The sequence below is a fragment of the Astyanax mexicanus genome, chromosome 1, assembly GCF_023375975.1.
Source record: "Astyanax mexicanus isolate ESR-SI-001 chromosome 1, AstMex3_surface, whole genome shotgun sequence".
Classification (NCBI taxonomy): domain Eukaryota; kingdom Metazoa; phylum Chordata; class Actinopteri; order Characiformes; family Acestrorhamphidae; genus Astyanax; species Astyanax mexicanus.
This window is the reverse complement of record NC_064408.1, coordinates 63,076,792-63,322,500: the sequence shown is the minus strand read 5'-3', so window position 1 is coordinate 63,322,500 and position 245,709 is coordinate 63,076,792. Positions and strand designations below refer to the sequence as shown.

General features: G+C 38.4%; 6 protein-coding genes across 11 annotated transcripts in view; 4 read left to right on the top strand and 2 right to left on the bottom strand.

The window, feature by feature from the left end:
- The window catches only part of LOC103031359 (uncharacterized), a 40,060-nt gene extending 29,392 nt beyond the window's left edge, over window positions 1-10,668 (top strand). The window contains 2 exon segments of the mRNA XM_007259490.4: window positions 8,919-8,968; window positions 8,971-10,668. Of these exon segments, the coding sequence (XP_007259552.3) occupies window positions 8,919-8,968; window positions 8,971-9,413 (493 nt within the window). The 3' untranslated portion in view covers window positions 9,414-10,668.
- Window positions 10,669-12,069: 1,401 nt separating this feature from the next.
- Window positions 12,070-23,664, top strand: echdc2 (enoyl CoA hydratase domain containing 2). The gene is made up of 9 exons (XM_007259489.4): window positions 12,070-12,661; window positions 15,410-15,477; window positions 15,888-15,975; window positions 16,951-17,037; window positions 18,513-18,605; window positions 18,824-18,880; window positions 20,026-20,213; window positions 22,602-22,700; window positions 23,378-23,664. The coding sequence occupies exons 1-9, from the start codon at window positions 12,463-12,465 to the stop codon at window positions 23,453-23,455; spliced, it is 957 nt and encodes a 318-aa protein (XP_007259551.2). The 5' UTR covers window positions 12,070-12,462; the 3' UTR covers window positions 23,456-23,664.
- A 505-nt stretch (window positions 23,665-24,169) lies between these two features.
- On the bottom strand, window positions 24,170-44,951 carry zyg11 (zyg-11 family member, cell cycle regulator). Of its 2 annotated transcripts, XM_007259482.4 has the most exons (16): window positions 44,564-44,951; window positions 42,952-43,117; window positions 40,287-40,801; window positions 38,175-38,420; window positions 36,754-36,894; window positions 35,486-35,662; window positions 34,552-34,616; window positions 32,471-32,570; window positions 32,223-32,273; window positions 30,726-30,887; window positions 30,326-30,373; window positions 29,474-29,671; window positions 28,952-29,004; window positions 28,770-28,867; window positions 28,161-28,340; window positions 24,170-26,973 (listed from the first exon to the last, which is right to left on the bottom strand). In XM_007259482.4, exons 1-16 carry the CDS (start codon window positions 44,564-44,566, stop codon window positions 26,957-26,959), a joined length of 2,220 nt encoding a protein of 739 aa, XP_007259544.1. In that variant the 5' UTR covers window positions 44,567-44,951; the 3' UTR covers window positions 24,170-26,956. The 2 variants fall into 2 exon arrangements, with proteins under 2 accessions (XP_007259544.1, XP_049337584.1); XM_049481627.1 differs by lacking the exon at window positions 44,564-44,951 and having other exon boundaries at window positions 42,952-43,150.
- An 843-nt stretch (window positions 44,952-45,794) lies between these two features.
- LOC103029237 (cytochrome c oxidase assembly factor 7) lies at window positions 45,795-48,578 on the top strand. Its single transcript, XM_007259483.4, has 3 exons — window positions 45,795-46,222; window positions 46,551-46,691; window positions 47,822-48,578. The coding sequence occupies exons 1-3, from the start codon at window positions 46,117-46,119 to the stop codon at window positions 48,262-48,264; spliced, it is 690 nt and encodes a 229-aa protein (XP_007259545.1). The 5' UTR covers window positions 45,795-46,116; the 3' UTR covers window positions 48,265-48,578.
- Window positions 46,604-244,219, top strand: ralgps2 (Ral GEF with PH domain and SH3 binding motif 2). 5 transcript variants are annotated; one of them, XM_022664788.2, is made up of 22 exons: window positions 50,114-50,389; window positions 67,450-67,611; window positions 106,969-107,073; window positions 110,731-110,875; window positions 111,573-111,680; window positions 115,294-115,344; window positions 136,259-136,342; window positions 147,827-147,916; window positions 148,028-148,120; window positions 153,352-153,478; window positions 219,056-219,193; window positions 221,032-221,122; window positions 221,221-221,288; window positions 221,416-221,557; window positions 222,734-222,885; window positions 224,299-224,353; window positions 227,487-227,564; window positions 228,845-228,950; window positions 232,651-232,743; window positions 233,346-233,451; window positions 235,724-235,815; window positions 237,701-244,219. In XM_022664788.2, the coding sequence occupies exons 4-22, from the start codon at window positions 110,816-110,818 to the stop codon at window positions 237,728-237,730; spliced, it is 1,764 nt and encodes a 587-aa protein (XP_022520509.1). In that variant the 5' UTR covers window positions 50,114-50,389; window positions 67,450-67,611; window positions 106,969-107,073; window positions 110,731-110,815; the 3' UTR covers window positions 237,731-244,219. The 5 variants fall into 5 exon arrangements, with proteins under 5 accessions (XP_007259549.2, XP_022520509.1, XP_007259547.2 ...); XM_007259487.4 differs by lacking the exons at window positions 50,114-50,389; window positions 67,450-67,611 and adding an exon at window positions 46,604-46,691; XM_007259485.4 differs by lacking the exon at window positions 67,450-67,611.
- angptl1a (angiopoietin-like 1a) lies at window positions 167,536-215,051 on the bottom strand. The gene is made up of 5 exons (XM_007259484.4): window positions 214,692-215,051; window positions 186,397-187,310; window positions 173,617-173,810; window positions 170,300-170,570; window positions 167,536-168,948 (listed from the first exon to the last, which is right to left on the bottom strand). Exons 2-5 carry the CDS (start codon window positions 187,190-187,192, stop codon window positions 168,761-168,763), a joined length of 1,449 nt encoding a protein of 482 aa, XP_007259546.3. The 5' UTR covers window positions 187,193-187,310; window positions 214,692-215,051; the 3' UTR covers window positions 167,536-168,760.
- Window positions 244,220-245,709: the final 1,490 nt, after the last annotated feature.

Here is a 245,709-nt window from a genome sequence, read left to right as displayed (position 1 = left end):
CATAGCTCTGGGAAAATTTTTTTACCAATCCTTAATTTTACCAAATTGAAAACCTCTGGAATATAATCAAGAGGAAGATAGATGATCAAAACTGATTAAAAACCAGGGTTATTTCATCAAATTGATTTCTGAACTCTTAAAACTTGATAAATATTAACTTGTTTTCTTTGCATTATTTGAGCTCTACATCCTTTTTGTATTTCAGCCCTTTTTCCTTTTCTGCAAATAAATGCTCTAAATGACAACATTTTTTTCTGGAATTTGGGAGAAATGTTGTCTGTAGTTTATAGAATAAAATAATAATGTTCATTTTACTCAAACATATACCTATAAATAGCAAAATCAGAGAAACTGATTCAGAAACTGAAGTGTTCTCTTAATTCTTTACAGAGCTGTAGTACATACACATTTAGTTAAAGTTTTTAGCAAGTTGCACATTAACCAGGCCCTTTTAGGCAGGATTAGTAAATGAGTTGGTTTCCTGGCATGGACCTGACTTTTGAGCACAACCTGCATATTTTTGATAGGATTGTGATTGCAGTGTTTAAAAAGAACATTCTGTAAGCTTCTATTCTAGGCCTTTTTTATTTGTGTCCAACTAAAACCATATAATGGCTGAGGGATTAAGATCATTAGGCAGGAACAGGTGTTGTGTCCTATGACTTTTGCCATGTCTAATGCGAGCAAAAGAATGCTGCAGTGTACTGTGGGATGTGTGGGTGGGCTCTCCCGCAGTGAATGTGGATGTAGGTCGCTTGTCTTTCTCAGTCCACTGTGGGTGGTAATGCCTTTGTATGATGTATTCCTGATACACTGTGGACAGAGGAATGTTAAATGTCTGCAAAACTTCACTATCAGTCCTCACCTAAACTTAAACTTAAACTCATACACTTAAACTCATATTTCTGCCCTGTTCTATATATGGTCTATATTGAATATGTTGTTGGGGTAGCTGTGACAGTATTATCAATATTGCACTGCACTGACAGAAGAAGATACATCATTAATATTTCATGTTTTTTTTTTTCATTTTGCACATGAAGAATAGATTAGAGCTTTTGTAATTTTGTATTGTTTGCTATTTGCTTTAATAATGGATTAGTTCATTTCTGTTTAAGAGCCAGTACTGCTGTGCAGCTCGTCCCAGACTCATTATTTTAATCACAATTTATTGCTTCTCACATCATTACTCCAGTAATTTAACAATCTGTAACTTACTATATGTGATAATGTGTGTGTTTAATAAAACTAAGCTTAAACCTGACCTTCATCTTAACACCAAAAATCAAAAGGAAATGGATTTATGAAATATGTAGCTTTTGTTTACAACACAATATAAATAAAATATAGATTGTAGGTTAGATATTCTCTGGTTTTCCAGCAAAAGCAGGGCAAGTTGGTTCTGAAAGAAAAGACACACAGAAAAAATGATGAAAGAGGCGGATAGATGGAAGAATGTGGGAACACAAAGAGAATGGAAAGAAAACGAATGAGATTAAAAACAGTTTTGATAATATATTCATTTCCACACACTAGAAAAGCCTGCTTAGTCTTTCTTGTTTTACAAAGCTTACAATTCTCTCTCTCTCTCTCTCTCTCTCTCTCTTTATTTGAGGACCAGCCTGATGTGTTCTGTTTATTAGACTGAGGGCCCATGGGCAAAGCAGCTAGTCCCAGCTCTCTTTCTGCCTCTCCTTCCATTTCATTTCACTCTCTCTGATGATCTTCTCTTGCCACCAAAAGGCTTGTTCTCTCCACTCTGCCACATCCTAATTTCCTTCTTCCAAAACCCGGTCGTCTCCTCTCATCTCTTCACTTCTCCTCTCCCTTCTCCGCCTTCTCTTCCTCTTCACACTTCTCAGTCTGAGTCTGGTCCTCATTCATTCATCCAGAGTCAGAGAATGGGTTCAGGTTGTCTGGAGGGCAGCCGCTCTGTGTATGGCAGTGCTGGCCCGCTCCTGACTCTGTGCAAACTTTGCCAGCAGACAAGTGCGGCCGACTGCTTCTTGTCAGCTATTGAGGACACCTTCCATATACTGCTCTAGTAATTAGCGCTGGATTTATTTTTGTAATTAGCAATCAGAGTTCATGCGGAGGGCAGAACAAGCCAATTTAGACAAGTTAGCATCCAGCATCGTAATGAGGATGTTCTTGTGAATTTGCTCAGTGCCTGGTTCGCTGCTGCCGACGCTGATAATAGCTCGGCTCCCATTCAACTTCTGCACTTTTTGCAAGTGATAAAGTAAAAAAATAAAGCGTGTAAATTTTGTTGCTGGCTCACGTTCATCATGCACAAAGCTGATGAGAGTAGTTTGGGAAACGCTGGTAAACATTGGAAACCTTTGTGTTGTAGACCCAGACTATGCATTTCCAATACAGTTGTAAGAAAAAGTATATTCTCCATAAACAGATTTATTTTGTGTAAAAGCAATCACTTACCCAGTATCACCAATGCTGATCAGTCAGATAGTAAAGCAAGCTTTCAGTGAGATTTGTAATGGTTGAAGGATCAGTGGTTTCAGTTTATGATGAATTTAATCTTATCATAAACAAAAAGCAATGTTTCTTCAGTTTAGGCTGTTTTTGCCAGTTAATAGCAGAATTAAAGTGTTTGCCTGTACATATTTAAACGATAGCTGGGTAGCCCAGGAAAATGACAGACACAATACAGCTATTGCTTAGCAATCAGGAGAAGAGCAACAGAAGCAGTGTTCAAAATCTGCAGTCTGAACCCCAAAATATAGAACACTGATATTTCTGTATTCTGTTGTCAACCCTGCTTACAGCAATAGAAATGCTGTATATAATGACAAAATGTATTGTATGTGTAAAATGCCCATGCCCTGAGGTTCCTAACCCTAATCAAAATATTCTGTCAGCTTTGCTGAATAGACATTTGAAAACTAAACATGCAAACATTGCAAAAGAACCATTATCATAAAAATAATAACATTTGGAGTCCTTAAGGCAAATAATGTATGTGTAAAGGGTTTAACTGAAACAATGAATGTATTCCCTAGACTACTTATGGGTTATATGTGTGACAAAAAATACCAGGATATAATATTAAAACTAACTATATAATATAATAACAATAATGCCGTGTGTACTCAGCTCGACAGCCATCAACCATTTTCTAAGATGCCTAAACAGAAGATCTTGATGTATTTACTTCATTTTACAGAAAGATTTTTTATTTATATTTTGTTACTTAAACTGAACAACTGTGACAAATTAAACAAAAGAAATCATACTGTACGTTTCAGTAAACTCTGCCCTTAAATTCCTGTTTAACGGCAACACAAAGGAGTAACAGAAACTGGTTGATTTATTCTGAAACCTTATTATGAAACACATATTTCTCTGAATAATAGATTTTTAATAACAGATCTTACAGGATTCTTGCAGCTTTCAGTGAGTTACATTTAGTACGTTTTAAGACATTTTAAAACCATTCTTAGTGAACTTTTAGGCCAACAGAACACATAACTAGAAACATTCCCAGAAACTGATCCCAGAAATTTAACACAAAGCCAAGTCTCATTATAAAAAACACACTTTCCCATGTTTCCACTACAAACAGCTGAATTAACTCCAGAAGTGTTACTTTGAATACTGAGGCAGTAGATATCCATGGACATATTTGGTGGGCAAACAGCTGTTTCATGCCTGCATTAATCATGGGATTTGTAGATTAATCACAACATACCACCGGTAGCCCCCAAAAAACACAGAGAACACATAACTAGCTTCAGATTGAGACTACACTTGTCGAATATTGGATAGACATCTGTCCATTTTTAAGTCTTCTCAAGGTCTTAAATTTAAGGTATTTTAAAACATTTTAAGACAACACAGGAACCCTATCTTAATAGAAATGACAGAAAGATAAAAACAAGCACTGTAATATGTAACAAACACATCATTATCTGTAACAATATAAACATCACAATATTTTATATGTATATATATATATATATATATATATATATATATATATATATATATATATATATATATATATATATATATTATAACATATTATTGACATACAGTATGATATACTATGATATAATAACCCAGAATTTTTTATTTTGTACATGTATAGTGCATTGGACTTTCACACAGTACAGAGTTTGTGTACTTTATCCACCACTGGCCATAATCACACTGCAGCTAACACGGTCACGTACACTCAAAAGATATGGCACAAGATATAAAAGAGAACAAAGCACACAAAGGACAAACCTTCTGTGGGTAGAGATAGGGTAAATGGACCCCCTCCCTCCCACCAAAGATGGAGAGACAGCAATATACAGCAAATGTGAAGAATATTCAGGACCACATTAATATTAATACATTAATATTGCCAATATTGAGATAGAAAAATTGTGATTTTCCAGAACTCACACCCCAATCACTGTCTCTGTAACCGTAAGTGTTCAAGAACACACAGTGAATCCTGTATGTATGTAAGTGACTAGGTGATCAGACCTGGTTAAAGTGAAATCTTGTGAAGATTCAAGCATTATATAAATGACCTCACTAACTCCTCTTGTTGCTAAATTATTAACAGTTAAATGCTCACATCAATGTTCCAAAATCCAGCAGTTACTAAAATATTTAATCAAATATTAAATATTTGAATACCCTTCATTTCAGAAGACACAATGAATGTGCCAATGTCCCCATTTTCGTCTCTGTAGTGAGTGAGTAGTGAGTTCCCATGAGTGTTTACTGTCACTGCGTTACAGGTGAGTACATAGATCCTCATAGCAGTAAAAACATAATATATACATACAAACATATACACAATAAATTACACTATACATACAATGCAATGTACATGAAATATGAAATATACACAAACGGTTTATATTACTGTTTACATTTATGTAAAAAGGTTAGTGGTTAAAAAGTTTCAAGAAGTATGTTAAGAAATTAACATTCTACACAAACAGCCATAGTTATAGACTTTTTTTTATTGTAAAAGTGCAGGATATTGCCTCAGGGCTACTGCAACAGAGGCTCTGCTGCTAAATGATCCCATAAATCTCCAATAGACTTTTGAGCTTCAGTTTTTGAAAGTGGAGGCCTGGAATGTGGTGTTTTTTTGTACATGCCCCCAGATGAATAGAAACCATGCTCTATGGTGAGATGGTATCATATGTTGGTGGAATAAGGGACATGAATAAAAGGTCTTTTTTTTGCTGGATGTGGTTAGCAGCAGGGGGTTGAGTTCTCTAAAACCTCTGAAGCAGATGTCTTTTAGATGGCAAGCCTTGCTATAACAAAGATTCAGTCTGAGGATTGGTTCTCAAATATAGCATGTATGGGAAAAAAACATATTACAAATACACTTGAGCACATAAATAATGGTGGATAATAATGAAATACAGATACTTCACAACTGTGCTTTGAACTTACATGTGTTTTTACTTTATTTTAACAATTCCATTTTCAACACTTGTATTTTCTACTTCCTGTAGTACTGTATGTGCTGTTACTTGTTACTCTGAAGTAGAAAAAACGAAATATATTTTAAATGTACTAAAGCACCTTTTACTAACCCCTCCCTTAAATACTGCCGTCAGTTGTGGCTTAGTAAATGTAAGGTCTAGGCACCTCTTTTAACCCTGTTTGGATTGTTGGATGGATGGATGGATGCTTTACTGATCCCAGAAATAAATCAAGAGTGATATCTAATTCATTTCAAAAACTGAAATCACACAAGTAGAATATTGTGGCAGATATGTGGCTATACAGTGAACTATACCACTGTAGCTACATATATTTTAAATATTCAAATTAACAGAGGTGGAAAAAGTACAGAAAAATTGTAATTTAGTAAAAGTACCTTTACTTTGCTAAAATTCTACTCAAGTAAAAGTAAAAGTACCTGTCTAAAAATCTACTCGAGTAAAAGTAAAAAAGTACTCAATTTAAAATGTACTTTGAGTAAAAGTTATAGTTACTTTTAATTATTTGATGTAAAAAAGTAAAACAAATCATAAATTAAATCGTTTTTAATGAACTATTATTCCACATAATAATGTGGACCTTTCAGGCAGTATTTGTTCAGACCACCCCATAAAACATTTTCAAGGAATACTCACCACCACATGCTTTCGCAGGTTTGATGTGGAAGTTTTGATAGCTGACAGCTCTGTCCGGCGGGGTACATTTTGCATTGCATAAGGACGTTATTGCCTTGTTATTCTACGCGCAAGCATCCGTGCACCGACGCATCCGTGCCATTTTTTTATTTTTTTTCAGACAAATGTTTTTTTTCCCACCAACATTTTATTTTTTACTAAGTAATGAGGAGTTTTCCAATGTAGCGAAGTAAATTACTTGTGTCGAAATGTACTTGAGTAAAAGTAAAATTACCTTTTTTTTTTTTTAAATTACTACTTAAAAAATTACAAATTACTCATAAAATCTACTCAATTACAGTAAATTAAGTACATGTAATTCATTACTTTCCACCTCTGCAAATTAATAGTTGGTGTAGTAAAGTGAGCAGCCATTTTTCTCTTCTTACGGACAATTCTAGCCAGCCATGATCATTACCACCCACTGCACTGTTCACCAGTTTTTAGCTGCAAAATATCATTCATGTTTAAATTTCACACTGTTATCCCATGACTTTTGGCATGTCAGTGTAAGTTCTTCTGTCAGCCAGATGCTGTAAATGTAACGATATAAACACATGTATCCTCTGCAGAAACAGTTATGCTCTTTAGGAGGTTATCTACATGAATCTCTGTTGCGGTTCTTTGTCCTGTGAAAAGAACTGGAAAATTTGTCTACTACTGGTTATAACACCAATACTCAATAAATATATTTTAAAAATAATATCTAATCATTTAATTATAAATGCTATGTAATATTAAATAGTTAAACATTTAAGGGAGCTGCTCCCTTTGGCTCAGTGTAGCTCTGCACACTCTTGCTTTTCTCTCAAGCTGCTTCATGAGCAGCCACCTGGGATGCTTTTCCAGCAGTTTTCAAGAAGGCTACATATGTTGAGTACCAGCTGTGCCACCTCAGATTCCAATTTTATTTTTCCTAGTTGTCTTAGAAATAAACTTCTGAAAAAAGTCTAAAAATCTGAAATAATACTGTACATTTCGCTTATACTGTCTACTATAAATGTTCATGGGAGTTCTTTACTTTCACTATGAGAGATTCTAATGGTGGTGACACCAATGGTTAAAGGCCTAAATGAGTGAATTCCCACACTGTTCACACTGTTTCATCACAGCTGCCATTCTTACATTTCATCATTTTCTTTCAGTACTTCTACTTTTCTAGTATGATGCAATTTAAGTGCTGGTTTGCTGGAGCCCGTTATTTGAGATTTCTGCAGGCTGCACTCTGAAGGCCATATGCGGAAATGGTTATGTTCAGCGGCATGTTAGAGCAAGTGAGCTTGTGTTGAGCTGAACAGGGAATAAGAAACAGGAGTAGTGGCAGATCTGCTTCACTCACATCAGTCTATAGGTAGAGAAACAATACTTACTTACACCCATCTGTTGGTGGGATGTCTGTACCCAACCCAACCATTGAATATGTAGCAAATTACCTTATTTGTACTCTGTTTTGCTTGTTGTGTGGGTGAACAAATGTGTTTATTAAAATATTAACCTTAAGGGACTCAGGTTAATTTCTAGTATTTATAGGGGACAGTCACTCGTGTCAGGTATTGTTCTTTTCAGGAGATTCTTATTTGTCCTGATTCAGTTTCTGAATCAGTTTCTTTGATTTTGTTATTTATAGGTATATGTTTGAATGAAATGAACATTGTTGTTTTATTCTATAAACTACTGACAACATTTCTCCCAAATACCAAATACAAATATTGTCATTTAGAGCATTTATTTGCAGAAAATAAGAAATGGCAGAAATAACAAAATAAGATGGGTTTTCAGACCTCGAATAATGCAAAGAAAACAAGTTTATATTCATAAAGTTTTAGGAGCTCAGAAATCAGAAAATATTTGGTGGAATAACCCTGGTTTAGAATCACAGTTTTTATGCATCTTGGCATGTTCTCCTCCACCAGTCTTACACACTGCTTTTGGATAACTTTATGCCACTCCTAATGCAAAAATACAAGCAGAGTTTTTCAATTTGGTAAAATCAAGGAAAAACATCATCATTAATTGGTCTATATATATGTATGTGTGTGTATTAATTTACTCTATTTTTGAATGTCTTTGAATCACGAATCAAGTACAAACTCAATGATTCAAAGCACTGTTTACAAAAGCATGCAGTGACCATATGGTGATCACGTAATACACACAGCAAGCAGAAACACAGAGACAGATACAGCATTCCTCACACCCTGGATTATACCTCAGAACACATGTTTGTGACTGAAAACAGAAACAAAGCGGTAAACAGGAGTCACAGGAACTAACTTTGAAAGAGTGCTTTTTTTTCGGAGTGTATTCCACAATGAATTAACACTTGGGTCCCTTTATGTTTGGAAACAGCCTTGGGAATTTCCGTGAAGTTCAGATATGTTGAGCAGTCACACTTTATTACGGTTATCTACCCCTATATTGAGCACTAGAATGTAGCTTTTTTTGTCCAATGATACGTACATAAGTACAACATTAGTTTAGAAGTGAGGTTTAGAATATAGTTCTTGGTGTTAGGTTGATGTTAATGTCATAAGGTTTTGGTTTACAGTTATGTTTAATTGAATTAGAATTACATTCAAGCTAAAGTCCAGCTGTATGTAACAGATCTGTAGCTGAATGTTAAAAGCAAGATCACTGAGCTGAATATACGGTATCTAGTAAAGAGTAACCAGTTCAACCTTAAAACAGTGCTTACCCTTCCTTTTCTTTTTTCCTCTTCCTCTCTCTCTCTTTCTCTCTCTCTCTCTCTCTCTCTCTCTGTAGGCCAGCGAAGCCTCAGTCCAGCTGCTCTCTCCAGGCTCGTGTTCAGGAGTTTATCCACTCTGTCTACCTGAACTCAAACTCCAGCCCCCCCACACACTGTCCCCAGCTGCTCCTGAGAGAGAGAGCAGGGAAAGAGACACACACAGGAACAGAGTGAGGGAGGGTCAAAGTTCAATGTGGGAAACGGCAAAAGACAGGCCAAAAGACAGTCAGAAAGTAAGGGAACAGGCAATGGTGTTAAAGAAAGCAGACAAGGACAGTGAAAAAGCAGAAGAAATTGATGAAGCCACGCCCCCATCTTCCCCCATCTCTGAGACCCTCTGTGCTGATGGTCGGTTGAGGACTGTTCACGTTCTGCCTAATTTTGCTCAGACCCTTGCTGAGGCACGCAAAGCCAGATACATTAGACACCGCGGCCGACCGCCACAGGAAAGAGAGCTGAGCATTAAAGAGATATTCCCAAAAAACTCCAGAGACACATTCAGCAAACACTGATTATAACACACAACCCAACATTAATCAGGCCTTTTTAAGTTTTTTTTTGTTATTTGTTTTGTAAATACCATATACAGTACATAAGATTCTCCATCACACTGTTTCACACAAGCAGCATCAGATAGAAACCCTGCAGCATGCTCTAACGTTTACTAAAATGTCATATGATAGAGTACTAAACTTAATTTCCAATAACATTTTCTCGCATAATGCATTCTAGATGTTTAAATTGTTAACTATCTGGTAAAACCCAGTTAATTCCCAACAGTGTTAGAGTTTAAATTAGCACATATATTTACTTTAAGTAAATGTTATTGATAGTTAGATTCAACTTTCAGAAATTTAATGAAATGCAATCCAAATAAACTGTTAGCAAATGTTCTAGTAAAAGTTTTTCTATGCTGTAACCTTCAGACAGTTTCAATATATTGGTGGTATACAGCAGGAGAAAGGAGTTGGGGAGGGTGATAAATAACTCTGAAGTATTTGACCAAGATTAGCTATATGTTTGCACAAGCAATCAGAACATCTCTGCTACAAAAGAATTAAAAACTTTTTTACTGCACCTGTGTTTAATCACAACTGTGCAAAATGTGTGTAAACATTACAACTAACACCATAGATGGGATTAATGTAACAGGCAAGGTGCTAGTTGTAACGTTTGTCTATTAAACTGACCCAGAATTTAACACAGTTAATAAAATGCAATTCTATACTGTTTGAATCAGGTTTGAAACATGTTTTCCAGCATAAATAAATTTTTTAAAAAGCTGCATCTAAATAATTATGCTTAGTAAAACTACTCTTTGCACTGGGGCTGTGAGAGTAAAATATCCTCTTTGCCCCTGCACAAGTACCAGTATAATGAAACTGGGTTGCGATCTTCTTTACTAGATGATATGTGTGGGAAAAAAGAGAGAAACAGAGAATGAATAAGAATAATCCCACCAGCAGTGCCTATGAATAGTGCAGCTGTTTAGATATCCTAGCAACAACAAAACAGTACATTACAAGACTGTAGATATGAGTGTTCATAATTAACACAATGTGGATAATGTATTACTCTGAGAACTGAGGTTACTAACTTTAGCAGCTGTCAGCACGTTGCAATGCAGCACCTTGTGTACAGTGACAGTAATAAGCATAATTTCTTCTTCAGATTAAAGAGATTTAAAACATTTTTGTCATTTGTTATACATTGAATACTAAGGTTTTCCCTTGTGTTAAATTGCCATATTAGATTTTGTGTAACAGCAACAATAGACAGAGTAAGGTTCAACATACTGGTTAATAATTGCTTTGATATCTAGAAACTTATTATGTAACTATAACTGTCAAACTATTGTAATTAACCTGCATATTTATAAATTTGTGCATGAATCACATTTTGTCTGACAGTTGTCCTATTGAGTATTAAAAAAGGCCCTTAAACTACATTGGCATTAAGTTGCTGCACCAATTTTTCTCTAATATGTGGTGTTTCTTACTATGACATCAACTTCTTGTTAGTGAAACTATAGACATATAAACTTTAAAATTCTGTTTCTTTGTGTGTGACAGTGGTTGTATATAAGGTTATATACAGCTCTGGAAAAAATAAGAGACCACTTAAAAATGAGGAGTTTCTTTAAATTTACCAAATTGAAAACCTCTGGAATATAATCAAGAGGAAGACGAATGATCACAAGTTATCAAACCAAACTGAACTGCTTTAAGTTTTGCACCAGGAGTGTCAAAAAGTTATCTAAAAGCAGTGTGTAAGATTGGTGGAGGAGAACATGATGCCAAGATGACTATGAAAACTGTGATTAAAAACCAGGGTTATTCCACCAAATACTGATTTCTGAACTCTTAAAACTTGAATGTGTGTGTATGAATATGAACTTGTTTTCTTTGCATTATTTGAGATCTGAAAGCTCTGCATCTTTTTTGTTATTTCAGCCAATTTTCATTTCATGCAAATAAATGCTCTAAATAACAATATTTTTATTTGGAATTTGGGAGAAATGTTGTCTGTAGTTTATAGAATAAAACAACAATGCTCATTTTGCTCAAACATATAACTATAAATAGCAAAATCAGATAAACTGATTCAGAAACTGAAGTGGTCTCTTAATTTATTTCCAGAGCTGTACATATATATAAGGTTTGAATGTTTCTGATTTTTTATTTGAAGACGCAATCATATAACAATATTAATAGACGCAAGAAGCTAATAATAATATTGATCTTTAAACACTTATTTTTAGCCCTATTATGATCATGAACATTTTGGGGATGATAAACTGTGGAAGGCATTATTTTGATAAGCAATATTGTCATTTTAAGACCATTAAATGACATTGACCTTATGGTATAGTAGAATTTTTTGTTGTTGTTGTTGTTGTAGTTTAATTGTTGTAGCATGTGTCTATTATACAGGTCCTTATTTGATCTGATCATGAACAAGATAAAAAATACATGTTAAACGTAGGGTTGAATAATTTTGAACACAACTGTATGTAGGGCTGCCACTGGTAAAAGATGTTTTAATGGACTGGAGATGGGCTGTTGCTGTTTTAGCAGAGAGGAGCTGATGATATATGTTGTGCAGCTCTCTGTAGATCTTTACTCTGTTCTCTCTCTATAACAGTATCGCCCTCTGGTGATGGTCCTGTACTCACAGTGGAGCGGACACACTTCTTTCTCCAGACTGAGAAAGTTTAGATATGGGACAGGAGGAGCTCACTGTGGGAGAGAGGTTCAGGAAAGCAGGTTAATGTTAGTTATCTGGTTAAACAAACACAAGGAGAGAGAGAGAGGTGCTGAGTCAGTGTTGAGGGCTGGAGGTGCTATGGGAACAGCGTTTGCGGAAATGGAGAGAAACTGAAACTGGGTAAACAGACTGGGAGTCTGAGCACGGGCTCTGTGGTAAACTCGGGAAGTTGGCGGCGGGGAAGAAACAGGCCACGACCTCCTCAGTTCATAACTTTTCCCTTCCGCCTGAACTCACTCATTCACTCACTCTCTCAGTCACTCGCTCGCTCGCTGCGCTCAGACACACCGCTCCATGGCGGCGCTGCGGAGGCTCTCAGTGGGGTTCTGTGCGCTGCTCCGGGGTCCCGGTCCGGCGGCTCCTCATGGCTCCTTCTCTCACACCGTCACAGTGCCCAGGACCGGGAGGTGCTGTGTGCGGCCGCTGTGCAGTAAAGGGCCGGACTCAGGCTCTGTGGAAGTGGACCTGAGGCGGCTGGAGGGTGGAGACAGTGGTAAGAGACACCATGCAGTGTTCACACACACCTCACAACAGTCTCTCTGACTCTACTACTACTACTACTACTACTACTACACAGACCCGGGCCTGCACAGCATTTTATAGGAAGGAATAGGAAGGAAAAAATATACAGCTCTGGAAAGAATTTAGAGAATTTTCTGAATCAGTTTCTCTGATGTTGCTATTTATAGGTTTATGTTTGAGTAAAATAAACATAGTTGTTTTATTCTATAAACTCTGAACAACATTACTTCCAAATTCCAAATAAAAATATTGTCATTTAGATAACTTATTTGCAGAAAACAAATAATTTGATGGCTTGATTATATTCCAGAGGTTTTCAGTTTGGTAAAATCAAAGAAACTGGTCTGTTATTTTTCTAGAGCTGTATAGTCTACATATTAAATGTGTTATAGTGATGAATGATTCCTGTGTAATACATTGGGGTGTACCATATCGCATCCTCACAAAACCGTATATATATATATATATATATATATATATATATATATATATATATATATATATAGTTTAATGTTTAGTCATTGACTTCTGTTACAAAATTTCTAATTAATTTTGTTGCAGTAGTGTGTTCTTCAAATAATCAATTGTTTTTATTCTAAGTTTCATGTAGACTGTTGTTCTTAAATACTCTGTTAGCTAAACAGAATAAATTATAAGTGCTTTTACTTTCTCGTAGTATTCTCATACACCACTTGGCATCTCAATCTAAATCTGTTTTTAAAGACAACGTCAGAAATCATAATGCAATATCTATTTGTAACAAGAAAAATATGGTATCTATGGGGTTTCTTAGCTAGCTGTGTGTTTTTTTTTTTGTTTTTGATAAGTGGATGTTGGTGGGACAGTGAGGTGAATATGTGAATTATGATGATATTGGTTAATATTCATTTGACTACCCACTGATGTTCAGTAATATAATTAACAATCTCAATAAATATGAGAAAACAATATTCTTACATTTTAATTAATGATAACAGCCAAAAATCATTATGATGAATAATCCTTAGTATATTCAGGGGAGAATATCATCTTGTGGATATAATCTGAAAAATGATATTGAATGATATTAAATAATAAAAAATAAAGTTGTAGCATGATCCTGCAGTGTGACTATTCGCACATTGTGATGACAATGCTGAAACAATGTACTGTGCCCCTCTACTGCATAGTTCATGAAATCCTGACTTGCATCCAGCATTACAGGTTTAATAGTGAGCCATAGTGGATTCAGTTGTAACCTGTTGGTCTACTGGGATACATTGTTGAGACCTCTATTCTATCGTCACTAATGATTAACTTGTACAGTAATAATTAACTTGTAGGCAGAGGCCTTTGACCAAGTCAGCTCCATACAATGGCAGGACAAACTAATTCCATACTCATATCTTTCAGATAAAACAAGTCCATAGTTTTCACAAAGTTCTAAATTAATTGTAGTGTCTCTGTTAAGATGCTTTGAAGATAACACACAAAACCTCCTCAGGCTTACACAGCACATGATACTTCATCTAATATTACCATAATAACAATCCTAGAGGTTTTCTTTAGTTCTGTCCTGGCTGAAACATATGGGATTTAATTTTATCATGTTATTGTGGAATGGTTTTGCAGAAAAATAAAATTAAATCTGTCGGTTTTAGAAAAGTGGAAAAAGTGTTTGAAAATTATTGATCCGTAATATTTTTGTGTGTGGCTGGGAATACTGATTTAGACTTAAAAACTGAAATAAATGAATGAATAAAGTTTATCATGCATCAAGCACATCTTGCGCATTTAGCTGTGCAGATGGGTCAGTGTGCAATAGGCATGAAGGATTTTTGCACTTCACTGTTTGTGCACATTAGTAAATGATCTAGTGTTATACAGAGCACTCTGTTAGATAGCCTGCAACACCTGACCCTCATTCCGATACCAGCATGAAGAAAAAGGAAAAAGGTCTTTTAAGGAAAGGGTTTACTGTTGTCTGGACTTTAACTGCATGATTGACTTGAGTACTTTTGACATTTACGTGTGTGTGTGTGTGTGTGTGTGTGTGTGTCGGGCCACAGCTGCCATCAGAGAAGTCTGACTCCTCTCCTGCGAGATATTAAATAATTAAAAGGCATAAACACTGAACTGTTACTTAACCCTGGATGTCAGGATAAAGTTTAGAAGCTAGGGCTGGGCTATGTTACTAAAAACTCATATATCGATATGTTTCTGAGAAATAGTGATGTATTTAACTGGATCAGTGAAGTGGAGTGTATTCTGTTGTTTGTAAAAAAAAATATGCTACTGCTATAGTTATCATTCTTCTATACAGTTTTATATACAGTTGTGATAGTAACTGATATTAGACTATGCTCATTTTTTAGGGTTTCAAATATATCAACATTCATGCTGTATTAATCAGCTTTATTTGATGCTTAAACAAGCTAAAAAAACAAGATAAAAGTCTGAATAGAAAGTGTCACAATTGTTCACAATTTAAGTCAAGTCAAGAGGCACAGGTACACATTGTAACAAAATTACATTCCACATTAAATTACGTTACATTAGAATTTCTCAGTAAAAAAATGTAATTGATAATGTGGCAGCAATTATTTGTTGGTCTTTTGCAGGATGAGGAATGTAGTTAAATTGTCCTATTCATCTTGTCAACTTGTTAATCCCCTCCAACTCCCTCGTATTTTTCTCTTCATTTATGTTTGTCTGTCTGTCTGTGTGTCTCTCTGGTTAGGTATAGTGGAGGTGCTGATGTGTCGGCATCGGGCGCGGAACTCACTGGGCCATGCGTTTGTGGGTCAGGTGAGATGACGCCTGTGCGTATCTGTGGAAACAGCCTGTTGTTCTGCATCACTCTCAGCTTTAGACACGGCACAGAAACTAAGCAGGCAACCTCCTCCCATCGATACTCCTCTCTCTTCTCCATTTTCCCTTGTTAGTTTGTTGTTGCACTCTCTTTAGGCCTTTATTTCATCTGTCAAAGTCAGACTCTGGAGGAAGGAAGAATTTGTCTTGGGTGGACAGCAAAGCTAAATCGATAAATGGAATATAAAGAAGGACAAAAATAGTGTAGATTTATGGTGTTCCTTTGCTCATGCCTCTGTGTCTATCCATCTGCCTGCTCTCCATATCTTCAGTTCTGTCAGTGTTTCTCCTTCTCATTGTTTCACATCTCACTCCCGCTTTCTTTATCTCTCTCTCTCCTGCTGTAGATGCGAGAGTTGGTGTCAGGCTTGCACTATGACTCTGCAGTCCGTGTGGTGGTCTTTAGGAGTCTGGTGCCAGGAGTATTTTGTGCAGGTCAGCCTTCATCTAAAAAAAAGATAATCCACGTACTTTAAAATGTGTAAAAAGTGCACCACTGTCACAAAGGAGCCAGTTTTGGTTCCTTATGGAACCACTTTCAATATGTGTTTCAGAAAAAAAAAACATTTTTATAAATTAAATACTTTCAGTAGTTTAAAGAACCTTTATCTAATGAACACAAAGGCTACGTTCACATTGCAAGCCTCGTTGCTCAACTCCTTTTTTTTTGCTCAGATGGGATTTGGTTATCTTGACAGTTCACATTCACAAATGTAAGTGATTTGTATTTGTGTGTAATGTGAACAAATCTGTTGCTGAAATGCCTCACATGCGCACATTGATACATGTATAAACATCACCTTCTTCACCAAGAACAAAAAACATTATATTAAAGAGACCATTTGTAGCTTTACAAAGAGAAATGGATGCGTTAGCAGCTCATGTGGAGCATCTTTTGCTGGAGTGGAGAGTAGTACATGCTCAGGTCGAGGAGGAGAAAAAAGGCCTTGCTTTTACTGTTTTTGCTGCACAGCTGCACCAAGAGATGTGTGGATACGAGAGAGAAGCAGGTAGCATATGAGTAAAAGAAAAAAATATATATTAATTCTGATTTGACTGTTCACATTCATGTTGCATGTTTATGGATCGGATACGTATCTGATTTAGTACCACATATGGAAGTGGCTCAGATCTGATTAGAAAAAAAATGGATTTGGCATGTTTACACAGCCATGAAAAAATCAGATCAGAGCCACGTTGAGCAAAAAATCTGATTTGAGTCACTTTAGCCTGGTAATGTGAACGTAGCCTTAGAGACTCTGCCCCAACGAAATGTTTTCCATTCAGTCATATTTCTAAACCAAGAACAACAGAAGAACCTATATAGGAACCCTGCCATTTTTTAGACCCTCTAAATGAAACTGAGCTGCATGTCTGTGGTGTTTCATAGAGTATTTTCTGTTGTTACAGGGGCAGATCTTAAGGAGAGAGCTCAGATGAGTAACCCTGTGGCTGAGAAGTTCGTGCATGGTCTTCGCTCTCTAATGAATGAAATAGGTGAAAGATCTGTATACAAAAAGAGCAGAGCTCATCCACTACTGATGTTTTTTTTTTACTGGGACTTTATTATGATCTGTTTTTTTTTTATCTAAAATAATACATGTTCATTGTTGTAACAACAGATAAAACATACACATATAATTTTTTTAAACAGTCAGACTAAACCATAAAGCAGGTGCTTATAAGCTTCTAGACATTTAACCTTTTTAAAAGGCATCACAAGCTCGAAATGTAGTGGCAAAATCAATCTTTGACTGTTTAAGCTTACTCTTCTTATTGAACAGAGTGTATAGTGCTTATCATATATATTGGGTGGCAATCTCATGAAAGGCTCTTTTACCTAATTTTATATTTTAATTGAAATCTCATCATAGCTGAGCCTCACATTTGTGCATTGAATAGCTACAGCTATGTAAATGGACTAGAGCTGCAACTAATGATTATTTTGGGAGCCGACTAATCTGAGGATTATTTTTTTGATTAGTCGACTAGTCAACTGTTATTTTTGCCATGTTCTCTATCTCTAAAAACATTTAACTTTGTAGTCGACAAATTTATTTAAACGACATTGTCGATTATATGGACTAATCGTTGCAGCTCTAAAATGGACTGGTAGATTTAAATAGCTTTTATTTTACCGTAACATGTATTTGAGGCTGTAGTTAAAGGAGTGGATGTGTTTGTCCTTGTTTCATTTAGCACATTAAACGTGATTATATTGTAGTTCCACTGTAATAAACTGATGGTGCTAGTTCATTTCTAGAATTACTAGGTTTTTAACCAGGTGTCTGACACACTTTCTAAATGGGTTGTGTGGGGAAAAGAAAAAGAGAAAAAGAAATGTTGCTAATGTTGGTAAAGGAACATTAAGCAAGGCTTGTTATGATACTGATTTTCGTTTGGATGATATATTGTTCCAGGAGTTATATAAATAATTAATTAAAAATAAATAATATGATTTTTATAGCTGTTATATTGACAGCACAATTGCATAACAAAGCAGTTACACACTTTTTTAGGAGTACTAAATGTTTAATTTTTATAAATATTCAAAATGGCAGTAACATTGTCAGCAAAAATTATAGTCATGTCTATATACTAAATGACAAGTTGAGAACATAATTATCATTAAAGGCTTATTTTACCCATAACAGTTTTCTTATTGTGACGGTAAATGGCTATGATACAGTTTCCTATTGTACATTGTCATCTAGAAGCAATTTGCACTAAATGATCTAGTCTAAAGTTTGATTAAAGTGCAAAAACTTGTGTTGAATGAATGAATATGCAATATATGGATTTTTATTGGATTTAAAACATATGAAAATCTTTTCAGTTTAATGCTTTAACACTTAGATCAGGTAAAAAAAAAAAAAGTCAGCGATGCCAGTATTTGGGGTAAACCCAATCAAACCCATGCCGTTTTGATGTATGATCTGTCTAATGCATGCTCTGTGCCTCTGCTGTGCCAGCTGCGCTGCCCATGCCGACCATCGCCGCTGTGGACGGCTTTGCTCTTGGAGGCGGGCTGGAACTGGCACTGGCCTGTGACCTCCGCACCGCAGGTGAGTGTGTGCTTTGACCTAACTTGTGCAGATTGTGGCAGGTGAGTGGCATGCCTGCTGAATGGGGGAAAGAGGGGGCTTGTGGGATTTGTAGTTATTTACATAAGCAGTAGTGGCAGACACATCAGTCAGCCATGAATCCCTGTGGGGTGCTTATGGCAGGGGCATGCAGAGACTGTGTCCTTGAACTGTCCTCGTGTCTGTGTGTGTTTTTGCAGCATTCTCTGCACAGATGGGCCTGATTGAGACCACACGAGGTCTTCTTCCAGGGGCAGGTAAGAAAATGAAGAAGAGGAACAGACAATTACAGATACTCAAACAATTACATAAAAAAGTAAAAACATTACTGTGCAAAAGTCTGAGGTAACTGAGAAGATGACATGTACATTTGTTAATAAGAATTTGGACACCCCTGTTTAAATTATATTTTATTTGGTTTGCTTTATTTGGTGATGTTACCAGGCTTGGTGGCACTCATTTTTGTCCATGTTTACTGTGGACCTCTACCTCACTCTACCTCGCACTACCTCATGTGAGCACAGTCTGCAGTGTGAAGAGCTCCCTCTGTTGCTGCATGTGGGTATTGCAGTTTAGAGTTTGCTCTTATTCATGGCTTTATCACAGCTATGTAGAAAACTAACAAAATATTACATGACCAGGTGGTTTCCAGACTTTTGCATAACTAGTTTTGCCACTAGTTAATAGTCATTATGCATTTTCTACTTATATAATCAGTTTTTTAGCTTAAATTGTATCTTAAATTGACAGATGGTCTAGAGTTTAGAGATTAGATATTCAGCAACCAAACCTGTGTTCTTCTAACACTTCAAAAGCTTAACATATTTTGATGTCTGGGCTGCTTAAGGCTTTTGCACTGTTCTGTATTTTACAACAAACACTAAAAGGCTGATTCGTTATTTACAAAAAAAAAAAAAGTTTGGTTATACCACAATGTGATTGGCTGAAAGGCGTTCTATGAGTGACGTTGTCAGCTGGTAATGCACTGTAACCGAAGCTCTCCATGTATTACTACACCACATACAGGTAACCTAGCAACGATGCAGCACTTACAAGCCAAACAGCGCTGCTACAAACAGGGCAGCACTGGAACTATTTTTAGCACCAAACAGATCATTCAAAAAGATTTTCTCCTCCTCTTTAAATCTTTTAATAAACAGTGATAATGAAACTGTGGGACAATCGCAATAATACACTAGAGGTTTGTGCTATAATGTTTAATATTGGCCTTATATTAATATTGCCTACAATCGCAGCACAGCAGTGCCAATATTACACGTTATAGCACTCCCTCTCGTGTATTATTGCTCAATTAACCCCTTATCCAGTACTTACTTTAAAGCATTCAGTGACCTTACCCACTGGTGTTTTACGACTCTGCATTATTGTCACTGTTCACTAGGGGGCAGTCAGAGGTTGCCTCGGGCAGTGGGCTTTGCAGTGGCTAAGGAGCTGATCTTCACTGGGCGACGTGTGGGGGGGCAGCAGGCTCTGGAGCTAGGGCTGGTCAACCGGGCTGTCCCACAGAACGAGAGCGGAGACGCTGCCCATAAAGAAGCTCTGAACCTGGCCAGAGAGATCATCCCTCAGGTGGGCCAGACTAGTGCACACACTCACTCACACACACACTCACGTCGTCCTCCTACTCTGTTTCAGAAAGGGAATCTTCCTGACGCTGGTGTCTGAGCGAGTTACTTCTGCTATGAGCACACTTGCTCAGAGTGCCTGTGTGTGGTAGCGCTCTGTCTTGAGGGCTGCGTGCATGTGTGTAATCCTCCAGCACAACTATAGACTGTGTGTGAGAATGTGGGCACACACACACCCCAAACATCTTACATACTGTAGGCCTTATTGTCTGTGTGAGGGAGAGAGAGAGAGAGTGAGATTCAGAGAAAGAGAGAGAGAGAAAATGTCATTCCCATCATCTGACTGTGCTGTTGCTCTGCTGACTGAGTGCAGAGCTCTTCTAGGAATGACTCAGAAAGGCAGAGTGCATGAATATATATGCATATGGCTTAAGTCTAGTTTTGGGATGCTTTCACACCTGCATTTTTTTAGTTTGGTTAAATCAGGTAAATTCTGGTTTGTTTTACCCTTGATGGAGTTTTTTTTTTTTTTTTTTTTTTAGAAGATTTGAATACAATAATCACACATGGATGCGGACCAAAAAAACACACAACCCTTTAGAATAGGTGGTCTTAGGCCCAATCCCAATTCTCTTTTGTACCCCTACCCCTTGATTTAGAGTGTAACTCTTTCCCTTAGAACAGAGTTACAAGAGGAAGGGTTGAAACCCTCCCCTTAAGAATTGGGACAACCCTTCAAGCACCCAATACAAAAAAAAAAAAAAAAAAAATGTTTTTGTTATTTAATTTTAACTGATATGCTGCTGCTTCTGTCATCTGTTGCACTATGTAAGTTTGAACAGGAAAGTTAGCTAGCTAGCTACTGAGACAAAAATCTAGTGATTTTATCAAGGATTTAAGGATTCAAGGAGACTTTATTGTCATTCGCATCAGGTGGAACGAAATTGCAATCTCACGGTCCAGTCCCACCCAAAAGAGCAATTATTATGTGAGATAAAATAAAATAAGAATGAAATAGATAAGATGAATACGCATACTAAAAGGAGAGTAGAGAAGTAGCAGCAACATGAAATCCAGAGGGCAAGTGCATAAGGCACTTTTGCTATAGCAGCATGGATGAGAAGAATGAGGAGCAGTAACACTTTTTCCCCCTTTTATGCTTGTTATGAAAAATGCCCAAAAACCATTAAAACTAAACGTTAAACTATGGTAATATGTTCATTATTGTACTTTTTTTTTAATTCTTATGTAGATTTCTTTGGTCGCTTGTGCCTCCATCTTGCCTACTGGCTAGTTAGCAAAGAGAATGTTCTCGTGATTTGTTGTGACACATTTTGATGCACCTGAATCTTTTCCTATGTGAAAACAAACCAAACCAAGGGGAAAACTCTTCAAGTTTGCAAACTCGTAAATGAATCAGACGAGAGCATTTACTCACTAAACACTTACAGAATAACAATAAATACAAGCAGTCTCTTTTAGTGTACAATTTGGAGATGTTTTGTAATGTTTAACCATTACCAAACATCTAGTGGAAGTAAAGACCAGCATTTTTGTACATATTATTACACACCTAAATCTTGAAGATTTATATTCAAGCATGACAGGCACATCCCCCAGCATTTTATTTTTTACTCAGTAACGGGGAGTTTTCCAAAGTAGTGAAGTAAATTACTTATGCCAAAATGAACTTGAGTAAAAGTAAAATAACCTAATTTAAAAACTACTTTAAAAATTACAAATTACTTATAAAATCTACTCAGTTACAGTAATGTGAGTAAATGTAATTAGTTACTTTCCACCTCTGGTTAAGAAGGGTTAAATTTGGTATGCAGCTGTTAAACAGACTACTTTTTGGGACTTTTTACTTTTTACAGTATTAATAAGTAACTGCCCTGACTTAAAGGTTTTTAACAAATGTATTATGTGTTTCAGGCTTCTGCACTGCTCTGTCCTTCATCCTATTCTTGAATAACTATGGTTCTTTATTATTAACAACCTTCCTTACAACAGCTTGTGATGTTAGACCATAAGAACTATTTTTGTCAAACTTTTCCAGTTTCGTGTAATGACTGGCAGCTGGCCTATTTAAGATCGAGTGATCTGTGCTGTGTGATGCCTCTTGTCCACACACAATTAAGCCATACTTTAATTGTGTCCTCTTTAGGCACAAAACAAAACCAGAGAGAAGAGGCCTATTTATAAGCCTCCATTGACAGAGCCTGAGAAGAGGAGACTATTTATATCTCATTGATAGACCCAGTTTAAGCAGAACGTTGTCACCCGTTTCTTTTTACCAAAAAAGTAAGGATCTGATAAGTGTGCTACAATCCAAACGGCTGCCTGTATGACAGTGATTTAATCAGCTGAACCCCTGCTTTGTCTTGGGCAGGGTCCAATCGCAGTGAGGATGGCAAAGGAGGCCATGAACCGAGGGATCGAGGTGGACATCGCTTCAGGAATGGCTATCGAGGGCATGTGTTATGCCAGGGTGAGAGACTGATGATGAAGTGTGAGACACTGATGAGGATTTTAGTGGAAAATCAGATGATGTTTGAATTTCATTAGCCCAACACTCTGGAAGCAACTACTGGTACTGTATATAAATAATAATGAAATATTATATTGTCAAGACATTTACAAAATAGCCCATGGACATTATTTTTATTACTATATATGCAGCATCTACAGGCCTTTACAACAATATTTACTGTTTGATCATTTATAATACAGACACACAGAGAGTTTTTTTGTAATCAATTATATGCTTCAGCTGAGGCAGGTAAGGTTAATAGTTTTAAAGAGGTCTTGTTCTTTCCCTTTAATATATAACAGCATTGAGAGTCAAAGGAGAATTTAGTTGTAGAATTAGCATGAATAACCCATACCTACAGATTCTTATTTTAAAAAGTATAATCAACTTATATTTGCAACTGGCTTTAATATAAAATGGTTGTGAAACTCAAAAATAACAAATATGTCCATATTTTTGCTTGCTGTGTACATGATTGTCATGTGTCTATACTGCAATACTTTGCTCTATGTAACATAAAGGAATATTGCTAGATAGGAAAGGGGAAAAAGTGTTTTAGACATTATACCCTGGTTTATGTGTTTTTTATGCTCTCTTTTTATTGAATGTTCTTGTTCTTTTTCTCTCTTCTGCAGGTCATTCCAACCCGAGACAGACAAGAGGGAATGGCTGCTTTTATAGAGAAGAGAACTCCCAGATACACTGGAGAATGAGCAGGCAAAATGACACGCACAATAACACACATTTCATGATTTCAAAAGAGAAAAAGAAACAGCCGTACTGGTTGCTGTAATATAAATATAAAGGATGGATATATGTTGTGTTTTTCTTAAGCTCTTGAATGGAATTTAGACATGAAGAGCAGATTTAGGTGTAGATTCTGTACTGCTTTGTGAATGTTAATAAACTATATGTACAAATATTTATGGATACCCCTCTTAATGAAGTCATTCTGCTACTTTAATCTGTGTGGAGTAGTCCTACCAGTAGAACAGGAGCAGATAAACATAAATCTGTTGGTACTGTATGGTACTCTATGGTTGTAAGCATATAAAGTATTAGGGATGAGGGGGGGTTGTGATTATCTTGAACTCATTGTTGATTAATTGAATGCAATAAAATCCTCACTGCAATGCTCCAAATTCAAACAGAAAGCCTTTCCTGGACTTTAGAGACAGTTACAACATCATACATAGAATAACCTCTTAATATCCATGATTTTAGAAGAAATGGTGACTAAACATGTGCCCAACAATACCTTTGTTCATATAGTGTACCTGTGATCTTCGAGACTTGTAATTGAATTTTATATTAAGAGTGATTCACTCTCAGTTCCTCCTCTGATAGATAGATTGGGTTTGGGTCAATCTGAAAACAACATAAAACAAATCTGCCGAGTACAACAGAAATTGGACTGAAAAGCAGCACAGGTTTACATTCTTTATTCAAGAAACAATATTTGCATATAATGGGAATCTGAGCAGCAGTAAGATGCTTTAGCTTTATCCGGATAGGCTCCCACCCCACATCCCCACTGTAGGTAAAAATAACTACTATAGTGCACAGGAAAGATTTTATGAGGGGCCATGTACCAGTAGTAACACAGTTAGAGGAAGAAAATCTGGTGTCTGGGTGAGGTGATGAGGTCTAGATTTGGTCCTACTACACTGGCAGTCCTTTATATGAGCTCACAGCTAGGTATTATGGCAGGCTGGATTAGGCTTTTCTCTTTCTTTTTTTTTTACATTATAATATGTTTTTAAGACTATGGAAAAAAGCCAGTGAATTGAGCTTTAAGAAAAACACTCCAGTGTAGCTACCCATTAGTACACTAGTACACTAATACAGTAAGCTGCCCATTGTCTCCAAACACACTTATATGAAAACCAGCGGGTACATGCTAAAGCCCAAAACAAAACACTTTGTTTTGAGTCAGCAGATCTCTGTTCTTTTCTGTTCACTGAAATCAGTCTCACATTAGAGAAGCAGTGGACTAATACAGGCTGGAGTAGTCCTTAAAATTGTTGATGACCAGCTGTCAAGCAACATGTAAAGCCAGATATATCCAGAGGACAGAATCCAGTGGACATTTTCTTAACATTTGGCAGTCTGAGAATTTTATGTAGCCACAGACAATGATGTGAAGAGACTGTAATTTAGGAATGCTCGGGAAAATCAGGACATCCACTGAAATTCTAATGAAAAACACTTTCAAGGTGGGTTTTCTAGCTTTTTTTGTTGGTGAAACATCATTGGAACTGCTCTCAAGGACAGGATTATGTGTAATACTGGACTACACATCATCTTGGATGGAGATTCCAGAAAAATGTCAAACGAAAATTATGTTTAAAGCCCAGGCGCAAAGGCAAACCGCTAACTAAATTCACACAATTTTGGAAACTTTCATTTAAGATTCTGGTCCATGTTGTGCATTGCACAATTCCTGCTGATTTTTCAAAGAGCGCTTTAATAATAAGAAGCTGACAGTCTATCAAATCTCAAAGTGTTCTACAGGATTCAGATCCAGTGACTGGAAAGACAAAAATCTGAACACATTGTGAGCAGTTTGATGATGCATTACCATGCTGAAGTAGAAGATGTAAGCTGTGGTCTTAAATTGATGCAGATACTCAGCAACAATGTTTTTCCTCAGCGTTTCCCAAATTACAGAGTGCCTGATAGTTCAAGTGCATGGCCCCTCATAAAAAGTGATGTTTAAGAAAATAACTCTACCAAATAAAAACTCCATGCAGCAGAAGAAGAAAGCATAAGCATACTAAAAATGACACCAAAGGAGAAAGTAAAGAAAAACAGTCATAATGCTTGTTGGTTTAGAACAAATCAGGGGGCATTTTCATAGGTAAACAATTTTTCTTCCTTCCAGACAAGATTCATTTATCCGTCAACATCTTATTTGATCTAATAACACAAACACTTGAAAGTTAAACCAATGAGCAGTTCTAGAGAGAAAATGACGTGAAGATTTTGTTGACTTGTTGGCATTGTTTCCCAAGGAAGAGAAGAGACATCATGGTGTTGAGTAACTGGAGCTTTCCATTGTCCTTATGGAAGGAACAGTGGTTCTCGCAGTAACTCAGGATTTTTCCTTCAGGAGCTAAAAAGTTGGAATTCCCAGCGGCTCTGGATGTAGTCTCTTGTCCTATCTCTCAGAGTGAGTTAGGTAAGCAGAGCAACATTTGAATGAGAAGAAAAGGTCTGGCTGACCAAGTTAAAATGTCAGAGAGGTTGATAGGTGTCCAGCATAATTTGACAACATCCGCATAATCTATCAGCCTTGAGGCCGCTCACTGGAGAAACCGAGGAAAAAAAATCTTCAATTTGGCTTTTAATTTTCTCCATTTGTACCATTTTGCTCAGTAAACCCAAAAACCAGGATAGCAGTATTTCTTTTTGTGCAACACAGCATAGCGCTCCTTATAACAGCACACCCTCTACAGTAGATACCATATACAGTACAGTGTACAGTATATAAAAACTAGATACGCATCGAACCTCTCATGCTGTCAAATACAATGACACACAGAGAGGTCACAACCTAATTTATCGGCCATACACTCAAGCATATGTGCTAACACACACACACATGCACACGTCTACTCACATGGAAGTATAAACATTTAGCAATAAACACCATCTCAAGACAATAAAAACTCTATATTCATATACACTGTTACCCATCTGTACGACTGACCGAGAATTATTGCCATTTGTGTCCATGGGGACGAGGATCTGTCCGACCAGCTTAATTCTGAAGCAGAAACTGTGTTTGAATCAATCCAACTACGTAAATAAATCACCCAGAGGAACTAAAGCATGCTCTTTGAGCGCATGCAGGCATGCATGCTCACACACACACACAGACACACACTTTCCCACCTGCTTTGCTATGCTATTCCCTTTAGTCCCTGCCCCTCTCCACCCATAAATGTTCTGGTAACAGAGATGGTACAATAAAATAACATTGATTCTTTCTAAACAGAGACGACACAGAAAAATAAATAATTTGCTTTGTGCAAACAAACGCTTTGTAACTCTCCCCCCAATGCCCCTCACTGGAGGTGGGAGAGAGCATAAAAGGGGAAGGAGGATGTAGAAACACACACAGGCGCACTCACAAACACTCTCGCTCAAAAACACACTTTTCAGGTAGGTACGCTGTGCGCCATCCCGAGACTGGTGACAGGATATCCACATCATGTGACATCTCGCTCTAGAAAACACCAAAATAGAAAGAACAACAGTCACTAAGAGATCTCTCTCTCTCTGTGTTAACAGACATCTTTATAATTAATTAATGCTTATTTCTGCTTTTGCATAGATGGTACACTATGCAACACTTTCCAGTTGATCAATACAGTTTACATGGCGATGGTTCTTTCAGCCACCTTTGTGGTCTGTAGGGGAAAAACCATGCCTCTGGCCAAGTCTCTGGCCTTACAGTATGTGCCTACTAGCTGTTAAGCCTCAACATATCCTATTTCAATGGAGAGAGCTGCCGCGTGGAACGCAGCACAGCACTCCGGCGAAAAAGTTTAGCAGAGCTCAACTTTATTTAAATGAATCTGGCGGCCACGCTGCTTCCAGCCAAACAGGGAAAAGCAGGCTGCGACTTTACACACAGAGGAGCCTCACTCACACAAGAACAGAAGAGAAGCTGAAAATGGCGGAATATGAATTTAAAGAACTATAGAATACAGTGAGGTTGCTTAAAATGAAAAATCCTAAACTCAGTATTGCCTACTTCAGTTGCTTCATTCGAATTCAAAAACGTGACGGACACGCCCACACAGCGAGCCAAGAGATCTGGCAAGATGTGGCAAGAAAAGTGCTAGTGGCCACGTACTGTTACAGGTCAGTCTTGCTTTATGGCAAATACTAGGGACATGCCCCCAATAGAGGCAGAGTGAGAGGCAGGCTAGCCTAAACTACTGTTTACTTTTAACCATGCAATACACAAATCCTTTTCCATTATGTTTGCAGGTCTGTTGTGCCTTTAAACATAAGTTCTCCATGCACATTACAATGCACAGTGTTATTTGGTGCCCATTGTTTGGTTTTGTCAGCCTTTTTGGCTTTAGCTGTATATGTACCCATTTTTTTGGCTTCCTCCAAGTTGTCAATATTGTTGTCCCCTCTATTAATCTGCCCATTAAAAAATGTAAATGTTCAGGTTATTACACAAATATCAGAAAAACTGTCCTATTCATTGCCTAATAATGTACTAGCCTCCATTATATGTTCCACACCTGCACATGAGGCTTATTTTACATGAGAACCATCATCACTTTGACCATTAATTAAGATTTCTGTGTTCTGGGATGCTTTCTGTAGTTATTAGACATTATAGCAGTTTGTGTTTGAGTGTGTATTGTGTGTGTGTGTGTGTGTTTATCTTACCTCTGTTTGTGTGTGCTTGCGTTGTGCCTATGTAGCCTGTTCGTACTTGATGGCGATGAAGACTGTCCAGAATGCTCTCAGCCAATCGTCTCACATCACTGTGTGTGTCAGGATGTGACCTCACTGCCTCCAGGTGCTGCAGTCCTCCTTCCTCAAGCAGCATGCTGCAGTACCGTGCAGCTACACACACACACACACACACACACACACACATATATATATATCTTGATATTTTTTTTATCTCATAAGGCAATACCACAAAGACACATCAGAAACTTATCAACATGTTGCATATTTTACACAGGTACTTTTAACATTTATATCCTCTATAAACTACATGACTTAATTATAAACAAATAAATGTTTTTTCACTTAAAGTTCAGTGAGGAAGAGATGTGGGGCGAGTTGAACCTGTGCAGAGACACTGGGGAGAACTGTTGGAGCTCATTTGAACGCAGCATATATATATATAAACTATTGTCTCATCTCATGTCTCTATGAAAATATATTGATATTTCTTAAAATCCCGATATTTCGCCCAACCCTATTTCCAACATGTAAATTCTGATTCAGTTCAACCAGTTTTGTTCTGTTGTGTTTGTCTCTCACCGTTCTTGCTGCACACATGCTGCATAGCCCAGGCTGCCCACAACTGAACCCCTGGGGTCTGGAAACACTCCAGCAGGGGGAAGAAAGGGTTAAACGACCTGAAAGCCAAAACACAGTAAGTATTTTACTTTTTTTTTTTAATGCTGAGGAGACAGGAGATTAAAGAGACAGAAGATTCTTACCTGTATGCCACCATCTCACATTCCGGCGTGGGCCATTTCAGAATCGCTGAGTGCTGAAAGAAATGAAATACTGACTGCATTTCTGAATCCACTATGAACAGTTAACTACAATTAACTTGAAGTGAAAATGATTGTATTGGAAATTAAAACTTAATGTTGTGTAAAGTGTAAAATGTAAAACCTACAGCAAATTTACAATAAATTAAGACAATTTAAGACCTTTATTATCCGGATTTTAATCTAAGACTTTTTAAGGAACTGCGGAAACCCTGCAGTCTGGCGAGAATAGTCAATGCAAACAGGCAAGTGATACAGTGTAGCATTCATTAGCTTCATGCCCATGACATGTGGCATGTCAGTGTATAACATCAATTTATCAGTTCTTGTCAACATCCACCAGCTTTACCAAACTTTACATTACAGATGACTTTCCAGAACCTCACCAGAAACTATGCCAGGTTGTTAATTTACTGATGATAGAAACACACAAATACACATGCGAACACACACTGACATACGTACCAGCTGCTCCAGCAGTGCGGCTCTGAGGGGCAGATTGAGGGTCCACACTGTTTCCCCACGTGATGTGAGGTGGGCAAGTATTCCTGCAGCAAAGTAGCTGACCTCCACTTCAGGACTGTGCAGCAGAGTTCGGATATGGTCCAGAAAGCCCTGCACCATTAACTCTGCATGCAGCTCTCCCACCTCAGCTATGTTATTCTACAACGTCACACACACACACACACACACACAATAAAGATAAAATTACATCTATTGAACAAGGAGTACAAGGATACATTGGTTTATTATCATCATCACTCAAAGGGGACAAGATGTAACTTTCTCCACCACACTACAATAAGAAAAAAGACTGGAAAAGATGAGAACAGCAGCAGCATCTGTGCAATAATTAGGCCTGTAAGCAGCCCTGTCCTGCCCACACGGGTACAAGCTTTCTAAATAAAGGAATCCATTAGCATAAGCCTTTAGTGTGACTCAGTCAGGCAAATGATCATTCCTGCCCAGAGCACTGGCTGACTTTCCTCTGCTCCTTTCTTATCAGAGCACTGCTGGGTGCTGCCCGTTTCAAATTAGCACCAAAGGAATATGAAGGCACTCCCTTTTCTGGCTCATACACAAGCTATGCAGCACAGGACTGTAGTGACTCATAAGCCTTATTCGGACAGGCTTTTACATGTGGAGGTCAGGTAGGGTAATGATTACTAATGTATCTTAGTGTACATTATGATTTTAGTCTTAGTCTTTGGTCATCATTATTGCAAATGTCCATTAAAATGAAATTACTCTACCCAACTCTAAGACTAATAGCATCTAAATAGGGCGCTATACAGACAGTGATAATGAATTTCTCACCAGTAAACCAAGGACCTTTTGCTGGATGGAAGACTCTGAAGGGAAGGACTGAAGGAAAGAGGAAAGAACATAATTATTTAAATGAATGGACATGCTATATAGTCCTCGTTCTATATAGTCCTCGTGCTATATAGGCCTCAATATAGTTACAAATGCTACACTAACAGTCCAATTAGACACCACATCTGCTGATTATAAACATCACAACAACAAACCTTTGGAAAGTTTCTATCTCTTCATATTAAACTGTTCTGACAAGACTGGGCTTTTTATTGTTTTATTTTAACAGTTAATAGTGTTTTTTAGCACAATATATAGCAATATATAGAATGGTAACTCCTGCATCATGATAGTGCTTTAGGGACTAAACATGTGTAGTGATTTTGCTGCGTGTGAATACCTCCAGGACTTTGATGAAAAGCTCCAGGCCCTGGTTCTCTATGAAGTGTCTACAGGTGGTTGGTGACTCGTCTGTCAGGTTCCACAGGGCACTGAGTGTGAACTTCAAAGTAGCGTCTACCGTGCCCTGAGATGTCTTCTGACGCACAATGTGCAGGAGTTGCTGGAGAGAGAGAGCAGAGAGTAAAAATGAGACACAATGTACTAGAATTCAGCTTTGTTGCTTGTTGCTGTCTTATTAAAATATCATTAAACCCAGAAACAAGGGTAACGTTGATTTTCACAGAAAATGAAAGCGACACACTAAAAACATTCATTACCAGCTTTTACTATGGGCACAGCCCACAGTTTTCCCAGTGATTCTATATCAACAAAGCATTTTATATATGGAATTTTATAATGCCATTTATTCCCATTTTATAGTATCCGAATTATAGTTTACTTTTACTGTTGCTTACTTAAACAAAGTAATTAATGTAATTTAAATAATTATTAGAACAAATTGGAATACACAATGGATATGCTCTAAGAATTGTGGCAAAACTACAGAAACATTAAATATGGTGAACACAAGGATGATTGTTTATTATTTTACAGCGCAGCAAAAATAAACTTTTTATATTTCGTAAGATATCATTACATACTTATAAAAAATATAAATCAGCGCCCGTCTCAATGCCAAGGATGGCTGCAGAGTAAATTGACATGCCTATTATAAAGATTTTGCTACTGTTTAGCTGTTCTAGTTTGAGCCAGAACACAGATTTCCTGAAACTACAAATGATAACACAAACCAAACGAATCAACCTGATGATAATGTAAGCTTTGTTATTGTAGATCTAAGACTGTAGTAAGCTGATACGCATTGCCAGAGGGCTTACTTTAATATCTCAAGAGTAGTCATTCATTCAAAAGTAAAATGTAGAAACAAGCTAACATATTGTAATGCATATTTAATTAATTTGAATTAATCTTGTGGGCTGCCCTCGTCAGGGTTCATGTTCATGATGGGGAGGGAGAAGGCTGACCTACTTAACACTGTACACTAGACTGTGGTGTGGGACTGCCCTGAGTTGCTCCGTAGCTGGTGGATCATCTAAGAGTTCCATGACTGTTAAGTTCATTTCACTTTTAGGATCCATTAACAAGGTAGAAGGAGTATCAAACCCTTTTCTTTTTTAATTCTATTTTATAGAGCTTAATTTTTTCACGAAACAAAAATAATAGTACAATCACCATACAAAAGGCATCAGGTTCCTATAATAATGAGTTGGTATTGTACTGAACTCATGCAAGGTCCTTTTGATATGTGAAGGTGGCTATTTAGGTTTCGTATGAATTAAGGAACAAAAAAAAAAAAAATGGTTTACAAATGCAACAGGAGGAACGGAGATGAATATAACGGAGCAAATGTATATATGTGTCTTTTTTTTAACTATTCTTCGGAGTAAATGTAGTAAGAGTAGAGTGTTACTTCCTACCTCTACTTGCAACTCACCTTAACAATAAACAGCTCCGCTCCTAACTGTGCTGTTTGTTCAGTAGACAGCTGATGGAGAAAGCAATAGGAGAGACCGAGAGATAGATTAGATGTTACTTGAGGGGAATTATATCTTTGAGAGAATGGTACGTTTTGACTACTGCTGTCAGAGATAAACCCTCTTAATACACAGATCTGACAGCCAGACTGACACTGAAACGACACATCTAGATTCAAACACAAGCTCTCCCTCTGTGGCGGCTCACCTTGGCAGCCAGGATGGATATGATGGCCACTGCCATCCTCTGCATGTTCTGATCTTCATGGTTACATAACCACTGCATGACCAGCTTGGCAGCATCAAACCTGACCGACACACACACAAACAAATTATACATAATTGTTACATATATTACACACAATGATATAACATTTGAAACATTTATTTTAAGATTAAAACAGACATATAAGATTTATAACTCACTTTAAACTTATTTTTGTTGTTCTAAGTGATTTTTGTCTCCAATTAAAATCATAGTGCTTTAAACCCCTTAAAGGTCAGGATTTTTGTCAATTTCCTGCCTGATAATACACCGCTAAATCTTAAGAAATTGTATTCATGCATTGCATAAAAAGCTTTCATGTTTGAAAAGAAACGTTACTAAAAGGCATAACTGTAATTGTAATAGAAAATTTATTTTAAAAAAATGAAGTAAATCTGCTAATGTCAAAATACGATGAATATAATCATAAAACTGCCTCTTTTCTGAACTTCATTTTAAAATCAATATTTTCCTGAATACTGTGGATTTTACATTCTATGCTAGATGTTATGCTACATGCTATTTTCTATCTTACTTTTTATAATCAAGTTAATCAAAATATATATCCATTCCGCTTCATTAGCTAAAATATTTAATCCTGCTCTTAAGGCCACTCTGGGGCCAAAGGGGTCAGCCAGAGTTGCTTTCACAAACCAGCTGAAACAGTTCCTCTTCAGCGGTTAAAAAGCAGAAGTTCGCTTCTTATCGCCAAATTATAACCAGAAGGGACCCGGCTCAACGAGATGATGATAATGTAAAATACAGACTCTGTGCACATGTTCTGGAAGCACGTACACATTACGATGCAGAATTTGCACCACATATAAAACAGGGGTCAGATCAAGCTGATCGCTCACTCAGTGTAAATTCTCCTGGCGCTTGTTAATAAACTTGTGAGTGTTTGAACTTCATTTTGATCTTAAGAGTCTTCATTCTTCGCAATTCAACGAACACGCAGGACTGAGGTTTTGTAAAGAGTTCTAGTTCAACAATACAAATCAAACAGTTCATATCCTCCTTTAAACTAAACCTTTAGTTTCATTATGTTTGTATAGTTTTTACGTCCATTTTCAAACACGCAGGATGTGGGTTGATTCCTGTTAACCTACTGATCTGGAATATTAATTGAAGTAGAGAGAAAACAGGCAGCTTCTCCAAGTGTCCTGTAGGAGATTTTAAAACCCTTAAATTTTCAGAATGTAAATAAGTCATTTTACTGCAGAAAAACGTTTGGTATCACCTACACCAGTCATGGCATGTTAATAGGTAATAATAATAAAAAAAGAACCAATACTGGTACTTCAGGGAATGACGTAGGAAAGCCACGACCTTTATATGCTCTGAGGTGCTATCTTGTGAGTGATGTCAACACTGGGCAGCATTATAGGAGATCAAGGCTTGATAGTGGGAGCACATGAATGGAACGTTCCATTTCTGAAGTTGTGCCCGAATGTAACATTCCTCAATCCACAGTGCCACGTGTACCAGTAATACGTCGTACAAGATATTACATCCCACAGTGTACAGTACAGTGCAGTGAATGGTAAGGTTCATGACTGGGCTAGAATTGTCTGTGGGAAGAGACAAGATACTCTGGCAGACGTTACATCCACATTCATTGCAGAAACTCAAACACACATATCCCACAATCAGAACAGCATTCTTTATCTTCCATGGCAAGAGTGTGTCTTATGTGCCATGTCATTTGGCATGTCAGTGTCGTACTCTTAGTTATAAAAAAAAAAAAATAATAATAAAAAAAGCTAATTATCTGGCAGTGTAACAAGACACTTTCAGTAGATAAATTACTTACAATAAAAAAAAAAAAGATAAGCTCAGAAATAACAGATTTTTATACTAGATTTATAGTTTTAAATTTTCACTTGAGATATTTTTTGTAGCACATACTGTAAACATGCAGGAGTAACTGTAGAGTATTTGGACTTCTATTGGATTTGTTTTCTGAATAGGTCAGTTGAGAACAGAGGGGTATTTAGGGGTAGTATAATTAGCAGTGGACTGACCTGTTGAAGGGTACCTCCTGCAGGATACGGTCACTGCAGAGAGAGAGCAGGCAGTTCTTCTGCAACTGCAGGAACAAAAACGGAATCAGTTATTTCACTAGATACCATACACAACAGACCACAACTTCCCTTTTGCCTGATGACTGTGGGTTTCTGGAAGTCATAAATACCATCAAAAGTTTGGTTTTGTTAAAAAGACTCTCTCTGTAAAGAGAATTTCCTTTTTTGGGGTGGCCACTATAAATAATTACTGCTCTCGATAGGGATGCACCAAAATGAAACTGAACACAAACAAAATATAATTGCAGTATTTTTGCAAAGGCCATTGTTTGGTACAGTGTTTTGTTTTTTTTTCACCCTCAATCAGTCTTTTTACTTAGTCTGTTGCTAAATATTTGATGCATCCCTGTTCTGTTGCACTGCATGATTTATGACTCCATCAGGCTCTTAATGTTAATAAAATGAGAAGCGGTACATAAGATACATTGTAAGTGTTATTAATTTGAGTAAGATTCATTTTATTGTTCAGTTGTATGTCTGTAATGTTTGCTGTTGTCTTTAAAGCGTTTAATGTTCAAATTTCTTTATGTTTGTTTAGTTGGTGTACTACCCTACACAGGGTCAGGTTTCACTGTCAGACTGATTACAAACTTCAGCACACAAGAGAGTGAAGAGGGTGGTGTTGTTGCTTAATACACATCCACAATATATTATGTTATGTGGCTAACAAATGTTAAAATGTGTTGTTCAATAGCTTCAATAGGGGGTTGTAATCAAAATGCAATAAATTCTTAACAAGTAGAATACAATAACAATTGATTTGTGGACAAAGTGTGTATTCACCGTGTTTATATAGTATGTGTATGTAACATGTTATGTAAGTCATTAGTAAATATCAGACTGCATGGTAGTGAATTAGTGAATCAGTGTGTACCTGTTGGTGATTAGGGAAAGTCTTCATGGCCTCTAGCAGCAGCTGGGTGACATTGCCTAGAAGACGAACAGGCATTCCAAAAGCCAGGTCTTGTTTGGTGAGGTTGAAGACACAGGCACTGGCTGCCAATTGCACGTTCAGAGTGGTGGGGTGGTTTTTCATTCCCAGAGCCACCAGCTGGTGAAGAGGAGGAGAGAGAGGGGGAAAAAAGTGTGAATCTAGTCAAGCCGGGACTATGGGTGAATGTTTTTACACTGTTATTTTAATAACAAAATATAGTGTAATGTGTGTATTTTTTTTTTTTTACAAAAACAAACAAAACAAAACAAACTAAAAGCCCTTGATGTTATTGTGTTTTCACCCATACTATACACTATGCTTGGGTTCTTCAATGGTCCTGGAGCTGCCCCTGCCCTGCAAATGTATGACTTTCCCTTATTCCATCACACCTGATTCAACTGATCAGAAACTTTTATTGAGATGCGGATTTCATTTTCCAGCAGGACTTGGCGCAATGCCCGTACTGCCAAAATTACCAACTGGTCTGATAAAATATTCATATTTTCTGAAACACTGATATGGGGGTTTTCATTGACTTCAAGCCATAATCATCGACAAAAAAATAATTAAATGCTTAAAATAGATCATTCTGTGTGTAATACATATTTATAATATACAAGTTTTTACATTTATACTATAGTACTATAAATAAAGTAACTTTTTAAAATGATGTTCCACTTTTTTGAGATGCACCTGTAGTTGCATTTTTGGTTGGTGCAACGGACCTGAAAATGAGAAACATCACAGCTACAACTGACTTAGCAAGTAAGACTGTTTGCTGCAGATAATATCTGTGTTCTTTTTAAAGTGACTTGGCTGAAAACTGCGATTGGTAAAGTCTAGTGAACAGTTTAACAGTAAAGAGCAAACAAGTTCAAATTCCAGCACAAAAAGAGGAGGTGTGATTTTGCAATTATGTTCAACTGGCGATGCCTACTTGAAAAAGTGGTGCATTGAATCTATCAAGGCATTTAAAAGCAAAGAGCGAACCTAAAAACAGAAACACATGCAGAATGGTGAGAATAATAGTGAGAGCGGGTGATAGAAATGAACAAAGTATCAGCTGTGTGGTGAAGAGCGCACAAAGGGGGGTGAGTGACCTGTGACTCATCACTGCGTTGGCTATATTAGGATAAAAGCACGGCTCTGAGAGTGTGTGGGAGTGCAGTGAGGAGAAAAAGACAGCATGTGTGATTGTGTGTGTGTACTTTGAGGATGTCAGGCCGAGCTTTCTCCATCACGTGTGTGAGACTGAAGAGATGGAAGAGGGCCTCTCTAACAAAACCCTCTCTCTCACTGTAGCGCCGCAAAGCCTCGCAAATTTGAGTCTCGTTGGCCTCCCCGGTCACCTGTAGGCAAGAACATGGACACGATAAGGGAGGATATAATTACATTTGGGTACATCTAAAATCCAATTAAAACAAATACGCTAAAATATAAAAGCACATAACTGTCAAATGTCATAACCATTTTAAACATTCAGTATCTTTAATTACATCTGACAATGTTAATGTAAGTGATATCACAGAAACATACAGAATTTATAAAATGTGAGTAATCAGCGTTATAGATAAATGCAACATAGTTGGGGATTATACAATGAGAGAATATAAAAGAAAATGCATTTAAGTACATTACCATTTAAACAAACTGGTGTTTTATTTAAGCATCATTTATCCCAAGTCCAAACTACAACTTCTTTACTTCTTTCTTCAAAACTGATGCTCTGATTTATCTATATTAGGGTTGGGCAGATGACGATGTTTACAGTGAAACATCGCGATGGACCATGATATCGCTTGCGATATATTTATTATATCAATAAATTTGTGAATTTAATACCATTTAATACCATATATTTTACTTCACTTGATAGGACCTTATTTATGAAAATGTTTTTTTTTTTTTTTTTTTTAATTGCAATGCCGCGCGCGCTTTCCTTATGACTGACGCTAAACTGTTTGATCCAGCTGTTATATTATATTATGTTATATTAATTTTAACGTTTTTCGTTTCTATGTTTTGAAATTCATTAGATTATATTTTTGTCAACATTTTGAGTTTATTTCGTTTGTTATTTTTCTAATAATAATAGAAATTACATCATTTATTGCCGATGATATCGGCAATCGGCACAACCCTAATCTATATATTAATACAGTCATTCCATTACAGACATGCCAAATGCCAGTAGACAGGAAATATCATTATAACCCAGCAAAACACACAAGTAGGTAGAGCACATCTGGAGAGTTGCTGATCTCTTCTATTTGGACAACTACCCAAAACTCAAAGCAGAATTTATGTAAGTGCAAGTTCTTGGGTGCAAATGGACCCCTATAACACATCCCATAAAAACCTGACTTTGGCATGGCACATTATGTGCATAGGTGTTGTGGCCTTAAAAGAAACAATATGGTGGGGCTACAATATGCTACAATCCAATGGAAATTAAAGAACACTGCACTGATATCTGGCCTGTGTGTGTGTAAGATCGCCTGCATGAATGTGGATGTGATTTCTGCAAATAATATTTAAATTTATGTGACACAAAAAACAAACAAACAAACAAACAAAAAAAAAAACATGACAACACTTGTGGTCAGTTTGCTCATCTGTTCTAACCCACCTTTAAGCTGCCCTCTCCAGACAGGAAATCAGAGAAGCCTGCGTCGGTAGCCAACAGACCAACAAAGGTCATGCCTGGCCTCTCCTCCACGAAAGCCCTGACCACCGCATCAGTCACCTGCTTCCGCCCTGAAATGTCCAGCGACACCAGTGCTGGGAGGATGCCTGACGTTTCCAGCAGCTGGCGTGCAACATCTGATGTGAACTGCTTGTCATCTGAGATGTCTAAATGCTGCAAGCCCTCCAGCTGCCCAAGAGAAAAGAGATTTTTTTAGAAAGTGCTTTAGCAGCAACACACTCCTAACACAGAAGAATAATGACCATTTCAGCTACTGTAAACAGCTTCTTCAGGAGTTGGGGAGACTGGGGAACACTACACCGGTCAGGGACGCAGTATATTTCCAATTACGATGCCCTGCATCTTTTTAAACATGGAAGCAAGGGTAAAAAAAACAACTAGTGCACAAAAGGTGCTTAATCTACAATTCTCCTTTGCGTGAAAGTCATGAACGAATTCACTGTATACAATAGCTGAGTAACCTGCTCTGAGCAACATTTGTGCACATTTCAAATACTCTAAATAGATGTGCTAAGTTTTATATATATATATATATATATATATATATATATATATATATATATATATAGATATATATATAATAAGTTGTCTAGCACAGTTTTCCAAAACAACGGATCTGTTGATACAACAATTATTCATTATCAACCTGCAATTCATCCATCATTGGGAGCTGAAGTTTTACCTTAAATGCTGCATCAGCCTCATGTGCCATGAAACTTCATAACTTAAGAAGCAAGAGAAAATTTACCTAGCTAACTAACTAACTAGTAAGCAACAGAAATATACAGTACCTGACAATTTGTAAATGTTGGACACACCTTCCCATTCATTGTTTCTTTTTTCCTACATAGTTAATTACCGTAATACTGAAGTCATCCAGATTATGAAGAAACAGATAGAAGTGTAAAACAAACCAAAATTCTCTGTAAAGCATTTAGGTGCTCTTATCTGAGGTGCTGTTAACTTGTGGTTTCTGAGGCTGGTAACTGATGAACTTTTCTTGTGTGACAGAGGTAAGTCTTGGTCTTCCTTTTCTGTGGCAGTCCTGATGAGAGCCAATTTCATAATTATGTTTTGATAGTATTTTCGACTGCACTTGATGCACTTGAAGTTCTTGCAATTTTTTCAATTGACAGACTTTCATTTCTTAAAGTATTTTTTCTTTACTTAATGGAGTAGATTTTGCCATATGGATCAGAACATTACTCAAATAGAGTTATTCACTGTATACCAACCCTACCTCTTTACAACTATAAAACCAATGCTCTCAAACACATTAAGAGAGCAAGAGATTAAAGTAATTAACTCTTGATAAGTTCAACACAGTTGTTAACTGAAAGCCTGAATTCCAGGTGACAGAAAATATTAAAATAAAGAAAAAACAAACTTAAGGTGTGTCCATTTTTTTTGGTTGTAACTATTTGTATGCTTTTTATAAAAAAAAGATTTGTAATAAATTGAAACAACATTAAACTAAGATTCTATGTGCCATGTAGCCCTAACACTTCCCCCTACCCTTTACTTCCAAAAAGAATCGGGACACCTGACAAGTGGTACAAGCATGGGGTGAAACAGGTTTGGATGTAACTCTCAGGATCCATTATATTAACTGTCCAATACTGACACAGAGACAATCAATCTTTCTATATCTAGTTGACAGGTTAAGCAGTTCTAGAATGTTAGTCTCAGCTAAGGATACAGGATACTGGAAAAAAAATTGACAGTGCAATATTTTGCTGTTCTGCAAAATATAGTGCGATACTAAGAAATACAAGAATTTTCACCAAATAATAATCCAACATAATATGGTAATAATAATCTTTGTCTTAATGATTGAAGTAAAATATATGAAATTGGGTAGATATAATAATGTAAGTGGTAGGCTGTCATGCAAAAAGAAAACAGTATGATTTTTTTCTATTTACCAAGCAGCAAAAAAGTAAAAAATAAATAAACATAAAAACTGCTCAAAAATAAATATTGCATATGTGTACACTGATATATGCTGAAACGATATATTAGAGTACTCCTGACCTGACTAAGCACTGCCAAGAGCTGTGCGGTGGTCATCTCTAGCCGTTTGAGCTGATGCATGGTGAGGTAGCGGAGCCTAGACCTGAGCCCCAACAGTGGTGTGAGGTTGGTCACTGAGGTGTTGGAGATATCCAGACTCTCCAGGCGAGGCAGCGAGCACACATCAGCCAGGCCTGAATCATAAAAGTCCACGTTGGAGATGCTGAGCGCTCGCAGGCCCTGCAGGGAGCTGAAGCAGCGGCGGCTGGGCTCCTCCAAAGACGACATCGTAAGACCGTTCAAGACCAGGCGCTGCAGACTCTCACACACGCCCTTGTTGGCAGAGAGGCCAAGCAGGATGTCAGTGATGGTGAGGTCAGCATTGACCCGCGAGGCATCCAGCTCAAGCAGCCGATGAGGGCAGAGGGCACGCTGGAAGGCTTCGGCTGAGATGCGGGCAGTGCGGATGCAGGCACGCCGCAGCCGGAGCTGCTGGCAACTGCAGAATATGCCCACTGTGCTGTCATTCAGCAAGCCTGTAGAAATGAGGAGAACTTGTTCACTTTTACACTGTTCTGCACGTATACTATTACAAATGCATCCGGAAAGTATTCACAGCGCTTCACTTTTTCCACATTTTGTTACGTTACAGCCTTATTCCAAATTGTATTAAATTAATCTCTTTCCTCAAAATCTCTTTACACAAAATGCCCCATTATGACATTGTGAAAAAAGTTTTCTTGAGAGTTTTGATTAAAAAATTTATTAAAATGAAAAAACAAAGAAATCATATTTACATAAGTATTCACAGCCTTTGCTTAATACTTTGTAGAACCACCTTTGGCAGCAACTACAGCCTCAAGTCTTTTTAAATATGATGCCACAAGCTTGGCACGCCTCTCTTTAGGCAGTTTTGCCCATTCTTCTTTGCAGTACCTCTGAAGCTCCATCAGGTTGGATGGAAGACGTCTGTGCACAGCCATTTTCAGATCTCTCCAGTGATGTTCAATCGGATTCAAGTCTGGACTCTCCAGTCTGAGGTCAAGAGCGCTCTGGAGCAGGTTTTCATCCAGGATGTCTCTGTACATTGCTGCATTCATCTTTCCCTCTATCCTGACTAGTCTGCCAGTTCCTGCTGCTGAAAAACATCCCCATAGCATGATGCTGCCACCACCATGCTTGACTGTAGGGATGGTATTGGCCTCGTGATGAGCAGTGCCTGGTTTCCTCCAAACATGACGCCTGTCATTCACACCAAAGAGTTCAATTTTTGTCTCATTAGACCAGAGAATTCAGTCCTTCAGGTGCCTTTTGGCAAATTCCAGACAGGCTGCCTTGTGCCTTTTACTAAGGAGTGGCTTTCGCCTGGCCACACTGCTATACAGGCCTGATTGGTGTATTGCTACAGAGGTGGTTGTCCTTCTGCAAGGTTCTCCTCTCTCCACGGAGGAACGCTGGAGCTCTGACAGAGTGACCATCGGATTCTTGGTCACCTCCCTGACCAAGGCCCTTCTCCCCCGATCGCTCAATTTAGACGGCCGGACGGCTCTAGGAAGATATAGACAGGTGTGTGCCTTTCCAAATCATGTCCAATCAACTGGATTTATCACAGGTGAACTCCATTTAAGCTGTAGAAACATCTCAAGGATGATCAGTGTAAACAGGATGCACCTGAGCTCAATTTTGAGCTTCATGGCGAAGGCTGTGAATACTTACGGAAATGTGATTTTTTTTTTAGTTTTTTATTTGTAATACATTTCCAGAACTCTCAAGAAAACTTTTTTCACATGGTCATAATGGGGTATTTTGTGTAGATTTTTGAGGAAAGAGATTAATATAATACAATTTGGAATAAGACTCTAACGTAACAAAATGTGGAAAAAGTGAAGCGCTGTGAATACTTTCTGGGGTGACAGGATTAGACGATCTTCTGACTATGGAAATTGAAACACAGAAATTGACAACAATAATAAACTATTTAAAATCAATAGTTCAAAAAGATTAATACTAGATGTAGGAGTTGCACAAGCAAGTTCATTAAGAATTTCAAAACAGCTCAATATGAATTGTGCAAGATTATTTAGGTATTCTTCAAGTTTGTTTCATTGTGGCACATTGACTGCCATTTTATTCACAAGCTTGTCCATTTTCTGTTGCGGAAAATGTTTAACACTAGTGGTAAACCATTTGTCAGATGAAACAGTTACGAACTTCACACATAAGTTTAGGCCAGACTGTGCACTGAACTGTTACCCTAGTATTATCACGGTTAGGAAGAAATACATTTAACATTACACACCTATGGTACTATATAGTAATTATTTACTTACTGATGTTCTGTTTCTATTTCTATACTTTGATTTTTTTCTGAATATTGTTGAGCTACCAACAGAATAAAATGACTGTGATAAAAACATTGTGGAACACTAAAAGAGAAATACCAATTAAACAACATCAGCACTTAAAATGACAAAGTTTTACAATATCAATAACCAGTAGTACCTGCAATAGGCTTCACACTAAACATGTCTTCATTAATTGATTATATTTCATATAGGGGAAAATTAATTTTCTTCTCTTATGTGTGTGTGTGTGTTTTTTTTATATATATCTATATCTATATATCTATATATATATATATACAACTGAATGGACTTCAGTTAGGTGCAGTCTGAGTTCTGCTCACCCTCTGTGGCCATCTTGCAGAGCAGTTGATCAGCGAGCTCCTGAGGGAAGATCAGAGGCTCACGCAGGCACAGCAAGCCGTCATCAAACTTCTTACAGAACAACTCCAGCCTGGAGCTCACCAGCGACAGGCACAGGTCAGTCAGAGACGCTGGGGATGCCTCGTCCTGAAACAAACACCCCATTCAACTCTCAGCACAAAACTACTCTCAGTTACTTCATATTGATTTTCTGAGGAGATAAGCCGTTTAAAACAAGACTCATCACAGACAACCTGTGTAGCTACCATACACAGCATGAGATTTTATTTTACATTTAATGTGAGCTGCCAAAAATACAATACAACAGTTTTACACAGTAGTCATTACAAAGTCACACATAGCATATAGAGGTAAAAGATCACACAGATCATAATGCCGACCTTACACCTAGTGATTTTAAGCGATTTCACTGTCGCAGAGTCTTGCTAGAGTCGAGCTGCAGTTGAGTTGCGGTCATGTTATCACAATCGTTTAGTGTTAAATGGTTAGGATTGAAGGTTTAAGTCAATTTTTTCGCATCCTGAGTAAAAAGTCTGTGACTTGTGAGAGGGTGTCAGACTTTAGTCTTCTTGAAGTCGTGTAGTGTATGGACATCATAACAGGCTTTACATGAGTATCAAGACAAATCTATTTTTGTATAGCACTTTCCACAACTGACGAGCAAAAAGGCTTAATTTACATAATGCAGCCGTAGAACATTAAGAATATAGCTACAAAATTAATACAATAAACTGGAGTGTGCCATATTGTATCACAGACAATAACATTGCAAACATTTTTGAAACTGTACAATTATTCCATATGAAAGCAGTCCATTACTGCCTATTATTGTAGTTTATTTCCTGTAGTTCCGGTAGTTTTTTTTAATGTTTTTATAGTGTTACCATTCATATACATGCACTAAATATTCTGCAGTTCAGTATTGTGGTGGAATTTTGTTGTTAGGTGCAGAAGTAACTTACATTTAGGGGTGGGCGATATGGCTCTAAAATAATATCACGATATTTCAGGGTATTTTTGCGATAACTATATACTTGGCGATAGAGGAAAACTAAAATAATTAATTCATTTCAGGAATATAGTATAATAGTATAACAGAATAATCATAATGTGGCAAAATAAATAATATAGCATAAAATAATATAATGCAGCAAAAGATATTGCAGAATATTTAGTGCATGCATATAAACTGCAAACTAAAACAATTATACAATAAATACACCTAAAGCTTCACAGTAAATAATAGACTACTTTTAAGACAGAACAGCCCTATTATCACAATATGGATTTTTAATATCATGATATTTCTGTGTCACGATACATTGTATACAATATAATATTGCCCACCCCTACTTACATTCTTATTTTTCAGTCACCCCGCAGCAGTTCTCAGACTGCTGCGGGGTGACTGTTTTTATTAAAATTAGCTACGCTAGACAGATATAAAATACCTAGTTAGCGGATAGATAGGCTAGCTCTTCCGCTAGCAGCTCGAGTCACGCATTTAATACCTACTGCAAGTAAATATATTTATAGCAGCTGTAAAAACAGGCTGTGAGGAGTCTCACTCACCATGTTTATGAGTGGTGAGTATGTAGGTTAGCTAGAGAGCGTTTAGGATCCACACTGGGGGGACGGGCAGTCCAGAATTAGCGCTAGAGCTATCTGTCTACCCGAGCGCAGCGCAGGCGGCCCCGGTTAGCGGACTAGCCGCTCAGCCAGCAGTCAGACGGCTCAGCACGACTTGTTGGTAAAGAAACAGCATATCTGATCCGCACGAAGCACCATCGCGTCCTCTGCCGCCCGAAACACCTCCTGCAGGAGCTTCAGCCTCCGCGGCCGGTGTGTGTCGGGTCATGGTGAAGCGATAGAGCGCATTCTGAGCGTTATTTCTCTCGGTGTGAATCTGCAGCTGCGCCTCAGCAAGTAAACAAGGTCGACACACGGGAACCACATCTCAGCGGAGGGAGGCGGGGCCTACGGAAGCCGAGTGGTGCGAGCAGAGAATCTCTAGAGAGGAGAATACCCACTGAAGAAACACATGATCGACACCGATTAATAAATGCGTTAAGTGGAAGGTATAGGACAGTTATTTACAACCTTAAATTAACAAACCAAAATAAATAAATAAGTGTGTAGCCAACTACGCCACCTGGACAACCCAGGAATTACTAAAAATTACCCAAAACCAGATTTTAGTCTAACAATCAGACTGTAAGTCACACAGGTAACTTATACATACAAACAAAAACAATGGGCAGTTATGCAACATTCCCTTTTTGTAATGTTCAGAGATTGTGTAAATGTTTTGTAACACACAGCTTGAATAAATGCCACAATTCAACAGTTTTAGGTTGAGTTAATACATGTTTAATATCTTTTATATTGAAGACTCTACTTATTTTCTCAACACAGAACGATATCAAATGTTTTACTACTGAATACATACTTTTAAAGCTTTTAAACTGCAGTTATAAACCTTTTAAAAATGTACTTCCTGTATACCTCAGCCTCTGCTACAGCCCAGAGTAGCAGTAACGCTAGCGTCTATAGTGCCTTAACTAACTTACTTTGACTGTAGAAATGTTAAAACATACTGGTACGTATTCTTTGGCTTTTTAGCAAAAAAAATCGACTTTTCATAATTAAAGGAAACTCTGCACAAGCACTCAGTTAATATTTTTAATGAGTGTTTTTAGCCGATTAGCTGTATTTATATCCATTCATTGAGGACTCGCTCGCGGGCTCCCTCTAGCGGTTTGCAATCATTTTCTGACATAATAGGGGCAACTAGGAAGTGAGCAGGCTATTCATAAACCAGCTCTGGTGCGGAGTAACGTTAGTGGAGCAGGAGGAGGAAGCCTGGCTAGCTAGCTAGCAATTTGAGACATTTCTGTCGCTTTTCAGTGTGTGTTTTAGTTTTTTTGGAAACTTCAGTTAGTTCCTAACCTAGGGCCCTTACTGTGTATTTGAGTTATGCCTCTCTAATGACCGACATGCTTAAAGTTCATTCATGTGTCTCTCTGACAGTTAGCTAGCCACATAGCTACCAAGGTCACATATACACGCTACTCACACTTGTGGCTAACACGTGAATTTGGTAACTTGTGTAAGTACAGTGCAGAATGGCTGAGCAGATCAATTTTGAGGACGAAGCGGAGGTGAAGCAGTTTTTAGACAACCTGGGAGTGGAGTACAGCTATCAGTGCCACCGAGAGAAAGACCCTGAAGGTACAGAGAGCTGAGCTTAGAGCTGTCCCGCTTTCACAGTGCTGAACAGTGCAGATAGTGTTGCTTTAGTAGACTGACATCTCTCAAATAGCGCTGTTTCCGAGCATTATAGACTCAAATATAAAAGTGACTAACGTTACCTTAAAATAACGTGAGGGCAATAAACGACTGTGTAGATCCACATTTGCTAGTGTAACTGAATAAATAACTAACTAATGCTTGAATGAATTTAGTAGCTAGCTATAGTAACATTTATGTTGTTGCTCTGCTCATTTACAGTTTTTCCTAATGCACGCAGTCTCTTTTCTGTCTCTGCTGTGTTCATCAGGTTGTCAGAGGTTGGCAGATTACTTGGAGGGCGTAAAGAAAAACTACGAGGCCGCAGCTCAGGTCCTGAAGAAGAACTGTGAGGAGAATGGCCATGGAGAGAGCTGCTACAAGCTTGGAGCTTACCATGTCTCAGGCAAAGGTAAAGACTGTCAATCTTTATTAACTGAACTCTTATTGCGTACTAACGGCAAATACTAACTGTACTTACTACTAATACAAATATATGTATTACTGGAAGTACTTCATATCTGTGCTTGTACAAGAAAAGTGTATTAAGTATATTTTTTTAAAAGTATGCTTTACATGGAAAAGTACATACATTTCCAAATTTAAAAACATGTACTTAAATACACACTTACTAAGATGGAACAACTTTTGGCAACTTAAGTATATTTCAGATGTAATTAAGCTATATTTAAACACAACATAAAAGCATTAAATTGTGCTTTTAAGTGCTTTTTTCGTGCAACTTCAGCAAACTAAAGTATATTTAAGTATGTGTTTTTAAACACATTTTTAATACACTTGAAGTATATTGTAAATGTACTACTTTGCATATTGATGCACATATTGTGTACACCCTAATGCTACTGGGAAAAAAACTACACTAAAGTGCACTTTAAGCATTATTTAATGTATCTATATATTTTCTATCAAGACAACTTATAATCTAAAACCTATTGCTTAAAAATATATTTTTTTGGAAATACAGAGGAAGTATATTTAATGTGTATTTTCATAAAGTTTATTAAATTGAAAATGCACTTTTTGTATTTTTTATCTATACTTTATACTTAGTATGCATTTATGAATAGTAATTATGAATTTCTATTATTAAATATAGACAAAAGACAATGCTCAAGTATGCTCAAATATCCAAGATACATACTGTCAGCTTTCTTCACTTTTGTTAATTTGAGTTAAAGGGGTTTTAGTTCTAACAAGAAAAAAAATGAAAGATTCATACAAGTCAAAAGTGAAAAATTTACTATACGCATGTGTGAAAAAACTGGCCAATTCTAAAATATATTATCAAGGACAAGGTTTTCACTGAGTGTGCTAATTGTCCTAACACTTATATCATACAGACATTGCAACAAAAATGGAATAAACAGAGGTGTGAAAAGTAAATGCTTAAATAAACATGAAGATTAAGTAGTAAAAATATTAAATATAAATAGAAATATAGACCTTTTAATGATGGTTTACCTTGATTTAATAAACTAATTTCCTTGTTTCTGTCTTTGCCATTGGTGATATTGCCATCAGGTGGAGTGACGGAGTGTCTGAAATCAGCCTATTCCTGCTTTATAAAGGCATGTAACACCAAAGGGAAGAGGTTAGTGGACAGTTGCCACAACGCAGGCCTGCTTGCACATGACGGCCGAGCCTTGGAAAGCGGTCCAGACCCTGTGGCTGCTCGTCAGTACTACACAAAGGCCTGTGATGGAGGCTTTGCCCCAAGCTGCTTCAACTTGAGCGCCCTTTACATCCAGGGTTCAGCAGGAGTAGACAAAAACATGCCTCTGGCTCTGAAGTACTCCTTGCGGGCCTGCGACCTGGGCCACATTTGGGGCTGCTCCAATGCGAGCCGCATGTACAAAATGGGTGATGGCACAGACAAGGATGACCAGAAGGCAGAGGAGCTGAAGAACAGAGCTAAAGAACTGCATGGACAGCTAAAAGAGCGGCAGCTAAAATTTGGAGAGTGATGCGGAGAGAAAGAGCTGGACTTATGTTTTCATCTGTGTGTCTAGTGATGTGCTGTGTGTTGTAAAGGATGTAGGGAACAACGGGTGTGAGGAATATGGGTATTGTTTATCAGTGCCTGTGACACATCTGTGCTATTGCACTGATGATATGCATTTTCTAAACATAGCCTTTCTTTATCTACAGGTGAATACTGGCATTTTATTATGCCCTTAGCTTTGATTTCAGGGATATTGTGTGTCAGTGCATCTGGCAACAGTGCTAAAGATAATAAAGAAAAAACACAACACATAAATTAAACATAATATTTAATACATTTGTTTGTGTGTGTGTGATGTGTTTGTGCTTTATATATACATGTGATTGTTTATATGTATGTATCTTCAGGTACTTCATGTATTTCACAGCTAAATTGATAACAACAGCGGGATCCTTAGGTGATAGTATATTTAATGGAGAGTCCTTGCCATTGTATAAGCCAAAGTTCGATAAAATAGCAGAACTAAAATAAAGATTTAACCAAATTATCTGATAGGCTTGTGCTCAGATCACTAATATTGTATTCTAAATTTAAATAAGACAAGGTCTGTGAATAAACATGTCTATGATGGGTTGAGTCCTGGCTAATTTCCAAATATAATTAGCATAATTACCATGCCTTAAAAATTATATTATGCTTTAAAAAGGTGCAGAATATTTTACATATATAACATTCGTTTATTTTGAAACAGAGTTTAGTGTGTAGTTTCAATGTTTTAGGTCCATTTTCTTAATAACAAGCACAAAAAAATAGTAGTTTGTCTCAGGAGCTAGCTAGCTAGCTGACTTTCCCGTTCCACCTTAAATGGTGCAACAGATGTCAGAGGCTGCATTATTTAAGGTAGAACGGAAAAAAATAAAAAGAAACGGAACAGTCAACACTAATCCTAAACCATGATATAAAACAGCTATCTGCAGCCCAGTCTGTCACAGAGTGCATAGTGTAGTCCAGCAGATGGAGCCAAACTCTAACAAAACACTTTTTCCACCATCAGTGCTGCCCCACTTCTTCCAGGATGCAAAAAGTCTGGGAAATAAACTAATATGTAGCTGTGGAGACGTGCGCGTGTGAAACAAATCGTGTGAACATGTTGTTAGAGGTGAGATAAATGTGTTTTGTTATCACGTTTTTTTATTATTATTATTATTTCCCGTGTGAAACTAATTGTGTTTTTTTAGTTAGGGTCAGTAAGTCATACTCCTTCCCATCCTTAACCTCCTTCAGCTCTGAAAAAAATAAGAGACTACTTAATTTTCTGATGTTGTGGTGTTTGTTTGGTGAAATGGACAAACTACGGAAACTCTCCAAAATTCCAAATAAAAATATTGTCATTTAGAGCATTTATTTGGAGAAAATGAGAAATGGCTGAAATAACAAATAAAGACGCAGGGCTTTCAGACTGCAAATAATGAAAAGAAAACGCAAAGTTCATATTTATAAAGTTTTAAGTTTGGTGGAATAACCCTGGTTTTTAATCATGTTTTTCATACATCTTGGCATGTTCTCCTCCACCAGTCTTAAACACTGCTTTTGAATAACTTTATGCCACTCCTGGTGCAAAAATTCCAGCAGTTTAGCTTGGTTTGATGGCTTCTAATCATTCATCTTTCTCTTGATTATATTCCAGAGGTTTTTATTTTGGTGAAATCAAAGAGTTTTCCCCTCTCGTTCCTCCTTCTTCTATTGTTTTCCTTTTTTTCTGAATTTAAAGGAATGAGTGTATATGTCGGCTGACTCGTGTACACACTGTTAGCGGTCTAGTACAGCAGTTTTTCTCTCTGTGTTTCTCTGTGGGGAGTGTTTAGCTGTGGAGCAGCCGGTGCTCCTCCATGCACAGGCGGCCAACCGTCACCTCTGATAAGGCTGCAGCAGAAGAGCACAGCACAGGCAGCCGCCGGAGCTCCGCCCAGCTCCATCCCGCCGGTCAAACCCACACTCACACACACACACACACACACTCAGAGCGACACGCTTGGAAACACTTGACTTCGCGGGTGTAGGAGTTATTTTGGAAGCGATTAAACCTGCAAAATCGGGCGGAACAGACTGCAGTTCACAGGAGGGCACGGAGCTCGGCGCACAGAGAGGTGAGGGTGAGTGTGTTTAGGCTTGTCTTTAAACAGCTGGGATTGAAAGCGGGAGACTAGCTAACAGCTAGCCGAGCTAACCAACCGCTCTCGGGGGTAATTTAAATCCTGTGAGCGCTGCTAGCCTCGCAGCCTAGCCTAGAGATTATCCCGCCCTGCGAGAGCCGGGCACGGGCAGTTCATCAGGACATGTCGGCTGTATCAGGGACCCGTAGCTAGATAAACAGGTTTCTGTTGGGAGCTGTGCTGTGTTTCTAGCTGGCCGGTTCTAGCTGTGTGTGTCTGTGTGTCTCTGTGTAGAGTTTGATCAGGCATGTTGCTGCATGGTTAATCTCGTTAGTGTGTGTGTGTGTGTGTGTGCGTGCTACCGCTAGCTAACGGCTGTCCGTTATGTTTACATGCTGTTGTGCTAGCCTCTCTAATCCCGCATCTAAAATAGCTAGCTAGCTAACTAGGTTCATTAACTAGCTAACGTTAACCGCGTTAGCCCAGTTTCGCCTGGCTATCTCTCCTCTCTCTCTGTTTAGCTTGTGTTCAGTGCTGAATGATCACATGAGATGTGTTCAGAGTCCCTGCCCAGACTCGGGGTGTGTCGCTGGGGTTCCCTCACCACAACACAGGCTCGAGTTTAAGGCTGTATTCTTAGCTACAACTTGTTTCAAAGCTCAAACCCCTTAAATTAGAGCTCCACACTCCATTCAGAACTGGTGGACCAGCACTCTGGTCTAGCTTCTAGCTTCGGGATAACTCAGATACACACGCATACATAACCTATATATAAATTAAAAAACTCAAAATAAAAAAAAGACTATCAGATTAATCACACACCAATATTCTGTGATTGACTGCGATTAACCGCACTTGTTCTTCTTAAGACACAAGTTGTTATAGTGGATATTTAAATGTAAACAAAGAATAAATGTAAGAAATGTAAATTTCTGTATATTTATATTAGTGGTGTCAATTAAAAGACGTAGTCTATACTTGTTGTAAATTTGAGGGGAGATAAGATTGTAATGTGATTGTAGGTAATATGACTGTAAGAATTTATAAATTAGAACTTTATTTGCTGAGTGTAAAAGTGCTATGGTCTGGATCAGTTGATAAGTTTTTTTTTTTTTTTGGAGCGTTTCTCCCTCTGTTTGGTTTAGTTTTACACAGGCATAAACCTAAACGCACCAAAATAAAGCAATAAAAAACACGCAAGCACATTGTCTTCTCTGATTGGCCAGAGCTGTCTGGCGCGGGAGCAAAAAAGTAAATACGGCTGGAATATTCTGTTTTTAAGTGCGTATATCTGTACAGTGTTAAACTGCTTTAATGCATTAAAAAATCTTCTCGTTGGGTGGGGCAGATTAAAAGACATTGTACATCTTGACATATAGAAGCTGCAAGAGGGAATCTCGGTAGGCTGATGAAACTTTTAAAGAACTCTTAGTGGTAGTGAGTTTCATATATTTTACACTTTTTCTTAACTGAAATAAACTAAGGTTATTTTTACAGTGTTTAATATGAAAGTAGCTCTAAGTTTTAATGGATCTGCTTTTTACCTTCCTAAACGAAATGGATAAATTTATCTTCCCTGATCATGTACCAAATGTACATTAACAATAGTGTGCATTTTGATAAATTGTTACTATTTTAAAATAAAGAAACGTAATGAAATTCTTTTTCACGTATGTATCGGTATGTACTAAAAATCATAATCAAATAAGAAAAGTAAGAAAATCACCTAGCCCTTGCATACACTACACCAAAACCTTTGTACAAATAAGTATATACAAACTATGAGTGCAAGGACAAATAGGCAAATAAATGAGATAATGTACAATAATGTTAGTTTATAAATATATAAATAAAGTTCTACAAGTCTCCAGATGTACCAGAATCTTAAAAAAGAACATGCATCTGCTTTTGAAATTCAGACCTTCTTTAGTCTTTCCCCCCCCCCATCAGGGAGAGTCTCATCATTCTCTGTGAAAGCAGAGGCAGATCACACCCTCTTCAGCAGATGGCACACAGTTATCCTAGGTGATGAATTTTTCACGACATGATGAGCTGGCATTTATATCATCGTGCAGTGCCAGAGTCGGCGTCAATGGGTTTGAATCGAACCTGCTGGTTCCGGGGTTTTAAAATGCTCTTGGCAGCAGATCAATATCAGTGACTGACAGGGCCTGACAGCTTTGGGTCTTTCCACTCATGTTCATCTCATTCACAAAGAGCCAATATTTAACCCTTGATTTGTAATTAATGGCCAAAAATAAGTCTGTGGACACTTGCTAATCCGCAGTTAATTCTGAAATCAAGTGTTTTAGCAGGGAGTTTGTCCCTCATGTAGAGTAACAACCTCTGCTCTCCGGGGCTTTTCTTTCGGTGTTGGAAAGTATAAGTATTCTCAGGCAGTGATGTTTGATGATTTAGTTTTGGATCAGAAACACCCTCTGTCTCATCCCAGAGGTGTTGATGAGGATTCATCACAACAGAGATTCCAATTCCACTGGTCCACAGCCAAATGCTGGGGGATTTCTACTCCTCTAGGCAATGCTTGGCATTGGGCGTGGTGACCTTGGGCTCATGTATGGCTGTTGCAGAGCATCCAATCCTAATGACAAGCTGCATATTTTAATGTGTGTGTCAGATATGCTGTGTGCTGATAGTGAATAATCAGAAGGGGTGACTAGATACTTTTGGACATGTTGGACTGAATATATTAGGCCTGAAATCCGTTTGCTATGATTATAAGAGAATGCAGCATTGCACTGACGCATGTTTTCATTCATAAATTGTATCCACAGGTTGGTCTGCCTGATGATATATTAAGTTATGTTATAATTAGGGAAAGTGTCAGTTCAGATGGCAGCAGTTAGCTAGCTAGGCTTGTTTTAAAGACTGTGACTGACCATGCCAAAGCTGAATCGTTAAGGAGGCCTTGTGAGAATAGGATTGAATAAGTTATAGCTAAATATATACATATAAATAAATACAAAATTCCAGAGACCACTTCAGTTTCTGTATCAGTTGATCTGATTTTGCTTTTTATAGGTATGTGTTTGAGTATAATGAACAATTGTTGTTTTATTCTATAAACTACAGACAACATTTCTCTAAATTCCAAACAAAAATATTGTCATTTAAAGCATTTATTTGCAGAAAATGAGAAATGGCTGAAATAACAAAAAAAGATGCAGAGCTTTCAAACCTCAAGTAATGCAAAGAAAACAGGTTCATATTCATAAAGTTTTAAGAGTTTAGAAATCAATATTTGGTAAAATAACCCTGTTTTTAATCGCAGTTTTCCTGCATGTTGGCATGTTCTTCTTCATTAGTCTTACACACTGTTTTGGATAACTTTATGCCACTCCTGGTGTACAAATTTAAGCAGTCTGGCTTGGATTGATGACTTGCAATCATCCATATTCCTTTTGATTATATTCCAGAGGTTTTTAATTTGGTAAAATCAAGAAAACATCATCATTTAGTGGTCTCTTATTTTTTTCCAGAGCTGTAGTTTCAATAAGTAATACTGCATTCTAATTACAGACAGGGCACCACAATGGTGGACATCATTACAGCTAAAGAAGTTAATGTACTGTCATATTTTTACTGTTTATGTGCTGCTGCTCCTGCCCTTTCCCCCTCGGTGTGTATGCTGTTAGCAATAAAAATACCACCCGAATCAGTCTGATAGTAAGAGACGCTGATTTTACAGAGAATTTGATGTCTTATGTCTCTTTTCTGCTGTGTTTTTTTTTTAACATCAACCTTTGGTCACCCAAGCTTTCATCGACAAATTTTTAATTGTGTTGGGTTTTTTTTTTGGACAGGATGTATATTGGAGTTTTATAAGAACATAATTGTGGAGATCACTTGCTAAAGGTGGATTTCAGACCGCATTAAAACAGTTATTGTGCATTACAGTAGTTTTAAATGTTGATTAGCAAGCAGATAGACAGATTTAGGAGAGAAATAAATCTCTCATGTGACACCAAAGACGGTTTAAAGTGCATCCATGCAGTTTTTATCAAGCTCTGGCTCTGCCTGTGGTATCTGGTTGCCTTTTCCTTTCACTTTCTTTCTGTTGGCCCTGTTCCTACTTTTGACAGTAGATACAGTAAATACAGTTCCCAGTTGTTTAGCAGTTTATTTACCTGCATTTTGCTATCGTTTCAATTTTACATCATCGTTCACTGCTAACACAGGTAAGATATATTGGCTGTTAATATGAATGAGCTCATGTGAATCCTAATTGCCTTTTTTCAAGGACAATGAAAGAGATGCATGTTGATCACCACCACATAGATGTCATGTATGTGCATAGCAGACTGAGTTTAAAAATGTTGTATCTCTTTAATACAAGAATACAGAAGCAGAGATTAATCAGGCTTGTTGGGCCCTGCTTTGACTTCAGCCACGAATCACATATAGTTGAATTAGTGATGCTAATATGTACACTGCTGAGATATTGGTTGCCCTTCTGACCCAGTCTGAGTGAGTACAGAGGCTCTTTATCTTCTTTTGAAATGGCTTAGGACTTGTTAGCTGCTGCTTTGAGTCCTCAACTCATGTTCTAATGGCTGTAGGTTTACATTTTTAAACTGAAGACTTTAAAACGCAATTCTTCATCATACACAGATGAGCTGTGGATTTTGTACTCTGCAGTATTTGATGGAAATCAAACTTACCACATGCCCATCCATGTTGTTCCCTGTAAAATATGGAAAAAGCCTTGGTTAGCTCAGTATCGCCTTTTTATTTGATTCAACTTTAAGTCCACAAACTGTTATTTAGCGTAAGCTTGTACTAGGCCATCTAGGGTTTGGTTCAGGCTTGAAAATGTGTTGAGCTGTCTGAATTTCTGTTGCACTGTACAAGAAAAACAAGCACAACTCAACCAAACTGAACCCAATCCTGCAGTGATTTACACTGATGAACCCATAGGTTTGGAATGTATATTAGACAGTAACAGTTGCTTCTTGTAGTTGATTTATTATTAAATGTGGGAGAAAATATGGTCAGGGGTAAAGACGTGAGCCACTTTGACATAGAGGCTTGGTCTCTTTATACCTGGGACTTACACTCTGGATTTGCATCAGACACACAGAGAAAAGCGTTCATTAAAGGGTGCATCTCATGCAGAGACTGATTCATAAAGAAATACTCATTCATGCAAGTTTTGAGCCATGGATACTCTGACAAAACACTGAATCATCTGAACCATCCTCCTTATACATATCAGTTCATACCGCTTGAATCAAGATTAAGTAAAGGAAGGTCTAGGAAGAATTAAATGGATTTGATGGACAGTCACCTCTTTAAATGAACTTGCAATTATTTTTATGCGTGTAAAAAGCAAACAGTGAAACCGCCTTCGTGCATTTATCAATCGGACTAGTTTTTTAGGTGCACTTTTTGTTTTGGCTTTAGTGCGTACTAGGAGTGTGCCATATCGTATTGTACGCGATAATATCGTAAACATTTTTGAATATCGTGAACGATATTATACCCTGAAATATCGTGCCATATCACCCACCCCTAATTATCACATCAGGGTTCTACTTTTTTGCTGTTTTTAGCAAAAAAAAAAAATTAAACTTTTTTCCCATTTTATATTAACTAGAGACATATTATATCTGCCCAGTATCATTTATTTTACTTTAATCCTTGGATATATGGAAATATTTGGAGTGCATTATTTTTAGTATCATGACATTCTGGATCATTGAATTCTGTTACAAATCTGATAAAATTCTTGTATTTTTTTTTAAATCTCAGTTTGAGGCGTGCACTATCATATCATATATACAATAATAAAATATAAGTTTTGTTTTCTTGCAGTAGTGTATTTTAAAAATTTTTTTTCGCCAAGAGTATCGTTATCGCGATAATACCATGAAATATTGTGATATTATTTTCGGGTCATATCGCCCACCCCTAGTGCGTACGCACACATTCACTCCAGAATTCAATTCAATTCCAATTCAATTTTAATTGCATAGCACTTTTTACATTGGTTTTGACGATTGACCTGGTGTACTGGCACACACACATCCTAAGTTCAGCATACTAAGCAGAGGTCTCAGTATTCTGCCTTTAAAGCACATGCTCTGTGGATTTAATCTCCAAAGCAAACTAGTGATGACCAGCCCTGTCAGCAAACAAGTGCCTTAATGAATCACAGCAGTATCTGCTGATCATGTGAGCACACTGACGTACTGATGCAAGGTGTTTTTTATATGTGTGTACTGGTAGTAAAAGATGTCATGTAATTAGGCACATTTTGAATGTCGAACATCATTAAAATCATATAGGTTAGAGTAGGGTTTTGTGTTGGCAAAAACTTGGTGATATGATACAAATCATGATACAGCGGATTAATTTCAGTATATTGCAATACTGTAGGCAAGGAGAGAAAATGCCAACATAGTTAAAAATGTAGGTAATAGAAAAGTTTACTTTATACAACACTGACACTAATCTTTATATGTGTTTTTATATTTGTCGAATAACATTTGAATCTGTGTTTTTGGAAATCAATACACAAGTGCAAAACAAAACGTTTCAGTGCTACTGAATCTAGTTTAGATTATAAATACAATAAATATAAATAAAACTGTGGCTTGACCCCACATTTACTTGTTCCCTGTGTTTTATCTGTTGTTTGTACATTAGAAGTGTAGTTTAACCTCCTCCCGCCTCTTCAATACCTGTCTTACTGCCACTGTTTCCGGAGATAAATACCTCCTGAGCAAATGACACTGTGAGAAGGAGTAGAGAGCTGAGTGCAGCGGTGTGTGTGTGTGTGTGTGTGTGTTCTCAAAGTCTGAGTCTGGCATGTGTAGGCTGGCAGTGATGGCTCACAGTGAGAAGCTAATATTAGTCAGATGTAAGCAGTAATTTTACAGCTTTGGACTGCTTTGGTTAGTTTAGTGACCAAAGTGTGTGTGTGTGTGTGTGTGTGTTGGGGTGCAGGCTGGACCCATATGGCTTGGTCCCCTTTGCGCTGCACAGTGAAATGTGATTATTCACAGATTACATCTCTGAGAAACAGGACTCCTACTCCAGCAGAACCGCCCTTTGTTTGTGTGAGTGTGTGAGGGTTTAGGTTCATGCACCCTGCTTTGGTTTATCTTTCTGCTCAGATGACAAACGGGACTTTCTGAAACACAAGAAGCGTAAAGCAGCAACGTCCATTCATTTCAAGTTGTTTGTCCCAACATCTGCAGGTGTGCACTGAGCTAGGCTGAGTCTGAGTTGTGTCTTTGTATCTGTGTGTGTGTGTGTATTTTGGGTCATTCATCCTGAGGGAGTTTTCCAGGGGGAATCTCCAACCAAGACAGTCCCTAATGGGCCTTAGCTGCAGCTGCTATGCTCCAGCACAGAGTCGAGTAAATACAGGCTCCTTCTTCACATCCGTTGTGTCACAAGCAGGCTGTGATCCTAACAGTTGACACGAATAGTCTTTAGCATTCCTGAAGCGATTAGACACAGTTTCAGTTACAAGCAAATGTTTGCTATTTTCAACCATCAGCAGTCTTTCTTTGCTCACTGCACTGCTGCTGTGTAATTTACAGGGCTTAGCCCTGAGGACCGCCTGTTGCTGCTTTCAGTCGCACAAATGGTATGTTTGCTTTACTTATGTTTACAGGATCATCCAGATTGAAGACATTTACGATTATGTTCGCATGAGGACAGTGTTGATTGACTATGCTTGAGATGGTAGTGAATGCTCAGTTACGTAATGGGTTTGAAATGGACTGAACAGTATTTTTGGCTGATTCACATTATCATTATCTTTTGGAGAGCATGGCTGGGTCGTGCCAATGCAACATTATCCTTTTCATACAAACTTGGTAATGCATGTTTTGAACAGCTTCTTCAGTGTTTGTCCTTGCTTTAATTGATTTAATTGCCTTAAGTGACATCGCACATTCTGCAATGTGACTATTGCGTATGCGCACATCACGATGACTATGCTTAAACAATATATCATGCAGCCCTATAACTAACTAACTAACTAATTAACTAACTAACTAACTAACTAATTAACTAACTAACTAAACTTAGCCTTAGCCTTAGCTTTTGTCTGTTTACCAAAAATATGATTTAACTGTGTAAATTGCACTCACATGCAAGTCTTAAGCGACACTACTGAAGTTAATTTATGTTTTAAAAAGATAAAATCATGACAAATTACACAACTGAAGTAAATTTATTAGAAAGTAATTAAACATTGCATATTTAATCTAGATTTTAAAATTATAGTTTTTGAACCTTAAACCTTAAACCTTCAAAAACTGTGTTTAGTATTTGGGCTTTGCCTCAGAATACATATATTTTTAATTAATTATTTGACATTTTCATTTTGGTGTAGCACAGCCACTGAAAAAAGCATTGTGCTCAGATTCATGTAGAACTGAAAATCCTTGGTGCACTACACCAATGATGGTTGAATTATTTTGGTAAGAAACGTGTGTCCTAGTAATGTGTTTTGGAACATAAAGGTTATACCTTAAAGTGCTTTTCTCTGCCTTTCCCTGTTGGGTCTCTGTATTGTGGTATGTGATGTGTTTGACGAGCCAGCACTGTCAGGTCGGTGAGCTCTCACCTCCTTTTAGCCTGGTGGCCTGCGAGCCCCAGCTGTTCCACCTTTCCAGAGGGGAAGTGAGAGGTGATGAAGAGTGGGATGATGAGGGACAGGTTCTCCTTGAAGTGCCAGTCTGTGCACATGTGCACAGCAGTAGCACAGCAGCGGTAATGGGTGGCAGCTCTCACCTTGACCCTGTTTGACCTGATTTGGGTTGTAGAAGAGAATACTGGTAGTAGTTGAAGCTGACAAAGGCACTGCTCTGTGTAGTACAAGTAAGTGGTGTAACAGTGATTTTAAAGCTGTTCTTTTAGAGCAAAAGAAATGCTGTGTAATGTTGCTCTAAATAGACTGTTGAACTGTTTTATCAGTGTTGCTGGTAGCCAGCCTGTAGTTCTTTAGTTGCTTGAAGTGTACTTGAAATGAAGACCTTGCTGAACTCGGAGGCTGTAATGAAACCCTGTGCTTTTACAAGGCAGCTGGAAGCTTTAATTATGACATGTGAATGGAGGTACTGACTGCACCCATGGGACAGTAGGGGGACATGTTAATGCCACGTCGGTCTGGCTGTACAGGCTGTACAGGAGTGGAAGGTCTTTGGCTAGTCTGACTCTTTAGACAGAGCTCAGCTGTACGTGGGATTTCTGGCAGAATAACCTAAAACCACTGAAAGCAGGAAGAAAAAGAAGAATCAGTAGCAGTGCTGTCTGTCAAACACTGGTTGCAGTGAGGCCTTCCAGCATGACCGTTAACTGCAGGCTCAGCAAGAAGTGAATGATCTGAACTGAAGTTTAGTCATATTCATTACTATTTGGAAAATACTTAATCAAAGCTAGTAATGAGTCAGATAGTTTATGGTGTATTTGTACGTATAGTTTGCATTTATAGTACTGGACTAAGATACAAGATGTATGACAGAAGGCTGCAGGTATAGGTCTGCCCAAAGCATGTGTGTCACGCCATAACTAGCGGGGGATTTTTAATTTGTAGCACTGTCGTCATAGCAGGCAAACATCCAGCAGCATGGAGTGAGATTAAAATATAAACCCGGCTTATTAAATCACTCTGTCTCGATATCAGTATGAAACCACTTTAATACAAGTGATCATGTGTTTAGTATGGTTATTGCAAAGGACAATTTAACATTACTGTGGATGCATCCCAATTAGAAAAAAAAAAGATCTATACTCAGTCAACTACACCAGTAAATGCAGTTTTGATGGTGATTAGTGTCGATACACTGTGTAGGTTAGTAGGAGAATATTACACAGGAGAAGTTACAGCACAGATATGTGGGCAGGTCTGCACGAAGACTCTCCCATAATTAATTGGGTAGGAGTGGGCAAGCAGGGTTGATGCTGGATTTCATTTGGCAGGATTGATGCCATTACAAAACAGTTTAAAACAGTTCAAAAATATTTATCGCAATATGTTTTAACAATCGAGCAGACGTGATTTTTTTGGGGTGCTAAATATTTTTTGCCTCCCTATTTTAATTTGTGTTCACACTTAAAACATTCTGTACATGAATTAATTTAGAAACTGGCTGAGACCAACCTGCCCAGGTGGTTTCTGTCCTTGTGTTTGGTGTGTGCCAGATTTCTTAAGGCAGTATTTACAGTTACTCCAACAAACCACACTATTCACACCAGAGTTTATTTTAATCATACCAATTTCTCTGGTAGTATAAATATTCTGCACTCATTTAAAAAAATGATTCTTAATAATTGTGGTAATGGTTTTAATGTTGTATACAGTTTATCATCAATAAAACTAATGCTTTAGGCAGGCAAACAACCATTTATTCATTCAAGGAGTTCTTAGACTGGAGATAAAACAGTACACAGGAGTCACGGTTTGATTCATCTCCCAAAATACAAGACTAAAGCACCTTCTTACCATTTAGTTTAAAGAGACAGTCAAGCATGTTACAGTTTGTTCCATCTAGTTTTGTATACTTCCTCTATATTTCTTTAGATATTTATCAGTTACAGTATGTGCCTTCTATTTTTTTTTACACTACTGAAAACTCCCCTCACTGCTGTCATTCATTTTCTCTTCTCTTCAGCAAATTCTTTGACATAAAAGTCACATGAATTCAGATCTTGCTGTTAAACTAAACTGATCAAAAACCCAAATCATATTGAAAATGTCAGATTCGGTGCTGTTCACACAGTCATATTTGGCTATTGTTATTGTTGTTGTGTATTGTAGAATGATTTTGAGAAACTGGGCCCAACACCCTTCCTGAGTTGTAGTGAGTGTGTGTTAGACCAAGACATCAACATCTCTCTCTCTCTCTCTCTATCTCTTTTATCGCTTGGGAGGAAGTTGTACGCCGGTCAGGTCACAGCTGAGACTTTGAGAGAGTTCTTTTCCTCTCTCTCTCAACACACACTCCCACTCCAACACGAGCTCTCACAGCTGCTTGTGGGTGGGTGTGTTTTGGCACATACTTCAGAAGCTTGTTGGCTGCTTGAACAATGCAGGTTCTACCCTGTAGTTTCACCCCTTCCGTGTGTTTTTGTTGCTGCTTTCTGGCTGTGTAAAACTGTTCCAACTGAGAACACATGAGTTTGATGTAGACAGAGTGCTACACACTGGAGTGAAGTTTGTTTTACAGCATCACAGACTCCGCTGCAGTATACTTTAAATAAATGAACTTCTATGTTGAAGGTTCTGCGGAGTTTGTGTGGTTTTAGCACATTTATTGACTGAAAGAACAGTGCTTGAAGTTAAGGTGCAGTGCTAAAACATCTTTAATTATTTTATTTATTTTTTCTCTGAGAGGTTTGAGGTGCAGACTGTGTAGCACCTCTATACTGAAAGAGGTGTGACAACTTTAGATACATAATGCACCAATGTGTACACTTGGTTACGCCTGGTTAACAGTTTAATTTCCTTTTTTTAAAACTCAATCTTTTTTTTTCTTGCATATTTACAAGTTCATATCACATGAACCCCTTATAAATTATTTATATATATATATATATATAATGTATATGATATATTTGTTTTAACAGCACTGTAGAATGAGACTGTACTGTAGCTGAGGTTAGATATTTATTTCTCTAGCTGACTTTAGATACATATAAACCACTCTAGCTGATGTTAGATAGATGTTAACTGCGTTAGCAGAAGTAAGAGAAAGGTTTATGACTCAAGCTGATGTTAGATAGGTGTTACAGCCTCTAGCTAATGTTATACAAACGTTACCCTCTCCAGCTAGTGTTAGCTAAATGTTAAGTACTTTAGCTGGTGTTAGTTAGATGTTTACTACATTAGCTGATGTTAGATAACTCTTAGCTACTCTAGCGGATGTTATACAAACGATATCTACTCTAGCTAATGTTCAATCAGTGTTAAGTGGTTTAATTTACATTTAATGAATGTTAACTTCTCTAGCTGATGTTTACTGTTCAAGCTAATGTGATATAAGTGTTGGGTACTCTAGCTGAGGTTAGATACATGATTACTACTCTAGCTGAAGTTTTATACAAAGGTTACCTACTCTAGCTAATGTTGTATCGATGTTAATTGCTCTAGCTGATGTTCGATGGATGTTACTGGTTTAGCTGATGATTAATGCTCTAGCTGACATTAGAATGATGTTGTTATAGATAAATGTGAAATACTCCAGGTCTGGAGGAGTCAGAAAAAAAAATTGAATTGCTGTGTTAACACATTTTAATGTATTTCAGTGCATTTTGTGCAATTTAATGTGTTCATGCCTCAATCCTGCCAAATACACTAAAATGAAAATGCAAATACTGTTTTGCACTTTCTTTTTACAAATATGTGTGAAAATGTTTTATGCCAAAGTAAAAAACAAAATTAAATCACTTCATTTGCAATATAATTTTTCACTTGAGCATGGGTCATATGTGACAAATATAAAATTTTAATTAAAAATGGTATTTGCCATTTAATTTTCATTGCCATGCAGGTATTTTGCAGTCAAATCTAAAATGGAAAATGATAATTGTGAGCTTTTTCATTTTATATTTGACTGTGAAATAAAAAAAGGTAATTTAATTTCGTGTGAGGTTCCCCCTTTTCTTTCTTTCAGCACATTGTTCTTATTGAAATGTGTGTCTGGAGGAGCATTCTTAAATGATACTAAAATGTTCTTGTAAGCAGGACCTTAGAGTTGTCATCCAGTTAACTGGTCTGTATTCTCTCTCTCATCATATTTACTCTCCCTCTCCCTCCTTCACCTAAAGTGAGTTAGCTTGAGGGTAAGTCACACTTCTCTCCCCTGAGTCTCGCTCCATGCTGCTGCTGCAGCTCGCCATACAGAGACACTGAACTTGAACTGTCCTTGTGCTGCCCCTTCTTCCATTTTTTACTACCACCACCCCATTCCTATCCTCGTCTCACACCTTTTCCTGCTTACCCTCACTGTCATGTTTCTGTCTTCACCCTCATTTCTTCTGCTTCTGCCATCTCTCTCTCTCTCTCTCTCTCTCTCTCTCTCTCTCTCTCTCTCTTTCTTTCTTTCTCTCTCCCTCTCCATCCTTTTATCTGTCTTTTCCTTAAGTGTCTCTTGCATCTTCTCACCTTGTAACAAAATAACACCGTTCATAATCCTCCTTTTATCTTTAGTGATGGGGGAAAAAAACAGAAAGAACACACATGAGCTGGAGCTGATTTAAACAAAACTACATCTAAATTACATATAGAAAGTGTGCACAAAACAAAACATGAATACATTTTTGCGTCTCAAAATTCAACTGTGAATATCTGGCACATTGCCCCATCATAACATAGTGTTAAAAAGAAAAGCTAAAGCCGTCCAGAAGATGATTAAAGTCTAGCTTTACTTAATTCATGTTTTTCCTAATGTTAAGTAAAAGGATTAATAAATATAAATGATAATTGTTAGCGAAAGAGACAAGGAGCTAATATTTAGCTTTTTGCTTCAGAGATTGATGAACACATTGATTTTGAATGACTGTCATAACAGCTTTGAGAGCCAAGTATCTGTCATCATATTACATCTCAAGTGGTGATCACCGGGGTCCAAGCACTGTGCCCTATTATAGGAGCTGTCTAACACAAATGATATACGGTGTTTTTTTTTTGTTTTTTTTAAGACAGACCTCTGCTTAATATAGATCTGGGGTCTTTATGTGGCAAGGGTCTGGATTGTTTTTAATTGCTGTGTGAGACAGAATACACACATTTTCTCAATAAGCCTAATTTATTACTGGTGTTTTGGCTAAACTGGGATGAGTCTTGTTGTAAAACACATTTTAAACAGTCAGATGTCTTTACAGTGCTATAATGAGGCTGTAATGCATCTTAGACCACCTGCTAAAGTGGTTTGGGTGAATGAATTTGTATCTGATTTTAAATGTGTGTTTGGTGAGTTTGCACTTTTTATGTTGCTCATTCTTACCCAGATAATCCAAGGCTGCAACTATTGACTATTTTACTAGTTGCGATTATTTTTTTGGCATCTCCTCCATTTGTGCTTCTTACTGGTGAGGACAGTTAAACATTAAGACCCCAAGATCAATTTTGCAGTACGTTCTGATTTGACACACCTATATTACACTAAAAATGATATATAATATATAAAATTATATGAAATATTTGCACAGACTGAATGTTATTTTAAGATTTTAGGATACTTGTATGTAATTTTTTTTCTTTTTTTCCAAGGAGATTCCTCTCTGAAATGATTTAGTCTACGAAAAATATTTTATTTAAGTCTTTAGTTAATTTAATTTATTTTTAATGGAGTGGACAGAGTTGTTTCTCTAAAACTTTCTCTAAAGCCAGCTAACATTAGTTTCTCTAATGTTATTAATGTGAATGAAGGAGTGAAGCCTGTTTAAACTCACCTCAGCAGCTCTCTGCTGTCATTTAACTCAATACTATAAAACTATTCTACTACTTTACTAGAACTAGTAAATACTTATTGTAGAGTTTTGGAGATTCAGATGTGTTTGTGTTTAATAGAGATAGCGCTGCCATTACACTGTATGCAAATCTTTTTCTCCTGCTCTCTCTCCCGCTCTCACATGAGCTGCAAGTCCCACCCACTCTGAAACCTCATTGACCAACTAAGTAGAGGAGGCCAATCAGGATGCTCAGGATTTGTCACTCTCTCACTGTGTGTTTGTGTGGCTTCCTTTCTTGCCCTTTTTTTCCTCGCACATGCTCAATCTCTTTCTCTCCCTTCATCACACATTAACAACGCGTCGACAGTGAAATTCTGCGTCAACACTTTTTTTTATAGTCAATGTTGACTATTGCTCTGACTAATCATGCCAGCCTTACTATAAAGTGACCAGTTGTAAACAGTGTCAAAATTCGTTTTTTGGACATAATATGCATTTGCACTGTATTTAAACTCAGTTAAATAAGTCTAGAGCAGTTACCACGCAATCTAAAGAATTTTTTTCTGGGACCAGCCTCATGGGTTTAATTTCAGAACATTCTGCTAGCACTTGTGTGTGTACATGCTCTTGGTTTATTAGTGAAAAGTCAAATGTGACTATTTTTTTGTGTGTGTGCGCTTGAGGGGTCTATTATGCACATGCGTACACATGCACACGTGTTGTTGTCTGCTTTCTAGAGTGGTAAACTCCTCCCATGAGAAAAGCTGTTTTTGGAGAGAAGAATGAAATCTTTTGACATTTCCTCCCCCTGTGGCCCTCTTCTTAAAAGCTGCTCATCTCCCTCTCTGTTTTCCTCCGTGTGATAAGATCTCGGAGTGTCTCTGAGTGTATTGTATTTGAGCTTGGGTCTCTCAGGGCACTTTATGAGGAATCTATCAGCACTCTGTACTTAAAGCCACAGAGGCGGCTCAAGTTAAGTGCTGGCCTCGCACTTCCCTGCCGTGGCTCGTTCCAGCCTTTCAGCAACTCTGATTTCACAGAGTGCATTCCGGTCGCCCGCGTTGGTTTTCAATGAAAATCTTTCATCTCATTAATGCATGTTTTCCTTTTTTCTTTTATTGCGTCACTCATTCTGTGAAGAGACCCCTGATATGTTCCTGACCGCAGGGTAAGACTGGAAATGACCATTTAATTTTCCTGCTACTTCTTTGCAAATCAGTGAGGATATTTCTGGACATTTTGCCCAGAGCTCTGGGGATGTCCAGTCACAGGTGGTCAGCCATACTGGCCTTGCCTGTTTGAGACACTCTAACATCAGTGTGGAGAACAGACAGCAGCAGGCATGTGTCACACCAGCACTTTGAGGATTACTCTCAGTGGGATAAGAAATCTCTCGCTGTCTGCCTTTCTGTCTGTCCTTCTGTCTTTCTGTATCTCTCTGTACACTGCTATGCAAAAAGTTATCAGTATGAAAATTGATAACACAATGTTGCCTCAGGGGATGACACCTTTTACATTATAAACTCCTTCACTAAATCCAAATGGCAAGAAGAGTGGGACCAAGAGCTCAACAATAAACTACATGAAATTCAACCTTTGTTAAGACGGACAACCTTCAAACACAACTCAAGATCAGACCTGACAGTCTACACAAGATGCCGTATAGGCCACTCAAAAATAACACATGGACACCTTTTATCAAACACTGAAATACCATCTTGTCAATCGTGTAACACCCCACTAACTATAAAAACATCCTCGTCGACTGTCCAGCCCATAACGATATAAGAATTTTTTTTTCTATCAAGAAAATAACATGAAGGACCTTTTTGGAAAAAAACCCACCAGGGAAGATTTTAAAGTTTTTGTCGGATCTTAATCTCAAACCTCCAATTTGACACATATGTAGTGACTTTTGTAATCTTTGAATCAGCTGTACTATATCTACACATATAAAACCAAGTGAATGCCACAAATAGCCTAATTCTGTGCTGGAGTGGCAATAAAACCCCAACAACCAATCAACCTCAGGGGATGACTTGGGAATGCCCACAACTGTCTAAATTGTGAGGTGTTGTCTTGTGAGTGAGGATTACAACTGGTGGTGTTGTGAATTATCAGAGGTTTGGCGATGTCTATTAGTTCCTTAATGACATGTCTGGAATTGTGTGGGAATTAAGGGTGGGCGATATGGCCCTAAAATAATATCCCGATATTTCATGGTATTATCGCGATAAAAAAATACAAAAACTTTAGCAGATTTGTAACAGATGTCAATGATTCAGAATGTCATGATATTAATAATAATAATGCACTCCAAGTATCTCCATATATCCAGGATTAAAGTAAAATAAATGATACTGGACAGATATAGTCTGTCTCTAGTAGATATATAATAGGAAATGAGAAATGTGTTCATTTTTCTTTTGCTAAAAACAGCAAAAAAGTTGTACCCTGATGTGATAATTAGGTGTGAGCGTTATGGCACGTTATGTCAGGGTATCATATCGTTCACGATATTCAAACATGTTGGCGATATTATCGCGTACGATACGATATGGTCCATCCCTAGTGGGAATTTAAAATTCCTCAATCCAAAATGTTTGTGTGTGTGTTTGTATCAGGAATATGTCATAGAAGACATTTGCCACATCGGTTAGTGCAGTGGATGGTAATGATCATCACCAGCAGAGTCTGCCTAGGAATGTCCATGCAGCCAGAGAAGCGATTCTGCCAGAAATCACATGCATGTTTATTGATGTGGACCCCATACGTATATCCCACAGGTCAGTGCTGTGTTCTTTAGCTTCCAAGGGACATGGAATAAGTCACGGGACTAGATACTAAGCCCATATTAGTGGGTGTGCCTCCCATTTTTTTCTTGCTCATTCTCAGTCTTTGTCTGTCTGTCTGTCTGTCTGTCCTTCCTTCTTGCTCTCCGTCTTTGTGTCCTTTCAAGCTGATATTTTCAGGATGTGCCCTCCACCCCCCAGCACAGCCCTGGTCTGTGGGGTCCTCTTGTCTGAACATGTCACTCTGTGCCTCGGGCATCCACCCAAGCACCCACCCCCTCAACACACACACACACACAGAGTGGGGGTGAGCCGGGCTGACCCAACATCAGTAACCTTCCTGCTGTCTGCTCTTCTAAGGATTTCTGGAAGTTTCTGTGCTCGTCTTTGTGGAGCTGTGGGGAGATGTCAAGCAGGCCATAGAGACAAACGCCCAAGCAGAACAATGTCTTATTTATTTTTAATGTGTTGGAATGAATGTTCATAGGCTGTACGACATCCTGCCTCAGCTTGTCACGCACCACAAAGAAAGAAGGCCTTTATTTATTGCTCTTTTGTTGCTTTATGCTAATGCCGACCTTGTGCATGTGTGCGTTTTACGTACCGGATATGAACTTGGGGAAGTGGGTGGATATGTTATGTGAGCAATGGCTAGATAGCAGAAATAGCTAACAGGAGTTTTCGGTTCATGTGTTACTGATAAAATATGCTGTTCAAAAGGCGACAATTAATGAGAGAAAGCTTTGCATAAGAGTTATTCATGCATGGGATCTGCATAAGTGTTTATCTTTCAGTCTGCCCTAAATGTCAGATTGATCAGTCAGTTAATGAGTTTGCTTCCTTTTATGATACGGTACCACACAAGGCTAATCAGAGCAAAAAAACAATTAAGGTATCATTTACAGCTCTCATCACTAGCAATCATGTAAAGTACACTTGAGATAAATGGTAGGAGTGGAAGAGCATGTGTTTGGCTCCAGGGTTGTGCAGCATTTCATTAGTGTGACTGACCTCTGGCAGTGCTTTGATTTTTAGTTGTGATCAGTGTGTGAAATCTGTGGCTGTGTGGGCTGGTGCACTGACTGATAGTGCTGCACAACAGGGCTGTTGGTTAATCACTGCTGCAGTGTTGGCCTTCGCAATATTAAAGTCCCGGAAGCATGCAATATGTGAATGAACTCTAATCACATTTTTGGTATATGTGTTATTATCAGTTATAGTGTATCTATGGGGACTAAATGTCTGCACAGTAGGAGATGGGACAACATGACAAATTTGTTAAAGTGAGGATATTTTTCAAAATTTCTCTCCTAAAAAGATTGTTTTTAACAAATTAAACTTCATTAGGAAAAATATAAACAGCAGAAATCTAGTTAGTCAGTGTAGGGGCTGGATTAAGCTTGAAATAATTAAGGTCAATAGGGTAAGATTTTAAGGTAGGGGTAGGGTTAGGGTTAGTAGAGTGATTGGTGAGGAGTATAGGGTAAGGTTTGACAGGGTAGGGTCAGGATAAGTAGAGTGACTAGTAGTAGGTAGGGTCAGTAGGGTAAGAGTTGAGGTGGTGGGGTTAGTAGAGTGATTGGTAGGGTCAGTAGGGTAAAGGTTGAGGTAGGGTTAGGGTTAGTAGAGTGATTGGTAGGGTCAGTAGGGTAAAGGTTGAGGTAGGGTTAGGGTTAGTAGAGTGACTGGTAGGGTCAGTAGGGTAAGGGTTGAGGTAGGGTTAGTAGAGTGACTGGTAGGGTCAGAAGGGTAAGAGTTGAGGTGGTGGGGTTAGTAGAGTAACTGGTAGGGTCAGAAGGGTAAGAGTTGAGGTAGGGTTAGTAAAGTGACTGGTAGGGTCAGAAGGGTAAGAGTTGAGGTAGGGTTAGTAGAGTGATTGGTAGGGTCAGAAGGGTAAGAGTTGAGGTGGTGGGGTTAGTAGAGTAACTGGTAGGGTCAGAAGGGTAAGAGTTGAGGTAGGGTTAGGGTTAGTAGAGTAACTGGTAGGGTCAGTAGGGTAAGGGTTGAGGTGGTGGGGTTAGTAGAGTAACTGGTAGGGTCAGAAGGGTAAGAGTTGAGGTAGGGTTAGTAGAGTGATTGGTAGGGTCAGAAGGGTAAGAGTTGAGGTGGTGGGGTTAGTAGAGTAACTGGTAGGGTCAGTAGGGTAAGGGTTGAGGTAGGGTTAGTAGAGTGACTGGTAGGGTCAGAAGGGTAAGAGTTGAGGTGGTGGGGTTAGTAGAGTAACTGGTAGGGTCAGAAGGGTAAGAGTTGAGGTAGGGTTAGTAGAGTGATTGGTAGGGTCAGTAGGGTAAGAGTTGAGGTGGTAAGGGTTAGTAGAGTGATTGGTAGGGTCAGTAGGGTAAGAGTTGAGGTAGGGTTAGGGTTAGTAGAGTGACTGGTAGGGTCAGTAGGGTAAGGGTTGAGGTAGGGTTAGTAGAGTGACTGGTAGGGTCAGAAGGGTAAGAGTTGAGGTGGTGGGGTTAGTAGAGTAACTGGTAGGGTCAGAAGAGTAAGAGTTGAGGTAGGGTTAGTAGAGTGATTGGTAGGGTCAGTAGGGTAAGAGTTGAGGTGGTAAGGGTTAGTAGAGTGATTGGTAGGGTCAGTAGGGTAAGAGTTGAGGTAGGGTTAGGGTTAGTAGAGTGACTGGTAGGGTCAGTAGGGTAAGAGTTGAGGTAAGGTTAGGGTTAGTAGAGTGACTGGTAGGGTCAGTAGGGTAAGGGTTGAGTTGGGGTTAGTTGATTAAGGGTTTAAGACATTAGGGTAAGGGTTAGGAAAGTGAGGGATAGGCTAAATGAATGTACATTCAGTCGTGTGAGAGTTAGGGTAAGGGTTAATAAATTGAGACTGTATGAGGGTATGGTTATTAAATTAGGGTTTGTATAGAGAGGGGTAGGGTTAATAATTTTAATTTTGGTGTTAGGTTGGGTTTAGAAGGGTAAAGTGATTAGTAGGGTTAGATTAACAGTTGGGGTTTGAGGGTGAAGTTTTGGCTATGGTTAGTAAGATTAGTTTAGTAGAATTGGGATTATGCTTATAAGGATTGGGTCTAGTAAGATTTATAATGCTTGAATATTTTCTTTCAGTACATCTTTATAATATTATCTATCTATACTGCTAAATTCTGAAGCATTTCTGCTATGTGACTCTGCCCCAGGTTATTAGCAGTATAGGTGAAATGTCAGCCAGCACTGCTTGGAGCCATATTTGGGAGTGAGAGAAGGCGAGCGATGGAGGGAGTGAGCGCTGGGGATGGTCAGGGGGTTGGTGAAGTGATACAGCTGTTTGTTCAGCCGCAGCTGTTGCTCCTCCTCACACACACTACACTTATAATGGAACATTGTTCTGATACGGTCTGAGTGAGAGGCTGAGGTACAGAGGGTCAGCGGGGGATGGCAGGAGCTGTTGGAAAGAGACTGTTCTGTTGGGTTGTGGGAGTTTTAGTTGGGGAATATGATGTCTATGGTTTTATAGATTGCGTTTTTAGGTTCTGTATTCAAAGAAGATTTATTCAGGCTCTTTCAGTTCTGCTTTGGCCTTATCTCTCTCTCTCTCTTACTCTCTCTTTTTCTAGTATACACACACTCACACACAACACACAAGCACTGCCACATGAACTCTGAGACAGCAGACAGATTTGGGTCACACAGAGGTCACATTCTTCTTTGGTGAGCGGCCCTTTACAACTCCACTCAGTTCTAAAGTCATGGGCTGTAATGTTTTGGTCTGTGGAAGTGACCAGAAATACGTTAGGTTTGTTTTACTGCCTCTGTAAAATGAACTTAACAGCTTCACCACTGTTTGCACCATCTTTTTTATTGTGCTGTCAATGTTAACTGTGATAACCTGCATAGTTGTTTTAGCTTTGAGGTCTGATCTAAAACCTTAGGCTATTGTCAGCCAGTTTTTGTGAGGAAAAATCAACATAATTCTTTTTTTAGACTGGCATATCTGTGTTCATACTAAACCATAATGGGGGTCACTGTTTGAAGATCTGTGGTAGTAAAACTGTACTGTAAGCTGTTGAATTACACTGTGGAAAATGTAGTCGTTTTAGTATTACCTTTTTCTCTTTGTACAGTGAAACTTTTCAGCACTATTTGAAGCAAACTGCAACAGCATAACTTCACACATACGCTTACTTTTTTTTTGGCTTCCATTGTTGTTGACTACTGAATCGACACAAATCACACACTGCGCGTACCATGATTGTTACACAGAGTATTTTACTGAACTCTGTGTGTGTGGTGCTATACTGTTACTAGTGTATTATATATGGAATAATGTTCAGTGTTACTCTTTACTGTTTATGGAAGCTGTGTAAGCCAATCACAGGGATACTCCAAGCTAAATGTGGCTTCACATAGAGTTTAGAACGGGCTAAAAAATCCAGACCGACTCTACCCATGCCTGTGCACATTCTGTCCACACCCGATCCAACCCAACCAATGGCATTATGAGCCTGAGCTTGAATTTAAAACTCTGCCTGAGTTCTGGTTGGGCATTGGGTCTGGTTTGGGCTTGAGTATCTAAACTGGGCTTTTGTGCGATGACTGGATGTGCAATACTGTAGTCCTGCTTTCTGCTAACCAGTTGGTGTGCTACAGCACCAAACCAAAGGACCTTTTGACGACTAGGTTACCAGACTCGACCTAACATGCTGAATATGTGCTAATACATTAGTCTAATACAAGAAACCAAAGAAATCAATGCAAAAATGTGTTACCCAGCTGACCTATTGGAGCAGGTGAACTCGTCTGTATAAAAGGAGAATTGAGCAGTTCTCTTCATTGCTTCATCAAATTTTAACCATATTATTTTTGAATGCCAGTTCAAAATTAGACCAGGCCTGTGTTGAATGGATGATTACACCTGGGGTACAAGAGAATGGTATTATTAATGTTTGGATTAAATTATTCCTTCTCCGCTCATTTTTCTTTAAGCCTTTCATTTTAAGTAGTTATGTTTTCATCACTGGTACAGTCTCATTAAGCCCTGATTAGGTCCCACATCAGCTCTCATTCAGAGCTATTGTACAAGTGTAGGTCTCCAGTCCATTCCCTGTTGAGCTGCTCAGCCCTGTTGGGTCTTGTTTTGGCACCTTCTGTTGTGTATGGGTGTAATTGGGCGTTTTATCAGCCCTCCTGGCGAGAGAGACATGTGCACACACATGCATACAGAGAGAATTGGGGGCGCCACCCGGGGAGATTGTTTATTTTGGAGCGGGAGAGTACTGTAGAGGGGAAGGAGGGGGGCGGGTGGGGCTGAAGTGCAGGAAGAGAAAACACTACAGTCCCAAACCAGCTGTCATCCCTGATAACCCATATCCGAGATTCTGCACTATAGGCTCTGTTGAGAAATAGAGGAAAAGGAATGAGGAGACAAATATGATGACAGAAAAGGGAAACGGGCTCAGCTATTTGACTGCTCCTACAGAACTACAGATCCCTGTAGAGGAAAATTCCTTCAGTCAGCACATAGTATTCTCTCACGTTTTTCTTCCCTTTTAATCTTCACAATCACCCAGTTGTGTTTTGTTCCAATTTCTAGGTAGTTTCCAAAGTCCTATCATAGGCTACATGTGTACTTTGGGTGTGAAGGCTAGTTAGAATGGAAATTTCTATAGTTCCACAAAGCCAAGAGTTAAACTCGTTGGACAGCTGTACACGCTTGCAGGAGAGCACTATCTGCCAGTTCTGTTACATTACAGCTAAGAAACTATGACGATGAGTAAATTGGGAGATGGAGGGCCATCCTACCCAAAAGTTCAGTTATGCTTTTTAGGACTTCCAGCTGTGGATTCTGTGGTATCACTTTGTATCAAACTGGTGATCTTATCATCATACGACATGTCTCTCTGAATTACTTGTATCAATCAGCGTTGATAAATTTATTATTTATATAACATTTTATCATCCAGTTGCTGGCATGCTACAATTGCATGACTACACATTATTATGATTTGTAAGTATTTAAGGAGATGCAAGTAAAACATATGTTTGGTAGAGATATTGTAAAATTGTAAACCATTTTTCATCTCATTTCAACTGATGGTCAATGCCAGTTGAGGGTGCCAGTTCCAATAAACCATTCCAAGCTGACTTGGTAATGCGTCATGATGCAGGGCTATTGTAGTGTTCTGCATTATGATGAAATGATGACATTTATTTTATGAATATAAGTGATGACCTTTGTTATTTTATGAAGACAAGTATCAGATATTAGATGTCTGCTAATCAGCCGTGCTTTTTTCTGTTTTTTTTTTTTTTTCTGTATTAAATTTAATTGCATGTAATTTACTTGTTTATTTTGCACTGACAGTGCTCATTAATAAACAAAGAATAACTTCTGTAAAAAAGCCAGAGTTAACACTGGGGGATCATTTTCATCTCCAATCCCTGGCAACTCTGACTATATCGAAATATTAAATTCAAGACAGTACAAACAAACAATGAGCATACAAGAAACACAACACAATACAAATATTGCAACACAATTAATAACATCACTACCACACAACATTTTTTACAAGAAGCAACAGATGGTCAGTAGGCCATTTATATTTTAATGTTCACATATTTAATTGTTAACAAACTGTCATAATATGAAGCATATCAATTTCTTTAATATGGGCTAGCAGCATAGCCCGACCTTTAGATTAGGGGTTATCAATGGGTCTCAGCCTAAGAACCACATTTTTTTTTTCATGGTCATTAAGTTGCAACCCACTTTTATAGAATACAAACCTACATATATGTGCAAAGTCAATTTAAGTGTTTTTTTTTTTTAGAAACTGTGGAGGAACATGACAACATTGTGTTTAAATGTTACTACAATAAAATGATGTATTAAAACTGCACCAAATAAATAAGGCCACACAATTGGATATTCCACTTCTCTGTATTCAGAGAACATTAGTGAGAAACGCTTTAGTTTCAAAATAGTACAAAATAGTTGAGCATTAATCATTTTTTAATGTATTTATTTTTTACAAGCTGTCTGGCACTCTCCTGGAATGTGCCCGCAACCCACTGTTGGGTCATGTCCCAACAGTTGAGAATCGCTGCTTTAGATGCTGTTACAGAAAATGCTGATTCATTGAAACACTGAACGCTTGTTTTTTGTGAAATAAATGTCTTAAGAGGAGGAGGTGCAGTGTTGTGTAATATATCTTAAACAGGTCAAGATTGATATATTTATCAAAATGTTCCCAGCTCAGATATGGCTATTTGTGTAATATCGGAGTTTGAACATGGTGTTTGTATATTTTAGATGGCATCAGTGTAGATTTTTTAGCCTGTGCCCAGCTTCTCAGACAAATGTAAATGCCACAATAATTCCACACTTTACATAATGTCACATTTAGGTAAATTTCTTTTAACTTAAATTAAAGCTGACTTGTTAGCATACTTCTTTTTTTTTTTTTTCTAAGAAAGATTTCAACTAATTCAAAGCCTAGATACTTTTTTACTTATATAAACCCTGATAGTTGTGTTTAGTTGTTGAGGTTAAAGTTAAACTGTGGCTTGTGCTGTAACAGTGTTGTAATGTGTTTTTAAGCTCTTCTCTGAGAGTAGGCTGTGTGTTGTGTGCACTGGCTGTATCTGTTGGTCTCTGCTGGAGCTGTGCTGTACTCGAGCTGTTCTGTCTCCAGCTGAGATCTCCTCCTGGGAGTGCTCCTCTTCAGGGCTGTAAAATGCTTTAAAGGCCAGTGAAGTTGGCATGATTTATACTGTGGGAGAGTGCGGTATCAGCGGTGTAGGAGAGGCTTTGATCCCCCGGGACAGGCAGAGATGAGATAATCGAGCCTGACTCTGCAGCGTTTGGGATAATAGCGTGCATGTTCCTGGTATGTCTCATGCCTCTCTGTCTGACCCTGAACCCCTGAGGGCTAACGGCTGTTCCCATTCATTCATTCATTCATTCATTTATTCATTCACTCACTCACTCTCTGACTCTCTTACAGTCTCTCGCTCTGTTTACTCTGCTGTTGAGGAAGAATGTGTGCGTGTGCACAGAGACAAAAACTTAATATATGTTGACTTAAATGTCACCCAGACCCATTTGCCATCTTTTTATGACACAAAAGAGAGCGGAACAAAGGAGTTTTCCAGCGCTGTGGATCATCTGCCGAACGGCAACAATAGCAACACGAGAAATGAATAAAGCAGTGGCACAGAGCGTGTGACAAAGAACAACAAAGAATTGGAAAACAACACCATCTCAACACTGTGTGTATAATACAGATGTGCTCCAGATGTACCTGAGGCCTGTGTGAAGATTCTGTTGAAACAAAACTCTTCAAAAACATTTTACCCTTTAACATGTTATACTAGAGCTGAGCAATATAGTGTAAAAAAAAAAAAAAAAAAAAAAAATATATATATATATATATATATATATATATATATATATATATATATATATATATATATATATATATATCAGTATTCCTCAAATATATAAGCAGTTCTCTCGATTACAATTCCTATTTTTTATTTTTACACAAAATATTATATTTGTAAACACCATTTAAAATGATGCGAATAGTAAACAGCCCCTTTTAACCATACATGCAGCTTTGATATAAAACAAAAATTGATTCCACTTTTCCTGTAAAGCTGCTTTATCAATAAATTTGAATTGAATTAAACTCCTTTCCTAAATTTCCTATTTAACTCTGGTATTGTTGTTATTGGAGGGGAGACTTGGGAGCTGTATCCACACGATCAGCCATAATATTAAAGCCGGGTAAAGTCAATAACCCTGACAATCCTTGAATCACAGTGGCACTAGTAAAGTGGTGGGATGTACATATTAGGCAGCAAGTGAACAGTCTTTCAATTTTTTTTTTTTTTTTTTTGATTGTGATTATTTGACAACTGGGTCTGAGAACATCTCTACATTTCCAGAACTTCAAGCTGGTATTTTGGGGAAATTTCTGCGTAACAACAGAAAGTGTTTTGGGGAAAGGCAAACAGTAAACCAGTAACAGGGTCATGGCGACCCAGGGCTCATTGATGCGTATTGGGGTAAAAACAGCTAGATATCTGATCCAAACCCACTGAAGAACTGTTTTGGTCAGAGGTCAGCCTTTTAAATGGTGGATGGGGATCTAAATGCAGAATATTGCAGCTTTAGAATGACAGTGAAAAAAATATAGGCTGTCCATTGTCAGAGAACTGTCCTTACGAAGCTCAAGTGTACACTTACTATAACAGGCTCCTTGGGAGTAACCCAGTAGCGACTGCAAGGCACTTTTAACTGGGTCGTCTGAACAGTATCAAACTGGGTTGGTTTTCTTGTTTTCAGAAGCCTAGTCCTGGACGATGCAGCAAAGTTAATGAAGTTTCTCCAATAAAATAAGCGGAAGTTGGGCAGATACTGTTGGGAATCCAGTGATTTAAAAGCCTCAGGGGAAGCTGTGTGATAAACAGGAATATCTGCCTGGGCTTCAGTCATCTGTATCTCTGTGTAAAGGTAAAGCCCTGGTGCTTTGGTCAGACAGGACTGCACATGTGCTTCTTTGTTTCAACACTAAGCTTTTTCATGGCCTGTGCTAGCTTTGTCACAGCAGGGCTGTTGTCCAAAAGCATGCATGATGTGTTCTGTATAGTTTGAGATAGGGTTGTTTATTTTTATTGCTTAATGATGTGTGATGTGTATTGAACTTTCACAAAGAGATGATTCTGATTTCCAGTAGCTGAGTGTGACATGTATAAGTGTGAATGACCTGACCTCCTGATGGTGCTTTGATTTTCAGTTCTGATCAGTGTTTTAAATCTGTGACTGTAACACAGAAGCTCTGATACACTAACTGATAGAGCTGCACAACAGGGCTGTTGCTTAATCACTAGTATAGTATTGACTTTCACCATACAGATGTGTCTGAAAGCAGCAGTAGTGCTGAAACATATTTTGTGTGCTTAGTAATGTTAGTTCAGCTGTTAGTGTTGCTGATATTCACTGTACTGTGCTCAGTGAGGGACTCTTGAGAATGGTATCTGGTAGTGCTGTGCGGTATGATGATAAATATCGTGGGGACGATAGAAAAGTGTCTATCGTGCTACTTACCTTCTATTGTCTCTATCGTTTCTACAATAATTTAATCAATTATTCATGCAAATACAAAACGGAGGCTACAATAAAATGTGTTGTCGTTAGGGTTGGGTTTCTATCATGTTTTCTATTTTTGGTGAGGATCTTGGACCGATTTTATGTGGTACACGGCGCTCTGTTGTGTATTTTTACATTTTAGAACCGTCCTTGGTTCTATAGGTGTTGCGTCTCATAGCGCTTGTAAAGCTTTATATTCTGTCTTTAAGCTACTGCTTCTTTCAGCATTTTGAGCTTAGTTTGTTGTTTTTTTTCCTATTTTATATCTATTATTCTGTTTTTATTAAATGTTATTAGCTTATTAGCTTGTTGCTGCCTTCTTTGTTATTTAGCATACAGATAGTCTACCTGGTCTTTTAAATAAATGTTGATTTATTCATTTAATAGCTTTATCTAACTATTTTAAGCCAGACAGTCACTGTGTGATTTTTTTTTTTTCATCGGGTGTGGAGAGCTCATCTGCATGTTTGAATGATTTGTCCTGTAGGAAAACGCACACGATTTATATGCTGACACTGTACATCATTCAGCCCGTAAGCAGTAGAAGAAGCATCTGTGTCATCTGTTTCTTAATACTATATTTATTTTATATAAAGCTATGATAATCACCATATAGCTAAGTAACCAAGTATTATTGTTGACGAAAACAAACAAAATAATAAAAACTGAAAGTGAAAGTTCTCCTTAACTGAAACTAATAAAAACGGTAATTAAAAGAAAAAACTAAAACGAACTGAAATTACAGATTGAATACCCTCATTTTCGTGTTTGTTTATTTATTTATAATTTATTTATTTATATAAATCTGGTATATCATGATATATATATATATATATATATATATATATATATATATATATATTAGGGGTGTCACGATCTCGATATTTTATCGAAATCGAATCGAAATGAGGTCACGATCTCGAGTATCGAAGTCAAAAAGAGGATCGACGATCCCTCCCGCGCGCGCTACGCAAATAGCGCAGCGCGCTACGCAAATGGCGCGGCACCAACACAGCGCATCCTATTCATTTAAATAGAGAGCCGCTGCATGAGCGCAGTCGGCGGGAGTGTGATCACTGTTTTTATCTGTCCAACGGGGGAGGGGGGGGGCGGGGGTTGGGCGCGCAGGTTTTGTATCTGTATCTAACGGAGGGGTGGGTGCGCGCAGGTGAGAGCGTGTGAACTCGCTGAAATGCGTGTGTCAGTGTGACTTGAGAACACTGACTATAGATCACAGTGAGGTGGATTAAAAATCTTAAACTTATAATTGACTACACCTGTTGCTTTCCATTGAATTAAAAAAACATCTTTCTCTCAGATAAAGTAAACACAAGCGTGTTTCTGACTAAAATAAAAGCTTTTCAGGAGAGATATAAGTTATGTGTAAATATTTATAAGACAATACCTGACAAAATCTGTTTTAATGACGTTAATAAACATCACTTATCTAACCAGCCTGTACTGATTTCTGCCCCCCAATAATGCTTTCAATAACCTCTAATAGCCTTTAATAGTCTTCAGTAGCCTTTAAAAGACTTACCTGGCGGCCGTGGTGTGTCCACTAAACTCCATAGTTATAAACATCCTGAGGTTAGCAGCGCGCTAACTGACCTGTTTATAATGTAATCCGAGCAGTGCCTCCGTGTCGGCTGTTCTAACCTGCTGCTGTTAGCTGCTTGGGCTGAAAGATGAACTGTAGTGAGCTGTATTATCCGGTTAGTGGGGTTAAAACCTTTATTTGTTTACAGAAACAGTAAAAACGGACTGGCTGAGCTCTGTAGCCCGTGGCTGGGCTGTACTGAAGTAGTGACTGAGTGAAGAGAGCGGGGTGCTGCTGCTGCTAGTGGTTGGATGAAGAACTGCAGCTTCATGTAATGAGCAGTTTCACCAGCCATCCACACACAGCTCTGATAAACTGCTTGTTTTAATAGTGCACACTGTTGCTACCAAAAAAAGTCACTAGATGGCATTACCATATATATCTTAATAAATAATAATAATAATAATAATAATATTTATAATATTTATAATAATAATAATAATAATAAATATATTATTTAAATTTTATGAGGCATAAAATAATAACAAGAAAAAAAAACAAGAAAATCGAGAATCGAATCGAATCGTGACCCTCAAATCGAAAATGAAATCGAATCGAGGATTTAGAGAATCGTGACACCCCTAATATATATATATATATATATATATATATATATATATATATATATATATATATATATATATATATATATATATATATCATTATCTTGATATAAAAAATTCCATATCGTGATATATGATTTTTCCCATATCGCCCAGCACTAGTATCTGGTTGATGATGTTAAAGTGTTTACTCTGTGTCAACTTAAAATTATAAAATTATAACACTAAATAACAATAAATACAATAAATACAAAGGACGAGACAATTTAAAGACAGGACAGTGCAGTACCGATACGGTATAATAAGTGTATAGTGGGGATAAGGTGCAGAGATGTGTGACATACTGTAACATATAGAACATATATAATCACAGCAGTTACTGAGGTAGAGTTTATAGTTTTTAAGAGTGCAGCAAATAAAGTCATGTCAGCCTCTGTGCTGACTGGGTGTGTGTGTGGGTGAAGTTCAGTTCTTGTGAGTGTAAAGGGGGGGGGGGGGTGTACAGTTTAGTTTTGTGTGAGTGTGTTGGGTGAGTGGTGGGTGGGGTGGGGGTTCAGTTCTGTCTCTGTGCGTTGAGAAGTCTGACTGCCTGGTGGATGAAGCTGTTGCAGAGTCTAGTAGTGGAGGCTCGGATGCTCCTGTATCTTCTGCCGGACGGCATCAGACCGAAGAGTCCGTGTGAGGGATGGGTGGGGTCGGCCACAATGCTGGTGGCTTTGCGGATGCAGCGTGTGGTGTAGATCTCGGCGATGGAGGGAAGAGAGACTCCGATGATTTTCTCAGCTGTCCGCACTATCCGCTGTAGGGTCTTGCGGTCTGAGGTGTTGCAATTCCCAAACCAGACGGTAATGCAGGTGCTCAGGATGCTTTCTACAGTGCCTCTGTAGAACATGGTGAGGATGGGGGGTGGGAGATGTGCTTTCCTCAGTCTCCGCAGGAAGTAGAGGCGCTGCTGGGCTTTCTTGGTTATGGAGCTGGTGTTGAGGGACCAGGTGAGGTTCTCTGCAATTTGAACACCGAGGAACTTGGTGTTATCCACAATTTCCACAGCAGAGCCGTTGATGTTCAGCGGGTGGTGGACACCTGGAGCTCTCCTGAAGTCAACAACCATCTCCTTGGTTTTATCCACGTTAAGAGATAGGTTGTTGGTTTTGCACCAGTCCGTCAGCCACTGCACCTCCTCTCTGTATGCTGACTCGTCGTTCGAACTTGATGATGTGGTTTGAGCTGTACTTTGCAGTACAGTCATGAGTCAGCAGAGTGAACAGCAGTGGGCTGAGCACACAGCACTGGGGGGCGCCAGTGCTCAGTATGGTGGTGCTGGAGGTGTTGTTTCCAATCCTGACTGATTGTGGTCTCTCAGTCAGGAAGTCTAAAACCCAGTTGCAGAGGGAGGAGTTCAGGCCCAGCAAGCTCAGTTTTCCGATCAGATGCTGAGGGATGATGGTGTTGAATGCTGAACTGAAGTCGATGAACAGCATTCGAACATAGCAGTCTTTGTTGTCCAGGTGGGTGAGAGCCAGGTGGAGCGCAGTAGAGATGGCATCGTCTGTTGATCTGTGTGGACGATACGCAAACTGCAGAGGGTCCAGTGAGGACGGGAGCTGGTTTTTGATGTGCCTCATGACCAGCTTCTCAAAGCACTTCATGATGATGGGAGTAAGTGCAATGGGACGGTAGTCATTAAGGCAGGACACTTGAGACTTCTTCGGCACAGGGACGATGGTGGTCGTCTTGAAGCACGTCGGCACGATTGCAGTACTCAGAGAGATGTTGAAAATGTCCGTGAGAACATCCGTGAGTTGTTCTGCACATCCTCTGAGCACTCTGCCAGGTATGCTGTCTGGTCCTGGGGCTTTCCGTGGGTTGACTCTGAGTTGAGTTTTCCGCACATCAGCTGAGGACAGGCACAGTACCTGGTCGTTTGGAGGAGGTGTAGTCTTCCTTGCTGTCTTGTAGTTCTGTGCTTCGAACCTTGCGTAGAAGGAGTTCAGTGCATCTGGAAGGGAGGCATCACTGTTACAAGCAGGGGGGGGTGACTTGTAGTTGGTGATGGTCTGGATGCCCTGCCACATGCGCCGAGTGTCAGTAGTGTCCTGGAAGTGGGCGTGGATTTTCTTTGCGTAGGTGCGCTTTGCCTCTCTGATCCCCCGGGAGAGCTTGGCTCTAGCTGTTCGGAGGCCAGCCCTGTCCCCTGACTTAAAGGCCTTGTCTCGGGATCTCAGCAGCGCACGCACCTCTGCAGTCATCCACGGCTTCTGGTTGGGGCGGGATGTGATGGTTTTGGAGACAGTAACATCCTCAATGCACTTGCTGATGTAGCCAGTCACTGAGTCTGTGTACTCCTCCAGGTTGATGAGTCATCAGAGGTAGCAGCTTCTCTGAACATGTCCCAGTCAGTGTGCTCAAAACAGTCCTGAAGAGCAGAGATGGCTCCTGGAGGCCAGGTTGTAACTTGCTTCTTCTCTGATTTGACTACTAGAGGCAATAATTTGGCCTTGTTCTGTTGTGTTCTCAGTATACAAACAAGAACCATGTTAAAGCTGATGCCAGTGGGGAGGTGCTGAAGTGGTTTCTGTATCTTTCCTAAATGATGACTGGCTGTGTATTGTTCATACAGTATGATGTGACCCTGCTGACTGGCAGGTTTTACTCAGTGCAGCTTGTATCTCTGAGTTCTCTGAGAAGTGGATTTGTGGATTTGATGGAACAAGTTTCCGGTCTCTCTGGAGCACAGAGATGACAGCAGCAGAGCATCCGGCTGGTACAAAAGGGCAGGACTAATGTACAGTCTGCTGCATGTCCTCCTGGCACTGAACGCCATGGCAACAAACTTAATGATGCTTGTAATTGTGGCACTTATGTTTTGATGCCATGGTTTTGTTTTCCACTGGCCTGCACTCAAAAAAGTGTAATGCTCGATCTTAACCAGTTAACAAGGCGTACAGTTCTTCTGACTGAAGAGATCACATCTCATAGGAAGCTACTACAATCCTGCATTCTGGGTTTTTTTATTATTTTTTTTATTAGTTTTAGTCTATTTTCTCCATATTTTTTAAGGCCAATTACCCAACCTACTATTAATGCTCTCAACACTACGATAGTGAGGACTAGAACATTCCAGCACTCCAGTTCCAATACATCAGCTAATAGACTTGTGTGCTGGCCAGCATCACACTAGGAGTAATGTAGATAGCATGTGTCATCTACCTGATGGCGAGCAGCATGAAGTTAAGTAAAGCTAAGCTTTCTTGTCAAACGAGAGCTGGATGTTAATCTACACAAATGTCTCTCCTGACAACTCCTGTTTATTTGTGTGAGTAAAGTGCTTCAGTTTATTCCCAAATTTCTCCTGCACTAAAGCTGGAGCATTAGCCGCTAACTGACAAGACTAGACTGAGGAACCCTAAATGTTCTGGTAAGCTAGTTGGCGGTTCGTCCCACGTACCTTGTTTTAACACAGTATACACGCTACAGGCTACAAGCTGATAAAACCCACCTCTGAACAACAAAAAAACTAGCCATTAGCACGGTTAGCAGGTAATGCTAATGCTACTCCAGCAATAGCTAGCTGAGGTTAGCAGCAGGCTACAGTCTGATAATACTCACCTCTGAATGGTGAAAGAGCTAACTGGAGAAACATTAGCATTAGCCGCTAGCTAAGCGAGCGGCTAATGCTAATGTTTCTCCAGCCTCTGTGCCTTGGGCTAAGCTGAAACTCCTGTAAAATTCTATACTGTAGTTTTTTACTTTACTGCTCCTTACAACCTGACTGGTAAAATTCACAAATAAGGCACACTGACGATATAAATTTAAATTTAAGGATTTAATGTGCACCTTATAATGTGGAAAAAACAGTCTACTGTAGGGTTTTTGTCTTTTGTTCTGGATACTGGAGGAGTTTGGATTCCCCGCTGCCATAGAAGAGGTAGTTCTAGTTCTAGTCTGTAGAGCCACAACCCTAAACACAATCTACACCCACCTCTGCCACACCTGATTTATACGTGTGCTAATTATCAAACTTAAACCATAGCTTAAGATAAGTTAAGTCAAGTGTGTCAAAGCAGGGCCAGCTCTAAACTGTACTGTGCTGAGTCCCTGCGGACTGGAATTGCTCATCCCTGGCAGTGAATGTAGTTCATGATGATTAATGACTAGCCTTAGACTAAACTTAGTAGAGTAGCCTCTCCATGCTGCATCTGCTTCATCTTTATTTCTCATTTTTTTTCCCTGTAGTTGAAAAGATCTTCTGAAAAGATCTGTTTGGCTTAATGTTAATCACATGACCTCTTTCTCACTCTGACAGTTACACTGGATCATCCTCAGAACTCTGAATTGGTGTAACACAACATGAGGGAGCTGTGGAATACTGATGTTCTCTCCAATAGATCAGCAATGGTTGTGTCTGCTGGATCAATAATCCCATTATGTTGTGATTGTCCTCATGAGGCAGTGGCTTTTTTTGGAAGGGACTCCTTATTTATTCTTTTAAGTGCTGTAAAGCCATGTGTTCGATTTCGAGGGCTGTTAAATCTGTGCATCAGCCATAAGGGGTGTGATTTGATAAGTGTGATGATGGTATGGTTTCTAATACTGTATTAATTCTTAAAAGCAGAGTGCATCAGTCATTAGGTATGTAAGAAATTACTATGTTTGGTAATACTGTATCAATTCTCAAACATAATATTGATTTTTAGTTTAACGTATTCTTTACCATATTTTGCAAACTATGAGGCGTGCCACCAATGGACGTGTATTTTCTGGTCTATTTTCATACATAAAGTGCACCCGATTATACGGCATGTTTAAGCAACAATAGTAAGGAACAGGGGTGTCGCCATGTTTCCCTTTTAATAGTAAAGCTATGGGAAGCACTAGTAAACACAATTATAGTTCTATAAGTCAAAAGAGCGCTGGATATTAATCTACACAGATTTCTCTTTGAAAACTGTATGTTTGGGGGCGTAAAGCGCTTCTGTTTATTTACAGTAAGCTTACATTATCAGTATTTTTTCAACAGCATGGTTAGCAGAAGCGCTAGCTGCAGTTAGCAGTGCTTAAGGCTGGTAAATGCCACTTGATAGTGCTACACTGAGGAACCCGGAGTGTGCCAGTAAGCCAGGGCGCTATCAGCTAGCGGTTCATCATACATAGCTTGTTTTAACACGGTAAACATACAAGCTACATTCCGTTGTAGCCTCTGAACGGCTAAAGAGCTAGCGCTTAGCGCCTAATGCTAATACTGCTGCAGTCTCTGTGCTGGAGAAACAGAAACTCCTGTATAACTCTGTACTTTAAGTGGAGTGGCTTTACTGCCCCCTACAACCGGACTGGTAAAATTCATACATAAGGTGCTTTTTTGAGGGGGGGGGGGAAATAAAGGATTTAATTTTGTGGAAAAATAAAGGATTTTAAGTGCACCTAATATTGCGAAAAATATGGTACGTGTTTATTGATTAATAGTTTACACGTGAACATTGGAGATTTAGATAGCAGTCTACGCTGTTGTTAGATCCTACTGTTCTGATTGTATAAGAAAATTTACTTTTACTTATGTTTTGTTTCTAAAAAATACACTTTTCAAAAGTTGCAATACATCACTTTGGTTGCTTTATTGCAATATTTTGCAGTATATTCTGTTAAAACAGTCTCTTTCTAATACAAATCAATTTGCCAGCTACTTGCAAATACGTTGTCCTATTATTCCTGTGCTGCTAGTTCAAGGGATCAAAAACATGTGTACATTTGGATTGTATATGCATATTCGCTTGTCATGTTGCAGATATTGTTTTTTTATTTTGTGTTTTTTGGTTGTTAGATTGTGTATTGTGGCTATACAGTACTATAATGTGGCGGAAATGTGTCACACATTACTACCTGCTGAAGTGATTATTTTTACTGATTCAATTTATATTTGATTTGATGTGTAATATGTGTGTATTGGGTGAGTTTATGCGTTTCTTTTTATGTGACTTGCTCTTATCCAGACCTCCTGATTCTGGTGCATGAAGTGACCATGTGTAAACGGCATCAAACTGGGGACCTTTTGGTCACAAGGCTGCTTCTTCAACCTTCAGGCCATTGCTGCTCCTTTAGTGTGCTTCATAAGAGTCTAATAAGTCTAATTCCTGGCTGTGACTGGAAAAGTAGTGTTTCATGGTTGAGTTAATGAGATAAATCCAAGTCATTTGCATTAAAACAGTGACAATATCTTTCCAGAATGTTCTTTCCAGTAGATAAACTATAGCGGTATCTGTTGAATCAGTAATAATGTTATCTTGATTGTGATAGTCATGATTATACTCATTTCATTCTTTATCCACAGTATGTGTTTGAGTGCTGCTATTACATGTATATTATGTGTGTGTTTTTTCCTAGTTTAGTGATATTGCTGCATTAATAGTTAAACCCAAACGGCTAGCATTAAAACATGCTTTCTAGGAAATGTTAAAAGGTAAGAGAAGTAGAATAGCAGTGTTGAGAGCTTGTTACATGTGGTGTTTTGTCTGAAAAGAAGAGGCCCTGCTCCAGGCCAGTGTGATGTAGTGATGCGTGTTAAGTACTGCTGGTATTTTAACTGCCCACAGATCTCCCTGTAGAGCAATCTGCTTAACTTTCTCACACGCGCACACACACACTCCAGCACACGCTGGAGCACCAGGCAGGAAAGATAAGGATCTCAAGGTTTCCTGGGGAGCAGCCGTGGTGTGTGTATGTAGGGATTTACTGTAAGATGTTAGTTATGCAGCGCTGCTGCTCCTAAAGAAGGAGAATAGGTAGTTATTATATCTTGACTAATAAAATAATGGATGCTATATCTAACTTCGGCTAATTTCAGCATTATAACATTATCAGTGCTACTGAATTAAGACTGACCTGGAAGCTGAAAAAGTCTAGTAAATGTTCTTACTGGTGAAAACTGTCGAAATCTTATCAGTAGCTGTGTGAATGAGCAGCTGCTTTTTTCACTGCGTTTTTTTTTTCCACCAGCTCCCCAATCAAATGTAATACGTCATTGAGATTTGACTATTGACTGATTTTCACACATTTTTGTTGCCAGTTTAAAGGGAGGGGTGCAAAATCCACACGCTTGGTTTTAATTTTGTGAATATGTGTTGCAATGTTCTGCAGATACGCAGCTGAGCTCTGTTTGTGACACTACCACAGCACAGTGTGAAACGTCTTTGAGAGAAACCATAAGCAAGCCTGTTTTAAAACATGGGGTGGGGGACCCAAGCACAATAGAATATCATGGTAGAATATATAGATTAGCAAAGAAGCTATGCCACCTACATTAAAACTGAAGTTAAGTATGTTATGCTATTCGTTATTAGCATTGACTGACAGGCAGGTAACTAACATAAACATTACATATTATTTTTCTCTTCTTTTTGTCTGTTTTTTTTAATGGATAACTCTGCTTAATGATTGCTGAATTTTCATTTTTTGCTAGGTGCAGAAATCACGAACCTGGCTGGCTGGCTGAATACTGTCAGAAACTAATGGGAGGGAGCCACCTTGATTGTGATTCTGATTAGAGTGTTTGTGTACTTTCCTGCAGTGACCATCACAGAATTTAAAGGGACGATTGTTGCATTTAGTTGTTATGTGGGGGGCTCAGGCCAGCTTGGGATTCTAGGCAGTTGATTGGTTTGGTTGCCTTGTTGCAATAGGCCTGCCCATAAGATTTCTGTGCAGTGGAAATATACGCATGTCTCTTTACTAACAGTTATTTTTAAGTGTGTGACTGAAAGAATATACTAATTTGTATAATTTTTTGTTTGTGTGTTGGTTTGCTTGTTTTTTGCTGTGATGTGAGTGTGATCTGATATTTCAGGGCTGTATGGACATGTCAGATGTGAGTCATTTAAGTTACTTTCATATGTGCCCTAGATAGGATACATAATAAGTTATATTAAGGCATGCACCATGAACGAGAACCTTCAGATTGGACTTGGTGTGTCTCTTTGCATTTCTGCCTTTTTACATGTACTTAAAGCTATTTAGTGACTGGGTCATTAGTGTTACAGCAGTAACCGGTTCCATAGTATACCACGATAATTTTATGCAGGGTTATCATACCGTGAGTGGATGCGCGTGTCCCTGTTGAGGCCCTTGCAGACTAATTTGGATGTTTCCGTACTCTATGTGAAAGAAGGTATTAACTTATGTGTGTTAATGTTCAAAATCTGGCGTGCCTATTTTTCATACGTTAAAATCAGGCTTGGTGTGAAAGCCTTAAAATTTTTTGTATAATTTTATTTGTTCCCGTCAATAATGCAAAAAAATAAAAATAATTGTACTTGAGCAGCCCTTCATGCTGAGTGGTGGCTTCCCCACTAACTCCCTTTTCTTCTTGCAGTGTGATCAGCTAGCTGATTGGCTGTTTTTGTTAAAGGATGGAACTTTACACATAGATAGATAACATGTTGAGCTTCCCGAGAATTTTCAGTTATACTTTAACAAGTGGATAATTATGCACATAAATGTGTCAAGGTGTACATGCCTGCTAGTTCAAAAAAAGATTTGTTCACATTACATACAGATGCAGCTCAGTTATATTTATGAATATCAACCTGCTGGATAGATAATTCTGATCTGAGCAACAAATCTGAATGATCTGAATTCAGAGATGAAATAATCAGGCTTGTAATGTAAAAATAGTGTAAGCAAGTTAAGGAGACTACTTGTGACACTTACATAAAACCAAGTTTGGCGCTAATGTTTTGAATGGGTATGTTTTGATTTACAGACAATGTGATGATGAGCTAATTAAAATGTGCTTAAAGCAGAACTCTACATACATTCCTTTTCAAAACACAAGAGCAAAGGTGAGCGTTTTACAGGAACTGTTTAGCGCTGATGTGAGGATGGCAGTGAGCACAGTGCAGGTCATTATTGCTCGATCTCTCTTCCTATTGCTGCCAGCTGGCTACTTCAGCTCTCTTCTCACTTTGTGGAGCTCAGAATTCCTCTTCCTGTGGAATTCCTGCTGACTTGTATGGCAGGAGTGTTTGGGAGCCAGAGCTATTCAGTTGTCACTGTGACTGCCTCCCAGTATCGGTGTAGAAGCATGAACAGCATGCCATTAATAAAACTCAGTGCAGTCCTAAAGCTCATTAAGTACTAACCTGTTTTTTTTTTTTTTTGGTAGGACTGCTTCATATAAATGTATAGGAGGTTGTGTGTGTTAGGGGTGGGCGATATGGCTCTAAAATAATATCACGATATTTCTTGGTATTTTTGCGATAACGATACTTTTGGTGGTATGGCAAAACACTGAATTAGAAAAATTATTTATTTTTTATTATTGTATGCAATATGATATGGCTGACTGAGATATATAAAAAAATTTTTTTATCAGATTTATAACAGAAGTCAATGATTAAAAATGTCATGATACTCATCATGCACTCCACGTACCTCCATATATCCGGGATTAAAGTAAAATAAATGATACTGGACAGATATAATCGGTCTCTAGTAGATATATAATGGGAAATGGGATGGGTGATATGGCACGATATTTTAGGGTATAATATCATTCACGATATTTAACATTTTTGACGATATTATCGTGTACGATACGATATGGCACATCCATAGTGTGTGTTTTTTTTTTTTCTTTCTTCTAGCTCAACAATCACAAAATCAACAGATATAAAGCAGACAGCTAATGATAATCTCCCTCTCTTTATTGACTCTGCTGCTCTGAGCACAGTTAGTTAATCAGGCCGGGACTGTACAGTGTGTTCAGAGCAGAAAGGTGTTGAGGTGAAAATGCCATTGGAATGCTTACACCCCATACTCCAAGTCTATTGGCTGGAAAGCTAAATAGCTCGTTCTCCTGTTGGCAGTGTGTGGCTGTAGAATGGGTGAATGAAGAGTAAAGGGCTGTGAGGTGAAAGAGGAGGTCAGTAGGAGAGCAGAGCAGCACGGACCAGCCTGCAGAGCAGATTGCTGGACCAAAGTCCTGCTCCTCAGGGAGCTTTAAATCAGGAGAGGATGATTTAAAGCTACCATGTGCGCACACACAACACACACACACACACACACCACCTTACTAGCCTTGGCAACCTGCAGTCCAGTCCTTCTGTCTCCTCAGGCTCCTTCAGTATGTCTGCCCTGTCTATTCTCTGTCTTATCCTTGTATTTCTGTCTGTTTCTCTCACTTAGTCTGTCTCACTCTAACAAAATCTCACTCTTCCTCACTCATATGATCTCTCTCCTTGTTGCTCTTGCCATTTTTTTTTGCTCTTACAATCTCTCTCACAATCTCAGGGCGTTTTTTACACAGACTCTGGTATGTTTATAACCTTAGTGCTAGGGCTGCAATGATTAATCATTTATTTAAATGTATCGACTACAATTTTTATTGTTAACTAATTGTACATTTGTAACAGTCCTGCATTACACAAAGTGCTGGGGACAGAAACACAATGGGAGATAAATAGGGGTAAATGTCTCACTCATACAGTTTACACTCAACTTAGTCTGTGTCACCAATAGTGCCCAAACTTAACAGATTACATATTTACTCACTAAACATCAGTACTTTCCATGTTTAAACTACATCTAGAGATTTAAATGGCTTTTAAATTTCATGTTCAGCTGTTTCTTTTGTTTTTAGAGATGGAGGACATGGCAGAAATAATTGTTAACCAATCGACTAATCGAAAAAAGAAAAATAATCATTAGATTAGTCGACTAACAAAATAATCATTAGCAGGTTGATTGAGCAGGTGTATAAACAGAAATCACGCTTTGGTACGGATCAAAACAACCGCACTGAGACTAGCTAGTGGGGGTGGTCTAGGTCTGGTTCCAAACGAACTCTGGAGCAATTCTTTTGTGGTGAGAACATGATGCCGTATCGATCCGGCCCAGCTATTAAATATGCTCCTTTTATTTGAGCTAAACTGCTGATAATCTTCCATTTTTAAAGTTTAATCTTAAATATTAGCCAATAAATGCTAATTACCACAGCTATGGGCAAACGCTGTCTCTGCCCCAGCTCCGCGCTAAGCAGTTTCACACTGAAAACCGCATGTGCTGCGTTTATGTTTGTGCCTGTGTGAAAACAAACCAAACAGAGGTAGAAAATGTTACTGGCACTTCTATATACCTAAATATATAAGACCTCTGAGGAAGACTTAAAAATTCATTTAAAAGATGTTTGACCAGTGGTAGGATGGTCCCCCCCTTATATGTGAGTCTTGATCCTCACAATGTTTTTTTCTTCTTCAGACCTGAGGGAGTGTTTCCTTTCCTCCACGCTCACTGGGGGTTCTATATTATGTTTTTAATGTTTTGCCTGATTATCTGTCCTGTGATTTACATTTCTGTAAAGCTGCTTTGTGACATTTGTAAAAAGCGCTATACAAATACATTTTATTTGATTACATTAAACAAACTCATTAACTGATTCGGACCAACAATATGAACTACAGGTGTGAAAATGCCCTCAGTCTTTCTCATTCGTTCTTACCTCTTACAGTCTCTTTCTCTTTCTTATGATTTCTCTCACACTTTTGGTCTTGAAGTCTCTCTTGTGACCTCACTCTTTCTTAAGATCGTATGCTCACATTTGTAATCTCTTTCTGTCTTGTGCTTGCAATATCTTTGCATTGCAATTTTTTACAGATATGTATTGTAACTGCTATTGTGATTAAGGCATTACTCATTCTGTGTCATGAAAAAACGGTGCTTAACAGTGAGCAATTTAGAGCATGACAGTTAAGTTGTTTTTTTTTTAAACAATTATGCTGATTGACAGCTGATCACCTGAAGCAAATCCTGGCACTCCTCTAGTAATAAAGGCTGTGACAGAAATGACAGGATATACAGGTAATATTGCACCTCTAGCGTCAGAGTGAGGCGAGTGAATCTCTCAGCATGTTGGCATCAGTAGTCTGTACAGGTGTCGCACTGCCAGACCTGATGAGCATCAGGGACACTTACTGTGGAGCGTTCCATATGTACACACGTCTGATCTCTGAGAGAAACACACACACACACACAAACATAGACTCCAATCATGTGCCCATGACATTTTGCCATTCTTTATGGGATTCCTCATATTAAAAAAAAATCTCTGACAGACACACACACACTCTCTCTAAGCCCATTTGTCAAATTCCTCCGCTTCTAATCAGTGCCTTGGCAGAGATGTGGGCTATGACCTTGGCTTTTTATAGTCTCTCTCTTTTTCACTCACTACTGCTCTCTCTCTCTCTCTCTCCCTCGCAGTCTGTCACACACTCTCCCGCTCACACTCTTGTGCTCACCCTCCCCTCGCTCTTAGGATGGTAATTAGAGTGCTAGCTGGCAGGCTGCTTGTTTCTCACCTCTCTCTCTCTCTCTCTCTCTCTCTCTTTTTCTCTGGGCCTATGTCTGGCTCCCTGTCTCTCATACAGTCATACAGTTACATGCATAGACACACACAAACACACACCCGCACACAATCTGCCATTGTTTCATCCCCACGAGCATCTCTGTGGGACTGGCAGTGAACTCTCAGACTGAGGGAAGAAGCGGCAGTGGAACACATGCAAACACACACACACACACACACACACACACACACACATTATCTCGTAATAACGCTGCATGTCTAGGATGTATGTTAGATACTCAGCATACAATTGCATCTTGTAGTGAGCGAGAATTGTAGAGCTGTGAAGGCCTGAGCCAAATCGCTATGGGAAGCCGAAAAAATATATGTAGGGTTTAGCGGTCTGAATTTCAACAGGACTCACAGGACCCCACATAATAAATTGCAGAAAAGGACCATATTTTGTTTTATTTTTGGAAGCAGGAAGTTAACCAGCCTATTGAGTGCAGGAGCAGGACATCTTATAAATGTAATAATAAATAGTCTATACAAAATGATAAGTCACTAAGTAACAAATATAAAATAAATATTTGCAAAGCAGCCTTTAGTGGAGGCTGTAGATGGTCAGACGGTCAACTTTTTATATGTTTGTATATGAAGGATTTTTCCTTTTTATTTTGTTCATTTCTTCCTTGTATTTTTTTATACATTCTTAACTTATTATTATTTATTTTAGTTCTATTAATTACCTTTTTTACTATTTTAATGTTATTTTAGTCCTCTATTTCTATAATTGTGTTTATTTTATTATTCTAATTATTTATCTCTTTGTTTTATTTCTTTACATTTTATCCTGTCTACATATCCTTTTGTTCTGAGTTATTTTAGTTCTTCTTATTTTAAATCTTATATTGTTTGCTTGTTTTTAATATAATTTAAACATATTTTTCAGCAGCTGTAATTTTGTAAAGACTCAGCTGAATTGGAAAATGAGGGGTACACTCAATGTATTCAGAGTGGAAATAAAGGTTGATTGGTTGATTGATTGAATGGTTACATTTTACTTCATTGGTGGCAGCAGTGAAGCATAGCAAAAATAAATACATGTGTATTTTAATTCTTCATTTGTATTTATTTAAAACAAACAGCCTCTTTAACCATTACATCAAAGTGGCTTGATGTCCACTAGTTTTATTTTTTTCTGAAGAAATTCATTTATTTGCAAAGTGTGTTGGATGTGTGTCTGTGCTGCAGGTGGAGGCTGCTGTACACATGCTGCTGGTTTATGGTTTGAGCCAGTGGGAGCTGTGGAAAGCAGGTGGCAGCAGGATTAAAAATCAGTCCTGCATAGACCTTTAGTGGGGGCTCCTGATCAGCAATGATGAGTATTTATTGACAGCTGTTGACGAGTTATGACGAATGTTACTCCATCTGGTCAGAACCTACAGAAAGGCTACTGTCCCCGATGCCAAAGAAATGATATACTTCTGTGTAGCTACAGATTCAGGTCAGAGTGAATCATGCTGATCTGCCTACTGCTAGAACCAGCTACAGTGAACCAGTGTGCATCAAAACTTAACCTTGGAGCATTGAATTCAGGTTTCCTCATTTAATGAGTACCATTGTAATTGTGGACATGTGCTCATGTGGGCAGCCAGGTATGTGTGACCCATTTATGTGGGTAAGTGATGGCACTAGGATGCAGAAAGGGAAGAACAGAAGGTGGTAGAGGAAGTTTGGTGCTCAGGATAAAGCTCTGCTGGAAATTTAAGTCTGTGCATACATGTGGACCTTAGTATGACACACATTGCCTACCTTAACATCATTGTGAACCAGTTTCACACCTTCATAGCAGCAGTAGTCACTAGTGTAAAGGTCACTGTCACTCTGCACATGTTCTTCAGGAACGATTTGAGGAGCATGATGAAGAGTTCAAATTGACCCTCTGATGACCCTGTTCTCAATCTGATCGAGCATCTTGTGGGATGTGCTGGTACAGCAAGTCTGATCTGTTCCTGATCTGTCTCCACATAACTGCTTTTCTTGGTCTATCCAAAACTGCTTTCTTTGTTTTAAATACACATGGAGAGCCAACAGTGTATAAACGGGTGGCAGTCATAATATTTAGGCTTAATATCTTACCCTACCTTTTACCTGTATAACCAAAAATACAGGAACTTGTAGGCTGGCTGATTGATTGTATAAAAAAAAAAATAATAATAAAATGTGCACATGCAATCTCTCTCTCAAACACACAAACACACAATAGGGCTGCAATTAATTATTATTTTGGAAGTCCTCTAATCTGATAATTGTTTTTTGATTAGTCGATTAGTGAGCAATTATTTCTGCTAGTCCTTTCACGATATTAATTTTTTTTTGTGGACGATATATATCGTCCCAGAAATTATTACAATACATGATAATTTTGTCATTTTAAAACCATTAAATGCCGCTGACATAATTATAACGTAATAGCGTAAAAAAAATCATATTATGTAAAGACAATAAAAATTTAATGAATCATAGATTGGTAATGATATACTTATTTCTTAACCTTCTGCAATCCACACTGTGTGTAAAGAATTGGTCAGTTGGCTAAAATACTGTTCACTATTATGTATGTAAACAAACATACAAATAAACACAATAGACAATATCACGATTATCATATATTATTGAGGTCATGTTCAGTTATTGTACGATAAATCGATAATGTAATTATTGTGACAGGCCTATTTTCTGCCACGTTCTCCATTTCTAAAAATGATAGAAACAGCTGAACATAAGACTAAAAAGGTATTTAAATGTCTAGATGAGCCATTTACCCCCATTTATCTCCCTCTGCACTTCTGCCTCCAGCACTTTTGTAACGTGGGACTGTTATAAATTAACGATTAGTCAACAATGAAATTTGCAGGCAACAAATTTCAATAATCTACATTGTCGATTATATAGACTAATCATTGCCACCCTAACAAACAAACATACACACACACACACACACACACCCTTGTGCGTGCTCACACACAGATACATCCTCCTCTGCAGCAGTCAGTGAATCTTCCTCTGTCTCCTCTGCTTCCTGCACTGTCTCCATATTTCCTGTGCTTCCCTTTGTACAAATGCCGGCGACCATTAGATTCTTTTCATCAGCTAGACATGCACACCAGACTTGTACACGCGCGCTCTCTCTCTCTCTCTCTCTCTCTCTCTCAAGACACAAAAAGTAGTCCATGGCATTGTAGATTAATATTACAGACTTTTTCTGCATTGCGCTGAGACTGGAATAGCAATGACTGTGATGATACTCTATTGTCTATTACTTTCAGTGGTGCATCACAGTGATTTAAATATGCTGTATATGGTGTTTATACGTGCTGCTAATAACTTGCCGTTTGTAAAAGCGTGTCCCACCAGTGTACTTGTATTGTCCTCTGGCCTGTCCATTTGTGTGGACTGAAACACATGCATCTGTTGGGGGACAGGAGCTGTATTGATTTACTCTCAATGACTGCCACATGCTGTGCTAGTTAATGCTGGTTGATTTTAAACATCAACACATGTGAGCACACACACACACACACACCAGCTAGAGGGGCCGGAGTAAAGTGTGTGTGTATATGTGTGTGTGTATGTGTGTGTGTATGTGTGTATGTGTATGTGTGTGTGTGCGTGTGTCTGAACACATTTAAAGCACTGATTAAAAGAGTGTTCTCTGAGAATAAAGGAGAACAGACGTATAAAGCTTTGCTCTTGAAATGTTTTTATACTTATTTAATAAATTATAAACGGCTTCCTCTCTGAACTGATTTTATACATTTCCCAAACAGGCAGGCTACAGGCCTATTTTAATCCATTCACTGCTCAATTTGCATGTATCTATACATGACTTTTCTTCCTGCTCTCTTACCTTCGAATTATTGCTGGTTTGTGTTTATGCTGTTGGCCATAAATAAATTGAATGCGGTTTGAGTGCTGTGTTTTTTGAATGTTAAATCTGTAGCTAAATTTATACCTGGCTGCAAATTGTATGTCTTCTTTTGGGACATAGAAGGATTCATTTGCAAACACAGAAATATGACACTGAGTCTGTCCTGGAGAGAAGACTGACCCCTGACCACTGTGTGAATGGAAATTCTCATAACGTTAACCATGGCATCCATTCAAGGATAAAGTCCCACCCTTCAACAGAAATATTAAACTATCAGATTGCAAATTGTGCCAAAGTGTAGGAGGGTCAGTGAGGGAAGCCCTATGGAGATGTGCTCAGTCTCAGTAGTATTTATGTACATAAAACATATTATTCTTTAAATACATGTCAGTGGTCTGCATGCAGCACTGAAGCATCTTTTACTACATAATCATATCATTTAGCTTAATTCTCTCTAAAGCATGGCTCCCCTGTGCAAAAAAAAAAAAAAAAAAAAAAAAAACACTAAATTTTCAAGTTCCCTATGTGCTTGCCTTCAGCAGCCTGAGTCTGAGAAAACAAAGCCCTTGCTCTCTCTGGGTGGTAGATGGCACTCTCTCTTCAGCACTCCTCCTATATTGGTCAGTACAGATGTCAGTTAGTAGATGTTTCATAGTTGTGTCTCTGTGCTTTCCTTCGAGTGTGTTGGATAATCAGTGATGCTGAATCAATGGCAGTTCAATTAGTATTATATTATAGTATTATATATGAATGGGAATTGACCTTTAAAATTAAGGAAAAAACGGGCTAAAATTAGAAACATACAAAAAGGAACAACTTTTTACTCAGTTTCTTTAAGTGGTGAAAAATGTGTAGTAAAAGGGCTGCATTGTTTAATGTTATTTATTAATGAATTTATTTTTTCTTGCTTTTTTCTTTAAAGTTGTTCACATTCAGATGTTTCAAAAAATTTGCCATGAGGCTGTCACTGTTGATAATGCTGGAACCACAGGTGTGGCAGTAAAAAAGGCCACATTTCCTGAATCATACAGGTAATAGTAAAATATTTGTATGCCTGAACTTGTTTTAATCATATACCAGAGCATGTTTTTATCATATTGAGATTTTTTTTTTCAACAAGAATCTTTTAGCAGAATCGTGAATCATGGGGGTTGTGTGTATGCTTGCGCAAATGAGCATTACTGTAGGGTCTGTTTGGCTCTGTTAGCTGATGCGTGCTTGTTAAATTAAGGTCATTTCAATAATCCCTTCAAAGGAGATCAGCATGTCACCCACCTGTAGTCATGGCATAAGACCACCTTTACATATGTAGTGTATGAATAGCTACGCTAGTACAACATGTTTAGAGAGAGTCTTTTTTTGGTATTTTAAGAAAGAACTATTTCCCGTTTTTGATTTCTTTGAAATCAGATTATCTACATGATGAGACACGATTCTATGACTCAGGCCTCCTATTACACATTCAGTTCCATAATCACAGTAAACATAAAGCAGAGCTCATATCCTCTTAATAGAGATCCAGAGATCTATCTGCTGCTTTTGGAACACACAGCTGACATCACCAGCATTCATTTTGATGTTTCACCGTACTTTAATTATATTTCCTTACTTCCTAGCAGTGTTTTTTTTTTCTTTTATAAATCAGCAGTTCTTTTTCTGTTCCAGATACAGGAAATTCATCTTTGGTAATCTGCTGTATGGATTTTACTTTGTCTGCCTATATACCTTATTATATCTACCATACTGATTCTATAATTTTCAGTAATAATCTTGGGCAAATATATATATATATATATAGCATGGGGACAGTAAAGGCTAGCGTTTCCTTCATGTCTCAGGAAGAACCCCTGCATCTTTTTAAACTAGGGCTAAAGCAACTTCTTTTCTCTTCTCCAAGCTTAGCAAGCTTGGAGAAGAGCACTAAGGTTAAGTTCACATTGCAGACCTCGTTAATTAATTACTTTTTTTTTTCTTAGATTAGATTTATCTTGATTGTTCACATTCATGCAAGTAAAAATAGTTCCATTGCTGCTCTGTTTGTAGCTGCGCTGTTTTCCTGGTATGTGCTCCATCATTGTTACGTCACCTGTATATGGTGGAGTAATACATGAAGAGTTTCGATTACAGTGCATTAATGGCTGATAATGGCACTCACAGAACGCCTCTCAGCCAATCACATTGCAGGGTCGGAACCAACTTCGTGCTGGGCGATATGGGAAAAATCATATATCACGATATGGATTTTTTTTATATCACCATAACGATATATATATATATATATATATCATGAAATACTACATTTAAGTATGTTTTCAGTTATTCTTGGAAAAATATGACAAAATAATATCATTGCTTACTTTTTTCCAACTGTACTTCAAAGTGACATTAAACCAAACTTTTACAAATGAGAATTACTACCTTTTAGTGCAGCAATATATATGTATCAAATGAAAACAGATGAGGTAAATGCAGTAGCTATTTTTTTTTTCAAAAGAACAATGTTTTTCCATTGTTCAGCTCTCATGAGTGTAATAACGTAAAGCATGTCGCAATCGGGCGTGTCCGCATGTGTCCGTCAAATAACGTAAAGCAGCGTCATGTTGCAAAACCACATTATGAAGCTTTTTTTGCTTAGATTACTTTATTATCACTTATATAAACTGAGTTTATGCAAAGTGACCACGCCCAAACATTTAAGCATACCCTACTTTATATATTTGCCTGAATAATTGATGAAATTACTGTAGAAACGATAGGGATGATAGAAGGTACGTAGCACGATAGACACTTTTCTATCGTCCCCACGATATTTATCGTCATATCGCACAGCACTAAACTAACTGTGGTATAATAAATGTTAGCGTTGCACTGATTGAGAGGAGAGTGAAGGCTGTCCTACACATTCACACATAGAAAGTACAGGAACTATGCACTAGGCTGTGTTGGCATCAAAACATTGTGAACCAAACCTCATTATTTTTTGGGTTATCAGCCCTGAACAACTTAGGTTTGAGTCTCTGCAGTTTGTTAATGAGAATGTAGTTCTATTATCAGTGTTTATTAATTGTTGCTGTTACTTTTCATTCTTTTATAAGAAGTAAATGCAGAAATGTTGAATTAAAATAACATTCTAATCAAGGTCATTGTACTGTAGGATTGTAATAAAGGTTCTTTCAGGTGCTCTAAGTTGCTTCCCTCTCTGAATGCCTGTGAGCTTTGGCATTGAATCAGCTTCACAGATGGTTTGAAACAGGTGTCAGTGATTGATGTGAAATGGAACAACACAACTGGTAGCATTCTGGAGACATATATAAACTATTCACTCAGACTGGAGCATCACTTTTTCCATATAACTGTCTCTCACCATTAGCCTCGGGCTTATACAGCTGTATGTAGTGAGCATGTGTCAAAATTCAGTTGAATAAAAGATGATGGAACAAGTTTTCCTTTTTTTTTTTTTTTTTTTTTACTTTTGTTTACCCATTGTTTGTTCTATAGAATCAGTCTTCCTGTGCTTGACTAGCGCTGAAGGAAATGCAGGAGATGGTAGATCAAGAGTACGCACATGCGCAAGGACGGGTAAACAGAAAAGAGGAAGACGAGCTGAAAAGAATGTGGAGGATGATGAAAGATTGATGAACAGGTTCAGACCAGAGAGATAGAGTGTGTGTGAAGTGTGTCTGAGCTGAGGAACACAGAGGAGGACGTAAAGCTGGATGTGTCCCAATGGCTCGAGTGCTGGAATGCTCTCTGCTCACTGTCAGACAGGCATTCCTTAATCATAGACTCATCAGCAGCCTTTCAGAAAACAGGGGGAGAGTAGAGTGTAGGTAACTGAATTCTCAGTGTACTGTTCCAGGTGCCAGTATCCCAACACTGAAATCACTCTTAATCTGCCTGATTAATTCACTAATCAGAGGATTTCTCTCACTTGCATTTCAAATCCTTCCAAGTTCTGTCTGTGCATAAATAAATAACAGAAGCCTTGTTCCTCCAGTGTACTTTACAGTGTAGGCCTGTCTAGTTTTTTATACACAGATATTAAACACTGCATTCATCAGACGTCAGAGGCAAATAAAATATACTCTTTTAATTGAGCAATAATAATAGACAGAGAGACCGAGTGCTGTAATGTGAGATGTTGTAGAAAAGAAAATGAAAGGTGGGTCAACACCCACCTCTCGTCCGGGGTACAACTCCCCTGCGTGTTCGTTTGATAGAGAGAGTCAGACAGGTGGAGTGAAGTTGAAAGCAAACCAAGTATTTATTACAAAGTACTGGATCCAGGAGAACATACAAAACCAATTATTAGCTGTCTCAGTATAAGTTCTGACCCCCCTCTAATCTGACTCCATGTTTATACCCCAAATGACGTGAAACCTGCTGATGAGGCGTTGCTAAAATCATCTCATGTTAGCATGCGTAATTTCACGTGTTAATACTCAAGTTTCACAGGTCTGACCGGACCACTAGTGTTTGGCCTTGACTGTATCCAGCCGGACAGTGTGGTATTGTTTCAAGAATTGACTGGGTCCAGTCAGACAGTGTGATATTGTTTCAGTAATTAGACAGTGCCGCCCCCTGTTGTAGACGTTTCTTCTACCTCTGATGACTGTAAAACGGTGAATTGTTCCTTCATTAGAAATTCCCTTTTTAGAAATAGAATGAAAGTTGGCGTGCTGTTAAGCAGGTTTTTATAATCTGCGCATTTCTAGCTCAGAAAAACGGAGCAAAGGAGTCTAAAAGCGTGAAAGAGTGTAAAAGTTGCCGTAATTAAGGAGTTGAATATTAAGAGACATCATGAAATTAAACATCAATTTGAAAAATGTCTTAGTTTACACAACATTGTCAAAGTTAAAGACAGCTAGTCAAGTAAAATGGTGTGTAAATGAAAGTAATCAGGAAAAAAGTATTATTTAAAGTGGTATATTTCATTATTTGTTTTATTACAGAGTCTGTGGCCTGTGACTTCAAATATATTTCTCCTTCTGGCCCCCAACTAAAAAAGTTTGGACACCCCTGGTCTACAACATTACAGCTGATGTTACAGGTTATATTAATCCCTTGGCTCTCACTGCCAAACCTGTTAAATATTAAGTATTAGGGCTACTTTGAAATCGTATGTCTGGCTGCATTTTGGCTTAACAGTGGAAACAATAAACGGTAACAGATTGACCAATAAGACACAAACCATATGTAAATACTGTACGTAAATCCTACACGTGACTGTTTCATAGGCAGGTGTACTAATCCCTTAGCTCTGTACTGTATTTTAAAAGAAAATGTTTTCTGTCTCTGTTTGCACTTCAAGCATAGTCTTAATATGACTGAATATGGTTATGCATAGTTAAATTACAAGAGATTTTGAAGTAAAAAACACAAACCATAAACTTAATATGACTGGTTGTGGTTTGCACTTATTGTTTGCACTATATAAGAACAGTTTTTTATTTTTATTTTTTATTCTTATTCTTATTTCTATTTCTTTTAGAATCAATGTGTGAGAGAAACCAGTCTGTTAAGTTTGCGTTATATGATTTTGTTAAATAAAACTCTAGTTTTCAAGCCATTTTTCATTTTTGACGTTTTCTTTAAAATTTTATTTTTAAATCTCGTCTCGTCTCGTCTCGTGATATTAGTGTCTTAATTAATTATTCTTGGTATTTGAATGTCCTGTTCTCTTTAAATGATATAGCAGATCATGCACCTTCTAACTGGCTGTTTCTCAAACAATACAATCTACCCTACCTACAAAAAATGTAATATCATTGAAAAGTCACTAATATCATTAATAAGTCAGTTAATTTTTTTTATTGCACAGAGAGTGATCTATTTTAAGCAGTTATTTATTTTATTGTTGATTGTTGATGATTATGGTTTACAGCCAATGAAATCAGTGTCTCAGAAAATTAGAATATTATATAAGACAAATTGGTACTTTTGACAGTGTGGGCAGTGTGCCAAGTCCTGCTGGAAAATGAAATCTGCATCTCCATAAAAGTTGTCAGCAGAGGGAAGCATAAATGGCTGTATAATTTTCCGGCAAAAAACACTGCACTGACTTTAGACTTAGTAGAACACCGTGGATCAACACCAGCAGATGACATGACTCTCCAAACCATCACTGATCATCAGTCAATTTTACATTTCATTTAAAAATCAAGGAAGCAGAGTCTGGAGGAAGAGTGCAGAGACACACAGTCCAAACTGCTTGAGATCTAGTGTGAAGTTTTTAGCCACTTAAATTAGATTTTCTGTGTCAAAAACATGGCTGGTGTCTAATAAATGTCACATTGCTTATGTTCTCTCTCTCTCTCTCAGAATGTCTTAGATAAAGTATAGCATTAAAAATAATGTTAGTGCTGATTTTTTAATCATTAAATTTCCAGACTGATAGATAAAAGAAAAACTGCTTTTGCTTCACAAGTATTTTCTCTGCTTTAACGTACATGATCCAGCTGATGAGCAAGTCTTTGGTAAATAGCAGTAGGAGATGCTGAAATGTCTCTGTGGAACAGACTAAGTGAAGAAGAGAAAGTGTCTGAAACTGCCAGCCTTGCCTTCTGATAAAGCTCCTCAGAGGCAGTGAGCAGGCGCTGTTGCCTTGGCCAGGCTTTCAGAGAGTCTGCGATTTGCTTCCTGCTGTCTGTTAGATGACGAGCAGTTTTTTTTCTGCACAGGCCTCAAGCTCTCATTGTCATGGCAACTCCTTGGAAATGCTATATTCTCGCCTCTCAAACACATATTAGACCAATGCAGTGCACAGTGCTGCGGTGCAGTTTTCCCATGTTTTTTCTTCACTACTACTTTATAATGTTGTAAATAGTTTTCGATTAGTGTGATAAATCTCAACATTGAGTATCTCCTGCAACATTGAGTTCCAGCATCATGCAGAGTTTAGTTCCAGTCTTAATCCTTCTCTTTCACAGCTCATCCTGATTAAAAAGGGAAACGGGAAGTTCTCCTGAATCTGTTTTAGAGCTCTTCCACATGTTTTTAGGTTACAATACAAACAAAGCAATAATTCAACAAAATATACAGCTCAAAAAAAAAATGAGACCCCCTTAAAAATTGATTTTACCAAATTCAAAACCTCTGGAATATATTTAAGATGAAGATGGATGACAAGCCATCAAACCAAACTGAACTGCTTGAATTTTTGCATCAGGAGTGGCATAAAGTTATCCAAAAGCAGTGTGTAAGACTGGTGGAGGAGAACATGCCACGATGACAACTGTGATTAAAAACCAGCGTTATTCCACCAAATACTTATTTCTGAACTTTTAAAACTTTATGAATATGATCTTCTTTTCTTTATATTTATTTAAGGTCTGAAAGCTCTGAATCTTTATTGTTATATATTAGCCATTTCTCATTTTCTACAAATAAATGTTCTGGAATTTGTGAGAAATGTTTTCTGTAGTTTATAGAATAAAACAACAATGTTCATTTTACTCAAACATTTACCTATAAATAGCAAAATCAGAGAAACTGATTCAGAAACTGAAGAGGTCTCTTTATTTTTGTTTATTAAAATATGCAGCTCTGCAAAAAATTATAACACGAGGTATCCGCATGGCCTCCGTCCACATGGTTGGGCCGTGCTTGTAAACTCACGTGTTGAAAGCTGTGCACATCAGTCCTGCACGGTTTTGCACAGATGTTTCCAGTTACAGCTGAATGTCTGCCTAGAAAAACGCTCTTATTTACATTTTAAAAAGCCATTAAAATGCCTAATTAAAGGGTTGATTACTGTTGTTTTGCTGTTTTGAGCGCTCGGCGCTGATTCAGCTCTTGATCGGTCTGGATGTGAGACACCGTGCAGGTGGGGGCGGGGCTGGAGACGTCATGGGCCCTACATTGTTCAATACTGCGATACAACGAAAAAAAAGAAAAAAAAAAAGAACAGTTTTCCAATATCGTGCAGCCCTACTGTAAATCAGTGATTGATTGTAGGACTTATTTCAGCATTGTGACCCTAAATCACTGGTTAGAATTAAACTATGATTTCTTCAATCTTTCATGGTCACCCTCCACACTGAGCTTTCAGAGTACTGACGTTCCTGCTTCTGAAACTCCTCCTCGGTGGTGTTGTGCTCAGTTAGGTGCAAATGAGCGTTTCACAGCTTTGGTGCTAAAAAGGCTCCAGTGACGTGTAATTGTGAAAGGTGTGCTTGGCTCACATCTGAAGGTTGACTTTTTATAGACAGATAATTGTAGTGACAAATTAAAGGTGCAAATCTGCCCAGAATTACTGGCTTTCAAGTCTAGAGCATTTTCATGGGCGTGGCTGTTGGCTGTTGTAATTTGGAGATGATACTCCTGAGGTCTGTTTTTAAAGCCTGCTTTAGCTGCTTTTGAAGTAGTTAAGGAAGAAGAGTTGTTTTTGTCTGATGCAGAACGTCATGGAAACCAGGCCTTTTTTACTTAAATTTGAATTTGCTGTTGCTTTGCAGGATCTAAATGTATGCAGCTTTGGAATAAGCCTTTTGGGATTCTTCTAGGAAGCAGTTGATTATTAGAGGTGTTTGTATGAAGAACAGCTACTGAATATGTATCTATCTATTGCTAGTTGCTCTGCCTCTGCTGCTGAAAGCTTCTCCTATTTGTAAACTCTGTGACCTCTAGCAGTTGTGACCTAGAGACAGAAGGGGCACTGCAGCTGCTGTAAAACCCCTCTGCCTGCCTGAAGGCATCTCTCCTGTTTCTGAAGTCACTACTCCACCTAGTGGCTCATCTGGCTGACTATTCTCTTTCAAACTATTGCAGGAGTCAGTTGATGCTCTTCACCAGTTGGAGAAGAGGCAGTTATTCTTTTCTGAATACTGATGATAATATTAATACCATGAACTTTATGCTTATATTCACTTAAGATCATCTAAATATCATCTAAAAATAAGACATGCAATGCTTAAACTACTAAAAAAAACACAGTTTAAAAACATAAACTAGCAGAGTGTGGGTGTGTGTTTTTTCAGGTTAATTTTGCTACAGTATTGTATCCGTTTGTTTTGTTGATATTATCCTGATATAGACGCATTGTATGACCAAAGCACCGGTATTTAGAAAAAAACAAATTGAAGACCACTAAAAATGATAAGTTTCTCTGATTTGACCAAATTAAAACCTCTGGAATATAATCAAGGAGAATATGGATGTTCACAAGCCATCAAACCAAACTGAACTGCTTGAATTTTTGCATCAGGAGTGGCTTAAAGTTATCCAAAAGCAGTGTGTAAGACTGGTGGAGGAGAACATGCAAAGATGCATGAAAATGGTGATTAAAACCAGGTTTACTCCACCAAATATTGATTTCTGAACTTTTTAAATATTAACTTGTTTTCTTGCATTATTTGAGGTCTGAAAGCTCTGCATCTTTTTTTTTATTTCAGCCATTTCTCATTTTCTGCAAATAAATGCTCTAAATTACAATATTTTTATTTGGAATTTGGGAGAACTGTTTTCCGTAGTTTATAGAATAAAACAACAATGTTCATTTTACACAAACAATAACAAATAAACTATAAATAGCGAAATGAAAGAAACTGATCCAGAAACTAAAGTTTCTCTTAATTATTTTCTGTATACTAGAGACATGGGGTGCATTATTAGTATCATCACATTCTGAATCATTGACTTCTGATAAAATTCATATGCAATAATAAAAATAAATGTTCTATTTGTTTCAGTAGTGTATTCTTGAAATATTTTTAGTTCATTGTTTTGTCATATCGCCAAAAGTACTGTTATTGCAAAAATACCATTAAATATTGTGCTATTATTTAAGGGCCATGTCGCCCACCCCTAACATGCTTAGAAAAGTATGTCCAACAGAATAGAACATTGGAGCAGCTTCACTTTAAACTGTGATAAACTTGCCAAGATTTCAGTTAAAGGGTATAAAGCCCCCAGCACTGGGCCGTGGAGCAGCAGAACTGAGTTCTCTGAAAAGATAGAGCTTCATTCAGTAAACTTGGGATGAATTAGAGTGTTCTGCAAGATCTAGAACTAATTAACATAACAATTGTAAATACCTTACCTTAATTATCAGTCTTCGTATGGTCATGAAAAACCTAGAAAAATGTCTTGGAGTTTGAAAATAGCAATTTCCAGGCCTGGATATGTTTTGGAAAAATAAAAATACCCAGAAAGTTTTGGAAAGGTCATAAAAATAAAAAATTAAAAAACTTTTGGTTTAAAAAATAATTTAATGTTTGGGTAAATCTGTCACATCTCGCCACATTTAGCTGGCTGTCTATGTGTGTCCTGTTCAGACTGGAGTTTCAAATAACCCTAAATTCACACAGTAAGAGAAAAATGCTGATTAAATGCTGTCTGACTTCATTCAGACACATGTATAAGTCAAAGACGTGCAAATTATGCAAAAATGTTATTCAGCTAGTAAAAACGAGATATTTCAAAGTTCTTTTAATTAATTTTAGGGAATAGATAGGCCTCCTATAACCAGTTTGACATGGATTTTTGGTTTTTAGTTTTTTGCTGTGTCTGTACTGATGTTTTAAATATCGTATGGTCAAAAATGTATTAGTTGAAAAGTGTATGAACCCTGAATAATGAGCTTGTGTCTGAATGCAATCAAATCACTTCAGCAATATTGTAACATTTTGTGAAAAGCTTAGAGGCTGTTAGTGCAGTAAAGGAAGGAGGGATTTGTATGCAGGAATATCAATCCTGTTTTAGAAAAAAAACTGTTACTGTAATACTGTTTGGTTTGGTTCATATTAAAAGCGTATTGTTAATATAGCAGCTGTATTTAGAATAAAAAATGTATGACCTTTTTTTTTTTCTTCTCTTTTTCCTTTGTCAGGTTTACATTGAGGCCTCAGAGCAGACGTCTTTCCACACACGCCATACCAAACCCAGGAGGAAAAGACAGACAGCCAGTCACAATGCTTGATCTGACATTGACTTGGTAAGTAGTGTGCAGGCATGTGAGTGTGGTTAGCGACAGATCGAGAGAGTTAATGCGGTGATCAGATTACACCTGCGAGAGCTTTAAGAACAGATAGAGACAGCTGCAGATTCTCCTCACCACCTGTTACTTCATGTGGAACCCACACAGCCTTCTAAACCCCCATAACACACTCTGCTGTGTGGCTGCATTACTGTGAGCATCCTCGTTTCATAATGATGTATTCTGAAGCTTTGCTGCTGTGTGTTTATGTAATTCTGCACAAGTAGTTTTGGGTCTGTGATGCTCAGAGGCAGGGTTTACTCATGAACTCAGGCTTATAGTATAGAACCCCTCCTGCTGAGCCTCTAAAGCATATGGTTGCATACATGTGTACGTGAGAGAGTGGAGGAATATAGATAGAATTGCTTCTGAACCATAAGCAGTGTTCACCCAAGTCTTATTTTGCAGGCAGGAGTGGAATGCTTATTTTATTATTTTATATCTGCAAAAATTCACAGACAATCATTAAGAAATAGGAGTGTATTTAAATTATCTGCCTTTAATTTGATTCTAGTTGTGTATTTTTGTGATTTTTTTATACAATATTTACATAAAAAGCCACCATGAAAGTATTCCCTTTCTGCACAATCTGTTTTCTGAAAATTGCAGTTCAAACGTGCAAATGTATTAAATATAATTACTAATACAATTCCATATTGCACATTGTTATGCCATTGCTGTGTTGGATGTTGAATAAATACCTAAGCTGTGATCACAGTAGTAATGTGCAGTTTGCATCACTTTGCACTTTGCCGCCCTTTTGTTCATTCTATTGCTCTTAGCATGCTAACGTTAGCTTATATAAACAGTGAATACATAGCATGTAATAACATGTAGTAATGTGTTGTTTATACTATATATATGTAACTGCCAGGATTTAGGCACTGAGTGGTTTGTATACAATTCCTCTCAGCTGAGGAGTAGATTAGCATGCTGGCTAACTCACCTACAGTAAAACACTAATCTTTTACAGAAAGATTATAATGCATTGTGATACATAGACGACATATACTTCTGACTTTCTGTGTGTTCAGTCTCTCAAAGTTTTAACACAAGTATGTTTTTGCAGTGAAAGTAATTTTGCTCTCATAAATCCACAGATGGAAGCCTAGTTTGTAGTTTAGCAGTGGCTTTAATAAAGTGTGTGTGTGTGGGGGGGAGATTTGTGCTTGGACATAAACAGCTCTGGAAAAAAATTAAGAGACTTCAGTTTCTGAATCTGTTTCTCTGATTTTACTATTTATAGGTTTATGTTTGAGTATAGGTTTTATGTTTGAATGAACATTGTTGTTTTATTATATAAACTACAGACAACATTTCTCCCAAATTCCCAAATATAAATAATTGTCATTTAGGGCATTTATTTGCCGAAAATGAGAAATGGCTGAAATAACAAAAAACATGCAGATGTTTCAGACTAATGCAAATAATGCAAAGAAAACATATTCATAAAGTTTTAAGAGTTCAGACATCAATATCTGGTTTTTGATCATAGTTTTTATGCATTTTGGCATGTTCTCCTCCACCAGTCTTACACACTGCTTTTGGATAACCTTATGCCACTCCTGATGCAAAAATTCAAGCAGTTCAGCTTGGTTTGATGGCTTGTCATCATCCATCTTCCTCTTGATTATATCCAAAGATTTTCAATTTGGTAAAATCAAAGAAACTCATCATTTTTAAGTGTACTCTTATTTTTTTCCAGAGCTGTAAATTTATTTAATGTATGCGAAGGAAAAACTAAATAAATAAAGTGCAATACTTTTTAGCATTTGAACATTAAGTATAATAAATAATGCATACAGTAAACTACAGCAATTTGAAGCAATTTGATGCAAAGAGCAGCCTCTTGTGGTGGTCAATACTGCTTTTAGCAAGAAGTAGTCATGAACACATTTACAATTTAAATATTTGAGTGCAGTTAAATGTACAGTGAGTCCAAGAAGTATTTGATCCCTTGCTGATTTTCTTCGTTGGCCCACTAATAAAGACATGATCATTCTATACTTTTAATGGTAGGTGTATTCTTACATGGAGAGACAGAATATTAAAAATAAAATCCAGAAAATAAATCTAAGGAATATATATTAATTGATTTGTATTTCATGGAGTGAAATAAGTATTTGATCCCTTAGTATTCATTAGCAGTTCTGGCTTTTACAGACCAGTTAGACACTCCCAATCAACTTGTTACCTGACCTGAAGCCACCTGTTCTCACTAATCACTTGTGTGAAAAACACCTGTCCACAGAATCAGACAGATCACACAGATTTCAAGTCTCCAACATGGGTAAAACCAAAGAGCTGTCACAGGACCTCAGAGTCAGAATTGTTGACCTTCACAAAGCTGGAATGGGCTACAAAAAGATTAGTAAGGTGTTGGATGTGAAAGTAACAACTATTGGTGCAATTATCAGAAAGTTTAAAAAGTATAACATGACAATCAACAGACCTCGGCCCGGTGCTCCAAAGAAGATTTCGCCTCGTGGGGTGGCAATGATGCTGAGAACGGTCAGAAATCGTCCTGCAACCACTCGGCAGGAGTTAGCAAATGTCCTGAAGGCAGCTGGGACCACAGTTTGCAAGGAAACAATTGGCAACACTTTGCGCAACAATGGATTCACATCCTGCAGTGCCCGAAAGGTACCCCTGCTGAAGAGAGCACATGTGGAGGTGCGCCTCAAGTATGCCAATGATCATTTGAAAGATGAACCAAGTTATTGGGAGAAGGTTTTGTGGTCAGACAAGACCAAAATTGAACTTTTTGGCCTCAACTCCACCCGCCATGTGTGGAGGAAGAAAAATGCTGCCTATGACCCCAAGAACACTGTGCCCACCGTCAAGCATGGAGGTGGAAGCATAATGTTTTGGGGGTGTTTCTCTGCCAAGGGTACAGGGCTACTTCACCGCATCACTGGGAAGATGGATGGAGCCATGTACCGCACAATCCTGAGGGACAACCTCCTCCCCTCTGCCAGGGATCTGAAAATGGGCCGTGGTTGGGTCTTCCAACATGATAACGACCCTAAACATACAGCAAAGGCAACAAAGGATTGGCTCAAGAAAAATCACATTAAGGTCATGGAGTGGCCCAGCCAGTCGCCAGACCTCAATCCGATCGAAAATCTATGGAGGGAGCTGAAGGTCAGAGTTGCCAAGCGACAGCCCACCAACCTTCATGATTTAGAGAGGATCTGCAAAGAAGAGTGGGCCAAAATTCCCCCTGGTGTTTGTGCTAAACTTGTGGTTAACTACAACAAACGTCTCACCGCTGTGCTTGCAAACAAAGGCTTTGCCACTAAGTATTGAGTGTGTTTGGCAAGAGGGATCAAATACTTATTTTCCTCATTGAAATACAAATTAATTAAAATATATTCTTTAAAATTATATTCTGCATTTTTGTCTTGATATTCTGTCTCTCCATGTTAGAATATATCTACCATTAAAAGTGCAGAAGGATAGTGTCTTTATTAGTGGGCAAACAAAGAAAATCAGCAAGGGATCAAATACTTCTTGGACTCACTGTAGATATTTAATAGTTGATGTACTTTTACATGTACATTTCAATCTCATATTTGCATGCTTGTTTGTGTCTGTGTTTGTGTCTGTGTGAAGAGTGCCAGCCAGGCATACTCTAACAGATGAGGATGATGATGATGATGATGAGGAAACTACTGCGCTAGTGCCAGATGGTTTGGGAATGATGGACGTCCCTAATGGCCAACCCAGCATCTCCACTTTAACCACTACTGCCTCGGAGGTTAGTTAATGTTTACATCTTTTCCACCAACAAAGTGTTTGTTCCGATGCCGGTGCCGGTTCCTGCGAACCTGTGAACCTTTTAAGAACCGGCCCGTGTTTCCACTGCTTTAAGGAGTCACTCACTACATATGTAAATGTGGGCGTCAACAGAAGTCGGGGTTGATTCATTTTCATTCATTTAGCTGCTTCTGCTGCTTTTAGCTGTGAATAGGGGTGAGGTTTGTAAACAACTTTGCCAAGGAGATGCTTCAACGCCCGCCCTTTGGCCGCTCACGTCACAGGTTTGCTGGTCTGGCTGATTTTTGTGGTGGAAACTCAAAAAACCGTTTGCGAACCTGGCGCTGGCACCATGCCGGTGGAAAAGCGCCCATACTGTACCACAGCGACATATTCAGTAGCCTGGCACTAATATAATGGTTAAAACAATAATCAATACAAATATACAAATTACTGAGAAATGATGCAGTATTTTTAATTTGTTTTAAATTAAAAATGCTTCATAATTAGAGACACCCACTATTTAAAAGTGTGAAGTTTTTCATGGAAAATGGTCTGCTGTCCAGATAGAAGATTGAGGACCGGTTACAGATGGTTCTTTCTGGAGCAGCTTTTTAAATGTTTCTGTGTAGAAACAGTAAATGTTGTAGAACGTTCTGTATAAAAGGTATGTATGTATTTGTCTGTTTCTCTCTCAGAGGAGCAGCAGCTCAGAGTCTCTGAGCGAGAAGGGCTCGTCTGAGCTGAAGAAGAGTTTTGATGCTGTCGTCTTTGATGTGCTGAAGGTCACGCCAGAGGAATATGCAGTAAGACATGCTCCCCCGTGTGTGTGTGTTTGTGTGTGTGTGTGAGTTGGAATCAGAAATGTGGTAACTCACTACAAGCAAATGTTCTTTCACACTTTAATTTCTCTTCCCAAATTTTTCATTTAGTCTGACTAAATGAGAAACAGTTAGAGGTGCAGCTGCAGAGACAGTAAGACTCGTCTGCCTGCACTGTGGAGTTCAGTAAATGGGTCAGCTGGGCCTCTGTAATAATTGATGCTTGCTGGCAGTCAGTCACGCACACTGTAATGTCCTTTGGCATTTGAATTAAACATGGTGAAATCAAAGTGTGCCTTTCAAACTTTCCAATCCCCCGGCTGCTTAAGGTTCATCTTTAAAAGGATATTTAAACCATGAGCACAATCCAGAGAGAACCAGCTTTCATGTGTACATGAGCTATACATCCTTAAAAGGAGTATGTTTCTCACATCAGGATGTATATAATGTATACATATATTACCATGGGATTTGTGCTTGGGCATAAATATGTATGTAAGTGTACAATGAAATATATCTCAGAGCATTTTCACACCAACACTATTTGGTGGACCCTGGTTTGTTTGTACTCTTAGTGCGGTTCAATTAAATAAGTGTAAAAACAGTAAACGCACTCGGATCAAAACAACCAGATCGAGACTTGCTAGAGGCAGTGGTCTCAGTCCAGTCCTGAACGAACTCTGGAGCAGTTCGCTTGTGGTGAGAATTTCATCTGCTCTTGATTCAACCCAGCTGATATACTCCTTTTTTTGAGTTGAACTGCTGATAAGGTGCAGTTTAATCTGATATATTACTTAGATTATGCTAATCCCCACAGCTATGAACAAATGCTGATTCTGCTGCTCCATGCTGTTTACTCGCGAGGTATGTGCAGCGTTCACTGCTTGCAGCCGCGACTCGGTTTACTGCGTGTACATCTGTGCTGGTGCGTTTGTGCCTGTGTGAAACCAAACCAAACAGGTAGAAAGGCTCAAAGTAAACAAACTCATCAACTGATCCGGACCATAGAAACCAACTACAGGTGTAAAACCGCCCTTACATAAATTGCTGCTCTGAATTACTTAAAGTTGCACTAGATTATTTTGAATACCAATGCATATCCACATATTCTCTTATTTAAATTAGAGAATGATTGAGGTCTGTATGATTCTGTATGGATTCATTTTATTCATTTTTCATTTCATTTTTTTAGTTTTTATTTCTACATTCCGTATTTCTACATATTAAAAACTGTGCACATGAAGATATTACAGTAGAACAGAACAAAAAGTGCTAAAAAAAAAAAAAAAAAACATTTGAAAAATTTTGACCCAAAAAAAGCTTCAAAAAATTTTGGGACCAAAAAAAGTTTGACCCAAAAAAAATTTCGAAAAAAATTTGACCCAAAAAAACTTCGCAAAATTTTGAGGCCAAAAAAATTTGACCCAAAAAAACCTTTGAAAAATTTTGGGACCAAAAAAAGTTTGACCCAAAAAAAAAATTCGAAAAAAATTTGACCCAAAAAAACTTTTTTTTTTTTTCTCCATCAAAAGAATATAATTAATTGCATGTTTCAAATAAACTTATAACTGAAAACCTTGGGTACTAGCAATCTTTGACCAGATTTACCCACATTCTATTACAACTATTTGTTATTGTCTTACTGTTTTTAAAATATTATAAAAACATGTTAAATAAATAACATTGTTTAAGCAGTCTCATACGTAAAGTTCGAGCATTCTTTTAAAAGTTACACTTCTCTAATTCTTTAATAGCCACCTCTATTCTTCACTGTAAATTAGCTTGTCATGGCAGAATTCATTAACATGAGCCTACAATAAAGAAAAAAAAATCAGTGTTTCGTTCTGTTTCCAAATTAACTGCATCTATCCAACATTATCCTTTAAGACTATGAATAACTAGAGGATATATAGGTGGCCTGCTTGTGAGCTAGTTGGAGAGAAAACGCTTCTATCTGGGCTGCAGCAGAGTTTCCCTCTCCCTTATTTATTTATGCTCCTCCTCACTAACCCACATATCCAAGAAGAGCACGCGGGAGGGGAGGATGTATTATTGATCTGCATGTATGTGCTAACGTGACCACGCATACACATTCCTCAGCAGGAGGCTGAACTGCAGACAAAACCTGATTTATTATTAATACTACTGTCAGACACGCTCACTTTTATATCCTGTAGCTGCCTGGAAGATCACGGAGATGATGATGTAGCCTGTTATTCATTTACCACAGGCCACGCATGTTTACAAGCTGTGCCCACACAGTGCGCCACCCATTCACAACAGTCTATTATGCTCCTAAGATCACTATTACACACAATAAAGAGAGAAAAGCTGTCTGCTGTGGTCACAATTATAGCTGCAACTAATGATTATTTTCATAGTTGACTAATCTGATGATTTTTTTTTTATAAGTCAATTATTCAATGATTATTTCTGCCATGTCCTCCATCTCTAAAAACGATATAAACAGCTAAACAGTTGTTGAGTGTAAACTGTGTTTCTGTCCCCAGCACTTTGTGAAATACGATACAGTTACAAATGAACAATTAGTCGACAATAAAATATGTAGTCGACAAATTTAAATAATCAACATTGCCGATTATATCGACTAATCGTCGCAGCCCTAGTCACGGTGTGAAGACAAAACAAACTTAACGGGCAACATAGATTCAACTGTTAAACTATATTTTCGCTGCTAGGGTAGGGGTTTTCTTGTGTCTTCAAAATGATAGCTTAAGAGAAGAAAAAAAAAATACATTTTATTTATGCACATTAATGCAATGAGTTTAACATTTTCAAAAAAAGAAACCCAAACGAACAGAAACTAACAAATAAAAAAAATACCCTGAAATAAATAAAAAACACAATGGAATTTTTTTTTTACCCAATGACCAAATAATTTTGATTCATGCCAAAAAAAAACTAATGCCTAATTAATGAGGAGAGTTTTGCATGTCTAAAACTCACTTTTAGTTGTGTTTTTTTAGACACTAACACAACTAAGCAAGTGAGTTTAATTTATTTGTAAACTAATTGAGCCCCTCCAACAAATAACCATATGTTGTCAATTTCTCCCTTTTCGCAGACCTTTTTGAAAAAAGAAAAAATAAGCGGACATCTTAAAGTTCTTATTACATCTTAACCTCTTACACCTAATTTAATATATATGTAGCAAAATATATTTCCCTTATTGTGATAGAACCTTTGAATGATTTTGCTCTGTCTGGACATATAAAACCAAGTGAATGTCACAAATAGCCATATATATGGTAATAAAACCCCACCAACCAACCAACTCTTTTCAGAGAAATGTGTTATTCTCTCACATTTTTATTTATTTATTTTATTATTTTACAGTTAACATAACTTTATAGTAGTATACTAGTACATAAAAATAAGGGAGACAACAGACACATCTGATCTGGTGACAGATAACAGTAATTTGTAGAAAATCCAAATGAATATTTTTTGCCTACTTTGAAAAATATTCTAGTGTAAAAGATATGTTATATATTTTGAATATATAGATTATTATTAATGATTTAAAGATAAATTACTTTTCTGATATTCTTTTATCTGTTTGCTTTTTTCCCTGTAGGGTCAAATTACTCTCATGGATGCTCCAGTGTTCAAAGCCATCCAACCCGAGGTGAGTACATTTGTCCACATAAGAACACACAGACTAGCACAAAAACACACTTTACACTTCAGTGCTACAGTTTGAACTATTACAATTCTTGGAAAATGACCAGGACTAATATATGGACCATATTTAGCACTTTAATTGACAATAGCAGAAGCTGTAGATTTAGTACAATAGTTTAGATTCCTATAGTGTGCACACCACTGTAGTTATGTTAAGTACGTGACATCCTGTTTTACTGGGTGTTTTATGGCAGGTGTAAATGTGTGCATTACTAGTAAATGATACTTAAATGGGTTCAAGCCTGACTGACCCAAAGTTCATACGTTACCAGTAAAAGGTTCCCTGCTGTGACTGATCTAGAGAATGAAAGGGGGCTTTTTTTTTTTTTTTCTCTGACGATGCTGACTCACCAGTAGGGGGCAGTAAGTGCACTCTTCTTTCAGAGAAGATTCTCCATCCCTTCCTATGGCTGCTGGTTGACACAATTTAAACAGGAGAAACTAGTTTCATAACACACCTATTACCAGTTAACAGTTCATTCAGTGTGTGATTGATTTATAGTGACTGTTAATGACTGTGTTACAGCTTATATGTCTATGGTTTGGTGAACCGACATGTTGAAGACTTTAATGTGACATGTGGATGCCAGCACCTGCCGTACACACACACACACACACACACACACACACTCTCTCTCACACACTCACACCCTCTTTTTATCCTCAGCTCTGAATAGTAACAGGCAGAGCCGTTACTTTTAAAGCAGCTGTAAAGCTCTAGTCTAGGCTGTCTGATATCTTTGTGTAGTTGTAAAGCCCTCATCCCAGTCGTAGTGAGCATCTGGATAATACACACACACACACACACACACACACACAGTTTGGATTGGCAACCATGTCTTAATGGTGAATTGAAGGCTTTCTCGTTTTTCTCAGAGCGATTTATGGAAGCAAACATGTCTGCCTGTGCTCCCTCTGTAAAGCAAGAGACCTTCAGCAGCATCAGCTGTGATTTATGAGGCATTTGATGAGCTTACCCCACACTGAATCCCACCGTAGCATTCTCTGGACCCTTTCCCTTTTTTTTTTTACGACTGCTGACAAAACCAGGGAGAGAGAGACCAGATATAATCCCCGAGATCAGACAGAAGGAGGGAACGAAAAAGCGGGAAATACCGCATGCCTGAGATGTTGTTTATACATGTTAGTTTATTAGCATCGTTATAGAGGTCTTATTATATAATGATGGCCGTCATTTGCATAACGGCCTGGCCTCTCGTGATCCAGCAAGATTTTCATGATTGATTAAGCAGCCTATGAGGGTTGATTATTTCGGCAGACTTGTCGCAGTCTGAGCTCTTGCAGTGATGCGTTCCCCCTCTGTGGCAGAGCTGGACGTTTTTCGGGATGTCTTGGCGCAAAACCGTAGGTTCAGAATCAAACGTCGCATCTCGGAGCTTCAGGGAGATGACGCACGAGTATCAGTTGCATGGTGTTCCTTCAGCAGCTTTAAGAGAAGTAGAATCTAGGGATATAATCACGTAGAATAAATTCTTTTTGGCTACTAACTTATGTTGTTTATGCCTTGGCGGTCTGTCTTGAAAGTGGGCGTTAAGTTCTTCGAAGATTTAGGCATAATCCTGGAAAATTTGAGAGCCAAAGTCTTTTGGGAAGATATAAAGCAAAGGACAGAGGGAAAGCTATTACCAGAGTGATATTTTCACAGTCTAGACCTTTTTCAAGCACTTATATCTGTTTTTTTTTTTTAACCATACACTTGTGATTGGACACACTCTTGCACTTGCATTTACTTTCTATTAGGGGTGGGCGATATGGCCCTAAAATAATATCATGATATTTCATTGTATTTTAGCAATAACGATACTCTTGGTGATATGACAAAATACTAATTAAAAAATTATTTCAAGAATACACTAATGCAATAAAATAAAAATTAAATTTTATTGTTTTCATTAGTTATATGATATAGCACACCCCTAAGTGAGATATTATAAAATACAATAATTGTTTCAGATTTTTAACAGAAGTTAATGATCCACAATGTCATGATACTAATAATGCACTCCATATATCTCCATGTATCCATGATTAAAGTAAAATAAATGATATTGGACAGATTAATCTTATCTGTAGAAGATTTAGAATGGTAACTGAGAACAGTGTGAATTTTTGTTTTGCTAAAAAACTGGATAAAGTAGTACACTAATGTGATAATTAAGGGTGGGTGATATGGCACGATATTTCAGGGTATAATATTGTTCACGATATTTAAAAATGTTGGCGATGTTATTGCGTTTGATAAGATATGGCATAGCCCTACTTTTTATGACATCCAACTGAAAAGATGTATTTGACTGATAATTAGGCCAATTTTCAGAGCCGGTCAGATCAAACTGTATGAGCTACATTTGTGAATTTGTGAAGATGCTGCAGCTCCTTTTTGAACCTCTACATGACTGTATGGACCTCACACTTGGGCAAGCAAAGCAAAGACTGACTCTCAAGACGGGTATGCAGATAGTGGTGTTAATCACTCGGCCCATCACAGTGATTATCGGCACACAGCAGAGCTGGAAAACACCTCTAACAATACTTTGAGCTCCACTTCTCTGTTGTGTTTTCCACTTTTCATATGAATTATTGGGCTCTCTAGCTGGTTCTTGGAGTTGGACAGACTCGATTGATTTTAAAACGTAAATGAGATTTTAATTTTAACAGATGATGCAAAGCTTTACAGAAGTCCTGCACAATGATGCATTACCAAGTCTGCTTGGAAAAGTTAATGTGACATCTAGGGCTGCACGATATATCGTTTAAGCATAGTCATCGCGATGTGCGCATGCTCAATAATCACATTGCGGGACCTGCGATGTCACTTAAGGCAATAAAAACAAACATGTCTTGTTGCAATGTTTTGATTCTTGACGCGAGAAGTAAGATACACAGCGTTCTGAGTGAACAGTGCTTTCTCTGTCTACTGCTCCTGAGAAGGGCAAGGGGAAGTGCTTTGGAACTGCCTTTCCAAAGCTGTGCACCTCATTTCCACAGTTTTCACAGATATTTCCAGCTACAGCTGGAATCATGCTTTTAATCCCCAAAAAATGTTTATGTTTACCCTTTAAAAGGCCATTTAAATGCTTGATTATTAATGTTTTGCTGCTTTTCTGGGGTTTTGAGTGCATTATTAAACATTAGTAAAGATTTATGATCCCATCTGAGAATAAGCCATTCAAGCCCAAATTATGACACTACCTCCACTGTGTTTCACAGATGAGCTGGTATGTTTGGAATCATGAGCAGATCCTTTCTTTCTCCACACTTTAACCTTTCCATCACATTAGCAAAGTTTAATCTTTGTCTCATCAGTCCATAATCAGTCCACAGGTTTCTCTTTATAGTTCTTGGTAAATTCCAGCCTGGTCTTCCTGTTTACCTTGTTAATAGTGTTTTTCATCTTCTGGTGAAGTCTTCTTGAAATCTGATAATAACAATAGATTTTGATATGTTCACTCCTGCCCTCTGGAGGTTGTTTTAGGGTTTGTTTTTACAGCATTTGCAATGTTACTGTCATCAACTGCTGTGGTTTTCCTTGGTCTACCTGTTCATCACCTGCTATTTAGTACACCAGTGATGACTTTCTTCTTCAGGACTTTCTGAACAGTTGTTCTTGCTATGAGCAATATTTGTGCAATAGTTCTAATCATGATTTTTTAAATCTTCTCTCAGCTTCAAAATTGCTTGTTTTTAACTGGTTTTCATGTTGGTTACTATTTTAACTATTATCTGTGCACAGTCTGCACAGATAAAACCCAAACTTAAAAGCCCTGTGTATTGTTTGAATAATTAATGTATCAGGATCTGCATCTGTTACATGTTTCAATACTTTTGCTCACAAGAAATGGGTGGGATCAGATCTAAATACCTGGAAATAAAAGCTGAAATGTGGATCTTTTGTCTCATATTAATCTTTTAATGTGAAATTCAAATATTTTTCAGTTTACAGCAGAAGTAAAGGGATTGACTTCACTGTTGATTGATGTTCAATACTTTTGCAGGGCACTGTTTAAAAAAGAGAGAGAGAGAGTTTTTGTCTCTTGTTGGCTACATTAGTCTTATGACTCCAGTATAAAATGCAAGAATTAAACTTTAGACAGAAAGTATGTCTTGACTCAGTGAGTGCACTAGAGAGAGGGGTGGAAAAAATTATGTAAATTTAAAGTTTGCCTGAACCGATGCTTTAAGCCACGACCCGACACACTGGGTTGGCAGCTGTCCTGGTGATAGCTGTCCTGTTGTGTCTCCTAGCCGAAGACTTTCATGTCTGCTCTTGCCTGGGAGAGTGAGGCCAGCATGATCTCATGGTGTGGTACTGAGGCTGCACTCAAACCGCTAACTTAATAAAAAAGTCGTTATGAATGCCATCTGGCCTCAGCGCTTAACAGTAAAGATTAGAGTTTACGTCAAGCATACATTCAAGCTGGCCTAGCAGGCATGAGTTCTGTAGCCTGAAGTTGTGGTTTTACTGTGCTGTTTATGAACAAGCAGACTCGTACAGAGCTGCCCATGGCAGGATGGAAACACATTCTGCTCTTTTGATCCTAATAATCCCCATGATATCAGGGAACTGGCAGTCTTCTCGCTTTCATGTTATTTTTCTGTACAGCAGTCATAGACTAATGACGTACTGTCTCTTTTAATATGTGAAATAAATCTGTATATGCGAGCTGACGTAGTTTGTTAGGAATCAGGCTTTGTCTCTAAAGAGCTTCACAGAACACATAGTAACAGACATTGTTACAGACAGAAAGTTTCCTTAGAGTTCTTTTTTTATGTCTAAGTTGGCTGTGTTGTGTCGGAGTGTTTGACAGGCTTCAGACATGCTTTTGGAATTGTCTGGGTTGCCAGTTAATGACTGCGTGTTTGTGTTCGAGTGTGTTCAGACTTTGCAGTCGATTTAAGAGATGTTGAAAGCGAAAGATGTCCAACTAGTTGGAAGATTGCTCAAATGCACTGTGATGAAAAGAACAGCCTCTTTTTATCAGCACTTTAGTTGGCAAAATGGGGAACTTTCATTATTATCTTCTTCATACTGAAGAAAAAAGAAACTAGCATACCATATTTTTCACACTATTTTTTTTCACACCCTTATGCGACTCTAGTGAGAAACAGGGGTGTCGCCATGTTTTCCATCTAATTCAAAGTGTCAGACCTGTAAAGCTAAGCTAAGATAAGTAAACCAAACTGCAATTCTTAAAAAAAAAAAAAAAAAACATTTTCTTTTAAAAATAAATGAGAGCTGGACGTTAATCTACACAAATTTCTCTCCTGAAAACTGTTTATTTGATTGAATAAAGCACTTCAGTTTATTTACAGTAAGCTTAGAATTCCAGATTTCCACTAAGCAGCAGCATTAGCATTAATGCCCCCGACAGCGCTACTCTAAGGTACTTTGAGTGTTCTGGTTTTGGGGAAAATTGAAGGATTTTAAGTGTGCCTTATAGTGCACTATATATATGTTCGCACTATAAGGCGCACTTAAAATCTGTTAATTTTCACAAAAATGATCCTTTTGAACCAGTTCCATAAGTGTCATAAGTGGATGCACCTTAAAATAAGCCTTGTGTAGTATTTAACCTTACGATTGCAGCTTCAAAACTATGCTGATGCTGCACTGACTAATATGGAGATCAGATTGATCACATTGTTTACTTGCACTAGGTAACATTTGTGATGTGTGTGTGTGTGACCTGTGTCATATTTGTGAAAACTCCAGTAATGTTACTCTACCCCCTCAATTTTAAATTGGTATTTTTCTTGTTCTGCATTTGTGTTTTTTTATTAGTTTATATCTGTATAATCCACAGCATGTAGCCTCAGTTATTGTATCTGCCCAGAAATCTCATTTTAGGTCCTGTCTGTGCTTTGTTTTGGAGAAACCTTGAACTTTTTGCCTCTGAAAGGTCAGCTGGCAGCTTGATCTGCTATGCAAGGAATGGAAAAGCAGTAAAAATAAAAAGGGCAGAGTGAGAGAAAGTGGAGAAGAACAAGATTTGTTGGAAGTGAAGAGATCGGATTTATTGGAGTGGATCTGGTTTTGGTTATGCAGTTAATGTGTGGCCTGAATGTGTGTTCAGAAGGCTCCTGGTGCTGCTTTGATTGCCTTAAAACCACCATTCATACACACATTTGTGCATGCTTGGGGAACTAGAATTAAAATGATTTTTTCCAGTTTGTGCTGAGTAATTTTAATATTTTAAACCAGTACATTTACAGCTCAGATTTTTACCTACTTTAGAAAACTGTAGACAAAGTGTAGTATTTAAGTATGTCACAGGTGCATAGAAGTAAGAAGTCAGTGACATTAATTTACTTGTTACAGTGACAGGGATGACCTTAAAGCTTATAATACGGCTTAAAATTTGTTATTATTTAGATTTCATGAGTTTTGTGTTTTGAACGATTTTGAACCCTATGAAAATAAATGTAAAAAAAAAATGGTTTGCATTATAGATTTTTTTTAGAAGAATCTCTCATCCTAGCACCATCTTCTTTGTTTTGTGGAGTTTACAAGTTAACAGATCTAAGATGCTTAGACTGCACAATATTAGGCAGGTGGATTTAATGTAATGTCTAATCAGTGTAGATCCAGGATATTATCTTTTTTAATAGTTTTTTCAAGAGACTCAGTACTAATGCTGTTTGGAAAATAGGAGCGCCTGATCTTTGGAAGTAATAACACTGTTGTTAAACAGTGTTTGGTAGTAGTATCCTTTTTTTCATTCTTAGGCCTGTCTGGTTTTGTTTGGATGATGTGTTTAAACAGTGATAATTGGGTTCAATTATAATAATGTAAATTTGAGACCATTTTATACAACTGATATAATACTAAAGGCAAAAAAAATGAATTACACATTACAATAAACTGAAATAGATGAAAAAATGGAAAAAGAAAATGGGCACTATTGAGTAATTGAGCAAAAATTACTGAGATTGTCAGTATATTGTAAAGATAAGTTAATAACTAATTTGATAATCATGACCGGTCTAGAAAGATAGGCGCAGGAGTTCTGTCACCATTGCTGTAGTGATTGAAGAGATGGGGGTCAGCCTGTCAGTGCTCAGACCATACGCTGCACACTACATCAAAGTGGTCTGCATTGCGGTCACCCCAGAAGGAAGCCTCTTCTGAGGTCTGTACACAAGAAAGCCCATAAACAGTTTTTGAGGACATGTCGACAAAGGACATGGATCCTATGGTCTGATGAGACCAAGATTAATTTGTTTGGTTCAGATGGTCTTAAGCATGTGTGGCATCAATCAGGCGAGGAGTACAAAGATAAGTGCATCAAGGCTATAGTCAAGCATGGAGGTGGGAATGCCACCGTCTGGAACTGAATGAGAGCAGCCTCTATAAATGCTATTTTAAAGCAATTCTATGAGCCTAATATTCTGTGGAGGAACATTTGGTCACAGTATTTTCTGGACATTTTGATTCTGGATCAGTCTACAGCCAAACTTCAAAAGGCTACTCCAAGAACTGTAAGTAACTGGACAGATACTTTTTGGTTTGTGAAGGATCATATTTGAAAAGAGGGATAAGGGATGGGTCTGTGATTAATTGATTGTAATTATTGTGAATCCAATGTTATTCGTAAAAAATAAACAAAATGACACTGTTTGCTGTTTGAATCTGCCTTTTTCCTTCCTGGTCTTACCCTATTCCACTCTCTTTCACACACACACACACACACATACACGCACACACACACACACACACACTCCAACTCTAATGCCAAGCAGCTGCAGTTCCTTGTTGTCGTAACTGGGGATTGATGGGAGCCATTGTTTTCTCTGCATGGTTACGATACACAGTCAGAACTGCATTAAGGCCTGGCTCAGCTGTGTTCCTCTGACTCTCTGGGAGCACCGTTTCATGGTTATAGGAGACACGTAATGTAGTGAGGAATGCAAAGGGGGTTCACAGGCGCCCACAACACACATACACGTGCCTGCGCGCACACACACACACACACACACACACACACAAGCTATTCCAAGTTAAGAGCAGCAACAGGAACTTGACACTGTGCCTATAGAATCATACAACACAACACAACACAGCTCAAACATACACCACTCTGTGCTCTGTCCCCACTGCTTAAACCCCCTTCTGTTACAGATACATGATACTGCAGTAAAGGATGATTGACACAGTTGCAGCTATGCCAGCCAATTACATAGCTGCACAGTATAAAGTTCCTGTTGGTTTATACATCCAAGTGTTTCTGGATGACTGGGATGGATACTGTAGCCTGGTGCGGTTTTAAAACGACCCTGTGTAAGTTTTATTGTCGCCTTCTTTTATGAGAAACATGACCAATGCTGGCTCCATTCCTCCTCCATTTGGGTTAAATACAGTAAGTAGTAGTATTATTATATGAGGATTCATCTAATAATACAGTGAGTCCATTATAACTGCAGTGTATGAGCTCTGTTTTTACTCTGTGAGCTGCCTTGTAAACCCATAGAGAGAAAGAAAGGAGCCTGGAGCATGAATTCACTGTGCATCGCTTCTGGCAATAACATTCTCTTCTCAGATTTATACGCTTTAGGTCATTTTCAGGCATGGACATAGATAAAGACATGCACACAGCTGCAGGGTGGAGCAGTGCTAGTACTGAGCCATATAGTCTATAGTCGTATTATATAGCACACAGTAAAATCAGTTCTTAATTTTATAATTTTACATAATTTTATATTATATATATATACTTTTTTCCTGTTTTTCAGTTACTGTTATTGAACTGCAAGCAAAGGCATTAAAAAATATTCATTAATTACTCAGGTATTAGTTTAGATACTACGGTTTAAATACTTCTGTTGAAGTATCAACTCGAGCTTTTTACTCAAGCAAAAGTGTAAAAGTACTGCTTTCAAAACAACTTAAAGTATAACAGTGAAAGTTAGGCAAATGCATTTGGCAGATGCTTTTGTCCAAAGCGACTTACAATAATGATGCACATATAGAGTAATAGAAGTTTGAAGCAGCACTAGGTAGGATTTTCTTGATTTTTGATCTTTTTAAAGAAGTGAAATTACAGCTTGAAACTTACAGCAGCGCTGCACTGAGGTGTAATAGGAGAAATAGCGGTGCTCTCGTGTCTGTGCCGGGCTCCTCTGAGCTCAAACCAGACTCTGTAAGTTTTCCGAGGCGGCCGCAACAACGCTCGCGAGAACTGCGACCTGCTTTCCGACTTTTAGTTCTAACAGTTCTACAAGGACTACTGGTTCATTCTTCACAAACTAACATACAGACACTCTGGCAGAAGCTGGAAAGAGACCGAATATGTCTGTGAAAGCCAGAAAACGAGAAAGAGAAACTAATCCGCCTAAAACATTTATTACACTCTGCAACTGTAGGGGGAGCCCACAAGCACAAAATCTCAATCCTACCTAGTGGAGCTTTAAGGTAAAAAAAAAAAAAAAAACTTTTTTAGACAGGGCCTAAAGGAGGCTAAAGGGAAATAGTGGGATAGAGGAGGAAAGGAGGGGAAGAATGATGAGCACTGCTCTTTATTTTCCCTCCAAAATGTCATGTGACTCGTTAGTGTTACTAGGTCTCAGGTATGCATATGGAACAGGTGTGTTCAATTTTTGTAGTACAGCTCTCACACTCTCATACTGGTCACTGAAAGTTCCAACATGGCACCTCATGGCAAAGAACTCTCTGAGGATCTTAAAAGACAAATAGTTTTGCTACATGGCCTAGGGGAGGTCAAAGGGAAATAATGGGATAGAGGAGTGAAGGAGGAGAAGAAGGAAATGAGGTGTTAGGAGTAAGAGCTCTGTCTTCAGGAGTTTATTAAAGATAGCGAGAGATTCTCCTGATCTGGTAGTGGAGGGTAGTTTGTTCCACCATTGGAGAACTCTGTATGAGAACAGTCTGGTTTGCTTTGTGTGAATGTTTGGCAAAGCGAGGCGACGTTCACACATACAAGCCTCAGACAAAAGTAATGTAAGAAAAAAAAATATTTAAGTAAAATGTTGGGACATTTTGTTTGAGTTCTCTTGAGTCTCTGCCACAGATAATCTTCAAACTGGGTTACATATGTCTGCTATGAACAATAACAAGCCAGAATGAAAAAAGCTGAAATTAAATAGGAGTGAGTGACAAGGCTGTTTTTAAAATGTAAGAAATAGATAGTTCAGATAATTGAGTAAAAAAGTAAGGAGTAGAAGTTAAAAAGTCATCTGAAAAATAATTACTTCAGTAAAGTATAGATAACCAAGCTAAGTAAGGTAATGAAGTTGGTACCACTTTAAAATAAGACTACCTCTATAAAGGGTTTATCAATGGTTTACAATGAGTTTATTAAGGGTTAATAATTAGGTTGTAAATGCCTTAAAAATCATTAATAATCAGTTATAACACATATGTAGAAAGGGCAACAATGACCTGTTGTTTGCCAGATAGTGAACCCACAGCCGTCTATATTGTTGTTATTTTTACGTATGTGTTATAACTGATTATTAATGATTTTTAAGGCATTTACAACCTAATTAGTAACCATTAATAAACTAATTGTAAACCATTTATAAACCCTTTATAAAGGTAATCTTATTTTAAAGTGGTACCATGAAGTATTTTGTACTTTATTACTTGACACCTCTGTCTGTAAGATTTAGAAATAATCAATTGTGAAATAGCATCTACATTGGTAAGTAAACGAAACATGTACATATATTTTTGCAAAGACGTTGAATAGCGTTAGGCCAGTTTACTGTGTCTGTTAATGAAAAAAAATATGTTTCACACACAAACAAGCATATATTAATAATGTCTTTCAGACTAAATCCAAAACTAACCGACTGCAACACTGCATTTTTAATTAATTAATTTATTTATTTATTTGTGTCCAGCAAAATTGTGGGATTTAAATAAATATATTGCTGAGTGCAGAGTGGTCCAGCGATCTAATGCGATGCCACTATGATCTTGAGATCGAGCGCTGGTTTGAATCCCGGTCATGCAGCTTTCCATCAGCTGGAAACTCTGGAAACCTGAGAATGCACAATTGACCTTGCTCTCTCTCTGGGTGGGTAGATTTTTTCCCTCATCACTCTAAAGGGTGATGTCGATCAGCACGTGGCGTCTGTGAGCTGATGTATCTGAACCGAGTCGCTGCTCTTTCCCCAGAGAGCGCTGTGATGCTACTCGGCAATGCTGCATCAGCAGCAGTTAAACAAAGTTGTGGTGGCTGACTTCACATGTATCAGAGGAGGCACGTTCTTGTCTTCACCCTCCTGGTGTTGTGGCATCACTAGTGATGAGGATATACTGCTGAGTAGCAGCTGAATGAGTGGGACAATTGGCCTAGCTATTTTATAAAATACTACTAATAAATAAATACATGTATATATTCTACAGAAGAAGCAGTACTGCTGGACAGTGCTGTATGAATCTCAGGAGTGTTTTTTTAGGAGTGTACTAATCTGTTCATGAGCCATAAATAACTATGGCCTACTAGCTCCTCTCTGGGTGATGAGTGCTTGCTCGCATGAATGAGGAAATTAAAGAGCAGAAAAAAGGAGCTTAAAGCACATAGATATAGATAAAGGACATTTGTCAAATCTACTGTGTTTTTATCCCTCTTTTTATAATACAGAAGACAAAAACACATTGGAGTTGGGGTAAAGTTTCCACTACTTTATTCAAATCTAATTTGTTTTTTGCTTTTCTCGGGTCTGGTTGGGTCGGGCTCAAATAAATAATCTGTGACATAGGCGTCTGTTTTTAAATGCTATTTTTATTTTTATATAAAGTTGTGGCATGATAATCACAATATAGCAAAGTAACAAATAGAACTGTTTTTTAAATAAAAGTTGCAAAAGTGTGCAGTGAACACTCCACAGCCCATATTACGCGCTGTGCAGTGCAGTACACAGCCTTATTACTGTTTTTTTGTTTTTGCACTTAGACTATGAGCTCAATATAAAAAAAAATAGTTTAATTAGAATTTATTTTCTATTCTTAAACCATGATAAATTAGATTAGGTTAGAGGAAAGTCATTCAGACATCATTCTTGTAGCCTCATTCTTGCTAAACATTTTTCTTAAAAACATAAGTCTATACTTCTGCAGTGTTGCAATGTTAATTAACATCATTCTGAACAGTTTTTGCTTTTTATGTTTGAGTTTTAATGTTCTGCTTACTCAAAAAAATGTCGGGTTTAAATCTGGCTCATAATGACAGTTTATGGGGCGGACCGGGCTAAAAATATGTGCCTATTTTGGGCCTGATCTAAGCTGTATTGAAGTCACATGACTTTCAGAGTAGTCAGAATGTTGTGTACTCCGCACAGCACAACTTGTTATCTAGTAATTAGAAATTGTCGTTGTGGTTTGTCGGTACACAACTCGTCACTGATGTAGGATCACAAATTACTTGATCTTTCACTAGCAAGCCTGGGATGAATATATATCTGCTCTCCAAAATGAAAAGACACACACCCAGACTGTTTGTCTTTCAGTATTTCACTCATTGAAAAAAGCCTCAGATTGGCTCTGTCTCAAAGTTTTCCAAAGACATTTGGGGACTGGAAATAAAGCCTAAAATCTTGTAGTGTGAACCCTGCCTTAACAGGATTTGACACATTTTCTGTTCCACTTTCTCACACCCTACATGAGTACACATCTCTAACATTGCTGCCCTTGAATTTTGTCCCTGGCTTTTTACTCATGTACTTCTGAAAACGCCAAAAATTTATTTGTTTTTGTCTCAATTGCACCATTCAAATTCATCATACTGGGGAAATCATTTGGAAACCTATATAGACCAGCATTGGTGCCACACATATCACCACATACACCATATACACCATATTCTGAATCCAAATCCCAGTCCATACCAAGAGCCCATTGAGCTTTAAGTACAGCTTGACTTTCAAGATCATGAAAGACACGAATCCAGACTGTTTTTTCTATCCTGTCTGTGAATCTGAGCAGAGTCACATTCTAATCCCCTGATTGAAGACCTAACTATTCCAAGAGCACTTCAATCAGCACCTTTCCTGCACTTCTGAAAGGCTTACAGTTCTAGTACTAATGACCTGAATTGAACTGAGCGTTACGTATCCATGCTGAGTTTTGTATCTAACACCACCTAATCTTGAGCTGTCTGTCTTTTTATATTCTTGTTTATATACACCAAAAAGTAAACTTAACACACTCTAATATATTGTTGAACCGCCTGTAGCTTTTATTGCTGCAAGTATTCACTGTGGCATTGTTTCAATAAGGTTCTGCAATGTCACAAGATTTATTTCCATCCAGTGCTGCATTATTTTTTTTTACCAAGATCTTGCAGCAGCATTCTCCAGCACATCCAAAAGATTCTGAATGAGGTTAAGATCTGGACTCTGTGGTGAACAATCCATGTGTGAAAATGATGATCTCATGCTCCCTGAATCACTCTTTCACAATTCCAGCCCCTTGAATCCTGATATTGTATTCTTGGAATATGGTCGTATCAGAGAAGAAAGAATCCATTGATGGAATAACCTGGTCTATATTCAGTATATTCAGGTAGTCAGCTGACCTCATTCTTTCAGCACATACTGTTGCTGAACCCAAACCTGACCACCTGCAGCTTTAACCCCACATCATTTACTTAAATCCAGGTGGCACTGTTGTACATTGCTTTGGGTAGGAGCATATTTTATTTAAGTGCTGCATCATCCATAGTCTAAAAGAGGTGGAAGTAGGCATGTGCCAGTCTTCACCTTTACCGTGTTGGGGGGATTACTAGTGATGGAATGTAATGTATTATAGTTTTTTTTTTTTCTCCTAAGCATTTCAGAATGTGTAAAACTGTATGAACAGGCCTATTGTGTTTTCATTCTATGGATCTGGATTCTGGTATCTGGTTAATGTTTAAAGTGTTGTGTAAGATTTCCTTCTGTTTAATTCTAAGAAAACACGACAAAACAGAACAAGCTGTGATGAGTTTATAAGGCATTCTTTCAGGATGGAGTAGCAGCACTGTTTCACTGTTACAAGGCTCTGCTTTATTACTGCAAACTGAAATGTCAGGAGATACTCCAAAAATATGTGGAAATTATAATGGCAGTGCTGCGTGGCACTGATAAAACTCAGAAGCCCTCTGTTCTGTATTTGTTTTCTCTGGAGATTATAATTGTGTTTATTGGTGGTTATGAGTTTATGGAACAGGTGGGCTCAGGGTAATGAGGACTGGCCTTTAGGACTGTTATGGAACACAGAAAAATAAGAATTTTGGGCAATAGAAGCCAAAAACCTCTTCACTCTGTTGCCTTTTCCTATAAAAAGAATCGTACATCACCCTCTCCTGTCTTTTTTTCAAACGCCACAGGCTTTTAACATGATTTTTCCTATATCATTTGTCTCTGAGCTTTCCCTAATGCATCTTCCAAGCTCCTTCCTGCCTGTCTTTTTGGTGATTGGTAGCATTGTGTGGATTGGTGGTCGCTCTCCAGTTTTCCAGAGCCGGGCTTTGATAGGTCTATTTTAAATCATCAGCTCTTTTATTACCAGCCAACTCCAGCTTCCCTTCCGATTGCCTATACTGTACATGAATCCCCCCACTGTTCTGGCCATGGGCCTTGTCCCAGTTTGACCTGCTTATGTCTTTTAGTTTCAGTCTGGAAAAGTGATCACTGCTCGGCTGGGATGGATGAAAATCTGCTGTATGTGGATGTATAGGTTTTTTTTGTGATCTACCTTTTTTGATATACTGTATTTGTTAGGAAGTGAGGGAAGAGATGAGAAGAGAGGGCACAGCTTAGAGTTCACTGATCAGCTGTTTCTGGGCGAAAAAAAAATATGGCAAATGCCATTTGTTGTGGATGTGGATATTATGGCATATTGTCTCAATTTAATATCTATATAAAGTGCAGTTAAAACTAGGGTTTCCCAACATCTGGTTCCAGGCACGTTTTAATGGATGGATTTTCAGCATTTTTTAAAATAATATTCCTGGCAAATCTTTCCGTTTTTTGGGGCTTTTCTTCTTCTTCTCTCAAGGCATCCTAAATTGACATTATTCACTCTCTGCAGCAGTGAGTGTTTTGGTTTCTCTCTCTTTTAGACTCCCTGCTGGTGTAATGTGATTTAGATGAGACTAAATATCCTAGTGAACAGAGCTGCAGGCTTTTTGTCCTTTGGCTGTGCATTCGTGTGATTATTGATGACAGCGGTGTTGTGTAATGGTATAATAGATTTGTGTGGCTGCGCTGCTCTGAGTGGAGCTGAGAGGTCGAGAGGATGGGTCAGTGGTTGTTTTTATACCACTTTGTGTAAATATTGTCATGTTGGAGTGAATCATCTGTAGTCAGTGTTTTTCACAGTGTTTTTTGGATGAGAGAGAGAGAGTCGCACAAGCAAACAAACAGCCAAAAAGTCGATCTCAGGAATAGCGTTACTGATATGGGGTATCTGCCTGGTACTGTGCTCATTTACTCTTACTTAAAATTGCAAATGAGGCTCCGATACAAACATCTGATACTGTATTCCTGTAGTACACCTTTCCAGCTACTTCATCACACAATTTCAAATTCTATTCAGTCCCAGATCCACAAATTATATTAGATTAGAGGAAAGTCATTCAGACATCATTCTTGTAGCCTAATTTACAGAGGTTTAGGTCTGTGAATCATTGTTCAAATTGTTCTGTTCTTGCTAGACATTTTTCCTAAAAAACAGGTATATGCTTCGTCAGTGTGGCAATGTTAATTAACATCATTCTGAACAGATTTTGCTCATTCAAACAGCCCAGTTTTAATGCTCTATTTACTAAAAAAAAAATGTTAGGTTCAAATCTGGCTCATTACAGTTTATGGAGCAGGTTGGGTCGGGTTCTTAGGCAGAACATGCACGGGCTCTTGCTCTAGGCTGGGTGCAGCAGCATTAGCATTAGCGTTAGTGGCTAACAAAAAATGCCGCCCGACAGTGCTAGCTTGTTTTAACACAGTAAACGTGCAGGCTACAGGCCGATAATACAAATAAAGAACTAGTGCTTAGTGTGGTTAGCATTAGCTTAGCTTAGCTTAGCGGGTAATGGCAATGCGGCTCCAGCAGCTCACCTTTGAATGGCAAAAGAGCTAGTGCTTAACGCGATTAGCAGCTAATGCAAATTCTGCTCCAGTCTCATGTCTAAAATATGAACTAAAATATGGAACTAAGCTTTACTGCTTTATACAACTTGACTGGTAAAATTCATACATAAGACGCAGCAGATTATAAGGCTCATTTAAGGATGTTAATTGCACCTTATCGTGTGAAAAACACAATAATTAACCAGCAGCTAGGTTGCTGAACTTTGAGATTAAGATTGGGTCTTAGTGTGCTTCACAATTTGCCTTCAGTACTGGTAAAAAATAAATAAATAAATAAAAATAAAAATCTCCCAGAAATGTATCTATTGTGTTAATGCAGCATAGATAATGCTTTAGATGCTGCAGACAGACTGGGAGGTTTGGAAGCAAATGAATCCGTTGGGTAAGGCCTTGTGTCGGTGTGTGGGGTGCAGAATTGATGTCGACTGCCTCTCTGTGGGTGTGGAGTCTTGTCCTTGCTTCAGCGATGGCACACGCTGTGTCCCACGCTGTCCTGCTGGCTCTGTGATGACTTGATTGACAGTTTATAATTAGCTGTAGCTGACTAGCCCCCTGCAGCTCTGTGGGCTCTGTGTGTAAGTGTGTGTGTGTGTGTGTATGTGTGGGAGAGTTAAAGAGAAAGAGAGGTTTCTGGAAGTGCCATTAGTTAAGGCTCATCTGTTAGGAAAAACTTAGCTCTTTGTCAAGAATGATTTCTTTGGCCTGCAGGATGGCGCTGGGGACACATGGCAACCCACACACTCAATCAGAGGTGCGCGGGTGGGTGCGCGTGGGTCCCATTCACATCTGTGTTTGTGTGTGTGTGTGTTGCTATGCTGCAGTCTCTGTTGGCAAGTTGCTGACTCATTTTTATGTCTCTGAGTGTGTGTTTGGCTTTGTCTTGGTGAGTAAGGTATGTCTCTAGTCTTGACTGCACGTGTGTGTGTGTGTGTGTGTGTGTTTGCGTGGCGCTGTGACTACCTGGTGGTCGCTGTTGTGACCAGTCACAGCTGTACGTGTGTGTGGTTCATCACTCTGGGGGGAATATTTCAGCCTGCCTCTTATTACCCAATAGCTGCAGGACGTGTGTGTGTGTGTGTGTGTGTGTGTGTGTGTGAGAAGGAGCATACACATTTTAACCACAGTGACCACTAATGTTTTTAACATATGCTCAAATGGAAAAAGGTTTCTAATGTTTCTGAAATATTTAATGCTGGTAATGTTTGAACCTCACTGTTATTTAAAGAAGTAGTGTTTGGTATGTTTTTGCACTTTTTTTTTTTTTTTTTTACTTAAATCTTATGTAAAAACATGCAGAAATGAGCTTGAGAGTATCAGAAGTATAAGGGACATTTTTGTGTTTTATTGTGCCAGTTTTTTGCTTGGATTTGTTTGATTGTATCTCTTCCACTGGGGCCTAAGTTGACCACATTGTTTTAAGGTTTAAGTGTCCATAAAATAAACAAGTTGTGTAGAGGTGTAAAGATGATGAGTGGGAGACAGGTTCTTTCAGTTCCAGCAGTTGCTGAGGTGATCTCTCCATCTTATGACCTCCAAACAATCTGCTGGCTTAATGCAACGATATGCAAACCTTTACCTTCTATACAATAACAGCAGAATCATTGTTGATGCCCCACTGACCTGAAAAATGAATGAGACAAAATATATGTATATTAAGACATACAGGGTTTGGTCAATGAAACTGAAACCCCTGGTTTTAGACCACAATAATTTATTGTCCTGACAGACAGTTCTGGTGGAAACAGGAGAGTTGAGGTGCACATTAAATTCTGCCGTGATTTGGGCAGCTGTGGTTTTATGTGTTTTGGATACAATCCAGGTTAGCACCCGAACATCCCTTTCAGACAGCTTCCTCTTATAGTGTCCACAGTTAATCCCGTTGGATGTAGTTGGTCCTTCTTGGTGCTACACTGACATTACCCTGCATACCGTGGCTCTTGATACATCACAAAGACTTGTCTTGGTTACAGATGCGCCAGCAAGACGTGCACCAACAATTTGTCCTCTTTTGAACTCTGGTATGTAACCCATAATGTTGTGTGCATTGCAGTATTTTGAGCAAAACTGTGCTCTTACCCTGCTAATCGAACCTTCACACTCTGTTTTTACTGGTGCAATGGGCAATTAATGAAGTTTGGCCACCAATTTAGCCAGTTAAACCTCCCACACTAAAATAACAGGTGTTTCAATTTCAATGTCTAACCCCTGTATATGCTTATATTAAGCAAGGAAATCTGCCAATATGGTAAGCAAATTTTCCTTAGTAAGAATTCCTAAACTAAGTAATCTCAATTTCAAAATGAATGAAGTAGTACTTTGCAGACAATGATCAGAATCAATTGACTGGAGACTTCTTTTAAATAGTGAAATTAGTGAAAATTCGAAGTGAGACTAGTTTAATATAATTATTATTATACAATAAGCACAATAATATTACATTTATGATGATTAGTAAGATACAAAATCTTATCAGAGAACATGACTTGAAATTACATAATTTCTCTTGATAAGATTTAGTGCTTTTTTTAAGTGTAAGAGGAAATTAATAGTGAGAATAGTATCTCTATATCGTTTCTACTCTGCCCTCGCCATGCTGCTTAACTGCACTATATGAAAAAGTGAGGCAAAGCTTGTGAGAACTCTTAATTCAAGTCATAAGTCATATTTATAAGATATTCTGCAATATTACTCTATCACAGGGGTGCTCTTTCCTGGTCCCACAGATCTACCACCTTGGAGATTTCAAATCTGGCATAACTGAGTCTTAAATGACTTAAGTTGTGTGAGATCATGAGAATCTACCACATCAGTCCACATGCTTCATCAACCTACAACTTAAAAAAGTGTAAATGAGCCTTAAAGACAAGTGCTTGACTGCACCCTGTAGTTAATGTATTTATACTTGTAATGAGGATTTTTTTTTTAAACACACAAACAGTATTACATGGTGGAAACATCTGTAGCATAAATATAGCATAAAGACCTGCTGATGAAAACAAATAGTGTGTTTGAGAAGATGACCATCTTTAGTATATTATATTTAAGAAATATGTGGTTGTCATAATTGCAAAGTGTTACACTGCATCAAAGAGAATGTCTAGTTTAGATTTTGTAGATCTACAACATTTGCATATTTAAAGCAACATTTTTTTTATTGTTTTTTTTTTAACAAACTTAAGTAAAAAATTAACAACAATTTAGTACAAAAGAGACAATGCAGCATAAGCAGATAAAGATAAAAAGCATCTTAGTCACACCAAATAAGGAGAGAGAGAGAAAAAAAAAAGGATGTACAAGGTGAGTGTCTAATTAAAGCAACATTTATGTAGCATTTTATCCTAAAAAGAACAGCTACAAAACCTGTGTATATAATATGTGGGTTGCATGAGACCTGCCTTTTTAGAAATGTTAGTCCACGTAGTTCGCTTAGTTCAGGTATTAGTACTGTATCTCTCAGCTTGCCCATTCATATGCACATTCACAGCTGTCCATGAGGGGGAGCTCAAAGCATGATTTGTATTTACTGTAGTGTTGTAAGTGTGAGTTACACTCCACAGCTGTAGGGGGTGCTCAGGAGCAAAAAAAAATACTGATTATCTCACAATGCTGCTTTAAATCTGAAACTGTTTGACTTTCAAGGTTTCATTTAAAACTTTAACAACAAATATGATGATTTACACATTTTCAAATATGAAAAATATTTGAATAAGGATTAAGTCTCAGTGGCTTCCCATGCTACTGCAGTGCTCAGCTTTCGCTGTTTAAGTTTGCTGCTTTTGTTACATGGTGTTATTATAGTACACACAAACATCATCAAGCCAGCTAATCGTTGATTACTCTTTGCAGCCCTGTTTTAGTTGTCATGTTGTAATTTTTGATTATCATTATCTCAACTCTATTTTCACCTTCAAGAATCCTTGCAGTTGAGTTTTCTTGAAGCTCTGATGCTTTGGCACTGGATTCCAGGATGAACCTATTTGTTTAGCAGCTGTAGAACAGTACATGGCGAGGGTCCGTGCCTGGGGGGGGGGTTAGTGCTTGTATGAGTTTTGCAGTCTGTCAGGGTCAAACGCTGCTTTGGAAACAACAGGAGCTGTGGTGGCAACCGTCACTTAGAGACTTTTTTTATGTTTTTTTTTTATAAATGCAGCTGATTTATGCTTGTATTTCTAATTTAGTAACTTGTAAGCGACACAGCTTGCACAATGTGTGTTTTTCCTTTCCTTTAGGTGACATGCAGCCTACAAGGCGATACGGTTTCATTCGAATTCTGCTCGTGCCAAAATGCAACTCGGGGAACTTTTTTAATTTATAACCCCCCTTTTTCTTTTTCTCTTTCTCTCTCTGGCTCGCTCGCGCTGCTTTTACTCGCCCTGCAGGATGTTTTAGTGCCTGTGGCTGCGCTCATATCCTGTTCATCACACGTTTCTTGTTTGTTTGTTTGTGTGTTTACACAATTGGGTAATCATCTCATTACTTGGTGGGTTAAAACAGTCCGGCTTGTTTTGAAGATGAAAGCGGGTGGAGTGCTTCCTTCACTCTGCTTCGCTCTGTTGGCATGCAGTCATTTCCTTTTACTTTCTGTGCTCTTCCACAATAGCCTCTTAATTTGGATCCATTTGGCGTCTGTAGGGAAATAGTGTATGTTTCATCAGGTGCGCGTGTTTGTGTTGTGTGCCGTTAGGTTTCTTCCGCTGCAGAGTGTGATGATGATGCTCACTTTCTCTGTTTCTTCTCTTTCTCAGGAACTCTCGAGTTGTGGCTGGAACAAGAAAGAGAAGCACAGTTCAGCTCCTAATGCCGTGGCCTTCACACGCAGGTTCAACCAGGTAACACACACACACACATATATACACACACACACCCACACCCACAGTCTGTTTTTCGAAGACTTTTCCCTTGCATAACTCAAGGCCAGACAGACCGGAGTTAGGGGGCTTTTTTGGTTATTCATCGTCTTGGCGGGGGAATGATCGGAAAATGACGTCACCTCCAGTCTGTTCAGTTTTCAGACCCTGGCTCCTCTCAGCGCTAACACACTGAAACTGCTGTAAGAACATGCCGATAAGTCACAGTAGCTGAGGGTGAAGAGGACGGAATAGAGTAGAATAGGGCTAGTGAGGAAACTGCGCCCCAGCTGCGGTGGCAGGTAATGAGGACAGGTTGTAACAGCTCATCTCTTATATATCATGTCCTCAAATCAACTTCTCTGTCAGCGTGAACCTGCTCTGTCTTATTAATAATCAGAGCACACAAACTATCGCTTTTCCCCTCTTTTTGTTGGATTGTTTGCTGTGTGTGTATGTATTCATTGTCCACAGAGGGACAGCTATTAATAAAACATCTATTTACTGACGCATAGTACATTGTGCCAAACTCAGCTTTGGCCTCAATAATGATGTGCCAGTTTTCTTTTCCGTACGAGAGTTAGCACATTGTAAACCTTCTTTAGCCCAAAGGTGGTTTAAACACCTGAAAGGTGGGAGTAATGACACAACAAGGTGATTTACTTGGAGCCGGGCTTCCATTTACCACACATTTAGAAAATGAAAATATACCCACTGTGAATTTCAAACACTGTTGTTCCTTTATTAAAAAAAAAAAATAAAAAAAAAATAAAAAAATTCTAAACAGTGCTGTAGAAAAGTCCAATTCCAAAACATCTTGATATGTACTCTTCCCAATGTTACCATACACCCAGCTCTTCAAAGAAAGTCTTTCTCCTAGTCCAGGGGTGTCCAAACTTTTTTTGTTGGGGGCCAGAAGGAGAAAGTGAAGTCACGGGCCACAGACTCTGTAATAAAACAAATAATGAAATATACCACTTTAAATAATACATTTTTCCTGATTATTTAATTTACACACCATTGTATAGACTTACTGTCTTTATCTTTGACAGTGTTGTGTAAACTAAGATTTTTCAAATTGATGTTTAATTTCGTGATGTCTCTTAATATTAAACTCCTTAATTACGGCACCTTTTAGTCTCTTTGGCCCGTTTTTCTGAGCTAGAAATGTGCACGCTCTCCGCTTTTAGACTCTTTTGCTCCTTTTTTCTGCGCTAGAAATGCGCACCCTCTCCGCTTTTAGACTCTTTGGCCCGTTTCTGACACCTAGCGTTCAAACTTTGAATCTCACATTATAAAAACCTGATTAACAGCGGGCCAATTTTCATTCTATTTCTAAAATACCTCGCGGGCCGCTCCAAAAAAGGAAACTGGCCGCAAATGGCCCGCGGGCCGTAGTTTGGACACCCCTGTCCTAGTGGTTTGGGGTTGCTTGTGGAGTGTCACACATAGACTCTGGTTAAGCGAGCATATGTTGACCAGGAGCTAGGCTAAAAGCTAACCCAGCCAACTGTTTCAGTTTCTTTAGTCTTTAGCTGGCTAACTGCTTATTACACCTAGAAGGCACCAAGAGGGTAGCAAAGTTCTTACATAATAAGCATATAGAATTTTTATTTTTTTTTTATGTTAAGGTGATATAAAAACAAAGCTACAATAAGCTATGCTGCTACATGGCTCATATGAGCCCTGGTAGTGATTAAGCCATCCAACTTTCTTTTAAAAAAGAAAGTTGGCATATTTCATTCTATGGCAAAATGACAGGGTTGTAAATAGGAGGGAAAAAAACACATTTGGGCATTTTTCACCACATACTGTTCACATACTGTTTATACATCAAATAATGACTTAAAATACTCAATTAATGCATTTTTTGTGGCACTTTTAAACAACTTGGCTAATCAGATTTCATAAGATTATTTTTTATTACATTACCGTATTTTTCGGACTATAAGGCGCACCGTATTATAAGACGCACTATCAAAGAACGCCTATTTTCTGCTATTTTTCCATACATAGGGCGCATCGCATTATAAGGCGCGTTAAGTGACACTAGAAAGGGTGCCTATATCAAAGTGAACAGGGGTGGCGCCATGTTTCCCTTCCCCCACCGGGGGTGGTCGCTTGCCGGTGGAGCGTCTCAGTATACAAAATATAGCTCTTTCAAAGTCAAACGAGTGCTGGATATTAATCTACACAGATTCCTCTCCTGAAAACTGTTTATTTGGGTGAGTAACGTGCTTCAGTTTATTTACAGTAAGCTTAGATTTCCAGATGTCCACTAAGGCTTGCTGCACCAGCGTTAGCATAGCTATCCGCTAGCACGCTAGCTAGTCACCTAAACTAGTAAAGTTAACCCAAACTTAAACGACAGCGTTACACTGAGTAATCCTGCGTGTTCTGGTAAGACAGTGAGATATTAGCTAGCGATTCGTCCCCCGTAGCTTGTTTTAACACGGTAAACAAGCAGATTACAGGCTGATAAAACTCACCTCTGAGAGAGTTAGCGCTTAGCATCTAGCTAATGCTAGCCAGGCAAAGCAGCACAGACTTACAGGCCGATAACTCACCTCTGAACGGTGAACGCTTAGCGATTAGCATCTAACTCTAATAATACTGCTCCAGCAGTATTAAAAGTGCTAAATTTAGAAAATACTGATCTCTGAACAGTGAAAAAGCTAGCTAGCTAAGCGGTTAGCATCTAGCTAATGCTATTTATTGCTGCTCCAGCCTCGGAGCGGCACGGCTCTGCACGGAGTGTGTGTTTACTGCTCCTTACACCTGACGGGTAAAATTTAGATAATACTGATCTCTGAACAGTGAATAAGCTAGCTAATGCTATTTGCTGCTCCAGCCTCGGAGCTGCACGGCTCTGGACTCTGTATAGCACTGAAACTCTGTATAACGCTGCACGGAGTGTGTGTTTACTGCTCCTTACAACCTGACGAGTAAAATTTAGATAATACTGATCTCAGTGAATAAGCTAGCTAGCTTAGCGGTTAGCATCTAGCTAATGCTATTGCTGCTCAGCCTCGGAGCTGCACGGCTCTGGACTCTGTATAGCACTGAAACTCTGTATAACGCTGCACGGAGTGTGTGTTTACTGCTCCTTACAACCTGACGAGTAAAATTTAGATAATACTGATCTCAGTGAATAAGCTAGCTAGCTTAGCGGTTAGCATCTAGCTAATGCTATTGCTGCTCAGCCTCGGAGCTGCACGGCTCTGGACTCTGTATAGCACTGAAACTCTGTATAACGCTGCACGGAGTGTGTGTTTACTGCTCCTTACAACCTGACGAGTAAAATCCATACAAAAGGCGCACCGTATTATAAGAAGCACTGTCAATTTTTGTGAAAATTAAAAGTTTTTAAGTGCGCCTTATAGTCCGAAAAATACGGTAGTCTAAATATCTATGGACAGTAAGTAAGTATGCATATCCACAATAATAATAGTTGAAAGTATTAACTATACACAGGGCAGTCATTGTTGTATGGATCTTCCTTGACTGCTATGTTTCTAGATTGCTATGTTTAAAAGAAGCATAGCATTGTACTTCTATCTCATTACAATAAAACCATCTTATATAACTACAATTTTGCTATGGTGAAACTGTTTATGTCCTGGCAAATCAGTGGGTCTGTTTACTTATGCTCAACCCAAAGTCCAACTACGAGGCCTGCCATTGGCTCATGAGTTGCTGAGTGCTTTAATTTTTTATTAGCATACTATTGAAAAGTCTACATGAAGGCGTGTGTGTTATGAGAACAGACTGGGTTGTGCTATTCATAAATAATACTGTATATGAGAACACAAGCTCATGTTTCCATGTACAGGAGCAGATCCATCAACTGCACTCAAATCTCAGCTTCATTTCATGTTGTAGGACAATGGTGAGCTGTAATTGGTGCTTGGTTTGATATAGCTTTGATGAATAAGAGGCACTGTGAGTTCAGGCTTGGCCCTCTGTAATGAATGAGAATGCCTGACTGTGGAATTTGTGCAGAGCGTCTTGTGGAAAGATTCTCTCATGGGCAGCTACATCTCAGCCCCAATGCTCATTCAAGATGTTTTTCTCCCCATCTCTTCATTTCTCTCTCTCTCTCTTTGTCTCTCTTTCTCTAACTCACACACACACACACACACACACACACACACACACACACAGAGTTTGCATGCCAACATAAATGTGCTGTAATGGTGTTGCTTAGAAAAGTGAGAACAGAAGGTCCTGAACATGAGCTGGAGCCGTTTGACGTAGAGCGGTGCAGAAATGACCCAGGGAGAGCGATGGAGCCGACCTGTCCGACGCCTCTCGTGTGTTTGTGTGTAGGCAAGTGAGACAGAGTAAATGTGCTTGAACGCGTGTTAATAACACAGCCTGCTGCTGAACCGGAGGTTCAGAGGAACGGTGATGGAGTCTGTTATGTAACAGTTCATGTCTAACATGGGCTGCATTCCTGCTTTCTGCTTTCCTCTCCTCTCTGCTTCATTTCACATCACTTAATTTAACGCTGGGCACAGTAAAGAGGTGTAGAGCAAAGGATTTTATATGAAATTATTATATTATTATATATCTGGTCAGTAAAACAGATCAAAGGTCAGCAGAGCAGTGTTCCCATTTTGTAATGGGTTTTCCAAACCAAAAAAAAGTACAAAGAGCCGTCCAGCTGGTAGCCTGTCTACCAAAACCACACAAAACCACACAAACCCGTTTTTACTCTTGACTTTTTTTTGCCATAAATATATACAAAAAAAATACTCTCCAAGTTTGTGATTAATGTCCGGATCAGACTACACGATTTTAGCCCTATTTTGACCCGATTTTGTCGGCGCCGACAAATTGCCTGCTTCGGATCCGAATTTCAGTGTTTGAGCGACAAAGGTCCGCGTAGTGTGACACAGTCAAAGAGCAATAATTTGACTTGAGCGATGCCGTCGGAGCATCCTAAGAAAGACTAGCATGTCTGAAATTTTTTTTTTATTTTATCGCCTAGTTTGACATGCTCCGCGACGTGCTCCCTGACTCTGACCAATAGGAAGACAGCGTTCTGTCGTGCACAGATATAACCATGGGAAAAGAAAGCCGGGCGGTGCTCCTGCAGTTTTCTGGACCAGCGAAACAGAAAATAATCTACTTCATCCATGAGATTCTGTTTACAGGCACTGGAACCTAAGTGGCTACATCTTTCCTATACCTCAAGTTCTCTCTGGAGTACAAAAAGCATGTAATGTCCATTTGGGTCACCCAGAAACGAGCCCACAGTCGCTTTTCCCTCGTTTTTTAGTTTTTCGAGCACAAAAGCGCTTCCATCACGCAAAGGGCTTCTGTAGCCGTGCTTGTTAGATTCTATGCTTCACATTGTTTGATTCTATGCCACAAAACGAAAATAACTAATTAATCTGACATAGTGAACATCGTGAGGGACAAAAATATTGTGAAGTCTGAGCTTAGCATAACAGGCATGTGTTCTATGTCCACTTTCTTCTATTTGATTGACGTTGAACAGAAACTAGTACCATTACATGTCTCTTCAGATAAGAGCTTACAGCTTCTGTTTACAGAGCTAGTTAATTTTCGCTATCTTGTGTAAGTAACTAGGTTTAAATCGGATCTCCGGTTGATTTTGAGTTTTACCAAGACCTTAAATATACACTAGCGAAACACGATTTGTCAAGGCAGCACAACTCATCGGATTTTATGATATAGAGCGGAGTCTGGAGCTTCGATGTGGTGAAACTGCCCAAGCACGGAATCACAAGTCTGAGATAAGAGTTTAGTAGTGTAAGTTAAGCTGAAAGAAACGTTATCAATGCCACGGGTAGAAAAGGACTAAGAGAAATAGGTAACCACTCCACTCAACCGCTAAATGAGTCCAAATAAGTCATAAATGAACAAGCACACCCTGTCAAAATAAATTGTACATACAAACGAAGCAGTAGCACAAACCACAGTCATACTAGGAGAGGTGTGTGTGTGTGCATGTTTGTGTTTTTATTACTTATTGATCCATCATTGCATTACTGGGCTTAGGGTTCTGGCTCAGTATGTTGTTGGCACCTTCTGTGCTCAAGTCTGTAGCCCTGTATCCCTGCATGCACACACACACACACACACACACTTCTTTCAACAACTGTTCAAGCACACCCTCATTTAGTCTCAGCATCTCTCTCTCTCTCACACTCACACACACATACTCTTTGGATTATTCAGGGACAGATGTTAGAAATTAGAAGCACATCTGGTTATCTTTTCCAGGGGTTATTTGCACGAGGAGTGTTGGCTGAATACTGAGACGCTCGTTTTTTTCAGTCCCTCTTTTTCCTCTGTTTTTTTTTTTTTCTTTTTTTACTTCCATGAAATTGGGGACAGTGTGCATATTCAAAAATGTCGTAATGTCCAGTAATAGCTAAAGTGTGGATTACATGAACATTACTGGTTTTGTGTGAGAAAGAGAGAATGTGGGTTTGTCTCTGTCCTCCCTTCTGTACAGACTCTGTTTTTTTGTTGTTGTTTTTTAATTGTATTGGGTTTTTTTTTATTGCATAAATGTACTGGTGCTGTTTGGGAAGTGCTAGTATTTAGTGTAGTGAGGATTTGCTGAAGTTTGATAGAGTTCAGTATAACAGCAGGGGGGAGCTGTTGATTGGTTTACGTTTGATCAGCAACACCTGGGCAGCATGTAAAGGCATTGTAATAAAATAACTGAATCAAATTGCTGTGTAATCTGTTTAATTAATTCATTACTTTCTTTGTGAAAGTTCATCTTTATTTAAACATTAATACACGACAGGGAGTGCTATAACGTGCACATAATGTGCACAGCAGTAGTGCCAATATGATCGTTATAGCAAGAACCTCTAGTGTATTATTGCGATTATACCACAGTTCCATTATCACTGTTAAATGAAAGATTTTGTGTTAAAGAGGACAAAAAAAAATATGATCTGTTTGGTTAGAAACACTCCACGTGTTAAAATAGTTCCATAGCTGCTCTGCTTGTAGCTGCACTGTAAGCTCTGCATTATCAGCCATTTCAGTCAAAATTGTGGAAATCTAAGCTTACTGTAAATAAACGTAAGCGCTTTACTCGCTAAAGTGTTTTTAGGAGAGAAATCTGTGTAGATTAAAGTCCAGCGCTCGTTTAACTTTGAAAGAATGTTTTTTTTTTTTTTTTTTTAAGAATTTAAGTTTTGTTTACTTCGCACCCACCCAGCGGCAAGACCTGCGAAATTACAAGAGTCCACGTTATGTTAAGCTTAAATATATATATATATATTTACTGAAAAATATATACACTTAAGCTTTTATTTTAATAATAACAACTTCTAACCTGATATTGGTGGCTGATAATGTGTGTAATTATGCGTATTTTTGAAACACTGGGCTTATTTATTTTTGTGGATCGAGTCTTTGCCTGCGCCTCCTATTGGAGACATGGCGTTTCTGCAGTGTCTTTATAGGATCCAGCGCCTCTCAGTGGTGTTTAATGATATCGCATTTGGTTTGTATTTGGATTGTAAGTGCTGCATCATTGCTAGGTTTACCTGTATTTGGTGGAGTAATACTTCTAGCTAATTCTAGCTTCTGTTACAGTGCATTATCGGCTAATAATGTCACCAATAAAATGCCTCTGAACCAATCAAATTGCAGGGTCAGAAGTAACTGTGGTATAATAAGTGTTAATTGAATTGTTTGGCTAAGCACTCAAACATCCCTCACACAAAACACCATAATGCTTAGAATAACCAAACATGTTAAAGCAGCAAAAATAAAAAAAGTAAAAAATACAAATGTAAAACTTTTATTTAAGAGCCAATTGATAAAAGCTTTAACGAGAATTAATTCTGGAAATATCTGCTTACAGTGCTAAAATATTTGCACTATATGGACAAAAGTATTGGGATAAACCTATTTCTAAATTATTGAATTTAGGTGTTCTATTCAGTCTCATTGCCAAAGGGTACTTGATGTACATTCACTTCCACTGTACCCTGGAACTATGGAGTGACTAATAACACTTCTCTGTTAATAATTCTATAGATAAGTGAAGCGTTGGTGAATGCCAGGAGAACATTTGCCTTTTTGACTCAATTGTGCCACTGTAAAGTTTGGTAGAGGAGGGATAATGGACTTAATAGTGTGTTTGTAAATCAGGGCTTGGCTTTGTATGCCCCTGACTTTGTGTAAACAAATCAGAGTAGATCTTTCTCTGTTTCAGCATGCCTGTTCTCCAGTACACAAATCAAGCTCTATAAAGGCGTGGCTAGAGAGGTTTGGAGTCGAAGATCCATATTACTGGCCCACACAGGGCTCTGACCACAACCCCATCATACATGTTTGTGATGAACTAGAGCAGAGATGGTGAGCCAGAACTTCTTATCCAACATCCGTGCTTCACTTCACAAATGCTCTTCTGGACGAATGGGCAAAACTTCCCACAGACACACTGAATATTGAAAAATGCCTTCCCAGAAGAGTGGGCTCTATCAGAGCTATGGATTTAGAATAGAATGTCATAAAAGCTTATATAGGTGTAATGTGATACTGGTCCATATAGTGTGTATAATAGATTGTTGATAAGTTAACAGTAAAACTCCAACGAGTGAAACAGTGCAAAAGAAATATTGCTTGTGCAATGATCATACATGACTGTGTGGATTTAAAGAAAACATTGCATAGATTGAAAAACAGATTTCCCAGATTGTTAACTTTACACCACTAACACACTATCAATGAATATCTATTTTCTGGACAATTTTCTGGACATTAGGTGCATTAGGCACATTATGCATCACTAACAAGGATGCCTACATCAAAGTGAGTAAGGGTGTCGCCATGTTTCCTTTCTAATGGGAAAGCGCCTAAGGAAACAAAACTGTAATTCTTAAAAAAAAAATTTTTTTTCTTCTTTCAAGTCAAATCAGCTCTGTGTGTAAATCTACACAGATTTCTATACTGGAAACTGTTTATTTGGGTGAGTAAAGTGCTTCCGTTTATTTACAGTAAGCTTAGAATTATGGTATTTTGTCCAAGGGTGAGTGATTGCCACGGTTAGCAGCATAGCCAGCTGCAGTTAGCAGTGCTAGCCAGTCCCAGTTAGCAGCTCTAGCCAGCTGTGGCTAGCAATATAGCCAGCTGCGATTAGCAGAGCTAGCCAGTCCCGGTTAGCAGTGCTAGCCTGCTGCGGTTAGCAGTGCTAGCCAGCCCCAGTTAGCAGAGCTAGCCAGCTGTGGTTAGCAGTGCTAGCCAGCCCCAGTTAGCAGAGCTAGCCAGCTGTGGTTAGCAGTGCTAGCCAGCCCCGGTTAGCAGTGCTAGCCAGCCCCGGTTAGCAGTGCTAGCCAGCCCCGGTTAGCAGTGCTAGCCAGCCCCGGTTAGCAGACTTAGCCAGTCCCAGTTAACAGAGCTAGCCAGCCCCAGTCAGCAGAGCTAGCCAGCCCCAGTCAGCAGAGCTAGCCAGCCCCAGTTAGCAGAGCTAGCCAGCCCCAGTTAGCAGACCTAGCCAGTCCCAGTTAACAGTGCTAGCCAGCCCCAGTTAGCAGACCTAGCCAGCCCCAGTTAGCAGACCTAGCCAGCCCCAGTCAGCAGAGCTAGCCAGCCCCAGTCAGCAGAGCTAGCCAGCCCCAGTTAGCAGACCTAGCCAGTCCCAGTTAGCAGACCTAGCCAGTCCCAGTTAGCAGACCTAGCCAGCCCCTGTTAGCAGAGCTAGCCAGTCCCAGTTAGCAGAGCTAGCCAGTCCTGGTTAGCAGCACTGGCCAGCACCGATTAGCAGCGCTAACTCCCTTATACTCTAGACTTCAGCAGAGTGGATTTACTGCTTCTTACAACCTGACCGGTAAAATTCAAAATATTTAAAGACAATTTCATGATGCACCATATTTATCACAACATTTTGACATGCTAACAATGCATTTAGTAACAGCAGATTTTACAAATACTTCTTAAGTGCTCTCTATCTAATTAACCAGGACTTTTTACACTCATTGTAATGAAATGTGCAGTTGATTAGTGTTCTTTAAGCACTGACAATATTCACAATTTTTTCAACAAAGTTTGTTTATCACAATAAGAAACTTTAAATCATATGATGTTAGTCATAGTGTTAAATTGCCCACATCTGCTGTAAAGTACTATAAAAAAAACTAACCAAAACTGCTGATTTCATTTACTGCAGCTAGAGGAACTTTGACAGTTTTTCTGCAGGGGCTCTAATGCTGGGTGTGTGTGTGCATGCATATGTTTGTGTGATATGAAGTTAAGCTCTTTATTTTGGAGTTGGACGCTGAACACTTTTTCCATTGTGCGACACTTTCTCTCCGGAGGCTTTGATTTGGAGTCCAATAGATTTATTCATTTTCTCTTTCCAGTAGCAAAAACAAAGGACCCTTTGGTGCGCAGCAACTAAAGGACTGCAGCAAAAGTGATTAGATAAGCTAGCGTGAGGCTGCTGAGAGCAGAACTAGGGGAATCTTCACTGCTTTCTTCTGAAAGATTGAATTTATGCTGATAGATATCAGTCATCATTGAATGAACGTTCTGCCGTTGCTGGTGTGGTTCAATATAAAGCTGCAGACGGGTTTGATGAGAAATGAGAAGAACGTGTGAATTCACTGTTTTTGATCTAAGTACTAAAACCTTGAGTATTGCTTGGTGCTGATATCTGATGTTTTTTTTTGTTTTTTTTTCAGCTTTAGTCTGAACTATTTTAGGCAAAACTCTTCAATAAAGATCGTCCATCCAAAATACAATGCTGTTTAAAAATTTGAGGAAACCGGTTGCCTTAAAAAAGTTAAGTAATGAAAACTTAAGTTAGCGTAACTTAGAACATAAAGTTATTACAGCTAAAGGGGAAGTTGATTTGACTTTTTTATTTGTGTTGTATTGTAAGACCAGATAAGTTGAATTTACTTATCTTTTTTAAGGCAGCTGGTTTGCTCAATTTTTTAAAGTAATGGGGAATGAAAACTTGAGTTAGCATAAAAAAAAAAAAAAAAATTACAACTAAAGGGGGATTTATTTTTAAGGTAGCCCAGGGGGAATCACTACACACTGGCGGTGAGTGTTAGTCAGAAACTGTTGGACACACCCATTATGCAAATAGATTGTGACAGAAGCCAATGGAAAAGAAGCTGCCAATGGTAACAGACTAAACTTAGTTATTATAAGTTGGTTCAACTCAAAGATCTCAGTTTGAATGTATATACGTGCCCTAAAAGGTTCAACTAACTCAAAATAGTTGAGTATTGTTTAGAAATATCCAATTTGATGTAAAACAGAGTTAAATCAGTTCAAACAACGTCTTCTGCCTCAATGTAGACTTATAAATAGCATGACCTACAAATAAATGAGTGTTGAGATAAGATCAGTGCTGTTTTAGGTATCAATTGATTAGTAATATGAATGAAAAAATAGGATAGATTTGTATGCTAATATTTGTATTCTAATGTTTGTTTGTATGTGTTTGTGTAGGTGAGTTTCTGGGTGGTGCGGGAGATTCTTCATGCACAAACTCTGAAGATCCGAGCTGAAGTTTTAAGTCACTACATCAGAACAGCCAAGGTAATCTTCATTAACAGTTTTAAATAACATTTATTAATATAGGAAGTTAAAATATGTTCAGTTTGGATTTATAATGTGTGTTTACTCTGTCTTCTTTTTCTGATTGTACAGAAACTGTGTGATATGAATAATCTCCATGCGGTGATGGCTGTAGTGTCTGGCCTACAGAGCGCTCCCATCTTCAGACTGACCAAGACGTGGGCAGTGAGTATCTGTCTCTGTTCTCTGTTACATGTTTGCATACTTAAGTTATAGTTGTGTCATAGGAACAAAAGCCATAAACAGACAGAAAAATGCCATTAGGTTCTCTATTATGTCCTAAACACATTTTTTTCCCCCCACTCATTATTCCTGATCCAATACTTTGGCAATGCAGTAAAAATAGAACACATCCAAGTCGTCCATTAGGGTTTATTTGATTTTTTTAAATCATTTTATTACAAAAATTTGTAAATCATCGAAGCTGCCAGATTTTAACCTTTTATTAATGGCTTTTTAAGTATAAATTAAGAAAAAAGACACTCTCTTTCATTAGCAAATGTAGCTGCTTTAAGGTGCATACTATGCTGTCTTGTTTGATTTTATGCAAATAGGTTGTATAATCTCTATAGAAATCACTGGCTTTATTAAGTCCTGTGGAGGTTATCATACCCAGTGGCAAACATTATCTACAGGGGTGTAGTGTCACCAGCAATGCTGTGTAACAGTGAAACTGTGTTTTCTGGAATGCCAGAGCTACATCCATCTTTGGGATTCAATCTGGAGTGCCAGCTAGACACCTTTTGATTTCCCTTGCTGACTTTTACTTCAGTGTATTTGTCCGGTAAGCCGTAAGCTGTTTTCGAGGTGTCGACATGGAACCCTAGGCCTCTACGGAAATGCTGTGCTTGTATGTTGCTTTTGATTCCACTTATTTTTTTCCACATAGCCTCTGTTTCTTTTTTATTTGTTGGAAAGAATGACTCAACTCTGTTTGCATCAGTTGTGTGGCTTTCTTGTCTCATTTTAATACTCGCATCACCTTTGCAAATAGTACTGTGTGAAATGACTTCAAAATAATATCACAATTAATTACATTTTTTTACCTCACAATTGATGAATAATCTTTTTTTTTTTTTCATTTTTAATACCTAATTTTTATTTTTTTAATTTTTTTTTTGTAAGTTGTTCAGTTGGTTCTGTATTTGAGATTTATTCCATGTCTGTTTCAGCCTGGATGAGGCAGAGTAGCATCACAGCATGCTCGGAGGAAAGCACAGTGACTTTGTTCTGATACATCAGCTCACAGACGCCTAGTGCTGAGTGACATCACCTTGAGAGTGATGTGGGAGAGAGCGCGTCTATCCACCCATGGAAAGCATGTCCATTTTTGTAATTTTCAAGCAGCATGACCGCGATTCGAACCAGCGATCTTCTGATTATAGTGGCGGCACCTTAGTCCCCTGGACCACTTAGAGTCCCCAGTAATATGTTATTAAGTTAACAGTGCATGTTCACACAGCGGAGAAAGTTTTAATGTAGCAAAAACGTGAGCTACATGTCGGTTTTGATTTTTTATTTATTTTTTTAACAGTTACCGAGATCTGCTTGCAACATTGTGGAGTGCTTAAAGCAAAAACCTAATAACACTTAAGCAACCACCTGAGGTGACATGGTGACCAGTATAGCAACTCTTATAGCAACAACCTGTTACAGGTACTATATGAACTGCTTAGTAGCATCAAGATCATCAAGGTCACCCACTTTCAAAAATCCCTTTTTTTTCTTTTGGACCATTTTAAAGTTTATTTTGTCTAAGGACAACATCGCATACCCCCTCAGCTAATACATCATACATATTTGGGGGTCCCTGGATCCCACTGTGAGCATGATGTGACTGAACTATCTTCATTTTACTTCATTTCACAATACATTTGCTTTTTTTGTTTGTTTGTTTTAATTGAAAGCACTGTTGGTGCCAATACTGACCATTGTACAGGGGCACCTATGAAATCATTTTAGAGGCAACAAACAATTGAACAAAGACCCTTTATAGAATAGCAATTACAAAGAGCCTGCAGTTGGAGCACTTTCACTTCATGTTAATGATTTTGTGACTGTATCGAACACACTTGATGTGTAACATGTATGATCTCACTGTACTGAAGTTTTGGTGGAGCTTTTCACAATGTCCACACACCCTCTACCCATCCACGTATTTTTGAGATGGTAAGATGATAAGAGAACTTACTAATCATTTTTGTACAAAGCGGAAAACCAAGTATAAAAGCACATATGTTGAAAAGAAGTGCTTTTTTAATTTTTTGGTCTATTAGCTGTAATAACTCATGCATGATTTACATGATGGCTAATCCAGCCATTCACAAAATGCAAATTGTTGCCAGTAAGTAAATGGGGTAACATAAAGACAAGGCAGGGCTTTATTGCAGAACAGCTGCGGCGCTTGTTCATGTTTAGTCCGTCAGAAAGCAGCTTTGATGGTGCTGTTCTGACATCTTTAAATCAAGCTGTGCTCCATGCTGTGCGGAGAAGCCGGCTGTAGATCAGTGCATTTCAGGTTTAGGGCATCAAACACAAGGAGAACAGACACGTACTTGGTTATGGACGGCTTTTTGCAGTGTGCGTGACACGATGAATTATAATAAAACCGTTAAGTTGTTTTCTCTTTTTTTTTTTTTTTTACGCTCACACATGTTGTGGAAGTGCTGTAGCTGTTTCTGTCCAACACGTCCTGTTGGCAACCATGCAGTCCTGATCGTAATCCGTTCCCAGGCTCATTTAAATAGAGATTTACAGTACTGTAATGAGGATGAAAGGACAAACTGGTGCGGGCCTTTGAGATGTCTTGTACTGTTCTTTAAATGGCAGCAAGGAGTGTGCTTCTATTTGTGGCTGCTAACAGTTCTCTCTAGTGGCAGAGGAAGCTTAATCACAGCTCTATTAAGACCAGCACTGTGTCTGCTGTAAGTCGTCTGGCTGTTTCTAGTGTAAAAGCTTGCTCCAAAACAGACACCTGCTCCACCTCCTCATGCTCTCACACTCTTTACTCAGGTCTATTCAGACATCTGCCCCTCACGTTTACCCCTCGATCCCCTCTCTCAGGTATCTTCTCCTAGAGAAACTCTCCCAAAGGCCCCCAAAGAGCATTCCTACAGCATTACCTCACTACGATCGTCTTCAGTCTAGTAGTAAAATGTGTTTTGCTTCATGTATGCTCTGTGCCTCTCACAGTATAGTATCTTTAGGGCAAATACACTTATTCCATTTCATCACTATTAACCCAAAAGAACCCATGGTGTCTAATAGAGCCTTTAAAATCTGTGTAAATTTCCTTACAGCACTCTGTCCTTCACTTTACCTCGTAACATAAGTCCCTTAAGTAACATCTACTGAACATCCTGAGTGCATCACAGCACAGTATGAGAATGTGCTGTGTTTGTTCATCTGGCCTCATTTGTAGAATGTAGGAGTGGTGGGTTAGTGCTGGAGTTAAAACTAGATCCTTTTAAAAGTGTTTTGCTTTTGATTCTACAGCTCTGTTTCACACATTTTAACAAATCAGATGCTTTAATAAAATGTCCCATCTAAAAATTCCATGTAACCAGTTGTGGCACGATTTCTACAACAAAATGTTAATTAAAAAAAAATAATAATAATTGAAATTTAACACTAAGCATAAATAGCTGCTCAATTAATTCAACTCTATTCATTTCTACGTTTTGCATAAATATTCATAACTGCATCTGGGCTCAAATGAATTACAGTACGAGTCTGACCAAGCATAACACTGCTCACTTTATAGCATAATATACAATGTAAAGTTTCAAATACAATGCAAATAATTTAACACTAAGGGGAAGTGAGGTGGAATTAGTCCACTTTCATTTCACCCCATCAGCACCTCTCCAAAAGCCTGTACTTGTTTGTTTACTAAATTCAAACTGAATCAAAAGAGACAGCCTACATATGAAGTATTTTCTGTTTTGGATGTGTCTACATGCATATTTTTTACACTGTAAGGCGCAGTTAAAATCCTTTAATTTTCCCAAAAACCATCAGTACGCCTTGTGTATGAATTCTACCTGTCAGAGTGTAAGAAGCAGTAAAGCCACTCTGCTGAAATACCAGAGTTTCAGTTTAGTTTTCCAGCACAGAGACTGGAGCAGTATTAGCATTAGCTGCTAACCACGAAAAGTGCTAGCTCTTTTGCCGTTTACAGGGTTAAAACAAGCTATATAAAAATGTAATACTGTCGGGCAGCATTTACAAGCGCTAACCGTGACTAGCACTAGCGATTAGCCACTAGTGGTAATGCTTCGGCAACCGGCCTTAATGGAAAAACAGGAAATCTAAGCTTACTGTAAATAAATGGTGTAAATAAAAGTGCTTTATTCACCCAAATAAACAGTTTTCAGGAGAGAAATCTGTGTAGATTAACATCCAGCACTAGTTTTACTTTTAAAGCTCACCTTCCGCGAAAATCCGATTTTTCTTGCTTTTTGTGGAATACAGTAGGTCTCTCCGAGTTGAATGTGTACACCTGCACATTAAACTGTTTTGCAGCCCCCATTGTCTGCAGGAGCTAAGCAAAGAAATCCCCCCTCCCCCCCTCCGAAAAACGAGTGAATTTTGAATTATCTTTCTGCCTACGTAGGCAGAAACTCACAGACCAGCCCACCTTGGCTCGAGAAACTCCCAGAGGCGGAGCTGAAGCGACGCAACATCACCGCTCATCAGTTAGGAGGTGGGAGGCAGTGAGCGGCAGAGCGGCGGAGGGGCGTCGCAGTGCTCCTAGCCAATCAGAGGAGACCTGCTGAATTAGAAGGAAAACATGGCGACACCCTTGATCCCTATTAGTGTCACCTAATGCACCTTATAATCCAGTGTATGAAAATAGAACAGAAAATAGATGTTCATTTATAGCGAGCTGTATATTCCAGTGAGCCTTATAGTGCAAAAAATATGGTACTCATATTCTGAGAGGCAGGCATCCTTTTGCGTCTTGTGTCTTGGGGGCGATGTCACAACAGAGGTCTGATGAGGTGACATAGATGAGAAGAGGTTCTGTTTGGTTGAGATTTCCTGCAGAATGCTGAGGGGCTAACTTATCTTAAGCAGCAGCAGCAACACTGCATTTTGTTTTCATGTGTTAGTTTCTGTGAGGCCACTGCTGTTCTGGGTCTGTTGGTTTTGCCTAGTCTAGTCTGGTAGGTTTCATACACATTGCCTTTGCTCGGTAAGCCTTACATTTGATTTCAGATCAGGTTTTAGTGTGAAGAGCTTACACAGGCAGAGCATCCTATATGAGGCTTGTGGCGACATTCATCAGAAGATTCGTGGTCCAGAAGAGCTTGTGTTTTTACTGAGGCAGAAATCAAACCCGTTAAATAATGATAAGCCTGACTGTAAGCACTGGTGTGATCTCTCTCCTGCAGCTGCTGAGTCGTAAGGATAAGGCTACGTTTGAGAGGCTGGAGTATCTGATGGCTAAAGAGGACAACTACAAGAGACTGCGAGACTACATCAGCAGCCAGAGCATGACCTCCTGCATACCTTACCTAGGTATGTGTAATTTATTTTATCTGCTTAATCCATCTCTTTTCTTGATCCCCTCTCTTTTCTCTATTGATCATTCTCTCATCCGCTTACTGAAGCCTTAAACATGTGTGGTACAGTATGAAGGAGATCTCAACTTAAAACTTGTTTAAAAAAAAAAAAAGTAAAGACCACAAAGAAGTGGGAGATACTGTTAGATTTGGATGAGGCCTTAATCAGTGTGAATTCATTTTTTAAAAAAGATTGAATTCATGTCATTCATGTCATGTTGCATAATTTCTATTGGCTTATTCACCACGAATTTGAAAACAACATATTAAACCAATGCCAGATACAAATTTTTGTCAAAAAGTGAAAACCAAGCAAGATTCAAGAAAATACGTGTTTTAATTTTGTTACAGCATCAATATAAAACTAGAATAGACTAAGCTATACAGCTCTGGCCAAAAATAAGAGATCTTCTTTAATTTTACCAAATTGAAAACCTCTGGAATATAATCAAGATGAAGATGGATGATCACAAGCCATCAAACGAAGCTGAACTGCCTGAATTTTTGCACCAGGAGTGGCATAAAGTTATCCAAAAGCAGTGTTTAAGACTGGTGGAGCAGAACATGCCAAGATGCTCGAAAAATGTGATTATAAAACCAGGGTTATTCCACTAAATATTGAAAAAATTTTGAACTCTTAAAACTTTATGAATATGAACTTGTTTTCTTTGCATTATTTGAGGTCTGAAAGCTCTTCTGCATATTCTTTTGTTATTCAGTCATTTCTCATTTTCTGCAAATAAATGCTCTAAATGACAATATTTTTATTTGGAATTTGGGAGAAATGTTGTCCGTAGTTTATAGAATAAAACAACAATGTTCATTTTGCTCAGACATATACCTATAAATAGCAAAATCAGATTAATTGATTCAGAAACTGAAGTGGTCTCTTACATTTTTTCCAGAGCTGTATATACTTTAATTGGCTGTTAAATCTATGATAAGAGCTTAAAGTATGCAGCACTATTAAATAAATACTGTATCTGATTTGTTGTAGGCTGTACAGCTAGTGTTTGAGTTTTGCAGCAGCAGTTTGTTGAAACAAGCCAGGGTGAAGTAGTTAGTTTAAATGGTTGAGCTCTGGAATGAGCAGGTTTAAGTGCTGGAATAGAGGCATTTTTTCGTGGAAAGGCTCCAGCAGCATGTCCATTTGTTGTGGGCACTGCAAGTCCATTAAACACTCTCAGGTTTTCTGGCTTTTGCTGTGGGTTAGGGCTGCACGATTTGGGCAAAATATCTAATTGCGATTTTTCCACAGAATATTGCGATTGCGATTTAAATTGCGATTATTTTTAATCCATCAAAAACCTAAACCTGTATTAGTGGTTACCATACCTATCAAATAAATTTATAAACTTCTTCCACATAAAATATTCACAGGTATCTCAGATTAAATGCAGTTTTCAGTTTTATTTTTAAATTGCAAGTAACAACAAAATAAATAACAAGGTTTAACTGCAACATCAGTAACTGTAAAGTCTGAGTTTTGAGATGCATTTTTACAATATAAATTAACTTAAAAGTAAATCAGTTTTTTTGCACATTAAATGCAAAAGTAGCATCATTAATGCTTGCATGCACAAAAGGTATAACTGCAACATCAGTAACTGACTGGTCCGCTGTGGACAGTAATGCCTTAGCAGAAAAGCTAAAAAAAAAAGCAAAATATCGGTTTTATCCTAAACTCTTTGAGTTTTGAGATGCATTTTTACAAATAAATGAACTTAAAAGTAAATCAGTTTTTAGCTGTTAGCTTCATACTGGTAGCTACCAGTGTTGGGCACGTTACTTTGAAAAAGTAATTAGTTATAGTTATTCATTACTTCTCCAAAAAAGTAACTGAGTTACTAACAGAGTTACTCCACTATAAAAGTAATTAGTTACCAGTAAAAGTAACTAATCGCGTTACTTTTTAATATTCGCCCATCAAAAAAGGAAATCAATTATACATTTACTATTAGAAAAATAACAAACGAAAATAAACCCAAAATGTTGACAAAAATATAATCTAACGAATTTAAAAAAAATAAAACGAAATTCTCCACACAACCAAAGAAAATTACTAAAACTTGTAATACTGAAAAAAACGGAAAAAACGGAAAAACGCGTCTGGGGATGAAATTAAACATACCAAGCCACCCTCAAAGGAAATATGTATATATAAACAAAAAAAATAATGGACAAAAACAACAATCTAATGACCGTTAAAATGGTATTAATATAACAACAGCCTTGCCAAAAGAGAATAGAGCTTAGATCAGGCCCAAAACGTGCACGTTTTGCAAGAGAGAAAGAAAGAGAGAGAGAGATTTCTGGTGTGAGTTACTACTCACAGGTAAATATTCTCACGCTGTATCTGCTGTTTCTCTTTCATCTGCCTGGCGCTCATATTGTAATCCCATAGATAGTTCTGCAGTTTCTCAGTGTTTTCTGTCGTATTTTGCGGCTAGCGCGAGCGCTTTACACAAGAACTAACGCCACGGACCAGGTGCCACGCGCTCGGCACAACACCGCCCGCTGTACAACTCCGCTGTACAACAGCGCTTTTAAATTAATTTAACACGAAAATGAGGGTATTCTATCAGTAATTTCAGTTAGTTGTAGTTAGTTTTATAAACACAAAATACAGTTCGAGATAGTTATGTTATTTTCTTTTAATTGCCGTTTTTATCAGATTCAGTTAACACAAATGTTTTTCACTTTCAGTTTTCGCTATTTCGTTCGCTTTAGTGAACAATAATAATTGGTTACTTAGCAACATTATGATTAGCACACCAAAGCTTTATATAAAATAAAAATAGGAGCCCGATTTCGGGTCGGTCCTCGGGTCAGGTCAGGTTCGGGCAGAAAATCTAAGCTCTAAAAGAGAAAGCAGCAGCACCACAAACATCGGAGCAGCTAAAAAGAGCTTAACGTCCTTAATTCGGAACTTGGCTTGTCCACGGCAATCACTGAATTGATTAGAGCAGCAAATCGTCACAATTGTGCCTCACTTCACCACGCCAAACCACAGGCACAGCGGCCAGAAGCTGTTTTAACGCCGTTACTCCCAACACTGGTACAAACTGATATTTATTTATACTGTTTATATATTACTTTTATATTTTATTTAATAATCCCCAAATACTAATAAAATTACAATATAACGAATTCCAAAAGATATAAACGAAAAACGGCACGCAATAGCAGAAATAAAATAAAGAAATATTATTTCTGCCCCAAAAAGACGCGTCGTCACCCCGGCGATGTGTGCGGCGCAAACCGATTAACCCACGCGCGGAGCTTTAAACAGGCAGAGCTGCAGCTGCTGACACGCGTGCAGCACTGTGTGATTATAACAGTGTAACTTGTGGTACATCATAAAGATCATAGTGTGATTTGTTGTATTAAAACAGATCTACCTCACAGACCATTTTCTGGAGCACCATCTGACAGAGCGCAAAGGAAAGCGGAGGGAATTCTCTGCTGACCCGGCGCGAGTTCGGGCATCAAGTCAGGTTCGGGTTCGCAGACAATCTGAACTCTACAACGCATTTAAACAATTGCACAGTGTCCGCCTGGCTTTAAATTATTTTATCCAAGTCTTCCACTCATGTCCAAGCGCCACTTTAAATTTAATTCACCCTGATGTAGCTGCAATGGAGAGAGCGGCAGTGCATGCTGGCTTCGTTGCGTTGAACGCAGCCCCGCCCTCCAGTGAAAAAAATATTCAAATGAATCCAGCCCCTGCTGCATCAGGCCAATCGGAGAAGAGCAGGCGGTGTGCTCACACACACACACAAGCCTCTCAGACACAGAACAGGCGCTTTTAACCACATAAGTTGGAAACACTTGCAGGCTATTGGCTAATTCAAATCGCAGCTCCTGCGATTGAAAAATCGCGTCCATTCAAATCGCGATTTCGATTAAAAAACGATTAATCGTTCAGCCCTACTGTGGGTTCTGTTAAACGCAGTCAGGCTTGTTTGGATCACGCTTGAGCCATTAGCCCAGACCGCACTTTAAAATGACGTATGTTCAATAGAAATGACTGCATCTTTTTTTCCAGGGCCGCTCACACATGCTCGTATTTACTACGTGTTGAGTCTGTTTTTAGAGTGTGTGCATGATTTTTGTGTTAGGCTGTGAGAATGAGCTGCCTTGCACTCCCTTTTCTCTTGTAAAACCTTCATCACTACTGTGCTTACTGGTTGGGGTAGGTGCATGTGTGTTTTCTGTAGTGTCATTATATTTTATAGCAGTTCAGTAGGAACTGTATAACTGATTGAAAGGTATGTTTTAAGTATGTGTGCTTTTAGTAATGTAGTAATTACGTGTTATTGTGTAGCATTATACACTTACATGCAAAACGTTTCTGTATAAGGATCTGTTGTACTGTCCCATGACTTTTACCATGTCCTATGAAAGCTAAAGAACGCTGCACTGGCCCGTGGGTCTCCTGCATTGAGGCGCTTGGCTGTTAAAAAAGAAAATCCTAGCCAGATTACCACCCACTGCGCTGTCCCATCCATCTTCCACCCGCTGTTATGCCGCACTTAAACTGTTAGTTCATGACATGTTGCCATGACATGTTGACATTATTGCTGCTTGGGATGCTGTATTAGATTGTAACACTTCATAATCAGTTGGCATATTACTATCCTGACTTACTACTGTTCTAATATTGATACAGAAACACATCTACTTTCAGGTTAAGGGCCCTATTTTAGTGCTCTATAAGCGGACAGTCAACGGTGCACTGCACAGCTTGGTTTAGGGCGTCAGTGTGTCTTTGTTGTCATAAAAACGTGAAAAGTATGCCTTGCGTGTCTCAAAAGTATGCCTTGCGTGTGAGAGGGCCTAGCCCACTTGCATTGCCAAGATATCAATGAACTTCTGACTGGTGACCGTTGTCAGGGTTTTAATCAGTCAGTGGTGCACCTGTGTTTTCTGTTGCTAAGATAGCAGCATTCCATAAATTTAAGAAATATAAGCATAGATATATTCATAAGTGTCTTTGCTATTTTAATGACTCGGATGCAAAGTCTGAAAAAGGGGTGTAAGCTATTAATGAGCAGCACAACTCACTTTGTGCACTCTGTAAGATTGGGCCATAAGGGTTTAATGATACACTTATATCACGATTTGCTTCATACCGTAGTTTGGTCCTCACTGTTCACTACAGGTTCAGAACAACAGGAAAAAAATAACTAGAGGAATAAAAAAAAAAAAAAAGGAATGATAAATAAATAAATAAATGTTGAACATCTTTCTTTATACACTTATTGGAGAGATTGCAAAGAAAAAAAGAAGATTAGCTAACAGAATACTTTAATTTTACTGATTTAAGGATTTTAAGGTGGACTTCACACTAGTAGGATTTGGGTCAGCATTATGCTCATCAGTATTGGTCCACAGCTTTTGCACTTATCTGTAGCTTACTGTGAACCAAACCGTGCCGTTCATACCGTGACTGTTCAGTACAGATTCATTTACCATTATGTTCCCTACTTCAGATCCATCATAATGAATAGATTGATTTTGACACCGCAGTTCTCCCCCTCACCACGGTTTACTCCATAATCCTCCCTGTAAAAGTCTGAGAGTCCTGTTCTGCTTTCTTATCACATCCAGCAGACACACTCTCCCTCTCCTCAGCCCCTGCACAGACATGACTCACACACACACACACACACACACACACACAACTACACAAGTGGCTAAAGAAGTAGGATTTAGTTCTCTTTTTTTAAAAGTTGTTTTTTATAAACTGGCAGCACAAACTGTGTTTTAAGTGAGCTAGAGCAAAGCACCAGCAGGAGTGGGCCAGAAAACAGGCCATCAGTCATTCTCTCTCTCTCTCTCTCTCTCTCTCTCTCTCTCTCTCTCTCTCTCTCTCTCTCTCTTTCTCTCTCTCTCTCTCTCCCTCTGTCTCGCTCTCGCTCTCTCTCTCTCTCTGTTTTTTTCTTTTGTGTTTCTTTGGAAATCTGAGTTTCCTCTGAGTGTGTTCAGAGGTTTGTGATGTACTGTTCTTGAAAAAAGAAAAGCATCTTCTGTCTGATCACTTTTTGGCAACTCCCCCCCCCCCCCCCCCCCCCTCACACAAACACGCATGCACGTATGATGTGTTGACAAGCATTGTTTATTTTCAGCACTTTTGGAAGGGGCATATGTTTCCACAAAGAAGCGCCATGAACACATCCAGTCCAGACTGTTTGAAGACGGGACTGCTCCAACTCTTGCTCTCTTTCTCTGTCTCTCTCTTACATTCTCACACACTCTTATTTATCTCTCACTCTCTCCATTTCTCTCTCTCTCTATTTCTCTCCCACTCTCTATTTTCTCTCTCTGTTTCTCTCTCTCTTTCTCACTCTCCGTCTTGCTCACTTTCTCGCTGTCTCTCATACACTTTCTCTATTTCATTCAGTTCTCTATATCACTCTCCCTCTTACTGTGTTTCTCTTATTTGCTCTTTTTTGTCTTGAGTTTTTCCGTATCATTTAATCCTATATATCACTCTCTGTCTGTCTCTTTCTCTTTCAATCTTTCTGTTGCTTTATGTCAAGTTTGCCATATCATTCATTTTGCTCTATCTCTCTCTCTCTTTCTCTCTATCTCTCTCTCTCTCTCTATTTCTCTTTCAATCTTAATGTTGCTTTATGTCAGGTTTTGCATATCATTAATTTCACTTTATTTATCTCTCTCTCTTAATTTCTTTTTTGCCCCTTTTGTTGCTTTGTCTCAAGTTTTCTGTTCCATTCAATTCTTTATATCGCTCCCTGTGTCTGTATCTCTCTTTCTCTATTTCTCTCTATAGCTCTTTCTGTTGTTTTTATCTCGAGTTTGCCGTATTTTTCTCTCTTTTTTCTTTATGCCTCTCTCTCTCAATTTCTCTCTTTCAGTCTTTTTTTTGCTTTATCTCGAGTTTGCCATATTTTTTTCTTTTTCTCTTTCTACCTTTCTCTCACTCTCAAGTTCTCTCTTTCAATCTTTGTTTTATCTCTAGTTTGCCATATGTCTTTCTCTTTCTACCTTTCTCTCACTCTCAATTTCTCTCTTTCAATCTTTCTGTTTTATCTCTAGTTTGCCATGTCTTTCTCTTTCTCTTTCTGCCCCTCTCTCACTCTCTCTATTTCCCTCTTTTGTTGTTTCTGTTTTTTCTGCCTCTCTTTCTCTCTCAATTTCTCTCTTTCAGGGTTTTTTTTTTTTTTGCTTCATCTCGAGTTTGCCATATTTTTTCTTTTTCTCTTTCTGCCTCTTCCTCTCTCTCTCAAGCAGCCCGGTGCTAGCTTGTTTCTAAATCTCTCCTCTGAAAACATAAGAAATGCACTGTAAAAGCAGAGAAAAGATGGTAAACCTGGCATGTTTTTGTAAAACCTGTTTTGAGCAGAGGGGTTTTGTAAGCCTTTAAACATGAACTGTGTGTTCCTGTGTTTTGAATCTGGGCCAGCATCTCTTCCCTACCTTCCCTACCCATGTTGTTAATGAAGCGGGATCATGTGACCGTGTGATTCAGGAATTTAGGTAATAAACGTGCGTATCCTGTGGTGATGGTATTGCTGTTTGGATGAGTGGATTTCATCACTGAAGAGACGTATAAATATTTATTACAGATTAAGAGTCCACCTGATAAACTAATCCACTTCCACTAGGGCTGAAGACTAGATTATGATGGGGGTTTTGTACTTTTCACAGTTTTCTTTTGTTGTGAACAGGGAACATTCACATTGGCAAAGAAATAAATATGTCTCTTTATCAGATTAAAACTCTGTTAGACAGTTTTATTGTGTGGTCTTTAAGATGGTTTAAATAATCTAGTCTTTTTATTATTTAAATGAGTGTGTGTGTGTGTGTGTGTAAGACTGCTCTGGAGGTGTCTCAGGCGCATTGGACAGCAGAGTGGAAAATCCTGTACAGTTCTGCTGAAGCCGATTTGAAACCCATGACATAAACACACACACACACACACACACAGATTCTGACATGGTTACATTGTTCCTTTTGCTCCACTGTCTGTTCCTTCACCTCTGTATACTTCACCCAGGGCCTAGAAATTGTTTCTCTGTAACAAAACATCACACTCTGTTTTGAGTTGTGTGCAGCTGAAAGAACTACAACTTTCTTTATTCTGTTTTCTGCACAATATCAATGTATTCCTGTACCAATGTGAATCCTCTGCTGGTATTTGTTTGACTGGTAAACCATTCTTTGCACACATTAGTGTCTTACTGTACTGTCCATGTAATAATTGATTTACAGCTTTAGTAACTAACATATAAAATCATCTAGAGGAGAGTTAACATCTATCTCACATCAGCTACAGTCGTTAACGTCCAACATTACTTAAAGTAATTAAAGTGGCAGTCCGTAATATTTAGTTTCTAGACTGAAAGCAGAAGCATTTCTGAGTGGAGACGAGAATAAATGTTGTGTTTAATGGTACCAGTGTGATGAAGCCTAATATATTCATTATAAAAACTGGGGTGTTGGGTCGCAGGAGTTCTTCTGGCCACGTGACATGTCTTTACATACTTACATTACATGTACAGCCTCTAAAAGAGGATCCAGCTCAGTTTTATTGAACACGAGCGGCTGGTGGAGCAATGGAGACTTCAGAAGGGGAAACTCAGAGTTCAGTAGCTCATACACTCATAGCAAAAACTTTCTGTCTCTCTGTCTGATTGAACATAACCTGGAATCGGATTCATCCACTCTGTAAGGAGACCGCATCAAACCCGCCAAGTTTAAAATGATTCTTCCACACTCTCACTGCAATTACCCATTCTCACCAGAGAGGGCCCTATATCCCAAAACTTAGACATCAGCTTAAATATCTAGCTAAAATTATGTAGAGACTTAAATATCTACTAAAATCCTCTGTAGTAATTAACATCTATTCTGTATAAGCTGAGGTATTTAACATCTAACATCAGCTAGAGTAGGTAACATTTATTCATTAGCAGCTGGAGATGTAAGCAGCTATCTAAACGTTTCTCATACTCTATAATGAAATATAACTCATTCCTGAATAGTAAGTACTGGAGAACACCTGCACGTCTCTAGTATTTACGCCCTGTTAAGGGTCCTTGAGCCAGAGTTAACTATAGACTGGAGCCTTTTGACTTAACTAATATATAAAAGTGTCTCTGTTGAAGCACAGTCTTCTCCAACAAATCATAATGTTGTGCTGCTGAAGCAGAGTGGCATGAAGTGCGGTTTTATTAAGCCAGAGAAAAGGCTGAACGGAAGAAAACTGAATCGGAGAGAAAAGACTTGTTAGTTATTTATCTATTCCATTAGTACGAGTGGAGCCGAATGTCTACTGGAGTGTGAAGATGATGTATGGGTTTAGGTTTGTAAGCATGTTGGTAGGCTAAAAGCACTTACACACAATTAAAACTAAACTCATACCACAGAAGTCCATAATATTTGATGAGTATCTTGACATTTGCATTAAATGTAATATTTTAAGTATTTTAAAAGAAAAAGCTTTGCTTGAAAAAAGGCTGGCTCTGTAGAGCTCTATTTAACACCCACAAAAAAAAACATGTCCTTGTGACAATATAAAAAGAGAAACTGACCAATGAGCTGAAATTGTCAGATAATAAATAACTTGTGCTGCATAAAATATTGCAAGCTTCACCTTAATGTCTTCAACATAAACAATATCTGTGTGTGTGTGTGTGTGTGTGTGTGTAAACTGACCTGCCTGGCAAAAGCAGTTTACTTACTCAGCTCTCTGGTGAGCTCGATGCTGACAGGTACTAAGCTCTCCCTCCAGAAAACAATGGCAACTTCTACTGCATCTTAAGGAGCTTTCACTCCTACCTTGTTTGAGCCAGACTGTCGACTTGTTAGTTTGGCCAGTTACAGGAAGCTAAGCCAGTCTATCATCATTTATCACTATTAAAGAGTGAAATAAACAGTTGCAGTATTGGTGCTTACACTCATGGCTTGTGTATCTACTGTAACTGTAGATTAAGCCTTATTATTAAACAGAAATACAATAATTTTAAGGCCGTTTTCAGACCTGTAGTTGGTTTCTATGGTCCGGATCAGTTGATGAGTTTGTGTACTTGAGCGTTTTTTTCCCCTCTGTTCGGTTTGATTTCACATAGATAAATAAAACTAAACGCATCAAAATGTGCAGTAAAACCACTACACCACACAAGCATGTTGTACCTCTGATTGGTCAAAGCTGTCTGTTGCATGAGCAAGAAAGTAAATATGGCAAAAAAATACTGTGTTCCAGTCCGTATATCTGTGCAGTTTAAAGCTGCTTAAACACTGAACGCTGAAACGCTGCACTTTCAAGCACAGTGTCTTTTTTTTTTTTTTTTTTTTTTTGGACATGAAGCACAGATATGTACACGTAGTAAACGAAGTTGCACGGCTGGGAGTAGTGAATGCAGCACAGACTGCATGTGTAAACTGCGTGGAGCAGCAGAGACAGTTATTGTTCATAGCTGTGGTAATTAGCATTATCTGGCTTTAATATTTCAGATTAAACTGCACTTTATGAGCAGTTCAGCTCAAATCACGTCCTCACCACAAACAAACCGCTTCAGAGTTCGTTTGGGACCTCCACTAGCTGGTCTCGGTCTGGTTGTTTTGATCTCCCCCCCCACCCTCCCCCTCCACTAGCTGGTCTCGGTCTGGTTGTTTTGATCTCCCCCCCCCGAGTGCGAATACTGTTTTCACACCTGCTCAGTTGAGCCGCATTAAGAAGACAAACCAACCTGAGTCTGTTTTAACTGGACTACATAGTTCTAAGTGTAATCTGTTACACTCATTCTGCTGTGATGCATGCATGCAAATAGAAGTCAAATTCTGGTATGGAGCAGAATTAGGCACAACACCTGGAAAGGAAACTCACTCTACAGACCAATCAGTGCCAAGTATAGGTAGACACAGCTCTCCTAATTGATGATAATACGGCATAGCACAGTTCTTTTAGTGCTCTTGGTCATTAAACCAGAGTGTGAATCCAAAACTAACCGCACCAAATGTACACAATGTTACAAAACGTTCAGTTGGTGTGCGGACTATGGTTTGGACTATGGCATTTACTCTTCCACCTCACGAGGAAAAATACACAGCAGACATAATCGCGCAGTAGGTTTAATCGATTTGTTACAAGATTGAATCAGATTTATTTTTCCTGTCTTACATCCCATCCAGCATGAAAACCGACACATTATCTTTAGTTGCACTCCTAGTGATGACAGTGTGGGTGTGTGAAAGCAGCTGCAGCTTCGTTTGAAATGGCTTCTGATGAAGTCAGACCACCGTCTGTTTCTTTGAGTAGCACAGGCTTGACCACAAGCTTTGATTAGACAGCTGTGTGTGTGTGTGTGTGTATCCTGGGTATCTGTGATGTGTAGGGTGGGTGTGAGGGTGTTGGAAGCAGACTGAAGGCCAGAAGCTCAGAGCAGTCAGTGGAGAAACGTGCGCAATGGAAACTCGGTGACCAAGTGGCAAAGCTGAGCACAGCCAACTCCACTGGCCCTCATCACACTCGTTCATTTCTCTCCCTCCAACCCGCCTCTGCTCTGCTACCATGGGCTTTGGCATTTCTTTAACCCTGTTTGACCTGTGCTCTGGAGTGGGAGGCTCCAGATACAAGGGGAAAAACCTGGCCAAGGATGTTGGGTAATGTTTTGAAGGAAAGCCAGCAAAAGGTCTTTACATGTCATAATTTTCCTTCTGTGTGCGTGCGTGTAGTTTCTAAATATTTTCACTTATGTCTTTGTAAGAAACCCAGATAAAAATAGGCACAAAAGCCTGTATTCCCATGTCTGGTTCTTAAATTTTACCAGCTATTACTTAGACTTACAGAGGTTGGACAATGAAACACCTGGTTTTAGACCACAATAATTTATTGTTCTGGTGGAAACAGGAGAGTTGAGGTCCACATTGAATTCTGCTGTGATTTGAGCAGCCGTGATGTTATGTTTTTTGGATACAATCCGCGTTAGCACCCGAACATCCCTTTCAGACAGCTTCCTCTTACAGCGTTCACAGTTAATCCTGTTGGATGTTGTTCATCCTTCTTGGTGGTATGCTGACATTACCCTGGATACCGTGGCTCTTGATACATCACAAAGACTTGCTGTCTTGGTCACAGATGCGCCAGCAAGACGTGCACCAACAATTTGTCCTCTTTTGAACTCTGGTATGTCACCCATAATGTTGTCTGCATTGTAATATTTTGAGCAGAACTGTGCTCTTACCCTGCTATTGAACCTTCACACTCTGCTCTTACTGGTGCAATAATGTGCAATTAATGAAGATTGGCCACCAGGCTGCTCCAATTTGGCCATGAAACCTCCCACACTAAAATGACAGGTGTTTCACTTTCATTGTCCAACCCCTCCCTGTACATTACAATGGCATGTAATTTACATTAGTGTCTCCATATTGTGGAAAGATATCAGTGGAATAAATGTGCATTATAGCAACAATTTATTAGATTATGCGCTAATTAAAAAAGAATGGTTATGGTATTGAACCTGCAGCAGACTCTCCTTCATTGGTTTCCTTGGTATAGTTCTTGGAGAACAATTAGGGATGTATTTTTACAGATACTAGAATCTGTATTTGGCCTGGTACTATGCTCATGTACTCATACTCAAACCACCTGCAAAGCTACTAAGACTGACTCCTGTTAATTGATGTTGTGAACCCCAAATTCAGCTCCTCAGGGCCCGCTGAACACCCAAGTTGTTCTCCAACTTGATCAAAGATTTCATACGTCCATCCAATACATTCAAAATTATCTACCAGTAAAAAAAAGCAAATAATACTCCAATAATCCAAACCGCTCGCTTTCCTCAGCCCCACCACTCCTCAACCTCTTCTATTCACTTCCTGTATTTCCTCCAAAAGATTTGTCTAACGTGGTGCTGACTTCACATGATGGCGCTGGGGAAGTTAACAGGCATCCATAGAGTAAAACGTAAACTCAGTATAAATAAATTACCTACTGCATTGCACAACTTTACAATAATAACTTCCTTATTACACAATGCTCCTAGTTGCAGCTAAAACGGGAGAACATAAGAAATCAAAATTAAAAAGAAAACAAAAACAATAAATTACACTTTCTCCTTTTTCTCTTTTTGCTCCTATTTTACACACTTATTTTTGAAAATTCGCTTGGGCTGTTTGCATACTTTTTTCTTCCACACTAAAGATTATTAGAGCTTATTGTCATCACCTTTAAGTGTACCTCACTACTGTATACTGTGTCCATTTATGGTGCTGGAGTTTGATTAGGCTTAAAATTGCCAGTCCATCAAAATATATCTTAATGAGCCACAATTGAACTCTACAGGTTTAGATTGATCTGTAGTCTCTGCCAGATGCTGCGAAAAATATGCATTTTACATTGTGTCAAAATATAATGATGAATTTATGAATTTCAAACGAAATGCTTCCAAAATTACTTTTTTTTTTACATTGGTTTCTTTAAAAGTAAAGGTGTTTTCCTTCTGCTATAAAGTTGATGTTTCTGAGATGCAAGGTGTTTGCATGGCAGCAACAAGATATACACTGTCCCGGCAGTTTTTTCTTTATTACTTTTTTTTTTACCCTCACTGTGAGATGCTGGTGATTGAGGATGTTCCTCAGAAAGTCCCTCAGAGGGGAATGTGAGAATGGGGAATCGTAACTTTTGTGAAATATACTTTTGTGAAAATGAAGCTGAAACACTTTATATGGAAGGAATGTTCTTGTATTATGTCTTCCAACTCCCCTCTGCACCTCTCTCTCTCTCTCTCTCTCTCTCTCTCTCTCTCTGTCTCTCTGTCTTCACGACTGGATGGTCAGTGGAAATGTGTTTTTCATTGTGTCTGTGTTCTGGCACAGCTCTCTACTCTTTCACATGTCTGCATACTTTTAACATGAAATGAAATCTCTCTCTTCCCGCCCCTCCCTCTCTCAAATCAGACTGTGGAAGGATTGGTAGTGTAATTGGAACAGCAACTGGGGGATAATTAGACAAGGTGTTGCAGAGAACAGAGTCTGGAGGCCTTTTTTTTTACTTAAAAATAGTTTTTATTTTTGTTTGAAATGGAATGTTATTTGGCATGAGCTGGTAACTGATTCCACCTCCTGTCAGCAGAACACCTCAGATTTCAGAGGTGTGTACAGGGTGCCTGTGTGTTTGGAGCGTATATGTCTACATGAGTTTGCGTGTGCGACGTGCGTCCGTCTGTGCTCACGTACAGCCTGCTGCCAGCTCCAGGGTTGCCAGATTTGCTGACTTTGCACCGTTTTCTTTTCTTTTCATGTACGCACGAGTTGGAGGCTTCCACAATTGACACATACATGCATACTGAACGTGTGCACATTGTGCGAAGGTGCACAGTACATTTATAAACAGGGCTAAACAAATCAAAGGCATAACTATTATAAATAACCACTGATAAATAACAGATAGGGTGGATAGGGGCCGTTCTGTAATATGAGTTTTTTTAAATTAACTCTTTAACACAAAATACAAGGCAAACATAAAACATGAAGTATATTTACAGACCAATAACACGTATCAAAGCACACTGGGCCCTTTGGCACAGTCTGTTTCCAGTCCTTTGTAGGGAAATAAGAAATAGTATATAAAGTGAAGGGGTGTGAGTGGTATGAAAAGAAAACTGATTGGGAATAAAATAAAGAAAAGAGTGGTGTAGGAAAGGATAGAAGAAGTATAGAGCAATTGATCCCAGTCTGACTTGGGATAATGTCTTTTAAGAAATGACATTTTCCTGTCGACTGCTGATGTCCCCAAGCTTTTGACTGGCCAGGGCTTGACCGTTGCCCCAAAGTGTGTGATGTTCTTCTTCTAGATGTTCTGTCCTTGTTAGGGTGAAAGCACGGTTCTAAAATAGCTGGCGTTTGTGCTGAATATACAGAAGTGCTTCTCAACCCTGGTCCTGGAGTACTGGTATTGTCCTCAATGTGTTGCTGCTCTAGTTAAACACCTGATCCTTTTTATCCAATCTGGGCTCAGTTTCCCAAAAGCATCTTGGCTTTATGATCATTTTAACTGGTAAAGAGAGAGAGAGCATTCAAGCTCCTGCTGAGGTAAATTTGAGTGTTTTTTAGAGCAGGGAAAACAGCAAAATGTGCAGGACAGTCTGCTGCTCCAGGACCAGAGCTGGAACCTACTGATATACAGCTAAAGTAAAGTAGCGGTAAAGTAGAGGGAGTTTGATGAGACCTTTGAGAGAGAGGTTTAGAAGGAGTCAAAGAGCAAGTCTTAGTCGATGGGTCGGATCATCATGCGGACAGACTTGAGTGAATAAAAGCCGCCTCCGTAATCAGCCCAGAAGATCCCATCCTGGAACTTGCTGCGGTACACGCCCCCTGTGTACCAAACGCCATTCAGGTTGGTCTGCCCACATGCGTTGTACCACCAGCCACCTTTGTGGAAGTGAGCGCAGTTACCTGTAGTAGTGGAAAAGGATAAAGGAACAGCAGTGAGTCGAGGAAAACATTATATGAAAAATGGAAAGAGGAAAGAAAAAAGCTCATTACAGAAATATAGAATTCCAAATGCTATATGCACTGGATTATGGGACGCTGACATATAGGTCTAAATTGCATGTTGATTTAGTGGTTCGAGTGGGATTTGGTGCTTAGCAGGCAGCTGAACCCCTGCCAGTGTTTACAGTATGTTCAGTTCCAGTACTAACTCTAGATAGGGAGTTGGGATATCCCGATTAAGCTTTCCCAGTCCAAATGCTACATAATAAAGCCACCACAGAGCACATTGGAAAAGTGAAAACTGTTTAGGTAAGAAACACTCAGTCAAAATGCTGCCAGTTAATTTAACTGCTACATAAATCAGTCTAAAGCATGATTTAGTGCCTCCAACTGAGGGAGACTCTCATATGATTCTCTATGTCAATGACTTCTAGCTACCTTCCTGTAAGTTTCAACTGCTGTAGAAATCCAAAACACTTTATTCAGTCAGTCAAACACATGTGTAGGCAGTAATTAGTTGAATCTGGTTTAGAGCTTAAATTCTCAACCGGACCCAACCTGAGACCCGCCCTGAACTTCCCACCAGTTTCCTCTGGTTGGATCGGGTCAGGCTCAAGAAAATAGTCTGTATTGTAGACTTCTGTTTTTTAACTATATTTTTATTTTATATATTTATTGCTAATGTTGTAATCACACAGCTCTGGGGCACACACATGAGCTCCTCCACTTGTCCGCATTACAAACTTGCCTTGCAGAGCTGTGTGTAGCTCTTCTTAATAAACATTGTTCTTTAATAATAGGTCTATGCTTCTTCAGTGTTGCAATGATAGTTAACATCGTTTTGAACAGATTTTGCTCATTTAAACAGCCTGAAAATGTTTTAAAAAGCTCAGTTTTAATGCTCTACTTACTTAAAAAAATGTCAAGTTTTAAATTGGGCTCGGGCTCAAAATGTGTACGGGCTCGGGTCAGGCTGGATTTTTTTTGGGGCCAATTGAAGATCTGACCTAATCTGGTTGGATATATTAGATCCAAAATCTTGGGGATCACAGCTCTCCAAGTGCGAAGTTGTAGACCACTGCTCTAAACTTTGTTCTATGTAGTAGGGGTGAGCAATATGAGAAAATATTTAATGAAAATGTGTCATGAAACTATCAAATATTGTCTCTTTGCCCAACTATACTAGATTGTTTTATTTGTTGAAGAAAATCTAATAATAAAGAAAAGCCCAAAATCTGAATTTGATCTGAAAAAAAAAAATCTGCACACACTGGTCTTGTTTAATTCTGATGTTTGAATGTGAATGCTGTACCTGTGAAGGCGTCCTTGTCACGGTCCAGCGTGGTGAAGGGCTTGCCGTTGTGACTGGTTAGCGAGTCTCCGGCATTACCCTGGTAGGTGCCCAGTCTAATGCGGTAGCCCTCGCTCTCCGGCTCTAGCCGGAAACTGCTGTACTCAGCGTAGACTTTCTTCCCTGCCCAGTCCTCCAGCTCCACCAGCAGCCTGTAGTCTGCCTGCTTAGCCAAGGCATAGATATTCTCCAGCCCCAGCCAGTACTCACTGTCTATATTCCCAAAGCCTTTCTGTGTGAGAGGAAACAGAGATACAGAGCGAAGATTTAGAGCATATAATTTACAATAGCATTTCATATCGTTTAAACAAGCTGTCCGCGACCCACCCAGAACGTGTCCGCGACCCACTTTTAGGTCCCGACCAACTAGTTGAGAATCGCTGGTCTAACAGAGATGACAACAAGGTGCTGTGCAAATAGGACCTCAAATGCTTTAATGCATCTAAGACCATCTGCGTGAAGGGCTTTGAGTGATCGGATTTGTCTCTCTTTTAAATGTGTCGATATTTAATCCGGATACACAAGATGGGCAAAGTGACCAAGAGTACGTGTGGGCTAAGAATGAACCAACATCTCTCTGATGTTTCCTCTTTTTGGAATAAAACTGGCATAGCCAGAACTGGCAGGTACAACTTCAGGACTGTTGCATATCAGTTACAAAAGAAAAATCATAACCAAAGTCACACACTTACTATGTATATTTTTAAATAAAACAGTTACAAAAATTGCAGATACCTTTTCAAATTACCATCTTTCAAATAATTTATAGAAAGCAACTTAAATGCAGTTCTAGATGTAGCCTGATTTATGAAAAACCTATTGAAAATAGCAATCCAGTCCTGGATACGTTTTGGAAAAAAATAAAATACCCCAAATGTTTTGGAAAAGTCATGAAAGTTTGGCCTACAGATCTTTGTATTTCTGTTTATCGATGAAGAAAATGTATTTTGAGATAACAAATACATCAGCTCAGAGTTAATTCAGTAATCTCAGGATCTGAAACACATATTTTTAAAGATTGTGTGTCAACATCTTTATCAGAATCGTCTTAGGCCTGAAAAACTGAAAGTCATGACAAAATCATGGAAATTTTATTGGTTAAAAAATATTTAAAAATATGGTTAAAAACCCTCATTTATACATCACTTAGTAATTATTTGGTTGTCCTGGTATCCTGGTGACAGGATTACTCAGTTTAGAGTATGTGTTCATCTCTGTGTGTTTGTGTGTTTTTTGTGTTTGTGGTAATCACCCATGTCATTTAATATGTTATTCACATGTGAGTATACACACACAAACACACACAGCCTGCGTGTCCGTGTTGGAAGTTGTGGATTACAGGTTACAGTGTCCTCAGTGCTTGTGAGTGTTGAGCAGGCACGTTCTGCTCCAGCTGAATGAATTCACGCTCACAGTCTCAGGCAGGGAGGTGTGGACAGGCTTTCACAGCCGTAATTGGATTTTTCCACAGATTTCAGCAGTGCACGGAAAAAACTGGCCCTTTTCCCCCTCAAAGATGTCCAGTTGGACGGAATCGTGTTCTCTAGCCGCGCCGCGCCGTGCCAGGCTTGAACGGGTGGAAATTGTATTTTGTGTTTCTCTGGTTGAGGTGAATTTGCTGTGGGACTGTGCAGTTCTGCCTCGCTGTCTGAGCAGCAGGGTTGAAGTAAGTAAGTTTTGTAATCGTGTTCATGGACGATTCTCCACACACACACACACACAGAGTGTTATTGTCCTCTTGCTTTGGACCCGATAGAGCTGTGTTCTGATGGGTGTTGATATTTGTTGACATTGTTTACTTTTGTTTACTTCTACTTCTGCAGCAGAGCAATGGGTGGGCCTATTTGATCTAATATCACACATTCCATCTCTTGACACACCAAACATACATGCTTATTTCATCTCCTTTACAAATAAAGCACTTGGGCTTTATCTGACTACATTTGCTTTGATTCTCTATGTGCACGCATTTTGATGGTACAGACTGCTGGATTATGTAACAGTAGACTATATGTCTAAAGCTTTGTGTTTATATACTAGTGCATCTCAAAATATTTTAATATTATTAAAACGTTACTTTATTTCAATAGTTCTGTTCAAAATGTGAAACTCATATATTGTATAGATGTATTAGACACAGAGTGATCTATTTTAAGCACTTATTTCTGTTATGTTTGATCATTATGGCTTACAGCCAATGAAAACCCAAAAATCAGTGTCTCAGAAAATTAGAATATTATGTAAGACCTATTGCTTATTTTGGCAGTGTGGGTAGTGTGCCAAGTCCTGCTGGAAAATGAAATCCACATCTCCATAAAAGTTGTCAGCAGAGGGACGCATGAAGTGCTATAAGAAAAAAAAACTGAACTGACTTTCAACACCAGCAGATGATATGACTCTCCAAACCATCACTGATCATCAAAGAAATTTGGCATTTAATTTGTTAATCAATGGAGCAGAGTCTAGAGGAAGAGGGAGAGACACCGTTCAAGCTGCTTGATGTCTAGTGTGAAGTTTCCACCAATCAGTGATGGTTTAGAGAGACATGTCATCTGCTGGTGTTGATCCACTGTGTTTTATCAAGTCCAAAATCAGTGCAGTGCTTCCAGCAGGACTTGGCACACTGCCAAAAGTACCAGTTGGTCTTATATAATAAAATACTCTTATTTTCTGATACACTGATTTTTGGGTTTTCATTGAACTGAATTACTAAAGGTTTCAGTAACCTTCAGTAAAAAAGTTTTTAAATAAAGTAAACTATTCAATGATATTATAATTTTTTGAGATGCACTAGTACTTTGTGATCTGACGCACAGCTTTAGACTGCAGTTCATATTTTAAAGCTGATGTGCGTGCATTCTAAATTGATTTGGTTGTGAGGCACAGTCACAAACATATGTTTTATGGGTAGATGTTTGTAAAATGGTAATGTAAAAATGAATCTTCACTGTAATAGATTTACACAATCAACTCTGCACAGTCAGTACACTTTATTCAATTTGATTTTCAAGTGGATTAGTACTGGTTGAAATAATGAAAATATTGTGTTTTTTATACAATATTTATATTATCGATAATTATAAAACTGGTTTTAACACTGCATAGTATAAGGATCTGAGTCTGCGAATTTGAAGTTAGATAACTCTTTTAACTGCAGAGCTACTTGTTGAAGTTATGAGTGAATCACTGTCTCCCTCGCCATCGGCTAAAATGAATATAGTGAGTGACCAATAAGACAGTAAGCAGTCCCCCATGTTCCACCGGTGTGTCAGTGGTACCTTATAGTTCTCCCAGTTCCTGAAGAAATTAACGGAGCCATCTTTCCTCCTCTGAAAGACCGTCCAGCCTCCGTTGTCCAGTCCGTGCTCACACCAAGCCTGAATCAGCCTATCACCGCCCTCTGCCTTCAGGAGATACATCCCACTGGTGCTGTGTCCAGCCTGCCGCACCTGAAAACAGTCTCGGAAAGGTCCTGAGAGAGTGATATAGAAAGAGAGAGAGAGAGAGATACTCCTGTAATGCTGCAAACCAAATTAAGCACACTGCAAAAAAATGTAATTCTTTTAAATCTGGTCTGAACTTCTGATATTCTGTAGATTTCTGTTAATTAGTACTTATTAGGTACATATTTAGTAGATACTGAATAATTAATACTTAGCAAATGTTTAGTCATTACCAATAGGGGTGTGCCATATTGCATTGTACAAAATAATATTGCCAACATTTTTGAATATCGTAAACAAAACAATATTATTCCCTGAAATATTGTGCCATATCACCCACCCTTAAATATCACATCAAGGTTCTACTCTTTTCTTTTTAAATACTGCTTTTAGCAAAAAAAATAAAAAATCACACTGTTTTTATTTCCCATTATATATCTACTGGAGACAGATTATATCTGTCCAGCATCATTTATTTTACTTTAATCCTGGATATATGGAGATAATTGAAGTGCATTATTAGTACCATGACATTTTGGAGTTCAGTTAGGGGTGTGTCATATATCTATATATTCAATAATAAAATTTTCATTTTATTTATATATATATATATTTTTTAATTCAGTGTTTTATCATATCGCCAAGGGTATCATTATCATGAAAATACCATTAAATATCATGATATTATTTTAGGGCCATATCGCCCATTCCTAATTACCCATAATTAGTAGTTAAGTAGTAGATATTTAGTATTGTACTTAGTATTGAGTAATTAGTCGATACTGCGTAGTTTGTAAATATCAAGTTACATATAAAATAAAAAGTAGGTATTCAATAATAAGCAGGTGTTTAGTGTAAAACATACAAAATTAAGCTGTGGTTGAAAAGGGTTCATAAGGATTTATTGATTGTGTGAATGTTTACATTGTTGACTCACTCAGTGGGAGTTCTGTATTTTATTTTTTAATGTTTTGCCTGATTCTCTGTCCTGTGATCACATTTCTGTAAAGCTGCTTAATGACATCAATTGTAAAAAGCGCTAAGCAAATAAATTTGATTTAATTAGATTTGATTGATTTGACAGCTCTCTTACTGAAATTAGCTTTAGCTGGAGTTCAAGAAAAATGTAAAACTAGGAAAGCATGAACGATCTGTCAGAATACTGTGCTAGAGAGAGAAAGGGGATTGGAATGAGATGTAATCCTGTGTTGTACAGTATATGGCTGTGTTCTGGATGCTGCTCTAACAGCAGATTAGTTTGATTCATGAACTGTTCATATCCCTGTGCATCCGCTAGGCATGATTCTCTAGCCTAAAGAATCCCCACCATTCATTCTAAAGCCAACAAAGACGAGTGGAGAGAGTAAAGGATACGGGGTACTCTCATTTAGCAGCCCACCGCCCGCTCTGGAACATCTTGCTCTGAATTTTGTGAAGTGATGCATTGATATTCTTGTCCACGGGCGAGTCGGCTGAAACACCTAACAGAGACGTTGAAGGTTAAGGGCTCTGAGAACACTCCTCTGTTGGGCAGACTTTGAGAGATCCTCTGTTCTTGCTGAAGTGGCTCCCCTGAGAGGCCGGAGCAGACCTGCTCTGCTTCTCTTTTCTACAGCGGCCCTGTGTCTCTGTCCTGCATGCTCGGCTGACTCTTCAATAAGCCCTGCTCTCCTAATGGAGTTAGCATGCCCAAGGCTTTCCTTCACTGTCTCTTTCCTCCTCCCTGACTGTCCCTCGTACTGTTAGCCTTAAGCTAAAGCCATTATCAGTCATGTAGGGGTGAGCCAGAAAAAGGAAGAAAAGATAGAATGGGGGATAGAGAGGGACCGAGGGAAAGCGTGTCCTGCCTGAGGCTCCTGGGTGGTGTGGTTGGTTATCTGTGTTGAGAGGAAGTTCTTCAGTGGCTGTGGTCACCCAGAAGCAGCTGGTTTGCCCAGCCTTTTCAATGGTGCCCATTGAGTTTGCACAGTCACGCTTTGTGTCACAGAGATTTTGCCCAGCAGGTATCAGAAAAGTGGGGCTGCTGGGGTCCTGTCGAACCCCCGAGTTTCTCGTGTGGCCACTGATTTTACAAGTAGGGCTTTTACGATTACTTTACGCCTTACTGTAAAAAAAATGTTAAGCATGATGGTGGTGGCATCAAGTTCTCAGGCAGTTTTGCTGGATGATGATACTGTGATCACATGACTGTTGAAACGTTTGTTTAATATCAATTTGTTCAACTATATGTGATCACAGTATCATCATCCAGCAAAACTGCCTGAGAACTTGATGCCACCACCATCATGCTTAACAGTTAGTATGTGCTATGTACACCTTCAATAAACTGTACTCAGATGCAAATGCTTGCAGTTTTAGATGTTAACCCTGTGTTGATTTTACAATAGCCCATAAATGTACACTTTATTCTTGAATCTATTAAAACAGCCTCTTAAAGAAATCAAAATCCAAAAATATATATATATAATATAATAGGTGTATAAACGTCCAACTTCAACTGCATCTAACTATAAAGTTTTAGACAAATGGCTTTTGTTCACAGCCAATGTCTGCCAATAAAATAGGAATATATGGAGCAGATGATAAACATTCGTACGGTCATGAAAAACCTGGAAAAGTTATGGAATTGTAAAATAGCAATTTCCAGGCCTGGATAAGTTTTAGAAAAATGAAAATACCCAGAAATGTTTGGAAAAGTCATGGAAATTTGGTCTACAAATCACTGTCTTTAAGTTTATTGGTGGAGCAAATCTATTTTGAGCAAACAAGTACAGTAATTCAGTAATGTAGCCTACACAACAGAGCTCTCAGGTTCTGACACACATTTTATTATTAACGATTGTGTGTCAATATTTTTTATTAGATTCATTTTAGACCTACTGTAATCAATTTTGATTATTAGTTCTAGTTGCTTTTTGTAGTTTTGATTTTATTGTCCATTTCTGCACTGATGTTTTAAAAAATATTTGGTCGTGAAAATTTGCCTTGAAGACATAGAGAAGTCCTGAAAAAAATCATAAAATTGTTGGTTAAAATTTTTTGAACCTTTGACACTAAAATTCGCGTTGAGCTGTGGAGCAGTGGAACTGTGTGGGTGGTGATCATCCAAAATCCTGACTTTTATGACCCTGATGTCTCTGGGTGCAATCAAATTCTAGCATCAGTGCTCCAAACCACTAAATGGTGGTGTAGCGGTTAGCGCCCTGGCTCATTCTGCATAAACTGCGGCTCCAAATGCGTGTTTTTGTAGGTGAAGCCGACTTCTAGTCATATGCTATTAGTGGTCTTGTGTAGAAGAACAGTGTGGAATGGAACCACAGTGGTTGAACTGGATACACTGAAAGATGGAGGAGTCTGCAGCACATGGTAAAGAGATTTGAAACTGGATCTCAGTATTGCTGTGGTTCAGAGAGGAGGTTAGGTGAGATGCAGGCTCTGCTGGCAGACACTGATGCTTGGTGATTCTTTTTGGAGAACTCAGCCATGCTGGGAATTGTAGTCCAGCAGTACTTGACAATATTTAGGTTCTTTGTTCCAGAATCACGCACACCAATGCATACAAAACCTGCCAGTTCTCAGGGGTCAGAAGAAGTGTAAGTGCTTCTCCTGATAAGCTGGAAATTGGAGAAGAGAACATGTCTGTGGTTTGTGTGTGTGTGTGTGTTGGGGGGTGGATTGGTTAAGACATGCTGTGAATCAGCCAGCAGCAGCTCTTTTCCTTTCTTTAGCCGTTGTCCAAGACACTGTAATTGTATAAGTCTGTCTTCACTCATGCTTTGTTACTTCTAATAAAAAGTCTATATATATTTTCCTCAGGAAATAATAATGATAAATAGCACTACAGACTCAAAATTGCTTGGAAAAACCCACAACCCCTGCAGATATGTCTCTTGTGGCTTGTGGAGATCCATCAAACGGCAATAAATGAAAATGCTATCGCTAGAAAGTAGTTACCTTAATAGGTTAATATAATACAATGATAATATATATTATAAAGCCTTTTTTTCACTGTGTGGAAAATTCAGATATATTCCAGTAAAGGGAGTCTTGTTCCTAGCTTTTTAATACCTTCACCGGACCTGTTGTTTTCCATTATTTATCAGCACCACTATTTTGTAGTACATTTAAAGGTTATTTCATGCCTGTCTTTCTTTGGCCCAAACCATAAATAGCAGACATGAACAGTTCAGTGGACCACGGTCAGGACTTGTTGTGGCTCTTGTGAGCTATGCTCTGGTTGGTCAGTTGTGCATGCATGTCACACAGCAGTGTTGATGCAGATTACATTGCAATTAGGGCTGCACGATATATGGTTTAAGCATAGTCATCACGACGTGCTCATGCGCAATAGTCACATCTCAGGACGTGCAATGTCACTTAAGGCAGTTAAATCGAACACGTCGCGTTGCAGTGTTTTGATTCGTGACACAAGTGGATAGTAGATACACAGTGCTGTCTCTGTGTCTGTGTGAGTGACCGGCTGCTGCTGCCTGAGAAGTGTGTGGAGGAGGAAGAGCAGGAGTAAACACGAGGTAACCGCATGGTAAACTCAAGTGTGGAAAAGTGTGCACCTCAGTTCAGCACAGTTTTGCACAGATATTTCCAGTTACAGCTGAATTCACGCTTTTAATCCCCGAAAAATGCTCTTATTTACCTTTTTAAAAAGCCATTTAAATGCCTGATTAAAGGGCCGATTACTGTTGTTTTGCTGTTTTTCCTCGGGTTTTAAGAGCTCGGCTCTGACTTGGCTCTTAATCGATCCAGACGCGAGACAGTGTGCAGGTGGGGGCGGGGCTGGTGACATAATGGGCCCTGCATTGTTTAATATCCTGATATATATCGCCAAAAAAAAGAAAATCTGCAATGTTAACATTTTTCCAATATCGTGCAGCACTAATTGCAATTCCTTCTACTAATCTACTAAGATTAACTGTAGATTAACCTTCATTTCTAAACAGAAATTAAGGGAATCTGAGGGTTATATCTGTTGGCTTCTTTCTGCTGGGTGTTATGCATGCATAAAGGCAGAATTTGGCGCAATGCATGAAAAAAAAAGCAACTTAAATGACTTTAGACTTTTAAACTTCAGCTTCATTGAGCCAACAAAATTTCTATAAAACTTGTGTGGCGGTAACTAGAAACCTATATAAATCAAATTGCATTATAAAAAGATAAAAAGTGCCAGAGTCTGTGATTCAGAGGAAAGAAAAGGTCATTTCTTAGATCTCATTCACACATGTTCACCCCCAACCCTCAGCAACAGTGTGTAAGAGAGCAGTAAAACAGTAGTAAAGTAGGTTTACTGTGAAGCTAATGTAGCGTGTAATTATGCTGTGTTAAGTAGTGCTGTAGTATGCTCAGCACACACCATGTACATGTTTTGGTGATTTTCTTGTCCAAATGAAAAACATAAAAAACAAGCATTTTCTAATATTTTAGTTACCTAAACATATTTGTTGCAAGGAGATTAAAATAGAGAGCAGAAAAAAAAATGGTGCAGTTGCTTGGCTGGGAATGGAACAGTCAGTCAGTTTAGGGCCGAGAGCTGCCCTTCTGGTTGCTTTAGTGTAGGTGAAGGGAAAAATTGTGTCATATGTCTGGAGCAGCCGATCATATATCATTATTATCACAGGTTTAAAATGTGCTATGAGTCTCTGGAGCAGCTGCTTTTCATTTAGATAACCGTGTTTCTATGCTGTGTACTTCTGAACACACTGGAATGAAATATGTCTCAGCCTCAAAGATCGTGGTCTTTCACTTGTGTGTCTATATACATGTTTTTCAAGACACCTTGCCTTTTTTTCCTTTTGTCTGTTTTAGGGCTGCCACGATTAGTCGACTAGTCACGATTATGTCGACTATTAAAATAGTCGACGACTAATTTAATAGTCGATTAGTCGTTTTTTTTTTTTTTTTTTTTTCTCTCCAAACTGCTGCGACTGCCTTTCTGTCCTGGACGCACATGCGCAGTAGTGGAAACCCGGGTAGGTAGTGGACGACATCTCAGGACATTATACAGACAGGCTCTGGTTTCATGGCTACCCCGCTACAGAACTCAAAAGTGTGGGATCACCAAGAAAATAAAAGTGAAACGCGTGCAATGCAATATCTGCAATGAAGAACTTGCCTTCCTCGGCAGCACAACCGCGATGCACGAGCACCTGAAAAGGAGGCATGTTGTGGCTGATTAAATGACGAAGAAGCTAAATTGCTATTTAGCTGCTAAAATTAGCGTAAACAGAGCGTTAACTTAGTACTTAACTTACTCATCTTGATAGCTTTAAAACAGAGGTCACTAATAGGCGGACCGCGATCCGGATCCGGACCCAGACGTTGTCACAAATGCCGTCCCAAACCGATAAACTACAGAGAAGGATTTCATTCTGACAGTGGCTTCTGTTTTCAGTGCTTTTCGGTGCAGTAAACTCACAGATCAGTCATGTGTGGTGTAAAATCACCAAACGCTCTCCTCTGCCAATCAGATCTGTGCAGACCGCTGCCCTGTGTACGGTAATGTACACAATATCTGGACAGAGAGGCATTTTTTATTAATATACTTTTTTTCATAATAGTTCAAACAACCTCACGGTTGAGATGTTTCATAAATGCCAGTGCCTTATCCTTATTTTACACAGTTGTTTACACTTTATGCTAAACAGTAAAATAATTGTCTGTTACAACAAGCTGCATATTTCATTAAAGGTTTAATGAACTATGATTTTAATTGTTTTTATTTTTAGTTAGCATATAGCTGAAATCTAATGTTGGTTGTATAATAGCAGCTGCATTCTATTGTGATAAACTGTGTTTTATATTCAATTAACGTATGATCCGATTAGTCGACTAATCATAAAAAATAATCGGTGATTAGTCGACTATAAAAATAATCGTTTGTGGCAGCCCTAGTCTGTTTACAATCTCTATTTACAATCTGATTTCTCTTATTTCTGCGTTCATTCTCTTTTTTCTAGTAGTGTTTAATTCCAAAGTCTTAGTGGATTGTGTTGATTTTACTATTTTCTCAACATGGTTTAAATAAAATGTTAATTATAAGGTGTGCTTTTAGCCAATGAGGTGCTTTTCCTGGCAACCCTTCTCCTAGCACTGTCCCATGCATCACCTGCCAGAGCTGAGGTTTGATTGGAACATATCTGAGGCTTGCTAGAGTTCCTGGTTTTAACATCCTTAGTCACTAAGATTGAGGTGATGTGCTGCTCTCCAGATTTACTAATCAACAACTGTGTGGACAGATTGTCTCCAAAAAAAAAAAAGCTTTTGGAAAGTAACAGGAACAGCATATCCTTTCATATTGAGAATAAGTTGTTGAGGGCAGAATATTGGTGAAAAATTGTGTATATTTTCAGTCATTTCAAATTTAAAAGTGAGAACAGTAAGAGTATAAGTATAAAGAGAGATAATGACTACTGTATGGGTCTCTCTCTCTACACATCGAGCAGCGAGAGGGAGAGAGATGAGAGAAGGAGTGGCTAGTTAGGCTCAATCCCATTTCACCCCCTGACCCTACTACTTAGCACTATTCTCTGTGTTGCATGTGAACACCTTTGGCTGGAGGGGGAAATGTTTGGACTACATGACCCTTCAAACACTCCAGGCAGAGGGATATAAGAATCACTGGCAATATGGCGGCACAAGCGACCAAAGAAGCAAACAAATTTAAGTATTTCCCTTAATAAAAATTACAATTACCACTGTATTACCACAGTTTAATGTGTAGTTTCAGTGTTTTATGGCCATTTTCTTCATAACAAGCTTCAAAAATATGCAGTTTGCTAGTAGTTTGTTTCAGTAGCTAGCAAGCTAGCTAACCTTCCTGTTCCATCTTAAATGGTGTAACAGACAGCAGAGGCTACAGCATATAAGGTGGAGTGGTAAAATAAAACAAATAAAAGAAAAAAGAAACACACAGAGTATTTTCCTTGTGTTATTATGAAAACTGCATTATTATATTATAGTTTAATGTGTAGTTTCAGTGTTTTATGGCCATTTTCTTCATAACAAGCTTCAAAAATATGCAGTTTGCTAGTAGTTTGTTTCAGTAGCTAGCAAGCTAGCTAACCTTCCTGTTCCATCTTAAATGGTGTAACAGACAGCAGAGGCTACAGCATATAAGGTGGAGTGGTAAAATAAAACAAATAAAAGAAAAAAGAAACACACAGAGTATTTTCCTTGTGTTATTATGAAAACTGCATTATTATATTATAGTTTAATGTGTAGTTTCAGTGTTTTATGGCCATTTTCTTCATAACAAGCTTCAAAAATATGCAGTTTGCTAGTAGTTTGTTTCAGTAGCTAGCAAGCTAGCTAACCTTCCTGTTCCATCTTAAATGGTGTAACAGACAGCAGAGGCTACAGCATATAAGGTGGAGTGGTAAAATAAAACAAATAAAATAAAAAAGAAACACACAGAGTATTTTCCTTGTGTTATTATGAAAACTGCATTATTATATTATAGTTTAATGTGTAGTTTCAGTGTTTTATGGCCATTTTCTTTATTACAAGCATAAACAATATGCAAGTTTAACTACTAGTTCATCTGAGTAGCTAGCTAATTAGCTAACTTTCCCATTCTACCTTAAATGGTGCAACAGAGGCTGGAATTGTAAAACAATAAAAAAAAGGAAACGCATAATAACCTTGTATTATAAACACTATAATACCATAGTTTAATGTGTAGTTTTTGTGTTTTATGACTATTTTTTAATAACTATATAACTTTCCCGTTCTCTCTTAAATGGTGTAACAGACAGCAGAGGCTGCAGCATTAAAGGGGGAACAGAAAATAAAATAAAACTAATTTCAGCTTTTCATTAAGGAATTGACAATAATAGTTAATCACTGGACTGCCTGCACCCTTTATGAAGACATGATGCCTTAAAGTTAAATAGTTAACCAACAGGTAGGTTGCTGAACTTTAGTATTACACTGCTATCAGCTTGGCAGGGTCAACTACAGGAACTTGAAAGGTTGTCACAATTCTTAGGGGGAGGATTCCACTCCTTCTTCTTGTAACTGTTTTAAAGCCCCACTAGGTAGGGTTTTCTTGATTTTTAATCATTTTAAAGAAGTGAAATTACAGTGTGAAACTCACTGCAGCTCTGCTCTGAGGTGTAATAGGAGGAATAGCGGTGCTCTCGTGTCTGTGCCGGGCTCTTCTGAGCTCAAACCAGACTCTGTAAGTTTTCCGAGGTGGCCGTGACCAACGCTCGCGAGAACTGCGACCTGCTTTCCGACTTTTAGTTCTAACAGTTCTACAAAGACTACTAGTTCATTCTTTACAAACTAACATACAGACACTCTGGCAGAAGCTGGAAAGAGACCGAATATGTCTGTGAAAGCCAGAAAGCGAGTAAGAGAAACTAATCTGCCTAAAACATTTATTACACTCTGCAACTGTAGGGGGAGCCCACGAGCACAAAATCTCAATCCTACCTAGTGGAGCTTTAAAGGTAATGAATGGTTACACTCAAAAACAAGGTGTAGGGGTACGAAGAGAAGTGGGATTTGGTCCCTAATCTATCAGTACTCCTAAACCACTACAGTTACTGCTTACATCCTTAGGATGCTGACTGACACATACACTTGTGAAAATGTTTGTATTTAGCCTAATAGTGTGTACCTCATATTCGTTGAGCAACTGTGTGTTCTAAACTTCTGTTCCGTGGTGGTTTGGTGCAAATACATGTATTGTTACACCCCTAGTAAAAGAAAGCACAGTGTTTAAGGTTCCTGCTATGTCACTTCCACACACCAAACTCATTATTCTGCTATTCAGCTATAGAGTTTTCCATTCTAGGGCACCTTAAGGGTCATATGTGTGTGTGTGCTTTTAATATACTTGACATCTGTTTAATGTGTCTTCAGACAGATGAAGAGAGTGCATGTACGGAGGGGCACCGAGATTCACGGCGTTCTTAGAAAGCAGGAAGGGTCTGGTGCTGAAATTACTGTATGATTTACTCCTGCTGTAAAATTCCCTCCATACTAACCCTGCGTCCTGCATGTCCACTGGCTGCTCTGTAGAAACTACATGCTACATGTGTGTCTCCTTATTCCTGCACATGACCGTTGTAGTACATGTGTTCCTGATGAGCGCTCTGCTCTCGCCACTCGCCTGACAAATCTTTCAGCTCTGCTTATTTTATCTTTAGAGTTTCATTCAATTACAGAAAGTGATTTCTTCCTTCATTCCTTTTTTTTCTCCATGCTATAAGGCTGATTCTCTCATTCTGTCTTCTTTTTTTTTGTGGGGATTGCTTTTCTGTTGTCAGACACAACAGCTTGACCCACTTTTTTCTGGAGACTGTTTTTTTCCCAGAAACAGCATTACCATGGAAATTGTTTTCACGATTAATTTTGCCGGTGGTGACTGTACTTTTAGGGCTCGTGTATGTGCGTGTGCGCGCACTAGCTTGGGAAGATTTGCTGGCGAGAAGTTCGGCGACATCTTGTTGCCTTTATGTGCTGCATTCCACTCCCACTGTGTCAGCGTGTCGATAATGACAGATGTGTTTGACTCTAGTGACGGAACATGCAGTTATGTCAGGATCAATGGCTGAATGTCGTGTGCCTAGTCTGTAGGAATGTCTGAACTGATCTTTTATTTATTTTTTTATTTTTTTTCGTGCTTTCATGTCTTGCCAAAAAGGGATGATACTGCTAAACTGGAACAGAGGATTCTAGGATTTGTTTGGGCTCGTTTCAGACTCTGTAGAAATAAACGCTTTCTGCTGTGCGATTAGGCATCAGAAGGACTGGGGCGACAAAAACATCGCCACACGCTGACATCCATTCTGTTTATGCAGGAACCGTGCTCTCAGTGGCCAGCCTCCTGACACTACCCACTCCCGCTGGGTTCCCCGCTATTGTTTACAGAAACCTAATATCTGGGTGCTGTGCCATGTTTGTATAAACAACACTTCCATTACAACTGTTGGAACGAGTGGATTGATTGTAAGACATATTGAAAATACCAGTAATGCAGTTATTTAACCCTCTTAATTAAAATTTGTTTCATAATGTGTTTGTGTTGTAATGCTTATTAACACACTGAAATCTAGGCTAATTATTTAGTTATTAGTCCTAATAATGAATAGGCTATTTAGTAGCTGTTTTGTTTAGCCTATGTTGTGGTATCCCACATGGTTCTGTTTAAGGGCTGGTGAAGGTGTCTCTATTTGTTGCTGAACCCTAGGTTAATTTTTCAGTTATTAATTCTGACACAGAACTCTATTTTAACACATGTTGTGGCATCCTACAGAGTTCTGTTTTGGGGACTGATGAAACTGTCACTCTTTGTGGCAGTAAAGTAGTCATAAAGGAAAATAACTGATATGTGGACCTACAGTATGGTGCAAAAGTTTTAGGCACCTGTGGGAATTTTATATAAAGAAAAAGCTTCTTATCTGTGAAGTAAGTGTTTATTAGCTCAGTGAAACACCAGCATTACAATAAACAAACAGCAATGTTACAAAAAGCAGTGCTTTTACAGCACTGTTTTCCTTAAAACATCTTCTAATCTCTCCTCCTCATCTGAGTTTAATAGAGTTACTTCTAGTTCTCATCATATTAATCAACAACTGGTTTGGTAAATTGGTAAATTTGGTAAATCAGGTGAGCTGCTGACGGAACTGAACATATACACATGCTGGCTGAGGAGCATCCAGGAGAAATCTGGTACTACACTTTAGTTTGCATCTGTTTAATTCATATGTGGTGCTTTTTTTTATTAGTTTAATTTGGTTTACTTTTACACAGTACTGTACATACAGAGTTAAAGATATTAATGGTTGTATGATATAGGCTAATATGACAAGTAACATTAAGTGACTTTAAGAGTTGTCAGATCATTGTATCATTGATACTTCACAACATATTCACTAGTAATTAGGAACTTTAGTAGGTGCAGACTACATAACTACTCAGTAACATGGGGTCATGAATTAGAGCATCTGTTGATTTGCAGTGAAAACTCACAGAAGAAAAAGAAAAGAATGTGGATCAGATTTCTCTTTATCCATTGTAAATATCCTACTTTTATAGGATATGTAACTGGTTGCTGCACCAACTACCATTTACAGCTACCAGTCACAAACAGGTCTAGATCTTAAACCTGCTAGACTTTTCTCTGGGGCTTGCAAAACACCGTAAATCACTTAAAAGCTTGGTGAACTGTTGGATTGCATCTTTCAGCGTTCACACATTGCAAAAGAGAGAACCAGTGCTAAGCAAACATCGATTTACCAATCACAATTTCCAACAACAACCTAAAAAATCTTCAAAAAACAGATTGCGAGCATCAAATCATGTACTGTGAACCTGTCATAATCTTATTTAATCTGCTGCCACAAGAGTCCACATAGTCTAAAGTCTAAAGATGAACCCCAGCATGTATATTGCTTTCTGCTATTGTGTTATGCACCATTATACAAAAGATGCCCAAAGTATTTTATTGTATACTTTAATTATTATAGTGTTTTGTTTTTTCCACCTAAATGCCTTTTTAATACCTTTTCAAAATGTTAGCTTTGTTAGACTAAGTTTATTAGATATGCAGCAACATTGTAGCTTGAAGACAATATACATCCATTCACTTACCGTCTGTGGTCAGCGTGCCCTGGGGTGGCAGCGGGACGCCCAGCGGGTCGGCTGTGGGCAGAGTATCCATGCGTGAGCCGCGTGGAAATGCCCGGTTATTATGTTCCCTGTGGATCTCGTTGGTGAAGCGGTTGCTGTTGGCCGGGATGGTCTCGGGCACTACCTGCACCAGCGGCGGCACGACAGGCAGGTCTTGGCGGCTGAAGCTGCGCATGCAGCGCTCCTCCAGCGCGGCTATCAGCACCGACTGGTTGTTGACGGTGGAGGCCAGGTTTGCAAAGCGCATCTCTATCTCCTTGTAGCGGGAGGCCAGACGCAGCATCTCGGAGGTGACGTTCAGCACGCGGTTCTCCAGCTGCACCAGCTCCAGCGAGTTGTCCCTCTTGCGGATGATCTCGTGCAGGAGCTGCATGTAGAGCTGCGTGACTCGAGAGTTCATGTTGCGGGACTCCTTGCGCAGCAGCTTCATCTCGTTTACCAGGTTGCCGTCCACATCGGCCACGAGCTGCAGCATCTCGATCTCGCGCCGCTGCTTGGACAGTATCTCCTTCAGGTCTGAAATGTCCATGCGGGTCACCCTGTCCTTGTCTGGCTCGGGTCCCGTGGCCGAGGCGCAGATGGGGCCTGTGATTCTCTGCTGCGGGACCAGGAAAGTGTACGAGCATCTTTTCGCATCATCCGGGGCTGCCCTGCGCCGCCGCGATGAAAACAGTGCTGCGTTGCCTGAGCGGCAGTTGCTGAGGGCAACGAAGGACAGGCACAGCAGGATGCCAGCGTTCCACGCTGGTGCTCTCATGACTGTTGTGCTTTTCTTCTCCGTCACCACCTCCTGCCTCCTTCTCTTCCTCTGAGATGCCCTTTCCCTCTCTAGTCTGTCTTTGTGTGGCCAGATGGAGAGGTGACGAAAAATCCCCCTGAAACAAGTAAACACATAGCAGTGATTGATACTTTGACAACAGTAAGAGAGTAATTTAAAACACTAGTATTTTATTTTTGTTTTATTTCTAATTTGTATCCCATTTCTCCCCAATTTATCATTATCCAACCCACTCATTAGGACGTCCCATATCACTAGTGATGCCCCAACACCAGGAGGTTGAAAATTAGGACCTGCCTCCTCCGATACATGTGAAGTCAAAGTCTTCAAAGAGCCCTTACTCTCCTAACACCTCTTACAAACTAACTAACCACCTGTAGGCCCTATCTAAAGCTGTTTTTTACCTTTAACTCTATTACTTTTGTTCTTCACTATTTCGACAAAATAGCCTTTGGACAAAAGCATCTGCAAAATGTAATGTAATGTAATGTAAAGTCAGACTCCGCCTCTTTTAGAACAACTGCTGATGCAGCATTGCCGAGTAACATCACAGCGCACTCGGAGAAAAGCACAGCGACTCTGTTCCGAAACATGAGCTCACAGATACCTTCTTGTGCTGATCGACATCACCCTTAGGAGTGATGAGTGGAGAGAGCGTCATCTACCCACCCAAAGAAAGCAAGGCCAACTGTCCGTGGCAAGCTGCTTAAACAGGATTCGAACTGGCGATCTCCTGATCATAGTGGCAGCACTTAACCCACTGGACCACTCTGAACCCAAAGCACTAGTATGTTTGATAACCCAAATTAGCATCTTGCTAATTGAATGGGTGAATTATTTCCTTGTTCCAGATGTATTAAATCAGGCAAGCTTGTTATTTAGTTTTGCATCAAACAATGAGGCTGATTACAATAAAACGTAGGTAATGGAAGGATTAACTTCCTTTTTAACCAGTTTTACTTTTATACTGGCCTACATTACACTTAGTTTTAAATGAACTCTGAATGACATACTGTTATCTAGAAACAAATAAACAGATGGGTATCACACAGCTCAATTTATTAGAGACGATTGTGTTAATGGATAAAGCCTGAAGCCTTTTGTCATTCTTATATGGATATTTAACATTATTTAACAAAGCAATTATTTTGAGCCCTACAAACTGGTGAAACTTCCTTAACTTAACTTCAGTGCAAAACTAAAGAAACAGGAAAAATTAGTGACTCACAATCAGTTCAGTTAAACTATTTATATTAATAACCAAAAATCAGCCTCTGTTTGAGTGTCAAAGGGGATCAAAAATCTGATTCTATTAAATGCCTTAGCAACAAACAAGCAGCAAGTTAGCAACAAAAACAATCAAAAATAAAACAAGCAATATGAGCATGGTAATTTCAGTGCGCGTTTGCTCTGTTGACTTATTATTTTTCATTTTTAGAGAGCAGCAGAGTAATGTATTCTTAAATGTGAATCTGTTTTTATTAACTGAGTAAAATGCTCATTTAACAGGTTTCTGTAAAATGCTTATTAAAGTAAAATACTTATTACACTTAAAATACTTATTATATTATTTAATGCTGTGTCTGTGAGATCAGATTTTTATGATGTTTACATTAGTGCTAATTCCAAACAAATTCAAGGATTCAAGGAGATTTTATTGTCATTCGCATCTTATGTGGTACATGAGGTGGAACGAAATTGTGATCTCACGATCCAGTTTACACCCAGGAGCTGTTATTAAATAGATATATAGATAAAAGTACAATAAAGGAATACAATAAAAATAGAATATACAAAATAGTTAAAGATAAATACCCCAATGAAATAAATAGAAAGAGTAGACAGGTTGCAACAACAAGTCCAGAGTGCAAATGTGCTATAGCAGCATGAAATGAATTAGAGCAGTAATGAAAATAAGTTAGTTAAAAATGTATGTGGATAAATCACGAGACTAATCTGTCATAATTATGCTTGTAAACCATTAGAGAAAGGATCATTTTAATCGTTCTTACTGGTTTATAAATCACAAATTGCACATGCACATGAGGAATAGGGCTGTACTGCCAGATTTCATAAGATGTCCTGGTTTAATAATGAACACACGAGTTACCACAATGCTATGTGCTCTGAATGTTGGATATTTGTTCTGTTTGCTGCGTGATTCTGAACCCAAATGACTGTTTGTTTTTAGTACAAAGGCTCTAAGGGAAAGAACAGACATTTAATGATGTTAAATGATCAGTCTGCTTTAGCCGTGGCTTCTTCTCAGTCAGTCTTTTATCTCTAATAACACAATCTAATAGTTTTAAAAGTTCCTCTTCTCTGACAGTGTTCTGTGTTGTGGACATGAGTAGGAGAAAGAAGAGTGTAAAGTTAGGAGAGTAAATTGCGAGAACGGAGAGAATTTAGAGCTTAATGACTATCCTTTATGTGCTGTCTCTATCTTCAGTTCTCTGTAATGGCAGGTAGAATGTGCTGGATTCCAGAGTGCTGAGACGTAAACAGTGTTGATGGAGAGAGGCTGAGGAGACAGAGGAAGGAGTAAGTGTGTGGTCACACTGGTCTCTGACTGATGGAGTGCAGGAGTGCTTCCTCTGATTAATGATGTGCTGTAGGTCTGCTGGATTTTAGCAGTGTTTTGAGAATAAAGGAGTTGGTTGGACAGCAGTGTTTTAGTGGTTCTGTTCCGTCTGAAGTGAGTCAGTCGTGTATCCTTCTGCTACCCATCAAATGTTTAGAAACGCCTCAATTGGGAAGACCTTGAGTTGTGTTTTGAGTTCCACATTTCCACTTTTTTTTTTATGTAAAAAAAGGGGCTCCGAGTGGTCAGGAAATAGATCGCCGGTTCGAATCCCGTTTATGTAGCTTGCCATCAGCTACCGGAGCCCTGAGAGAGGACAATTGGCCTTGCTCTCTGGGTGGGTAGATGGCATCTCTCCCCACATCACTTTAAAGGGTGATGTTGATCAGTACAAGGCGTCTGTGAGCTGATGTATCGGAAGGAGGCATGTGCTAGTCTTTACTCTCCTTGTGTTGGGGCATTACTATTGATGGGGGAAGTCCTAATGAAATGGGTTGGGTAATTGGCCGTGTAAATTGTGGAGAAAATGGGATAAAAATAAAATGATAAAAAAATATATATATATCCCAGCATATTTCCTGTAGACATTTTGTATTTGCTTTTATTCCAGAAATGAAAGCGTATGGATGGTTTTGAGCAAAGGTTTGTGTTTTGGAGGGATGACACTCAGTAGAATAAAGTCTTGTACAGGTTATTTAGTAGAAACTTTGCAGTTACAGAAGCAGTACGATAACTTTATTTCACCATCATGAACATTATCCAGTGCTGTTTACTGAGTCAGTTAAACACCACCAAGAATCCATTTGTATTTATTGTTATTTTGTTGTATATAGTGTACCATTGTAATAAACAGTAACGTGCAGTACCAGTCAAAACCTTAAATTCAGAGTTTTTTCATTATTTAAAGTGTTCTGCATTATAGATGAATAATAGTAAGAGTAAAGTAATCCAAACTATGAATAAAAACAAAGGAAATTATTTAGTAGTAAACAAATTTTTTTAAACACACCAGAACATGTTTTATATCCTTCATTCTTTAAAGTAGCTCTTCCTTAGATGACAGTTTTGCAGATCTTGGCTGAATTTTCTCGGTCAGCTTTGAGGTAGAATCACCTAGAATTCAGGCTTTCAGTTAACAGCTGTGCTAAACTCATCAAGAGTTAATAGCTTGAATTTCTTGCCTCTTAATTTAGGTGTATACAGTGAATAGACATTTTTAAGTAATGTATTATGTTAAGAACTGCTCAACCAAGTAAAGAAAAAATACTTTATAAGGAGTAAGGGTCATTCAATCTGAAAAAAAAAAATCAAGAATTAAAGAAGTAGTGCAGTCGCAAATACCATTAAACATTATAATGGAACTGGCTCTCATCAGGACCACCCTAGGCAAAGAAGACCAAGAGTTACCTTTGATTCCTTGGTTGCTTAGGATACATTTATCAGAGTTTCCAGCCATAGAAACTGTTTAACACTTTTAAGTTACTACGTGGTTCCTTATGTATTCCTTCCTTATGTGAAGTCTGGATGGCTTTGGTATTTATTAAGAATATAGAAAAATAAGAAGCATATCTAGAAATCAAGAGTTTTTAGTCAGATTGTCCATAAACATAACGCAGTGTTAGTGTTAGTTTTAGTGTTAGTGTGTGTGTGTGTAGTTAGAAGTGAGCTTCAAACATCACTTGCCACTATAAATAGCTTCCATTCTCTTATGTGATGTTATTGTGAACACACACACACACAGACACTCATCTGTTCAAAAATACAGTTCCCACCTTTAATATGACCTTCATGTGCCTTACCTCCCTTTCCTACACATCCATCCTGCTTCTGCTGCTGCTTTAAAGTCTTTAAAGTCATGGCTGTCACTAAGCTGGTGTCAAAATAAACATCCCCTCCTAGCTCCCTGCTCTGACTTGCACTGCAAAAGGTAAATTTGGCCCTCATGCCCTGACTTTTCCTCCTCTGGGTGTAAATTTAGCCTGCTTGTTTAGTCTCTCTCTGCAGCGGGGACCGGTTTTCTGCAGTGCCCCTGAAGCGAGCTGATGTCTTGCAGCGGGGGTTCAGTATTTGGCGCGTCCCCGCTGCGACCCTCTCTGTATGGGGTCAGTATTTGTCGCTGCTCTGTGTGCAGGGGCTGCGTTCTCCACCTTTAATCCTAGGATTACTTTTCTCCTCCCGCTGTGCTCTGCTCTTCATCACTGCCAGAGACACACTCGCTCAGGTGCCCCACTTTATACACACACACACACACACACACACCTCCCACAGAAACACACATTCTTCTCACCGTCACATTACCATGTGTGCTTCTGTGAGGCCAAGGCCACGTCTACATACCTGGCTCAGAGGTTTCCACACACACACAGCCTCTCACCGTGTTTTTCAGACAGGGCTTTACAGCTAGCTGCGGCTACAAGATCAGCAGTGTTGGGGAACCGTTATGCTAATTCCCACATTACAAGCCTCGTTATCCATAAGCCTCATAATCCATGTCTTTCACGTGAGCATATTTGCATGATTTGCATTATGAAACTCCCTCTATTTACATATCAAAATCAATAACTTCACACACATGAACCATGTGCATCAATTGACAAGTGATCCATTCAAGTGGTCTCTGAAACTGGGAAATACCAATTATACCACTTAAAATGTTTATTGGATCAGCCAGTGAAGTGGTGTTTACATGCAGTAACCTCAGGATTCTAGATGATAAACAAGATTACGAAACTCAACCACTTAGCAACCACTTAGAAAATCCCAGCAACCACTTAGCAACACCCTAACAACCGTCTTACAACCTCTTTTCAACACCCAACCCATCACCTAGGATGCTGGATTTGCCGCAGCAGCAACACACAAAGTATGTTCAAGAACTTCACTTTAGTTTGTTACTAGTCTCCAAGACTGAATTATATCAATTCCTTTCCATTGATTAAATGCTTGAAGTGTTTATTGATAGTTCTTTATTTTGATATAGCGCTCTTCTAAAACCCAAAGACGCTTGCAATCATTAGTACAAAGAAGATACAGATATTCAGCACACAGACAATACAAATGCAACATTTACACTGGAGCTCCAACTCAACAGTACTACAATATGTAAAGCAGGGGATTAGAACGTTAAGCAGAATAAAGACTATAAGCAAGAGAGAATAGATAAGTTTTAAGAGTTGATTTAAATATGGGAAGAGTGGGAGAAAGCTTAACTGCAGCAGGAAGAGAATTCAGTAATTGAGGAGCAAGCCTGGAGAAAGCCCGAAAACACAGAAATATCAGAGATTACTTGATGACTTGATTTCATTGTTTTGGCATTTTCTGTTGTTATCCATACCTAGAGTGTGAATCTCTGACAGTCATTCAAAATAATCTAAATTACCATCAGCTGCCGAAGCCCCGAAAGAGCATGATTGGCCATGCTCCCTCTGGGTGAGTAGATGGTGCTCTCTTCGTGCATTCCTCTGTGAGCTGATGTATTTGAATATAGACGGTGGTTTATGTATGAATGGCTTATTACTTCACATGTATCAGAGGAGGCATGTGCTAGTCTTAACCCTCCCTGTGTTGGGATGTGTTGCTAGTAATAAGGTGAGTACAGCTGAGTGGATGGGATAATGAATAAAGCTAATTTTGGGAGAAAAGTGGGATAAAAAATATATATATATATATAATAAATGGAAGTAAAGTACCATCTGTTATATACAGTCTTCCAAGGAGCGCTGGAATGGAGCGTAAATCTGAATACCAGATTGCTCCTTCCTTCCTATAGTGTGTAATGTGAAAACTATGGCTTCTGTATCCAATTAATGACTATAAGTCGACAAAGGAGCTGTGCTCACACAGACTGAATCCTAAATGGCATTTTTTTAGACATGCATATTATAACCAATTGGGTTGAGAAGCCCCTTTTTAATGGCTTAAAAAGTGCAGTGTGTAGGACATAAGTAGTAATTTAAGATCGAACATACTGTAGGTAGCTGTACAGCAGTATAGCAGTAGAAATACTGAAGCATTGTACTTTACAGACTATAAGGTGCATCGTATTATGAGGAGCACTATCAATGAACATCTATTGTAAGAATGCATACTTAAAGTGAGCACGGTTTTTGCCTTGTTTCCCTTCTAACAGTTTTCTTTCTAAGTCAAACGAGTGCTGTATGTTATTCTACACAGATTTCTCTCCTGAAAACTTTTGGGTGAGTAAAATGCTTCAGTTTATTTACAGTAAGCTTAGAATTCCAGTATTTTGTCCAAGGGTGAGCACCAGCTGCGGTTAGCAAGCGCTTAGCTAGCCGCGATTAGCAGCACTAGCCAGCCACGGTTAGTCTACTAATCGCGGTTCTGGCCACAGTTAGCAGCACTAGCCAGCTGCGGTTAGCAGCACTAGCCAGCCGCGGTTACCAGCACTAGCCAGCCGCGTTTAGCAGCACTAGCCAGCCGCGGTTACCAGCACTAGCCAGCCGCGTTTAGCAGCACTAGCCAGCCGCGGTTACCAGCACTAGCCAGTCGCGTTTAGCAGCACTAGCCAGCAACGGTTAGCAGCACTAGCCAGCTGAGGTTAGCAGCACTAGCCAGCAACGGTTAGCAGCACTAGCCAGCTGCGGTTAGCAGCACTAGCCAGCCGCGGTTAGCGATAATAAAAGCCGCCTGATAATGGTAGACTGAGGAACCTTGAGTGTTCTGGTAACCCAGGCAACTATTGGATAGCAGTTTGACTCACGTAACTTGTTTTAATGTGATAAACGTACAGGCTACAGTCTGATGTACTCACCTCTGGACAGCGAAAGAGCTAGCACTGTGGTTAGCGGCTAATGCTAATACTGCTCCAGCCTCAGCGCCGGAGAAACTCCTTGAAACTCCTATATAACGCTGTATCTCAGTGGAGTAGCTTTACATCTTCTTACGACTGGTTAAATCATACATAAGGCACATCAAATTATTAAGCGCACTGACAATGTTTGGGAAATTAAAAGATTTTAAGTGCATATATTTTATGCATGTGCAGCACTCAAAACTTAAAAACAGCCCATGTAAAAATCCAGCCAAGCAGAAGCTCACGTGATCAGTTGTTTTAAAGGGTAACCAGTTGATTAAGTAAGTGAGTCAGGTGAGCTGCTGATTGTGTGGATTAAAACCCTTTAGGCAAACAGTTCCCATGGGCACAGGTTTTAGACCCCTGCTTTTAATAAAGAAAAAAATATATATATAATGTAACATATAATGTAAATGTAGCTTATACTGCAGCCAGTGACGCATTATAGGAGCAGTGAATAGGGCACCTAAAATAAAATCATCAAGTCTGACTGTTGCAATTTGGCTCTGAGGCCTTGACTTTATGGGTGATTCAATCTTATACAAGTGCTGTTTGAATTCAGACTTGGTTGTGTAGCCGCCTGTGAGCTTTAGAAATGAAGTTTTAAGAGCTTCGCACTTGAGGCTTTAGTCCAGTGACCAGGTGACTCAATATTCCAGCAGGTTGGCGGTATTCTGTTATACAATATATAAAATGACTTATTCTTATGCTCCGTGTCTCTCTCTCTCTCTCATTCTCTCTCTCTCTCTCTGTTCCTTCCTGTAATGTCTCTAACCATCTCCTTTTCAAACTAGAAGCTCTTCTTGATATCTCTGAAAGATGGTGATGAGAGGCTCCTTTGTCTTCAGAAATTCAGTCTGATCCATGTTTGATCTGTAGCAGGTTGTTAAATGTAACACCTTTCAGAAGTTTCTATAGAGTTTCAGTTGTGTCTATTATAGAGTTTCTGATGAAAGATGTTTCATATTTTGTGCTTTAGATTCTTTGAGCAGTTACTGTGTGTCTGTCTGCCTTTTTTTTACCACAAATACAGATGGAGGATTTATTCAGATGGAGATATATATGCATTGAAAATGTACAAAATATAAGCTTTATATATATATATATATATATATATATATATATATATATATATATATAACCTAATAGCATCAGCTGGTATGGTGGCCCTGACAATTTATTTCTACCTGTGAAATTTCCACTTCTAATAAAAATATATTTTAGCAGACTGGTGGACAGAAAACTTTAATGTGATCAGCAGTATTCTCTTCAAAGAGACTGCTAGAAACAGACACACCAACTACCTCCACAATTATGTTACTGGAGGATGAACCTGTATAGTGAGTGTTAAAATGATTAAATCATGTAAACTTACAAACTTAATAGCAACATCTTGGGTACCTTGGATACATTATTATCCACCTATCAATTACTTAGCAACACCATAGCAACCAACTTAAGTACTAAAGCAACTACTTATCAAAACCATAGCAACCACTGGGATACATTGTCACATCCCAACTGCCTAGCAACCACTTAACACCATAGCAACCACCTGCAAGATTAGCAGTTGCCTTATACCATCTAAAATGTGCATCCTTTCTGCTTTTTTCTTTTTTAGGCATTTTCTTAATTAGATAGCAGATTAGATAATTGGATTGCAATGTTTACCTCCTTAAAACCAAAATCTTTTTTCCCCCCATGCCAAATCAGATCATAATATTGATCCTAATTTGATTTTTACAAATACAGAAGATAGAAAGTGAGAGAAGCTAAATATTTAGGCTGACAAAAACAACAACTTGACAATAAATAAATAAATAAGTTCTTTAAACATTTGCCAAATGAAGAACCATGTTGGCTATTATTAAAAAGTATGTGAAGATATGAAGAACTTTTATTAATTAAGTATCTAACATGGTTCTTTAAGGAACCAATAGCAGTTGTTCTACAGCATTGTAGGACCATTTGCTCTTTTTTTTTTTTTTTTTTTTTAGCTGTAAATCAAAGAACAAAAGAACACAAAATATGATTTTTTTTTAGGTGAAGGAAAGTCGGCAAGAAACGGAGGACAGAAAAAGATGAGTGCAGGTTGAAAAGTGGGTCAGATACATAATGCTGCTGTTGGCCGTACTGCTAAACAGGTCGCCTGGACCGGGCGTAGCTTTTTGAGTGCAATAAGAGCCGGCCAGCCGCCGACTGCCTTCTCATTTTTCTCTCCTTCCAGCGCTCTATCTGGGAGCTGTCTCGCTCATTCTGATTAGCACTGACAGCGTGTCCAATGGATACCAAGACAACTGGAACGCAGCGCTCCGTTTTTCGCAATCACTCTGGAGAAAAGAGCGAAATACTTTGGCGTGGGCTTAGTGGCGGACAGCTAACGTGTCCAGAACAGATGTCTGGACTGTTGGCCCAAGCCAAAGCAAAGTGATTGCTGCTTCGTTATTGAAAGCTCGCAGCTCGCTTCTGTTCGTGCTTTATTTCTCTCTACTTCTCTTTGTCTTTGCGTGTGAGGACGGGGTAGGAGTTTTGAGTTTAACTACGTTATGCATGCTTGGTCTCAGTCCTGCTCATCTTCAAGTTCAACATTGTACCATTAAGGGTGTGCCGTATTGTATTGTATACAATAATATTGGCAATATTTTTAAATATTGTGAACAATATTATGTCCTGAAATATTGTGCCTTATCACCCACCTCTAATTATCACATCAGGGTACTACTTTTTTTTTTTTACAGTTTTTAGCAAAAGAAAAAAAATTTAGGCTTCTCATTTTCCATTATGTCTCTACTAGAGACAGATCTATATCTGTCCAGCATAATTTATTTTACTTTGATTCTGGATATGTGGAGATATATGGCAGGGGTCGGCAATAGGCGGTCAGTGAGGTTTTTTGAACTATAATGAACGATAATAAAAAATCAATAAATGCTTCTCTGATGAGCTTGTGTTTACGTTCCTCCACTGTCTCTCTGTCGCGCCCAGCGTGACTTTTGTGTGCGCCTGTTTGCACCGTGTTTTTCCACCCGTTCTTGGGCTCCCTATCTCCTTATAAGGGCGTTTTTTTCCGGAAAATATCTGGCCCTTACTGTAAATGAATTGCTGATTGCTGAAATATGGAGTGCATTATTAGTATCATGACATTCTGTATCACTGACTTTTGTTATAAATCTAATAAAATTCTTGTATTTTTTTAATATCTCAGTTAGGGGTGTGCCATATCATATATGCAATAATAAAGTGGACTTTTTTATTTTGTTGCAGTAGTGTGTTCTTTTAATATATATATATATATATCTTTTTTTAATTCAGTGTTCTGTCATATCGCAAAGAGTATAGTTATTGCGAAAATACTTTGAAATATTTTAATATTATTATTTAAGGGACATATTGCCCACCCCTAGTGCCAACAGTCATTTATTTGAAGACTGGTCTGGGTGTGTGTACAGTAGAGCTGCATGATATTGGAAAAAATGACATTGCTCTGATTGCAATATGCATTCTTATGCATAAGTCATTAATTCAACATTTCATAGTATTAATAATGCACTGTAAAATTAAGGATGCCGGCTGATTTGTCACAGAAAATGAGAACAGTGGGATTTTTTTTTTTTTTTCCAATCAAGCAGCAAAAATGCATAACATGTTTAGATTGGTTTACCTAATGTTACATGGCAGATCCAGTGATGTGCCTTTGTGTGATTTCACAAGCACATATTGCGATGACAATGCTAGAACTTTTAATTGTACAGCTCTTTTATACAGGATAGTAGGCTGATATTTTTGGGTGTGTTTATATGTACAGTTGTGGTCAAAAGTTTACATACACTTGTAAAAAAACATAATGTTATGGCTGTCTTGAGTTTTCAATAAGTTCTACAACTCTTATTTTTCTGTGATAGAGTGATCGGAACACATACATGTTTGTCACAAAAAACAGTCATAAAATTTGGTTCTTTCATAAATTTATTATGGGTCTGCTGAAAATGTCACCAAATCTGCTGGGTCAAAAATATACATACAGCAACATTAGTATTTGGTTACATGTCCCTTGGCCATTTTCACGGCAACTAGGCGCTTTTGGTAGCCATCCACAAGCTCCTGGCAAGCTTCAGGTCGAATGTTTGACCACTCTTCTTGACAGAATTGGTGCAGTTCAGCTAAATGTGATGGTTTTCTTGCATGAACCCGTTTCTTTAGCACTGTCCACATGTTCTCAATGGGGTTTAAGTCAGGACTTTGGGAAGGCCATTCTAAAACCTTAATTCTAGCCTGGTTTAGCCATTCCTTTACCACTTTTGATGTGTGTTTTGGGTCATTGTCTTGTTGGAACACCCAACTGCGCCCAAGACCCAACCTTCGGGCTGATGGTTTTAAGTTTTCCTGCAGAATTTGGAGCTAATCCTCCTTCTTCATTATCCCATTTACATTCTGCAAAGAACCAGTTCCACTGGCAGCAAAACATCCCCAGAGCATAATACTACCACCACCATGCTTGACAGTAGGCATGGTGTTCCTGGGATTAAAGGCCTCACCTTTTCTCCTCCAAACATATTGCTGGGTGTTGTGGCCAAACAGCTCAATTTTTGTTTCGTCTGACCAGAGAACTTTCCTCCAGAAGGTTTTATCTTTGTCCATGTGATCAGCAGCAAACTTCAGCCGAGTCTTAAGGTGCCTTTTCTGGAGCAAGGGCTTCTTTCTTGCACGGCAGCCTCTCAGTCCATGGCGATGTAAAACACGCTTGACTGTGGAGACTGACACCTGTGTTCCATCAGCTTCCAAATCCTTGCAGACCTGCTTCTTGGTGATTCTTGGTTGACTCTTGACCATCCTGACCAATCTCCTCTCGGCAGCATGTGATAGCTTGCGTTTTCTTCCTGATCGTGGCAGTGACACAACTGTTCCATGCACTTTATACTTGCGTATAATTGTCTGCACAGTTGCTCTTGGGACCTGTAGCTGCTTTGAAATGGCTCCAAGTGACTTCCCTGACTTGTTCAAGTCAATAATTCGCTTTTTCAGATCCACACTGAGTTCCTTTGACTTTCCCATTGTAGCTTTTGTAGCTGAGTCTAATCACTGGGTCAAATGAGCCCTATTTAAATGGGCTCATGAGAAGTCAACAGCTGTAGTCAATCAGAATCACTTACAAGAAGTGAAGAGGCCATGACATGAAGCTAATTTGATTGACACAACTCGCTACATCACCAAAATTGACAAATTTTGTTGCTGTATGTATATTTTTGACCCAGCAGATTTGGTGACATTTTCAGCAGACCCATAATAAATTTATGAAAGAACCAAATTTTATGACTGTTTTTTGTGACAAACATGTATGTGTTCCGATCACTCTATCACAGAAAAATAAGAGTTGTAGAACTTATTGAAAACTCAAGACAGCCATAACATTATGTTTTTTTTACAAGTGTATGAACTTTTGACCACAACTGTATATACATATATGCAGATGCAGTGATCTCATGCAGTTACAGAGCTCCTCCTAACCACACTATAAAGAGCTAAAGCTGGCACACTGCCTCCTCTCTGGACATCCCAGGAGTCTCCTACCCAACCCATTCTGAGTCATGAGTGACTTCACTCACAGAACTCCTGTTTCAGTCTTTCTCTTCCGCTCTTCTCACCGGCATCGGCAACTTTCATCTTCTGTGTTTACAGCTGTGACCATCAGAGGCCTTTGCCAGTTGGCTGTGATTGTGTTATTGGTAATCCATAGGTCATGCAGCTTCTAAAATGTTCCATAGCCCTTGGGTTTCACAGAACATCTCCAGTGAAAAGTGCGCACTGAAGTCACTGGACTGATGTCAAGCATTTTGAAACAAATCCGCTCCGATGTTTGTGTAGGACTCGGACGTATTAACAGTGGTTAAGGAAGCTATCAAAAACTAATTCCAGTCAGGTGCTGTTGGTGGGTTAGGGAGGACAGTCGATGCTCTGTGACTGAATCATTGTGGAATTCTTAATACAAATAATGAACTAAACTCTGCACTAGTTGCTCCTATCTTCTTGTTAATTCATCTTGAAAATGCCTAAATCATGGATATATGATTACACACAATTTAGAACTGAATAGAACTGCCACAAAAGCTACTGATTTTGTTTCTTTTGTGCTTTTTATTCTCTCCTTTCATGCTTTCTCTTTGTTTTCCTGGCACATCTTGGTTGGCAGTGAGGAATAAACAGTTTTCTGTAATAGTCATCCATCTCTGATAACAATAGCATCTGTGAAGACTCACGTCCTCCTTCCATTTTTCCAGCCGAGCTTTTCAGCAAAGCACTAAATCAGCAACAATTGAAAAGCCTCTCAGCAAGCTTTGGCTTCATAAGCGGTTGTCATAATCTTTTGTGATCTTTCAACACATCAAGCCAGAGAGTGCTGTATGTATGTCATGAAGACAATGCAATGACATATCGCTGCATGATCAGGAAAACATGAGACTGTGTAGTCTTTTATAGCTAGAAATTGGGTTGGAAATATGCTCATTAAAGATATGCATCATTTTAATGTGGTGAACTTGCCATTCAACACATCCATTCACAATTCAAATTCTATTGTTATATAGATGTTAGGCCATTAAATGGCTCTGTCCTTGGTCAGTTATAACTCATTGTTTATTGCTTAGTTTAGTATTGTATTTTTTCTTTTTTCTTTTGTTTCATTTAAAAGAGAAAAAAATGTGCTCCTGATTGCTCCAGTTAATTGTCGGCTTCCTAATGAAGGTTTCGTTGCTAAACAAAGCGAAGATTAAAGATGCCTGAAGTGCTGAAGTGAGAAGGAGGCATTTTGGCACACTGTGGTGTGAGTGGTTATTTTTGTTGCATGTTCATGAACTTTGTATTCCACAAAGATAAAAGCTGTCCACTGTCTATTGTAATACCTTCTATGACATTTTCACACAAAACAACATGCACAAATATAAGTTTTCATCCATCTGGTCTCACACAAACTCTGATCATTTACACTGCCTTGCTATAAACACAATGGCCATTATTTTACCTCACTCTCCAGATAACCCAGCACAACTTTTACCATTGGGAGCATTCCCAAACCATTCATTGAGGTAATACTGCATGATCAATTCACATACTGCTATCCTATCACATTAAACATGTCATTTTATGTAAATCTAACTGAAAATGTAATTTGAATGGCTAAAACATGTTAGAAAATGGTGAAATAGCCTTGTTACAAGGTTTTTTTCATATGCAAGAAAAAAAACTCTTATTTATTTATTATTTTTTTATGTGTTCATTAAGTAATTAGTTAAGCTATTGGAAAAACCACATGGTTGGTGACCCTAATGAATTTACATCACAGCATTAGAGAGAGAAAATAACAGCACGATTCTCTATTTTACAGAATACATTAGAAGAAAAATACAAAAACTATTTTAAAATTAATTAACCCCAAAAATTTAGGGTAGCCAGTCTGGATGGGAAAAAGAAGTACAGATAGAAAAAGGCCAAAAAAGTTTTGGAGCTAGTTTAATGCAGAGATAAGCTAAATACATGTGAAGACAGAGAGATACTGCAAGTGGAACTTCTTTCCTGCGTATTATTGATGAAAGTGATGATAGTATCTTTAAATTGGACAAACATTTGTAAAACATGCTACTCAAATAACTCAGTTTAGAGCTTTTTGAGGAAAGAGACATATAAAGTTGTAAACAAGCTGGATTTTAAAAGCTCTACACATTTTACATTTTACATAAAATTACTACAACAAAAACTTTGAACAAGGAAATGAGTTTTTAAGGTTTGTCTTGGCACACAGTTACTTCAGATAGTGGGTATGGAGTAATGATATATTAATAAGTGTTAATACTAAAGACTAAAGGGTTTTACAGCGCTGTCCAGATACTTTTAGAAGCCAGTCTGGAAATGGTGATGCGCTTAAAGAGGATGTGTTCTCTTGTACAGGAAAAAGAGCAGGAAGCTGAATGTCTGTAATTGGGACCCAATGGACAAACAAAACATTGCAGAGAGATAAAAGGATCAGATAGAATAGAGATAGCATAAATACATCAAGAGCATCAGAGACTGAAATGAGCTCGATTTTGTTTTTTAACTAGGAGTGTTAAATAAAACAGCCTTTTCTTCACAAACTCTTAAGGAGGTCAGTCTCTGGTCTTATTAACAGAATTATTTAGCCATTGTTTAAAGCAAGAAGTTCAACATAAGATTGGATTCTCACTTAATCTCAGCCTTAGATGCTCCACTATGTGATGCTCCACACTGTGTGTGGTAAATATTGTTTGTCATGATTTCATGATGTTAATTAACAGTACATAAACATGAATGCGTTCATTTTAAATATTTTAAACACTTTCATAAAGTCAACCCTACTTGGGGTCCATGTAAATTTTAACTGTTAGTTAAGGTAGATGAGCTGATCTGTTGATAAAAGAGAGATGAAAAAAAAAAAACAGTAATAAAAATTGTTGTATTGTAGAAGGAACATGTTTGGCTTTACAGTTAATTGCTAATGTCTGCTGCCATGACTTTCTCATGACCACTCTGGTTCAGCGTTCAGCAACTGTAAAGAAGAGGGACTTTATCACTCATTAAATGGGACACTGTCCAGTTAGCTAGCTTGTAAGAGCTACAGTATTTTACAACTGTTGAATAGTTTAGTTTTTTTGTGCAGGTATTAATTGTTAGAATCTTTGTCAGTGTTTCTCTATATAAAGGAAAATATGTCTCTAATAGGAACACTGCAGGGTTCCTGCGGGTCCTTAAAAAGTCTTAAATTGACTTGAATTTACTGTAAATTTGCTGTAGGTATTAAATTGTCAGACCGTATGTTTCATGTCTGTGTGAAAGCACATGCTAACTTCAGCAGTTAGTTAGCTAAGACTACCTGGGAGAGGACTAAGCTTAGCAGGGAGCTAGCAATTAGCATTAGCGTTGAGCTAGCTAACGTTTCCATGAGAGAACTAAGGCTAGCGAAGCTAACATAAGCGGCGAGCTTGCTAACATTACTGGGGAGAGAAGTAAGGTTAGTGCTAGGTACTACTTTAAAATAAGACTACCTTTATAAAGGGTTTATAAATGGTTTACAGTTTATTAATGGTTACTAATTAGGTTGTAATTGACTTAAAAATCATTAATAATCAGTTATAACACATCTGTAGAAAGGGCAACAATATAGATGGCTATAGTTGGCAATATAGAAGCATTTACAACCTAATTAGTAACCCCTAATAAACTAATTGTAAACCATTTATTAACCCTTTATAAAGGTAGTCTTATTTTAAAGTGGTACCGAGTGCTAGCTACATTAGCATCGAGCTAGCTAACGTTCTAACGTTAGCACCGAGTTAGCTACGTTACCAGAGAGAACAAAGGTTAGCGGGAGCTGCCTAACATTAACAGGGAGAGAACTAAGGTTATTAGAGAGCTAGCTAACATTAGCGGCGAGCTAGCTAACATAACATTAGTGGCAAGCTAACTAAATTACTACGTGGCGGGTTAGCTACGTTACCGTACATTATTTTATACTAAAGTATACTAAGGTCTCAAAAAGCATTAAATTTGACTTTTAAAATGGTGCAAGAACCTTACACTGATTAGTTTGCATGTTTTTAATCAGCTTTTTTAAAAGTGGTATGAACTTTCAAAAATGTGTGAATGTAAGTCCAGCCCATGACAACGTAGTTTAACAGTTTTTATCTTAGAATGTTGGCTTCTAAAAGCTATTATGTGGGGCTTTGGTTTATACAATTACAGTTCATAATTTAGAAAGAAAAACTGGAAAAAAAACGTCTTTTTAAGGGCTGCATGGATGAGTTATGTAAAGTATGGACTTCTGCTCGACATATCTCAAAAATGGCTCAGCTTTTAAAGGTAGAAAGTGCCTGAATGGATATCTGTAGTGCACTTGCACCAACTTTTATTAGTCAGATGGGAAGAAGGTTTTGTCTTTTGGCTTAATTCAGCTTGATAGCCATCAGTATCATGAAGTTACTTGCCTAGGGTTGTCTGAGGTTTTTGGAGCTGTCCATCAGACCCTGCAGAGAAAAGTTAGTTCTTGAATGGCTTTCAAATAGACCTTTTCCTGTCTATTGAATAAAGAAACCCAGCATTAGTTAGAAATTGCGACACTACTTAAAGCCGTGCTGAGGCAGGAGGTTAAAGATTCACGACTGGATTTGCATTCAACTCACTGACATGCGTACATGTGCAGATCTGTGCACGAGGAGCCTATATGCTTAGCTGCGTGTGATCACGAACACACTTGAGTTATTGCAGCAGGGCCAGGAGTGAAACGGATTTGGACGAGATTTATTTATTTTTATAGCGAATGTATTTCCCAGACTTTTAAACAGTATCAGAGATTACTGTGAGATCCACATCTGGCTGTCAGACTTTCCCAAGACCGGTCTGAGGGGAGACACTCGGTGAAGAGAGCGCAGGAGGAGAGCTGAAGGATCTGAAAGAAAGTGAAAGGGATCAGAAAGTGTACAGAGATGGAAAGCGCAAAGAAGCGCACAGTGAGAGGTGATACTGTATTGTTTTTGGATGGTTCGGGACAACGCAGAGAGCGGTATTAACTGTCCTCACACTCAGCTCTAAAATTCATGACAGCTGCTGTTAAAGTATGTGAGGGAAGGTAAGAGAAATAGGGGTAATAATAGTAATAGGGGTAATAAACTTGGTATGAAAAAAAATATTAATGGACTGAAGTGTTACAGTGTGTTTTGCTGTATTGATTCTCAAAACGCAGTATCACTTTTTAAAAATTAATGTAGGTTACATGCAGAGATCACTTTTTTGCAGTTAGCAGTGTTGGTTAGATCTGCTGTGTTGCTGTACTAATTGCTATTCTCTCTATGGGCTAGAAAAATGAACTCTTGAGAGAGATATCCAGTTAGCGGCGTTAAAAGTTTTCTTTTTCTTTTCCTTCACAAGAAATATCTTAGACATTTTGCAAATATGTAAATCTAGTCGTATGTCTAGTCGAGTTATAAACAGTAAAACAAAAAAAAAAGAAAACGCCTTTCTGATGGAACCCAGCTGAGCCCAGCCTATTTAACAATTTCAGACCCAAATTATATTCCAGGGATTGAAAAATATAAAAAAATATATAAGAATGATGTTTTTTTTTTTTTATCTGTGCTGGACACAAACAGGACTGTAATATTTTAGTAAAAACTAATAGTTTATAATAATAGTTTAACAATTTATTATTTTTCATTTATATTTGATATTGACCTTTTAGATTCACAAAACATTGCTAAACAGTAAAATAAACATTATAAAAAGTGTTCTAAATCACATAAAATAAGTAACAATTAGCTCTTACGTCGGCTCTAGTGCTGCCATGTCCTAATATGCAAGATGCTGTGTTTTCCACTGCAGTGGGCGGGGCTAAGCTACTGTTTTATTGGCTGGTAAACTTTTTCATTGAGTAATATATGGTCTATTCTGATAGACAACATGCCTTGACTACTGTTATGTGCAACAAAACGTTAAAAAAAATCAACTATGTATGTCTATTGTAATGTTTTAGGGTCTGAAAGTGATATACAGTGATGTGTCTGCAGCTTGTACCAATTCTGTAGTTCTATCAGCTTACTCTGACAAAGGAGCCCCTATAATGAGACTCTCACAGAGCTGCAGTAACTCCTAGCTCACGAATATGGTCTGAATATTAAAAAATTTTGAGAAATATCATCCGACTCCTGCTTATTTTGGCCAAAAAATTTTCTATACCAATACTTAACCAATCAATCTTTCCATCTCTACTTTTATATTATGTTTTCCAATAAGATAAGTCATATGCCTTGCTTATAGTATTCCAGTATCGTGATACGCATCAGATCATCAGTTCATATTTGCCCTATTTGTGCATGCACTGAGTAGAACTGCTGTTTTTTTCATGTAGAGACATCATACAGACCACACACTTGCACAGATTCAATATGGCAGCAATTAGTGACATAGTCAACCATTTGAAGCAGGACCAAAGATCAGGAAGCCAGGAAGCCTCAACATGAAGGACCCGTATTCACTCTGGAGGAAGCACTGACATAATGAAGGATAGCGGAAGAGAGCGAATGTGGGGGTGGATGGGAGTTGGGAGTGAGGGAGGGAGAGGAGGGAGGGAGGGAGGGATTGGGGGATAAAGGAGAAAAGCTGAGAGTAGAGAACTGGTCAGATGTGCTTTGTTGTACATTGTAACCTCATCCCTTCTTTAAAAGGAGTGTAGAGGGAAATTGAGTCTGGCACAGTGGTGGGAAAGGAGAGTGTGATGTGATGAATTTATGGAGTGGTGGAACTGGGCACTCGGGAGCCCTAATTGGCTTTGGAGCCGACACTGGAGGCTAGGGTGCCGTATGAAAAGAAAACTCTTAATTCAACAGAGCGCAGCCTTTCTGGGGAAGCAGTTTGGGTTGGAAAGCTCAGAATTTAGCCAAGATCTGCAGCCACAGGACACGTTTTACATGATCTTTTAAAGAGTCCTCCATTCTAACCACTTTCTCAGAGCTGTGAAAGTCAGTCCTCTGATACACTTATATAGAGTAAATGGCAGAAGGGTTTCTACAGCATTGCTTCAAAAAAAATAAAAAAATAAATCACAATTTTGATTCTTTTGTTCTGAGGAGCATAATCATGTTCCTGATCTCCACACTGCTGCCTTGTGATTGCAGAGGAAGGAATTTTAAGAGATTGAAAAGTTTACCAGCCTCCAGGTCCTATAGAGAGAGTTACAACCCCATAATTCACTACTTGGGATGTGTATCTGTCTGTTTCTGAAAATTCACAGAGATAACCCACCACACAATTAGGGCTATGTTTTTTATTGGCAAGAACTTGACGGTACAATATGTGTCACAATGCAGCAGCTACAATTTAATATAAACTGTATGAAAGGGGATATATTGTGATAGTTTAAGTCAAAATTCAGGAAAACTGTCAAGATACACACAATCATAACAATCAAGAAAATTCCTTACTTTTATGTGCAATGAGAACAGTGAGATCTAGTGGTCAGTAAACAGAATGCCAAATGAGCCCCAAATATTTTCATTTAAACTAATAAATGAAAATGTATATTTTAGTTTACCCCTAGGCCTAATAAACATTGTTTGAGTCTGATGTGTAATTTATGCATAAAAGGCCACTGAACTGACTGAGCATGACTTTTACAGGTTAATCCTTGAAAATGTTACCCAATCAGGGGTTGATTTTCTGCATGTGATTTGCATTGAATGAAAAGTTTGCGTTTTTCATACTCTTAACTTGTTTTACACCTACTACCAAGACTTACTGATGAACTAACTGATAAACTGATGATCTAAATAGGTATCTAATGGACATAAAATCAATCTATAATAAAAATTGTAATTTAAAACTCAGTAATAACTTTGTTTAGAAATCTATGTCTACATGCAGGGCCAAAGTGAACTCAGCCTGACCAGTGGTAATGTGTATTTAGAGTTCCTTGTTTTTAGTGTGTGTGTGTGTGTGTGTGTGTCCCACCCCTCTGCATATGTTTTCTATTAATGCTTGGGTCTGTTTTTCCTGTCTTGAAAGAAAGAGGTCAAACTGTATTCTTCTGTCTCACCAGGGCTGAGAGATTCACATAGAGCTTTTCTCAGAAACTGGTGTAACCGTCGCACTAAAAATCCTGCTTATGGTCCTGCTGTTGACTAATGTGGTCATACTGAAATTAGGTGTAAAATTCCCTTTATTCAAAGTGTACTGAGGGTCTGGTATTTAAATTAGTATTAACTAGGGAAAGAGAGAGGTGATTACATGGTCAAATGGTCACATGACGCATTTGAGTAATATTATCTATTAACATTCATTTGCTGCAAGAACAGATAGATAACAGCATATGTCTAGTGTGTTATCAGTATATAGCCTAGCATATCCCATTACTGATCAGTTGTATCCAGGGTGCATATAGTAGTAATATAGTGAAATAGTGATAAATCATGTTAGTTATTCTAAATAAAATAAATATTTTGTATTTAAATAATAAACATTCCCAAATATCTCTAAGACATTTAATTTAGGATTTTTTTATCAGTGATTTTAAACCCAGTTCCCAGTTTTTATATTTGTAGTGCCTATGTTCATATTCTGCTTCAACCAGCTAACTCTTTTGCAAAATGAGCACATAAACAAAAATACATTAAGTGACAAAAAAACACCAGTTCTATTTACTAAACATGTGCCTACAATAATAATAACTTCTTCACTGAGCTTCTGAATTAAACCAGCATTTCGGAAAATTTCATTTAAATTGTATTGTATTGACACAGATGTCAGCTTACCTAAACTGTGTGGCTGTATTATCTATTTAAAAAAAAACGTAAATAACAGTAGTGCTCCGTGTTCATCATATTAAAGAACATGGATTAGATTTGGAGGCAAGAAACAGGAACTAGGACATCCTTAATTAAATTCTAAAAAGATGCCTGAAGATGAAAAGAGCCATTGCGTGCATTGAACTCATTTACAATAGTCTGGCATCCAAATGTAGCTAGCAGACAGCTGTCCTGTGGTCAGAAGTGTTTGCTGATGAAGGACAAGAGCACAAATGAGTCACACAAACACACTGACCAGACTGTTTCAGACAGGTCATTTAGTCAATTTAGCATATGCCTTATTTGAGTTAGTTATTCTGTGGAGAAAGGGTGTAATTTTTGCTATGCTGAGGTCTTGTATAGGTATTAAAAGCCCTGAATTTGAAGTCCCCAAACAGTAGTGCCCCTAACAGTTTAATTAGCCAACATCTTGTTAAGAAAGACTGATAATATAATAACTGATACAGTAATGCTCAAGAGATAAATCAACAGTTCAGTTCTAAGCATGTAGCAGTTCATTGAGAAACTTCATTCTAAAAGTTTTCATTCCACTCAAGCTCAAAAAGTCTATTGATTATCATAACGATGGCATGTTATAATGTAATATCACTGTTGTTTTAAAGAGAACTGCTAAATAAACATTGCAACCTTACTGGGAAAAAAAAAACTTTAATTGGAAGTCAATTTAAATCCTATTTCAAATTTATTCCAATATAGGACTTCAGATTTTAAAATAGTGTGAAGATAACTGCCAGATTGGAATGATGGCTTTATTATGAAAGACAAAATTAAGAGAAACTTCCAACTCTTATCTGTCATGAAAAAAAAATCATAACTTTCTATGGAAGAATAATAAAACAAAATTAACCCTTTGAAACCCTGCATCCATTACAATGGACATCATGAATTTTCTTTATTTCTAAATGTTTTGTTGCTCATCATCACTATATCAGAGCTGTTGTCCATCAGAATAGACCATGAAGCAGCCAGTGAACAAGTCTATAAACCAACGAAACACTAATTTGGCCCCCCACCCCCACCTAGAGAAAGTAACAGCTAATTTGAACTAATTTAATGTGATTTAGAACACTTTTTTAATCATGTTTAGGGATAATTTATGAAATAAAAAGGTCAAGTTGAAATATAAAATATTGCATGTAAGCTTTGAATGCAATGGAAATAAAACAAAAGAAAAAAAACTTAAATATTTTAGTGAAACGGATTCATTTGCTATATAGATTTTATAGAAGAATATTGGAGTCTTCTGTGCATCACAGACAGAAAACAGCATTCTTTTTTTTGAAAGGGTTGGTTAAGTAGATAAATAATTGATATGTATTAATCCATTAAGTCATTTCAGATAATTTCTTTTCATTTGTTTGTCATCAAAGTTTAAACCAGTGTAACGAACAGCTATCAAATTCCAAAGACGTCTGTGGAAAAACAGCAAAAGTTGTTTTTTACTGTTTTCCGATCTGTCAGCCTCTTTTTTTAGAGTACAGATATGTATACATGGGGCAGGGGGTGCTATTTTTTACTGCGTATTTCCTTGAACTACAAATCTGTGTGTGTAGTGAGCCAGCGAGTTGGCAGTTGGAGCGTTGCAGCAGATGATGATAAAACCTCCTGGAAGTAATCCCACTTCAGCTAAACACCCCAGGCTCACAGCTCTGACAAGGTGTGTGTGTGTATGTGTCTCATGCTGCATCCCTCTGGCAGACATCCTTTCCTCTTCCATGTCATCTGTGTTATGATTGGCCAGCCAGTGCTCAGGGCCTTTTCCCTTATTTACCACTGCCTCCAGCACAAACAGCACTCAGCAGCAGATTCTGAGGAGAAGTTTCATGTCTTTGAACAGTCTCTCGAGACTGAGCACAAATCATTTCCACCACGGACAGAACGCAGCTTCTCTCCTCTCTGAACCGCTACACTTTACAGACTGCTGTAAACAAGCTGCTGGACTGCTGGAGAAAAACAAGGCAGGTTGAGAACGTTCAGGGGCGACTGAGTAGTTTTCTGGACATTAGAAGTATGTTGTGAGTGTGTGTGTGTGTGTGTGTGTGTGTGTGTGTGTGTGTGTGTGTGTGTGTGTGTGGCTATCCTTGTTTTTCTTGTGTGTTTTTCTTGGTAGTGTTCTACCCTCTTTTGCAGCACATTTGTAGCAGCAGCAGCAGGTGAACCATGCGCCAAACACTTGAGCACGGAATGTTCTCAAAAGATAAATGACATGGCATGAAGTGTGTTTGTGTGTGTGGATGCTTTTTACTGCTCTCCCAGGACCCACGTGTTCTTAACCTTTCACATTCTCCTGCTTTTATTTGGAGCTAATTCTGGCCATCGCCCACTTGTAGGAGAGGAATATGGATTTCAGCCTGACCTTCGTTCCAGTTGTTCTAACAGTGACCACCTTCAGGTTCATATTTACTCTCATATTATTGACAAAACATCTTCACTCACAGTTCTCTCTGCACACATCAGTGACTTCCACCTCCTCAACTCTAAAAGTACACCCTCAGAATTAAAGTTTTTTTTTTGTTATACCGTAGAAAAGCTATTTTTGCTAGAGATGTAGGTGTGAAGAACTTTTTGAAACATTTCAGTGAATTCACACTCATAGCTCTTAGAACAATTGCTCTTTATGATGTCAAAAATGTGAATGTACTTGATTCAGTGTGAAATGATTTTAATTGTCGATATGGCCTTCGACATGCAGTTAATTGGAACTAATGCATTAGTTAAAAGTGTATACTTCTATTCCAAGGTAAAGAGAAAGGCAAGATCCTGTTTTAATGACTACAGTGTCTGTGTCAGCAGTTATTACGTTTTTGTGTATATTAGACTGTCCAAAAATACACATTCAGGCTTAAAGGCATTAAACCTTCTGAATTTAGCTAACTCTACCCTCTGCTCAAATTTTAAAAAGGCTAGAAAAAGTTTGGGGTAGTTTGGGAGGGGCACATGCACTGAGTGATGTATGGGTTTAATTGTAATGTGTCTGAGCATGAGCGCTTCTTCATGATATCTTCTTGAAAAAATGCCAGTGTTGGAAATTTTAAATACTCAAGAATTATGAGCAGAACTTTTGCCAAGCCCCACTGCCTTTCTAACGAAACATTTAGTTCTTGAGAGTTCTAGATGTACTACCAGTAATTATATTCTCAACATGCTCAGAAATGATGTAATCACAGTTAAAGAATTAAGTGCAAGCCTGCAGTTTATGGGGTAAAATACATTTTCCAAGGATTCTGCAAACAGGAGTGTGCTGTTAGCTTAAAAACACACAAAAAAAAGAAATCCTCCACTGTCATGCTGGAGTATGAGTGTGTGCGCTCACGTACTCATGAACAGGCAGGCTATCAGGTAACTGGGTTCTGTGTTTCTACATGAGGAAGCGGTTAGCATAAAATGACCTTGTGTCTTGGTGGGTTTGTTTTTCTTTGAGCGGGTCTTTTATGAATGGAACCCCTTATCCCATCCAAAACAGTAGAGAAGCACTGTGCGGAGGGAGCCACCAAGAACACACAAGCCCCTCTACCCCGAGAGCCCCTCTGCAGAGCCCACATCACAGCACGTCATCCTAAAGAAGTGCAAATACAGAGCATACGATCCACCAAAAACACATCAGAGCCTATTGTAGAGTCAGAGATATGGAAAACGCTGAACAAGGCTGTGGGCGAGCTGCCTTTAAGCGTTTAGGGCCACCAGATGCCCACCTCTTTACCCTCCACCCCCCACTGCTCCAGAGAAACATGTACCACCCAGATTCACACCAGAGTCAAACACAGCCGGAGCTGTGTAGAGTCTTAATAAGAACTACACTTTTCAGAATGCCCCCAAATTAATGTGAACGTAAATTCTAATTGTTTGCTATTAGCAATAAGGATTATTAATTGTAGTTAAACCCCCTTTAAGCTTCATTCTACCAGGCAGTATAAATCTACAGTAGATGTTTGTTTTTTAGTTGTCATGGTTCTCAGATTATAGTTCTACTGCGCTTACTAAAGAACGCCTGAAGAATCCTGTGGTTAACAGTGTAACTCTGAAGAGATTAGAGGTTCAGAATTCTGCTTATAAATAAAAGCATTCTTTATGAACTGCAATCAGAGACTAGACTCTTTCAAATGGACCACACAAACACACACACACACACACACACACACACACGTATACACATGCACAAATTTCTGTTATCTGAAAAAGTTTCATTTTGACTAAAAGTGGGAGTGTTTCTTAGGAACTGTATAGGGAATGTCATAAAAACAGATTTTTCCATTATTCAGATGGATGCTATGTTAAAAATATCAGTATTAGGAGAAAATCCCTTAAAAAATTGCTTAATAATAATCAATGTTGGACTGACGTTTTAAATTTGACCAGTTTTATTTAGTGTATTTAAAAACCTGCTTTTATAATACTGTGGAAATAAGTCTTTTTCTCTACAGTGCTAATCTAGCTTTTGCTGGAGTCGCAGTTTTTACATTAATGTATCCTTCCTAACCTATAGTTACCCATTTCTATGCTTTCCTAATTTTTTTATTATAGTCAACATTGACGTTTTTAATCAAATTAATTGAATGTGGGAACTCTACTCATCTGACACTCTTAAAAATGAGTGTGCTTCAAATGGAACTTTGAGTGATGCCATAGAAGAACCACTTATGTTTCCTTAAAGAACGTTAGGCCTTGTTTAACAAATGTTTTATACACAAAAAAAATATATACTGTCTAAGATTCACTTACTGTATTTGATTTTACAAAGACTCTGACAGCAACCTTTGCTTTATCAATTGAAATTTCTTCAATTTACATTAACAAACATCTCAATTATTATAAGACCAGAGCTGTGAAAAATATATAAATTTTAAAAGCGTGATTTGAATGTAGACTTTTTCTGTTCTGACAAATATAAGAAAATCCTTAGAAAGATATTGGTGAAAGATGCTCCATATTTGTAATATAGATGTGTCATGATTAAATTGTAACATAGTTGCTTATAAAGAAATATTGGAAGCACGTTTCTTTTTTTAGTCTATAACAAAGAAATGGGATGTAGGCTGCTTTTGTTATAAGCTCCAAGAATTACATTATAAAGTAATCTGACTCAATATCTATAACATTTGTGAATTTTCACAACCCTGTTATTGACACATTGCTGACGTAACTGACATAACTGCATATCTATTCATCATTCTTCTACCTGTGGTTACACTGACTTTCTTAATTGCATCTTCAGTTCTGCTGTAGAGCAGCTTTTCTGCACCCCAACCCTGTAGAGACTGCAGAGAACTCTTCTAGTCTTACGCTCAGTAATGAAAACAGACCCTCTTATCCAGCTGTTAGCCCTTTACCCACCGACTCTCCGTACAGTGGTGGGGAATAATAGCTTCTCCAAATAGCTTCTGTTGTTATTCTAAGACGTTTCAGAGGAGCCCTGCAGCTTTGAACTCATTCCAGTTTTGGCCCACTGGTTTACACAGGCTCTGTAACTGGCATAATCCTGTTCAGGGCCACTGCTAGACTCTCTGACCTGCCGGCCGGCCGGCCAGGAGCAAAGTCAACCTTCAGAGCTAAACACTACAGCATGTGCTGAGCAGGGAGAGGAAAGACAGATAGGCTTTCCTGAGGACATGCCGCAGCTGTTGAGAGGACTGAAAGAGTGAAAGGAGAGAGAGATAGGAGTTAGTAAGTGAGGAAGAATATAAATCTCATGTTAAAGAAAAGGAAAAATTGTATTCTATTCACACTCACCTTTCTTTTTCCCCCCAAGGCTGTTTGTATGTTTGCTTTGTTGTCTATTTGTATGATTGAACACACTGAGCTGAATCAGTTCTGTGGACTCGGCTGTTGTCTGCAGTTGGAAGTTGTGTGGAAGTCCTCAGGGCCGTGCTTGACTCTCATGTCCCACGTTTGAGGCCTCCTCTCTTGAGCAGCTCCAGGCTGGATCCCCTTCCCTGCTCTTCCCACCCCCCTGCTTCCAGAGATCCAGCGGTGAGCTCGTCTCTGACTTCAGCAGCTCTGGAGCCGCGGCATCGCTCTGCAACTCCCAGCTGCTGCCTTCTGGAGACTGAGCCGCCCTCGGACGCTGCCTCTGCCTTTTCACAAAGGATTGGGGAGGTGAAGGAGAAAGGGAGGAAGAGGAGGAGGGATGGAGGAGGAGAGGTGGTGGAGAGGGAGAGAGAGGGGGAGAGGGTGTGGGGGTCAGGGCTTTTTCCCTTTTTTTTTTTTTCTTTTTTCCCCCCTTCAACTTTAATGTTTTGGACTGCCCCAGTACTCCTCTGATGTAACTGAGGCTGAAACAGAGCCAGAAGAAGTTGACTCCTCCTAAAGTTACGGCTCTCCCTTCAATCACGTCCTTCTTTCCCAGAGACAGAGGGGAGAGAAAGAGAGAGAGAGTGCAGAAAAAAGTCCTCTAATGTCCAAACTGTGGTCTGAGTAGAGACAGCACTCTGTCTCTGTTTCTCTCTCTTTGTCTCTGTCTTTTTCTCACTGTCTTTGTCTCTGTTTCTCTTTATCTGTCTGTTTGTTTTTACAGTATCTCTCCCATCCCCTCTTTAAATCTCTCTCTCTCTCTCTCTCTCTCTCTCTCACAGTTGCTTTATCTTTCTGTTTGTCTCTTCGTCTCTCTCTCTGTCTGTCATGTTTTCTTTGTCTCTTTCTCTCTGTTTGTCAAGTTTTCTCTTTTTGTTTGTTTATTTGTTTCAGTCTCTCACAGCCTCTTTGTCTCTCTCTGTCTGTCATGTTTTATTTTTGTCTCTTTTTCTCTGTCTGTCATGTTTTCTCTGTCTCTTTCTCTCTGTCATGTTTTCTCTTTGTCTCTTTCTCTCTCAGTCTGTCATGTTTTCTCTGTCTCTTTCTCTCTCAGTCGCTCAAGTTTTCTATATGTTGCCTTCTCTCTCAGTCTGTCAAGTTTTCTTTTCATCTTTCTCTCAGTCTGTCAGGTTTTTTCTTTGTCTCTTTCTCACTGTCTGTGAAGTTTTCTTTTTCTCTTTCTCTCTGTCTGTCAAGTTTTCTCTTTATCTTTCTCTCTCAGTTTGTCAAGTTTTCTCCTTGTCTCTTTCTCTCTGTCTGTCAACTTTTCTTTGTCTCTTTCTCTCTCAGTCTGTCAAGTTTTCTATTCGTCTCTTTCTCTCTGTCTGTCATGTTTCTCTTTTTGTTTCTCTTTTGTTTCAGTCTCTTATGGCCTCTTTGTCTCTCTTTGTCTTTTTGTCTCTCTTGTTTAAAGCTCTCCTTTTCTCTCTCTTTCTCTTTTTCTTTCTCTTACAGTCCCTTTCTTTCTTTGCCTGACTCTTTGTTTCTCTTGGTCTCTTTGTCTTTCCTGGTTCTTTCTTATCTATTTTTTTTATTTTTTTCCTCTTTCTAGCTCAATCTGTCTCTCTGTCTCTGCCTCTCTCTATCTCTCTGTAATGTGAGTGAGGTTAGGGATAGTTATTTTTTGCTATATGAAGTGAATTGCAGCTGAAGGTGTGTGTGCTGTGTTTTAGTGGGTAGTGCTGATTTGTTGCAGTTGACTGCGCAGTAGTGCTGATTAGAGCCGGGGGGATTTTCCGTGCACGCAGACACTATGTAATGTATGTGTGCACACGTGCGTGTCTCTCAGAGGTACATAGTCAGGTTAAGTGTTTAGGTATGAGCAGACAGCCAGATCTATACTAGGCAGAGCTCTGAGTCATGGCCAGAGAGCACACTGCTTCTGAAGGGGCATTGTTTGGTCAAGCTTGTCTCTAAGTTAGTATTTCACTTCAGTTTTCACTTTTTCACTGAATGACACTCCAATGACAGATACAGAACACCCGGCCCCCGCACGCTCTGTTTTTAATCAGTCTGATCACTGGGGCAGATGATAAGACTCTAAATGAGTTCCTCTCTCTGAGCCTCAGTCCTTCATTTACCATGTCATCATCTCTTTAACAGCCTGCTTCCTCTTTTCCTAAATGCTGTTATTACTAATGATGTAACCCTTCACTGATACAACACAGTTGTCTTAAATTAGAAAGCACACAGACTATTGCATTACAGTCCTCGTGTGAGGGGTTTCCTGTTAATTAGGCCTTCTTATAGCTAAATACGGCTGTGCAAAAACTCTTTAAACTCAGCAACTGTAAAAAGTTATTTAAAGGATATTTTTAATGAGTGATGTCAGAATGGAAATGTTTTTTCCAGATGTTTGAAGAATGAGAAAATCCCCATGCAGAGTGAAAAATAGGGTGAACTATAGGAATTCCTAAATGGGGTTAGTGAGATGACTGTGATAAACTGCAAAAATATAACTTAAAACATTATTACTGTTAAAACAAACCAGTGTATAAAGAACCTAATATTGTAATGATTTTCCATTAGTATTAACATGAAATTTCAATCAGTTCTTAACAATTTAATAATTTATAACAAATCATTTACATGAAGACTATTAACTTCTTTGCAATAAGCTATTACAAGGAATTAGCCTAAAATTAAATTGATTCCAAATAATGCATCACAAAAATATCACAAAAATAACCTAAACATGTAATAAAGTCTCAATAATTGAACAAACTGTGAATAAAATGTTCATATTAAAACGTAATTGAACTTGATAAGATGAAATGATTTATTTAATTCTCAGGTGGTATGTTACTGTGAAAGTATTTCAATATGAAGTGCTTCATCTGATCAGTATTATAGTATTATTATAAATTTTTTTTTTTCATTTTTGGATTATTGATCAAATAGAAATGGTGCAAAATTATAGATTCTTTAGAAGGTTATTATTATTAGAAGGTTATTTTTTTTCTTACACTTTGTATGTTTCTATAAATGTATACGTTTTTTCTATAAAAAAACGAAATTTCTCTGATTTTGCTTTTTAAAGGTATATGTCTGAATAAAATGAGCATTGCTGTTTTATTCTATGAATTACTGACAACATTTCTTCCAAATTCTAAATAAATATTGTCATTTAGAGCATTTATTTGCAGAAAATGAGAAACGGCTGAAATAGCAAAAAAGATGCAGACCTTTCAGTGCTCAATTAATACAAAGAAAACAATTAATATTCATAAAGTTTTAAGAGTTCAGAAATCAATATTTGGTGGAATAACCCTGGTTTTTAAACACTGTTCTCATGCATATTGGCATCATGTTCTCCTCCACCAGTCTTACACACTGCTTTTGGATAACTTTATGCCACTCCTGGTGCAAAAATTCAAGCAGTTCAGCTCAATTTGATGGCTTGTGATCATCCATCTTCCTCTTAAATATATTCCAGAGGTTTTTAATTTGGTAAAATTAAAGAAACTCATCATTTTTAAGTGGCCTGTTATTTTTTCTTATATATATATATATATATATATATATATATATATATATATATATATATATATATATATATATATATATATATATATATCTTATTTACAGATTAGCTATATGTATGTATGTAGGATAATATTTGTAAAATTTGAGAAGGACTATAGACAGAATAATGTTCCTAAGATAATGTGCAGGCTCTTTTTAAAGCTAACAGTGATAGTAATGTATTAGACTGTAGTAATGTGTTCCAGTCCGCTCCTGCTATCACTTCTTCCTGAAGACGAAAGCCTGTAGTCTGAAGTGGCACCTTGAAAAATATCCCTCTCTCCCAAAGTCCATCATTCTTCTTTTTAGTGTTAATGTTTTCAGTCATAATGTTCCTAATACGCTCAAATATTTATCCTTTGCGAAATAAGCGTTTTCCCCACAGCCAAAGACGACAATCCATCTACTCTACTTCCTCTGGGCTGGAGTCTTTTTTTTCTGTAGCAGAGAAAGAGGGAGACACATGTCTTCATCTCCTCCATTTGTTTATTCTGTGAGACATGCACAGCTGGACTGGACTGTGCGACACCTTGAAGACTGGAAACCTATCATTATGGCACTTTAATGGGAATGGAATGTGTTTGTGTGTGTTTGGCTGATTGTTGAGCGCGGTAGGAAGTGGTGTGTTTGGCAGGAATGGGATGACCCTGCTGGCCCGGTGTACTTTCTGTTAAGATGCCGCAGCTGGAGACTGTTTGCGTAGCATTGTGCTCAAAGAACAACACTAGTGCAGAGAGTGTAAACTGACCTTTCTCTCTGTGTTTCTCTGTCCTCTTTAGGTATGTACCTGTCTGATCTGACCTACATCGACTCAGCGTATCCCTCCACCGGCAGCATTCTGGAGAATGAGCAGCGCTCCAACCTGATGAACAACATCTTGAGAATCATCTCAGACCTCCAGAGATCCTGTGAATATGGTGTGTAGCTCTGTTTCTGAACTTAAATATCTGAATTTCTTATGAATTACAAAGACAAAGGAGAATTTTTTCACTGTTCTGTAATATTGCTTACAGCTGATGGTGGAATATGTAGGAGGAATGAACTTTCACTAACTGGCTTGTTGTAGTGGTGCCGTCCTATTACAGTATCACACTTTTGAGCTCTGTAAAGAAACAACCATTTTTCGTATACAAGTGCACAAGGCAGACTGCATGGCTTTGTGCTAGAATTTACACCGGTGGCAATGGAACTAAATGAAGCACTTAAATTCAATCATTAAGGGCTGTGTCCCAATTCTCTCCATATAGTGTATAGTATTTGGGGCACTCTTGAGTTAAGTTTTTGAGTCATTCAAGCTTAACCTTTAATACTGTTTAACTTTTTTGCACTATAAGGTTTACCAGATTATAAGGCACACTATCAATGAACATCTATTTTCTGGTCTATTTTCATACATAAGGTGCACTGGATTATAAGATGCATTATGCAACACTAGTAAGACACAGAGGTGCTGCCATGTTTCCTTCTAATTCAGCAGGACCTGTAAAGCTAAGCCAAGTTAACAAAACTGTGATTCTTAAAATGAAAAAAATCTTTTAAAGTCAAACGAGTGCTGGATGTTAATCTAAACAGATTTAGCACAGTTGGCGGCTAATGCTAATGCTGCTTCTGCAGTGCTAGCCGGGGATAGCAGCAGACTTCAGGCCGATAGTATTCACCTCTGAATGGTGTAAGAGCTAGTGCTTAGTGGGGTTAGCAGCTAATGCTAATACTGCTGGAGAACTAAACTGAAACTTCTGTGTAACAAAGTGGCTCTACTGCTTCTTACAACCTGACTGGAAAAATTTATACATAAGTCGCACCCGATTATTAGGCGCACTGACCATTTTTGAAATGTTTAATTTTTGGTAATTACCATAGTTTAAAGTGCTGAAAATATATATTTTTAAAATGTTTAGCTGCAGTGAGAGTTTTTGTACTTGAGTACAAGTGACAGTATTAATAAAGGAAACAGGGCTGGGTTTGTTCATCTGGACACTGTGAGGAATTCTATGCATTTCCGCATGTCCACAATCCAAATAGTGTAAATCTAAATAGACACATAATTGTGGTACACATTTCAAAATATCTTCTTAACTATGACAATAAAGGTAGTTTCAAGTAGGTTTAAATGTTAATAACTGGATCAAAGAGGTTACTATGGGTGTAAGAATGTAAAGTTTTGTGATGTAATGTGTTACATATTATTTTATGCTGTATAAATGCTGTATAGTCCTGGCGTCCGCATGTGTGGACATCACATTTTGGGTTGTCTAGACACTAAATTTTGCTCTACAAGGGCCTGGTGTCTTCTTATGAGGCCTTTATGCTGTCACCTTATGGTGTCAGAAGAGTTTAACACATTAGAGTTTTGATGCACATTAGAGAAATTGAAACGAAAATACAGTAAATGCTTGTTTTTTTTTTACTTTGTTTTGAAGCAGCACTTTAGATTAGCCATACTGCTCAAAGGGGCACAATTGCTGTTTCGGTTTAGGTCTTAGGAGACTAAAACATATTATTGATTTTTTTTTTACTCTTCTGTATTCTTCTGTCTTAAGATCCCATTGATCTACATAAATAGATAGTAAACTATTTTTTAATTCAGATTAAAGGCAAATGCTGGTTTTTCTAATATTTGAATCAAATTAACTTGAATTGCTTAAAAGTTCTTGCTGATGTACAGCCTTAGTAATAACCCCTGAATCTTTGAATGTGTCCACAGTTCAGATTTAATCAGAGTTAATCTGTTCGTTCTTTATTCTTCCTCTTTTAGATATACCAGAATTGCCTCACGTCCAGAACTATCTTAACTCAGTTCACTACATCGAGGAGTTACAGAAGTTTGTGGAGGACGACAACTACAAGTAAGTGTTTAGTGTAGCAACCTTCTTTAGTGGACCTCCTCCTCTACATGAATGTGTGGGATTTGGATTTGTAAAGCCCATGTCTGCACTGTTTTCAGGTTGTCTTTAAAGATTGAGCCAGCCACCAGCACCCCCCGTGCAACTGCCTCTAGAGAAGACCTTGTAGGTAAGGAAAAGGGCATCCATAAATCCATTCATTTTAACGAGGTGTACACACACTCTACCTCCACACACACAAACGCACTTTAAACCAGTAGTGCACTTTATCTTGCCTTTTTATGCTCTTATATCAGGTCCTGATGCCACCGGCTCGCCGTTATGCGGTCGCCGTGGCAACATGGCCGAAGGCGCCCTACCCAAAGTCCCACCCACACCACCTTCCCCACGCAACCTTCTCCCGTACGGACACAGGAAGTGTCACAGCCTGGGATACAAGTGAGTGTCATTCACCTGTACCCTATACCTCACATGAGTATATCAACCCTCAGTGTTAGCAGTTCTCTCATTCTTACAGTGTATTAGAGGGTTGGTTAATAAGCAGCATGCAGGGCTTAGGAAGGAGTCGAGGGTAGAAAGGAGGAAATCAGGGCTGATCACCAGCTTGGCCACCAATGAGAGCGACACTATTCGGAAGCTCACTTACTGACACTTCTGCAATAAAAGAGGTGGAGTTACAGATGGAGTTTTAACCTTATACTAGCTAACCTAACATACAAGCAAGGTCTAGAACATCAGAAGTGTAGCAACTGTAATAATACCGAAATCACTTATTTTAATATAATGCAACAATTAGTATGAAGATTGAAATGTTAGATATTTATATGGAGTGAATTTGCACTTAAACTTTACCCTAATGTAGGGCTGAGCAATATTGTAACAAAAAAAGAAAGAAAGAAAGAAAGAAAGAAAAAGAAAAACACAATATTCTTAATATATTTAGGTCATTTTGAAGTGTTTCTATTGGTCCATCGAGAAATTTTGACACAGTTTGCCTGTTCTAATTGTTTAGTAACCAAAACATTGACAGAAATGCAGTTACTTGTTTGGACAGTGACAATATATATGAGCGATTCTCCATCACGATCTCTAGTTCTTACATAGAAACTTTCATTTAAGGAAAAATATTTAAATCACTGCCACATAAATCATAAATCTATTTAGATTCACTCTGGCACTTCTATATGTAAAGATTTACAATCTCTATTATCCCATTTTGAAACTTGCAGCAGGAACTTGATTAAACAAATGAATTAGATTAACCACACAGCCCTTTACAAATGCACAATTTGGGTCATTTGATCATTTTTTTATTTTATTTCATTTTTTTTTATTTCATTGTTATTATTATTTTTATTTTGCTATTAATATGGCTTGATAATAATACATGTTTGTGTTTTTTTTTCCTTTTCCTTTCCTGTCATTCAACCCTATATAGTGCAGTTGATTCAAATGCAACATCTTTTTTTAATTCTACTGAGCCATCTCACACTGTGTACAGATGAGTGTAATGAAAAAAAGAGATAAATTACTAATATTACTAAACTGTGACTGAAACTCTGTGTAGTTGTTTTCTCCAAATCCTCAAATCCATTGCTTGTCCTGTGCTTGTAGTTTTATTCATAAGATGAACACGGTGGAGTTTAAGAGCGCTACATTCCCAAATGCTGGGTCCAGACACCTGCTGGATGACAGCGTGCTGGAGAGCCATACACCCACAAGGGGCCAAGCCGAGAGCTCCACCCTGTCCAGCGGCATCTCGCTGGGTAAGACGCATGCATATATATAAATGCATTAATAAATTGTTTTAAATGTAGATGCCATCTCCAGTAACCAGAAATATATAAAAAGTCAAGTCACAATATTATGACTGCCTCTTTGTTTATATATCGTTTACTCATTGTTCATCTTCTAAGCTCTAATTCCAGGTTGTAGTTCTGTATCTTTTTCTCGGCATACTATATTATTCTCCTTTCATCCTGTTCTTCAGTGATCAGGACCCCACAGGACCACCACACATTAGGTGTTATTTGGGTGCTGGGTAGTTCTCAGCACTGCAGTGACACTGATATGTTAATGCACGTTGTTCTGCTACAAGTACCGTATTTTTCGCACTATAAGGCGTACTTAAAATCCTTTAATTTTCCCGAAAATCGTCAGTTTGCCTTTTAATCCGGTAAGCCTTATGTATGAATTTTACCAGTCAGGTTATAAAAAGTAAAGCCACTCTGCTGAAGTACAGAGTTATACAGGAGTTTCAGTTTAGTTTTCCAGCACCAGGGCTGGAGCAGTATTAGCATTAGCCGCTAACCGTGCTAAGCGCTAGCTATTGCCCCCTTCAGAAATAATTTTTTTTTCATTTAGAGGTGAGTATTATCGGCCTGAAGCTTGCCGCTAATTCCAGCTAGCACTGCTGGAGCTGCATTAGCATTATCCGCTAAGCGCTAGAGGTTTGCTGCTAATGCTAATTCTGTTGCACCCAGCCTTAGTGGAAATCTGGAAGTCTAAGCTTACTGTAAATAAACGGAAGCACTTTACTCACCCAAATAAACAGTTTTCAGGAGAGGATTCTGTGTAGATTAATATCCAGTGCTTGTTTGACATTAAAATATTTATTTTTAAATATTACAGTTGTCTTTACTTAACTTCGCTTTGCTTTATATTTATAAGGAAATTATAAGAAAAATATGGTGACACACCTGTTCCTTACTAGTGTCGCATGATGCACCTTATAATCTGGTGTGCCTTATGTTAATGAAAATAGACCATAAACGAGATGTTTATTGATCGTGCACCTTATAGTACAAAAAAATGCGGTAGATGCTGGAATTTTTAAACAAACCCACAGGATGCTATGAGCTGAATATTTCTGGTAGGGGGACTATTCTCAGTCCAGCAGTGACACTGAGGCGTTTAAAAACTCCAGCAGCACTGCTGTGTCTGATCTATTATACCAGTACAGCACCTACTAACATGCCATTATCGTGTCACTACAGCACTGCAGTGCTGAGAATGACCCACCACCCAAATAACACATGCTCTGTGGTGGTCCTGTGGGTCCTTACAGTTGAAGAACAGTTAAATAATAAGAGGATAATAACACATGCAAATACATACACACAAATAAAGCATGCTTAGGCTAACTAGTTCTCTCTCTTCCTGCAAAATCGTGGCTTTAGGAAGCAGTGAAGGCTCTGAATTGAGTGAAGAAATGTCTTGGCCTGCTTTTGAGAGGTGGGTTTTTCTCTCTCTCTCTCTCTCTCTGTCCAACACACACACACACACACACACACACACTGTCATGCTCTTTTACTCCCACACATGCATGACCACAAATAGACATGTGCCTGGCACGTTAGTCTAAAGCATATAGCATATGGAGTACTTACATAACCCAGTCAGTCCTGTGACCCTCTTCTCTAAGGTCCAGTGAACGTGAAATAAAAACAGTTTGAAGACTTTTTACATGAAAATGAGCATCATGTGTTTCAACAATAATTGGTCAATTTATCTGTTTATCTGTGAGCTATATAATACACAGAGCATTTGTGTTACTGTTGAAACAGTCATGCATAATTGTGTGTTTGCAGAAATATTTAAACATAATTATCCACAGGATGCTTTACATCATTGTTTCTGAGGATTTAGTACAGATGCAAATACACAAGCTTGAATGTGAAATTCACCCACAAGTGTTTTTTTTTTCTTTTCCCCTAGCAACCTCTGTTTATAAAGTGCAACATCTGACCACAGTATCCCCTCTATAGTGTGTGTGTCTCCATGTACTAGACCACTTAAATTTAAGATTTTTGCCTAATCGTCAGGATTGAGTAGGATATTTGAGGCGCAGCCCTGCAGTGCTGTTAAAGCAATACTCCTTTGTGGGTAATAGTCTCTTGAGTTTTGTTGTAACAACTCTCCTACACACCATATGCCTTAAATCTTCATTTACTCTCTGCATTGCATGAAACCATGTGTTTAACCATAGAGTTTGTGGTATGATAGAGGGTGACTGTTATTGTTTTAAAGGTTTTGTTCAACCAGGAAAAGAGAAGATGGACCCTTCTCCTGTGATGTATACACAGCCTGTTAAAAGCTTGGAGGCGCCCAAAAGTTTTTTTCATAAATGAGCTTTCTTAAAAAAAAAAACTAAAAATCTAAGCTTACTGTAAATGTAAAAGAATAATATCCAGTGCTTCTTTGACTTTAAAATATTTATTTTTAAAAATTAAAGTTGTGTTTACTTAACTTAGCTTAGCTTTATATTTAAAACGAAATTAGAAGGAAAATATGGTGACACACCTGTTCCTTACTAGTGTCGCATGATGCACCTTATAATCTGTTGCGCCTTATGTATATGAAAATAGACCATAAACCAGATGTTTATTGATCGTGCACCTTATAGTATGAGAAATACGTTATACACAGCCTGTTAAAAGCTTGGAGGCACCCAAAAGTTTTTTGTTTTTTTTTTCTTCATAAATGAGATTTAAAAAAAAAAAACTTAAAAAACTAAAAAAAAAAAAGAAAATTGATGAAATTTATTAAGAAATTAAGTTTATATATATATATATATATATATAAATATATATATATATATATATATATATATATATATATATATATATATATATATATATATATATATAATTGATGTAATAAAATAGTTAATAAATAAAACTTTAGCTTCCTTAGCAATGTTTTGTTCTTGTGCATTTTGGAGATTCTGTTGCCAGACAACTGAACTGAGCTCTTTGGAAGTCGCAGTTATAGAAGAAAATACATATAAATATAGAAAAAACATTAAATTATAGCACCAACTAACTAAACTAAACACACAAAAAACTGTACCGTTCATGTATTTTATTAAGCACATCAAATAATTGTAGGCTAGTAAAAGTATATGAATGTCTGTCTGATTTAATGACTGTTTACAAAGCTAAATAGCCTTCAGTGTCCTGACCTTGACTTTCTTTTTGCATCACTTGAAGAAGGCTGTTATAAACTGAAGCATATGGAGGAGCATAATGACTGAACGGTCCACAGTTCTTCTCAGTGTTACACAAATCTTATTTGAAGGTGTAGAAAACATTTGGTGGGGGTGATTGCTGCTTAAACAGGCTCTACAGGTTATATTCAAGAGTTCTCTTCCTTTTTTAGCCTGCACTTTGTATATGTGCTCAATGTGTTCAGTAAAAGGCATGAACAGAACAACATATATATTTTTATTAATTAGATTGTGCTAGTTTATTATTGTGACTTTTTTTTAGAGATTAATATTGAATAAGGATAACATGCTTAGTTAACCCTCTATGGCATGAATTATATTTTCTGAAAAAATACATTTTAAAAGTTTCAGAGTCCCTATAAATACATAGAATATACATTTCTATACTTATTTTTTTTGATAAGAGATAGATCCAATGAATTAGAGCAAGGGAGCACACAAAACATGCATGGTTGTTCTAGCTACCTGGGCAACAATTGAAAAAAAAAACTGTTTTAGAAAGTTTACAACAAGAATATAGTAAAAATGTAAACTGCCAAATAAATATACTTCTTTACATATTCTTGCACATATACCGATATATCTTTTCATTTATGACCTACTTGTTTGTTGCTATTTATTGGATGTAGATATGCCTTGTAACAAATAAATAAACCAATAAATGCATAAAAAATTAAGGTACGCTATGGAATTGTGTAATAACCAAACATTTGGTTTGTAGCCTGAGGGCAACATTAAGGGCAACACAAAGCAGGGGTCTGCAATTAAGTTTGGTCGCTAGCCAGATATCTTCCAAAATGTGTCCAAAAGTGTAATGGGATGGAGTGCTTCAGACTAGTAGCTCTCCACCCTAGAGGGTTGTTAAACCCAATTGCAGAACAGTTGATCTCAAAGCAGGTAAAACCAAGGAAAAAAAAAAAAAATGAACACACCAGTCCTCACGCGGCATTGAACCTGTGTCGTCAGGGTGGTGGTCCAATACACTACAGCTTGGAATTGGGACACGGCCGGAAAAAAAAAAAACCTTATAAGGAGATAGGGAACCTAAGAACAAGCTAAATCTAAAGTCACACTGAGCGCAGAGAGATAGGGGGATCGCCCGATTTTTTAATTCAATTCATTAATTCATTATTGTTCATTATAGTTTAAACAAACTCACGGACCAGATGTTTTAATGCTCCTATTCAGGACCGCCTATTGCCAGCTCCTGCCATAGAGGGTTAAGACATTTAAGAAACCTCTGTCTCCAGACTCTTAACAGCTGTGTGTTTGTGTGTGAGTGTAAAAGTGAATGTGAGAGTGAGTGTGAGTGTGATGGTTGCGACTGATCAATATACTGCTATGACTGACACCCTACAGGACTCGTTTCTACCACTCTTTGGGCCCAGTCACGCGAGTGGGCCGCATGTCATGCAGAGGAGGGCTGAGGCCCAGCAGGTAATGGCTGTCACCATGAGGCGCTCTTCTGCTTCCCTCTCTCTCTCTCTCTCTCTCTCTCTCTCTCTGTCCTTTTCTCTTTCCCTCTTCTCCATGTCCTTCCCCCTCCTTGTGGACTTGGACCACTTAGCTGCGCGCTCTGTGTATACTGGTGCTAGAAGGTGTATTTTTGCAGTGACTCTAGGTGATGGGCTTCTCTGAAGGTGTGTGTCTGTGTGTGTGGGTGTTGGTAATTCTATCTCAGCTTGCTGCAGGAGCAGCCACTCTGCTTACAGCCTTTTTACCTCTTTTACACACCTTCTGCCTTTTATGAGTGAAGAAAGTCATTTTTTATGACAGTGGAGTTTAGGCAGATACAGAACATGATTGACATGCGTGTGTGTGAGTATGCTTTCTGTACACACAGATTTAAAACAAGCTTTTTCAGAGTTCTTTGCGGTTCATGGCAGGCTTAACCCACATGTCCTGTTATTTAAAAGATCAGACTAAGACAACATAGCATATATTCTCATTTAAAGTTAAGTTAAAAGTTATGTTTTTTCCCCTATTTTCCATTTTGCAGACACAAGGTTTTGTTCAGATAGCGACAAAAGACATGTAACATAAAGAATGAACTGAATATTAAAGCTGTACCTGCTCTTTAGATCTCACTTGAGAGGTTTTCTCACTCACTCTTTCTCCAGATCAAAGCTGTGCGCTGTGGGTTCTGCCTCATCCTTCCTCTTATTATGCTTCCTTTGTGTGTGTGTGTGTTTGCTTTAAACAATGAGTGTTTATTATCTAAATCTAGAGTTGAGATGAGAGTGACATGCAGTCATTCATACCAGGCTCTCAGTTTATTTATTTATTAAGTATTTGTAATTAGAATAAGAAAGCATGTGTTACTAGAGGTGGGCATTTTGATGCACTGTTTAGTTTGTATCTTGAATGTGTCTTGAAAATTGTGCAGCTGTCCAGTCTAATTGGACGTAGAGCAACAAATTTAGTGTTTTCATATTAAAATATAATAAAATTTTGTGATGCATAAAATTATAGTCATTTTATTTTCTATTTTGACCACCCCTAGTACATGTGTGCAGTTTGCTGAATACATTAGGTACATTCTGTGTAACTCAATATACACAATATGTGTTCAACATAACTGACATCATGAGTCTGGGTTGGATGAGAGCTTGATCTTCCCATTGTTTCAAAATCCCTCCCTTTTCCTTTACTTCATGCAGGAGTATAACTGATTGTATATGTTCTTTTTTTTTGCTCTTCTTTTATTCTTCCTGCAGCTCTGCAGAGTCAGAGGAGTTAGCAGTGCACCTGTACCCCGGAGCAGTGACTGTTCAGGGAGTGTTACGCAGGAAGACCCTCCTCAAGGAGGGCAAGAAACCCACGGTACACACTTCATACTCTTTACATTTATAGTTTTTTGATAAGAATCAGCTTATTTAGATATCTTCCCCTCCTCAGCCTACTGCAGTTTAGATCCACCCATTTATATTGCAGTTTTCAGGAGTGTTTCATGTATACGTGCTTTTAAAATGAGGAACAATACAGCTCTGGAAAAAATAAGAGACCACTTAATAATGATGAGTGGAGTATAATCAAGAGGAAGATGAATGATCACAAGCCATCAAACCAAGCTGAACTGCTTGAATTTTTGCACCAGGAGTAAGGGAATAAAGTTATCCAAAAGCGGTGTGTAAGACTGGTGGAGGAGAACATGCCAAGATGCATGAAAACTGTGATTAAAAACCAGGGCTATTTCACCAAATATTGATTTCTGAACTCTTAAAACTTTATGAATATGAACTTGTTATCTTTGCATTATTTGAGTTCTGAAAGCTCTGCATCTTTTTTGTTATTTCAGCCATTTCTCATTTTCTGCAAATAAATGCTTTAAATGACAATATTTTTATTTGGAATTTTGTATAAATGTTGTCTGTAGATTATAGATTAAAACAAAAATGTTAATTTTACTCAAACATATACCTATAAATAGCAAAATCAGATCAACTGATTCATTATAACTATGTCTGCCACATTCACCTTTTTTTTGTTCTTTTTTTTTTAACAACATATTAATTATTGTCCAAGAAGTAATTGCAATCAGTGATTATTGTTGTCATTTGAAGACCATTTTGTATCACTGATATAATGATAATATAATAGCGTAATGATGCAATTACACCTTATTATTTAATAATAATTAGTGAGATGTATGTTTGTTTTAATAATTTGCACTTCTTGGAGTCCACACTGTTAATAGAGGTGCAATCATTGATGCACTGGTCATATTGTGACTGGCTAAAATATTGGTGACATTTGTTCTTATGCAAACAAACACACGGGTAGACACAATGCACCATGTTAACGTGTGCATTCATGATAATGATACCAAACCAAACAGAGGGTGAAAACTAACTTTTTACCTGATCCAGACCATAGAAATAGCACAACACACTACGCTCTCAGCTAGCTACACACATGCCTGCGCACTTGGCGTAAGAGTCTCTTAAAGGAACAGTGTACACATCACTGAATACTGGCCGTTACATTTAAATGCTCATCCCCCTTGTGAGCATCTGTGCAATACCCAACACTTCCTGAGATTTTTATACTCAGCAAATTAGGTTTTAATATAGACATCCTTAGATTTTTACAGTAAAGTAAAAACAAAATGTTTCCTATATTCAATTTATCATGCATTCTTTATTCCAGCGCCCCATGTTGGCTTTATCTCCCCTCAAACATACTATTGTATACTCTAATATTTTAATTGACACCACTAATATAAATATAATTATTGCATTTTTCATTTCATACATTCTTTCTTTTATCACATTTAAATGTCCACTATGAAAACTTGAAGTGTGATAAATTGCAGTTAATCACAGAATATTGTTGTGATTATTCCGATTACATTTTTTAATCGATAGACACCTCTAATAATTTGTTAGTTTGTCTGCTTGTCTTCTTGTAACCTTCTTTTTCTATCTGCTTCTCTTTACACTTAAACATCAACAACCTTTCCCAACACACACACACACACACACCAACCTATCTGAACTTTCAGTCCTGGTTCCTCTATAAAAACACTCTTCAAATCCCCCCATCCTCATCTTCTCATTGTTAAGGATCATCTTTTCTAAAACACCCCTCTCACCCTGCATCTCCTGTTTATCTTTTGGCTTGTCATCACTCACTGCTGAGCAGTCAGGAATCTGTCTTTATTTATTTATTTTCCTCTAGGTCATTTCTCAGCTCAGCTGTGCTGTCACACTGCTGAGTCAGGCTCACCCCCAGCTCCCCTGCTGTCCTAGTGGAGTGTGTGTGTGTGTGTATGTGTGTGTGTGTGTGTAGTGTATAAAAGAGCCAAAGCAGTAAAAGACATGCTCTTAAAGTTTCATTATTGGAGCTTAGGGACTCTTTTACAGTCACATCTCTTTCCCTCTCTCTCTCTTTCTCTCTCTCTCCCACTTTTTCCACCAATCATATCATTTCTCCTACCTGACTTCCTGGCCTTTTGTACTTTAATAAAACAGGCTCTGCTCACAGTCTTGCTTTGGAAAAAAGTGAAAGTAATGTAGTTGTGATAAGAGTTAAGAGGTTCTGAGGGCTCTGTGACTGGTTGGTTGTGGATGTAAAGAGAGGCAGGCACTCTGAGCTCAGTGGTCTGTTTTTTTATTAGGCTTTATAGTCATTACAGTTCAGAACGCTGTCCTGTGCTGCTGCTGCAGTCGCCACTGTGCTGTAAAGCAAGCAACTCCCATCATACCAATGTATCTGATCTTCACCATTAACTTAAACATTCAGGCAGCATCCTTTGTTTTTGTAAGCTCACAAATGTGTTTACCCACAAACACACACACAAACACACACACACAGCCACACACACTCCATTAGGCTTTTATTGGGCTTAGTTAATGTGTTCTCTCTCTGTAGGACCATTTGCCCATTTTACAGTGCAGTTTTATTTGCTACCTATTTGAAGTCTGGACTCTCAAACAACTTCCTTGCTTTTGTGGATGTGTGTTTCTGTGCGAGTCTGTGTGTATGTTGGTATCTGTGTGTCGCTGTCTGGCTGTCTGTCTGTCTGTCTGTCTGTCTGTCTGTGTGTGTGTTTGTGTCTATGTCTGTGTGTCTCTGAGTCTGTGTGTCTCTGTCTGTGTGTCTCTGTCTGTCTGTGTACTATTAATACTATTAATGTGTGTTTGTGTGTGTCTTTGTGTGTCTTTCTGTGTGTCTCTGTCCGTATCTCTGTCCGTGTGTCTCTCTCCTCGTGTCCTTGTCCGTGTGTCTCTGTCCGTGTGTCTCTGTCCGTGTGTCTCTCTCCACGTGTCTCTCTCCACGTGTCTCTCTCCGAGTGTCTCTCTCCGTGTGTCTCTCTCCGTGTGTCTCTGTCTCTCTCCGTGTGTTGCTGTCCGTGTGTCTCTCTCCACGTGTCTCTCTCCATGTGTCTCTCTCCACGTGTCTCTGTCCGTGTGTCTCTCTCCGTGTGTCTCTGTCTGTCTCTCTGTGTTGCTATCCGTGTGTCTCTCTCCACGTGTCTCTCTCAACGTGTCCCTGCCTGTGTGTCTCTCTCCGTGTGTCTCTCTCCGTGTGTCTCTCTCCGTGTGTCTCTGTCCGTGTGTCTCTGTCCGTGTGTCTCTGTCCGTCTCTCTCTGTGTGTTGCTCTCTGTGTGTCTCTCTTCACGTGTCTCTCTACACGTGTCTCTCTCCACGTGTCCCTGTCTGTGTGTTTCTCTCCGTGTGTCTCTCTCCATATGTCTCTGTCCGCGTGTCTCTGTCCGTGTGTCTTGAATTGGACTAAAGTCCCAAGCTTCGAATGGGAATAATAGACACTATTCTACCTATTAGTTTTTTTTTTTTTTTATAACATATACAGTGATTTTATTACTACTACTGTGAGATATAATTAGAATGTGATGTTGATTATTATATTATATTATATAATATTATATATATTATATTATAATATATTATATTATTATTTTATTTCATTAAAATCTATACACAATCCACTATTACATCTTTTAAAATGCTTTTCTCTTGTTCTCTCTCTCTCTCTCTCTGTGTCTATCTGTCTGTCTAGGTGGCTGCATGGACTAAGTACTGGGTAGCTCTGTGTGGTACTCAGCTCTACTATTACACTGCCAAATCTCTCAAAGCCACAGAGAGGAAGCATGTAAGTGTCTCCCACAAAGCAGCCATGCCTTAAAGTCTCATTCAGCAGTTACTGATACGGGACACACTGCCTCAGGTCAGGCTCTGAGCTTGCTGCGTTTTAATGCTCTGTGATTCCATTGTGTGTGTGTGAGATAGAGGGAGAGTAGAGAGAGAGAGTGAGAGAAGGGTTGAAAAAGGATAAAGGAATCTGTGGACAGCTTGGTCTACCGCTCAGAAAAAGAGACCTGTAATTTCCCAGTAGCCGCAGGGAAAATGCCTCAGAATGAAAGAATGCTAACAAGTAGGGCTCCTAATGAGCGAGTCTGTGAAGGCAGCTGCTTACACTCATTGGATAATGAGCCGTATGACATCATCAGTCATGGACCAGCTGTCACTCACTCGCCAAGTTAAAAGTAACCATAGCACACACATGCGCACATGGACGTACTCGTGTGCCAACCCACAAGGAAATGACACAGAGGCGTTCAGATTATTGTGGTTTGACTGACTAATATTTCCACACAAAAGCAGTACAGCACAGGAAATGTATGGAATAGATTTGCATGGAGCCAAGCAACCTCTTTCTCACACATACACTGTCTTTTCATCTGTATCCCACAGTTTAAATCCACTTCTAGTAAGTGCGTGTCGGTTGTGGGCTTGATGGCCATGATGGCAGATGATCCAGAGCATCCTGACGTCTTCCTGCTGACTGACTCTGAGCACGGTGAGCGTTTAACTAACCTGTGCTGTGCCAGCAAAGCTAAAAAATGGGTCATCAGACCTGATGCACTGACTCAAAAAGTGTCCTCACTTTTCTACTGATTCATCACAAGCTTTAAAAAAAAAATTGAATAAAAAAAAAACTATAAGTTATATTAGGCCATCACGAATAACACAATTTTACTTTTAACTTCAAAATAAAAGGTTTCCTACAGTCATGAAAAACCTGGAAAAGTCATGGAATTCAAACATAGCAATTTACAGTCCTGGATACATTTTGAATAAAATGAAAAAACCCATAAAGTTTTGGAAAAGTCAAGATTTTTTTTTTTCTGTTTATTAACTAAGAAAAGCTGTTTTGGTTCTAAAAAAAAAAAATTTAAAATTTACTTTAAATTAGCTAGCTGGCTGTGTGGATCTTACAGTTTTAGCTGCACTGTAACTGTAAATTCACACAAAGAAAAAATATATAATTTAATGCTATCTATCTTCATTCAGACAAATATAAGGCACAGATGTGCAGAAATTATATATAGCTAGTGAAATGTGTGATATTTCAAAGTTTTTCATCCATTTTAGGTAAGATATAAAGGCCTGTTATAATCAGTTTTTACATGGATTTTTAGTTTTATTGTCCATGTCTGTACTGATTATTTAAATATTGTATGGTCATGAGAATTTGCAGCGAAGGCCTGGAAAAGTCATGAAAAAGTCATGGAAATGTATTGGTTAAAAAGTGTATGAACCTTGAAATAAGAAATTGACCTTGGATCTCTTCCGGCATTGACTTTGTGACTAATGTATGTAAAATCACTTTCACAATGACACCTAATAAATAGCAACCTCCAGCTGATTCAGTACAAAGTATTGCACAGATCACATACTGTATGAGACAACATAAATGATAAAAAAAATGGACAAATGGACACAGACGTACGTATGCTCGTATTGCGCTCTAGACACCCCTAATGCTTATTTTCATTCTTTATGGATATGTCCGCCCATACAACAATTCTGACACTAATATAATAGACTAATATAATATAATAGACTGTTAATCTCAATCATGTATTACTTATATTATTATTTGGCTTAATATTTTCCACTAATTTTCTTTATTATGATTGTTAGTTCAATTATTAACATTTTTATTATTTATATTTGTATTATAATAATAAAAACAAGTATGTCATCCAAAGTGGGAGGCGGGTTGTGTGCCCAAAAAAAGGAAAAAAAATATATATATACACATATATATAATTAATAGTACCATCTATTCTGTGCCCACTAACTTAGTTTTATTTTTAAAATTATGATGGGGGCTGCGCAAACTTTAAAGAGCAAAATTTCAGTTAGTATAGTATGATTTTTTTTGTTTCACTTTATTGATACATAAGAGTTGATGCATAATATTGACTATACCTGTTGAAAATGCTACACTGCTAAGCTGAACCATGTTGTAGCTGTTTAAGTGTTTAAAACAACTCCAAATTTGCCACCTAGTGATTTATAAGATTAGATAATAGGATAAAAACATCATCATAAGAGTGTAATCTTGCTCACACTTATTAAATGATTAAGATTAAGTACTCTTTACAGCCATTTCTTAATATTGTCTAGCGTTATGTATAGGTTTCACCCAACACAATATTAAAAAAAAAAAAAAAAAAAAAAAAAAAACATTTTGTCTTAATTTATATCATTGAATGATTCTGTTTGGACAGCTGAACAACTTTGCCAGCGTCTGTGTGCAAAAGGAGAATCCATATCAGTGCAATTATACTCAAATCAATCAAATCAATCAGAATTGCAATTTTCTTTTTCTTAGAAAAGATGTGTTTTCTAAGAGCTGTAACTGTCCATGTTTCGTATGTGTAGTATGTCGATGCATGGAGTGGACAACAGTTGGCAGACCAGCTGTGCACACCAATACACACTGAACATGCTATATGCATTCCTGTAATTTCTCTGTGTCTCATCTGGTCCATGTTAGCCCTGCAGTGGATTCCTTATCTGACATCATTACAGCTGTGTGTGTATGTGAAACAGAGAGAGTCTGCACCTGCAGGATGATCTTCCTGGGGAATAGTGGATGATTCCAAAGAAGAAAAAAGAGAGTGAAAAAGAAGAGTGGGGGGATAGGGGGGGGGGGGGGGATAGAGAAAGTCAGGAAATTGTGTTGGCAATGAGCAGCTGGTGAAGAACCCAGTGTGGAACAGAGACTAATTGTAAGTGTGTTTGTCTCTGTGATGTGTGTGATGTTTGTGTGTGTGCAGGAAACTCTTATAAGTTCCAGGCAGGGAACAGAATGAATGCTCTGCTGTGGTTCAAACATCTGAGTGCAGCATGTCAGAGTAACAGACAGCAGGTAAGTGTGCTACTGTCAATTCCAAATGCTTATCTTCTATAGGTGGACTGTGACAGTAACTGTGTAAAAAAGTGCCCAATGTCTATCCACTTATTTAGATACATAACGTTTAATAACTTGAAATAAACACTACCTGGGTTAACATTACAGATCAGCATGCACCAGGCTCAGTGCTTTATGGCGAATTTCACTTCCAGTTACATTACAAGCAAGTTTAAGTTTCATGAAGTCTCACACTACAATAAAACAAAAGAAGATTCCCGTATGAAATTTGCAACCATTTCAGCTGAGATTCCTTAATTACACTGATTGTATACCCCTCATTATTCTGATCATGTAACCCTCGTTGTTCTGATTTGCACCCTCCATTACCCTTATTATGCACTCTTCAGTATCTTGGTTGTGCAGCCCCTTATTACCCTGACTGTGCACCCCTCTTCGCCCTGATTCTGCACCCTCATTACTCTGGTTGTGCACCCCTTATTACCCTGATTGTGCACCCCTTATTACCCTGATTGTGCACCCCTTATTACCCTGATTGTGCACCCCTCATTACCCTGATTGTGCACCCCTTATTACCCTGATTGTGCACCCCTTATTACCCTGATTGTGCACCCCTCATTACCCTGATTGTGCACCCCTCATTACCCTGATTGTGCACCCCTTATTACCCTGATTGTGCACCCCTCATTACCCTGATTGTGCACCCCTCATTACCCTGATTGTGCACCCCTTATTACCCTGATTGTGCACCCCTCATTACCCTGATTGTGCACCCCTCATTACCCTGATTGTGCACCCCTTATTACCCTGATTGTGCACCCCTTATTACCCTGATTGTGCACCCCTTATTACCCTGATTGTGCCCCCCTCATTCCCTCGATTGTGCACCCCTTATTACCCTGATTGTGCACCCCTCATTACCCTGATTGTGCACCCCTTATTACCCTGATTGTGCACCCCTCATTACCCTGATTGTGCACCCCTTATTACCCTGATTGTGCCCCCCTCATTACCCTGATTGTGCACCCCTCATTACCCTGATTGTGCACCCCTCATTACCCTGATTGTGCACCCCTTATTACCCTGATTGTGCACCCCTCATTACCCTGATTGTGCAGCCCTCATTATTCTAAACCTGCACCCATCATTCTCCACATTTTGCATTGCTCATTACCTTTATTGTGCTTTCCTTATTTCTGTTTGTGCATCTCTTTTTACTAGGCTAGTGCCTCATAATATTACAATGATTGTGCACCCCTCATTACCTCATTATTCTGATTGCATGCTTGTAATTGGTGGAGCAGCCTTAAGTTACATAGTTAGAACCACAATAAATATGGTAAGAGTGCAGTAAAATAAATCCAATCTCAACCGTAATTAATACTGCAAACATTAAATGCATTACAGCGGTGCTTCTAAATGGTCTGCATGCATTACATCATTACGCTTTACTACTGAAAGCATCTAATGTGTGGTGTTTTTGGACAAGCAGCATGTTTATAGAAGCTTTTGTTGAATCCACTTGGCATGAAAAGGCCATTCGAATGTAGGAACACCCAAACAGCGTAAAGAATACAGAAGTGTGCTCCTGTAATGAAAGACTGCTTTAACCAGGTCTATTGAAGTGGAAGCCTTTTTCCCCTCTAATGCTCTTCTGAAGTGTGTGTATATAGAGGTCGTTGTAAACAGTTCCAAAGTCTTCAGCAATTAGTCTGTAACACCCACTGAGCCCCGGGTCTCAGACTGCTCTAAGTGCAGGCTTGTGTTTGGTTCTGAAGCACAGTGGTGGAGAAGGGTATGTATAAAAGGCGTAAAGCTGAGAGATTTAATTGTCTGATCCTGTCCTGTGTTTTAATTCCTTCACTCTGTCTGTCTCTTTCAGGTCCCAGCTAATCTAATGTCGTTTGAATGAAAGGACAGATGAGCCGGAGAGAGAGAGAGAGAGAGAGAGAGAGAGAGAGAGCTGTTAAAAGGTGGTTTCTGAAGTACGGGAGGAGTGGAGGGGAGTGGAGGGAAAGGGAAGAGAAGAGAAGAAGAGTGGAGAGTGAACACTTTTAACGGTAGCTTTCCCACTGCCATCACCCAGCCTGAGTCACGCAGGGAAGCCCTCCAACCACCACTGCCTTAAAGAGTGGTGTGGGTGTGTGTGTGTGTGTGTGTGCGAGTGTGTGTGTGTGTGTGTGTGTGTGTGTGTGTGTGTGTGTGTGTGTGTATGACTGCTCCACTGGACTGGAGGATTTGAACCCTCTCTTCTTTACCCTCTCCTTTTCTCTCTTTTTTTTCTTTTTTTTTTCTTATTTACTTATTCTTTCCTCTGTTTTTTTCTTCTTAACTTTCCACCCTTTCTTAATCCCCCTTGCTTTCCTTTTTTCCTTTATCTATTTTTTTCCAATTTTTATTATTCCTTTTCCTTTTTTTTTCTCTCTCCCTCCTTGGCTTTCGTGTTCTCTTTAAATTTTCTTGTCCCTGCCTTCTTCACACTCTCTCCATACTAAAGTCCCAAGCGAGGAACTCTGCACTCCCTCCACCAGGACTTCACTCCTCCTCCTCCTCCTCCTCTTCCTCCATCTTCTCAAGCCCGTTCCTGAAGTCAGCGTTCAGCATTCAGACGCCTGGATCTTAACCCCTCCGCTCACTTCTTCGCTTGTTCTGATTTTGATGAACACATTATTTGTACATTAAATGAGTCCCCGTTTCCTCTCTGTCCTTCTTGGATTACTGAACTCTGGGGAAGGAAGAGGGGGGTCCTTTCTGAGAGTCAAGCCCAAGCAGGGGTCACCCTACAGGGGGTAAAAAAAAAAAAATCTGAACTGTTCCTCCTGCTCCTTCTCCACAATGAAGCTGGACACTTCTTCAGGACCTTCTACAAAGGAGACCATTTTTTAAAAAGGGGAGTGTTTGTCACGTGTGGACAAAACTCTCGCACACTCATTTAACACATACACACACACATACACGCACACACACACTCACTCTCTCGCACAAGTAGTTGATTGACTTTTCACACACTTGAGTTGGGCTCAAGCAAGCATGACACAAGCACATTTTCCACATGCAGGTTTTAACTGCAGCGAGTGGGAAGTGTCTCGCTTGTTCAAAACAACTGCAACACTCGCAACCAAACGACAAAGGGCTCTGATACTCGATGAACACCAGACGAAAAGTATTCCCCAACTCTTCTTGAATGTCTGATTCACGTTTTTTGGGTGTTATTTTTTTTTATATCCTATGAATTTGTGTAAAATACTTACACCTACACAAGTACACACGTGCACACGAACACACAAGTAGTGTTTGAGATAAGGGAGCTTTCTTACACTGAGACCAGAGGCGCGTAGCCATCTGTTGGAAAGAAGTACAAGGTTTAGAGCTGGGAGAGAACGTATGTGAGAGAATGACTGAACGGAACGGTGGTGGTGAAGATGATGATGATGATGATGATGATGATGATGATGATGGTGATGATGCAAGAACTGAGTTTGGGTGTGCAAGTGCGGCGCAGTGTGTATGAACCGATGAGGTTTTCTTTGTTGTTGTTTTTTTTTTATATATATATAGCAGGTGCTCTTCATGGTACAACTGAGGCAAAACAGGCCTCTAAACAGGGTCCTATGTATAGTTTAAATCTCTCTCGTTTTCTCATTCTTTCTCTCTCATAAATTATAGGCTGACCTCAGACGCGGTCAGACGTCCACCGGGAACACAAACCTTTTCATCGTCACTTGAAAGCTGTGAATGTTTATTGGTTTCTTGCCTGTAAAGTCAAGCGATTTATCTGCAGTGTCTCGCACCAGTAGATCAGTCTTCATATCAGACAGGATTAACAGGCTGTCACTTGAAGGGTACGTGTGAGCATAGTGTGTCCATCAGTCCTTTAGCGGAATTCTCAAGTCCAAAACTGAAAGCTACCCAGGAGCCATTTCTGTTTTTTTTTTTTTCTTTCTCTATTTTATTTAGTTTACTGAGTTGTGTCGGTTTATTTTATTTGCAGTATTACTCGGGTAGATCACGTTGCACACAGGTCTAGGTTGTTTTAATTGTCTGTTACATTGAATTTATTTTTTTCTGTTTTAGTTTTTTTTGACATGTTTTAATGTGTTTTTGTGTTGGATTTTATTTTGCTAGTTTTTGCCTTTTGTATGTGTAACCAAGTGGGAGTTTACTAATACAGCACAGCGGCTACACTGCCTGTGTTTAGTGCTTAGCATCAAAGGAAAGGAAGGCTAGACAGCGATGAGAAAGTTCTTGATGGTTTTTAAATGGTCACACTGGTGTGTGTCTCAGACTACTATGTGTAATACCTGTAGAAACCAGTTGATAAGAAGCTTTTTTTTTGTCCTCATGCAGTCTGACAAGCGCCTCCATGTTCTGCTGCGTATCTGGTTCTGTTCAGAGCAAGAGAGGAGATGAGAGCGAGGGATTCGCTCAGAACAAATGATGAGCAGAACTGTTAATGCTTATGCTTTAAAAATGAAGACATCATGGAGGAATGCCAAGAAATAACCACAGTGGTTCCCTAAAGAGCTCCTCCCAGTAAATAACCATATACCAACCATTACTCCCTTTAGGAAGAAATCAGTTACATTTTTTATAGATTTTTTTTACGTTTAAGGAAACTAAAATATACTTTACTTGAACTTTCTAAAAGGCACTTAAAATAACATAACATATAACAATAAAGAAAATATTGATTTCTTAGTAAATATTCTGATTCCCAAAAAGGAACAATTGGTTGATCTATGGTTACTAATGTAGAGGCTCAATTGATTGCAACAGTTTTAATGCATCAAAGGTAATGACTTTATGGCATAACTCTAAATAACCATTTTTGGCACTTGTCATTTTAGGAGTTTAGTAGAAAATAGGCAGAAAATATAATCTTCCATCTTTTTTTTTTCTTTTTTTTTTATATATATATATAATTTTCCACACCAGTAGATGATTTCATTTCTTCAGGATGTGCTCTTTTCTCCAGTCACTTGTTTTTCTCCCTCTTGCAATGTTCTCTAAATGTGGCAGACCCTTTTTTTTTTTTTTAGATACAGTGATCAAAATAATCCTTTATTATTATGTTTTTCTCCTTATGCTCCTCAGTCAGCTCTCACAAAGTGAACAAGGGCACTGAAGATGCTCACTTGTACTGAAGAGTATTAGAAGCTCATCATTGCTCTGCTTTGCTTCATTAAGAGTTTTATATTTTTCTTTTTAAAATGGTTAAAAGCTTTGAGGGAACTTGTGGGAATAAACGTTCAGGAGCAGAAATGTGAAATAATAGTAATAATAGTGTGCTAAACGTGTTTCAGTGCTCTAAAGGCCAGAATACACTGAGCACACCAGTGTTTCTCAGTCCTGATCCTGGAGGCACCATTTCTTGCACATTTAGTGCTTCCCCAACACACCTGATTCCACTAATCAACTAATTAACAAGTGTTTCCTGAGTGTCAGGGATGTGTGTTAAAGTTTGGAATACACTAAAATGTACAGGATGGTTGCCTTTCAGTACCAGGATTAAGAAACACTGGACCAGACTAATATGATTTAACATAATTCTATATTTTTGTTTTCCAAATCATTGGTTCTTAAGCTGGTCTTGCTCTACGGTAGCAAAACTGTGGACTGTCTAAGAATCTCGGACTGGGTCCAACAGATTCATTGCCCTAAGAAACCTTCAAATGGATGGGCAGAACTTTATAGAAGCTTTAGTGTAAATGCTTAATGAGCCTCTAAATCATTTAAATATTCTAGAAAATAAAAAAAACTTTTGGAACCTTTAAAAACAATGTATTTACACTTACAGATCTCCTTTTGAGACAGTGATGTTAAGGGAACTGAAATTGGTTCTTTTTGTCCCTTTTTTATAGTGTAGGAGTGTCTTAAGTCACGATGTCTTTTTGATGGTGATTTTTTTTATTTTTACATAGGTTCCACATAAGGATTAAGGTCAATAGCATGAAGACCTGCAGCCACACCGGCCCTTTACAAATAATACCTCATGGTCTTTATGGTTTAAGGGCTTACTGCTTTTCTGCATTTATAAGCTGCTGTTTAAGCTTTTTATTTAAAGAATGTGTTAATTCTTCCATTGGGTTCAGAGAAGTCTCAGAACGCATTAATGCAAAAGGGGAAATAAACAATAATTGAATTGAATTGAACTGTTAAAGAGCCACGTTGGCTTCAGTGGAGAGTTTTGCCAGTGGCTGTTTTTGGCTTAAGCTTCGTGTCCAGGTGAAGCAGAGCAGCTATAGTGGTTCACACAGGGAACGTGTGGGAGGTTGGGACAGGCGAGTTAACTTCAGTGTGTGGCTGAACAGCTTGCAGTGTGTCGCCGTGCTTCAGCACACAGAGACTCACTCACACAAACACACACACAGAGAGCCACAGGCAAGTGAACAGGGTGACAGGTGAGAGTTTTACTGCTTTTCACACACTGACAGACTGCCCGGAAGAGGAGAGAAAAAAGAGATAGTGTGTGGAGAGAAAGAGGAAACAGAAAAAAGAGCAATAACTGTTGTCAGCCACGTCATCCAATCCAATAGCAGTTGAGAGAACTATGAAGAACTCTGACCTTGTCCACTTCATGCACGTCATGGTCAAGTGGTCACAGACTATTTGTCACTCATCCCCTCTACCCATCCTTTGCTTTGATGTCTTATAAAAAGCCTTTTCATCAGCTTGCTTTTAGCTGCTAACATATAAAAACCAAAGGGCAGAAATGAAAACAACTGAAAATACACTGTCAAGTGTGGAGAAAACAGTGACTGGAGGAACAAAAGCTACCACTGTAACTCATCTTATTTTTCTTTTCTTTATTTTTTTCCTCTGCACTATCCGAGTGTCTGCCAAGTACAGTTGGACATGGAGAGCTATTCAGACAAGTTATGCAATATTTGAAAGCAGAAATTGGTCCAAGCGCATTTGGTTAATCGATGTCATTGTACACCCAGCCACTGTGTAAATCTGTGAGTTTACGTTCTGCTATTGAATGGGAACATTTCTGTTTTTATTTGTGGTTTATGTTGTATTTTTTCCTTTCCTTCATGTTGTTTTTTCTTCCCATCTCGCTAAACTTGTTACATTTGTCGAGAATACCCTGTGTGTCACACATGCATTATATTATAATTTGAACTAACACACTGTGTTATGTGTACAGTATACAATACACAAATGCACAGAAAAGAGACATTTGTCTCTCCGGTGTGTTTCTATTTTTATGGAAGCCCATTTCTGCCACTTGGGAGGAAAAAAAGACTATATAATTTTATTTCTCATTTTTATGCCACTTTCTCCCCAACCCACTCATTAGGACTCCCCCATCACTGGTGATGCCTCCTTCGATACATGTGCAGTCAGCCACTGCCTCTGATTCTGTTCCCAATACAGCAGCTCGCAGACGCCTTGTGCTGATCACCATCACCCTTTAGAGTGATGAGGGGAAAGAGCACCATCTACCCACCCAGAGAGAGCAAGGCCAATTGTGCTCTCTCGGGGCTCCGGTAGCTGATGGCAAGCTACATAAACAGGATTTAAACTAGCGATCTCCTGATCATAGTGGCAGCACCTTATTTGCAGGACCACTCGGAGCCCCAATAAGGAGTAAATTTAAATGGCTGTAAGTTATCATTGAGATACAATTCAGACACTAAGTCATAATTTTGAGATAGTATAAGATACTGAGTCACAATTAGTCATTGAGTTACTAGGTCATGAGATACAGCCATAATTAATTGGAATAGTAAGTGAACGAATGTTTGCTGAGTCAATGAAGACAGCAAGATCTTGTAATGAGTTTCTCATATAAGACACAAAGTCATTATTACTAGATGCTTATTTATTCTTTCGTTTTACGACTTTATTACTTACAAGACTCACTAAATGGCAGTGGCAGAGATGGGCTTCCATATTCCTGTAGCTTTTCCTTTTGCTCTATTGGCTTTTAGTGGGATGGGACAGACACAGAGTGTTGATGAAAAGATTTGTCTTGTGTGTGTATGAATGTTAATCATTCAGTCACGATATCAGTGATGTCATTCTGTACCGTCCCACTTCCCCTCCCTCCTCCTGTAGCCTGCATTGCTGAACCCAAAGCTTGAGCACTATGACCTCTAAAGACAGAGTGACGTGCTTGCAGCTTCTTTACAGGTTCAGAAAAAAAAAGCATCAAATAAACACTTGAGTTCCTTTTTTCTAAACCCTTCTAATGCTTTGGTTTTTTTTTTTTTTTTTTTTTTTTGCCGAAAGCCGCTCATCATACATCAAGTCCTCTGTGTGTTTGAATGCGGGTGAACTGGCTTTCTTATACACTGCAGTTTGTGTATGCCTGGGTCTGAGCGCTTGCACATAAGCTGGTGTTGTAACACTCATGGTTTCTAATCAAACAATAAAAAAATGACAGAATTATTAACTGATTTTGAATTTTTTTTTTTTAATAAATGCCCTGTCCTAGCATGTTAATGTATAATTCTTCATGATGAAATGTAAATGTATAATGGTTTGAAGTTGTAGGTGAAAAAACTATTATATAAGTTATATAAGGTATTATAAGGTAATTATAAGGTATCATAGGGAATATACCCATTTAGTCTTTTGCTGTTCCATAGCTTAATACTCTCATTACATTTCCAGTGAAGTTTAATGTTTATTATCATCTTAATGCATAATTAATGCATGTTTAATCTGGCAACAAGTTATTTAACCCTAACTGAAGCAGTAAGTAGCAGCTCATTTGTTAAACAACCATGTAAAAAGAGACATCCTGGGGTTGACAAATAGACGTTCATCTGTTTCAGAAAGGTTCAATTATTATTAGCATGCATTAAGCAGAGAAAACATCTAAGGAGATTGCTAAAACTACTAAAAGCAGGTTAAGGACTATCCATTATTAAAAGTGGAAGGACTGTAGGGAAACATCATCTTCAGAGAAGGAAGGTGGTCAGAAAAAAATCTTTAATGATTATGATCAGGGAAATCAAATCATAGAAAAACAACACTAGAACGGGGATATGTTTAATAGTGAAAGTAAGAGCATTTCCACACACAATTTGAAAAAAACTCAATAGATTGGGACTAAACATCTGCTTAGCCTTAAGAAAACCACTTATTAGTGAGGCTAATCTGCAAAACTGGTTTTAGTTTGATAGGAAGCATAAACATTGGAGAAATGAAAATGTTATGTGGTCTGATGAGTGATGGAGCATCAGGGTAATGAGAGAGGGAGCAGAAGTGATGCATCCATGATGCCTAGTGCCCACTGTACAAGTCTGTGGGGGCAATGCAATGATCTGTGGTTGCTGCAGTTGTTCAGGTCTGGGTTCAGCAACAGTATGTGCTGAAAAAATGAGGTCAGCTGACTACCTGAATATACTGAATATAGACCAGGTTATTCCATCAATGGATTTTTTTCTTCCCTGATGATACGGCCATATTCCAATATTACAATAATAAATGGGGCTGGAATTGTGAAAGAGTGATTCAGGGAGCATGAGATAATCATTTTCACACATTAATTGTTCACCACAGAGTCCAGAATCTTTGAGATGTGCTGAAGAAAACTTTGCACAGTGATGCAAAAAGCAAGACAATTATATATTTAGACAATTTAATTTATGCAATGGGGAAGAAAGTGTCCAATTTATGAGAAAAAAGAAGAAGAAAAAATGCCTGTTCAGTATTTAGACCTGGGCATTTCAAAACCAAAATCCCAGTTTCTGTGATTTTAGCAGGACAGTACAACAGATTAACTCAGATTAACAGGTTGTCCTTTTTTAAGGTTTAACCCCTTACCAAACTATGGCCCATATATGGGCTACAAGTATAGGTGATTTAAAACCCCTTTTTCTCTTCAGTAAAATAAGTTGTAATAAGTCCCGGAGACTTCTACAAGACACTAGGAGA

Coding starts and splice junctions, on each gene's coding strand:
- angptl1a (XM_007259484.4), bottom strand. CDS start 187,192: ATGAGAGCACCAGCGTGGAACGCTGGCATCCTGCTGTGCCTGTCCTTC. Junction 173,811..186,396: donor GGGCACGCTGACCACAGACG/GTAAGTGAATGG, acceptor TCACTCTCTCAG/GACCTTTCCGAGACTGTTTT. Junction 168,949..170,299: donor TGACAAGGACGCCTTCACAG/GTACAGCATTCA, acceptor CCACTACTACAG/GTAACTGCGCTCACTTCCAC.
- ralgps2 (XM_007259487.4), top strand. CDS start 110,816: ATGATGGACGTCCCTAATGGCCAACCCAGCATCTCCACTTTAACCACT. Junction 228,951..232,650: donor AGGAGGGCAAGAAACCCACG/GTACACACTTCA, acceptor CTGTCTGTCTAG/GTGGCTGCATGGACTAAGTA. Junction 233,452..235,723: donor GCTGACTGACTCTGAGCACG/GTGAGCGTTTAA, acceptor GTGTGTGTGCAG/GAAACTCTTATAAGTTCCAG.
- zyg11 (XM_049481627.1), bottom strand. CDS start 43,135: ATGGGGTGTTTGTTTCAGGACGAGGCATCCCCAGCGTCTCTGACTGAC. Junction 36,895..38,174: donor CTGGAGAGGGCAGCTTAAAG/GTGGGTTAGAAC, acceptor TCTTGCCTACAG/GTGACCGGGGAGGCCAACGA. Junction 29,005..29,473: donor CCGCACTGCTGGAGCAGCTG/GTACGTATGTCA, acceptor CATTTCTTTCAG/CACTCAGCGATTCTGAAATG.
- LOC103029237 (XM_007259483.4), top strand. CDS start 46,117: ATGGCTGAGCAGATCAATTTTGAGGACGAAGCGGAGGTGAAGCAGTTT. Junction 46,223..46,550: donor CCGAGAGAAAGACCCTGAAG/GTACAGAGAGCT, acceptor TGTGTTCATCAG/GTTGTCAGAGGTTGGCAGAT. Junction 46,692..47,821: donor TTACCATGTCTCAGGCAAAG/GTAAAGACTGTC, acceptor TATTGCCATCAG/GTGGAGTGACGGAGTGTCTG.
- echdc2 (XM_007259489.4), top strand. CDS start 12,463: ATGGCGGCGCTGCGGAGGCTCTCAGTGGGGTTCTGTGCGCTGCTCCGG. Junction 15,976..16,950: donor GCCAGGAGTATTTTGTGCAG/GTCAGCCTTCAT, acceptor CTGTTGTTACAG/GGGCAGATCTTAAGGAGAGA. Junction 18,881..20,025: donor AGGTCTTCTTCCAGGGGCAG/GTAAGAAAATGA, acceptor ACTGTTCACTAG/GGGGCAGTCAGAGGTTGCCT.